Genomic DNA, 288,358 nt, shown 5'->3' with positions numbered 1-288,358 from the left:
CACCTTTTAACTAAAGGTATATTTCCCTTCTAAAAATTAAACGAATATGTGAAAGAAGTTTTTAGCGATATAATTTAGTCTTTCTTCGCTGTGTACTGAGAATTGAAGCCAGTGAGCTACAACATGCCCTCTTGAAACTTTACTACAAAGCTACTGTACTTATACTGACACTAATAACAAGTATTTGACTAAAAATGAAGTGACAGAATAGGTAACTTATCTTCTACATGTAGGTTTTCAGTTGTCACAACACTCAGCGTATGTAATCAGCTGTTGAAAATAAACCGGGCTCAATCTTAAAAACTACGCTGCCGCCATATTGGCTGCACTGGTCACGTGACGAGCCGAGGCATAGCTTAGGAGCTTTCCGAGGAGTGACCACTCCCATTTACAGAGTCTCCCTGGTCAGACTAAGAAAAGCCAGAGAAAAAGAGAGTAAGAAAGAAAGACAAACACAGAGAGATAGACAGACAGACAGACACACACACACACACACACACACACACACACACACACACAAAAACACACACAAACATACATACATACACATACATACATACATACATACATACATACATACATACATACATACATACATACATACATACATACATACATACATACATACATACATACATACATACATACATACATACATACATACATACATACATACATACATACATACATACATACATACATACACGTTTCTTAATCTATCGCAGGGTACGTCCTATTGAGATGACCAGAGCAGAACATTTTTTTCTGATGGCGACCCTTTCATATTTGTTACAACAATCAAACTGACTGAATCGTGTACAAATAAAGAAAAAAATTACATCTAAGTTCAGGGGCTTCACTGTTCAACAGAAGTACTGTCTTGTTCCTCCTCAGTTGCAGGGACATATAATTCATTAAACTATCTTGCTCCTCTGTAGTTGCAGGGACGTGTCCATGAGCTGTCTTGTTCTCTATAGTTGCAGGGACGTATAATTCATGAACTATCTTGTTCCTCTATAGTTGCAGGGACCTGTCCATGAACTACCTTGTCACTCTGTAGCTGCAGGGACCTGTCCATGAACTACCTTGTTTCTCTGTAGTTGCGGGGACCTGGCCATAAACTATCTTGTTTCTCTATAGTTGCAGGGACGTATAATTCATGAACTATCTTGTTCCTCTACAGTTGCAGGGACCTGTCCATGAACTATCTTGTTCCTCTATAGTTGCAGGGACCTTCCATGAACTGTGTTGTTCCTCTATTGTTGCAGGGAATTGTCAATGAACTATCTTGTGTCTCTATAGTTGAAGGGACCTGTCCATGAACTACCTTGTTCCTCTGTAGCTGCAGGGACCTGTCCATGAACTACCTTGTTTCTCTATTGCTGCAGGGACGTGTCCATGAATTACCTTGTTCCTCTATAGTTGCAGGGACCTGTCCATGAACTAATTTTACCCACTATAGTTGCAGGGACCTGTCCATGAACTATCTTGTTCCTCTATAGTTGCAGGGACCTGTCCATGAACTATCTTGTTCCTCTATAGTTGCGGGGACCTGGCCATAAACTATCTTGTTTCTCTGTAGTTGCAGGGACGTATAATTCATGAACTATCTTGTTCCTCTAGTTGCAGGGACCTGTCCATGAACTACCTTGTTCCTCTATAGTTGCAGGGACCTGTCCATGAACTACCTTGTTCCTCTATAGTTGCAGGGACCTGTCCATTAACTATCTTGCTAATCTATAGTTGCAGGGACCTGTCCATGAACTACCTTGTTCCTCTATAGTTGCAGGGACCTGTCCATTAACTATCTTGTTCCTCTATAGTTGCAGGGACCTGTCCATGAACTATCTTGTTCCTCTATAGTTGCAGGGACCTGTCCATGAACTACCTTGTTCCTCTATAGTTGCAGGGACCTGTCCATGAACTATCTTACTCCTCTATAGTTGCAGGGACGTGCCCATGATCTGTGTTGCTCCTCTATAGTTGCAGGGACGTGCCCTTGATCTGTGTTGCTCCTCTATAGTTGCAGGGACGTGCCCATGATCTGTGTTGCTCCTCTATAGTTGCAGGGACGCATAATTCGTGAATTATCTTGTTCCTCTATAGTTGCGGGGACGTATTCATAAACTGAACATGAACTATTATATTTGAAATATTACCTCAAAACTGCCACGTAATTTATGAAAGTTGAGAAACCTACAAGACCAGGGTCGTTGAAATAACCTAAATGATGTCGACAACACGTCATCAACTGGCATTAACTTCTGGTTAAGGAAAGATCTAACGTGTCTCATCAGAGGTCCAAGGTGTACTGCTCTGTTATTGTACACTACACGATGCTGCTATTTCTGGAAGTAACATCAACTGCCACTTTGATCTCAATCAAGTCAGTAGTGACCGACAATTACTCGCCGCGAAGGCAAGCACATTTAACGTCAAGGGCAAGGTAGCACAAGGACGAAATTTAAATATAGTCCCGATGCAGGTATTGCTTTTGTCACACGTGTATACAACTGATAAAGCTTTTTCAGCTTGATGTGTTTAGTATTGATATACTATTTCATCACTACCGACAATAAATCAACTAGAAGTAACAGCCACAAGATGTTACGATCCCGAAACCAATTGAACATCTCTGTTTGTTGATATGTACACGTGAAACTAATACACATATGAAACTATGTAAAGTAAATAATACTAGGCACCATCAGTCTGTTTGGTGATGCCTGGGTCCGATTTATTATTACGTACGGTCACTCGGGATCGTAACACTCACTATAATTATAATAATTAACAGATGTTGGCAAGGCATATTGTAATACTTAGCTTCATACTGAATACGTGCACTATTGAGCTGTGAAATACACTTCCGGTGGTAACACATTGCATTTTCAGTTGTTTTCTTGTATCAGCTTATCAACTTGAGAAAATATCTAGTCTATATCTTGAGAAATATCTAGTGTCGTGAAGTTGTTGAACCCTCTGTGTAAGCGAAGGAAAACAACGTCAAACAGTACCCGGTTTCCTAACTATTAACCACCCCATGTCTCTCAGACCAACATCACCTGTAACACGTGATGAAAACAAATCATTGCCTTAAATATCCATTGTATCTTCAAGGACACCAAAGATCTAGCAAAATTTTATGTGCAGGTTTCATTCCCACACCAGATACTGGGTCGATGGCCTTGTCTACTGTATTTGGTAATGTTATTTGGTCTCTGGCTTTAATGCTGGACTGAAATAGCCAGTGTGCTGATTAAACATCTAGCGATCAGCTGCTGTCCCCTGTGTTCCTACTGCAAGACCCTGGCAGCTGACAGGGAGAAGACTGTGTCCAACACTGCTGTTGTTGGTTACACGGTGGCCACATTGTAAGATGAGCAAAGTGTAAGTTGTAGCCTGAAGTAAGAGTGAGACATGTGTGGGGTCTATATGGGAGCAAGACCCGTGTAACAAATGTCAATGTATAAGACACAGGTTTTTCTTACTGGACGAAGGTTGTGGGGAAGGTGTGTCGTGATCGATAACTTATTTCATGTGTTTAAACCAAACATGGTTTAAACATATTCATTTCTAATACATTGTTCAGAAACTGGATCGGCAAACAAACAAAACGCTTATATTAATGCCTTTCCAGATAAAACAACATTTATGCGACTTACATTTCATAACAATATTACAAAAATACATGATATCATAAATAACAATAAGCATACAATAAACATTAATATGAACATCCACACAGCCATAAATACTTTTAATTCTGCAAAGGCCAGATGAAAACTTAAGATTGATTAAATCTTCTTGAACTGGTAATAAAGGTATGTACAGATTTAATAATATCATGATTTATAGATCTAGCTAATTCTAAGTTACCATACAGAGCGTCATTTATGTTATATCCATGTTTGAAATAAAATAAATCGTTTCTTATGGCATCATTATTGGGACATATAAAAAGATAATGAAGGGTGTCCTCGAAGGCGGCACCACAAGTACATGATGGGTTATCGGATATACATCTACTTACTTTATGGGCATGTAAATCGCTGCATTCTAATCGGAGTCTACAGTGGATTATTTGACAGAACCTGTTTCCAATGTTGATATCAAATCCGAATGAAGTATTACAATATAGTGTATCTTGTTTTTAAATTCACTTGGTGACTGTATATGTCTGAGTTCTTCAGGTAAAGAATTCCAAAGTTCAATAGTACTGGGTAAAAATGATTTAGCATATGAAGTCGTTCTTATAGGGATTTTTTTGAAAATTTGAAGATTTTCTTAAGTTGTATGGGTTTGCAACAGAGACAGATTCTGGCACGAGACTGTTTAAGTAATCTGGTGTTTTGTTATGTATCATTTTATGGAATAGAGTCAGTTTCTGAATGCGCCTTCTTTCTACTAGAGGTAAAAGATCAGTTTCTGAATATAATTTATTATGACATGTTCCCCTTGTAGCCCCACATATTGTTCTTAGTGCATCAAGCTGCAATTGTTCAAGCATTGATGCCTGGCTAACTGTACAGTTATCCCATATACAACTACAATAATCAAATAATGGCAGAATAAAGGATTTATACATAACATATAGAGTTTTTCTTGATAATCGATATTTGTAACTCCTTAAACAATTTATCATTGGTGAAACTTTATCAAATAGAGAATTTATCTGTGCAGTCCAATTTGCGTCTTTTTTGAAACCAGAGGCCACGATGTTTGTGCTCGGAAACTTCATTTATAGGAATATTTTGCATAAATAATCTCGGACTAGTCTCTATGGAACGTCTTTTACTAAACTGTATAGTTTCAGTCCTAGATGGGTTGACTATAACTTGCCACCGTACTGCTCATTGAGAAATCATTTCTAAATCTGTATTGAGGCGCTTAGCATCTTGGGTAGGATGTTCTATTATAACATATAGTGAAGTGTTTACCCCAAATGTTTGTAGAACGCACCTAATGGTTATTCCGTATAGGATCTAAATGCATTACTAAAACTGTTTAGATTCAAACAAATTGTGCATGTAAAGGCAAGATACTTTACGCATGGCACCTTCTCTGTTCTATTATGTATCTTGCTTATATTGCTGAGCAACTTATAAAATGCCAGTCAAGCAGATGCTTTGCATGTGTTTTTATTGTAAACAGTGAGTAGTTCAGTGTATGAGATGAATGAGTAGGTCAAGTAGCGTCATATAAAAGTTATTTCTTTGGTTCATTACAGATTCACAATGCAAAATGATGTGGGCATCGTGGTCATAGCAGTACTTATTACAAAGCATACATTCTTTTGAGAATTTGGCTTTAGAACCGACTAGTACAGCAAGTTGTATATGGTCTTTATATTCTGGGTACAGATACATTAGAGTGTAAAGTCTATGTAGATTCAGTGTTTGATGGATTACAGCATATCTGCACATATCCTCTCTTATGGAGAGTCTCAATTTCCATTGAGCTTCTTCATAAGAGAAGACAGAGCTTATAACTATTTTGCGCCAAACTGTCTTTGACGGAAAAATACCAGTTTGCACGTAAGTTGATACATAGTCCAGCAGGTTATACTTCCGTGCTGTACATAACAGAGTGTTGCAAATACTGCGTGAGCTAATATTTAAGTGAACAGTGAGTGCTAAAAATGCACAGAACAGTGTTTTCGTTGATGAATTACAGGCGTTATTACATAATCTTCCAAGGAATAATAATCTACACTTGTCAATGTACCCAACCATTGTCCAGAGACCTAGGTTGGCACATACAGAATCTGTTGGCATACGTCTGTTGAACCCTTGAATACATTTAGCGAAATATCGTTGGGTATTTTCCACCAAATCAATGTTTTTGCCATATAGCGTAGGCATGGTTTCACAACCATAGAAGCTTGTAGGTAAAACCATTCTTTTCCATATATTAACACATGTAACTGGATGTAAGTCAGTACTGTTAAGACCCAATGAGCGCAATAAATTTATGGTTTGCCTGGCCTTTTGACAGTTAGCGAAAACTCTATCTTTACAAGACAGATCTGATGAGAGTAGGATACCACCATATTTTACTGATGGACTTATATTAATAGAGGTGTCGCAAAAGGAGAATGTGAGCTCAGGACAAGATTGTTTCCCTTTCCGAAAAACTGCAACAGTGCTTTTCGATGCATTATATGTTAGGCGCCATCTGGAAGCATATTCTGAAACAATATGAAGTGAATTCTGCAGCCCAGACGGAGTGGTACTTAACAGTGTCGTATCATCGGCTAACAGGACTGATGGTACATCAATACCATATACACATATACCATTGTTACTAAGTCTTAATTCAGTTAGTAAATCGTTTATGAAGACAAGGAAGAACCATGCAGACAAGACTCTACCTTGCCCTACACCTTGCCCTACACCTTACTTTACGCGTTCTTAGGAGGTAGATGTAGTTATTTTTGTAAACTGGTACACACTCTGGTACTCAGCCGTCCGTGACACAACGCACGACAGGGACCTTGTTTCAATCACCTGGAGGTTTCTGTAGTGCAACCGGTCCAAGAAGTAACGGAATATAGAACATCCCAAGCTGAATATAACAATCGATTTTTCATAGCTGGTGCTTCCGTCTCAAGAGAAATATTATGCTCATGTTTGACATGTATTGCTCGAAATGGTTACGTAACGTGTCAGCGCTGCAAATGGAGCGTCCATTCACATGGGAACAATGAGAGGTGTGTATAATATATAGTTAAAAGCAAAGTCGACAGTTGTTCTGGCGTTCTGGTCCAGATATGCCATCTGCATCACGTGTGGATCTATGTGAGGAATATGTAAGAAATTGACTAACTTACTGCTCAACTGAGTCAACAAAATGTTCATATTATTATTCAAAGTCACTGAGTAAACTCACTGACTAGCATGGATTCATTCAGTTACTGGGAGATAGGTCTTGTTTCGTTTCTTGAGTAAACACATTTTACATGTTGTAGAAAACCAGTGTCTTAATCCCTTAAAACCGTTGTCACAACGTCACACATCAAAGGATATTAGCCTCGATCTAAAGGTCACACTTACGTGTCTACCTGGACTAACGCTAAGTCTATGTATATATATATTTTAATGGTAACAAATAAACCCATTTAAACTGAAAAGGAGCTCCAGTGAGTTGCGGAGATATAGAACCTGGGGAAATCTAGACTTGCTTCATTCAGGGCTTTAGCATTGCAGGGAGGGCTAGGCATTAGGGAAAATAATGCGGTTCAGGGACTGGGAGACAGACTAGATCCGCTGACGTAAGGAGGTTTTGGGAATTGAGGGTCCTGCCCGCTGCTCGGAGAAGAGTTCATGATAAGAAGGGGATAGACCGAATGTTGGCTGAATGCATTAAACCGACAAAGGATTTTCATTGCACTTTGGACACATAACTTAAGCCTGAGTTTTGAATCAAATTTGAGAAAATGCAGAAAAATGCATTTCCTAGAATAAACTGAAATCGATATTAAACTCAAACATAGAAAACAATTTGAGTTTGGTGGATAGACTTTGGGATTTTATATTTTAAAAGATGTAGTTGTGTTAAAAATTCAGCTGTTTCAAATTGTCAAACTCAGTTTGAAATTTGAGTAAAATCTTAAGTTTCTTTCGAGAAATCGGAGCCTGAATCAATGAAATTTTATAGAAAGTTATTGAAATGATTGGCTCTATAACAGTATTAACGATAAATGTAATGGTGGTTTCCAACAGATGTGGCGTGATCGTCCCGTCAAACATGTACATTATAACGACCACAAACACCATGGGTGTCAGCTGGTTTGTGAAAATGGCAGCCTTAGTTCTCGTGTTTGCTTCTTTGCTGTGTTAATTGTTCTTGGTTGCCTTGGTTACCGATCAAAGAGGTGTTTGTGTCGAGGCAAGCCGATGGCGTCAACTGTGGCTTCAGGTTATTTGTGTATGGTGTATACCGACAATCTCAGTAAGAACAGATTTATCATAAATATTAATTATGTAACAAATGTAAATGTGAAAAGAATATTCACATGTTGAGGCGTGACTCACAGCTGGCTTTGTTGAAATGTGAAACTCAGGTTGCTGTCGTCATAACATGAAAGGAAAGTATGAAAATTTCTGACAGCCTTTGTCTGAGTAGAAACAAGGGATGTTAATATAGCAGAATTTAGTGGTACGACGTAGGCCATCTACGTAGAGGATACTGTCTCACCTCCATTTATGATACCATGTATAATCATCCTGTGTATGGTTACTGAGACCGCAATGTGGTCATGTGACGATGCGAACCTAGTGGGAGTTCATACAAACGTTGATTATAGTTTGAATACATATTATTTATTTAAATGTTTTCACCGTGTTGGACGTATATTTTCACAACTTACTAAATTTCCAAAGTGTCAAACTATAACAATTAAAGTATAAAACACACAATGTGATTACATTTAAATGAAAGATTACTGTATTTTGCCTCCAGTAGTCCCTCAATAGACATATATCATGTTTGAAAGTCCAACAAATCGTCTGTATCAATGAAGCCAAAGGTTACATAGAAAAGACTCGGAACTGTTGTCTTCACGAGAGAAAATATGGTTTCGATATAGTAGATACTACCCTCTGAATATGTAGATCATTATGTCATATATGTAAATGTAAGCATCATCTACGTTGATGAAAGTATGTTCTATGTGGAGGCATGTATCATCTACGATAGTAGATAATACCTTCCGAATATATAGATCATTATGTCATATATGTAAATGTAAGCATCATCTACGTTGATGAAAGTATCTCCTATGTGGGGCATGTATCATCTACGATAGTAGATACTACCCTCTGAATATGTAGATCATTATGTCATATACGTAAATGTAAGTATAATCTACGTTGATGAAAGTATGTTCTATGTGGAGGCATGTATCATCTACGATAGTAGATACTACCTTCTGAATATGTAGATCATTATGTCATATATGTAAATGTAAGCATCATCTACGTTGATGAAAGTATGTTCTATGTGGAGGCATGTATCATCTACGATAGTAGATACTACCCTCTGAATATGTAGATCATTATGCCATATATGTAAGTGTTAGCATCATCTACGTTGATGAAAGTATGTTCTATGTGGGGCATGTATCATCTACGATAGTAGATAATACCTTCTGAATATATAGATCATTATGTCATATACGTAAATGTAAGCATCATCTACATTTGTGAAAGTATCTTCCACGTGGAGGCATGTATCATCCGCGTAGATATAACTGCCATCTACATAAATGGAAATATGTCTACGCAAATAAAAATATATCTATGGCATGTGTGAAAATTCGGCAAAGTCGTTGTAGACGTTCAATATGAAAGACTGTGAAGACCTCATAGCCTCAAAGTCGAATGGTGTTTGGAAATATGCTACCAGCGGTATATTAACAACCAGCTATTTGTGAATACCGAGGGCAGTGATGGGACACTACAACAGCTCCCACGCAGTAATTCCAAGATACTACGCTTACTGATTTAGCAAAAATAGCAACAGAGCACTGACCTGGGTAATTATCGTGAATTGAATTACGATAGACAGAGTACACGAGGAATAAGAAGCTCTCTTCCCGCTAGCTATGAGCACATCCACACTGATAATAGACAGCTTGCCATACATCAGAGGCACGTGATAACTATATGCATGTAGGCCATACAACAGAGGCACGTGTTAACTATATGCATGTAGGCCATACAACAGTGGCACGTGTTAACTATATGCATGTAGGCCATACAACAGTGGCACGTGTTAACTATATGCATGTAGGCCATACAACAGTGGCACGTGTTAACTACATGCATGTAGGCCATACAACAGAGGCACGTGTTAACTATATGCATGTAGGCCATACAACAGTGGCACGTGTTAACTATATGCATGTAGGCCATACAACAGTGGCACGTGTTAACTATGTGCATGTAGGCCATACAAGTGGCACGTGTTAACTATATGCATGTACAACAGTGGCACGTGTTAACTATATGCATGTAGGCCATACAACAGTGGCACGTGTTAACTATATGCATGTAGGCCATACAACAGTGCCACGTGTTAACTATATGCATGTAGGCCATACAACAGTGGCACGTGTTAACTATATGCATGTAGGCCATACAACAGTGGCACGTGTTAACTATATGCATACAACAGTAGGCCATACAACAGTGGCACGTGTTAACTATATGCATACAACAGGCCATACATCAGAGGCACGTGTTAACTATGCATGCATGTAGGCCATATGTAGGCCATAACAGAGGCACGTGTTAACTATATGCATGTAGGCCATACAACAGTGGCACGTGTTAACTATATGCATGTAGGCCATACATCAGAGGCACGTGTTAACTACATGCATGTAGGCCATACAACAGAGGCACGTGTTAACTATATGCATGTAGGCCATACATCAGAGGCACGTGTTAACTATATGCATGTAGGCCATACATCAGAGGCACGTGTTAACTACATGCATGTAGGCCATACAACAGAGGCCACAGTTTGACAGTTGCATTGACAGTTGTATCAGTATCTTCAGCCGTCGCATGACGTCGCAAGATGTTCTGTGACACAGGAATCAACACTAATATATACGATGCAGTTTTCATGGTATTGCCAGACAGTTCCGTATATCGTCAGGAGAATCGTTGAACAAGCCCTGAAAACAAGGTGGATGTGTACATACAAAGTAGTGTACATATACCAGTCTTTATCCTCTGAAACAAATACCGTTTAGTGTAAAGGGAAAAATAGTTGTGGAAAATATATGAATGGATCACTGAAAAGCAGTGAAGATACCAGGTGTTAGACAAAAGGATAAGCATGTCCTGCCTGGGCTGTAGCACCCGCCATTTGCAAAATTTGCATAAAAATGGAAGTTTGTGTTTACCTGACGCTGCACAGCAGTACTCCTGCCATGCGATGGCGGTCTGTAAACAAACCAGACAATCAACTGATCGATGAACCGGAAGACTCAGTTAAGTACGCATCTTGGAATTACGACTGCTGTGTACAAGTAGAATCCGATGCTTATCAATACAGAAAATCGGTTTGGGAATAGAACTGTTTGACAGCATATTGGGTGGTCAGTTTTAATGTCTCATACCAAAATGTCTGTTGTTGTCTCATCATGATTAGGGTAGCCTAGTGGTTAAAGCGTTTGCTCGTCACGCCGAAGACCCGGGTTCGATTCCCCACATGGGTACAATATGTGAAGCACATTGCTGGTGTCCCCCGCCGTGATATTGCTGCAATATTGCTAAAATCGGCGTAAAACTAAACTCACTCACTCACTCATCATGATTGAATGTGCGACTGAGCTTTTGATGAATCACTTCACGAGCGATATAAACTTGATATCACAGATTAGAGAGAGAGCGTACTATTTTGAAGAGGAATTAAAAAGGAGTTTTAGCATCATCTAAGAGAAAGGTCAAGGCTACAACGCTTGTTGACCAAACCACAACGGAAGTCAGTGATGTAACGGTACAGTCAAACATAATTCGTAATTTCTCCTTCACAGTAACGGTAAACAACAAAGTGTTACGTTGTCGAATTGACAACTTAAAAAACGCAAATTTAACGGATTAAATTAACCGTTATGTTCTCCAAATTACAACCTATGAACTTGTATGTTTTCTTTGCACAAGAGCGTAGCCGACTAGACAACTCTGTACACGCAGCAGACAGTGGGTTGGATTGTCACAGGCCATATAGAAGTCTCTCAGTGCATCAGCTGAAAATTCCAACACTGTCAAAGCTTAGGAAAAGTGTTTAAAGCCGGAAACTTGCAGGCACGGGTATATACTGTAAGCCATATTTCACGGACAGTTTACGAGGTGTTCCAATGGATACCTGGATCTAGTGTACTAGTATTCGGCATTGCCGTCGTGGACTGTTTTTGTAAACTAATTCATGTTTTTGCATCTTAAAACAGAGTCTGTGATATCAATAAATATACTTAGTATTATCTATTTAGTATTTTGAGAAGTTACATATTTTTTCATTCTATAATTCGATTTCATTTTGCGTGATTCTCCTTCAAAACTAAGTGCTCAAACCGTGAAGTAAATATGACACTGTTTTGTAGAATTCTAATTATATTTATGAGGAATATTGTCGCGGCAGTTTGGCGGATGTGCTCACATTATGTTGAGATATGTTGGCGGTGACCTTGACAAAGAGCGACAACCCTTGGTTCAAATTCCTAGGCGGCGGGAGACCGGCTTCCGCTGTCAGCGAGGTCGGCTCTCGCTGTTTAGGCATGTATAGACTACCTACTGTTTCATTTCTATCTTTTGAAATTAAGTATACTAATGTAGCGTCGGAAATGCTAGAAAAATGCTTTTTGACTTATATTTAAAATTCAGAGGTATTACAGTTACTTAAATAACAAATATCACTTTAAGAAACATCTACCTAATGTAGACCGAGGGAATAAATTTTGAGACATGCCCTAAAATGTGTTTTTACTGATGAAAATATCAAAAACTTAGAAAAATAAGCGGTAGTGGGACGTTATTTGATACATACATTAACTGCCTGTGTTACGTCATCAGCATGCACGGTATCGACAGGTGAAATTGACACCTGAGCACACGCTCGGGGGAGGGGTCATCTCAATAGATGTTTTCTTCAAAATGTTGAATATGTGTACATATAGTATACGTGTTGGTTATGTAAGGGTTTATGTGATATCCACATTTCGCACACCAACAATACCTATATATATATATATATATATATATATATGTGTGTGTGTGTGTGTGTGTGTGTGTGTGTGTGTGTGTGTGTTTGTTTTGAAATAAACATACGAATTACTGTACATTGGAAAGAATCCTATCACTTGTGTTATCTTATCGATTGATTGTAGAAATGTGCAACGTTTAAATACATGTTTTGCATGTCAACAGTATATTTCATCGCAGAAATATGGATGTAATTCGGTCAGTTTAATCTAGTTGTGAACATTGGCCAAAGATTTAACGAAGGCACTGGTGTAGCTTCTTTAGACTATATATATTCTCCTTCTCAAAAAGTTTGTAGACCGCCCGTCTAAGTACTCCCTTGTCAAAGTTGTCAAGGACGGTTTTACGTCCCGGTTTTGCTCTTGAGACGGTCCCTGTCTTATCTGATTTGTTTACAATATTGTAAACTTGTTGGTAAGACATACCAACAGCTCTACAAGTTCTGTAATAAACCCTTTCTAAACTAATGAAAGGTATACCTCTGTCTTTTTCACGCACAAAAAACTTATAAACCTTTGCAACCATCGCCTGCCAATAGTTGGCCATAGTCAACGCTGTGATAAAGATGTGCATGCATGACGGGAAACTTATTTATCAAGACTTAACATTTATATTAATATTTCTTCAATAAAGAAACGATAATAAATCAAAGTAACAGAAACATTCAACATTTATTTGTTTAAGAAAAACGCTAATTCATATTTTTACACCGCCTGTATTATTAATGTAAAGACTATTTCAGAATTCTGTTGTTGTTTTGGTACCAAATTCTCTCCTGTAAACTGCCCTTTAAATGCATGGGAATGTTAAATCGATTGAAATAAAAATTAGGTACACTATAGGCGAGTTGATATATTGACAACATAGTACATTTATCACCTTTATGAAGAAATTAAGGCTGAAAAGCATTTTTCTAGCATTTCCGACAGTACTTTAATAATATTATCAAGGTAAGTTTAGAACACGGTCAGTTTAAAATATTATTCTTCAAAATAAGAAACTTGACTTGCCGTTTTGTAGTTTACTTACTGAGTGCATATAATTGAGTCAAACATGACATCATTGCTCAGTTACAGTAAAATCAGCACTTTACAAATTTCAAGAACATGATTATCAAGAAAGTGTTTGGTAAAACCACAGAGGGCTATTAAAGCCACTTGGTCAGAGTAAAATGTCAGTATCTGGTGTGACCACCATGAGCATCGATAACAGCTTGGCAGTGGTGACCCATAGAAGAAAGGACATGCCGAATGCTGTCTTGAGGAATGTTTTGATACACTTGCTGAAGTGCTGCGTGCAGTTCTCGTAGTGTCTGAGGTGGCGGATTACGCTGGCGCAAGCGTCGATCAAGAGTATCCCATGGGGGTTCAAATGGGGGGAGGGGCGGTGGGATAGCCTAGTGGTCAAAGCGTTGGCTCGTCACGCCGAAGACCCGGGTTCGAATCCCCACATGGGTACAATGTGTGAAGCCCATTTCTGGTGTCCCCCGCCGTGATGTTGCTGGAATATTGCTAAAAGCGGCGTAAAACCAAACTCAGTCAGTCAGTCAGTCAAATGGGGGACAAATCCGGTGATCGAGAAGGCCAAGGTAAAAAACATTGTTTTGCTGGAGGAAGGCCTGTCAAACACGTGCAACGTGAGGTCGAGGATTGTCATGCTCCAAAGATCACGTTGATGTAGGGAACGACGTGACGTTGAACTGGTCTTCTGGCAAAAGGTCTGGCTTTCCATAGCCAATTGCGCACTGTCTGGTCGGAGATTCGGAGCATTCCAGGGGTTTGGATTGTTGTGGATGATACGGCCGTGGTGTTTGAACGAACATGTCTCAACCGGATGTAGCGATCCTGGGCGGCGGTGGTAACTCCACGTCGACATGGCCTGGTCTGTCATAAACACTCCCAGTATTTTTGTATCGGGTCCATAGGTTTGAGATGGTCTGTCGGGACACGCTGAAGTGCCTTGCCACATCATGCTGCGATGTCCCTCCTTGTAAACGGCCGATGGCGTTGTGTCGTTGAGCTGTTGTCAGTCTTTTCCTTCTCTTGTCGTCTATAGTGGCTTAAAGTAATGCATGTGGAGTACCATTGGTGTGCCTTTGTAAATCCTACAGTCACAGGATTCCGCTCAGGGTGATACACAATTTCATGATGCTCGTGCATTTCATGTAGGGTGCGTTTTAGCGATTCACTACAGACGTGAAGTTTTTGTTAAACGTTTCTTTTTTCAAACGTTTTGTCGTCGGCAACCATTCCCCCACATGCTGGGATTCAGCACGGATTGGTTTGTGTCAAATATTTTCCTAAAATTCAAATTTGTCCTATGTCAATGCAAGTTTCTTTTTTTGAAGAGTATATTTTCTTATTTTGCCATATTGTCCTTAGTCTGTTTGGTCAAGTGCTGTTGCACGGACTGAAAGTCAGTGTTTGCTGGTTGTGTTTTGGCCACTTCTTCGTGGGTTGTTAATATGGATAGTGATATTGACGGGCATGGGGATGATGATGTCCTGAACACATTCAAGTAAACATCTACCGATGAAGAATTTGCAGAACATTATATCACGACGATATCCAAAAAGACGTTAACACCATGACATGTGTCAGAAAGATTGTCTCGTCGATATCCCAGTCAAGCCTGTAGTTGTATTTTCCCCAGTTGATCCAAGATTAACCTTAAAAAACGAGTCCAGTCATTTGGCTCGTGTCATCCAAACGACTATAGGGGATGTTGAGTTTGTGTAAATAACTAGAAAAATGTGACTTGGTGATTCACTGCAAGTCTACTGATCAGTTGAAGGGACCATGGCCTGAACGTCCATTTGTGACATTCGTGTCAGGGGCAGTGTCCCGAAGAGTCTAAGCCAAAGCAAGGGAGCCATGTAGAATTTTGACTTTGATGTGAGCATTGAGGAAATAATTGAACAACTTAATGTCAAAAGGTCATAGAAGCTAAGCGTTTGCTGCTTGGGAAAGAAAAGAAATTACCACTTCTGTTTTGCTTACATTTGCAACCCCTCATCTTCCTGAACGGGTCAAAATGTATTTTCAGTTTTTCCGGGTACGTCTTGTTATTCCGCCTATGTATCCGCTGTGACAAGCTATGTTTCTCCTTCAGTAAGCAAGACACCCGTCGATGTTTCTACATAACCACATTCTGAAACAAATACTGCCCCTTGTTCTTGCAACTGTTATGTACGTAGTGCAAGTTCAAATGTAGGTTAAGCTCAATCAACGAAATCAGCACCAACTGAAACTATTCCTGTGGCTCTAGCTACTATTCTAGGTAGTTCCCAGCAAATTTCCTGACTTTCTTGTTCGAAGTCATTGCCGGCTGTTTCAATACAACTAGCAAAGAAGAGCAAATAGAACGAAATATTTTAGCTGCTGCAATAACCCATTCATTTTTTGATGTGTCAAGAGATATCTTGCATAATTGACATGTTGACAACGAACAATGGACAGGGCTGTCGTTTACCTCACTATCTGGAACGCTCAAAGTCTTGTTGCACCTGGAGACACTCTTAAGAACTTTTCATAAAACAATTCACAACTGCCAGACATTAATTATGTCCGAACAGGAAACATTTCTGTGCTTTATATGAAAGTAATTTTACAATCAGTTTGTATAAGGATAGAATTACTAGTAACCTTAACAATCAAATCAGATGTATATTTTAAAGAACACATAGTACCGAGAACAACCTTTGAAGCTAATGCAGTGGGAATATATTATGACGACAAAAGAAAAACAAACAAGTGTTAAATTCACCTCTCTGTGTGATGAGCATATCACACTTGACTTGATCAATGACGATATAGATATAGTATGACCAGAAAGTATTGAGAATTTTAGAAATATGTTTAAATTCGATTTCTAGTATAAACAACCTTGACCAGCTATCAAGTGCTTGGTTTCATTCAAGGGAGACAACTCCGTTAATCCTTTTTCATTAGTTTGTGAAGAGTTATCCCCCTTTGTTTACTTGCTAGCAGACGACATTTTCAGTGATCCTCAGTATGGATGATTTAGAGAAGAGGAAGTTGATTTTAGAGTATTATAACAAGGACATCAGATCAGCTAAAGTGATTTCAAGTAGAACAGGCACCCCTTTGTCCACTGTTTATCGTGTTTTGAAAAATATTGCAAATGGATATGGCATTGAGCACCAGGTAGGCCCAGAAAATTGACTGTCGGTGACAGGAGGCGGCTTGGTATTCTTGTTTCTAAAAACAAACGAAGGAGTTTAGAAAACTTAAGGCTGGATATGATTGATAGAGGTACTGTGGCTGTCAGTAAGGAAACGATTAGAACTGAGCTGTATGCAGTGGGTTGGCAGAAAAGTCGAGGAATTCCATCACCGATCATGAAACCTGAACAAAAGGAGCGAAGGTTGAACTGGTGCTTACAGCATAGACATTTTAACTGGGACAATGTGATTTTCTCGGATGAAAGTTCTGTGTTGCTGATTCCTAATACACTGAAATTCTGTCCCAAACAAACTGAAAAACCTTTGTATCAGCTCCCAAAGTACAGTCCGAAATTTAACGTGTGGGGTGGAATATCTGTGTTAGGGGCAACGCCCCTCTGTGTATTTGAAGGGAATATGAACAGTGAGCGGTACACAGATATTCCCGAGGGACATTTACTTCCATCTGCTCACGTGTTCTATGGAAATTTTTGGATTTTCCAGCAGGACAACGACCCAAAACATCGTTCAAAGCATTCACAGGCCTGGTTTCGGACCCAAAATTTGACATTATTAGATTGGCCAAGCTATAGCCCTGACCTAAATCCAATAGAAAATGTTTGGGTACTTGTGAAGGAAAATGTCAATAAGACAAATCTGACAAATATTGCTGAAATGAAAGAAGAGGTGGTCCGATATTGGGACAGCATGGACCACGACTTTCTAACTTCTTTGATCAGTAGTATGCCCCGCCGCATTGAAGCCTGCATTGCTGCCCATGGTGACTTGACAAAATACTAACTGTTCACCTGTCTTTGAATCTGGTGTAATGTTCTGCACATTTAATACGTGAGTAATGAGTGAAAAAAATAAAAAAATTACAATCTTTAAATTCTCAATAATTTCTGGTTGTACTGTATCTCCATTGGTACTATTACTAAACAGGTTGTTGAAATAGCAGAGACATCTATTTGGAATGTCTTCTGCAAATAAACATCTAGCTTTAGCCCCCAAACCAACAGGGCTCGAAATAAGGCTTACAATAAAGTTTGCCATACATCACTTTCTTGCGATTTGGCTGATTTTCGAGAAAACAAAATACATGCAGAGTTTCAACGCATTGTTAGGAGTACCAAACGCTCAAGTTGGAGATGGTTCATCTTTCCAATGAATAGGTTTACTCCATTAAAGTCGATTTGGTCTGGGATAAAATGATGAGTGGCACAAATTCCAAGTCTCATATTCCTGTTCGTAGAACACTTTAAAAGTGCAAGTAGTTGCGAAAACGTCCTTCAATGATTCCAAGACGTTAAGGAAACCTCCTAAGCTGAGTTTATGCCAGATATTTCACTGGCATGTGCCTGATTCTGTTCTTGAAGTTATTCGCGAACTTTTAATCTGGAACTGTTCCCAAGGCTTTATGCAAAATTGTGGAAACAATAGTTACCAACCGCTTGACTTATTATCCCGGGAAAAAACAATGTTTTATCTAGAATTCAAGCAGGGTTTCGAAGAGGTGTTAAATGCACTGACCAACATGTAAGACTACAGCCATAAGTTCGAAAATCAATTGGCAATCAGGCGTTTATGTTGTGCATATTTCTTAACATCGAAAAGGTATGTAATATGATCTGGCGAGAGGGTTTGCCTTTTAAATGACAAAAGCTTGGAATAAGAGGTAACATATTCAGATGGATTTAATCAATTCTGTCTGAAAGGGTCATTCAGGTTCGTATTGGGGCAGAACTATCCGGTATGCACATCATAGAAAACGGTACTCCACAAGGACGTGTGATCAGCCCAGTTTTGTTTAATATCATGATCAACGACTCTTTCATCGACCTACCTGTGGATGTCAATGTTGCTCATTTTGCAGATGATGGAGACGATTTGGTAACTTTCAGTTTGTTACAGAATCAATTTAATAATGGTTTGAGTTGGTTAATGTTTGGTGTTAAAATTGGATTTCAAAATGTCCCATTGAAAATCAGTAGCTATGGTGATCACACGGCGGAAATTTCCTTCAAATATTGAGCTATCTCTTGGAAACCATAAGCTGGGTGTTGTATCAGAATTCAGTTTCCTGGGAGTGTACTTTCATCAGAGACTTCCATTGTCCAAACATATTTCCCATCTTTTCCGATGTAACAGTATTTTATATCTATTGAAGTGTGTGTCCAAAATACAATGGGTAGCTGATAAATCTACCATGCTATTGCTGTATAAAGCACTTATCTTATCGAGGATCGACTATGGCTGCCAAGTCTACGTGCCTGCTTCTAAATGTCACCTCATCAAATTTGATCGCATTAAATACAGAGCTCTTAAAATTTGCACTGGAGCTTTTGTAACTACTCCATTCTCGGCTCTTCAGGTTGTTCTGACATGCTGTTTTTGTCAGACGCCAAAATATATCCCTGAAATACTTTATGAAGATCAAGGCTATGAACAGCTATCATTCAGTCACGGATATACTTATTGACTGTGTGGGGTATGTCATGTGCGACTGGTCTCAAGGCAAGATCCCGTTTGGTTTAAACATTGTGAAATTGACCGCACAACATGGCGTTGTTCACTTGAATCCAGTAGGTCCATCTACACCTTCTGAAACCGCTCCTTGGCGTCCCCTTAGGCCAGGACTGGGCCATGAACTCAGTGCCATCGTTAAGTAGGATATGAATCCAACTGTGAAGAGTGCGATTTCTGAGGATTTTACACGGGAACGATATGCAGATTTTACACACATATATACTGACGCCTCCATGGATTCGGCCATGATCAGTACTGCTGGAGCTTTCTGGATCCCTGATTATGCTATCTCCGATGTGTCCAGGCTTCATATAATATGCATAAGTGTTTGCAGCAGAACCCGTAGCAATTCTACAAGCACTGAGATGGGTGGATAAATATAATCATAAAGCAATCATTTTTACTGATTCATTGAAAGCCATTCATGTAAATTGGTCAAGAATTGACATTGTTTCCGACATTTTGAAACTGGACACACATTTTAATACTAAATATATCTCATGTGAAATTGTATTGTACCGGCTTTTGTTTGCAGGGTAGCAAAAAGCAGATAAACTTGCCAAGTCAGGATTGCTAAAGGATGAGGTTGATTATTTTTAATTCAGGCCTTGTCAAAGAGATTTTGAATGTGCCAATGTGAAGTCGGTCATTCAATGGCAAATTTGTAGGATGTTGGATCTACCGGAAGACATATGTACAGATTCTGTCCTTCAGTAACACAAAGTTGTAAAATTAGCCGTCGTAAGAGGTGTGCGTGATGAAGTTGTTTTAACTAGGCTTCGCCTTGGTCGCTTGCATACACAAGTGTTGTTGATAAGGACGTATCACCTCTTTGTGACCAATGCAGTGATAAGTCGCCTGAAACAGTTCAACACTAGCTATTGGAGTGTTCCCGTTACATTAACATCAGACAAAAAAAGCGATACTTTCTCCCTTACTGCAATACTTGGCCCCAACGGTTCAATCCAAAGGGCTATCAGAGTAGATGATTGCATCAGGCAAATATGAGACAATCTAAGCATATGTCATCCAGTAGAAACATTAAACCAAATATATGTATTGGTCTTAAAATCGTATTGCTGTTTTCACATTTCCTGGTTAACATTTAACATTTTCTGCTGTTCTCTTGCATGAGTGGGGCGGTGGGGTAGCCAAGTGGTTAAAGCGTTGGCTTGTCACGCCGAAGACCCGGGTTCGAATCCCCACATGGGTACAATGTTTGAAGCCCATTTCTGGTGTCCCCCACCTTGATGTTGCTGGAATATTGCTAAAAGCGGAGTAAAACCAAACTCAGTCAGTCAGTCTTGCACGAGTATATATACTTTTGTTTTTGTTTTTTGTAGAGGATTATTTGTTGCATGATGTTTTAATACTTGTCACTTAGCAGAAGATCTTGTCATTCGATCAAAATATCTAAATATAGTGAGTGAGTTTAGTTTTACGCCGCACTCAGCAATATTACAGCTATATGGCGGCGGTCTGTAAATAATCGAGTCTGGACCAGACAATCCAGTGATCAAGAGCATGAGCATCGATCCGCGCAATTGGGAACCGATAACATGTGTCAACCAAGTCAGCTAGCCTGACCACCCGATCCCGTTAGTCACCTCTTACGACAAGCATAGTCGCCTTTTGTGGCAAGAATGGGTTGCTGAAGACCTATTCTACCCCGGATCTTCACGGGTCCTAAAAATAGTAAATACACTTTTATGTATGTTAGCTATAATCATTTGCAATATGCCTTCTTACATAGTTCAACTTCAATTAATGTGTTGGGCGTATACAGACCCTACGTCCGGTCCAAGTCGCCCTAAAACTATATCACCACCACCACCATCCGTGGCAACGCTTGAGACGTTCCTTATTCCATTGTAGATAGCCCCTATGTCAGGACTGGATATTTTGCACAAGTTCCTTGCACAAATAACCTAATATCGTACCCCTTACTTATAAGTATTAGGGTTTGAGGGCTCTGTGGTGCCATAGCATGAAAAATATGAGAAAGACGTTTTCTTATCTGAATTTTCCCCTCGGCTCTGGACATTTATTATAAAAGAGTACTATTACCCTGCACTCTCATCAAAGGTCCAGGTCAGTTTCCGGAGCGACTGGATCGGCATCATCAATAGATCTAAACACTATTACCAAGAAATATAATTTTCATAAATTAAGTTACACAGTTAGTGAAAAAGCATTCTTTCAAAAACATTCCATTAAAATAATGGCCCGCCCGCTCTCTTGCTGGTTGGAATGAGAAACATGTGAAAATTACGGATGGCCTAACAGGGCCTGATATGTTTATCATTTTCACATACTGTGTGGTCATTTATGGTTGTAAATATTTCACCATTATTTGTGGATTGTCCGTTGAGTGATTCGTCACTCGATATATTAACCATGACACACATCTGGTATTTAAATGCAAATCAACAATTTGAAAATAATGTATTTTCCTTCTATGTTTTAACATATATGCCAACATCCATCTTGTATGAAATTCAGTACTGTCCTCAGACAATACTGGGCTGCTTTAAGCTCATTTTACTTCCGAAACATGTTTTCTTATATGCGTAGATAAAGAAAGCGCAACGTGACCTGTTTTCTCAGGAGTGTATTAGGTTAAAAGTGTTTTTGCTATCACACGAGGGCTTTCCACAATAGCGGGGAAAAAAGAGGTGCGATTTTTGTACTGTTATTTCACGTCGGAATGAAATTTGAGAGCGGGCGGGAGTTGAGAAACACAGAGGAAAATACGGACATCCTCACATTGTTTAACGGATATGTTTTTTGGCATGTGAAGCTCACTGTGAATGCTTCTTGTTTTATTTACAGAATAGGGGATGTACGGAAGAAGTACATAAACAACTCAACTATATCAAAGCCTGGCTAGTTCCCATGAAAATGTGTACTGCAATTGCCCATTTACTGAAAACAGTGCTGTGGTTCTTCTTCATTTGACCCGTGAAGATCCGGGTTAGAATTGATCTTCAGTAACCCATGCTTCTCATAAGAGGCGAATAACGGGATCGGGCGGTCAGGTTGACACATATCATCGTATCCCATAGATCGATGCTCATGCTCTTGATCACTGGATTGTCTGGTCCTGACTCGATTATTTACAGACCGCCGCCATATAGCTGGGATATTGCTGAGTGCGGCGTACAACTAAACTCCCTCACACTTCTTGCTTTCGATTTCATAATAGTCCATTAAGACAGTTTGTATGATGTATTATATTGGTAACTTGTCTAGCATTCTGTACTTAGGGATATGAAATTCGACTGACAAACGTTTCATCCGTCATCAAAAGCTGGAGACGCCCAAAACAAGACTAGACTGCAATCATAGCTTAATTACCCTGCATGACTTTATTTACATTGACAACTAGTTCTATTATAACCTGTTAAACTTTCTTTAGAGCTGATGTTCGATCATTTTGTTTTTATCCCAAATGGATGCTTTCACTTATTGTTGAAGGGCTCTTGTCCTCTTAATCGTGTCTAATTCTGCTTTCAAGATGTTGGGCTTGTTCCATTCCAGCGTTGGCTTGTACGTGTCCTCGTTCTGGCCCTCCGAGACACATGCGCTGACCACCTCTGTGATCGGGTTACCTGAAATGTGTGGCACGGTGTCTACGTCAGCAGCTTCTACGACAACCACAGTGTAGGGCTTCAGCGTAAGGTTACATTCGGTGGTTGACATGTCTTCAGCTCCTGTAATGACGCAGGTAGTACGTTGCTAACACAAACGTAAATGCAATACTTGTCGCGGAAATAATCATGTTGAAAAGAATACGATGAAGTAAAAAGGTACTTTTTATAATCTGCCGATCGTGACTTGTTTGTGCGCTGGAGCTGTACAACACCTACCTATTGACATCACAGATTGCCTACTGAAGTCACTCCATTTCTGGCTTACAGCTGCACAACACCTACCTATTAAAATCACTGAATGCCTACTGATGTTACTGTTCTGGGTTGGAGTTGCACAACACCTACCTGCTAACATCACTGAATGCCTACTGATGTCACTGTTCTGGGTTGGAGTTGCAAAACACCTACCTGCTAACATCACAGAATGTCTACTGATGTTACTGTTCTGGGTTGGAGTTGCACAACACCTACCTATTAACATCACAGCATGCCTACTGATGTCACTGTTCTGGGTTGGAGTTGCACAACACCTACCTGCTAACATCACTGAATGCCTACTGATGTCACTGTTCTGGGTTGGAGTTGCACAACACCTACCTATTAACATCACAGAATGTCTACTGATGTCACTCCATTTCTGGCTTACAGCTGCACAACACCTACCTATTAAAATCACTGAATGCCTACTGATGTTACTGTTCTGGGTTGGAGTTGCACAACACCTACCTATTAACATCACAGAACGCCTACTGATGTCACTGTTCTGGGTTGGAGTTGCACAACACCTACCTATTAACATCACAGCATGCCTACTTATGTCACTGTTCTGGGTTGGAGTTGCACAACACCTACCTATTAACATCACAGAATGTCTACTGATGTTACTGTTCTGGGTTGGAGTTGCACAACACCTACCTATTAACATCACTGAATGCCTACTGATGTCACTGTTCTGGGTTGGAGTTGCACAACACCTACCTATTAACATCACAGAATGTCTACTGATGTCACTCCATTTCTGGCTTACAGCTGCACAACACCTACCTATTAACATCACAGAATGTCTACTGATGTTACTGTTCTGGGTTGGAGTTGCACAACACCTACCTCTTAACATCACAGAATGTCTACTGATGTTACTGTTCTGGGTTGGAGTTGCACAACACCTACCTATTAACATCACAGAACGTCTACTGATGTCATTCAGCTTCTTCTATAGTGGCCAAAAACATAATTTCCCCGTACACAGTCTTCTTACTTGTATCTTCAAACAACACTTGAAATAGAAGCAGACCCGAAGTTACCTTGAAGCCCGCCGTGTCTCTGTGACGGTCTTGTATTACATTACTCCCCGCAGAGTCACTAACCATTCCCATCTAATCAGTTGAAGAACTACATCATTTCTCTGAGACTTGCCTTTATTACAAAGTAGATCATGAACTCATTTCAGAATCAGGACCTGAAATAGCTAGCTACGACAAAGCTGATATGTTCACTAAATCAGAGTAATCACCAAACGGGCTTGAAATATCCAGTAAGACGGCAGTGGCCACCACACCTGGCTGATTAATCCACACAATATTGCTACACACAGACGTAAACACGACGACCTTGGTGTTATTTCTATGCGTTTTCCACAAGACCAGCGTGTATCGACCGCCTCACATCTTACTTAAAATTATCCATGAGCTAGATCGGTGTTATATTTAATAGGAATATACGGAATCCGAGATAAAGAAAGAAACGTAGCCATCACTTAGGCCTAAAAACGTAACTATAATCTATATTATTTTTGAGATTAAGATTTTCCTAATGTTTTCAATATTATGGACTATTTCCTATCTTTAGTGATTGCTGGGAGTGCAATAGTTAATCGATAGTATGTGAAAAAAAACTTGCAGCAAAATATATTTTTAAATAAGTATTTTCCACCTCATATTTTCCAATATGGTGTGCGTGTGTGTGCGTGTGTGTATGCGTGTGTGTGTGCGTGTGCATTTTCGGGGCTTGTCAATAGGTCCTCGCTTGGTTGCAAAGTTTACAAGATATATCAACTCAAACGTGTTTCGTTATATACATCGTTTCTAACATTTGTTTAAGGAGCCAGTAGAAGCCCGGAAACTCTCTGTGTGTCAACTGTTTAACAACAATGCATTCTGTTACAATCTCGTGCAACGGTTTCGCATTAAACGCGTCCCACTGCTGATTTGTGCTAAAACCAACCAATGTGTTTCTAAGGGACGTTTGTGACAATGGCCCAATATCGTTTAATATATCCTCATTAAACACAGTCAGAGAAGGACAGAAGGTCTTCAGATAATCTTCAGTACTACACTGTGACTTTCATATCTCTCTATGTTTTATGTTAATGTGTGAAACGTCATTGAAAAACGCTTCAACCGTATTTTTCACTCTGAAAAACTTCCAGGTTTGTTTCTGATGTGTTTTACGCATATCTACCCCTAATTGAAAAGTACACACCGGATTGTACATTTCACGGGAGCGTAGCTGATGAATGGTGATTTAACTAGATGACTGTAGCAATTGTAACTACCACAGGTGTATTTCTCCAGCTGCTGTGGCACTGATCTTATTTAACACAAGGATAAGAAGAGAAGCATCTTCTCCAGCTATGAAGTCTCGGCCAGTCGAATGTTCAGCCGCAGTGGCAATGTTTACAATGCTGAAACCTTTACACACGGTTCAGCTGAACCGGTTGCCCCTCCTTGTCAAGTGACGATTATGTCACGTGAAATTAAATCAAATAATCAAATTACGTCGGCTTCAGTACCGAATGACAGCGCGCGTCACAAATCATTTAGGTTTATATGAAAACAAACATGAACAATTTTGACAGATTTTTTGTCAGATCATACGCAAGGTTAAATAAGCAGATCTGTGAACACGGTATTCTCCAACCTTGTTAAGACGGAGTATTCTATGGGAGCGCTTCAGGCACGATTTGAAACCCACAACGTTCGGTTTGTAATGATCAACACGTAGATTCTCACTCTGCATTTTACAAAAGGCCAAATGATATATATTTACATTATTGGGATCAATCCAATGTGATATATGCATTGGGACTAATGCTCTTTAGTTATGTTAACAGATGAGAATGAGATTGTGGGAATAAGAGCCTGATTTTCGAGATACAATAGAGAACGGTTTGCTGGTAATTTTGAAACAACATTCATTGAGTGGTACCACATTAGCTGGCAGAACCAAGCTCTAAATTGTCCATAGCACAGTCACAGGTGAATGCTATCAGACAAAAGTATAGTACCGCCCTCGCTACCATTTGTATTTACAGCATTTCCTCTTTCAAGATTGGGATGCATGTCCTCCGAATTGTCAACCAGTTCTTCAAACAACATTACATAAACCTGTTTACATACAGAAGACGGTGTCTTGATCATAATGATAGTGTTTGGTGTGTTTTTAACAATTATTGTGAATATCAGTTCGATGTCCCCTTGAGCTAATATCTACATAAACAGAGATCGGTATAATCCTAAGAATAAGCCTCGCTCAGCAATATCTCATGCAGCTCTCGTGGGTATGTCAAAAGGTTTCACAGGTTTGACCGGTTTGTGACGTCCAGACACGCGTCCTTCTCATGAAAAATGCAAGAGTACATACTGTGACCAGGTCAGACTGACCTGATGGGGAATCTATCTAGTTTTAATCTACTTTTATCAACTTGATAGTTATTTGACAAGAAATTCTGTGCTGGGAAATTGGTGACCTTTTAGACATAAACAATTATATTGTCTAAACGACGTAATATTGTGACATTAATGACGAGCCAGTTTAAGCAAAAACACATCATCCATTCTTTTTGAAATGAGGATGAAGTTGCTGAATGTGCTTTGAAGAAGCTAATAGGCGTCGATTTGACAGTGTGTAATCTTATCATGGCACTGGTCCAGGGAAACACCTCGCTGAGATTGACGAGAATATGTCTCGAAATTAATGAAAGCGAATTTGAAAGCACATTTAACTGATGTTCTTAAACAAAAATATCACTTAAAATATGAACACTGAAGACAAAGAAACTGAATTGAATTAAAATCATCATTATCCAGTGCCCTGTTTGCAAAATCTTTGTAGCACTGCGAGATGTTCATGTATATGGAGGAGTATCGGCGGAGTCGGAGATATTCCTTATGGAACATGGAGATGTAGAGGCGTTGTAGGAAATGGTCCTTCCTGAACATGGAGAAGTAGAGGCGGTGTAGGACATGATCCTTCCTGAACATTGAGAAGTAGAGGCAGAGTGGGAGATGATCCTTCCTGAACATGGAGATGTAGAGGCGGTGTAGGAAATGGTCCTTCCTGAACATGGAGAAGTAGAGGCGGTGTAGGAGACGATCCTTCCTGAACATGGAGAAGTAGAGGCGGTGTAGGACATGATCCTTCCTGAACATCGAGAAGTAGAGGCAGAGTGGGAGATGATCCGATAGAACACCTCTGGGATGCAATGGATCATAGTCTTCCATAGCCACCACCCAACCGACCATCCTCTAGCCAACCGACAGGAACTGATCCCGACCCACCAAGAAGAATGGCGACCTTTCCCATGTGAAGTCATCGGACGACTGCCCACTGTGCCTTACCCTGGAAGCTTGTGACCCACTCTGCCTCCCATGTGAAGTCATCGGACGACCGCCCACTGTGCATTACCCTAGAAGCTTGTGACCCACTCTGCCTCCCATGTGAAGTCATCGGACGACTGCCCACTGGGCATTACCCTGGAAGCTTGTGACCCACTCTGCTTCTATTCGGAAAATCGTCATGCCAGTATCGCTTGCTGTGTAACTGCCATTGTACATGTTGATTTAGTTAAGATTTCCATCTTTGTAATACTCTTTACCTCTGTATGCGCTTTTAAGTATCGTGTGGGCTTCAAGTCTTTCCTCTACCGTCAAGAATTAATATTGTTTCTGCAAGTACAAAAAATGCATGATGTACTAATAATGATATGCCGGTTTCCTTGAGTATTTACGTGTGTTTATCCCATCGCTATCTGGACTTAAGGGTCTCAAGGTACTGAGGTTAGTTGACAGTAAACACTAGGCGCATATGCGACACTTTACGGTATCATAATTCAGAGAAGACATTTACCTTCCTATATTTTAAGAAGTAAACGCCTAAATGAGAAGCCATAACAGTATTTTCTAGTAATGTCCATCAACAGGTAACATCGGACGGTGAATTGATAGCGCCAGCATATTCATTGGAGAAGGACATGCAACATAATAGCCAATGACTTAAAAAAGAATTATTGTGGTGAGGATTTTAACCTCCGTTGCTACAGGACAAGAGGTCATTATATCGTAATTACTGCCTATTTGCAGATGCATGAACGTGCGATAGGAGACAGATAGTAGGACCAAAGACACAGATCGCGGTTGATGTGTTCTGTCACGTAATATTTGGGGCTCATGGCAATCAACAGACAAACAACCTGACGTTGCATTTTGTGTGTTGTGTGAATATGTCTTCTTCGTTTCAATAACGTCTTTCCCTTTTCCCTACATGTGACATTGTGAAGACGTATTTGTCTTTGTCCTTCATGTGACGTTGTGAAGACGTATTTGTCTTTACTCTACATGTGGCGATGTGAAGACGTATTTGTGTTTGCTCTAAATGTGACATTGTGAAGAAGTATTCGTCTTTGCTCTACATGTGACGTTGTGAAGAGGTATTTGTCTTTCCTCTACATGTGGCGATGTGAAGACGTATTTGTCTTTCCTCTACATGTGACGTTGTGAAGAGGTATTTGTCTTTCCTCTACATGTGGCGATGTGAAGACGTATTTGTCTTTGCTCTACATGTGAAGTTGTGAAGACGTATTTGTCTTTGTCCTTCATGTGAAGTTGTGAAGACGTATTTGTCTTTGTCCTTCTTTTGAAGTTGCTATGGTCTTTGTCCGCATGTGACGGTGTGATGTCGACTTTGTCTTTATGCTGATTTTACACCTATTCTCACGAAATGTGCACCATTTGTAATTTTACGTGTCTCCGCATTAAAAAAAACTTTTTAACTGATTTCAACTGTTCATTTCATATTTATATTAGGTGACATGCTTGGTAGGTATCCGAGACATAGAAATTGTTAATGATCTGTTATTCATGTGTGTGACTCAGGGTAAAAAGTCAGTCACAAGCACCAAAATGTGCATGTCTCCAATTATAGTATAACATTTTGAGCGAATATTTCAAAGTAAACATTCATCTAGTGTGAACAAAACAGATGACATTTTCGACATAAGGTATTGTCCCTTTCTTCCATACCCAGAACATATCTTCATATCTTCATGTGGTTTAATTGTTTTAGAACTCATGTTTAACAGTAGTCCCCATAAAAGTGCAATCCACGTTGCCCAATGAAAATGATCAAATGCTTATTTTAAAAATTATATGCATTCATTGGATAATATTCCTTATTCACAGTTTAATATAGGGACAATACAATATCAATCTCATAGCCAATAAATTTCAGCCGTTTTCTCACCATGATTTAAAATGAATGGACTTATTCAGTAGTAATAACTAAGTGAAGGAGATGCTCTTCTTTAACACTTTAAACATTTGGGGGTGCTAAAGCACGTCTGTGTAATCTACGTTATGTAACCTACGTGACCTCATTTCCAAAGGCGCATTATCTTTTTCTCGGTATCCACACAAGAGTAACGTACCTTTGGCACTGACCATCCACTGGTTCCAGAAGTAACATTGGCGCTGTCATCCAAGGGCCAAAAGCACATGACATGACGGACATTTTTTTCAGTGGCGTGATTGAAATGTGCACGCGTACGATTGTCCAGTGACACTTTACAGTTCATCACACACCATCAGGGCTACTCAGGTAAGACAGTTTTATGGATCTAAAGTTATGGCATGAACTCTTCTAAACGTTAAATGGTTCATTAATATTTACTTTTAATTGGCTTAACATTGTTGATATTCTACATCAAGCTAAACGGGTAACGTGATAAGAGTTTGGATGAATTTTCAGTGTGCTTTTACATTGCCTGTACTTTAAATAATTAATATAACAAGAAACAGTTAATCACTTTTGTATCTTTTAATGTGACTCTGTGTAATAGTATAGCAACATTTAGATTACAAAGTTTCTAGTTCAATTATATAATGGCCAAGTTTTGTTGTTTATCACAATATAATGCAGATAAAACTTATATAAAATATATTCCCAGTAACACTTAGTTTTAAAAAACACACCTGTATAGTAAGTTTGATGATCAATTTATGCAAATAAGTTCACCCAGTCATAAGTACCCATTCATGATTGGCGATCTTCGTTTTGTCCTTGACATTTGCCTTTTGATAGTTTGAATTTTGGGAACAATAAATGATTTTTCTAACAATAAAATGACTTATCATTTAAAAAAAGAATTTTAAGTTTTCAGTTAACAGTTGGTGCACATTTCGTGAGAATAGAAGTTGCGCTATGTTAAGACATCTGTGCAGCTGCTCTGCATGTGAAGAGATCTGAGTGTTTTCCCTACAAGTGAAACGTCTTTTTGCTGTACGTATTACGTTGTGTGTCTGTGTCTGCATGTGACAGTTACGCTTATATTTGCAACATGGTAAAGTTGTCTTTGGTTAACATGTATGGCTGTAAACAAATCTTTATCTTTGTCTTACTCGTGTCGTTGTGAAGACAGGCATATCGGTCATTACCCTAGATGTTTGACCAACAAGCGTTGTGAGGACTTCTTGATCTTTGCTCGGCCTGTGACATGAAGACTCACTGTCTTTGCTCGGCCTGTGACATGACGACTCACTGTCTTTGCTCGGCCTGTGACATGAAGATTCACTGTCTTTCCTTGGCCTGTGACATGAAGACTCACTCTCTTTGCTCGGCATGTGACATGAAGACTCACTGTCTTTCCTTGGGCTGTGACGTGAAGGCTCACTGTCTTTGCTCGGCATGTGACGTGAAGACTCCCTCGGACTGTCTTTGCTCTCGACCTGTGACGTGAAGACTCACTGTCTTTGCTCGGCCCTGTTACGTGAAGACTCCATGTCTTTGCTCGGCATGTGACGTGAAGACTCACTGCTAGGCCTGTGACATGAACTTTGCTCGGAACACTCTGTCATGAAGAAGACTCACTGTCTTTGCTCGACCTGTGACATGAAGACTCACTGTCTTTTCTTGCTGTGACGTGAAGGCTCACTGTGACGTGAAGACTCACTGTCTTTGCTCGGCCTGTGACGTGAAGACTCACTGTCTTTGCTCGACCTGTGACATGAAGACCTTTGCTCGACCTGTGAAAGACTCACTGTCTTTGCTCGACCTGGCCTGTGACGTGAAGACTCACTGTCTTTTTGCTGCTGACATGAAGACTCACTGCTTTGCTCGACTCATGTGACGTGAAGACTCACTGTCTTTGCTCGGCCTGTGACATGAAGACTCACTGTCTTTGCTTGGCCTGTGACATGAAGACTCACTGTCTTTGCTCGGCCTGTGACATGAAGACTCACTGTCTTTGCTCGACCTGTGACATGAAGACTCACTGTCTTTGCTCGACCTGTGACATGAAGACTCACTGTCTTTGCTCGACCTGTGACATGAAGACTCACTCTCTTTGCTCGGCATGTGACATGAAGACTCACTGTCTTTGCTCGACCTGTGACGGTGCAGACTCTCTGTCTTTCCTTGGCCTGTGACATGAAGACTCACTGTCTTTGCTCGACCTGTGACATGAAGACTCACTGTCTTTCCTTGGGCTGTGACGTGAAGGCTCACTGTGTTTGCTCGGCCTGTGACGTGAAGACTCACTGTCTTTGCTCGACCTGTGACATGAAGACTCCATGTCTTTGCTCGGCCTGTGACATGAAGACTCACTGTCTTTGCTCGGACTCTGTCATGAAGACTCACTGTCTTTGCTCGACCTGTGACGTGAAGACTCACAGTCTTTGCTCGGCCCGTTACGTGAAGACTCCCTGTCTTTGCTAGGCCTGTGACGGTGCAGACTCACTGTCTTTCCTTGGCCTGTGACATGAAGACTCACTGTCTTTGCTCGACCTGTGACATGAAGACTCACTGTCTTTGCTCGACCTGTGACATGAAGACTCACTGTCTTTGCTCGACCTGTGACGTGAAGACTCCCTGTCTTTGCTCGACCCGTGACATGAAGACTCACTGTCTTTGCTAGGCCTGTGACATGAAGACTCACTGTCTTTGCTAGGCCTGTGACATGAAGACTCCCTGTAGAAGAAATCTACTAGTACTAAAGTATACTCTTGCCAACAACACAGGACATACAGAAATGTACTAGTACTAGAGTATACTCTTGCCAACAACACAGGACATACAGAAATGTACTAGTACTAGAGTATACTCTTGCCAACAACACAGGACATACAGAAATGTACTAGTACTAGAGTATACTCTTGCCAACAACACAGGACATTACAGAAATCTACTAGTACTAGAGTATACTCTTGCCAACAACACAGGACATTACAGAAATGTACTAGTACTAGAGTATACTCTTGCCAACAACACAGGACATTACAGAAATGTACTAGAAATCTATACTAGTACTACTCTTGCCAACAACACAGGACATTACAGAAATCTACACAGTACTAGAGACTCTTGCCAACAACACAGGACATACAGAAATCTACTAGTACTAGAGTATACTCTTGCCAACAACACAGGACATTACAGAAATCTACTAGTACTAGAGTATACTCTTGCCAACAACACAGGACATACAGAAATCTACTAGTACTAGAGTATACTCTTGCCAACAACACAGGACATACAGAAATCTACTAGTACTAGAGTATACTCTTGCCAACAACACAGGACATACAGAAATCTACTAGTACTAGAGTATACTCTTGCCAACAACACAGGACATACAGAAATCTACTAGTACTAGAGTATACTCTTGCCAACAACACAGGACATTACAGAAATCTACTAGTACTAGAGTATACTCTTGCCAACAACACAGGACATACTCTTGCCACAGAAATCTACTAGTACTAGAGTATACTCTTGCCAACAACACACAGGACATTACAGAAATCTACTAGTACTAGAGTATACTCTTGCCAACAACACAGGACATACAGAAATCTACTAGTACTAGAGTATACTCTTGCCAACAACACAGGACATTACAGAAATCTACTAGTACTAGAGTATACTCTTGCCAACAACACAGGACATACAGAAATCTACTAGTACTAGAGTATACTCTTGCCAACAACACAGGACATTACAGAAATCTACTAGTACTAGAGTATACTCTTGCCAACAACACAGGACATACAGAAATCTACTAGTACTAGAGTATACTCTTGCCAACAACACAGGACATTACAGAAATCTACTAGTACTAGAGTATACTCTTGCCAACAACACAGGACATACAGAAATCTACTAGTACTAGAGTATACTCTTGCCAACAACACAGGACATTACAGAAATCTACTAGTACTAGACATCTTGCCAACAACACAGGAATACAGAAATCTACTAGAAATCTACTAGTACTAGAGTATACTCTTGCCAACAACACAGGACATTACAGAAATCTACTAGTACTAGAGTATACTCTTGGACCAGAAATCAAGTACACAACAACACAGGACATTACTAGCTAGAGAGTATACTCTTGCCAACAACACAGGACATTACAGAAATCTACTAGTACTAGAGTATACTCTTGCCAACAACACAGGACATACAGAAATCTACTAGTACTAGAGTATACTCTTGCCAACAACACAGGACATTACAGAAATCTACTAGTACTAGAGTATACTCTTGCCAACAACACAGGACATTACAGAAATCTACTAGTACTAGAGTATACTCTTGCCAACAACACAGGACATACAGAAATCTACTAGTACTAGAGTATACTCTTGCCAACAACACAGGACATTACAGAAATCTACTAGTACTAGAGTATACTCTTGCCAACAACACAGGACATTACAGAAATCTACTAATACTACTAACAACACAGAGACAAATCTACTCTTGCCAACAACACAGGACATTACAGAAATCTACTAGTACTAGAGTATACTCTTGCCAACAACACAGGACATTACAGAAATCTACTAGTACTAGAGTATACTCTTGCCAACAACACAGGACATTACAGAAATCTACTAGTACTAGAGTATACTCTTGCCAACAACACAGGACATTACAGAAATCTACTAGTACTAGAGTATACTCTTGCCAACAACACATTACAGGTACTAGAGTATACTCTTGCCAACAACACAGGACATTACAGAAATCTACTAGTACTAGAGTATACTCTTGCCAACAACAACACAGGACATACAGAAATCTACTAGTACTAGAGTATACTCTTGCCAACAACACAGGACATTACAGAAATCTACTAGTACTAGAGTATACTCTTGCCAACAACACAGGACATTACAGAAATCTACTTACAGTACTAGAGTATACTCTTGCCAACAACACAGGACATTACAGAAATCTACTAGTACTAGAGTATACTCTTGCCAACAACACACAGAAATGGACATTACAGAAATCTACTAGTACTAGACATACACTTGCCAACAACACAGGACATTACAGAACCAAGTCCTGCAGCGTCCGGGATAATCCCTTGCTTAGCTGCTCCGTACCTCCTACTTCCGCTACCCTGCTCCTGTACCCTACTCCCAAGCTACTCCGCTCCCGTACCCTACTCCCGCTACTCCTGCTCCTGTTCCTAATCCTTTTGCTACCCTGCTCCTGCTTTCCACCCTACTCGCTATTACTCCTCTCCTGTACCCTATTCCTGCTACCCCGCTCCTGTACTCCTACTCCTGCTACCCTGCTCCTGTACCCTCCTCCCGCTACCCATTTTATGTACCCCTGCTTCCTGTACCCCTACTCCCAGTCTACCTGCCCTGTACCTCCTACTCCCACTACTCCGCTCCCGTGGTACCCTACTCCCGCTACCCTGCCTGTTCCTCACTTCCTGCTCCCTGCTACCCTGCTCCTGTACCCTACTCATGCTTACTCCGCTCCTGCACCCTACTTGCGGCTACCCCTCTCCTGTACCCTACTCCCCTACTCCGCTCCTGTACCCTACTCCCCGCTACCCTGCCCCCTGTACCCTACTCCCAAGCACCCTGCAACCCTGCTCCTGTACCCTACTCCGCTACCCCTCTCCCTGCACCCTACTCCCTGCTACTTCGCTCCTGTACCCTACTTTAGGCTTGTGCTACCCCTGCCTCCTGTACCCTACCTGCTCGCTACCCTGCTCCTGTACCCTACTCCTCTGCCGCCTCCCTGTACCCTACTCCCCTACCCCTGCTCCTGTCCCCTAGTCCCACTACCCTGCTCCTGTCCCCTACTCCTGCTACTCCGCTCCCGTGCACCCCACTCCCTCAAGCTACCCCGCTACCCCACGCTCCTGTACCCTACTCCCGCTGCCCGCCCCCTGTACCCTACTCCCTGCTACCCCGCTCCCGTACCCTACTCCCGCTTCTCCGCTCCCGTACCCTACTCCCGCTACTCCGCTGCCCAGATACACCTGATTATCCATAGTTTGTCTATTCCCCTTTCCTCCATCCCCTCCCCAACCACTCTCAAGCCCCCAGCCTTCCTAATAATCCCCTACTTGCCATCCCTGCCAGTGCAGATAAAGTCAATGCTGTGTTACAATTATAACTTGCAATGAAACTCTTGTTACTAAATGCCATTCGGCTCCTGTTTCTATTCTACTCGACTGTTGAAGCTTACATGGATTGGTAACCCTGTACAGGTCTCCCTTACGCAACAGTATCGCTACTCCTGTCGATTGACATACCTATAAACACAAACCATTTTAATTATTTGCACATGCCCTTTGGGTTTGCTAATGATAAATGAATTCCCCAGGTTTAACGCTTAGTGAGGTAAACATCTTTCAACACGATCTTAACATTTACTTTTTTCACGGCTGAAATGGTAACGTTGGGACCGGATAACCCAGCACGTTAGATGTATAATCACGTTTTCATTGTTACTACGACTTAGAATGACGCAGGCTACAAAACGTGTCCACGGTTTAGACCTAGTTTTACACCAAGTCCCAGTTTAGCGTGGGTTTAAACTACGGCTCGTATTACAGAAGCAGGTTTGTCAATGATAGTAGTTTAAACCAAGGTGTAGAGACCATCCCTGACGATTTTGGTATTTTCGAAAAAGGTTTAATGTCGGCAAAATTCGGTTCTCGTCGGGATCGTGTACGAAGTTTACACCTGGTTTGTAGAAATATAACCCAAAATTCAGATGCATGGAACACTGTGGTGATTTATTGTGAAGTAAAGCAAACATTACTCTTTCAGTGACTAGCAGGTACCATTAACACAGATACACATTTATTTCCACTACCTGCGTGTGGAACAAATTAATGTACAACAATACACCTCGGCATACTAACTTGAAAGTAACAACCCAATGACACAAATTATTCGGTTTCAGCTCTCAACATGAGCTAAACATCTCAGCAGTCTAACCACATCGAACATATTACTTACTCAACATGAGAGTTGATATTATGAGACAAACTAGAGTATGGGCATATATGTGTCCATTTACTGTATGCTGAAACAATTGTACCAGAAATGAGAACACTTCGGCGTACTTACTTCGTACATTGATTAATAAAGATTATCAAATTACACAATCTTCCGTTCAAAAGCTCTTTTCCATCATCAATTAGCGCTTTGCAGTCTCACACCACAGAATCTTAACAAAGAGGATAAATGTTTAAAACATGTTAAACGGATCAATTATATTTTAACATAGACCAAAGAACCCGGTTTTCGTAGACCTGGTCTCCCCTTAAACGTGGTTCAAATTAATCTTCCTTAATAATAAGTCCCCTTGTGTTCCAGGTACAGAAAGTGATGACCTGTGTTCCAGACAGTCGTCCTTGTGTTCCAGATACAGAAAGTGATGACCTGTGCCCCAGACACTCGTCCTTGTGTTCCAGATGTGTTCTTGATGACATGGAAAGAGGTTACCAGTGTTCCACAGAGGGGTTCCCGCCTAGATTGGGGATTCCCTTTGTTTCAGAGATGGGCTTCCGATGCTTCTGAGTGGGGTTCCCGGTGTCCTTGTTTGTGTGTGCGTGCGTGTGCGTGTGTGTGTGTGTGTATGTATGTATGTGTGTGTGTGTTTTTATGTTTGGTTGGGTTTTTTTGTTGGGTTTTTGTTGTTTTTGTGTGTGTGAGTAGGGTTTTTAAGTGCTCCAGCAAGGGGTTCCGGTGTTCTAGGGAAGGATTCCCTGTGTTACAGAGATGAGCTTCTGGTGTCCTTGTCACCGTATAAAGGGGTTCCTGATGTTTCACCAAGCAATTAAAACCCTTGGCATCAGATATGTTGGTAAGGCAAGATATAACTTTCCGTTACACATGTGCCAGGCAAGAACATTACTTTCAGTTTTATGTTTGTGGCGAGACCTTTCCTTCAGTTGCTGGTGTGAAATCAGTTCCTGATTATCGATAGACGGGCTTCTACTTCAACACAAAGGTGTGTGACAGTACCTTTCGATAAGAGCCGTTCCCTAACATTTTCGTTATGTTTATAAATTGTTAAGTCTAAAAGCATTAAAATGATACATTGATTCCTTTATGAGGCAACCCAAACCTTACATACCCCACGATCAATATTTATACAACAAGTTGCGAATATGTTTCCCATAAAATTAGTCTATTTCTCTTGATAAAACACACACGCAGCTCTAAGTGTAACAAGCAATAAGAGCTTCCTCAGGTGGGTCAATTAGGGAAGCAAAAATGGGCGAATGTTGTTTGGGCAGCACAAGTAGCTCTGTCGCTGCCTTGAAGGACCTGCAGAGCAAACGCCCACGCCGAACTTGTCCACACCAAGATAGTTTTATTGAATTTATGTCATCTGTATCGATGTTTTGTGCAACGAGTAGATCACCAACTGGCGTAGTTCAGATCAATTGACTTTTCTTCTGAAATGAGAATAAGAATCCTACGTTATCTGTTGACCTCAGATGTGTTTCAGATATGTGTGTGTGTCTGTTTGTCTGTCTCTTTGTGTCTGTTTCTCTATCTGTGGGTCCGTCTGTCTGTGTGTCCCTCTCTGTCTGTGTATGTATCTGTCTCTGTGTGTATCTGTGTGTGTGTGTCTGTGTGAGACAAGACTCTTTTTTACAAATGTTAGTGTGTTTCGGGCGAGCGAGACCTTAATTTCAGATATATTTGTTGGGCAAAACCCTTAGTTTCTGATCCGTGGTTGAGTCAAAGCACCTCGTTTCAGATGTGATTGTCTGACTATACCTTCAGTTTCAAATGCGTGTGTCAGACAATGCATTCAGTTTATGATGTGAGTATCAGACAATGCCTTCAGTCACTGATGTATGAGTCCGACATGGCCTTCATCTATGTGTGTGTGTGTCAGATATGGCCTTCAGCTTTTGATGTGTCAGGCAATGCCTTCAGTTTCTGATGTGTGTGTGTGTGTGTGTGTGTGTGTGAGAGAGAGAGAGGTAATGCCTTTAGTTTCTGATGTGTGTCAGACAGTGCCTTCAGTGTTTCAATGTGTCAGGCAATGCCTTCAGTTTCTGATGTGTGTGTGTGTCAGGAAATGCCTTCAGTTTGTTTCTGATGTGTGTGTGTGTGTGTGTGTGTGTGTGTGTGTCAGACAGTGCCTTCAGTTTTTTATGTGTCAGGCAATGCCTTCAGTTTCTGATGTGTGTGTGTGTCAGACAGTGCCTTCAGTGTTCTAATGTGTCAGGCAATGCCATCAGTCAGACAGTGCTTTCAGTTTCTTGCGTGTCAGGCAATGCCTTCAGTTCTGATATGTGTGTGTGTGTCAGATATAGCCTTCAGTTTCCGATGTGTCAGGCAATGCCTTCAGTTTCTGATGTGTGTGTGTGTATGTATGTGTGTGTGTGTGTGTGTGTCAGGTAATGCCTTCAGTTTGTTTCTGATGTGTGTGTGTGTGTGTGTTTGTTGTGTGTGTCAGACAGTGCCTTCAGTTTTTTATGTGTTAGGTAATGCGTTCAGTTTCTGATGTCTGTGTGTCAGACAGTGCCTTCAGTGTTCTGATGTGTCAGGCAATGCCATCAGTCAGACAGTGCCTTCAGTTTTTTACGTGTTAGGCAATGCCTTCAGTTTCTGATGTGTGTGTGTGTCAGACAAGGCCTTCAGTTTCTGATGTGTGTGTCAGGCAATGCCTTCAGTTTCTGATGTGTGTGTGCGTGTGTCAGATAAGGCCTTCAGTTTCTGATGTGGAGGTGAGACAAGGCCTTCAGTTTCTGATGTGAGTGTCAGGCAATGCCTTGTCAGCAGCTGGTCATTGCATTGTGTTGTGTGTTAGAAAACAGTCAGGAAAAAATCAACATGCTAAAACCCTGTAAAAGAGCTTAAGTGGGCATATTGAGTTTGTAGTACTGGAGTTTTTGTGTATAACAGGAACCAAGGTCTAGCTAAGAAGGTGACATGTAACAAGTAGTAATGTAATTATTTATAAATATTGAATAGAATAATAGATTGACGGCATAATGTATCTTAGAGTTGATGTAATATTGGTATTACAAATAACGAGTGAAACTGTATCCTGTAATTTATGAGATGCTATTCATTACTGGTGTACAACACTCTTGTTACAAACACAGCTGCGATCATATCTGTGCTTATGAATATTGAATTAGAAACATTGACTGTTTTAAGTTCAGGGTAACGGAACAGCTAAGAAAAACATCTACAACCATACATAATGCTAATAACTTCAAACGTTGCATGTACCCACTTTGTGGATGAAGATCAATCTAACTTTACATCTTAACACAGTATAGACCCAGCCCACAACAACATCAACATCTGTTCGTGAGGTGACTCCATGATGTGTTCACGTGACGACATCTTCGTGTGATGATCATGATGTGACCATGCCATGTCTCATGTATCTTGCACATCAAATGAAACTTTATTATTGCTTCTGTAGGCGAAAATGTCTCAGACATGAACAATCTATACCAAAGCTCTATCTGAAACCCCAAAGGAAACGCAGTCTTCAAGTTACCGACGTCTCAGGGTCCTTAAATTGGATGACCCCTGTTGAGTTTACAGGCATTCCCATCATTAACGCATTAATGCAAGATGGCGAGATAGCATATGCTAGTTTGCTGTAGCAACGTTCAAACACATGTTTAATTTGACATTAGAAAGTTTTACTTCTGCACATCTGTTGGAAACGCTATATGAAGAACTAGCTTTACATTCAAGATTGGACTATAATATAGTATTCTACATCGTATATTTCGTCGTTAATTTTTCACCACATTATATTTTTTTAACTCACAGAAAACTGGTCATCTTGACTTGTTTGTACGCTCAACTGCTGGAAGAGAGTATTTTTCAATTACCAAGATTGTTGATGATATTCATAAGAAAGATACCATTTAATAAGCTGGCGAACAAAAAGTAACGGCACCAAACTGAAATCTGAAACCCCGAATATCGTTACGAAATCACTCTCTCACGCAGCCATTCTAATTTGCAGTGTAAAGTACCTCGATCAGCGGACGTGGAGCTCTTGTTGCACTTATAGCATGGCGACCTGGGAAGATATGGGCAAGGAGTGAGTGAGCTAGTATGGCTTAACGCCGCTTTTAGCAATATTCCAGCAATTTCACAGCAGGGGACACTAGAAATGGGCTTCACACATTATACCCAAGTGGGGAATCGAACCCGGGTCTTAGGCGTGACAAACTAACGCTTTAAACACTTGGCTACCCTACCGCCTTATATGAGCAAGGAAGGAACTACGACTGGTCCTTCACACCCGAACAGTTTGACAGTGACAAATGCTGAGAGTAACGCTACGACAAACGTTCAGCCGATAGTATGATACACCAAGGAGCAACGCATGGCCATTTGGACAGGTGTTTGGGCTGGAAGGTGAATTGCGTGACCTGCTACAGGTGGACAGCGAGGCCAGGGCTGCCAGGAGTGACAGATCCTCCTATCACCCATCTCCAGCTGAGGAATCGTTTGATCAAGGTGACGTAATCACGTAGTCATCCTATCAGTGGCTGGGCAGCGTCCACAGGTCTGTACAGTACAATATCAGACGTGCAGACGTAGCATGTTTGTGTTATCATTAATGATTTTGTTAATTCATAGCCTGCGACAATGTAACTAGCTGCCTTGATATAGTCCTGTTCTGTTGTAGCCCGTGAAGATCCGGGTTAGAATTGGTCTTCAGCAACCCTTGCTTGTCGTAAGAGGTGACTAACGGGATCGGTGGTCAGGCTCTCTGACTTGGTTGACACATGTCATCGTATCCCAGTAGCGTAGATCGATGCTAATGCTGTTGATCACTGGATTGTCTGGTCCAGACTCTATTATATACAGACCGCCGCCATACAGCTGGAATATTGCCAACCATCCAACCAATAGTGTTTTTTTGTCACAAACAAGGGTGCATGGTAACGTTACCTTTGCTCTTCAGTTTTGGTTCTGTAATAAACACTTTTCATTGCTATGCACGAATATATTTCATAATTCCTTTGTGATAATTGTAGTCATGTTTCATCACGAATCTCGTTTGTGTTCACTTGTACAGAGTCTCATCTGTATGTATGACTGAAGTCATAAAATAAAAGTGTTCATGTCGCTTTCTCCATTTCTAGGATAGATCAAGCAATAAAGGAATGCAAAAGCATGTTTTCGTGACAGATACTTCTCTAGCGTTGCAGTCTCCTACAGTATCTATCTTACAGAGATCGAGTGTGGAGTCACGAGAGCTAGGGACAACTGTGTTTGGTGATATCTTGCTGTCTGTTTACACCGCCATACCGAGCTCAACATAAAGAACCTAATGTTGACCTACTTCCGATGATACTGTATCACAAGCTGAGGTGATTCATTTGATAGAGACTACACGGGTGTTCTTTTATCTAAGTGTGTCATTGTCTGACATGCGTCCAGTGTTTAAGTGCAGCAAAGACAATTTCCTTTCCTGGCTTTGATCTGCGAATGACAAGTCCAGATAAAAGTTGGTTTGCATTTCTTGTAAACAAACAAATATATCAAATTGGCCTTTTAGAAAACACATTAGACGCATATTACTGTGAACTGTCTACGTGTCGCAGGGAATGTAAGTGTGACAAAAGCAGCTCTTGGTAGGCAACATGTCCTAATTTGGTTTTCCTTTGGAATCTGTCGCAAGTCTAGATATTCGTCAACGACCTCAACACCTCGCTCTCTCTTACATTCTCGTTCAGTCTCTCTGTTGGTCCAGACTCGATTATTTACAGACCGCCGCCATATAGCTGGAATATTGCTGAGTGCAGCGTAAAACTCATATCACTCACCCACTCACTCAGTCTCTCTATTTGTCTTTCCGTGCGATTCACTGTATTTAGTAACAACCTGTCATAACTCTTCCCCTTCATCTATCCGTGGATAAACACTGTGGACACCACGGACAGATGAGGGGATAAAGGGAGAAGAGTGATGTCAAAGTGATACTAAATACAGTGGATACCACGGATAGATGAGGGGAGAAAGGGAGAAGAGTGATGGCAGAGTGATACTAAATACAGTGGATACCAGGGACAGATGAGGGGAGAAGAGTGATGGCAGAGTGATACTAAATACAGTGGATACCACGGATAGATGAGGGGAGAAAGGGAGAAGAGTGATGGCAGAGTGATACTAAATACAGTGGATACCAGGGACAGATGAGGGACAGAAGAGTGATGGCAGAGGATACTAGGGATACCACGGACAGATGAGGGAGAAAGGAGAAGAGAGGCAGAGTGGATAAATACAGTGGATACCAGGACAGATGAGGGGAAAGGAGAAGAGTGATGGCAGAGTGATACTAAATACAGTGGATACCACGGACAGATGAGGGAGAAAGGAGAAGAGTGATGGCAGAGTGATACTAAATACAGTGGACACCAGGGATAGATGAGGGGAGAAAAGGAAGAGTGATGGCAGAGGATACAAAACACAGTGGATAAGGATAGATGAGGGGAAAGGAGAAGAGTGATGGCAGAGGATACTAAATACAGTGGATACCAGGGACAGATGAGGGGAAAGGGGAGAAGAGTGATGGCAGAGGATACTGGATACAGGGACAGATGGATACCACGGACAGATGAGGGAGAAAGGGAGAAGAGGAGAAGAGATGACAGAGTGATACTAAATACAGTGGATACCACGGACAGATGAGGGAGAAAGGAGAAGAGTGATGGCAGAGTGATACTAAATACAGTGGATACCAGGACAGATGAGGGGAAAAGGAGAAGAGTGATGGCAGAGTGATACTAAATACAGTGGATACCACGGACAGAGAGGGGAAAGGAGAAGAGACACAAAGGATACCAAATACAAGTACCAGGACAGATGAGGAGGAGAGAAAGGGAGAAGAGTGGATGGACAGATGAGTGATACACAAATACAAGGAAAGGAGAAGAGGAACCAGAGGATACAAACAGGAGGATACAAGGACAGGGAGAAGAGAAGATGGCAGAGTGATACTAAATACAGTGGATACCACGGACAGATGAGGGGAGAAAGGGAGAAGAGTGATGGCAGAGGATACACAAATACAGTGGATACCAGGACAGATGAGGGAGAGAAAGGAGAAGAGTGATGGCAGAGTGATACTAAATACAGTGGATACCAGGGATGGATGAGGGGAGAAAGGGAGAAGAGTACTGGCAGAGTGATACAATGGATAAATACAGTGGATACCAGGGACAGATGAGGGAGAGAAAGGAGAAGAGTGATGGCAGAGTGATACTAAATACAGTGGATACCAAGGGACAGATGAGGGGAGAAAGGGAGAAGAGTGATGGCAGAGGATACTAAAGATGACAGTGGATACCAGGACAGATGAGGGGAAAAAGGGAGAAGAGTGATGGCAGAGTGATACTAAATACAGTGGACACCACGGACAGATGAGGGGAGAAAGGGAGAAGAGTGATGGCAGAGTGATACTAAATACAGTGGATACCAGGGACAGATGAGGGGAGAAAGGGAGAAGAGTGATGGCAGAGTGATACTAAATACAGTGGATACCACGGACAGATGAGGGGAGAAAGGGAGAAGAGTGATGGCAGAGTGATACTAAATACAGTGGATACCAGGGACAGATGAGGGGAGAAAGGGAGAAGAGTGATGGCAGAGTGATACTAAATACAGTGGATACCAGGGACAGATGAGGGAGAAAGGAGAAGAGTGATGGCAGAGTGATACTAAATACAGTGGATACCAGGGACAGATGAGGGGAGAAAGGGAGAAGAGTGATGGCAAAGTGATACTAAATACAGTGGATACCATGGATAGATGAGGGGAAAAGGGAGAAGAGTGATGGCAGAGTGATACTAAATACAGTGGATACCACGGACAGATGAGGGAGAAAGGGAGAAGAGGATGGCAGAGTGATACTAAATACAGTGGATACCACGGACAGATGAGGGGATAAGGGAGAAGAGTGATGGCAAGAGTGATACTAAATACAGTGGATACCAGGGACAGATGAGGGGAGAAAGGGAGAAGAGTGATGGCAGAGTGATACTAAATACAGTGGATACCAGGGACAGATGAGGGAGAAAGGGAGAAGAGTGATGGCAGAGTGATACTAAATACAGTGGATACCAACAATGATGATACCAGGAGAAGATGAGGGAGAAAGGGAGAAGAGTGATGGCAGAGTGATACTAAATACAGTGGATACCACGGACAGATGAGGGAGAGAAAGGAGAAGAGGATGATGGCAGAGGTGATGCAAAATACAGTGGATACCAAGGATAGATGATGAGAAAGGGAGAAGAGTGATGGCAGTGATGAGAAGAGACAAATGATACTAAATACAGTGGATACAAGGACAGATGAGGAGGAAAGGGAGAAGAGTGATGGCAAGTGATACTAAATACAGTGGATACCAAATGGATGAGGGAGAAAGGGAGAAGAGTGATGGCAGAGTGATACTAAATACAGTGGATACCAGGACAGATGAGGGAGAAAGGGAGAAGAGTGATGGCAGAGTGATACTAAATACAGTGGATACCAGGGACAGATGAGGGAGAAAGGGAGAAGAGTGATGGCAGAGTGATACTAAATACAGTGGATACCAGGGACAGATGAGGGGAGAAAGGGAGAAGAGTGATGGCAGAGTGATACTAAATACAGTGGATACCAGGACAGATAGGGATGAGGGGAGAAAGGGAGAAAGGGAGAAGAGTGATGGCAGAGTGATACTAAATACAGTGGATACCAGGGACAGATGAGGGAGAAAGGGAGAAGAGTGATGGCAGAGTGATACTAAATACAGTGGATACCAGGACAGATGAGGGGAGAAAGGGAGAAGAGTGATGGCAGAGTGATACTAAAGTGGATACAGTGATAGATGATACCATTGGCAGATATGGGAGAAAGGAGAAGAGTGATGGCAGGGACAGATACTAAATACAGTGATGGCACCACGGGACAGATGAGGGGAGAAAGGGAGAAGAGTGATGGCAGAGTGATACTAAATACAGTGGATACAGGGACAGATGAGGGAGAAAGGGAGAAGAGTGATGGCAGAGTGATACTAAATACAGTGGATACCAGGGACAGATGAGGGGGGAAAGGGAGAAGAGTGATGGCAGATTGATACTAAATACAGTGGATACCAGGGACAGATGAGGGGAGAAAGGGAGAAGAGTGATGGCAGAGTGATACTAAATGCAATGGAGACCACGGGTAGATGAGGGGAGAAAGGGAGAAGAGTGATGGCAGAGTGATACTAAATACAGTGGATACCACGGACAGATGAGGGGTGAAAGGGAGAAAAGTGATGTCAAAGTGATACTAAATACAGTGGATACCACGGATAGATGCGGTGAGAAAGGGAGAAGAGTGATGGCAGAGTGATACTAAATACAGTGGATACCAAGGACAGATGAGGGGAGAAAGGGAGAAGAGTGATGTCAAAGTGATACTAAATACAGTGGATACCAGGGACAGATGAAGGGATAAAGGGAGAAGAGTGATGTCAAAGTGATACTAAATACATTGGATACCAGGGACAGATGAGGGGAGAAAGGGAGAAGAGTGATGGCAGAGTGATACTAAATACAGTGGATACCATTGGCAGTTAAGGGGAGAAAGGGAGAAGAGTGATGGCAGAGTGATACTAAATACAATGGATACCACTGATAGATGAGCGGAGAAAGGGAGAAGAGTGATGGCAGAGTGATACTAAATACAGTGGATACCACGGATAGATGCGGTGAGAAAGTGAGAAGAGTGATGGCAAAGTGATACTAAATACAGTGGATACCACGGACAGATGAGGGGAGAAAGGGTGAAGAGTGATGGCAGAGTGATACTAAGTACATTGGATACCAAGGACAGATGAGGGGAGAAAGGGAGAAGAGTGATGGCAGAGTGGGGTTTATTAGAGGGTGTATGTTGTTGTACAAAAGAGCCTCTCTGTTTTGAGAACCTGAAGACTGACTGGGAATGTAGAAATCAAATGTGTGGGCTTAATGTTTGGCATGATGTGTACAAAAACTGTCATGCATATCAAATGGTTGGCAACCAAATCAGACAATATCATTTGAATACAATTGAAACCCGTTCCAGGTCATCATTGATGGTGTTGGTCCTTTGCCTCAAATCAAGTCAGACAATCAGTACATGCTTGCTATAATGTGTGCTTCAACAAGGTTTTACGGATACTTATGACTCCATCCTTTGGTGAAGTAGTTATATCTTCTGTCATCCTGAAATATCTCAAAGGCGCTCAAGAGAGATTCGATCAAACTCTTAAGAATATGATAAGGACTTGCTGTTTTAGACTGATGACTGGGATGAAGGCATTCATTGTTGTTGTTTGCCGTGGGGAAGTCAGTGCAAGAGTTTTTAGGTTTCAGTCCATTTGACCTTGTCTTTGACCATACAATTCGTGTGCACTCTAAGGAGCAATGGTTTAATGATATGTCGGAAATAGTTTGTTGGACCATGTTTCATAATTTTCAGCTAGGCTTGTGAAGTTGCAATAATTTGAAAGAATCCAAGGATGTTTCTGTTTGGCTATGGTCGGTAGCATGGTCTGGCATTTTCTATCATGATTGGTGCAATTTATTATCTTGGGCAAAAAAAGTGAAGTTAGCAAGTCTTGTTATCAGGGTGGTCTCGTGTTCATCATAGGGCCACATGTATTATGTATGGGCTTTAGTAAAGGTTTGTATATGAGACATTGGCGCAATATCAAAATAATAATCAATAGACGCCAAAATATGAATTGATAATAACACAAAATCGTATCGTGTACAGCTTTCCGGCAAAAGCTATGTTTTGCTAACGCCAGGCCATCGACAAAAAGACATAGCTTTCTCATGCAAGTGTGATTACAAAACATCATAAAAGAAATGACCATGTACTTATTTACTGTGGCTCCTGTAGATATTGTGATACTGATGAGAAATGTGACTTTGTAAAGTTTGATGCTATTGCTTACTATACTAAGCTACGCAATTCTGAACATTTAGCTAACTTAGGTGGTTTTTTGGTCATTCGTCTCCTGAACGAAAAGCTCAAGTGTCACAGGTAATTCAAGAGTTCACTCACTTGTTTCCGGTTGCACCTGGCCATACAGATTTAGTGTGTGATGATGTAGATATATCGGATGCTGGGCCTGTGAAACAACATCCTAACAGGATGAATCCAATTAAACTTCCAGCCTTAAAGAAGGAAGTGCAATACATGCTGGACCACTGAACCAATTCATAGTGACTAGAGTTCACTTTGTATTCTTGTGCCGAAGCCTGATTGAAGTTACAGATGCAGTATTGACGTGAACGTTGTTTCTAAAGCTGTCTCTTAGACAATAAGAAGATCGATGACTGCATCGACAGAATCGGTTAAGCCAAGTACATCAGGAAGTTTGACTTAATGAAAGGGTATTGGCAGATTCCACTGACAGAGTGTGTTACCACTTTTGTGACTCCAGATGGATTTTATCAATGCAAAGAAATACCATTTGAGCTCAAGAACGCTCAAGCCACCTCCCAGTGTCTCCTGAACAACATTCCTAGCAATCTAATGGGAGTTGGCAAGATCATCACTTGTGGCAGCCCCTCTCACTAATTTGCTTGGCAAAATATTGAAATGTTTTTGCGTCAACAATTGTCTGGCTACTTTTGAGAGACCTAAATTCACACTCGTGAACTCTGCTGTTTTCCAAGCAAGAAATTCTGGAAAACCATTTAAACTGGTGGCGTTGGTGCTAGAGCTGTCCTGTTGCAACAGACTTGATCGTCGTGACTGTTATTTTTCAGAGAAATTATTCCACCATTGAAAACGAAACACTTTCTTTGTTGTTAGCTCTGCAACAATTTGAACTGTACCTGGTTACTACTTTGTTTCGTGAGTTTCTTCTTAAAATGTAAACCAAAGACCAACACATGATGCTTTACTGGAGTTAAGTACCTAATTTAAATGAACTTTTGTTTATGACGTTAACTGTCCTATATCGGCGCAAGAGCGTAAGAAAGCGTTGATATGAACTTTATTGTAACCCCCGTCTGCTTCATGGGAGTTGAACTATGGACGCACAACAGATAGTGCTATATTCTTCACTCATGTCTGTTTGATTAAACACAGATGAAGCTATAGCAGTTGTCATAAGCATAACGCAGAAGGCATTTATCTGCATTAACTTTATGTGTATTGATATACAGCAGGCCCCGAGGTGGGGCAATTGTATCGCAAATATTTCAAAGTACTAACACAGTGAAACAAAGCATTTCTCTGTGTTAAAACGGCTGATATTGCAGCGATTCTGTCTTTAATGGCTGATATGGAGAATAGATCTCTCTGGGAGACGAGCATATACCTAAACCCAACCAGAGACAACCTTACATGTTGATTCCGCTCAACAAATTGCTGAGATGTCGCTGCGAGCTGGTATTCAACAATGTTAAATATTAGCTATACACAAGCCAGTACGGTGCAGACAAACATTGTGGTTGATAGAATGAGCAGCGAGTTTAGCCAACCGGATACGATGGTGCACAATTTGCCATTGTTGCACATGGTATTCACCCTAACCCTCAGAAGCTAGTGATTACCCATGTGGCAACCCGTCATAGCAGGCCAACGCTGAGATCTGAGATAGCAATATATTGAGGCTAGTAAATGTGTCCTAACAGTTGACAGCAGCTGCGGGATATCGAAGGTCGATGAACCTAACTGATATAACTGCCTTTGTGCATACGTGAATGTTTTGCTAAAATAGACAGCGACAGCGGTGTGCGGTAACACAGAAACATGGCGAGGGGTTGAGGTGTGCCGGTTGAGTTATCACATTTTTGTGAATTGCTGAACAACGATGGTTTAGGTAAAGTGAGTGAGTGAGGTTCAACGTTTCTTTCAGCTCTATTCGAGTCTGTTTCATGTGGGAGGGAAACCCGAAGTGATCCATGTCTCAGACGTTTTCCTTTCTGGTGAAACCCCCGGGCCTAGGTACATGAATGTTGCTGACAAACCTAGAAACCGGCGCTAACCGGGATTCGAACAATTGTTTATGTTGCATCCCTGCACAGATATTTGTGGCGCTTAAGACCACAGCCGACTGTACCACGTTCTCAGCTGGGACAATACCATGTCTGCAGAACACCCTCCGAAAGATGAAGTTGTTTATCAATGTGGTACCCGTGAAGGTCCGGATTAGAATTGATCTTCAGTAACCCATGTTTGTCGTAAGATGCGACTAACGGGATCGGGGGGTCAGGCTCGCTGACTTGGTTGACACATGTCATCATATCCCAACCGCGTGGATGGTGATCACTGGATTGTCTGGTCCAGATTCGATTATTTACAGACCGCCGTCATATAGTTGGAATATTGCTGAATGCGGCGTAAAACTAAACTTACTCACTCACTATCAATGTGGTTTTCTTTGCGCGTTTACCTTTTCTATACAAACTAAATGAGAGCTGCATCCTACTCAGATAACTGGAGATCCCTTGTGATCTACATTGCTTGCGAAAAGTATGTCTTCATCTCACAGTTGTTGTTTTCTATACATATGTATGTAAAGCCTGAAGTAAGTCGACATTACACTGTCTGTGAGAGTGTAAAGTCAGTATGGCGCTCTGAAGCAAATACAGTAGATAGACTGCCATTACGTATCACGATACAGCTCTCACAAACTCTCGTAAAACCACCCTCGAAGGCAGATACTGGTGTAGACTGTTTACTTTAGATTTTTCCAAACCTATTCAACTAAAGAAATATGGTGCAATGTGATGTCGATCACAAATAATGCGACAGTAAGTGCATGTTATTAGACAGTGGATGCACGTAGTTAGACAATGGGTGCACGTAAATAGACAGTGAGTGCACGCAATTAGACAATGAGTGCACGTTATTAGACAGTGAGTGCACGTTATTAAAGAGCGGGTGCACGTTATTAAAGAGTGGGTGCACGTAATTAGACAGTGAGTGCACGTTATTAAAGAGTGGGTCCACGTAATTAGACAGCTGGTGCACGTGATTAGACAGTAAGTGCACGTTATTAAAGAGTGGGTGCACATTCTTAAAAAACGGGTGCACGTAATAAGACAGCGGGTGCACGTATTTAGACAGTGAGTGCACGTAATTAGACAGTGAGTGTACGTAATTAGACAGTGAGTGCACGTAATTAGATTCTGGGTACACGTTATTAAAGAGTGGGTGCTCGTAATTAGACAGTGAGTGCACGTAATTAGAAGGAGAGCGCATGTAATTAAAGAGTGGGTGCACGTTATTAAAGAGGGGCTGCACGTAATTAGACAACGGGTCCACGTAATTAGACAGTCGGTGCTCGTAATAAAAGAGTGGGTGCACGTTATTAAAGAGTGGGTCAACGTAATTAGACAGCGAGTGCACGTAATTAAAGAGTGGGTGCACGTTATTAAAGAATGGGTGCACGCGATTAGACAGTGAGTGCACGTAATTAGAAAGCGAGTGCACATAATTAAAGAGTGGGTGCACGTTATTAAAGATTGGCTGCACGTAATTAGACAGTGAGTGCACGTAATTAAAGAGAGGGTGCACGTTATTAAAGCGTGGCTGCACGTAATTAGACAGTGGGTCCACGTAATTAGACAGTGAGTGCACATAATTAAAGAGTGGGTGGACGTTATTAAGAATGGCTGCACGTAATTAGACAGTGAGTGCACGTAATTAGAAAGCGAGTGCACGTAATTAAAGAGTGGCTGCACGTTATTAGACACCAGGTACACGTAATTAGACAGTGGGTGCTCGTAATTAAAGAGACGGTGCACGTTATTAAAGCGTGGCTGCACGTAATTAGACAGTGGGTCCACGTAATTAGACAGCGAGTGCACATAATTAAAGAGTGGGTGCACGTTATTAAAGAATGGGTACACATAATTAGACAGTGAGTGCACGTAATTAAAGAGTGGGTGGACGTTATTAAAGAATGGGTACACATAATTAGACAGTGGGTGCACGTAATTAAAGAGTGGGTGGACGTTATGAAAGAGTGGGTCCACGTAATTAGACAGCGAGTGCACGTAATTAAAGAGTGGGTGGACGTTATTAAAGAATGGGTACACATAATTAGACAGTGGGTGCACGTAATTAAACAGTGGGTGGACGTTATTAAACAGTGGGTCAACGTAATTAGACAGCGAATGCACGTAATTAGACAGTGAGTGCACGTAATTAGGCAGTAAGTGCACGTAATTAAAGAGTGGGTGCACGTTATTAAAGAGAGGGTACATGTAATTAGACAGTGAGTGCACGTAATTAGAAAGCGAGTGCACGTAATTAAAGAGTGGCTGCACGTTATTAGACACCAGGTACGCGTAATTAGACAGTGGGTGCTCGTAATTAAAGAGACGGTGCACGTTATTAAAGCGTGGCTGCACGTAATTAGACAGTGGGTCCACGTAATTAGACAGCGAGTGCACATAATTAAAGAGTGGGTGCACGTTATTAAAGAATGGGTACACATAATTTTAAAGAGTGGCTGCACGTTATTAGACACCAGGTACGCGTAATTAGACAGTGGGTGCTCGTAATTAAAGAGACGGTGCACGTTATTAAAGCGTGGCTGCACGTAATTAGACAGTGGGTCCACGTAATTAGACAGCGAGTGCACATAATTAAAGAGTGGGTGCACGTTATTAAAGAATGGGTACACATAATTAGACAGTGAGTGCACGTAATTAAAGAGTGGGTGGACGTTATTAAAGAATGGGTACACATAATTAGACAGTGGGTGCACGTAATTAAAGAGTGGGTGGACGTTATGAAAGAGTGGGTCCACGTAATTAGACAGCGAGTGCACGTAATTAAAGAGTGGGTGGACGTTATTAAAGAATGGGTACACATAATTAGACAGTGGGTGCACGTAATTAAACAGTGGGTGGACGTTATTAAACAGTGGGTCAACGTAATTAGACAGCGAGTGCACGTAATTAGACAGTGAGTGCACGTAATTAGGCAGTAAGTGCACGTAATTAAAGAGTGGGTGCACGTTATTAAAGAGAGGGTACATGTAATTAGACAGTGAGTGCACGTAATTAGACAGTGAGTGCACGTAATTAGAAAGCGAGTGCACGTAATTAAAGAGTGGCTGCACGTTATTAGACACCAGGTACACGTAATTAGACAGTGTGTGCTCGTAATTAAAGAGACGGTGCACGTTATTAAAGCGTGGCTGCACGTAATTAGACAGTGGGTCCACGTAATTAGACAGCGAGTGCACATAATTAAAGAGTGGGTGCACGTTATTAAAGAATGGGTACACATAATTAGACAGTGAGTGCACGTAATTAAAGAGTGGGTGCACGTTATTAAAGAGTGGGTGCACGTAATTAGACATTGGGTCCACGTAATTAAAGAATGGGTGCACGTATTTAAACAGTTGGTACACGTAATTAGACAGTGAGTGCACGTAATTAGACAGCGAGTGCACGTAATTAGACAGTGAGTGCACAAAATGAAAGAGTGGGTGCACGTTGTTAAAGAGTGGGTGCACGTAATTAGACAGTGGGTGCACGTTATTAAAGAGTGGGTGCATGTAAAGAGACGGTGGGTGCAGATAATTAGACAGTGCATGCACGTAATTAGACAGCGAGAGCACGTTATTAAAGAGCGTCTGCACGTAATTAGACAGTGGGTGCTTGTAATTAGACAGTGGATGCACGTAATTAGACAGCGAGTGCACGTAATTAAAGAGCGGATGCACGTTTTTAAAGAGTGGCTGCACGTAATTAGACATTGGGTGCACGTGGGGGCGCGGTGGGCGAGCTGTCTCAGGCGCCAGGCTAGTAATCCAGCGAGCTTGGAGGTGCCGGGATCGAGCACACCTGTGACCGGGTGTATAAAAAAAGCTTGGAGTCAACTTTGTGTGCAGACTCTTTCAGTGTTGTCACAAGCCCTAGCGTACAGTACACAACTCTGTGCACCTAAAAGAACCCACGAATCCGTTGGTAGATGACCAGATGCGGGTACAGCAACGTGCAGTAAACTTGGACAAAGTACTGTGACTATGTGTCCCAGTCCACCCAGCTGTGAATGGGTACCTCGTAAGGATGGGGAAGCCACATTAACTCGGTGCGCCTAGTAGGCAGCAAGAGTTGTATGATCCCCAGGGAGATGAGATTTATACGATGTGCCGTTGTGAAGGATATCCAATGATCGAGGAAAAACAAAGCGCCTTTGAGAAGTTGTAATGGATATCGGCGGTATACAAATGTTTCTATGTTGTACCACGTGCTGTCTGTAGTTAGTTGTACCACGTGCTGTCTGTAGTTAGTCATACCACGTTCCTGTATGTAGATAGTTGTACCACGTGCTGTCTGTAGTTAGTTGTACCACGTGTTGTCTGTAGTTAGTTGTACAACGTGCTGTCTGTAGTTAGTTGTACCACGTGCTGTCTGTAGTTAGTTGTACCACGTGCTGTCTGTAGTTAGTTGTACCACGTGTTGTCTGTAGTTAGTTGTACCACGTGCTGTCTGTAGTTAGTTGTACCACGTGCTGTCTGTAGTTAGTTGTACCACGTGTTGTCTGTAGTTAGTTGTACCACGTGCTGTCTGTAAATTGTTGTAGCATGTGCTGTCTTTAGTTAGTTGTACCACGTGTTGTCTGTAGTTAGTTGTACCACGTGTTGTCTGTAGTTAGTTGTACCATGTGTTGTCTGTAGTTAGTTGTACAACGTGCTGTCTGTGGTTAGTTGTACCACGTGCTGTCTGTAGATTGTTGTACCACGTGCTGTCTGTAGTTAGTTGTACCACGTGCTGTCTGTAGTTAGTTGTACCACGTGCTGTCTGTAGTTAGTTGTACCACGTGCTGTCTGTAGTTAGTTGTACCACGTGCTGTCTGTAGTTAGTTGTACCACGTGCTGTCTGTAATTTGTTGTAGCATGTGCTGTCTTTAGTTAGTTGTACCACGTGTTGTCTGTAGTTAGTTGTACCATGTGTTGTCTGTAGTTAGTTGTACAACGTGCTGTCTGTGGTTAGTTGTACCACGTGCTGTCTGTAGATTGTTGTACCACGGGCTGCCTGTAGTTAGTTGTACCACGTGCTGTCTGTAGTTTGTTGTACCACGTGTTGTCTGTAGTTAGTTTTACCACGTGTTGTCTGTAGTTAGTTGTACCACGTGCAGTCTGTAGTTAGTTGTACAACGTGCTGTCTGTAGTTAGTTGTATGACGTGTTGTCTGTAGATTGTTGTACCACGTGCTGTCTGTAGTTAGTTGTTCAACGTGCTGTCTGTAGTTAGTTTTACCACGTGCTGTCTGTAGTTAGTTGAATAACGTGCTGTCTGTAGCTAGTTGTATCAGGTGCTGTCTGTAGTTAGTTGTACCACGTGCTGTCTGTAGTTAGTTGTACCACGTGCTGCCTGTAGTTAGTTGTACCATGTGTTGTCTGTAGTTAGTTGTACCACGTGTTGTCTGTAGTTAGTTGTACCACGTGCTGTCTGTAGTTAGTTGTACCACGTGCTGTCTGTAGTTAGTTGTACCACGTGCTGCCTGTAGTTAGTTGTACCATGTGTTGTCTGTAGTTAGTTGTACCACGTGCTGCCTGTAGTTAGTTGTACCACGTGTTGTCTGTAGTTAGTTATACAACGTGTTGTCTGTAGTTTGTTGTACCAGGTGCTGCATGTAATTAGTTGTACCACGGGCTGCCTGTAGTTAGTTGTTCCACGTGTTGTCTGTAGTTTGTTGTACCACGTGCTGTATGTAATTAGTTGTACCACGTGTTGTCTGTAGTTAGTTTACCACGTGCTGTCTGTAGTTAATTCTAGCAGGTGCTGTCTGTAGTTAGTTGTACCACGTGTTGTCTGTAGTTAGTTGTACCACGTGTTGTCTATAGTTCCGTGCAGCTGGTCCTACTGCATGTGGCTTCCATATAGTAAAATACCCTTTCCTTCACCTAGAGTCTTAACCAATACCGGAGGGAAGCCTGCACTGACACCTAGACTCGCAGCTTCAACAGCTACTATCATCTTCTGCCGTTCACGTCGACGAAAGTACTACGTTTGAATCCTTTCAAATATCACATTTCAAATGTCATGGAAACATCTTTTCAAAGGTGCGGCGCCTCGTTCTGGTTTTACATGATTGAAAAAAGCTGATGTTCAAAATGCAAAATTAGCTGACATGTACTTTTATCATTATACTTTGACAAAGAAAGATAATGGCACATCTAAAACCTCTATTGAAGGCTTGTCTGTAGTACATCACTAAATATTTACGTCACGCAATTGGTTAAATGATAACAAACACATCACCGAAGTAAAATCGTATTTCTTTTACTTATTTGTATGATACATATTTTGGAGAAATAGTGCAAGGAGTACTTTTAAGACTTTTGATAATCTTTCAAATTTAAATGCATTAGTATATATATAGCTGAGTTTTGAATATCCCCTTCTTTATGGGATCCCAATACACTTCAAATTATATCTTCATCCTTCACACCATGCATCAGGACCACAGATGTTTTATATTCTTTCATGTCTTGGAATGCCAATACAAACCGATTGGATCAATAAACAATTCGGTTTCAATAAACTATGTATGTACCAAGAGGTATGCGAATCCGAACAATATCAGTATAGAACAAGCACTCCTCATAGAGCACAACTGAAATGTCTGTTTAACACAGTTTCTACAAATTGTTCGGAATGCATGGAAAATGTGGAACCGCACGAGTTGCCAAGCTCTATTTTGTCGGCGATGTCGTGACGCCATATGATTGCAGTAGTCGGGAAAACTTGTACAGGGCATACCGCAGTAGCTTCATCAAGAAGTGACTCGAAAATAATAGAACAACGGCCAATAACTAGCTAACTGGACACTTACTGAATACAACAGCAGCTATGTCCACACAGGTAACATTATTCCATTCTGAGAGAAGACTAACGAGAACAGCTGCAATGTTCCACGGGGTACTGACTGACATGTGTAGTTTCTATGCTTGTGATGCCCGGGACTGGAAATAGACTGAAAACACGAATGCTCGTACCACAACCCTCCCGAAACACAAGCATCGCTGTCAAACATCAGACATTATCGTCTTCCTCAAATGTACATCAACATTTCTTGACAGTTTTAACACTTTAAGGTGAGTGAGTGAGTTAAGTTTTACGCCGCACTCAGCAATATTCCAGCTATATGGGCGGTCTGTAATAATCGAGTCTGGGCCAGACAATCCAGTGATCAACAGCATGATCATCGATCTGCGCAATTGGGAACCGGTGACATGTGTCAACCAAGACAACGAGCCCCACCACCCAACCCCGTTAGTCGCCTCTTACGACAAGCATGGGTTACTGAAGGTTCAGTCTGACCCGGACCTTCACGGGTCTTACACTTTAAGGACTAAGGCAATAGGTCAGATACATGTACTGTGTACTATTTTGTTTTAGGTTTGAGTTTTGAGTTTGTTTTTCTTAAGATTTATCCGTCCTTAATAGAATTTTGAATTTCAACACATATCTCTAATACGTTTGTTGTTTAATGCCACACACTCATTTTCCAGCTATATAACGGCATTCTGTAAATAATCGAGTCTGGACCAGACAATTCAGTGATCAACAGCACGATCATCGATCTACGGAGTTGGAATATGATGACATGTGTCAACCAAGTCAGTAAGCCTGACAACCCGGTCCGGTTAGTCTCCTCTTACGATTGATGAAGACCAATTCTAACCCGTATCTTCACGTGTCGCCACTATTACGACTCCACACTGGCCGTTGACAAGTATAGGGTTTGAGGTCACAGTCTGCACACGATCTAGCGTCACACATGCTTTGAATGTTGAAGCAACAGCTTCAGTTTGTATTCGCCAAGTGCAAATAGCGTCATTTCAAATGTCCACAGACAAAAAATTCTTTCCTCATGTAATTAAGTTCCTCGATGGTGATGTCGACAACTGTTTCAATAACAGGTTGTCACCGTGATTTGAAACCTTAGATTGACAATCAGAACTGAGTAGTTTCCAAATCCATCATACAATCAAAGACTACCCTTCCCTGAATCCTACCTGCGGTTCACTAATTGTAACTTAAGCACATCAGACACAAATCACTAAATATTTGTTAATGTAATTAACATATGGCAAGGACTATGAACTTTGTTGTGGCTGATAAAAAAACCTAAATGAAGGTGTTATCACATGATGAACAAATACAAGGTTAAGGCCCTTTGAGAAATCGTAATTGTATATATGGGGAGATAGTTCCTGCCAATGGCATCCAACACCCAGAAGTGTTATAACCTTATACTAAATGAAGTAATATCATACTATGAAAAGTTGTACTCAAAATAAGAAATTAGTCAAACTGATCTAGTAAAACTTTTAGGACAATATAATGTGCCAAGATTAACAGAGGATATGTGAAACAAATTAGAAGGCGAGTTAACTTATGAAGGAGTTTTTGCTGCAGTAAAAAAAATAAAAAATGAAAAAAGCCCAGGCTCAGATGGGTTCACAGCTGAATTTGTGAAATTCTTTTGGTCTGATTTAGCAAAACCCCTCTTGCGATCTTTTAATTACTCTTACAAACAGGGAGTTCTATCAATTCCACAACAAAGAGGAATTATAACATGTATTCCAAAAGGAAATAAACCAAATTTCTTAAAAATCTCGATCCTGTCGCTCTTTTTTTTATAAAATTGCATCCATGGCCATTGCAAATAGATTTAAGACTGTATTAGATATACATATAAATGAAGATGAAAAAGGGTTTATGTCTGGAAGATATATCAGTGAAATAACTCGTCAAATATATGATCTTATGGAATACAAATCAAACTATCAAATACCAGGTTTGTAGTTACAGATTGATTTTTGGAAAAGCCTTCGATACGATCGATTGGGGTTTTACACAACAAACCATGACCTTTTTCGGTTTTGGTAACTCCATCAAAAACTGGATTAAGACTTCCCACAACGGAATTCAATCTTGTGTGATAGTAAATGGATTTGGATCATTTTTTTTTACATAGCCAGAGAGTGTCGCCAAGGCGATGCCCTATCACTTTATATATTCCTCCTATGTGCCGAAATACTTGCTACGCTCATCAGAATTAATGATATTAAGGAGTAACGATAGGGAATATAGAACATTTACTTTCTCAATTTGAGGATGATACTACTTGTGTTCTAGATGGTTCGGAAAGATGTACATTTGCCACCATACAAGTATTGACATTCTTTGCCCGGTTCTCTGGATTAAAGATTAATATCGAGAAAACAAGATTAATATGGATTGGCTCAAGGAAACGATCAATAATGTAAATTAAAGACCCTAAAACGTGGATACAAAACAATGTCGCTAGTTCTTACTATTCCGATTTGCTTTTTGCTTGGTTCCAATTTGTAAACAACGCCAGCCAAGTAGGTAACTCTGAAATTAATATATTATCCAAAGGCATTTAGTTGAACGACGACATTACAATTGGTAAAAGACCAGTCTCATTAAAGCTATGGCAGAGTAAAGGAATAAATTTTATAAGTGATCTTATTAAAGAAAACGGTTATTTTCATACCCTTGAAAAGTTCAAACAACGTTATGACATTAATTGTTAATTTTCTAGAGCTCAATAGCGTGTTAGCATCTGTCAAAGTATATTGCCGTGGAATGGGTTTTCCAAATTTTAAAACAAATCTTGAATGAATGTCCTTTTATGCCATTTAATATCATACAATCTACTTAAAACAGTAAAAGGAAATCGATATTACTATGAAACTCTTATACAAACTCAGTGTTTACGAAATCAACGTTTTCCAAAATGGGAATTGATACTTGGAGAAACAATACTGGAACCTGACATACAAAAATATAATATGATTCCAACTAAATACCTGCAAATTTCCAAACAGCAATGGTTTCAATATCAAATTCTTCACCATATCTTACAAACAAATTCCTTACTTTTTTTAAATGGGATATGCAGACAGCAATTTATGTGGTTATTGTAATAATCAACGTGAAACAGTTGATCGTCTGTTTTGGTATTGCAACCATGTGGGTTCCATCTGCACAAGTCCTAACCCACATCGTATATCCTGATACAAACCGGCCGATTGCCTTGATACCGGCCGTGTCTAGCACACTGCTCGTCTTGATATAGCACGTAGCTACTGCTTGATGTATGTGACACAACCATTCGTCATCGTACAAGGTATGGCAGACATATACTCTATTATGAAGTCAACGACCAAAATGGTACATGAAAATTACATACATCAATATGACATTCATGGGCAGAGCATGACATGATCTCCGACACGACCCACCCCAGAGGCAGACACTTCTACTCATAATTAAATACTTACGTTTATTCATGGTATATATCCAGTGCGTACAGATCATAGGAGAACCAAAATACATGACATTAAAAATACATCCTATTTTCAATCAGCTTAGTATTTATATCCACATTTGCATACAGATTTTGTATTCGGTGCTAAAAGATTGTGTAAACTTTTTACTTGTTCTCCACGCGTTCATGCATCCTGACATCACCAAATTCAAATCACAAAACAAGTCTCGTTAAAAATCGTTCCATACCGGTACATGACCTTTAAGCATGCAGTTTACGGGTTCTAACATCCCATCAGAAATCACAAATGCAAACGTGCTGTGTACGTGTTTTAAAACTTCTTCAAGAATCACAAAGGACAGACATGCTGTTTACGGGTTTTAAAACCTCATCAAGCATCACAAAAGACAGACATGCTGTTTACGGGTTTTAAAACCTCATCAAGCATCACAAAAGACAGACATGCTGTTTACGGGTTTTAAAACCTCATCAAGAATCACAAAAGACAGACATGCTGTTTACGGGTTTAAAACCTCATCAAAGCATCACAAAGGTGCTTTTACGGGTTTTAAAACCTCATCAAGCATCACTCATCAAGCATCACAAAAGACAGACATGCTGTTTACGGGTTTTAAAACCTCATCAAGAATCACAAAAGACAGACATGCTGTTTACGGGTTTTAAAACCTCATCAAGAATCACAAAAGACAGACAGACATGCTGTTTACGGGTTTTCAAGAATCACAAAAGACAGACATGCTGTTTACGGGTTTTAAAACCTCATCAAGAATCACAAAAGACAGACATGCTGTTTACGGGTTTTAAAACCTCATCAAGAATCACAAAAGACAGACATGCTGTTTACGGGTTTTAAAACCTCATCAAGCATCACAAAAGACAGACATGCTGTTTACGGGTTTTAAAACCTCATCAAGAATCACAAAAGACAGACATGCTGTTTACGGGTTTTAAAACCTCATCAAGAATCACAAAAGACAGACATGCTGTTTACGGGTTTTAAAACCTCATCAAGAATCACAAAAGACAGACATGCTGTTTACGGGTTTTAAAACCTCATCAAGAATCACAAAAGACAGACATGCTGTTTACGGGTTTTAAAACCGCATCAAGAATCACAAAAGACAGACATGCTGTTTACGGGTCTATCACCTAATCAGGAATCACAAAATACAAACAAAAGGAACTGGACACATATACGTAGTTGTCATGGGAAATATAAAATACCACTACAGCCAGCACACAAGCGTTTCTGACAAGACAGAAAAATTCTACTTATGGTCGTAGAAAACATATACGTAAACCAACTTGGAAAGAACAGACTACGCATACCAGACATACAAGTTCACGTTGAGACTTCAACTGCAGGGAATACCATGTTTGGTAATGCAAATGTATTTGTTATTATCGGAACTATTTAGAGGCATTTCGAAAGTTTAATGCAACCTTTATCTCAGCAAATTAGGTCTGGCTTTGCAGTATCGATCACTGGATTGACTGGCCCAAACAAACAATTTCAGTAACATGTTCATCAATGGACCAGAATACTCTCATCCTTTCGCGAACACCTGGTATCATCACTTTTTGGTTGAATATTTCATAAATACATGCTTTTGATGTACTTTGTATACACAATTGACTCTCTGCTTTTAGAAGAGATATGTAAACGGTTTTGTCACTCTTATCTTGGCAAACTTGGCAAAGTTTATGTCACCAGTGAACACAATGTCATGCAGGCTTTCATGATCTGAACGCAACATATTACATTGTCCACTTGCCCAGCCTGTGGAACAGATGAGGGAAATTCGTCATACAGTACATGTTGATAACATGACGTTTGTATTGAGATTACTAGATAATGAAGGTACGTGGGTGGGTATACATTGTCACAGCCTTAATTTCCAGCATAAATCTGGTACAAAAGACCAACACCATTTTTTGTTCTCATTTTCCTGATTCAGTTGTTAGATAACCTCGCACCACCTATGCCTCAATAACGAACACACATGGCTGTCTTTTAGTGATTAAGTTCGAGAAACATGCTAAGTTGCCATTTATGACTTTACATGGGACCTATGCCTCTGACAGTAAACCACTTTTCGGAAAACTATATCTGCCAGTTCTGAGTGAGTTAATGAGTTCAGTTAAAACCGTTTAAACCATTATGTCAGTTACTATAGGTCATGTGAGTGTGGGACCAAAGCCCCAACTGACTCAGGTCTCAGACGTTTATCACGATGGGGAAATCCACGAGTATCGGTTTATAGGAGGCAAGCATAGTATATTCCTTATGGAAATTGCCATACAAAATATAGCAGAGAAGCGCTCTCGTTAAAATGTTTAACAAAGATAACTCGTTTCATCATTTTAACTTCATGGCCAACCGCTTGTCTGAATACAGGCCATGGCCAACCAACGGCTTTTCTTGATACAGACCATTGCCAACCAACAGCTCGTCTTGATACATCCTACTATGCTCCAGAACGCCACAAAACACTGATAGCCTACTCAACCACTTGGGATACGCCACCCCATTTCATTACAAATATCAATTTGTTTTATAAATTCAAATCCTATTCTTCTTCCCATGGAAACTGAAAGCAATTCCTAGCAGGTCAATACAGTAAGGGAACGAGCACATTGGCTCATCATACAAGGAGTTTACATTTCTTGCTTTTATTGACATTTCATCTTTTGGATCATGTTTGTATATTTGTTTGAATATTTTGTTTTCACCATCTGACCCAGTGTAAAGTAGACCATGTGTTACTCTGTTGGATCAACAACACAACTCGTGATATTGTTACGGCTATGTTCATTATCTATAACATACTTATTTGTATATTCTTACCCCATGATTATCTACCTCCTCCAACCTAGCAAACTGCCAGGTCAGAGAAAGGGAGAGTGAGAGCGGATTTTCACGACACTTGTGATGCATAATGGCGGCAACAAGCGCCAACACTTGCGTTTACATATCGTAGGAAAGTATTTGGTTGTAAAAACGTTGTTAAATTTTATTCGAAACCCGAAAATCTTCTGGTTTTTAATGGGTTTGAATTCCTTTCTTGAAAGGTGCCATTTCCCAGATGTGAAAAGATATCGATATAATGAACTTCGCATCACTGATATGCGTTGGAATCAAATTTATTCAAAAGGTTACCAGAAACAGACAGATTTTGTGGGTTTTGCGCAGCATTAATCTAACATCCGAGATCACTGTGGGAGATTGTGGTTACAACGTGTGCACAGACTTTTCCTATAGAGGCCTCGAGGGAAGTATTTATAAGAATGTACCTTATGCTTTACTTTAAACTGCTGCTGCTGGGAGAGTTGGTGATGTGGAGGCTGGGGTTCCTGGTACAACCAGACGAAGACTGTGTTCACTCACGGGGATTGTGTCGACTTTCAATTCTCGGGATTCGAGACGCCATTGATTATGGACGTCTCTATTGTACCATGATTAAGACAATCAATGACTGAGTCTTAAAACTATGGTTTGCAGGGCATTGCAAAAGTGGGCATTACAGTTCATAAAAGTCTATTTTGTTATTCAATTGCTGTAAGAGTAATTTCGATATAAAACGTCAATGTATTTTTTCCATCACATTTAGAACATGTTATTACTCCATAAACCACCGTTGGTGGTACAACAACAATGTATTACACATTTCGGTATAATATTGACAACAGGACGGCTATAAGTTCTGATTTCTGAACACATGATTGGTATGAAGTTAGATACAGATGTAACAAATCGGATGTACAAAATAGGCGCTTGAAAGATTACGTTATGCCAAAAGTGTACTTTTGTACTCATTTCTGCTTTCTGTGAAAACAGCCACAGCCTGTTCAGGATGGCCGACAGTCGACACACAATAGATAATTAACGATCAGGATTATAGCGCCATGCGTACTGGATGTAAAGTGAATCAAAACACATTGTATGCCTATTGCAGTGATCATCCTTGGAATTCAATATTTATTCGGGAAATACTTGTCCCGAATCCATCGAGATGACCTTAACCAAAGATTTAACTGCTTGACCAAATACTACATAACTAATATCAATCATTATAATAATAATAATTATTAGATGCTTCGCTGAATGAACTATGAAAGTTATACCAAACTTTATGACAATGGCGACTATCGGCTACCATCAGGCATCTCATGTATGTCTGATGATCCGTCATTGGTCCTATGCATAGTAAAGCTTCCTCACTACGTCTTGTACTACGAACATAAGCACGTCTCAGGTTGGCACCGAAATGTATCGCCACGATTCCGTAATATGAATGTCAAGCATCTTGATATATATTAATGTGTGTGGGGATCCTTGCATCAACAAAGCATATGTCAAGCATCTTGATATATATTAAAGTGTGTTGGGATCCTTGCATCAACAAAGCATATGTCAAGCATCTTGATATATATTAAAGTGTGTTGGGATCCTTGCATCAACAAAGCATATGTCAAGCATCTTGATATATATTAAAGTGAGTGGGGATCCTTGCATCAACAAAGCATATGTCAAGCATCTTGATATATATTAAAGTGTGTTGGGATCCTTGCATCAACAAAGCATATGTCAAGCATCTTGATATATATTAAAGTGAGTGGGGATCCTTGCATCAACAAAGCATATGTCAAGCATCTTGATATATATTAAAGTGTGTTGGGATCCTTGCATCAACAAAGCATATGTCTTGATATATATTAAAGTGTGTTGGGATCCTTGCATCAACAAAGCATCAAGCATCTTGATATATATTAAAGTGAGTGGGGATCCTTGCATCAACAAAGCATATGTCAAGCATCTTGATATATATTAAAGTGTGTGGGATCCTTGCATCAACAAAGCATATGTCAAGCATCTTGATATATATTAAAGTGGGGATCCTTGCATCAACAAAGCATGTCAAGCATCTTGATATATATTAAAGGGTGGGGATCCTTGCATCAACAAAGCATAAGTGTCAAGCATCTTGATATATATATAAAGTTAAAGTGTGTGTGGGATCCTTGCATCAACAAAGCATCAACAAAGCATATGTCAAGCATCTTGATATATATTAAAGTGTGTTGGGATCCTTGCATCAACAAAGCATATGTCAAGCATCTTGATATATATTAAAGTGTGTGGGGATCCTAGCATCAACAAAGCATATGTCAAGCATCTTGATATATATTAAAGTGTGTTGGGATCCTTGCATCAACAAAGCATATGTCAAGCATCTTGATATATATTAAAGTGAGTGGGGATCCTTGCATCAACAAAGCATATGTCAAGCATCTTGATATATATTAAAAAGTGTGTTGGGATCCTTGCATCAACAAAGCATATGTCAAGCATCTTGATATATATTAAAGTGTGTGGGGATCCTTGCATCAACAAAGCATATGTCAAGCATCTTGATATATATTAAAGTGTGTTGGGATCCTTGCATCAACAAAGCATATGTCAAGCATCTTGATATATATTAAAGTGAGTGGGGATCCTTGCATCAACAAAGCATATGTCAAGCATCTTGATATATATTAAAGTGTGGGATCCTTGCATCAACAAAGGGATCCTTGCATCAACAAAGCATATGTCAAGCATCTTGATATATATTAAAGTGTGTGGGGATCCTTGCATCAACAAAGCATATGTCAAGCATTGTCATCAACAAAGCATATGTCAAGCATCTTGATATATATTAAAGTGTGTTGGGATCCTTGCATCAACAAAGCATATGTCAAGCATCTTGAATATATCTTGATATATATTAAAGTGTGATATATATTAAAGGGTGGGGATCCTTGCATCAACAAAGCATATGTCAAGCATCTTGATATATATTAAAGCATATGTCAAGTCTGGGTGTTGGGATCCTTGCATCAACAAAGCATATGTCAAGCATCTTGATATATATTAAAGTGTGTGGGGATCCTTGGATCCTTGCATCAACAAAGCATATGTCAAGCATCTTGATATATATTAAAGTGTGTTGGGATCCTTGCATCAACAAAGCATATGTCAAGCATCTTGATATATATTAAAGTGTGTGGGGATCCTTGCATCAACAAAGCATATGTCAAGCATCTTGATATATATTAAAGTGAGTATCAACAAATGTGGGGATCCTAGCATCAACAAATTATATGTCAAGCATCTTGATATAAATTAAAGTGTGTTGGGATCCTTGCATCATCAAAGCATATGTCAAGCATCTTGATATATATTAAAGTGTGTTGGGATCCTTGCATCAACAAAGCATATGTCAAGCATCTTGATATATATTAATGTGTGTTGGGATCCAAGCACAAATAAAACATGGGTCAAGCATCTTGATATATGCTAATGTGTGTGGTGATCCAAGCACCAATAAAACATGGGTCAAGCATCTTGAAACATATTAATTATCCTTGCATCAACCAAACATGCATCTTGAAGCATTCCGATGAACGTAGTAACCCTAGTATCAACAAAGCATATGTCAAACATATTTATGCATTCTGATGGAAAGTATGAGTTGTAGATCGTACTTTAGTCCTGTAATTACATCCCATAAAAGAAATATTTTAGCAATGAAATAATTATAACTTGCTGAGGTAAAGTCACTCTCACTGCTTGACGTCATCAAGCTTGCATTGTTTACAGCCTCGTCAGGATGGGAAAACTAGAATGTTGATGCAAAGCTTGGGGGCATGTTTCGTGTTAGAATGGAAATCTAGTTAAAACAATTAACAGATAGAATCAATTAATATTCATTGTAAAACATCTCAGTGTCGCATCTTTATGCATGCAACAGGTCGGTTGTGTATATATTGATTGGCATTATATCCAGGGAATTCCAGTGGGTGGAGATCCGTTCTGAAATATTATGGAATTACAACCAGGTTGATGTTATAACCAGGTTGATGTTATAACCAGAGGCATTATATCCAGGGAGCCTAGTAATTACACCCATTGCATGCTTTCCACCATTTTGTTATTATCTGGTTGTAGGCTTGTATTTCAGCCTCGACGTCACTTCACCGCTTGCTGACAGGTGAGCTTTGTAGTCCAGGTCTTACTGAAAGATATGTGAGAGTTACATTAAATACACGTAAAGAGTTGGGCACATACGGATGTTATAACCTGGTTGATGTTATAACCAGAGGCATTATATCCAGGGAGCCTAGTAATTACACCCATTGCATGCTTTCCACCATTTTGTTATTATCTGGTTGTAGGCTTGTATTTCAGCCTCGACGTCACTTCACCGCTTGCTGACAGGTGAGCTTTGTAGTCCAGGTCTTACTGAAAGATATGTGAGAGTTACATTAAATACACGTAAAGAGTTGGGCACATACAGGTCACATCAGGCCAAGGCCGTCCTATAAATAAGAGGACTAAACTTTTAATGCCAATAAACACGCACACTTTGTGTAGGCTACAAGAGCAGCAGGGGGTCTCCAGTGGACAGGGATGGTAAACACGAACATGCCTGCAATCACGACACACATTCTGTCAATGGCGGCGGTCCGTTCTTATAGCATTTATACGACTTTCAAAAATGTCACGTTAGGAAAGAAGGAACTCGCTCTTGCACCTCGTCCTTTCACTAGTATGACGTTCTGTAGATGCATATAGACTATTGGGAATATCTGTAGTACAGAGTAGTGTAGCATGGAGAACTGGGGAATATGTGTAGCATGGAGAACTGGGGAATATGTGTAGCGTGGAGAACTGGGGAATATGTGTAGCGTGGAGAACTGGGGAATATGTGTAGCATGGAGAACTGGGGAATATGTGTAGCATGGAGAACTGGGGAATATGTGTAGCATGGAGAACTGGGGAATATGTGTAGCATGGAGAACTGGGGAATATGTGTAGGAATATGTGTAGCATGGAGAACTGGGGAATATGTGTAGCAATGGAGAAACTGGGGAATATGTGTAGCTGGGGAATATGGAGAACTGGGGAATATGTTGTACCATGGAGAACTAATATGCATGGAGAACTGGGGAATATGTGTAGCATGGAGAACTGGGGAATATATGTGTAGCGTGGAGAACTAGGGGAATATGTGTAGAGCATGGAGAACTGGGGAATATGTGTAGAACATGGAGAACTGGGGAATATGTGTAGCATGGAGAACTGGGTGTAGCATGGAGAACTAATGTGTAGCTGGGGAATATGGAGGAGAACTGGGGAATATGTGTAGCGTGGAGAACTAGGGGAATATGTGTAGCATGGAGAACTGGGGAATGGAGAACTGGGGAATATGTGTAGAACTGGGGAATATGTGTATGGAGAACTGGGGAATATGTGTGTAATGGAGAACTGGTAGCAGGAGAACTGGGGGAATATGTGTAGCATGGAGAACTGGGGAATATGTGTAGCATGGAGAACTGGGGAATATTTGTACCATGGAGAACTTTGAAATATGTGTAGCGTGGCGTACTTGGGAATATGTGTAGCATGGAGAACAGGGGAATATGTGTAGCATGGCGTACTGGGGAATATGTGTAGGTGGAGAACTGGGGAATATGTGTAGCTTGAGAACTGGGGAATATGTGTAGCATGGCGTACTGGGGAATATGTGTAGCATGGAGAACTGGGGAATATGTGTAGCATGGAGAACTGGGGAATATGTGTAGCATGGAGAACTGGGGAATATGTGTAGCATGGAGAACTGGGAATATGTGTAATATGTGTGTAGCATGGAGAACTGGGGAATATGTGTAGCATGGGGGTAACTGGGGAATATGTGTAGCATGGAGAACTGGGGAATATGTGTAGCATGGAGAACTGGGGAATATGTGTAGCATGGAGAACTGGGGAATATGTGTAGCATGGAGAACTGGGGAATATGTGTAGAATGGAATATGTGTAGCATGGAACTGGGGAATATGTGTAGCATGGAGAACTTTGAAATATGTGTAGCGTGGAGAACTGGGGAATATGTGTACCATGGAGAACTGGGGAATATGTGTACCATGGAGAACTTGGGAATATGTGTGGCATGGAGAACTGGGGAATATGTGTAGCATGGAGAACTGGGGAATATTTGTACCATGGAGAACTTTGAAATATGTGTAGCGTGGAGTACTTGGGAATATGTGTAGCATGGAGAACTGGGGAATATGTATAGCATGGAGAACTGGGGAATATGTGTAGCGTGGAGAACTGGGGAATATGTGTAGCTTTGAGAACTGGGGAATATGTATAGCATGGCGTACTGGGGAATATGTGTAGCATGGAGAACTTTGAAATATGTGTAGCGTGGCGTACTTGGGAATATGTGTAGCATGGAGAACAGGGGAATATGTGTAGCTTGGAGAACTGGGGAATATGTGTAGCTTTGAGAACAGGGGAATATGTGTAGCGTGGAGAACTGGGGAATATGTGTAGCTTGGAGAACTGGGGAATATGTGTAGCTTTGAGAACAGGGGAATATGTATAGCATGGCGTACTGGGGAATATGTGTAGAATGGAGAACTTTGAAATATGTGTAGCGTGGCGTACTTGGGAATATGTGTATCATGGAGAACAGGGGAATGTGTGTAGCGTGGAGAACAGGGGAATATGTGTAGCGTGGAGAACTGGGAATAAGTGTGTAGCTTTGAGGACAGGGGATATGTGTAGCATGACGTACTGGGGAAAATGTGTAGCATGGAGAACAGGGGAATATGTGTAGCGTAGAGGACTGGAGAATATGTGTAGCGTGGAGAACTGGGGAATATGTGTAGCATGGAGAACAGGGGAATATGTGGAGCGTGGAGAACTGGAGGGAATATGGAACATTTGCAACAGAGGGACTGGAGAACACTTGGCTGGCAGGGATTACTGTAGAACACCTGTGGCAGGGAACTACAAGAACACCTGTGGCAGTGATAACTGGAGAACACTTGTTGCAGGGAGGGACTGGTGAACGCTGTGAGGAACACTTGTGGCGTGGAGGACTGGAGAACACTTGTGGCAGGGGAAGACTGGAGAACACTTGTTGGGGAGGGCTGCAGAACACCTGGAGGGAGGGACTGGAGAACACTTGTGGCAGGGGACTGGAGAGACTGGAGAACACTTGTGGCAGGGATGACTGGAGAACACTTGTGGCGTGGAGAGACTGGAGAACACTTGTGGCAGGGAAGACTGGAGACACTGTTGCAGGGAGGACTGGGGAACACCAGGGAGGAGACTGGAGAACACCTTTTGGCAGGGAGGAGTGGAGAACACTTGTAGCATGAATGACTGGAGAGCACTTGTAGCATGGATGACTGGAGAACATTTGTTGCGGGGAAGGCTGGAGAACACTTGTGGCGGAGAGGACTGAAGAACACTTGTGGTAGGGAGGACAGGAGAACACTTTTAGCATGGATGACTTGAGAACACTTGTGGCGGGGAGAACTGCAGAACACTTGTGCCGGGGAAGACTGTAGAACACTTTTGGCGTGGTAGACTGGAGAACACTTGTGGCGGGGTAGACTGGAGAACACCTGTTGTGGGGTGGACTGGAGAACACTTGTGGCGGGGAAGACTGGAGAAAACTTGTGGCAGGGAAGACTGGAGAACACCTGTAGTGGGATGGACTGGAGAACACTTGTGGTAGGGAAGACTTGAGAACACTTGTGGCAGGGAGGACTGGAGGACACTTGTGGTAGGGAAGACTTGAGAACACTTGTGGCAGGGAGGACTGGAGGACACTTGTGGTAGGGAAGACTTGAGAACACTTGTGGCAGGGAGGACTCGAGGACACTTGTGGTAGGGAAGACTTGAGAACACTTGTGGCGGGGAGGACTGGAGGACACTTGTTGCAGGGAGGACTGGAGGACACTTGTGGCAGGGATGACTGGAGAACATTTGTGGTAGGGAAGACTTGAGAACACTTGTGGCAGGGAGGACTGGAGAACACTTGTGGTAGGGAAGACTTGAGAACACTTGTGGCAGGGAGGACTCGAGGACACTTGTTGCAGGGAGGACTGGAGGACACTTGTGGCAGGGATGACTGGAGAACATTTGTGGTAGGGAAGACTTGAGAACACTTGTGGCAGGGAGGACTGGAGAACACTTGTGGTAGGGAAGACTGGAGAACACTTGTGGCAGGGAGGACTGGGGGACACTTGTTGCAGGGAGGACTGGAGGACACTTGTGGTAGGGAAGACTTGAGAACACTTGTGGCGGGGAGGACTGGAGGACACTTGTGGTAGGGAAGACTTGAGAACACTTGTGGCAGGGAGGACTGGGGGACACTTGTTGCAGGGAGGACTGGAGGACACTTGTGGCAGGGAGGACTGAAGGACATGGGGATCACGTGTACCATTGAGCACTGAGTAACACGCAGTATTTTAGATTCATGTCTTTTAGTTTCTAGTGGTTTAGTTTCTACTTTTTCTTCCACTACTGCAACCAGGCCGGGCTGTAAAACCCTTCACGCTGAATACTCAATCAGAAAACTAAGTCTTTGAGGAATTAATCTACATATATGAATCTATTTACGTTCGTAGAATAGGCTGTGTAATGGATGTTTGTTTGTGCGAGTGAAAAGCCACAGCTGAGATTATTATCGTGACCTGTGGAGTGTTACCACTATAACAGCAGCAGCTTTATGAGGGCTATAAACATAGCGCAATCAGACATCTGTAGATACCGAACTGATACTGAACAATAGCGGGTGCAACCCACATACTGCACGGCTGGAGGTTCCTAAAAAACTGAGTTGTGTGTTGTGAGTTGTGTGTTCAAATCACTCTTCACTTGCGTGAATATACTATTTCAAACCAATAGGCATTACACATGGTATTGCATTGCTTTGTTTTGCTGGAATGTTGTGCTAATAGTGAGTGAGTATGGTTTTAGGCAGCATTTAGCAATATTCCAGCAATATCACGGCGGTGGTCATCAGAAATTTGCTTCACATACGTGCTTCTGAACACTACCACGACCGAAGATAACATGATTCAAGTATAACTCTCCTATAACGCTCGAGGCGAATATGCAGACAGGCTAACCTGCTTCTATACTGTCTCAAATAATAACACTTTATTTCTGTATATCATTATTGTGCAACCGGCATGGAACATTTTATAACATTACGGAAATACAATCATTTGAGAGTAAAGTCTATAATCTTAGTTTACTGTCGGTTGGCGGGGGAAGCAAGCAGAAGGACGTGTCAGATTATTGTACTGTAAAATGATGTATTCCTCGTCGGCCATCCTATTAGAAAGCAGGCGCTGTAGAATATATAATGAATATGTTTAAACCTGTTGTCATCGCAACCAATGTTCCTAACCAAGCGAGACATCTAAAAGGCCTGATACATACATGCACGTACCAGATCCCAGCATGTCTGGCTTCACATGACATAACATAACAAACATATTGTTCAACTCTATTCCATGTACATGTTTCATGAAGATCGGTATGCCGACACAGTAATACATTAAAGGCTTTCACCCTGCACTGCACATTGCAGCTGTTCCCGTTTGCAATGAAAGCAACAGTTGAGTTGCTTTTGAACAATTTTAACGTGACCTTTTCTGTGACACTTACATGTAAGCAAGCATAATTCCATGTATATGAAGACGGAAGCTAAAACTGAGCTGGAACATTGCATTCATGTTGGAATCGAACCTGGTGGCTATTGGGTCTGGTAAGCTAACCCCCTGCATTACTTCTGTAAAGCCATAGGAACATACGTATAGTACGTACAGTAATAACAATTGTGAATGATAAAGTGAAACGTATTATTGCTGTAAAATAAGAGTTTTGTCAGAACAGAGGCTTCCTCATAGAATCAACAGCTTTCAGGCCATAGCGAAGTAAATGTAAAACAGAGTACGTGGCTTGGCTTTTCTTAACCACTTTTAATCAGCTTAATTTTATGAGGTCATTTGGTGAGACACACGTGATTTCACAATGAAATGCAAATAAACTCTATGTTGAATATAAGGTTTTAAGACTTGCTTGTGAAATCCCATACAACTCAAGCTGACATATACCCCTCATATTGTCATAACTCGTTAAACAATCCAGCTGTCTGGTTGGTCAGTCGCCCTCTCATTATGGCCAGTTTGGATATGTCACATCATAACATTTGATGGGGCGTGACTTTGTCGTTACTTTAAATTTGTCTCTGTTCGTATCTCGAGTCACAGCATGCTGGTAGCACGTTGATGAAGTTATTGTCACGCACGCATAGCGCACGTATGAGGCACACATGCACGCATGCACGCACGCCAGTACAAAATTATGAGATGTACACCTGTAATGATGGTAATAATAATAATAATAATGAGAAGTCTTATAATGCGCTAATCTCCACGCAACAAAGCATGCTCCAAGCGCTAACACCCTGATTATTATTACATCCATTTAGAGAGCGTACTGGATGTTATGTGTAATATACCATTGTGATCACCGTTCGACCTCATCACCCATACGATTCAATTTGCTTCACTGACGTAATGCAGAGACAGCTGACGAGATATTATTGCCAAGGTGATGTGTCGTGTCTTTTGTGGGAGGCCATTCGGTAAAAAATATTACATCAGTTGAAATAAAGGTTTCCTGTAAGCAATAATATTCAAATGTCATGAATAAATTACGCAATGTTCTTTAATATAGGTTAAAATACCAAATAAGTGAAAAGCCCCAATATCATTACGTTAAGTGATGCCAGTCGGCGTTATGAGGTGAGGTGAGTTGAAATTGGGTTTTACGTCGTGCTTGAGAATATTTCGCTCATATGACGACGTGCATGCGTGTGTAAGTGTATGTGCGGATGCTTGTACTAGCCCAGACTTAAGCTGGTTTTATAGTGCTAGCCCACTGAGATACCATGCTGCAGTGAAGCATGAATACCACACTCAGACACATTATACTGACTCCGAGCCGACCAGTCCTTGTTGTACCCATTAATGCCGAGCGCCAGGCAGGGACCAACAAGTACCATATTTTAACGTCTTTTGGTATGACGCGGTCGGGGATCGAAACCGCTGTCTTCCGCTCTCCGGGCGGACGCTCTAACCACTACACCACGGAGGCGGCCCAGCGTTATGACTTGTATCCCTCCACTCATCGAGACCCGTTCTACATTAGCAGCCGTTACAGCGATTTCTTACATGTAACACTGAACCCTGTATCTAATATGAAAGTATGTGTGGGAAGCTGGCACACTTTGAAATTCAAAACCACGCTTTCTTCTCATTTCATCGAATCGACTAATGTTAAGTTTACCAGTAATTTTAGAGTTGGTGAAATGAAATGTCCATTCTTTACAGCATAGATTCCGAGTAGAAATGATGGTAGACACACCATAGAGGACACCTAGCTTGAGTCTACGTCTGTCGCTGACTGTGGCGTTTAGCTGCATTTGATACTTAACTCCATACTTAAGGAACAGGGGCCGTGGGGTAGCCTAGTGATTAAATCGTTCCCTCGTCAATCCGAAGACCCGGGTTAGATTCTCCACATGGGTACAATGTGTGAAGCCCATTTCTGGTGTCCCCGCCGTGATATTGCTGGAATATTGATAATAGCGGTGCAAAATGAAAGCCACTCACTCACTCACCCTAACATAAATGCAAGGAGGATTTGTTAGAGGACAATGCAGAAGCTTGTCGCAAGGAGTAAATACCATGGAGTAATTGAATGGGTTATTATGTCTTGCACAGCTTTTAGCAATATTTCTGCAATAAGACGACTGGGGGCATCAGAAATGACTTCACACACTGTACCCACGTTAGGAATCGAGCCCGGGTCTACGGCCTGACATGCGACCGCTTCACTCACCTGGTAACCGTACCTCCACAGACACACTTACTGTACATGTACGACCTGTTATTGAAAGTACGTCATGCCATAGATAAAAATAATTTCAGAAAGCCAGATGCAGTTAAAGCGGAGATGCTAAAAAGTCTTATTTACAACTACAGACAGGTTTAGTATTGCCATATCGTTTACAACTACAGACAGGTTTAGTATTGCCATATCGTTTACAACTACAGACAGGTTTAGTATTGCCATATCGTTTACAACTACAGACAGGTTTAGTATTGCCATATCGTTTACAACTACAGACAGGTTTAGTATTGCCATATCGTTTACAACTACAGACAGGTTTAGTATTGCCATATCGTTTACAACTACAGACAGGTTTAGTATTGTTTACAACTACAGATATCGTTTACAACTACAGACAGGTTTAGTATTGCCATATCGTTTACAACTACAGACAGGTTTAGTATTGCCATATCGTTTTACAACTACAGACAGGTTTAGTATTGCCATATCGTTTACAACTACAGACAGGTTTAGTATTGCCATATCGTTTACAACTACAGACAGGTTTAGTATTGCCATATCGTTTACAACTACAGACAGGTTTAGTATTGCCATATCGTTTACAACTACAGTTTAGTATTGCCATATCGTTTACAACTACAGACAGGTTTAGTATTGCCATATCGTTTACAACTACAGACAGGTTTAGTATTGCCATATCGTTTTACAGACTTTACAGTTTACAACTACAGACAGGTTTAGTATTCGTTTACCATTTATATTGCGTTTACAACTACAGACAGGTTTAGTATTGCCATATCGTTTACAACTACAGACAGGTTTAGTATTGCCATATCGTTTACAACTACAGACAGGTTTAGTATTGCCATATCGTTTACAACTACAGACAGGTTTAGTATTGCCATATCGTTTACAACTACAGACAGGTTTAGTATTGCCATATCGTTTACAACTACAGACAGGTTTAGTATTGCCATATCGTTTCCCTAATCAAGGAAACTCAGAAAACAATATCAAATGCTGCAGATCGTGGTGACAGAACTGTTTACACATGTTCAACATGAAAACAAACAAACGACTAATTGTTTTGCATGAAATAGTTCCTTTCAATGTGCGGGGTAGCCTAGTAGCGTTCGCTCGTCACGCCAAAGACCCGGGTTCGATTCTCCACATGGGTACAAGGTCTGAAGCCCATTTATGATGCCCCCTCCGTGATATTGCTGGGATATTACCATAAGCGGCGTAAAACTAAACTCACTCACTCATATTACAAGGTAGGTTTGGAATTGTTGGATTCTATGCCCATAGGCGCCATAACCTATGGAAGATTATACCGGCATGTACAGCAATGCCGTCATGTGCCACATAGTGGATGTATTCATGATGGCGCTGGAACATAACGGAACAGAAGCAATGTTCTGTCTAAGTGAGATCGGGATATGTAACTGACCAGGTCTCTGTTTCGGTACAGTTTGAAAGTGATGCAAATTGAAGGATCGTCTACACATATTCCAAATACGAACTGGCATTAGGAATGTTTATCTGTCGCACAACATATCTCTTGAGTTCTGGACGTTTGGCATTCTGAAATACTATTGACAATGCTTGTGTACATTGTAACTTGATATGAAACCCCAGTGCTGGGTACATTAATAATTGCACATACTGACTTCTTCAGCTTGATTACTAAATATTAAGCTTTAGCAGAGCCAAGTCTCATAGGTATTCGTATGACAATGTATAGGAAAAAGTGAAATGCTGGTTTTCACACATCGATAAAATGATAAAAATCATGTGACCTGAGTCGGGAAGAAGTTTCTGTTCCCAGTATTTAAGAAATAATTTAAACTATCCCAGATGTGTTATTTCCCTCTATCCCCATGGATTCAGAATGCATGAAAACATCTCAAATCATTGAAAATATCATTTAAAAAAACACATTTGTTCAATTTCGTTTTTCCATCGTTTGTTTTGTTTAAGGCTATTTAAGACATTGTTTACATATTATTAAAACGAGGTACCAATACCAGCACCATCACAACACAAGACCTGAGTGAATAAACGACGTGTTTATTGGACAACCACCGAATGATTTGTGACTGTCTGTCGTCCCTATTTTATACCAATTCCAGCTATCACAGTTAATTACATTTACTGATTAAACTGACGATAGGGTTGTTATTGTGAACTTACGATTATATCATTTAGATTGATCGAGGCATTGATGATGTATACTAGCCACATAAAGAAACTGTGCACACAGAAAATTCCTTCAGAATTGGAATACAACACAGAAAAGACGAAATGATGTAGACACTTTATAAGCTGAAGTATCGGGCCTCAACAACATGTCAAAAGAACATGAATAATATCCGTAACGATGACGTCAGAAGTTCAAAATTGAGTAGGGGGTCACACGTCGAAGTCACAAAGTCAATAACGGGTATGACCATCATGCGCCTGAAGCACAGCAGTGCATTGACGACGCATAGAGGCTGCCAAATTTTCCAAATGAAGGCTTGGGGAATGGTTTTGGACGTGGTCACTGCCGTCTGGAACCTGTGTCTGATATGAGTCACCCGAATCCATCTGTCCTGTCTTGGCGTCGTTATTTGGGGACGCCCAGAACGTGGGTGGTCGGCGACGTCATTACTGTTTCCCTAACGCCTGACCAATGCAGATATCGTTTTACGATGACATTGGAAATGTGCTGCCACCTGTTGTTCGTTCATGCTGCTCGAACCATTCCAATGGCTTCATGACGTTGAACAGATGTTCATCTTGGCATGATGTGCATGTGACTTCTCATGTGAATTTGTGAACGTTTGAATGACCAAAGATCAAGCTTTCGACAGCAATTTCTGAATTTCACATGTTGTGTGCAGCTGCACAGGCTTCACGTGCAGTAACACATTGCAAGTCCATTGGCCACCATCAATGACGTCACGTCGCCTGGCACCTGCATGAGCGTTTGATTGTCTCCAATACTTACTATGTACACACCTTTATTTATGCGTAAAGACGCTGTCTGCCTATCTTTATATTTTCTGTGTGCACAGTTTCTTTATGTGGCCAGTATATAATGGATGACCAGTCGCGAGTATACTACGAATCCATATGTGGCACGAGCGTGATTTGACCAACGTGGAATACATACAGCCGTCAAGGGTATTGCACTTGGCTCTGTTAGCTTATGATATATTGGTATAGGATAATGTCCGATGCTCGTCATCAGTGTGACCCTTGGCAGGTTTCAGATGAGGAATGTTGTCAGTTAGGCTGTAATATTTCCAATTCTCAATAACAATCGTGAAACATATTTCTAAACTAATTCATTTACCCGATGTTAATTGTATCTCCCTTTTTCTTTTAAAATTTTGTCCCGAAATTTGTCTAAACAAAATAACATCATGCATTTTAACATTACGAGGGTAACGAGCAGGCAGGCATGTCGCTGTATGTGTCACAGAAACAACTGGTATCACGTACCATACAGACTGGGTATACAGTCGCCACTAAATAGCTCGGTGATCATACCCAGCAATGAACCTCCAGAACGTACATGTATGTATACTTATACAGTAGCTGTTACGTGAGTGAGTGAGTGAGTTTAGGTTTACGCCGCACTCAGCAATATTCCAGGTATATGGCGGCGGTCTGTAAATAATCGATTCTGGGTCGGACAATCCAGTGATTGACAGCATAAGCATCGATCTACGCAACTGGGATACAATGACATGTGCCATGAGCGAGCCTGACTACCCGATCCGTTAGTCGCCTCTTACGACAAGCATTGGTTACTGAAGATCAATTCTAACCCGGATCTTCACGGGTCCAGAAGCTGTTACGTCAGGGAACGATTATATCACTTTTGCACAATGAGTACATACAGCAACAGATGCTTACCTGTTCAAAAAGGACGATATGAATATGTAGGCAGGAAATCATAGGGTATTAAATAACTTCTTGTAAGCTATCATCTGCAGTGACGGTTTTGGACCAACAAATAACCCTTCTTTGAAAAATCCTTGAAACCGGGACTGTGACTTGTGTGGGACGACTCGGGACCCGCCCATAGTCTGGATCTGCACTACAGGGCGTGGGGTATGTCGCAGAGTTGGAGCCTAGACCATTCCAGAACTTCATCTGATATTGACGTGCGTCTGATAACATAACATAGATTGCAATACATACTCAATATATGAAAACCTGACAAATATGAATCTAGATGAATCTTCATTACTGACCCACTCTTTTTCCGTGAATGCACTTTGTGCATAATGTGACTATTTAAACAAATGTCTGTTAGAGACTATTTAAACCAATGTCTGTTAGAGACTATTTAAACCAATGTTGGTTTGTTAATGAGTTATGATAAGGGTTCATTTTTCTTCTTAAAAATCATCAATAAATAAAATGGTAGAGTGATTTGGTGAGAAACTGTATTTGTCTGTAATCGCCAAGGTGTAACCCTCAGGCATCTATGCCAGTTAGTGTTCGTGAATGAGTGATTAAAATCTACGCTCTCTTTGCAATATTCGAGCAATATCCCTACGGGGGACACCAGAAATGGGCTTCACACATTGTACCCACGTGGGGAATCGAAGCCGGATCTTCGGCGTGACGAACGAACGCTCTGACCATAAGGCTAGATCGCCGCCCCTAGTGTTTGTGTTTATCATATAAGGAAATATGACGTACTCTTTGTAGCGTTGACCAGTAATTATATTTCCATAGACACCGGTAATTAAAAATGTACAATGTACATGTAGCAATCAAAACGCCGTTATAAATTTGCACCTGCCACCGAAGGAAGTATTTTCTCTGGCACCTGACACTGATGTCACTGAAGGAACTGAACGTATCATATGAAACGCGTTGAGGATATATATTTGATATTGCTCCTTCGGTTTCTATGGCAACGGAGTAAAGGAATAAATAACCTGTCATTATTTTCATCGGCTGCATACTCATTAGCTTGTTGTCTAATAATACACTCTACATTTATTCCCAATGTCTGACATGTAGTACAGTACAAGGCAGCCTGTTGTTATGGTACAGTACCGAAGCCATAGCATTTTGAATTAATTAGTGTATAGGGTCAGTCATCAGAATCTTTTATATCATTTATCAAACAAGGATTCCTGATGTAATTTCGCTTGATGTTACGTCTCCTCGACACTTGTCTTACATAGGATCTAGGATCTAGATTGACATGTTGCCGGTTATTTTACGCCGCATTCATTATTCCATATATTCCACCTAGAACTCCGGTCTGTAAATAATCGAGTCTGGACAAGACAATCCAGTGACTGACGTCATAAGCATCGATCTAACGGTGACTCAGCTGGAGGATCTGGGGTTTAGACTCGATGACTTGCTACCCCGAGGTCGTAGGATGCTGCTTATGATATCAATCACTGGATTGCCTGGTCCAGACTCCAATATTTACAGGTCGCCGTTGTGTAGGTGGAACGTCGTGGTGTGTGGCTGTAAACAAGAAAGAAGCAAGCAAATGACAACAGACAGCCACTAAGGTCAGGCTATCTCAATCAGTAGTTCTTACTCAAGAGGGGCGGTGGGGTAGCCCAGTGGTTAAAGCTTCCGCTGGAATATTGCTAAAAGAGGCGTAAAAATTAACTCACTCACTCACTCACTCTTACTCACGACGATCAAATTTCAAGACCTATGCCATCAGAGATTCGGATTATTAATAAATATGTTATTAGACAACTGCACAAGAAAGGTCAGGTGCAAGAACTAATAACCGGGTACCCAGTCACTGCTGGGTGAACAGAGGCAATGTTGAAGAAAGTCACTTGCCTTAAGTTCGATAACATGTATTACATGTGCTTCCATGTGGAGCAGGAAGTCAAACTTCAAGTGTCACACTGCCGAACACGGTCTTCCATCGAAGGACCAACGTTGCTCTAGTCCAACTGGTTTGTGACATCTTTACACAGGACCATACACCACCACAATATTACTTATTAGTGGTCTGTTTTACCCTGATAACGACGTTCACGGTCAGCCATAGTCTACGGCATGTCTACATAAGCTTGACCACTACGATGTAAGGACTCCCACATACAGTCTCTGTCTCATTGGTATGTTGTAACTGCTTGACCTGTCCTGCATTAATTACCTACTGCGTCTCACTGCCTCGTGCCACCTAGACAAATATTATGTGTAATGTTATTCATATTTTAACAACATCTGAGGTAAATTATTTGGTTACATTTAGCACAGACATTATTTTCCAACACAACGGGATAACTTACAACTGCCCATATGCGCTATCTAAACAAGAAATATCGGTATTGATTTGTCGGTGTAACCCTTGACGGAGCTCCGCTCGTCGTCACAGGGAGATTGTAATATGTATTAAGCCTTAGTTAATGTGGCGTGAGTTCTGGTAGTCCATAAAAAGCATGGTTGATCATGCAGTCGGAGTAACGTACACGTCGCCAACACCAGCTGTTGTCAACAGATCCCCCACCACCAGTTAAACCCTTGATACGGTATTTTTCGAGTAATTATTACAAGAAACCTAATACTTACAAACAACATGTGGAATGAATTCATATGTTAAGAACTGGTTTTAAAAAGATCGCCCATTGTAACAGACAGCAGATGAAGGCAATAACGCGTTCCTCACACAGAGAAGGACACGGAGAACGCTGCAAATATACAATTAACTTTAATGTTTGTCAACCGGTGTGTCGTGAACAAAATGTTCAAGAGACGAGCTCATAGGTAAAGCAAAGCTCTCGGCTAGGTGAAAAACTATGAAGTGAAATACACTTATATCTGTTATGGAAACGTGCATCGTCCAACAACAGAAACTGTACTTGTAGGGGAATAATACATTTTGCTTGCGAATTCATACAATCAGGTGACACTGATGTCACTGAAGGAACTGAACGTATCATATGAAACGCGTTGAGGATATATATTTGATATTGCTCCTTCGGTTTCTATGGCAACGGAGTAAAGGAATAAATAACCTGTCATTATTTTCATCGGCTGCATACTCATTAGCTTGTTGTCTAATAATACACTCTACATTTATTCCCAATGTCTGACATGTAGTACAGTACAAGGCAGCCTGTTGTTATGGTACAGTACCGAAGCCATAGCATTTTGAATTAATTAGTGTATAGGGTCAGTCATCAGAATCTTTTATATCATTTATCAAACAAGGATTCCTGATGTAATTTCGCTTGATGTTACGTCTCCTCGACACTTGTCTTACATAGGATCTAGGATCTAGATTGACATGTTGCCGGTTATTTTACGCCGCATTCATTATTCCATATATTCCACCTAGAATTCCGGTCTGTAAATAATCGAGTCTGGGACAAGACAATCCAGTGACTGACGTCATAAGCATCGATCTAACGGTGACTCAGCTGGAGGATCTGGGGTTTAGACTCGATGACTTGCTACCCCGAGGTCGTAGGATGCTGCTTATGATATCAATCACTGGATTGCCTGGTCCAGACTCCAATATTTACAGGTCGCCGTTGTGTAGGTGGAACGTCGTGGTGTGTGGCTGTAAACAAGAAAGAAGCAAGCAAATGACAACAGACAGCCACTAAGGTCAGGCTATCTCAATCAGTAGTTCTTACTCAAGAGGGGCGGTGGGGTAGCCCAGTGGTTAAAGCTTCCGCTGGAATATTGCTAAAAGAGGCGTAAAAATTAACTCACTCACTCACTCACTCTTACTCACGACGATCAAATTTCAAGACCTATGCCATCAGAGATTCGGATTATTAATAAATATGTTATTAGACAACTGCACAAGAAAGGTCAGGTGCAAGAACTAATAACCGGGTACCCAGTCACTGCTGGGTGAACAGAGGCAATGTTGAAGAAAGTCACTTGCCTTAAGTTCGATAACATGTATTACATGTGCTTCCATGTGGAGCAGGAAGTCAAACTTCAAGTGTCACACTGCCGAACACGGTCTTCCATCGAAGGACCAACGTTGCTCTAGTCCAACTGGTTTGTGACATCTTTACACAGGACCATACACCACCACAATATTACTTATTAGTGGTCTGTTTTACCCTGATAACGACGTTCACGGTCAGCCATAGTCTACGGCATGTCTACATAAGCTTGACCACTACGATGTAAGGACTCCCACATACAGTCTCTGTCTCATTGGTATGTTGTAACTGCTTGACCTGTCCTGCATTAATTACCTACTGCGTCTCACTGCCTCGTGCCACCTAGACAAATATTATGTGTAATGTTATTCATATTTTAACAACATCTGAGGTAAATTATTTGGTTACATTTAGCACAGACATTATTTTCCAACACAACGGGATAACTTACAACTGCCCATATGCGCTATCTAAACAAGAAATATCGGTATTGATTTGTCGGTGTAACCCTTGACGGAGCTCCGCTCGTCGTCACAGGGAGATTGTAATATGTATTAAGCCTTAGTTAATGTGGCGTGAGTTCTGGTAGTCCATAAAAAGCATGGTTGATCATGCAGTCGGAGTAACGTACACGTCGCCAACACCAGCTGTTGTCAACAGATCCCCCACCACCAGTTAAACCCTTGATACGGTATTTTTCGAGTAATTATTACAAGAAACCTAATACTTACAAACAACATGTGGAATGAATTCATATGTTAAGAACTGGTTTTAAAAAGATCGCCCATTGTAACAGACAGCAGATGAAGGCAATAACGCGTTCCTCACACAGGAAGGACACGGAGAACGCTGCAAATTTGAATACAATTAACTTTAATGTTTGTCAACCGGTGTGTCGTGAACAAAATGTTCAAGAGACGAGCTCATAGGTAAAGCAAAGCTCTCGGCTAGGTGAAAAACTATGAAGTGAAATACACTTATATCTGTTATGGAAACGTGCATCGTCCAACAACAGAAACTGTACTTGTAGGGGAATAATACATTTTGCTTGCGAATTCATACAATCAGGTGAGGTGAGGTGAAATGGTGCTTAACGTCGCACTTAAGAATATTTCGCTCATATGACGACGTGCATGCGTGTGTATATGCGGCTGCTTGTACTAGCCCAGACTAAAACCGGTTTTATAGTGCTAGCTCACTGACATACCATGCTGCAGTTAAGCATGAAGACCCAACTCAAACACATTATACTGACTCCGAACCGACCAGTCCTTGTTGTACCCAACAATGTCGAGCGCCATGCAGGGACCAACAAGTACCATACTTTAACGTCTTTTGGTATGACGCGGCCGGGGATCGAACCCAGGAGCTTCCACTCTCCGGGCGGACGCTCTAACCACTACGCCACGAAGGCGGTCTCATACATTCAGTTGTATATGACAAGAATAGTCGATGATGGTGCGTGGTTCTTTGTGTCAGACTCACAAAGTTTATCGCGTGTGTATTTAGAATGTGATTTTCTTAAAGTGTTTTCGTCAAAAGTTGACTCCTCTCATGTTGTCACCATGTAAGTATTATTTAAAAAATCGAACTTGAATATGTTTTTCCATAATACAAACAGAACTCTTAATTCTAGGAAACAAATATATCTATCGTTACCCAATAAAAGGAAGTCACTTTCCCTAGTTACAAATATATTTACATAACTTTGTAACAGTGAATGATGTAACAGATAACAGAAACAAAGAGTGGAAAGCACCTTAACTAGAAATTCTTAACATCACATTCAACAACTCTAAGATATTTTAAAACCCCACTGTCATTTCTGTTCACCATGCACCAGTTTAGGTGTAACCACTTTAGGTCTCATCTGATGTTCATTCCAAATATGGCATGTACACGTGTGAAACCAAACACCAAAACACTAATGAGGTCAGCATCTCCTCGGGAAAACGTAGGAGCACGGTGAAACACATATTTTAAGGAAAACATCCCGTAAGTGTTGTTTAAAGGAAACATACCAGTAAGTGTTGGTTAATAATATTAAATAATAATAATAACGGACCTCCTCAGCACAGTTCCCCAACACCACTTACTCATCTCCTTTACATGGATGACATTGAGCTCCTTGCCAAAGGAGATTCCAATTTGAAAGAACAGGTTCTCCTTGTCGAGTCCTTTTCTAATGATATTGGCATGACATTTGGGCTCGACAAATGTAATACTCTTCATTTGAAACGAGGCAAGGTAGTTAATGGTGGATCGGTCAAGTTACAGGGGGGAGGAGTTATTGAGCATCTTGTGGAAGATCAGGCCTACACCTATCTTGGAATGCAAGTTCGAGACAAGCTCCAGAATGCCCAAATTCAAGACAAACTTGGGGCCTAGTATAAATCTTGGTTAAAGAAAATCTGGAGCTCAGAGCTAAATGCTCGAAACAAGGTCAAAGCCAACAATACTTTTGCTGTGCCAGTCCTTTCCTGTTCCTTTGGAGTAGATAACTGGACAAAACAAGACATCCAGAGTCTTCAACGCCTGACCAGAAGGATCATGTCTGATAACAGAGCCCACCACCCTCGTTCTTAACCGTTTATATATGCTAATCGATTCTGGAGGTCGGGGTTTGATTAATGTGGAGGCTCTTAATGATAGAATTTTATTGTCTACTTTTGCACATATTTATTTATCGGATGATCCTCTGGTGATGCATGTGAAGACTCATGATGAAAGCAAGTAATTCCACAGCTATCTTAAGCGTGCCAAGGTTGTTGGACAGAATCTGAAATTAGATGTTGATTTTGTTGATGGCGATGTACTGCTGGACGGTACAACGATGGGAGTAAACCAGGTGAAGTCCTTCACCAAGTCTGCCCAGAATCGGTCATTTGTGGAGACGCTTTCTGAGAAACCATTGCATCGTGTGTAGATGCAGTGTGTGGAACAGAATAGCAATCCCACCGACTCCTTCGCCTGGATGAAGTCGGCTGGTCTTAAATGTGAAACTGAGGGCTTCCTTTTTGCTGCTCAGGACCAGTCACTTCCCACTCGTAATCGCCAAAATGTGATTCTTAAAGAAAATATCAATATGAATGTCGACTATGTAATGAAATTACAGAGACTGACTGTCCAACACCTTGTCAGTGGGTGCCCTTCTTTGGCACAAACAGCATATCTTAAACGACATGATGGCATGGCTCGTCGCTTTTACTACCGTCTCCGCCATGTCTGTGGCTTTGACTCCGAGGTCCATCCATGGTACGACCCTAAACACGTCCAGGGCGTCATGGAAAACGACAGCTTTAAACTTCTGTGGAAAAGGCCCACATACAGCCTCAGAAGAATTCCTGCCAACAAACCTGATCTTGTCCTTTATGATAAAGCAAATGAATTTATTTATATCATTGAATTTTATGTCCCTTTTGACAGCAATGTGAATGGCAAGATTCAAGGAAAAGCATGATAAGTATGCGGACCTCGCCTTTGAAATGTCTCGCTTGCATCCCAAGTACACTGTCATCAGGCTCCCCATTGTTCTCGGTGCCCTAGGTTTGGTACCTCCTGATCTCTTGGCGCAGATCAGGAGAGTGCCCGGGTTCTTCACCGGGAGCACAGCCCTTCTGACACTCTAGGTTATGCAGAAGGCTGCAGTGTTGTTGAGCCTTCAAATACTCTGGAAAGTTCTTGGTGGGTTCGACTAGGCAGTGTTTCCTGGGAGAAGTCCCATTCGCTGTCTCGGCTGCGTGTAGAGGGGGCAAGGGCCCTGAGCTGATGATGAGCCTTACCAGCCTGACTGTGCCAGGATCACCCGAACCCTCTCTGCTGCATACTATCTTTAATCTGTAAAACATAATAATAATAATGCGTATTTATGTGTGCGCCCAATCCACCTCGACAGACATGGGCTACAGAGTCAAGTATGTACATATGTACAGAAGTAATACAAGAGTACATTAAGGGAGATACTGCTGGAAGAAGTAGGTTTTAAGTTTGGACTTGAACAAGTCGAAATTGTCAATAGTTTTGAAGTCATAAGGAAGAAAATTCCAGAGAGTAGGGGCTGCATAGGTGAAAGAGCGCTGTCCAAACGTTTTCAGTCTGAAGCTGGGCACAGTGAGCAGATCCTTGCTGTTGGAACGAAGATTGCATGAACTGGAGAAAGATGACAACATGTTAGACAAGTATTGGGGAGCAAGACCATGCTTGGCTTTGTAGGTCAGACACAGTATCTTATGCTCGATCCTGGCTTTGATGGGCAATCAGTGAAGCTCCTTCAGTACTGGCTTGATATGGCAGCGTTTAGGGAGACGATAAATGATGCGGGCAGAAGTGTTTTGGATTTTCTGGAGTCTGTCACAGAGTTTCTGAGGAATGCCAAACAATACACTGTTGCAATAATCCATTCTTAAGGTTATGAGGGCTCTGACCAAGGCATGGGTAGCATCCACTGAGAGACAGGGACGGATGTTACTGATTGAACGAAGGTGAAAGTGGCAGGTTTTGCAGATCTGAGAGACTTCCATCGAAAGTGAGGAGCCGAGGACAATACCAAGATCTTTTGCAGTGGAACAGGCAGGGACGACAGCATCAGCTATTGTCACAGATCTGGTAGGGATTTGGTTAAGGAAAACATATCAGTATGTGTTGGTTAAGGAATCTGGTTAAGGAAAACATACCAGTAAGTGTTGGTTAAGGAAAACATACCAGTAAGTGTTGGTTAAGGAAAACATACCAGTAAGTGTTGGTTAAGGAAAACATACAAGCAAGTGTTGGTTATGGAAAACATACCAGTAAGTGCTGGTTAAGGAAAACATACCAGTACGTGTTGGTTATGGAAAACACACTAGTAAGTGTTGGTTAAGGAAAACATACCAGTAAGTGTTGGTTAAGGAAAACATACCAGTAAGTGCTGGTTAAGGAAAACATACCAGTAAGTGTTGGTTATGGAAAACACACCAGCAAGTGTTGGTTATGGAAAACATACCAGTAAGTGCTGGTTAAGGAAAACATACCAGTAAGTGTTGGTTATGGAAAACATACCAGTAAGTGCTGGTTAAGGAAAACATACAAGCAAGTGTTGGTTAAAGAAAACATACCAGTAAGTGCTGGTTAAGGAAAACAAACCAGTAAGTGCTGGTTATGGAAAACAAACCAGTAAGTGCTGGTTAAGGAAAAAAAACCCAGTAAGTGCTGGTTATGGAAAACAAACCAGTAAGTGTTGGTTAAGGAAAACAAACTAGTAAGTGCTGGTTGAGAACTCAACAATAACTGTATGCCAGTAGAAACAAGTAAGTAAACGTTGGCTCCCGAAACAAGGCGATTCTCTTTCATGAGCTTCCAGTTAAGATATCTTCTTTAATTCATTCACCACTAAATATTCTAAGCCGACTTTGAGAAAACATTCTGTTGTGGTAAACATTTGAATATAGAAGACACTAAACGTCCTTCCGTGTAATACCATTTTCATTAAACGAATTAATGATTTTGCATTAAACAAGCGAAAGCGAGTTTGATACTAAACCTTTCACGAGTTTAAAAAAATGGTATTTCACGGAAGCGAGTTTAGTATTCTGTTTATTACTCTCCAACATAAATTGATAGAAGCTGCCTACTGTGTGATAACTCTCAGCTTTCCACGAGTCAAGCAAGGTCTCATACCATTGTGTCAGAAATATTAGCATTGTGACGTCATAAGGGACCGTTCATAATTTATGGATAGGGGGTGATGATGATTTTAAGGGGGGGTCACCCATTTTGTTCTGGGGAGCTAGGGGGGTCAGCATTTTTGTACACACGTACTAGGGGGATCAGCAATTTTGTACATAAAAATATGTTTAAAATTATGCTTAGAAATTATGGGAAGGGGAGAGGGGGGTTCATTGATTTTGCACATGACATGCAAAGGGGGTCACTTATTTTGTACATAAATTTTAGGGGGTGTCATTCACATTGTACATGATCCTCCATAAAAATCATCACCACCACCCCCTAGCCATAAATTATGAACGGTCCCTCTGTGTAAACACATATTACACAAGTAATATAGACCAACCTGTCAATACTTTGTTCTTAAACTTATGTTTACTTTAAAGTCCACATAAGCCACATCTGTAGCTCCCTCTATGGTGTTCGCTTCAAACACAAACACCACAGATGAGGCTTACGCGGACTTCGGGGTTCGGGGGTGGTGGGTGGGGGGTAGTTATCCCTTAATACACACACATTATTGGTAGAAATTTTAAGGGGTAAGGAAGTTTAATATGAACAGCGACTTTCCACGACTTTCAAATCAGTGACGTGAGCGTACTATGGGAAGGTTATATGTTGCAGCAGTTGCACGAGCTTTGGATGTAGTCGTCCCGTGAGCAGCAGATACCCAACGCTGCAGATCGCGAAGAACGGCGTAGCTACCATAATAAAAAAAAAGCCCGGGCTTACACATGATTGTTGGTAGCAACGTTGGGCAAGCCCTCAATACTATCTAAATATAAAGCTTACACGAGACAACAGGCTTGCTACGCGCCTGAACGATTCGAGTTATGTTATCTCCGTACAAGATTTGTGCCTGAACCCTCCTCCCCTCGCTGACTTCAGTTTCAGAGGCAGAGTGACAGCACGGACCATCAGGCCTCGACTGCGCACTCAGGTAGTCGATCATACACATGACCTATCCTGGCCAAGTTTCATCGTGGGTTCACAGACATGCCAGACTCAACCATAGACAGTAGAGGATTATCTCCAGTAACGAGTCACGCTTGACACTGCGCTAGGCTAATGGCAGGGAACGAGGGTTGTGTAGGAAGGGAGCGCCACGCAGTGTTGTGTTCGTGATGTTGACCGCTCTGGACGTGGAAGCGTAAAGGTTTGGGGAACATTTGGTGCCAACGATTGATCTCAATTGATTGTCGTCCAGAGGAATCTTACTGCTATACAGTGTCGGGACCAATATGGCAACTGTGAAGTTCCTTACGTAAAGCCGATGTTGACGCTATTGACTGGTCTTCTTTTTTCTCACAAATGAACCTGATCGAACGCATACTATAAAGCTACTGACGGTTGTAAAATTAACTTATAGTCACCATTTCCCTAGTGTTGTCCACGGCCCATGGAAATCTCACCTCGGGGTCAATGTATAAAGATAATGCCACCATGGTCAACCCCTTGTCTTCTTAGTCTGTACATCTTCTAATGCTGACACAGATACTGACCTGTGTAACGTATCGCTATGCAAACCGACCCCACGGGACTTAGTAAGACGTACAATAAGGAAATCGATAGAAAGCGAAATAATTACTTTCAAACATACAATACTTTCATACTACCAACAACATTTTGTAAAATAGCGGGAACTAAAAGCTATGATTCTCTCCTTCTAGACGTCAGGGGACGTGGTACAGAAATATATAACGGTCTACTGTCGTTTGTTTCTGTCTGTTCGCAATGCTAAGGAGCGTCAGGGGTAGATGGCCATCCCAGTTATTTGTTTCTCTTCTTCACAACGCCAAGGGGAAAAATTCAGAGGTAGTCGCCTATTATGATGTGTTTATTTGTCTTCTTTAGGCCAAAGGTTATCATAGGAAGGGGGTTGCTAACGGCCTCAGAACAAGTTCAATTATTTCAAATATGTCATTTCATATCTGTTACATTGATACCGTTTATATATAAGTCGACACATTACATTCCCCGGCTTATTTGGGGACTGTAAAACTTTACTCCACTTTAAAATCATTTTAGTTTTTATGATATTTCTAGTTTTGTATCCTCAAATTCACCATAAACTAGAATGCGTGGGGTTGACTGCTTACCTTGAAGTATACGCGTGCAATATTTTAAGTGAATTCTTTCAATCATTACTGACTATATAAAGCTGCACACTTGAGATGGATACAATAATATTGCTTGAATGATGTTGTGAAACAAATGTAACTGGTGGACATTTTCAGCTGTCGTATCTTTGTAAAACAATACACAGGGTTCTGGAGGCTCGCCCGCATAAACGCTTTTAGAGGCTTATAAAATCAGCCATCGGGTAAAAGGTGAGGTGAAATTGGGTTTTACGTCGTGCTTGAGAATATTTCGCTCATATGACGACGTGCATGCGTGTGTGTGTCTCTCTGTGTGTGTGTGTGTGTGTGTGTGTGTGTGCGTGCGGCTGCTTGTACTAGCCCAGACTTAAGCTGGTTTTATAGTGCTAGCCCACTGAGATACCATGCCGCAGTGAAGCATGAATACCACACTCAGACACATTATACTGACTCCGAGCCGACCAGTCCTTGTTGTACCCACTAATGCCGAGCGCCAGGCAGGGACGAACAAGTACCATCAGGAAAAAGATATGCCCAAATATATTTAACCTTTGACAATAACATCTATTAACATTGACCCCAACCCACACCACCATACAGTATCACACGTTTCTTGAAAATTATCAAAAACACAAAAGAGTCGTTTCTTTTTACTACAACAGATATCAATGAGGGCCTTTATATCAGGCGTTTACATCTATTATTGTGTAGCCTTTCCTGAATCCAGGTTGGTTAGGGAATTGAAGATTGATTTAACTTGATCAGAATACGATCGGGGGCTTATACTGATGACAAAAGTATGGAGTTTGTGCAGACAACTTACAAAGGTTATGCCTCTAAAGTGTTCCTTTTCGTTTGGACTGCCTTTGTTTTAGTAAATAGGAATCGTGTTATATCACTGAGAAAATGTAACCCCAATATATAACATTACAAGTAACCAGTTAACCAGTACGTGGTTGAATTGTTGTACCTATAATGGCAGGAGTATGGTAGCTGACGCCCTGAGATATTCATTACAAATACCATCCAAGTCACAGGTTTTGGTAATGTTGAGATTTCTGGTTGCTGCTGACAGGTCAGCTTCCATAATCACGCTGTCCAACAAGTCATGACTACAAATCATAATCAGCAATGGAATGAGCATTGCTATTTTCATCGTTAACAGCCTGTAAACCATTGAAATAATCATATCACCTTCAAGTTGCTCAATCTAAAGTTTTATTAGACTTCAAAATGTTTTCGGGTCAGTTGACCACGTTGAAAGAAAATTATCACGGCAATTTTTCTTTATGTGCTTTAAATGTATTCTTTGTTGATGGTGAGGACACAAGGTGGGCATATACACTTCCTATGTATTGTATTATTTAAATTCTACAAGGTGAAAATCACTTTTAAGTTGATAACGGTGTAAAAATCTACACCGAAACGACGCCCTATGCAATAAACAAGATGCTGTTATCCATCAAGTCGCATGCTTTATATGCGGGTTCCATTCCCAACAACGTGTGGGTACAACGTGTGAAGGAATTCCCTCTGCCTGAATCTTTAGTCATTTGTCTCTGCATCTACTGAGGATCTGTCAACTGGTATGCCGTTGTCCAGCGAGTGAGTATGGGTTTACGCCACTTTTATCAATATACCAGCAATATCACGGTGGGGAACACCAGAAATGGGCTTCACACATTGTACCCATGTGGGGAATCGAACCCTGGTCTTCGTCGTGACGAGCAAACGCTTTAACCACTGGGTTACGCTACCGCCTCCTGTAAATTCCGCATCGATGTGATTATTGTTACTAATAAACTTATCTATTTCATTTTGGTCCTTGCATTGAAATCTCCAGTAATCTGATATTGCAGAAATATTTTCCGATTCATGCTCCAGTTACTTGCATTGTTCTTGGTTAGATACAATAGACACCGGCTACAGCTGGTGTGTAAAGATATCCGCGATATAGCTTGTCAGTTGTATCCAGAAAGGCCTTGGAGAAAATGCACAAGATCTATATGTCAGATTTAATTTAACGTATTTCAACATATTGACAAATATTGTGGCGAAGTGTAAATATCGACACCTAGATGTACGTCTGTAGGTAGATGTACGCCCTGTTGTTCAGGTAGACAACTTTGCCCGGAATGTTTATTACATCCATGGCAGATGCCTTGGTTTCCGTGAAATAAAAAAATGCCCCAGCTGGTATTTTCGTAATAAAGTCTGGATTAAGGAGTTTAGATTTAATGCCACATTTAAATATAACACAGGTTTACCATCATGTCTCTGTGTAGTCGTGGGGTCGATGTTCTGTGTTGATGTCACTGTTGGCGTCCGAGATCACGTCGCTTACAGCACTGTAGTGTGGCTTTGGCTCTCCGTCTCTGTGCTGGGCTGGGATTAGTTCTCGACTCATCTGTACAAATTCCTGTGGGGATTGTTCACTGGCCTTGAAAGTGATGTCCCTGACATCCTTACTGCTGTTCTGCTCAAACTTTGCCAAGTTTTACAACAGCTCGTTGTCTGTCCGATCTATTGGCACTCATTCTATGAACTCTACCTATGTCTATCTTGCCTTTACACTTGACATCGTATCTGATAACGTTTTGAATAACTTGGCATTAACTTCTTTGGCATTTTCTCATGGCATCACAGCAATTCCGTGAATCGTGTTCACGGGACCAAACGCCGGCTTATACACCGCTAAAACAACGTAAATACAGTAGGAAATACATGCTATGACCGGATTTTCGTATGTTTCCCGATACTTCCTAACTCTTCCTAACATATGCACATCGTATATTGCCGTATGAACAAGCACTTTTTTCAGGTATGCTACGACCGTATTTGTAGACATTTCCATGTATGTAACCAAAAGCTATGACCTCAATAAATATGTTCTTATGCTCAAATTTTCAGTTGTTCAATGTCTTCCAGCGTATATGTGTGCCAGTAACTCAAACCGAAATAAGTTATGCTTGTTTTCAAATGTAGTTTGCGTATTTTAAGCAAATATACGCAGCTTATCTGGAGGTCTTGAAACGGACATGTATCGTTGAATTAACACTTTGCACACTGTCAGATATCTCCTTTAGCTATTGCCACCACCCCATGGATAATTGGGGAACGTAATGCCAGATAACGGATCACACACGCCATTGCACATACAACGTACATTGATGTGCAGATGCACGTACGCCAACACACGTGGGTAGTAATTAAAAGCATTATGGTAGCCTTTCCACATTCCATAAAATCATGTCAATATCGACCCTAGATATAATTATGTGGGATCTGCATTTTCTGTTCATTCCATAAAATCCTGTCAATATCATGAATACATGTTGCTCAGCTTAAAGTGGTGCAAACATTATACAAATTTTACCTTGATTAAATGAAGTGATTAGGATTTAGGTGTGTGACATTTCACCAACAAAATAACGGGACACTTATCTTCTTTTTACTCAATAAAATATAGAACCATTATTTCTGTGTGAACAACAGCCGAGAACAGCTACGAGAGTGCCTGTGCGGCCTAAAACAATGATCACTCTTTCACTCCTTAGAAAGAGGTGTGTTGAATTCATACAATGCAAACATAAAATATAGTATATTTGCATGTAATTGCTTTAACAGTGTATCTGTGATACAACATATGATTTACATTTACACATCACAATGCGTTAAACAGAGCGATAAAATATCTTCATTGACCATATGTAACCTCAGGTAACACCAATGGCTACTGCATAGTTCTGCTTACATATGAAGTACTGTGAAATAGACATGGTGAACATGTGTTTGTAACAACGCGAACACATTCTGCCCCACCACAGGTATCCGTCACATATAAAAGGAAAAGAACGGGAACATGTGGTACACACAAAAAGGAAAACAAACTGGAACAGATGCTAAAAGTAAAAATAGGTCAGTTCACTCGGTACTATTGAGGTAGTCACAAAATATTGGACTTATACTGCTTAGATAATTGTAACTGGGCAATCAGAAGCTTTTATTCATGGTTGTGACTTTCCAATCTCTGTTGCAACAAGAAAGTGGAAGATATAGGTACCCCTTACCCCTTTGGGGGCGATGTCGGGGTTTGGATTATTTGTGTGTTGAATGAAACATATTCGTATGGATCATGTCCTGAAAACAATCATATTTGCTTATAATGCACCTGTACAACAATTTACTTATGCAAGAAATGGTTTAAAATATACCCCCACCCCCTTCCCATAGACATAAATGTGTCGGGGAGTGTACCAGCAGATTGAGCATTTTAGTCGAATGAAATACCTACATCGTTACTTCATATCAAATACTTATCTCACAATACTGTCTGTAAATATTAGGCTGACTTCGGTAGTGACGAGTACTCAGCCTACACAGGAAACTTGAATTGTCAGATGAAATATGGATCTCCGCGCCATATGTTACCAATTACCTCATAACGTCACTATATATAGCCAGCCATTGCTGATAATACAATGCCGTTATATTACCAATCCATTTGAATAAATGTTAATTTCTGTCAATATGGTAATAATCAGTTTGCCAGTATAATCGATCATTTATGTGAATATGAAAGAAAAGATATATCTAAATCTGGTCATACATGAGTTTAAGGCTGCGTCATCAATGAACGACAATTACACCTATTTCACGCGTTATAAATATTTGACAGTGATAGCTATACAAATTTACAGAACATACTGTTCACAGTCAACCATGTGCTCTTTTATTTATTAACCTGCGAAACAAATGATACGTACATTGGTCATACGTTACGTTTATTTCCTCCCATTGTTAAGTTTGGGAAATACTGTCTCTTCCTAATGTGGTTGTCCTTCATGAAGCATGCATCCAAGTCTAAGGCTCTAGACTCCGTATGTAACGATTCTATGTTGTAGAGCATATTATCTGGGTGCGTGTTTATGACCACTTAAAACTTTCGATCTTTTTCTCTCACCTTTTAAAGATCTATACTTATCTCTTCTGCAGTTGTTAATATGTCTATCCCACGTTTTATCCGATGTCTTCAGACCCAGTCATGTTTGTCTCCTTGAGATGGCAAGTTTTTCACCGATTGCACTCAGGTACATTGTGCACAGCCAACCATTGCTTGCACTTAGACTGGGCTGCAGGGGTGCGCAACCCCCAACCCCCACACACACCCCTCCTTTTTTTGGCCCTGAAGGTTTATTAAATGACCATTGAAACTCGGATGAAAATGAAGTGTGCACCCCTCCTTTTCTCAATAGTGTGCACCCCCTTTCTCAAAAAAGCTGTATCCGCCCCTGCACAAGTATTAAAATAACCTACCAAAGCTAAAACTGCCACACACGTAGGGTAGTGTGAATTAATAATGTTATTTTTACACTTGAAAACATCCAGTTTTCGACCCGTCGACCACTCCCGCACCAGGTGACAAAACAGTGACAATAACAATATGGAACTTCTTATTGAGCGTGGTATAAAGCTAGGACTATCGTAAGTTCGGAGGCCCTTGGATGGATGATAGGAATTCAATACATCTCAGCCTTAGTTTTCAAATAAGTTGTGCAGCCCCACCCATTCCACAAATCCTTTCTCAGAGCAAGTGATTTACTTGCTGTTTATTTGACAGTGATACTTATCGCGATGCAACACAACCAGAAAATTTCACTTTCGCATTGCGCCGTTGCTTAATACAGTAACTCTACAATACTTCTTGCACGTACTGCATACGAAAATGCCCCCGTTTACAAGCATTCATGAACCTAACCAAACTTGTATGAAGCTACATTGTAGCTCTCTGTTAGAGGGGCGGTGAGTGGGGTAGACAAGTGGTTAAAGCGATCGCTCGTCACGCCAAAGTTCCGGGTTCGATTCCCCACATGGGTACAATGTGAGAAGCTCATTTGTGGTGTCCCCCGTCATGATTTTGCTGAAATATTGCTAAAAGTGGCGTAAAACTAAACTCACTCACTCACTCTGCTGTTGGAATTGCTGGATTGCTTACCGTCACTCTCCGATTCCCTGACGGGTAGGCCTACCAATGTCTCTGAATAAAACAGACCTACAAACCCGTTAGCATAATCGGTGTCATTATTTGCACACAATCTGCATCGATGCACGTTTGTCTTGTTCCGTTGCACCCTCTCGGCCTACCTCGCCCCTTTCCGACAATTTCCGTATCTATCAACAATTATCGTGTTGAACCACACATAATGTTCACGGCTGTCCTCGATACCCACCTGTATTGAATGGGAGATAACTCTAGGTGAGATTGAAAACAAACCCGCATGTTGTCGCAGTGTGCACGAACCCTCAATGGGTGACGATGGCTAGATTGAACTGGGGAGGAGATACTGAAACATGTTGATTTTCTGAAATGTGTATAGAGAGACTGACAAGGCCGAGCTTCAGACGTGACTGACATGTTTGCGATTAAATTCGGGAACTGTTCCCCCCTGACATTTCGTAGATATGATGAGCAAGTGGTCACACTGAGAAGTGACTGATCTTTGATGGGCATGCCAAGGCTATTAGCCATCGTAGTGTTTGTGGCAACAGCAGTGGGTGACATCGCCGGGTCTACTTGCAGCTCAACGTGCACATCTCAGGTGGGTCTTATGCAACAGTTGTCATTCGACTGAAGACTCCATTGATTATCATGAATGTGTGATTCTCGACTCGTCCGCCCAGCGAGGCATAGCACCTGTACTGTAGCCGTCAGGGGGCCCATAATGGGTTTTCTGTTTTTGATCCCAATTTAAGCTAAGTCTACGGTAGATGCATCTATAGGCACGTAATCCTTACATATGCAGAGCATGAAAGAATAGAAGTTGAACTTATTTTATATTCAAATGGCGTCAATGTTATTCTCTTTAGTTTATATGGTGATAAATAATTGATGTATGTTCAAAGGCCTCTATAATTTAAAGTGACTTTGGGCCTAATGAAAAATAATATTGTCCTTGGTGGCATATATTATGATGGTGTTATTTTTTGTGGAATGACGACTGCCTGTAAAAAGAAAAGGTCCTGATTTTACCTTTTAAACAATGAAAACTATTTATGGGTCAGGAATTTCATGCAAACTTATTCATCCTCTTAACCTTATTTCTGGCCAGTACATCTAGTTTACAATGAAGTCTTGTTGACTGCATTACGAGAATGCTTTTGACTTTTGTGTATGCAAACATTTGGAATATAAGTAACAAAGCTAGTTTTTTGAGTACTGTGTTGTATCACATTGGATGTTTTATACTGACAGTGGGGCTGCTTCATGGCATGAAGAACAGACATATGGGTGTTGTTTGCAGTTGTGGTGAAATAGTTTTCAGATAAATTAATCAAACCCAGGTGTGTACTTGGAGCTGGCTTCATCAATCCAGTCATTAAGCTGCATCTTCAGAAATGAACCCAGAAGTCAATAATAATAATATCAATTCCTTCATAACTGTGTTAGCATCTATACTGAAACAGTTCATATATTGTAATACACAAGTTGTATACCATATAGTACTACCTCCCTCAGGTAAATCCACATTGTGAATCACACAAAGTCCAGTGCTGTGAAATATTGTATCACCATCTGACAGTAACCGCCAATGTGACGTTGTCTGTCTTGATGATGATGTTGTTGATGGTGAGGAGGAGGAGGAGGAGGATTTGGATATTTAACATGCGCTTTAAAAACTAAAGCCTTTTAAACTGAAGGCAGTAAGCTCTAAGTTAATGACAAATGGTAGTAAGCCTGGGCAGGTGATTGTTGTGGCAGAATACACCTGCAGTCAGCTGAGATACAGCATAAGGAACCCTGAAGTGTGATGTATATAATGGTTAAGACATACTTTGCTGAGTGTTTAATGCTAAAGAATGAAAAACTCTTTAAAAATGTATTCGAATCTTTGATCTTGTCACATGACATATTATTTTAGATAAAATCATATGCATGGCAGTATAAAAATAATTTAGAAGTATATTGTCCTGTTTAATATCTGAAAATGTGATGTATTTATGGGTCAGATTGTTCTCTTGTGATCTAGTGGTGGCCCGATTATTTGTAATAATCAAAGATTGGTCGCAGTGCCTAAACGACCAAGCAATCAATCATGTTTTCTCATAATCGAACACAAACAATTTTGGAACACTTGTTTGCATTAACAATATTTTTCACAAGGTTGGTTTTGTCTGTTACATTTCATAAGCACTACAAGCTCGTTCCAAGTCATGATTGAATTTATCTTAAAGGTCACATGCAACCCAAAAATCAAACATAATTTAAACACAATTATCACTTATTCATGACATATAATATACATTGCTGGTTATGAAAAAACATATAAACAAAGTTATAAGTGTACAATCGCAAATCAAAAGTGCAATATTGTGTACTTGAGTTTACTTCCCAAGAAATGAAGCAGCCGGGATACCGAACCCAGTCAGAGCGGGTGGGTGTGCACTCAAGTGTTACGGCTGGTTCATTTGCAGATGCTCCTCACGGCTCATTGTGTGTGTGTATATATAGAGATGTTGGGTTTTGTAAATAAATGCTCATTTTTTGTGTATAACATTTTACAATCAACAGACATCATAACATGTCATGTGTACAAGTATCACACCTGCCTGTCTGTGTAATTACATAATGTGACAGAGACCGAACTCGGGCCATAAATCAATGCATTTTGTTTATGGTGTATAGCCTGATTGGTGTTAAGTTCAAATTGCATGTGGTCAGTGATCTCAGTTGTGTATTGAATATGGTCATTAGCAGACAGGCAGGCAGACACATTGGTGTCAATAAAACAGACATTGAGGTTTGTCTGTGACGACATATCTTTATCACAGTTAGAAATTCTGTCAACGCTAAATAATGACATTGCTTTTAAGTATCGAACTGAGAAAGTTACTCGGTAAGAAGAACGTGTGGTGAAATAGACAAATGAAATTATGTAAACAGTAAATCTACTGTCATAACATATAAAAAGCTCGCGCCTGTGAAATATCAACAAAACATTAGAAAAATAGCTCACACCAAAGCCTTCACTGAGTATTCACCGGACAACCCGCTTCCAAGCTGCGCGAACCTATTTCACTGCGCACGTGCTATGAGCGCAGCCAAGCTGTTGAAACCACTTGAATTCCCCAAGCTCTGGGGGAAAATTAGTGAATCGTTTGAACTACGATTTCACACGGGTTTTTTCATCGCGTTATTTTTCAACTTTATAAGTTGAATTTGCATTTTTGATGATTTGTTTCGGTAAGTCCATACCGAAAGGTATCAGAATCTGCAAAGTTGTGTTTTACGTTGCATGTGACCTTTAAGACTCCAGGAAATTTATGTTCCTAACATACTAGTCATCCTTTTAAAATGTGAAATTTGCAAATGCATTTTGTGCAGTTTGCAAAAATACATCAAAGAACTTTTTTTTTTTTTTTTTTTTGTCCATTAGGCCAGACGAATTTTATTTCTTGTTTTACGGATCCACTGGTCGTATTTTTTCAAGAATAAGAAAAAAAATAAAAATTAATTTTCCCCGCCCAAAAAATATAATCCTCATGTTTTTATTGGCCAAAAATGGTTTGGATCATTTTTTGCCTCATATACACTTCATAAATTGCCAAAAATAAAATACTTTATTATTTAAAAGGAATATTACTTTACCTGGTGATTTTTATTTTTTATTTTTTTCCCCCTGCCTTTAGGTTTTCTGAGGACAAAAATATGTAAAACAAGAAATATAATTGGTCAGGCCTTAACAAACAAAACCAGGAAAATTTGATAAATTATGCTAACCAATTATTTTCAATGATTGATCGGTTGTGATGAACCAATCATCAATAATGAGTTTTTAACCAATTCCCAACACTAATGTGATCAGAGAGGTTAAAAGGTGCTGTTAAGTCAGAGACTTCAACAGTTACAATCTACTTGTTTTCAGACAGACATGTCACCTATTAAGAGGGATTTGCAGTTGTCATTTATGCAGACAGATTTTACAGTTGTCATTTAGTGAGAGAGATTGTCATTAGTTAGAGAGATTTAAGTTTTCATTTATTCAGTTTCAGAGATTTAATGTTGTCATTAATTCAGAGGGATTTAAAAAGTTGTCATTTAGTCAAAGAGATTCAAAGTTATCATTTAGTCAGAGAGATGCAAATTTGTCATTTCAGAGTGGTTCCCAGTTGTTATTTATGCAGAGAGATTTGCAACTGTCATTTATTCAGAGAGGTTTACAGTTGCCCTTTATGTAGCAGGGCGTGGAGTCATCCCATAGATCAGGGCTCCAGATAACTTTTGGGGGTGTGAGTGTACTTACACATCATATTGCAAATGGAGGTGTACTGAGAATTTTGAAGGAGTACTGACATGTTTTTGTGTGAGCGAGTTGATGTGGTTTGTCTGGACGTTTGATCGATCACTATTTCCAACCATGTATTTGTATTTGAAGACGCGTGAGAAATAACTGAGCGACTGTGTGATGCGCGAAATGTCAGGTCCGACTGGATATAAATATGACAGTGTAGTTTTCAGCCAATCGAAAAATAGTGACGCATATCGTTGCATGGCAACGCAAGGGATTCCTACTGTCTGGGTTTCCTTATGTGTCAAATCGTGTTTCGCAAAGAAACTCTTGACAACAAGTATTTATCCGAAATAGATTTCCATTTCCACGATACGCACGGAAATTAAATGTTAGACGTACGAAGGTATTTATGTGTGTACACGATACGCTTGAAATCTTATATTGTGTCGTACTTAATTGATTTTGAGGCGTACATTATGCCTGTACGCCCCTTATCTGTAGCCCTGATAGATGACATCATTACCTTGTCAGCTTTCTGAAGGAGTTAACTTCTTTGGTCATGTTGACAAGGCATCCGACTTCGGGTCATTTGCATATTATGGACTATAACATCAATAGGTTTTACTTGTGTTCAGTGCTATTATCAAAGAAATAAGCTGCTTTTGACAACAAGGGATATGCAATAAACATGTGCAGTCAAACAGACATGTATTTACTCTTGTTGAATAATGCATGCAAGATTTCAATAAACATCAGTATTAGTACTGTGGAGAAAGTCCACAGTATCCCTTGAGAGACTCAAGAAAAGGGAACAGCTGATACACTTGGTCAATAGAATGTGTCATCTGAGATAAATAATCACCACACATGATTTACCATTTGAATTGTGTTTTCTGTTTTGCTGCGTTTAACGGTTGCTATGTGTATGTTCTCATAAACACAACCAGAAACTAGCAATCAGCTGTACACACGTTTCATAAAAATACCTGTGATTCAGTTAAATAAACACCCAATAATATAACTTTAAAGAATTTTGCTGCAGTGATTGAATGAAAGTGTTATATGAAGATATATGTCCCAATATCGAGTTATTTTAGTTGCACCTTTTACTAAAAACATTCAAATAAAATAATAGCGCTATACTGCTACAGTAACTGATTGCTATTTGCCAGATAATTTTTACATATGGAACAGTTTTATGAGTAACCACTTTGTTCAGCAAATGAAAAAAAAGTGTAATTATATCTAAAGCGATATTATAACCATTTTTGAGGAATATATCTTTTAATATCAACACATACACAGGAACAATATGTCATACATCTAAAGGTGTACAAAGAAACTTGTTCGATGTCACTTTACTTTTTGTAACAAGATAGTATTTGAAAATATCTAAAGCGTTTCAGGATATTATAACCCATGTTCGATAGAACAAGTATATATGGATGACAACTTCTTTAATTCTAGAGCACAACGTTTCGATACAGAACCCTGTATCGAAATGTTGTGCTCTAGAATTAAAGAAGTTGTCATCCATATATACTTGTTCTATGTGACTTCCATCCTCTAAAAATGCCACTCGGAAGTAACCCTTGTTCATCTCTCACTAGTCTCAGCTGATTGCTTCAGGTGTTTCGCATCAATGTCGTGTCTCACTGGTCAGCTGAAATAGCATATATGACATCTATGTTCATGATATCCATGGTTCTATATAATATTCAGTTCAGTTAAACAATGATGAAGAATCAATCAACATATCATCGGCTAATCCTTTGAACAAAGTGGGTTGCTTTTATCTTGGAAGTTGAGTCTATACAGCAATGTACAGCAGACTTTTGGCATTATGCTAACACAGACTGCATGGATGCTATGAGGGGGTTCAAAGTAGTCAGCCTCACCTTGAAATATGATACAAATGCAGCTGTTTTTATGTTATGTTTTTCTACATATTATCTATCAACTTCAAACAAATTGGTTTTGCTATGCTGCAGCCTCACGATCCCCATTTTGTTTGACTTTTTATCTTGGTACCCCCAAAATCTGCAATAAATGCATCATAAACTCAGGAAACAAAATATGCAAGAAACATTTTGTGTGTTTGAAATAGGCGGATATTCGATAGAATCAAACTTCATTAAAGTGCATAAAAAAACAATTTGAAACTACAATCGCTTGTTAAAGTGACTCCCCCTTGTTTTGGAGACACTTAGTAACCCATCCCCCTTTCATAAGGGACCGTAATTTATGGCTTGGGGGGTGATGATGATTTTAATGGAGAAACATGTACAATGTGAATGACCCCCTGCCCCCTAAAATTTAGAAACAAAATAAGTGACCCCCTGCATGTCATGTACAAAATCAATGACCCCCTCCCTTTCCTGTAATTTCTAAGCATTAGTTTCAAATATTTTATTGTACAAAATTGCTGACCCCCCTAACTCCCCAGAACAAATGGCTGACCCCCCTTAAATCATTTCTTCTTTCTCCCCTCCCCCATAAATTCTGAACGTCCCTAAGGACATAACTTATTCTAATGTTTTTACTTATTCATACAGGTGTTAGAGAAGCACGTGCACAAGTGCCGACAAAATTATTGATTCATTAACCTGTGCTGTGCCGTCTCCATCCTTTCTCGCACACCCGTCTGTCCCTTTCTCTGCACTCCTCCCTCGTAACAAATAGTGAACTGTGTAGGTATTTTAATGATAGTTTTTTAAACAACTTTTTTATTTTTAGGACATAAATTCAGCAAACAACTCTCAGAGTTGGTCTGACGTTTTCATTATGATCAGTGCTTCATTGAGTATTTTATGGTTATTAGTTTTCGAGTTAGATTGCAAATTCATCGGTCCGCTTTTGAGCCAAACGGACTATAGTAAGGCTGAGTACTTTTTGAATGCCCCTCTTATTTTGCTTCAAGCAAACATTTCTTGAATTGAGTAACTTCACTAGTTCAGAAGGAGAGGATCTTGTTCTCACATGAATATTACAGTTTATGATTCAATAGTATGGAAATTCATAAACTGGATGATTTCACAGGGAAAGAGAACTCTGTGAATGCACGAAGTTTGACTGTTGTTGAACATGTTGAAAGGTTTGCAGACGTATTTGTGGAGCCAGGTCACTGAAGCCAGCATAATATGAAGCCTAGCTTGCAAGGATTAGTACTTGACAGTGTCGGTGTGTTTTAGGTTAGTACATAACCTCGTGGATGGTGTAACTTGTGGTCTGGAATATATTTCCCTGCTGTGGATGGTGTAACTTGTGGTCTGGAATATATTTCCCTGCTGTGCGCCATGTTTTGGGGTTTCAGTGTGGTTTTGCTATTTATAACCTGAAGCTGGTCTTGTGGATATCCCCTAGAGTTTTGCAGGGGAAATGTAGACTGGCTCTTGCTGTCACAGTTTTGTTTCCAGAGTGTAACTCAAAAACAGTACAATATTTATTTTCTTGAATCTTGTTACCCATTATTAGGCATGGACCACACTGTTCTATTTCCTTTTGCTTTCAAGGAATTTTAGAAAATAATTTGTGAATGTTTTCAGGACAATTTGGGAATTTTCTTATGTTTTTATTTGCAAGGAAAAACTGTTAAACAGTTCAATATTTCTTCATGAAACTTTTTGTACACATTGAATTGGAAATTGCTGATGTATAGAAATATTTTTATTTTCACATTTCACTATCATTCCTTCTCCGTCCCATTGACAAATGAATACAATATGGTTAACAGGATGACTTTGTGCTGAAAACTTCAGACAGGGGCATGTTTTTGTGTCTTTCACATTTTCTCCTGAAACTGAATCCACAAGAGGTTGGAGCATTTTTCTGGACCTTTTCTGAGGCTGATATTCTGCCCCTAGTGTGCAGTAAATGTCAGTAGAAATACCCAGGTTGGAATTATTTATGTTTCTGTTAATCACAAGTAACTGATGTTATTCAGCTTTCCAGACTTGGATGGCACTCATGACATGACCAATAAAATGGATGAAGGTTTAATCCTCCATCAGTTGTACATTCTTCCATAGAGTTCAGTGTTAAAATACACCTGTGAGTGATAGAAACTTTTAGAAATCCCACTTTTTAACAAAGTAATGTTTGCTCAGGGCATGATGCTGGAACTTAACATTTGGCATTTGACATTGACAATCTGAAATAATATCTAAACAATCTTGCTCAGATTTTTTACATGAAATATAAATACTTGACCATCATTATTGCTTGCTTGACCTTTTGGTCGTTTTTGCATACACGATCCTCAAGCATTGTCCAAAGTGGTCATTGGGAGCTGAGGCCGTGATATTGCTGGAATATTGCTAAATGTGGCATAAAACCAATGTTACCATACTCACTTGGGAGCTGCATTTTGCTGCGCAGACTTACCACTCTAAGCTTACCAGAAACCAGATTTGTCCGGGTTATGTTTCAAGCTATATTCACACCTACATGTTCTCATTAGGCCAGACCAATTTTATTTCTTGTTTTACGGATCTGTCGGTCATATTTTTTCAGGAATAAAAAAATATAAATAAATTTTCCCCACTCGAAAAATAAAATCCTAATGTTAAGATATACAAGAGCGAGACTTCAACTACGCAAGACAGTTTGTTGGACACTAAAACACTGGTATCTGTTCCCAGAGACTTTAAACAGAATTATCTATCAATATTTGTGCTAGAAATCAGTGTTTCGAGCCCTTCAGCGAGTGTTAACTTGAAAAACAATGCCTTTGAAAAACTGGGTTTTTGCTTTGCTTTGTTGGTTTTTGCTTTGACTCCTGATTTCAAAAAAAAAAGAAAAGATTTCATCCTGCCTTTAGGTTTTCTGAGGACCAAAATCTGTAAAACAAGGAATAAAATTGGTCTGGCCTTAGCTTCACTTATAAAATAGTAAATATCTTAGACCTTCAGACATGAGCGATTCAGACTCACTCATCCAGTTGGAGCATTGTCATGTAATTTGGTTAACGCGGTTGTCCAGTGGCTGGTTACAGAGTTGACTGATGTCCCTTGGCTGATAATGTGTTTAGGCCCAGTAGGGTAGTTTCTCACCTGTGATATTAACTACTGATCTACTGGCCTGACTTAAGGTTGGTGTATAACATCATTCACTCATCTAAAAGTAGAATTTCGGCATTTGTCACTGTTTGAAATCGAGCTTTTGAAAATTCTGTCATTGCAAAGGAAATTATTGATGAACTTATTGGAAATTGTTTTAAATCGGAGGCTGCTATTGGTAGAATATTGACATATTTGCTTACTGCTGTCACTCACCAGTGAAGAAACATGATGACAATAGACTTTCGAAAAAAACAAACTCAGGATGCATGGAAAATTATGTTTCCATGGTTATTTTTCAATAAACAAATTGATGAAATGAGACTTATAATGCTGCGCTTATTGTCAGTCGGCAAAGTTTGTCCCTTACACGTGTGTGAGCTGGTGATGGTACACCAAGTATTCAGACGTCTAACCTGATCAGACATAGCATGTATTTCTCTTTAAACAACGACCATGTTAATGTTGGAAGTACAAACAATTTCCTATAGTTATCTTTTTAAACATTTTGTAAATTACATATACATTTATAGAAAATACCCACATTTGAAAAAAAGGGGTGGGTATTGGAAAATATGAGTACCCACTGAAGATCAGTAGTAACCATTTATAACAGAAGCCATCAGTAAAATACCCAGATTGGATAAAGCTTATCTAGAGCTGTGTCTACCTACATGATGTGTACATGATATCTTTGGAATCATTTACTTGAAGTGCTTAGCAACAAAGAGACCTGATAATTGAAAGGAGCGCCCCTTTGAGAGAATGTTTCTCTAAACAAACTCAGCATGAGGTGATCTATATATGAGTTTAACTGTGGATCATTGTTAATATTGCCAACCTGTTTCAAGAAACCATATGTTTCAAACCAACTCCAAAGTTTGGACTGACCCAATCTTAACTCACCAAACTCACTTTCACTTCGTGTATATTTTTTGTCTACTTTTTCAGTGTATTTTTACAATTATCTTAATTATCTGAGAGAAAAAGAAACACATATTTCTGAACAGTTTCATGTATATACTACAGGAAAATGATTCAATCGATTTGTATGGTAAATTGATACTTCATCTGTGAGAAAGACGGTGTTCAGCATGTTCAATATGATATATATAATATCAGGGAGACTATATAAGGGGGAGTGGCCACTCCTCGGAAAGCCCCTTAGCGTATGCCTCGGCTCGTCACTTGACCAGTGTAGCCAATATGGCTGCAGCATAGATTTAAAGATTGAGCCCGGTTTATTTTCAACAGCTGATTACATACGCTGAGTGTTGTGACAACTGAAAACCTACATGTAGAAGATAAGTTACCTATTCTGTCACTTCATTTTAAGTCAAATAATTGTTATTAGTGTCAGTATTATAGTACTATCGGAAATAGAAAAAACAACTGTTTTTAGGCTGTTACTCTGTATCCCTAAAATTGACACAATTGCAAATAGGATATGTCGAAATAACCCACTTCGGCCTAACTGGGCGTTCAGTGGGATGTGTAATACGATATCCAGTAAAGCATGTTCACTCGTAAAATCGGGCAAAAATATCAATAGCTGCTGAAAACAATAGATCAGACTATAGATGGCAATTAGGTCGCTCAGCCAGGTATGACGACGGACCGTCGACTCACCTGGCATGAAATGCACGTGCTGCCTACAGGCACAAGGGGTCATCTCAAAGATATTTTGTGCTTTTTCATGTGTGTTGACTGTCTCATCTACTGATTAACATCTTACGTGTCTTTCTTTCATAAAGTTTACGTTGAGATATGTAAGAGACTGGATACTATTTATAAATTGTTATGACGTGCCGTGTACCTCCCCAGTATAATTGCCCTAAAGGATTATCTTATCTTAGCTGATATCTCTATCTCTATCCCCAAGCCCGACCCCAGGTTTTGCTTTTGAGGCGACCCCTCCTAGCTGTTTCTTTTTATAGTGACAGTGAGACTGCATGGTAGCTACATCCTGAATAGTTTCGGCATAAAAGTTATTATTTTTTACGTCAGCTATCGTTTATAATGAATCTACGTCTAATTTCAAATTGGGCATTTAAAAAGTGTCCTTTGTAATACAATATCGTCGCACACTAATTTGCATAAAGCCATGGTCTGTTCCAAATAAGTCTTTTGGAAAAAAACCCGCATTGCTCATTTCTGCACTAATTTCCCTCCAGGAAACAGAGAAAAAGGACTTTACTATCTCTCTACCACTGAGACTGTAGTTAGGCCGAACTTAGTTTAACTTCAGATATTTCACATATCAACTACATAAATTGTAGAGATAAATGAGAAAATAGTTTTTTTCTATTTCCGACAGTACTATAGTACAGTAGATTTGCAGTAAAGTTTCAAGTCGGCATGTTGTAGCTCACTGGCTTCAATTCTCAGTACACAGCGAAGAAAGACTAAATTCTATCACTAAAAACTTCTTTCACATGTTCGTTTAATTTTCAGAAGGGAAATATACCTTTAGTTAAAAGATGTTTGCAAGTAATAGTGATAAGTTTATAACTAAAACAAATTTGTTAGGGTGTATTTGAGGTGTGTGAAACATATGACATATCGCCGATCTGCCATTGAAATACTACAGGGCGTTGTTTGAGTGTTTCTAGTTAGTGTTCTAAAACATCTTTCACATACACCTTTAAATTTTTATGAGGGGAATATACCATCAGGTGAAAAGTGTTTGCAAGTAATAGTGATAGTTTTATAATTTAATTTTTTTGTTAGGGTGTATTTGAGGTGTGTGAAAAATATGACATATCGCCGATCTGTTCTGATACGCCATTGATGCTTGTGATGCTTGAGTGTTATATAATATAGTTCTAAAACTTCTTTCTTTCTTGTTGATCTTAGTATTTGACAAAACTGGAAAGGTGTTTACAATGCTTTGTGATAGTTCAAAACTTTGTTTTTGAGGGGTCTGTGACAGTGTCAGTTAACATTCTGTCAATACCCATGCCATTCCACACATGCAATAAGATATCTGAATTAGTTACTAATGTAAAAAATGTCTCAAAGTAGATTTAAAAAAAAAAAAAAAGGACAGCTGATGTTAACACATGTGTTTTACCGATAGTTTTGCGTTCTTTAACATGTTTGGGGATGACCGTGGTGTATCATTTATGCTTTCATTCATATATGTATTTTTGTTCTTTTTCTTTCATTCCTATTCATATAAATTCTTGCTCTTAATTCATTCATTGTAAAAGATTCCAACTGATACAATACACTGGCTGAAGTACTGTTAAACGCAGCCGAAGTTGCGCTGGGAACGAACCAAGTCACTGTGTGTTGGAGCATGACGAGGCACACGTTATTTAGTACAAATGGTAAAGAAAGCAAGCGAGTGACCTATCCCTGACAATATATATATGTGCGTCATGGTGTGTGTACACATGCACCGTCACACAAAGCATAATTCCAGAGGCACATTATGCTGTAGCTTAGTCATGTGTCAATGCCAGTGTATGTACTATTAATACAATGAACGATAGAGAATGTAATATGAGTGTAGACTGATCAAGGATAGTGGCAGAAAAGTTTCTGGATAAGTGTAGATTGATGATGGTCACAAATCAAAAGTACACCAATGGATATTCAGCACATATTACTACAAATGGAAAATAAAACCTGTTTAGGCCAAATATGTTTATTACATTACAGCCTCACTTCACAAACAGTAGCATGAAACAGTGACATTCTCCACAAGATAATATAGGTAATCAGGGCATCTTGTACTAATCAGCACAAATATAAATCCAATCACATCCAGATGGCGAGGCAAACAATGGTCAAAAGTACACACAAGTTCACTGATGGTCCATAAACACAGAATGTCCACAACAAAATAGTCCATGGATGTAATCCTGTATATGATGTGTAACAGGTCTGTTTGTTGTTATCCAGAATAGTGTAGTACTGCCTTATATTTGATGAACTCTTGAATACGAAGTTGGAGCAATTTTCCCCAAGTCTGAAATAATAAAATACCTACTCGCTAGCCACGTGGTGACAACCATAACATGTCGTGTCAACACATCTAACACAACAACATTCTTAAAATAATAACACCAAAAATGCTACCCAAAGTGTCTGCGAGTAACAATGTTAAAAGACAAATATTTTCTTAATCCTCAACACCAAGTGATTAATTTACTTATTTAACTTTGCTAAAGAAACCAGAAACGTACTTACAAAAAAAAGACCTTCTCCTTAGATCTCCCTTGACAGTATGAAGTTCAACTGTGTTAATTCAACTTAACAAGACTTTATATAGCATATTGAGAACCAAATGCATGCTTTGCACATAAATGAAATGGTGTGTTTGGGAGATCTGTTCCCACATTAAGGCTGACATCCACCCCTACCAAAATACATCCTAAATAACTTTCATAAAAAGAGCATGAAACGTGACAATGATGATGCCTGAGTTATAGCCTGCACACAGATCTTATGTACCATACAACATCCTGTATAAGGCATGTTTTTGTACCAAGGATTAGAGAGATGTAAAGTGGGCCATCTTATATACTGGCCACATAAAGAAACTGTGCACACAGAAAATATAAAGATAGGCAGACAGCGTCTTTATACATAAATAAAGGTGTGAACATAGCAAGTATTGGAGACAATCAAACGCTCATGCAGTTGCCAGGCGACGTGACGTCATTGATGGTGGCCAATGGACTTGCAATGTGTTACTGCACGTGCAGCCTGTGCAGCTGCACACAACATGTGAAATTCAGAAATTGCTGTCACTGTCGAAAGCTTGATCTTTGGTCATTCAAACGTTCACAAATTCACATGAGAAGTCACATGCACACCATGCCAAGATGAACATCTGATCAACGTCATGAAGCCATTGGAATGGTTCGAGCAGGCATGAGCCAACAACAGATGGCAGCACATTTCCAATGTCATCGTAAAACGATATTTGCATTGGTCAGGCGTTATGGAAACAGTAATGATTTGCCGACCACCCATGTTCTTGGCGTCCCCGAGTAACGACGCCAAGACAGGACAGATGGATTCGGGTGACTCATATCAGACACAGGTTCCAGACGGGAGTGACCACGTCCCAAACATTCCCCAGGCCTTCACTGCTCATTTGGTAGCCTCTATGCGTCGTCGATGCCCGTTATTGACTTTGTGACTTCGACGTGTGACCCCCTACTCAATTTTAAACTTCTGACGTCATCGTTACGGATATTGTTCATGTTCTTTTGACATGTTGTTGTGGCCCGATACTTCAGCTTATAAAGTGTCTACATCATTTCGTCTTTTCTGTGTTGTATTCCAATTCTGAAAGGAATTTTCTGTGTGCACAGTTTCTTTATGTGGCTTGTATACATAGGAAACCTTACTGAATCCCAACATGTGACAGTTACTGGTGTTGTTTGACTGTAAATCTCAGCATCTTGTCCAAAATAACTGTTCCAAGAACTATTTTGGTGTGTTAATTATCATTGTTTACAAGTTCCGTATTCGTACTATACATTTTGAACAAATAAAGTTTGAATGAGTTTTGCCTCAATCATGATTACCCTACCAGCTGTCATAGTGAAAAAACCCAGAACCAGAAGTTAGCATGAGTGGGATATTATCAAATTTAGATCGATGCTCATGCTGTTGATCACTGGATTGTCTGGTCAAGACTTGATTATTTACAGACCCGCCCCATATAGCTAGAATATTGCTGAGTGTGTCGTAAAACTAAACTCACTCACTCACTGTATGTGTATTTTGTATATTTGTTGAGGTATCATTTCTATATAATCATGTTCAGCTGCATGACAGACGCTGTACATAAAGTACACGACAAATCAAATTTCTTAGCTTGCGAGGTCATGTCAAGTCTCTGCATGTGCCATTTTCTTGAAGGAGGATTATCAATCTGGCTGTTTAGAAAGAACACAGTTCGTGAACCTAGTTCTTACAAAAGTGCAGCTTGCCTTCTCAGCACAAGATGGTGACAATGGGATTCCTTCAGTGATTATTCTGAGACAGGTCACACATCAGTTTTGAAGCAGAACCATGACAACCACATATTCAAATCAATAAGAAGATCAACAGGTTGTTATACAACAGAGCTTAAACACGCCATCTGTCTATGAGCTGCCATCTGCCCTCCATTCTGATTCCGATTACCACCACCTGTCAGGTCACTGATCCGTAAGTGAAAAGATACGAACCTTCCATCTTTCTCAGCACCATTAGCCTGTACAGGTTGATTTGCTTGTCTACGATTTGCTTCTGGGCAAAAACTTGATAACATTTATTGATGTTGTATTCAACTCGATATGTGTGTTGTGACCATGGCGACTGTGGTAGTTTCTGACAAATCAAATGCTTTTAGAACTGATCCAGTTTGAATATTCATAAGTTACAAGTCACATTATAGTTGCTGAATCCATAGGGATTCAAGAGTAGAATTATCATAAAGTTAGTCTTTGCCTGAGAAGGTAACATAAATGAAGTGGGTGGTGAAACTTGGTGGTGACTTGGCTGATTGTACCCCAGTGCACATAATGGGGGTTATTTACAGGCGTCTGTGGAGAAATAAAGCTGAGTGCTGACTTCATTCACTCTTGTACTGAACATACCCCGGGATGGGCTTTCTGTGTTGCTTGAAGAGTCAATAGGATTCAGCCGGTTCTTTACAGCCTCTCTTACAAAGGCTGCTTGGACATGACTCACCTGTGAAGTGATTGGCCTGTATGAATGTGGTGTCTTCATGGTGACTGATGTTTATGGTTCTAGTCCGCTTTCATACCAGTTCAAAAGTAACGTGATAAAGACAAACATTACAATAAATAGCATCAAGTCCATTCAAATCAAATTTAATACCTTTGGATCTGGCTCTCACAGTTAGAGAAGAATTGCAGCTATGACCGCTCCAAGTCATTTTATGTCTGTAGGTTCAGATTACGTATCTTCCACCCAAGATTCATCTACTTTCATTCCTCCATCGGTACCTTCAGTGGTTCCTAAGAGAGCTGAATGTTTGCGACAGAGGCTCTTTGATTCTGTTTATAGGAACACACCATCTCTTGGTCAATGCGTAATTACAGGGTTGAGGTGTGCATCTTACCTGTCAACTAGTGGCAGGGCTGTGGTTGTTAGATGACAAATCCTTTCACATCAACGACTTGGAATTGCAGCTGTCTCTCATTAGTCCAATGTTGGCGTTTGCCCAGCCTTGTGATTCAGTCAGACAGTAGTGTGGTGTGTCAATTGTATGTGATCAATCAATCAAGATTGTGATCAATGAAGTTACCAATCTCGCTAGATCTGGTACTTCAGACTCTTCACCAGCCATGTTCCAGTTGTTCAGAACATCATTGCACAAGATCCTGTCTGTCACCAGCTAGAGATATTTCATTTGATATGCCTGCTGATCACCAGTCAAATGGGTGGACCTCTTTGACTCAATTCAACACCTAGTTTCCCAGGTTCATTAGCTTTGGATCATGACACTCTGATGATATCATGTAAAAGAGAGGAACACTTACATGTTCCTTCTAACAGACCTCCTTCCTCGGCTTCAGGCTACCAAGAAAATGCTTCTGCTTTTAGTCACACTCTTTTGGCCACATTTGCTACTCTACCTCTTCTTGATGCTCTCAACCCTCACAAGACAAGGGCAGTGGATTCAACATGAAGCTCCACAGAATAACAATCTTTTGTCCAAGATTCATCTACATGTATCTTCATTCTTCCATCAGTACCTTCAGTGGTGGCTGATTGAGTTGGATGTGTGCGACAAAGTCTGTATAGTAGCCCTATAACCGGGTTTTCTGAAGTAACCTATCACAAGTTGAGCATATGACCTGCACTTGGGGTTCAGCTTCTGAGGCCAGCCTCCTTGTAAACTATGCCACTGAAGGTGGTCATCTTCCTAAAGACTAGGGTCAATAATCTTCATGACTCATAAGAACAAGAGAAAGTGTATGACATGAGATAGCATAAGTAGTAGAACTATGCAATTTAGGGTTAAATGTTTAAGCTTCAAAGTGATGCAACATGATTATATATTATTTAAATATTTGATTTTATGTTTTCAGATATTTGCATTTAAGATTATTGGAAATTTTTATTGTATTTTCGGTCAGAGGTATTTGGGATTATCATCATTTGGGTCATGATTATCAAGTTTGTTTAAACAATCAGATGACTTGGAATCAGGTATGCACTGGTCTGTGTGCCTTACTTGCTAAGTGGTGACTAATAAATGTTCAAAATGAAGGAGTACAGACAGGACCTTATAATATTTGTCATCCAAATAGTTAAAAACAATAACTTGCAGGACATTACAACCTGAGACAGGACTGAGATATAGGAACAAGGATGTAAACCAGCTGCAGCTGACCCTGTATGTTTCTCATAAACTATGTTGGAAATGACAATAAGCTGCACACACACTTTCTCCCAATCTACTGCTTATTTGGTGAAAAGAATATGTAATAATATTTATATCTTTCAAGAATTTTGCAGTGATCAAAAGAATTGTATCTGAAAATATTATCTTAATAGGGATATATATATCTTCTATCAACAATTTATGTTATGGTGTAAGTTTAGTTGCAGCTTTTACAAAAATAATTCTGCTGATAATAACCATAAGTATAGCAATAGGTACAGCTGATTCCTGTTGCCTGGTGGTCTCAGGCTTCAGGCGGGCAGTCAGGGAAACGTTGACCTGTACCCTAATACTCTAACTACTACAAACTGCCTTTTAACAAGTGTTGCATTTAGGCTATAGGTATTCATTCTCTGTCAACTAAAGTTCAAGGTGTCAAAAGTGGTAATCTGATCCTTGTTGTTGTTGATTGTGAGTTCATGAAATTTGCTTATAATTTCACATTCTTTACTAGATTTTGCTTAAATTAAACAATGATGAATGTAAGTTGGAGAAAAATAATGTAATAGATTACAAACATGAATCCAGACATACAACCTACTCTTTTAGAACCAGATAACAGTGTTACATTGCATACTTCAGTATGGATTTGTTAACATGGTATACTTGGTTATTATATGCTTGTGGTGCTGTCCGGGAACTCCTGATAAGTGGCTTACAGTAGTCTTGTTTACTAAAAGATGCATACCATGCTTTAAAGAAATGATATATGTTGTGAAAGTATTACTGGATTCCCTTGCTCATACACAACCGTCCTGTCGTAACTCATATATGAGGAGAGGATATTGGTACATTGATGAAGAGCCTGTATGCTTTTTTTTATGACAATGGATGGCTAATATTCATATTTCCCTGTATTATTTTCGATGAAAGATTGATCATAAGCTCTAGGCACGCTGAAACTGAGTGCCAGTTTAAAATAGCTCATCCTCAATTGCCAACTATTGCTACTGGCAAAATTTAACTGGCAAGTATTATTTCCCATGATCCTTGAAAAAAACCAGGCTGTACCCATTTTGTAGGCAGTAAGTGTTATTTCAGATTGTAAGATTTATACCCCCCTACCCCACCACACCCACCCCAAGATTCCTGGAATGTTAGCTGTAAATTGTCAGTTGCTAATGCTTTTAGATAATACTTGTTCAAGTCATAAATCTGCTGAAATTTAAATGACCATGGTGCTGAAATGAAATGTTGCCATGACAACAGATCATTTACAATTTTTGTGATGGTAATTGCTGACTGTTGTTGTTAAATATTCATGTTGAAACTCATTTGATTTGAATACTAATCACTTGAAGCAGTCTGAACATAGTCATAATGACATTCTCGTGGAACAATGGGGGCTGGTATGACTTGAGTGATTAGTGTTGAAAACTTTGCAGTGTGTTTTGCTTGATATTATCTCTTCTATTTCCTGAATATAGAGATCACATTATATTTGTCTTCCAAGTTTTGAATATTTGAAAAGTTCAATACAGTTTTGATAGTTGTATGGGATATGAATGTTTCAGATTCACTATTGTCTGAAACAAATGGGAATAGTTACTATGGTGACTTGTTTAATTAGGACGATTTTGATTTTATGCCACTTGCAGCATGCTTCATCACTATGGAGGAACACCAGAAACAGACTTAAGACATTGTACCCATCTTGGGAAGCAAACCCACTTATTAATTCCGTCTAACCATCTCTTCAACCACTTGGCTATGCCATGACCCCTATGTCTGTGAAGCTTAAGTAAAGCTAAGAAACTTTCCTTATATACTTGAGGTTGTATATACATTATAAGTTGTTCACTGGTCTTGAGGGGGACATGGGCTGATGTACCCATGATGTTTGTTTATGTTCCCTGAGCCCGAAGGGCGTGGGGAACATAAAGAAACATCGAGGATACATCAACCCATGGGCCCAAGCCACCAGTGAACAACGTATTTATCTTACGGAACACCTCAAAGGTAATTTTGAACAGTTTGAAGCACGAGTATCGGATCATAGTATGGAGTACCAGACTACAAGACGTCACAAGAAAAACAATTTAGAGTTATCTCCCTTCCATCAATTTGCATTCGCAAAATATCGGTAATTTCCGTACATCATACTTGATTCAATGTTATTCGAGATAAAGAATTACTACTACGAAGTACCAAATGAGTTTGTCATTCCCAGCGGGGTACAGAGAAAATGTTACTTGCTTGTAAGCAGGGTACATTGAAAATAATAGAAGAGCGCTCAGCCAATCAGATAACGACATTTATGTGTGAGGCAAGATAAATTGACATGTCCATTCAGAACATTATGCTCACAAAGTGATTAAACAAAGTTTCACACTTTCAATATTTTATGCAATCTCATCTCAAAGTTAAACACTTGTGGCCATATGCACATGTTGGGCGTAGCTAACGTCAGGCGTAACACACTACGTCGGGCTTAGCAGCGCCCTCCTCTTACACGTCATGCACAACGTCGGTTAAGCCTAGGCGTTACTACGCCCGGCTTAACGGATTTACGTCAAGGCGCGGTGTGCTATTTTTAGATTTTCGAACGTTTTTAAACCACCGGTAAAAGGCGCGAAACAACTTCGCGGTACATCCCTTGCAGCCGTAATCATGGAAAGCCAAAGAAAACTGAGAAAACCCAACTTTACCGATGGATCCTGATGGAGAAATAACATGGACTTTCAAAATGGGGCTTCACCATAAATGTATATATTTGACACATTACGAAATCCGCGATTCACAGCGTTATTTGGTGTATGTTTTCAAATGTTCAAATGGGATAATTACTACTCAGATGTATTGAATTTCAAAAATAGCATATTAATGATCAGTGATATCAGGTTTTCATGAAATCACTAATGATAATTCTGAAAATACACTTGTAAACCACGAGCGCCGAAGTCGTTTTCCGTCATATTGGATAGTGTTTACAAAATCAAGTTCAGCGGAGGGCGGTAATGAGATGCCAATTACATCACGCGTGTATATCACATTTACCTGCGACAAATGCATCACTGAATTCTCCATACATTTTAGAATCAAATTACTAATGGTCTTTGTAACCAATATCAACTGTCTGGATAAAATGAAATGAAAGATATTGAGTGTCAAAAGTCCAAATGAGCGCTGTGCTTTCGAAGGCTGCGCTTGTAAAGAAAGAAAAAATTCCGATTTTATACTAAGTAGCATTTTCTGAAATTTTCCGACATGCAGCCGTCTTTTCATTGCTTGCAATGGCTCAATAGCTTTAGAATATGCATGGAAAGAGTATCGTAGCAAGAAATGGGAAATTAAAAAAAGAAGCAATGCAATCATTTGATATTTCATAAGAAATTGTCGAAGTGTCCATGCAGCGTGACGCCATGACTGACGCAGAACGACAAAGGTTTTTATAAGCATTTCTGGCTTCTTCTCTTACTTACAATGAAAACGATAAAACATATAACAATACACATATAGTCAGAATCATTCTGATTACTTACATCTCATATTTAGGGAATCAAGGGAAGGGTCCTCGCAAAATCCTGTGTACCCTTGTCAGCGTGGCCGCCATTTTATAAGTAATCGATCGGTGGTAGTGATGTCATACGTCAACATTGTTGTACATGTTAGACAATTTCTTTGAGGTGAAGGTCGGTTGAACAAGTGTGAACACAATCGCCCTATCCTTCCGATTACACTTTCAGTATTATGATGTATACTTTGCGTATCGTTCAGATACTTTTTCATCAAACTATTTTCAGTATATACATTTAGCCTTGTTCAATACCATATTATACCTGGATATAGGGTAGGCGTTTTTATTCTTTGAAAGTTTTGATTGTTTGAATAATATTTACATAAGAAATTGGCACACGTAGCCATAACTGCAAAATATTTGGGTGTTGTGAAATATTATTATTTTCATTTACGTTAAATTGATGCCAAACAGGTGTGCGTGTTGCTCACAATAAGATCATGAGTCAAACCGTCAAATTGTTGATATATTCAGGACACTATTTAATTGGTAATATCATTCAGTTTATGTTTGGTCTAAAGAGTGTTAAATTCAGATATAGAAGCCGAGACCTTTCATACAATTAATGGAATTTAGGTAAGATATACTAATCAGCAAACCAATGTCGTCTTTTTCCGACGTCGCAAAATGCATATAACAAGCCATGACGTCAACTAAAATGTTGTATTATTATCAGTAATTTCAGTACATTTGAAGATATGGCTAGTACTCCGTTAATAATGATGCAAAATTAGTCAATATACATCTACACAAACAGGAGAATATGGGAATCTAAGAACTAACTTACATATCGGATAGGGCCATCCAAATCGCTAAATTCTGCTTTCTCAAGTAGTACATTGCCATCTTTTCTTAGAAATTGTGAAACTACCAAAACGTATCCGCTCACATTGGGGAACTTTGTAATGGAATAGGTTGGTTCACCGTGAACACAACATAACGAAAATATAGCGTAAGTATCCACAACAACTTTTCTCCCAGTGATCTGAGTAACATTGACCTAGTGTTAAGCATAACTCAGTTATGCCCCCTTTTATACGTGTATGACTTCTCTGTCGTCAGTTGACGTCATAGAAGAAAATCCATTTTTGACACTTATTGCGAGTCATTTTTAATGTTGAGCGTCTAACGTTATGCATTAGCACATAAACCCAATTCATATACACTTATGTCGTTCAGATATCAGGCTGTATTTTCTTCACTCACACATTCTGTAAAGATGCAAAATTAAAAAAATGTAGCAGAGTGCTTTTATCGGTGCTTTCGACAAAAGCGGAGAAATTGACAGTTTCTTAGCAGCGTAACAAAATTTTAGGCAACATTTAGCAGTGTCTATTTCTCAAACCCGGCGAGGTAGTCGCACTTCTATTTATACCAACGGATATGAAATTAAATATTCTACATTTCTGTGTAATTTTATAGCCCGTCATGCAGATCCAGGACCACGCGAGCACAATTCTCGCACAACCTTCACTTTAAAAACTTTTGAAAATGTCGCCTGATAAAAACTTCGGCATCCAGTGCAGCCATTACAAAGGCTTCATACTACGCCTGCTGGGTGGGTGGTGTAAATATAGAAGCCTTCGACTGGCGTAACTTTAACTCGTCTACTATGTGCATACCGGTTAGCGTTAGATCGGGCGCACATTTACTTACGCGCGGACTAGAATTTACGCCCGACATATGCATACGGCCATTGGTTGTACAGTCAGGCTGCACTTTCTGTCATAGAGGAGCGCTTGAGGGTGGTAATGATACAGGTGTGTGTTGTGGTATCATGTTGTGGCAGGTGTGTGTGGTGGTATGGTAGGGGTGTGTGGTGGTATGGTGGGGATGTGTGGTGGTATGGTGGGGATGTGTGGTGGTATGGTAGGGATGTATGGTGGTATGGTAGGGATGTGTGGTGGTGTGGTAGGTGTGTGGTGGTGGTATGGTAGGGATGTGTGGTGGTATGGTAGGGGTGTGTGGTGGTATGGTAGGTGTGAGGTGGTGGTATGGTAGGGATGTATGGTGGTGTGGTAGGGATGTGTGGTGGTATGGTAGGGGTGTGTGGTGGTATGGTAGGGACGTGTGGTGGTATGGTAGGGATGTGTGGTGGTATGGTAGGGGTGTGTGGTGGTATGGTAGGGATGTGTGGTGGTATGGTAGGGGTGTGTGGTGGTATGGTAGGGATGTCTGGTGGTATGGTAGGGATGTGTGGTGGTATGGTGGGGATGTGTGGTGGTATGGTAGGTGTGTGTGGTCAGTATGGTAGGGATGTGTGGTGGTATGGTAGGGATGTGTGGTGGTATGGTAGGGATGTCTGGTGGTATGGTAGGGGTGTGGTGGTATGGTAGGGATGTCTTGTGGTATGGTAGGGATGTGTGGTGGTATGGTGGGGATGTGTGGTGGTATGGTAGGGGTGTGTGGTGGTATGGTAGGTGTGTGTGGTGGTATGGTAGGGATGTATGGTAGGGGTGTGTGGTGGTATGGTAGGGATGTGTGGTGGTATGGTAGGGATGAGTGGTGGTGTGGTAGGGGTTGGGGTGTTTGGTCGTATGGTAGGGGTGTGTGGTGGTATGGTGGGGAGGTGTGGTGGTATGGTAGGGATGGGTGGTGGTATGGTAGGGATGGGTGGTGGTGTGGTAGGGGTAGGGATGGTTGGTGGTGTGGTAGGGGTGGATAGTTGTGTGGTATGGTAGGGATGTGTGGTGGTATGGTAGGGATGTGTGGTGGTATGGTAGGGGTGTGTGGTGGTATGATAGGGATGTATGGTGGTGTGGTAGGGATGTGTGGTGGTATGGTAGGAGTGGGTGGTGGTATGGTAGGGGTGAGTGGTGGTGTGGTAGGGGTAGGGGTGGTGGTATGGTTAGGGTGGGTGGTGGTGTGGTAGGGGTAGGGGTGGGTGGTTGTGTGGTATGATAGGGATGTGTGGTGGTATGGTAGGGGTGGGTGGTTGTATGGTAGGGGTGGGTAGTTTGTGGTAGGGGTAGGGGTGGGTGGTGGTGTGGTAGGGGTGGGTGATGGTGTGGTAGAGGTAGGGTGGGTGGTGGTGTGGTATGGTAGGGGTTGTAGGGGTGGGCGGTGGTATGGTTGCGAAAGGCAACTTTTAGTAATTATGAAGTTATTGCCGCTTGGTATCATTTGATATGATATCTGGAACATGCTGCATATATTCAGTTTGTAACACCTTGCAGTCTCATCGATAAAACTAACAATTAGAGTTTTTGTCTCCATTGTGAATATAGAGTTGACATATTACTCAGGTGTATTGTATTTGGCATCATGCAGGATCACAATATACTGAGGAAAGTTTACAGCTGGCAGATACGTGATGTATGAGCTGTATTGTGTGTCTATCATATGTCAGCTTGGTGTATCAGTACACATAGGGTATGAAAGACATGTATGAGCTGTATTATGAGTCTATCATATGTCAGCTTGGTGTATCAGTACACATATGGTATGAGAGACAAGTTTGAGCTGTATTATGTGTCTATCATATGTCAGCTTGGTGTATCAGTACACATGGGGTATGAGAGACAAGTTTGAGCTGTATTATGAGTCTATCATATGTCAGCTTGGTGTACCAGTACACATAGGGTATGAGAGACAAGTGTGAGCTGTATTATGTGTCTATCATATGTCAGCTTGGTGTATCAGTACACATAGGGTATGAGAGATATGTATGAGCTGTATTATGTGTCTATCATATGTCAGCTATCATATGGGGTATGAGAGACAGGTGTGTTTTATCATGAGTCTACATATGTCAGCTTGGTGTATCAGTACACATGAGAGACAAGTGTATGAGCTGTATTATGTGTCTATCATATGTCAGCTTGGTGTATCAGTACACATGGGGTATGAGAGATATGTATGAGCTGTATTATGTATGAGCTGTATTATGTGTCTATCATATGTCAGCTTTGTGTATCAGTACACATGGGGTATGAGAGATATGTATGAGCTGTATTATGAGTCTATCATATGTCAGCTTGGTGTATCAGTACACATAGGGTATGAGAGACATGTATGAGCTGTATTATGTGTCTATCATATGTCAGCTTGGTGTATCAGTACACATAGGGTATGAGAGACAAGTGTGAGCTGTATTATGTGTCTATCATATGTCAGCTTGGTGTATCAGTACACATGGGGTATGAGAGATATGTATGAGCTGTATTATGTGTCTATCATATGTCAGCTTGGTGTATCAGTACACATGGGGTATGAGAGATATGTATGAGCTGTATTATGTGTCTATCATATGTCAGCTTGGTGTATCAGTACACATGGGGTATGAGAGATATGTATGAGCTGTATTATGTGTCTATCATATGTCAGCTTGGTGTATCAGTACACATAGAGTATGAGAGACATGTATGAGCTGTATTATGTGTCTATCATATGTCAGCTTGGTGTATCAGTACACATAGGGTATGAGAGACATGTATGAGCTGTATTATGTGTCTATCATATGTCAGCTTCAGTACACATGTATGAGAGACACATGAGCTGTATTATATATGTCAGCTTGGTGTATCACATATGGTATGAGCTGTATGAGCTGTATTATGTGTCTATCATGTGTCAGCTTGGTGTATCAGTACACATGGGGTATGAGAGACAAGTGTGAGCTGTATTATGTGTCTATCATATGTCAGCTTGGTGTATCAGTACACATGGGGTATGAGAGACATGTATGAGCTGTATTATGTGTCTATCATATGTCAGCTTGGTGTATCAATTACACATGGGGTATGAGAGACATGTATGAGCTGTATTATGTGTCTATCATATGTCAGCTTGGTGTATCAGTACACATAGAGTATGAGAGACATGTATGAGCTGTATTATGTGTCTATCATATGTCAGCTTGGTGTATCAGTACACATATGGTATGAGAGACATGTATGAGCTGTATTATGTGTCTATCATATGTCAGCTTGGTGTATCAGTACACATGGGGTATGAGAGACAAGTGTGAGCTGTATTATGTGTCTATCATATGTCAGCTTGGTGTATCAGTACACATGGGGTATGAGAGATATGTATGAGCTGTATTATGAGTCTATCATATGTCAGCTTGGTGTATCAGTACACATGGGGTATGAGAGACAAGTGTGAGCTGTATTATGTGTCTATCATATGTCAGCTTGGTGTATCAGTACACATATGGTATGAGAGACATGTATGAGCTGTATTATGTGTCTATCATATGTCAGCTTGGTGTATCAGTACACATAGGGTATGAGAGATATGTATGAGCTGTATTATGTGTCTATCATATGTCAGCTTGGTGTATCAGTACACATAGGGTATGAGAGATATGTATGAGCTGTATTATGAGTCTATCATATGTCAGCTTGGTGTATCAGTACACATATGGTATGAGAGACATGTATGAGCTGTATTATGTGTCTATTATATGTCAGCTTGGTGTATCAGTACACATGGGGTATGAGAGACAGTGTGAGCTGTATTATGTGTCTATCATATGTCAGCTTGGTGTATCAGTACACATATGGTATGAGAGACATGTATGAGCTGTATTATGTGTCTATCATATGTCAGCTTGGTGTATCAGTACACATGGGGTATGAGAGACAAGTGTGAGCTGTATTATGAGTCTATCATATGTCAGCTTGGTGTATCAGTACACATATGGTATGAGAGACATGTATGAGCTGTATTATGTGTCTATCATATGTCAGCTTTGTGTATCAGTACACATAGGGTATGAGAGATATGTATGAGCTGTATTATGTGTCTATCATGTGTCAGCTTGGTGTATCAGTACACATGGGGTATGAGAGACAAGTGTGAGCTGTATTATGTGTCTATCATATGTCAGCTTGGTGTATCAGTACACATGGGGTATGAGAGACATGTATGAGCTGTATTATGTGTCTATCATGTGTCAGCTTGGTGTATCAGTACACATGGGGTATGAGAGACAAGTGTGAGCTGTATTATGAGTCTATCATATGTCAGCTTGGTGTATCAGTACACTTGGGGTATGAGAGACATGTATGAGCTGTATTATGTGTCTATCATATGTCAGCTTGGTGTATCAGTACACATATGGTATGAGAGACATGTATGAGCTGTATTATGTGTCTATCATATGTCAGCTTGGTGTATCAGTACACATGGGGTATGAGAGATATGTATGAGCTGTATTATGTGTCTATCATATGTCAGCTTGGTGTATCAGTACACATGGGGTATGAGAGATATGTATGAGCTGTATTATGTGTCTATCATATGTCAGCTTGGTGTATCAGTACACATGGGGTATGAGAGACAAGTGTGAGCTGTATTATGTGTCTATTATATGTCAGCTTGGTGTATCAGTACACATGGGGTATGAGAGATATGTATGAGCTGTATTATGTGTCTATCATATGTCAGCTTGGTGTATCAGTACACATATGGTATGAGAGACTCGTGTACGATCTGTATTATGAGTCTATCATATGTCAGCTTGGTGTATCAGTACACATGGGGTATGAGAGACAAGTTATACTTGCTCATTGCTCATGCAGTACACGACTCCCTGCCACAGGCATGATACAAGATGTCCTGGTTTAGCATAGATATTGCTGACTCAGCAAACAACAACATTCACTCATTAGGTACTGTCGGAAATAGAAAAAAACACTCTTTTCTTTTCAAATTTATACCTACAATTTAGGTAGTTAATATGTGAAAATGTGAAAAAATATGTTAAACTAAGTTCGGCCTAACTACAGTCTCAGTGGTAGGGAGATCGGAAACGTAAAAGAAGGACTTTACCCCAGATAGCATTCAGAGTCAGATGTTGGCCCAAAGTTGACAATGGTTTTGCCAATATTGCCAATATTGCCAACATTGGGCCAACGTTCTAATACTATCTGGGACTGAGAAGAGATTAGTACAAAACGAGCAATGCAGGGTTTTTTTAAATCCAAAGCGACTTATTTAGAACAGACCATGGCTTTATGCAATTTGTGTGTATATTGTATTACCAAGGACACTTTTTAGATGCCCATTTTGAAATTAAACTTAGCTTCATTATAAACGATAGCTGACGTAAAAAATAATAACTTTAATACTGAAACTATTAAGGATGTAGCTACCATGGAGTCTCACTATCACTATAAAAAGAAACAGGTAGGAGGGGTCACCTCAAAAAGCAACACCAGGATGGGTATCACAGACATTGGTTGGGGTCGGGCTGGGGGATAGAGATATCAGCTAAGATTAGATAATCCTTTAGGGGAATTAAACTGCAGAAGTAAACTGCATGTCATAACAATTTACAAATAATATTTGGTCCTGTCGATCTTGGTCATGTCACCTATATATTTTGAGACATTTAATACGATAGCTGATTTAAGCTTTTCTATGGGTATCAACATAAACCTTATGAAAGAAAGACACGTAAGATGTTAATCAAGAGATGAGACATATTCAACACACATGAAAAAGCATAAAATAGTTTTTAGATGACCCTTTGTGCCTGTGGGCAGCACATGCATTTCATGTGAGGTGAGTTGACAGTCCATCGTCATACCTGGCTCAGTGACCTAATTGCCATCTATAGTCTGATCTATTGTTTTCAGCAGCTATTCGTATTTTGCCCGATTTTACGAGTAAACATGCTTTTCTGGATATCTATATACACATCCAATGCCCAAATAGGCCAATGTGGGTTATTTCAACATGTGATATTTGTAGTTGTGTAAATTTTAGGGATACAGAGTAACAGCCTAAAAACTGACAGTACTTTAGTTCACATGAACTAAATATGGCAGCCATGGTGTTCCGCTTGTCCCATTTAGGTACAAGATCTCCTCAGATACTTCTCAAGGTTGTTAAATCTACCAAGCATAATATAACTAAGTTTATCAAGAATTTATACCTAACTGTGCCAATTACTCAGCCACTTTCATTAACAATTGAATAAAATTTGGTACGTCTTAGTTTTTAATCAGTTATATGCCTCACGTTTGTCACATTTTATGTTTGATTTGAATTTGACATTGCTCTTTCAACATGCTCTTACCATGCTAATATATTCCCTCATATTGTGCGTTTGACCCATTTCATCTGTCATACATCAAGTCACACTTTGGACAGCTAAATGATATGTGGAACAATTCAAACCAGACCACACTTTCCATGCAAGACGGTTAAATGTTTCACTTCATATAGCTAGTGTGAGTGAGTTTAGTTTTATGCCGCTTTTAGCAATATTCCAGCAATATCACGGCGGGGAACACCAGAAATGGGCTTCACACATTGTACCCATGTGGGGAATCGATCCCGGGTCTTCGGCGTGAGGAGTAAACACTTTAACCACTCGATTCCCCACATGGGCACCATGTGTGAAGCCCATTTCTGGTGTCCCCCGCCGTGATATTGCTGGAATATTGCTAAAAGCGGCGTAAAACTAAACTCAGTCAGTCAGTCAGTTGAACTCTCTTTTCTCAACTGACTTTTGTATACCGTTTTGTCTGGCCAGGCATCATTGTCACATTTAGCACAGCCAGAAAGAAGCTGAAATTTTCTTTTTGTTGACCTGATACTGGTCATTTCGAGAATGGCTGCCATAATTTTGGACATGTTGATTTGACATGTTGTAGTAAGGACAGTAGGTCATGTACATTTTACCCATGAAGGTCCGGGTAAGAATATTGGCCTTCAGTAACCCATGCTTGTCGTAAGAGGCGACTAACAGGATAGGGTGGTCGGGCTGGCTGACTTGGTTAAAGCACATGTTAACGGTTCCCAATTGCACAGATCGATGCTCATGCTGCTGATCACTGGATTGTCTGGTCTAGACTCTATTATTTAGACCGCCGTCATATAGCTGGAATATTGCTGAGTGTGAAACCTAAACTCACTCACTCACTCATGTACACGTGTGTCTAAAATACATCACATTCATTGCTTTTTTTGTTGTACCTCAGTGAATTTAAGAATCTTAATTTCAAAGTCTTCAGTTAACTAACAGAGCTTCATTACTCCATATGACAGCACTGTCCAGACTGAATAACAACACTGATTTGTGCTTGTCAGTCAGCAATAGCTCTGTGGTGAAACAATAACTATATGTTTACAAAAGGCAAACTGAAGCTATTATGGACATATATTTACCGTTTTTACATTGGTTTGAAAATGCTTTGATCTATTTTGGTTGTTACTGGTGTCCAAGACAAGCTGATTGAACAAGTGAAGCTGCTAAGATCACAAGACTGAGAGAATCTATGAGAGAATGTAGACTGCAATGTCATAGAGTGAGAAGTTTAATCACAATGTTGCGTGAATATCAGTCTAGCTAATTTGCTGTTTAGGGTTTTTTCTTTAAACTTTTGTGTCTCAAAGTCCCAGTGTGCTGTTGTACAATACAATCTTTTTTTACAAATTTATAATTATTAATTTTTAAAATTTTATTTATTAATCAACTAATTCACACACTGCTACCCTACTGATGGAAAGAGCACAAACTTCTTACTTCAATATATGGAGGAATATGTGTACAAAACTGCATTGATGTTGAAGAAAAATGATGATAATAGGACAGCATAATCTATTTTCATATTCCACATACAAAGTGTAGTGCTTTATCTATACAATTTGAATTGTACATATATCATAGACTAAGAATTGATTGAGTGTATTAAAATGGCTACTGTGACCCAAAAATATAATCTTATTTTTAAAAATTACATATCTGATAATTTTTGTGAAATGACAAGCCTATGGAGATGAAATGTGTATGAATGGCCTCAGCTATCGTGTTTCTAAACAGTGCTCATTTAATAGTGCAGCTTTAAACATGTCTGCCAAGGTGGCCATATTGAAATAGCAAATGCCCATTCTTAGGCATTTTGATATGCAGAAACTATGTAGTATGCATTATAGCATATGATCCTATTTCTTCTTTATACTATGATATTGTCATCAAGCTATGACCTTAGATCTTCATACATTCTATGCATTTTTGACATCTCTGAATTATAAGGCCTACAAAGCTGAAACTCTGCATGAAGGATACGACTCAGCAATTTTGTCTCTTAAAAATGCCTGAATTTTGATCCAGCTTAGAAAATGCTCTGTGCACATATTACTCAGGCATTTCTGCTTGTATAATCATGAAATATCACAGCGGGAAAGTATGGTAGGTGTGATAACACATGTTAACTGGCACTGACATGGTAATTCCAATGGTAGCACATTATTTTCCCTTCTGCTCAGCCCATTCTGCAATTTTAGAGCTCTAAATGACACAATTCTAGATTTCCTCAGGTTTCCATTCTCTCTGGGACTCCTTTTCAGTTTAAAAGGAATTGTTTGTTTCTATCAAAATTACATATATTCAGAGACTTAGTGTGAGTCTTACCATTGTGTTCAAGGACAGGTGTACATTATTGTATTGTACCGCCAAATTGTATCACCAAAGTACAGCAGATGCCAAAAGAGTGAGTGAGTATGGTTTTACACCGCTTTTAGCAGTATTCCAGCAATATCACCAGAAATTGGCTTCACACATCTTGTACCCATGTGGGGAATTGAACCTTGTCTTTAGCATGATGTGCGGACACTTGAACCATAAGGCTACCCCTCCGCCCCTAGTTGCTCCAGGAAGTAAGATGCGCCTTCACTCTACTGTTTTGTGTTCCAGAGGGACGTTCCCTGTGTGGTAAAGCAGCTGTCCTACCATTGCCTGAAGCCATGTGAGTAGCAAGCCCAAACAGAACCCACAGAGTTACTTGTCGCCAACTCCACCATAACAAACTTACCAAACAAACCTTGTAACATGTATAAACATCAGCATGGTTGGTTTGTGTGTGTTCATCCAGAATTGATTGATCTGGAAAAAACACCAAGCAGTTGAAATTGGAATTCTACATGATGGATGTATTTCAGTGTATTTTAACAACTGCTAGGGATTATTAATACCTATCAAATAATGTGCTTGGACTACATTACAAAAAATATATGAAAACATATTCATGATCCCTAAATTCTTTTGTTTGATAAACCTACAGTATCTTGTATGAGTCTGACCTAACTGGAGCATCAGAAACCTCTTCCAGTACTACTACATTCAATACAGCACTGAATGAAAGCAAAATCTGACAAAAATGCTGATTACTTGTGTATTTAAAAATATCAGGAGCTATTGTACATATGTTGACAAGGCCTGACTGTGACTGTTTGAATAAATGTGTATGTCGACAAGATCTGACAGTTACCATTTGAATAAATATGTATGTAGACAATATCTGTCTGTGACTGTTTGAATAAATGTGTGTGTCGACAAGATCTGACAGTAACCATTTGAATAAATATGTATGTTGACAATATCTGTCTGTGACTGTTTAAATAAATGTGTATGTCGACAAGAACTGACTGTGACCATTTGAATAAATATGTATGTTGACAATATCAGTCTATGACTGTTTGAATAAATGTGTGTATTGACAAGATCTGACTGACCATTTGAATAAATATGTATTGACATCAGTCTGTGACTGTTTGAATAAATGTGGGGCGGTGGGGTAGCCTAATGGTTAAAGCGTTGGCTCGTCACGATGAAGACCCGGGTTCGAATCCCCACATGGGTACAATGTGTGAAACCCATTTCTGGTGTCCCCCGCCGTGATGTGGCTGGAATATTGCTAAAAGCGGTGTAAAACCAAACTCAGTCAGTCAGTCAGTTGAATAAATGTGTGTATTGACAAGATCTGACTGTGACCATTTGAATAAATGTGTATGTTGACAATATCTGTCTGTGACTGTTTGAATAAATGTGTATGTCAACAAGATCTGACAGTTACCATTTGAATAAATGTGTATGTCAACAAGATCTGACTGACTGTTTGAATAATTGTGTATGTTGACAAGATGAGTGAAAGAGTGATGGTGGGGCTGAGACACTGCTGCTGTAAAGCTTGAACTACAACACAGGACACGCTGCAGCAACACAGAGTCAGTGGATAATAGTCTTTCACCAGTGTTTACCTGTTATTATCTATTATTTATAATTAGGAATATGCAACATTTGCAGCTATGTATTTTTAAACATTTTTAGAAAGTTGTTTTTAAATTTGTAAATGTTGATCAGGGTTATTAAAAAGAGAGTGTTTCTATGTTTAGCTGTTAGTAATATACTGTGTTGTTTGTATTGGACATACATGTACTCTGAAGTATGTAACCATTCATCAGGGTTGTGAAACATAAAACACGGACAGGAACCCAGTGCGTAGTACAGCTGCATGGGCCAGATAGTTCTACAAACACTACATTTTTGCCAAATACTTGTTAAAAAAATGCTCCAGTCTGGCTGATTTCTTCAGAAAAGATCAGCATGCACATGACATGTCACTACACCATACATTGTATTTAGTTTACTGCATGACGAGGGTGTCCCACTCATTGAATAAATATGTGATAGTGGGCATTATCCAGGGATACATATGTGATAGTGGGCATTGGATATACATTTGATGGGGGGCATGGGATACATATGTGATAGTGGGCATTGGATAAATATGTGATGGTGGACATTGGATAAATATGTGATAGTGGGCATTAGATAAATCTGTGATAGTGGGCATTGGATAAATCTGTGATAGTGGGCATTGGATAAATATGTGATGGTGGCATTGGATAAATATGTGATAGTGGGCATTGGATAAATCTGTGATAGTGGGCATGGGATAAATATGTGATAGTAGGCATTGGATAAATCTGTGATAGTGGACATTGGATAAATATGTGATAGTGGGCATGGGATACATATGTGATAGTAGGCATTGGATAAATATGTGATAGTGGGCATTGGATAAATCTGTGATAGTGGGCATGGGATAAATCTGTGATGGTGGACATTGGATAAATATGTGATAGTGGGCATGGGATACATATGTGATAGTAGGCATTGGATAAATATGTGATGGTGGACATTGGATAAACAGTGATAGTGGGCATTGGATTTATAATACATGTGATAGTGGGCGTTGGATAAATATGTGATAGTGGGCATGAGATATACATGTGATGGTGGGCATTAGATAAATATGTGATGGTGGTCATGGGATACATATGTGATAGTGGGCATTGGATAAATATGTGATGGTGGACATTGGATAAATATATGATAGTTAATATGTGAAAGTGTGAAGTATCTGTTAAACTAAGTTCGGCCTTACTACAGTCGCAGTGGGAGGGAGACAGGAAACGTAAAAGAAGGATTTTACTGAGGTGAGTTTAGTGCAGAAATGAGCAATGCGGGTTTTTCTAAGTCCAATGCGACTTGTTCAGAACACACCATGGCTTTATGCAAATTAGTGTGCGATGATATTGTATTACAAAGGACACTTTTTAAATGATTATTTTGAAATTGGACTTAGCTTCATTATAAACGATAGCAGACTACGTAAAAAATAATAACTTTAATACTGAAACTATTAAGGATGCAGCAACCATGGCGTCTCACTATCACTATAAAAAGAAACAGGTAGGAGGGGTCATGTCAAAAGCAAAACCAGGACGGGTGTCGCAGACGGTGGTTGGGGTCGAGCTGGGGAACTGAGATATTAGCTAAGATAAGATAATCAATAGAGTCTGACATATTCAATACACATGAAAAAACATAAAATATCTTTGAGATGACCCCTTGTGCCTGTGGGCTGCACGTGCATTTCATGCCATGTGAGTCGACGGTCTGTCGTCATACCTGGCTGAGCGACCTAATTGCCATCTATAGTCTGATTTATTGTTTTCAGCAGCTATTCGTATTTTTCCGAAGTTTTGCCTGATTTTACGAGTAAACATGCTTTTCTGGATACCCTATTACGCATTCTAAGATGCCTAGCGGTTAGAACAATCGAAAAAAAAATACATTATCAGACAATAAAGGTATAGTTTTTTGATGACGTAACAATTGAATGACGTTATCCCGTCACTGCACCATTCTAGTGTGCCCCCTTGTAATCGAACCATTTTACATTACATTACAATGTAAGCGACATCACGATGCATGTCAGTTGTCATCGCCTCGTACGGCCTCCTACAGTAAACTACTCCGTTGCATCCCGTTTCTTGGTTTGCAGTTGCTTCACGCAGTTAACGTCACTGGTGGAAACATTACTTTTATGTTTTACGACGGTTAAAATGTGTCAATTCGACTCACAAGTTTAAGCGTCCTCGTACTTTAACTATAATAGTTCAGGGCGAAAGTGTGTTTTATTACACTATACATGGTGGTAGAGCAAACTGTATTTCTTAATCCCACTGAACGCCCAGTTATGCAGATGTGGGTCATGTCGACATACGCTATTTGCAATTGTGTAAATTTTAGTGATACAGAGTAACAGCCTAAAAACAGTTTTATTTTTCCTTATCCTGACTCTAAGAAGATCCTGTAAAGCAACCCATGTGCTGATCAAGCAGGCTGTTTGATCAAACTAACGGATCGTACTGACTTGGTTGTCACAATAGAAATGCTCATGTAATTTTCTGAATAAGAATTGATAGCTGGTTTTTATACTTGTCCTGACTCATGCTCTTTTGCTTGTCTTCTTCTCCTTGCGAACATAGTGGAACACTTGTATCTCCCTAATTGAAGCTCCCTTCAATGTAAAATCACTTATTAGTACTCACCAAGAGTTGCTTCCCTTTCCGAAATCCGCGGGAAAGGAGGCGCCATCTCTTCCCACATGCTTCACTCTCTCCTTCTTCGCCCAGTGAGCAGGATGTGAGAGCGCCGGTGTCTCCCTACACACTATATCCTTTGATTATTCTTATGTAGTTACCTCTTTTGGTCATCTATAGAGGTTTAGCTAGTATCCTTCAACATTATGTATTGATATTTATTCGTATTTCTGCTGTTTATTCACGGGACGCTGTGATTGTTCAGTAGTTTACGTTGATGAAAATCTGTACTGTTTGCAGGTTACGTTTAACTGCTGCTGATCCGCATTTAATATGCCCTAGCTGTACTGCACCATGTTCATTTTCTTCACGTTGCAGTTACTGTAATAATTTGTCTAATTCTGCTTTTAACAAATATTTACTTTGCGTTTTGAGACGCACAGCAGATAGGTCACGTAAGCAGAGTCTAGCCATGGCTGATACATCTGAACCCCTCGCCAGTCAACTGCTGTCGGACGACCCCCTCCCTCCGCTAGAGTTACCCTCGAAGGAGAGGCGTGGGACGCAGTCCGCCGTCTCCAAGAAGTGTCCTGCATCCCCAGACATCCCGTCGTCGCAGCCGAAGACTAAGAGGGCTTCTACTTCAACTCAACGCAGACTCCGCACCCCAGGGCAGCGTCTACCTCCAAGGGGAAATCGACGAAGTCTACAAGGACTTTCTCAGCTGAGATTGTTCCCGCCGCAGAACTGGGCCTGTATGATTATCAGCCGATCATCATACCTGATGCAGACCGTCCCGGACGACCTGGTTCTTCAGATTATGAAGATGATGGAAGACCGCTACGGACTGGAGAGACAACCAGCCCAGAGCCTGAGCCTTCACGAAGGCTCCAACGTAGACGTCACCCCAGAGGGACCACCCGTCAACGTAGCGGCTGCTACCAAGTCATCGCTGAGGAACCCACCTGCGCGAAGGACGTCACAGCCCACCTCTGCGAAGGACCCAGATGTTCAGCGTTCGCGAAGGCCTTCACGAAGGACACCTAGATCGTCACCTACCTCGGACTACGATGATCAACGCTCACGAAGAGGTTCGCGAAGGAAGATCCTCTCATCCCCGGACTCTGACTCGGACCCCCAGCCTTCACGAAGGTCAAGTCGTCACTCCCCAGGACCGGACTCAGATGAAGCTTCGCGAAGGTCTTCGCGAAGGGCACCAGTTACAGGCTCCAAGTCATCTTCGTCTAGAAGGTCATCGAGGGATTCCCCAAGAGCCTCGCGAATCTATTATCGTTCACCACATAGATCTCCGCGAAGGTCACCATACAGACGCAGCTCGTCAGGCCCTTCTCCACGTCGATCTCCTCGCCGTTCTACACGTCGATCTCCTCGTCGTTCACCTCGTCGATCTCCTCACAGGTCACCACATCGTTCGCCTCACAAGTCTTCACGGAAGTCCCCAGACAGGTCTCCGTTGACGTCACCCTGCAGAGCTGTACAAGTATACAGGACTCCACCTCAGTCACCATCGGAAGAGCGTCAACCTCTTATCAGCGATCCCGTTACAGAAGATGATGGAGGCATCATATTCTCCGGCGCCAGAAATACGCAGCTACTGGATGGTTAACAACCTGGACCTATCTTCACCTTCTAAGAACGGTAACCCTGGCCCACACCTATCTCATGAGGGAGGACGACGCAGACACGATCACCCTACCTCCGATCGACCCGATAGCAGCGGTCCCACAGAATCTGGACACAGCCTTCCATAAAGCCACTAAAGCCCAGGCGCCGCAGTTCAACGCCAAAAAGTTCTCAGCCCATAATATGGACCCATTTTTCAAGGCACAAGAAATCGACGATAACTTCAAAGTCATCAACGATGCCAAGACTAAGACGTACAAGATAGACGACCGCAATCTGGTTCAGATCGAAACCATGACAAGAAGAATGTTCTTCGGCCTTAACAGATCAAGAACGATTAATGAAACTCTCATCACCAGATTTCGAGATTCTACATCAGAAGATGACAGAATGATATACTCGGCCCTCCTTATGCAGAAGAAGGACCAGCAGTTTTTAACGGATCATCTTACATCAGTCTCCGCAGCGCTAACTCTGGCTCGTCGTCAAGGTCTCCTCACTTCCTGCAGTTGGGGTGAACAGTTCACATCTTCACTCTACACAGCTCCGTGGTCTACGCCGTCAATCTTCGCTGGAGGAATAGATAGAGTCTCTAAAGAAGTCACCAAGGATTCAAGGGAAGTCCTTATGATAAAGTCGATGGACACGCTAGCTAGCGTCATCAGGCAGACATCACAGAGATATTCAGGAAGATCAAAGTTTACTGGCTTACAGAAAGCACGGGACAGGAAGATGGCGGTTCAAGAGGAGCAAAAGATTCTTTTAAATTAAGCCCATCACGGCAACTACAGGGGAGGATCTGGAAGAGGCAGGGCACCCAGAGGCTCCCGCAACTATAAACGATGAAAGACGGGTTCGGAACGACTGGATTCTTCCACCCCCAGCCGTTCCAGTACAACCATCACAAGTGGGTGAACGCCTTCAACTGCACTGGGAGAACTGGGGAATTCTACAGGATCCATATGTCTCCAACATCCTACAACACAGATATCGAATCCAACTACAGGCCACGCCTCCGCTTACAGTCAACCCTCACAAGTTCGACTTCCAGGCTCAACAACTACCAAAGTTATGAGAAGCTGTTTCATCTCTCCTAACCAAGCAGGCCATAGAAGTACTGGATCAAGTAAACATCGAACCAGGCTTGTACTCCCCAGTTTTCCTAGTGCCCAAGAAAAACTCCAAGGAACTCCATCTACAACATGAGCACGTTCAACAGAGATTATCTACGCAAACCGCCAACGTTTCGCATGATACATCTACCTCAACTACGGCACCTAGTTCGTCCCATGGACTACATGGCCAGTATAGATCTGCAGGATGCTTATCTACATATCCCGATACATCCCGAATCCAGGAAATACCTACGGTTTACACTAGACGGGCTGCATTACCAATGGAGAGTACTGCCATTGGGAATATCATCGGCCCCCTGGTTGTTCACAAGAGTAATGAAACCTATCGTCACTTACCTACATCGTCAAGGGCTACGCAGTGCGTTCTACCTCGACGACGGGATTCAAGTAGATCAAGATCCACAGCGTCTCAAACTACAGTTAAACTTCATCATCAAGCTACTAACGCAGCTAGGATGGTTAGTAAATCTACTCAAGTCGGACCTAGAACCTAAGCAAGATCTGCAATTTCTAGGCATTCGATTTCTCACGACACAGAACTGTATCGTCGTACCAGAGGACCGATGGCTCAAGATCCAACAGACCACCCCACAAGCCTTACTCTCTCCTCTACCACTACGACAATGGCAGAGTCTGTTGGGTCTCCTCACGTCAGCCCAAGACATGACAGTCAGAGGCAGACTACAGTTACATCCGTTACAGGTCCTCATCAACGCTCATCTCGATGACCTACAACCATTCAGTCTACCGAAGCACATCAGACCTCATCTACTATGGTGGACCAGGAGGTCGAATGTCTGTGAAGGCATCTATTTAACAGAGCGAATTCAAAACCCATCTCTATGTAGGCAGCGTGGCTCCAAGGTTGGGGAGCTCATCTACCAGCCAACAGGGCGGCATCAGGGTTATGGAACCAGCAAGAGAGCAAGCTGCACATAAACATGCTAGAAATGAAAGCAGTAATCAGCCCTACTACATTGGAGCACCATTCTACAGAATCGCATCTAATGATTCACACCGACAACTCAACAGTGGCGTTTTATATAAACAAACAAGGCTCAAGCGAGATCATTGAACCTATTGACTCTATGCTTTCAACTTTTCGATCTAATCGGCGATCTCAACATACATGTCAGAGCATGTCACATTCCTGGAGCCAAGAATGTACTAGTAGGCGCACTCTCTCGGCCACATCTACCGTCACCCGACAGAATGGATGCTCCATACAGAAATCTTTGCACAGATTATCAAGGAAATAGGAGCTCCGCTAGTAGACCTATTAAGCCACTTGCTTCAACAATCAGCTAACAACATTACATTATCACCAGTCCCAGATCCACAAGCGTGGGCAGCGGACGCACTAAGCATATCCTGGGAAGGCCTCAGCGGCGTGCAGCGTTTCCGCCGCCAGCTAATTCCAAAGGTGTTACAGAAAATCAGACAAACTCAGAGCCTCCAACTGATCTTGGTGGCCCCCCACTGGCCAGCGAGCGTGGTTTTACCATTCTAATTCAAGAAATCGGACAACCAATACTACAACTACCAAAGCTCGAATCTACTAGTTCATCCTCACACCAAACAAAGCGCCACGAAACCCAGAAGCATTCCAACTTCACGTATGGACTGTATTAAAGTGTGTCTAAACAAGAGAGGTTATTCAGCCAGGCGAGCGAAGCAGTCAGCTTGCTTTCACGCAACTCTGGCGCAACTTGTATGACAACAAGTGGCACAGTTTTGAGACATGCAGCTGTTAAAAGGGATTTACAGCTAGAAATGCTACACATCCACAAGTGGCTGACTACCTTTGTTACCTACGACAAACTAAACATCTAAAAGGCTCGACATTGTCAACATATCTTGCAGCTCTAAAATCAGTGGTAACTTTGAGAACGGGTGTCAAGTTAACTAAGACGCCAGAGTTACTGGCCTTGCTACGTTCATTCCGATTGGAGGATCAGAAACAGAGATTTCGCGCTCCAGCATGGGATCTAAATGTAGTGCTCCAACACCTCACAAGTGAGGCCTATGAACCACTGGAATCAACATCGTTTGAATTTCTGACACAGAAAACATTGTTCCTGTTATCCCTAGCAACGGCAGCCAGGATGTCAGAAATTCACGCTCTAGATTATGAGAGAACACGTTTCGATGACAATCAAAACATAGTGCATATGGGACTGCGATGGGACTTTATCGCCAAGAATCAATTGCCTTGTCAACCAGACAGATTATTCCATGTCCCTGCACTTTCCTCAATTCTCGGACCTCATGATACGCTTGACCTATCATTATGCCCAGTGAGAGCACTCAAAATCTATCTACAACGATCCAAAAGCGAAGGCTGACGACAACTCAAAGCGGTTATTCATCCCTCTATCGACAGCGACTCAGACTGAAGTCTCTTGTACCCGCGATATCGATATGGATCAGAACTGTCATACTTACGTGCCTACAAGGCTGCAGGACTCGACCCTCCAAGAGCATCTAATCCCCATGAAATCAGAGCACTGGCTTCGACACTCGCTCTACACGGAAATTGCTTGTTGAATACCATTATGGAGGGCTGCTTTTGGAAATCCGACATGGTGTTTGCTAACCACTATCTGAGAGATATCAACACCGAGGACGTCTCAGGTATTCACCATTTCGGTCCCATGGTCCTCGCACAGCAGTTGACAGTCCCTCGTAGACAATGAGACATAGTCTCACGAGATTATTCTGTATATATCATACCAGTATTATCTAGCTTATAACTCTCTCACGGAGTTTTGTGCTAATTATATACATATCTTAAGTCTACATTAGTCTTAAGCCCAGTACTGATGTTACATGTACATTGGGTCGCTTCTCCACTTTGGAGTTAAACTTTTATACTATTATTATTATTATCATATTATCTAAATATTGTAGTACCCCATCTATGGCAGCTGGTAGAACTTATGTATTATAGCAGCAGGAATTATCTTAATTACAGTGCCATTATGAAGTTCCGTGAGGGGGTTATTACATATATAAATCACTAATTATTTAAATCCAAAGTATTCTGTTTCCCACCTCCGTTTCCGTAGGATTCTACAAGCAAAAGAGCATGAGTCAGGATAAGGAAAAATATGTAATTTTCTGAATAAAATTGATATTTTATACTTATCCTGACTCATGAGGTAAGCCCTCCCATCCTCCCCACATAACACTTTGGATTTCCCTGTAAATTCAAGTGTTGGGCTCGTTAAACAGGAGAGAGTGAAGCATGTGGGAAGAGGTGGCGCCTCCTTTCCCGCGCATTTCGGAAAGGGAAGCAACTCTTGGTGAGTACTAATTAGTGATTTTACATTGAAGGGAGCTTCAATTAGGGAGATACAAGTGTTCCACTATGTTCGCAAGAAGAAGAAGACAAGCAAAAGAGCATGAGTCAGGATAAGTATAAAATATCAATTTTATTCAGAAAATTACATTTTCTATTTCCGACAGTACTTTAGTTTGATCAAACAGCCTGCTTGATCAGCTCTTACAGTGACTAACATGCAACAATGTTGTGATTGGCTTACACTCGCCTTGGTAATGCTCTCAAACAACATGTCTGCTGGTGAAAAAGTACAAAGGGACAGACACTTTTTTCAACAGCTCTCCACAAAAAACAACATGCAGTGATGTGAACACTGATCCTAAGGGCGATCTATTGAAATCATACAGCTCCTAGGTAGTGTAGGAGTCATGCATGTCCATTTATGTGAGGTATTGAAATCAGGCTGTATATATCTCAGGGGCATACAATGTACCCTACCCACTGCATGAAATTGTGCATTAACCCAACCACTGGCTGACATTGAGGCAATGCTCAGAGATGACGGCCCTTACGGCTGTAGTACAAGTACTCCGCAAAAAAAGAAATGCAAAAGCAGAAAAATTGGTACTACCTGACAGAGTTTTGCTAACATTTTGACAAAATGAATACCAAGGATTAATTTCTTATGTCTTCGTGCATCGGGAGTCATTTGTTTGGGTAGAAGTTAGTCCCGGGTGAACATTACTGAAATAGGGGAGGAAATGCAGAAAACACAACCACGTGGGAGGGAGCATGGCGGCGGAACCAACCAACTTGACATGAATGTGCAACATTTTAGATCATTGGCTGGTATCAAGGACACAGAGTATGGCCATAACAGTAATGGAAAAATGTTTGGTCTAGTATCAAGTCACGTTTCTTGCTTTCCATTCAGACAGAAGACGTGTTTACAGATGTTGGGGTGGGGTGGGGGTGGGGGATGTTATATTTTATGCTCAAAACTGTACACAGAACTGTATGCAGAGTATATTACAAACATTGTCGTGCAAGAACCATTACCATTTGTGACATGTAAACTGAGTACTGATTGGTCCGAGGACTTGCGGGCTTCCCTGTCCCAGGGTTCAGACAGTCACTTGATTAGTTGATTAAATGCAGTGTCTACCCTGCTGAGCTGTGATTCATGGAGCTTGAAAAACAGGGAGTTCAAGTCTGTGAAGTATTGACTAACTGTTACCAAAACGGTGCTTGTTTTAGATTGTTTGGCTTCATTTAGAGTAGAACTCCTTCATTCTTTGCTTTTTTATACGTAATGTTGAATTTATTTGTTTTCTCCAAATTCACAGTGACACGCAAGAGACATGTCACTTCTTATTTTGCAGCGGTCAATGAGAAAGACTTTCCCAACAAGCCAAGGAACTTGACCTATAGCCGAGAACTCATCAATGACACATACATCTTCCGTCTCAGCTGGCTCCTGCCTAAAGGATGTAAGTAGCATGGGATTTCCTACCTAGTTTCTACAGGTGTGGAGGAACGATGAAGCTGTGGGCCCTTATGTATGTGTCGACTTTGACCATGTGAACTCATGGATTAAGAGGTGTCAAACTCAAAATTGACATCCAAGTCCCATCTGCATGTACAGGGTGAGTGTCATGTGTGTGTAAAGGGTGACTGACAGCTTACTGTACAGAGTGACTGACAGGTGACTGTACAGGGTGACTGTCAGGTGAGTGTACAGGTTGACTGACAAGTGAGTGTACAGGTTGACTGACAGGTGAGTGTACAGGATGACTGACAGGTGACTGTACAAGGTGACTATCAGGTGAGTGTACAGGTTGACTGACAGGTGAGTGTACAGGGTGACTGACAGGTGAGTTTACAGGATGACTGTCAGGTGAGTGTACAGGTTGACTGACAGGTGAGTGTACAGGGTGAATGTCAGGTAAGTGTACAGGTTGACTGACAAGTGAGTGTACAGGGTGAATGTCAGGTGAGTGTACAGGGTGAATGCCAGGTGAGTGTACAGGATGACTGACAGGTGAGTGTACAGGGTGAATGCCAGGTAACTGTACAGGGTGACTGACAGGTGAGTGTACAGGTTGACTGACAAGTGAGTGTACAGGTTGACTGACAGGTGAGTGTACAGGATGACTGTCAGGTGAGTGTACAGGGTGAATGCCAGGTAACTGTACAGGTGACTGACAGGTGAGTGTACAGGTTGACTGACAAGTGAGTGTACAGGTTGACTGACAGGTGAGTGTACAGGATGACTGTCAGGTGAGTGTACAGGGTGAATGTCAGGTGAGTGTACAGGGTGACTGTACAGGATGACTGTACAGGATGACTGACAGGTGACTGTACAGAGTGACTGACAGGTAACTACAGGGTGAATGTCAGGTGAGTGTACAGGGTGACTGTACAGGATGACTGTCAGGTGAGTGTACAGGGTGACTGTACAGGATGAGTGTACAGGGTGACTGACAGGTGAGTGTACAGGGTGAATGTCAGGTGAGTGTACAGGGTGAATGTCAGGTGAGTGTACAGGGTGACTGACAGGTGAGTGTACAGGGTGACTGACAGGTGAGTGTACAGGGTGACTGACAGGTGAGTGTACAGGGTGAATGTCAGGTGAGTGTACAGAGTGACTGACAGGTAACTGCACAGGGTGAATGTCAGGTGGGTGTACAGGATGACTGACAGGTGAGTGTACAGGTTGACTGACAGGTGAATGTACAGGGTGACTGACAGGTGAGTGTACAGGGTGACTGACAGGTGAGTGTACAGGATGACTGTCAGGTGAGTGTACAGGATGACTGACAGGTGAGTGTACAGGGTGACTGACAGGTGAGTGTACAGGGTGACTGACAGGTGAGTGTACAGGGTGACTGTCAGGTGAGTGTACAGGGTGACTGACAGGTGAGTGTACAGGGTGACTGACAGGTGAGTGTACAGGGTGACTGACAGGTGAGTATACAGGGTGACTGACAGGTGAGTGTACAGGGTGACTGACAGGTGAGTGTACAGGGTGACTGACAGGTGAGTGAACCAATGATCATGAACTACTCTTCAAAATGTCATTAAATACATCTCTGTTTGGAACTGTTACATGATATGTTCTGCAGCACATGAGCACAATGCACTATATCTGAGACCCTGTCCTAATGCTCTTCAGTTTGTTCGATGGTTGTAGAGTATGTGAGTAAAGTCTTGTCATAGTTGATATAGGTTAATGTTTAGTTCTTGCAATATGGTAAAGCCGAGGTAAAGAACTTGCTTAGTGGAGATAAGGATTGACTTGAAGGTAACAGCTGAAACACTGAAATGGAAATTATAATTAAGTAAGGAGGATTATGTGAATATTGATTTTGACTTAGTGTTTGAAGAAGGGATTATGACAGGTTTTACCATCTTTTACCATTGGCACCGATTAAGGCCCTGGTGTGGATAAGGCAAGGCGATGCATCTGTCTTCTGTATGTTATATGGCAGAGCTTCCAAAAGGACACATCACTTTATGGTTTCATGTTTCTTCATTCTTCTGGTTGATGGAACTTTCCTGGGAATATTAGGAAGAGATTATCCAGGAAGTTGTCAGAGAAGGATTATTCAAAGTGACAGTGATAGTGACTGCTGTATCTCAGGGCAAAGGTGCATTTCACTAATGGAGGAATTAATATTGGTTCAGCAACAGAGGTGTTCATACCGCTGGTGATGTGGTATGTGTCATCAAGACTTGAGTGAAATATAGGAGTGTTCCTGGCTGCTGATGCTGTGGCTTGACGGAGGGGCAGTGGACATAATATTTTTTTAAATATCAGACATTAGAGATAGGTATAGGCTCTTGTTGGATTTTTGCCACTCACTCACTCACTCACTTTCTCTTAAAATTCAAGGTGCCCAGGTCAAGGTTAAAAATATTGTACTACCTGAAATGATAATAAGCAGATCACTATAATCAGATTACTGAACAGCAGGAGGTAATATATAGAAACTCCTTTTCAGTTAAAAATAGGCTGTAATAGATTGGAGTTTCTGTGTCAGGTTTTCCGGTGATGGTAATTAACTTTGCTGTAATATATTCCATCAGGGATGCCGTTTATATGCAAATGGAATCTTTCCTCTCCACTGAGTCCTAATGACAAAAAAACATAAATATCACTTTTCTAGGATTAGAAATGTTTTATATTGCACTAACTAAACACAAAGTCATATGATCTATAGACTATTACTTTCAGCCCTATTTTCATGATGATGATATGTAGATTTCAGTCCAAAACAATTTCACAACTACAGAACAGTAGTTTTTGCAGAACAACATTTTGTTAATGTATAATTTTCCTCACGTAACTTACTATAACAGCTATTGCTAGTTTTGAAACCCCCAATGCCACAGTAGCCTGTCTGTACAAAAGTTGGAATACTCAAAGCTAGGAAAGGGTTGTAGGGAGATGAAAAGTAGAAAAATACTGTATAAACATGTTGCATGTTTATTAGAAGGCTGTTGTCAGTGACATTAGAGGTACAACAGAAGACATCTTAATATACAGGTATAAAATATGCATCAACAGTTTCAAATTTTATAGAACTTAATAGATGACGAATTTGATGAAAGTGAAAGTTGGATATTATATCATATGAAGCGGAACAAATCAAACCGGATTCAACACAACAATGTCTTGTTATTTTTATAAACATTCATGGAATACACACAAATATTCATATAATTAAGTCAGTATGATTGCCTATTTGAAATTTCACAACATCAATGATCTGGAAGTTCAGGCCTGTTGAAATTGGAATTTGTGAGCAGTTTATTGCAAAAATATTTCAGTCTCATAAAACCCTAACCCATCAGTTACGTATGTGATGTCTAAAAGTGATATCACTGTAAGGCAGAATGTCATATCTTGGTAAAAAAACGATTGAAATACTATATTGGTAACATATATAACTGAACAGGCTACACTTACACTGAATATCAAATGGCATAATGGTGTAAGCAGATCCCCCACGTAATAGGTCCAAGGGACATTTTAGTTTCTTACATTGGATCCGAGTTCTCTTAGACGCTGAGTTAAGAGGTGCTATTTCTGTGATGATCTAATGTAGGTTTCTACATCAAGAACCCTGTGTTCATGAACACTACATAATCGACACCTCAACTTTCAACACCTTGAACCTACAGCTTCCATAATTAAACATTTCATCATTTACAGATACTTAATATTCTGTCTTTGCCTGGCTGGCAGGCTGGTAACATGCAGGATATGTAGACAAAGCAAGAGTCGTTTGTGGCTGTACAGTGTTGTCAAGTTTTTCCCTGTATGCTATTTCCAAACATTGTCAAAGAAGGTAGGTTCTGCAGAAGACCCACCTTTTGATAGGGACACTGAGCTTTTTAATATTTAAGAAGATATTTTTAACTTCTTAAAAACAATAATAGTGAGTGAGTGAGTTTAGTTATATGCCACACTCAGCAATATTCTGCGGATTCTGTTTACTAAATATTTATTGCAGCTTGATAAATATTCCACATCCATCCATGCATCATCCTACGATGACATTAATATGGATGTCTGGTATTGAAAAATGTTTGGGCACTGTAAACTACTGTGCCAGTCTGCAACATTATGTCAGTGTGGGACCCATTTCGGCTGATCTTCCTGGCATTCAACTCCTTGATGTTGGCTTCAAAAATTATTAACTTACATTTGATAATGTATTAAAGACATTAACATTTCTGATGTTTTGCATGTGTTTTTTGTGTAAATATAACAGATGAAAATGTATGTATGGTCATAGTAAACTAACTGACACAATCTGAAAGTCTGATAAAAGGTTGCTCATAAAACTCGTTCCACTGTTGCTACGCAACACAAGTTCTGAACAATTTTAGAGCTTGTTCATGTACACAGGAGCCCAGTCAAGCTTGATGATATTTATAAAAACATTTTGTTTTTTATCACGGTGGCACAGATGGCTCAAATGTCTTGGGAACAAATCCTAAATCACAGTGCAACTTTTCCAATCCCTTCAAGAATCTGTACAATGTAACAATTATGATGGATATGCAACCTATTTGTAACAATATATGTGATGTTACGTATGTTGTAATAAAGAAGTTGTACATACATAGAACTAACTCCCTTGTCCATCACACCAACTTCTAAATGCCACTTTTATGTGTGTACTGTGTATTGATTAACAGTAGCACATCACAGCATTGGACGCCATGTCACCAGCATGGCCAACACAGGTCAGGTTTTGAGATTTTCTCTCTCTCTGCTGGGGGACAAGCCTCTTTGTCACCCTCTGGCCAACACTTCTCAATCAACCAAAGTCAAAGAGATTCCTCGCAACCTGGTGACACTTAAGAAAGTAAGATACTTTAGGCTTGGTTTACAGATTAAAAAACAGTTTGTTAGGTTGGGAATGAGGGGGGAAAATAATAAGAAAAAAAGGGAATATGGAGACGTTATTTGCACACTTGAGTATGTCGTGGTGTTACAATTTGTGTGATTGTCTTTTGTAAAATATAAAATAGTTTCAGGGAATATTTGAAAGGTCTAATGTGCTTTTTTAAATCCTTTTTTTTCATTTTCTTTGTTTTTTAAAAACAATTTTAACCCCCCACTTTCTTCACATTTCGGGTTGGCGGATCCGTAAACCAAGTACTGTATATGACTGTAGATAAGCCGACCCCATAGATAAGCCAACACCTTAACTTTACCCTTAAAATCAGTGTCAAAATGGTATGTTTCGTACATAAGCCAAGCCCCAGTGATGGGGTCCTAATCCTGGCAAACACAGACCACAGACAACTGGCAGTTACTAATAATTATAACTTAGGTCCGCATTATACAAAGAATACACAATCATATTGCGTCTACTCACGCATCGAAATGAAGTGTAGTTGACAGAAAATGGATAATATATTTTGTTTCATTAAATATCATACTTATTGTAGCTGGACGATCACATGTCAACAAACTGGCTTGCTTATTCTACCCCATTCCATGTGCGTACAACCACGATAGCCAATTTCACATCATATTATAAAATAAAGGCCTTATGGATAACAACTTCATTATAGATGATGCGACGTTTCAGTATAGATTCTTATACCCATGTATAATATATCATCATATATAATATAGAAGTTGTTATCTATAAAGTATCTTACTTTCTTATTACTCACCATCTTGTCAAATGCCAATCAAACAGATAATCCAGTGACGCCTCGTGTCAGCAAGAGTTTCACAAGGAGTTTCCTCAGCTGTTATGCAATCAGTTCAATCATCCACCTTGTATGACTTAAAGTGGAACCGATTCCAGTGGTGGGGGGTCCAGTCTGGAACTGCTTGTGATCCGTGCCTATGGTAGCAGAACTTCTGCTCCATCTCAGGAAGGATCAGCATCTTCTACATGACACTCTAGCTGGATATTGTTCCACAATAGCATCTGTCCTCACCTAACAGGGAATTCATATTGGAGATGACACAATACTTACCAGCAGGCTCCATCCCTCTGACAATGGTATGGGATTTATCAGATGTCTTGTCAGCATTATTGCATCATCCTTTTGAACTTATGGAAAAAAACATCCTTGGCACATTTTCATGGATGACTACTTTCCTTATAGCATAAGCTATGGCTTTAAGGATTTTAGAACTGCATGCCTTGGATGTATGCTTAGTCACATCTTTTTACGCCCCATCTAGAGTGGTAATTAGAGTATTGCAAGAGTTCCTGGCCAAGGATCAAAAGTCATCAATGGCACCTCTAGGACAACGAGCATCCACTTTCACAGCTCTAGTTTCTACTCTGGATCGTGACCTACCAGACAGGGTCCTATGTCCAGTAAGAGCTCTAATATTGTACGACACCACCAGAAACACTGTTAACTGGAAATGACATCATAGTTCACCCTTGTAATAAATACAGCAGCAAGCAGGATTCTCACGTGTTGTCACAACAACCAAACGCAAGTCTAATTGTCTGATCAGGTAACATTTAGTCTTGATTCTTTAGGGTTGTCTTCCTCACTTGTGTTGGGGGCCGACCCTTCCATCCTCAAAGAATCCCGCAGTACCTTACTGAAAGTACCCAAGAAACATTTGAGGTTTTCCCCTCATGATAGGTGAAAGAATTCCCTCAGACAGTGCAGAGTACCACGTGGAAGAAAGAAAAAACAAATCATTGGACTTAAAGGTTTTTTATGCCAGCTAAAATTCAGAAAGTAGTTCAGGAAAAGGGCAAATTGATGCCTTTTAAAGGAATCCTTGTCATAAAGACCATACATGTTTGACTTTGAGTGAGTGAGTGCGTTAGGTTTTACGCTACTTTTAGCAATATTCCAGCAATATTATGACAGGGGACACCAGAAATGGGCTTCACACCATGTGGGGAATTGAACCCGGGGCTTTGGCGTGACGAGCAAAAGCTTAAACCACTGGGCTACCCCAACCACCCCTGTTTGACTATAATATGTTAACATATTGTTTTCACAATTGGAAAAGCAAGACCACAGAAATCATCCCGTGGTGACTCATCAGACTGTTCCACACATAAAGAAGAACTGGCAATATGTCTATATATCAAATGTGCTATACAGCCTATACTTATGCATTAGATATATGTTTTATCATAAACAATCAAGATGACATGATATTAAAATTGATTATTCCTGGAAATTGAATAGTATCAGATACAATCACTTAGAATGATTGCATTAAGTTTTTTGTAATGTAAAGTAATATTTAACTGAGACAAAAGGTTGCTTGAGACACTGTGTCTACATCTGATTCGGTTTTCCCGGCTTATGAGGACTCTGCACATAGTAATCTGAAACAGTGTATGTAACATAGAGCCTTGTAGACTGATGCTATAACCGGTCTGTGTAATCATGGTAGTAATCTGAAACAGTGTATGTAACATAGAGCCATGTAGACTGATGCTGTAACCGGTCTGTGTAATTATGGTAGTAATCTGAAACAGTGTATGTAAAATAGAGCCTTGTAGACTGATGCTGTAACCGGTCGGTTTAATTATAGTAGTAATCTGAAACAGTGTATGTAAAATAGAGCCTTGTAGACTGATGCTGTAACCGATCTGTGTAATTATGGTAGTAATCTGAAACAGTGTATGTAACATAGAGCCTTGTAGACTGATGCTGTAACCGCTCTGTGTAATTATGGTAGCAATCTGAAACAGTGTATGTAACATAGAGCCTTGTAGACTGATGCTATAACCGGTCTGTGTAATTATGGTAGTAATCTGAAACAGTGTATGTAACATAGAGCCTTGTAGACTGATGCTATAACCGGTCTGTGTAATTATGGTAGCAATCTGAAACAGTGTTTGTAACATAGAGCCTTGTAGACTGATGCTATAACCCGTCTGTGTAATTATGGTAGTAATCTGAAACAGTGTATGTAAAATAGAGCCTTGTAGACTGATGCTGTAACCGGTCTGTGTAATTATGGTAGTAATCTGAAACAGTGTATGTAAAATTGAGCCTTGTAGACTGATGCTGTAACCGGTCTGTGTAATTATGGTAGTAATCTGAAACAGTGTATGTAACATAGAGCCTTGTAGACTGATGCTGTAACCGGTCTGTGTGATTATGGTAGTAATCTGAAACAGTGTATGTAACATAGAGCCTTGTAGACTGATGCTGTAACCGGTCTGTGTAATTATGGTAGTAATCTGAAACAGTGTATGTAAAATCGAGCCTTGTAGACTGATGCTGTAACCGGTCTGTGTAATTATGGTAGTAATCTGAAACAGTGTATGTAACATAGAGCCTTGTAGACTGATGCTGTAACCGGTCTGTGTAATTATGGTAGTAATCTGAAACAGTGTATGTAACATAGAGCCTTGTAGACTGATGCTGTAACCGGTCTGTGTAATTATGGTAGTAATCTGAAACAGTGTATGTAACATAAGGCCTTGTAGACTGATGCTGTAACCGGTCTGTGTAATTATGGTAGTAATCTGAAACAGTGTATGTAACATAGAGCCTTGTAGACTGATGCTGTAACCGGTCTGTGTAATTATGGTAGTAATCTGAAACAGTGTATGTAACATAGAGCCTTGTAGACTGATGCTGTAACCGGTCTGTGTAATTATGGTAGTAATCTGAAACAGTGTATGTAACATAGAGAGACTGATGCTGTAACCGGTCTGTGTAATTATGGTAGTAATCTGAAACAGTGTATGTAACATAGAGCCTTGTAGACTGATGCTGTAACCGGTCTGTGTAATTATGGTAGCAATCTGAAACAGTGTATGTAACATAGAGCCTTGTAGACTGACTGATGCTGTAATCGGTGTGTGTAATTATGGTAGTAATCTGAAACAGTGTATGTAAAATTGAGCCTTGTAGTCTGATGCTGTAACCGGTCTGTGTAATTATGGTAGCAATCTGAAACAGTGTATGTAAAATCGAGCCTTGTAGACTGATGCTGTAACCGGTCTGTGTAATTATGGTAGTAATCTGAAACAGTGTATGTAAAATAGAGCCTTGTAGACTGATGCTGTAACCGGTCTGTGTAATTATGGTAGTAATCTGAAACAGTGTATGTAACATAGAGCCTTGTAGACTGATGCTGTAACCGGTCTGTGTAATTATGGTAGTAATCTGAAACAGTGTATGTAACATAGAGCCTTGTAGACTGATGCTGTAACCGGTCTGTGTAATTATGGTAGCAATCTGAAACAGTGTATGTAACATAGAGCCTTGTAGACTGATGCTGTAACCGGTCTGTGTAATTATGGTAGTAATCTGAAACAGTGTATGTAACATAGAGCCTTGTAGACTGATGCTGTAACCGGTCTGTGTAATTATGGTAGTAATCTGAAACAGTGTATGTAACATAGAGCCTTGTAGACTGATGCTGTAACCGGTCTGTGTAATTATGGTAGTAATCTGAAACAGTGTATGTAAAATAGAGCCTTGTAGACTGATGCTGTAACCGGTCTGTGTAATTATGGTAGTAATCTGAAACAGTGTATGTAACATAGAGCCTTGTAGTCTGATGCTGTAACCGGTCTGTGTAATTATGGTAGTAATCTGAAACAGTGTATGTAACATAGAGCCTTGTAGACTGATGCTGTAACCGGTCTGTGTAATTATGGTAGTAATCTGAAACAGTGTATGTAACATAGAGCCTTGTAGACTGATGCTATAACCGGTCTGTGTAATTATGGTAGCAATCTGAAACAGTGTATGTAACATAGAGCCTTGTAGACTGATGCTGTAACCGGTCTGTGTAATTATGGTAGTAATCTGAAACAGTGTATGTAAAATAGAGCCTTGTAGACTGATGCTGTAACCGGTCTGTGTAATTATGGTAGTAATCTGAAACAGTGTATGTAAAATAGAGCCTTGTAGACTGATGCTGTAACCGGTCTGTGTAATTATGGTAGTAATCTGAAACAGTAACATAGAGCCTTGTAGACTGATGCTATAACCGGTCTGTGTAATTATGGTAGTAATCTGAAACAGTGTATGTAACATAGAGCCTTGTAGACTGATGCTGTAACCGGTCTGTGTAATTATGGTAGCAATCTGAAACAGTGTATGTAACATAGAGCCTTGTAGACTGATGCTATAACCGGTCTGTGTAATTATGGTAGCAATCTGAAACAGTGTATGTAACATAGAGCCTTGTAGACTGATGCTGTAACCGGTCTGTGTAATTATGGTAGTAATCTGAAACAGTGTATGTAACATAAGGCCTTGTAGACTGATGCTATAACCGGTCTGTGTAATTATGGTAGCAATCTGAAACAGTGTATGTAACATAGAGCCTTGTAGACTGATGCTGTAACCGGTCTGTGTAATTATGGTAGTAATCTGAAACAGTGTATGTAACATAGAGCCATGTAGACTGATGCTGTAACCGGTCTGTGTAATTATGGTAGTAATCTGAAACAGTGTATGTAACATAGAGCCTTGTAGACTGATGCTATAACCGGTCTGTGTAATTATGGTAGCAATCTGAAACAGTGTATGTAACATAGAGCCTTGTAGACTGATGCTGTAACCGGTCTGTGTAATTATGGTAGTAATCTGAAACAGTGTATGTAAAATAGAGCCTTGTAGACTGATGCTGTAACCGGTCTGTGTAATTATGGTAGCAATCTGAAACAGTGTATGTAACATAGAGCCTTGTAGACTGATGCTATAACCGGTCTGTGTAATTATGGTAGTAATCTGAAACAGTGTATGTAACATAGAGCCTTGTAGACTGATGCTGTAACCGGTCTGTGTAATTATGGTAGCAATCTGAAACAGTGTATGTAAAATCGAGCCTTGTAGACTGATGCTGTAACCGGTCTGTGTAATTATGGTAGTAATCTGAAACAGTGTATGTAAAATAGAGCCTTGTAGACTGATGCTGTAACAGGTCTGTGTAATTATGGAAATATTGAAGTATGTTGTAGTCAGTCCTGATGACCTGTGAATCGTCCAGTCATCAGCCACTTCAAATTACTGTCAGACTTAGGTCCTCAGATTCCAGGTTATCTGAATTCCTGTAGCTGTATGATATAAAGTTGTGTTAGTGACAAGGAACTACCTTCATGTCAGTGGTTGTATCCTTTGTCATTAGTTTGTGGCATAGTGCCAACCATTGCATCAGTCTCAAGCTGCATTCACAGATAAATATTCAGTGTTTTGACTAGTACAATGGTTTATTGATTTTGATACAGGAGACATCTACAATAATATTTTCGTTGCATGATGATTTATACTCTGAATTGATTGACCATTTTATGAATTAATAACCTGGACCCTTTAAAATTCTCTACTATTTTTCCATTTGTCACATGAGTGGTAGACATGTTTTTAGTTTGTTTGTTTCGTGTTTAAAGCTGCACTCAGCAATTTTCTAGTTATATTGGCGGCAGTCTGTAAATAATCGTGTCTGGACCAGACAATCAAGTGATCAACATCATGGGCATCAATCTTCACAATTGGGGTATGATGACATGTGTCAACCAAGTCAGCCAGCCTGACCACATGGTCACATTAGTCGTCTCTTACGACAAGCGTGGCTTGAAGACCAATTCTAACCCAGAATCATTCATGGGCTACATGTTTATTAAATAAAGCTGTATGAGATGTATATTGTGACATCATTGTGACATTTTCTTCTGATGAAGCTATCAAATTGGCCCATGATAGAATCAAATCCATCTACTGAGGTATTGTCTACAAACAGTCAATAGAAATGACATTATTCCACATGCCTAGTTTAGATATTTACCGATGACTATCGTCCTCGTGGTTTGGTAGACTGTCAGTTTTACCTGAAGTCATGGCGATATTTACCTTGTAGCATCAGTCTACAAGGCTCTATGTTACATACACTGTTTCAGATTACTACCATAATTACCGATATCCCAAAGATAATGCTGAGTCCTGCAGAATACTGAGATCTGTTTTTGTGTCAACATCGACAGATTCATGGGAAGAGTTTTAGTTTGACATGTGTCATTTTCTGAATAAAATATTAGGCAAAACATGTAACCTTTTCATTCAATCTAAGATGACCATCTGGGCCCGGTTGTTCAATACTCGGTTATCTTAACCCCCGGTTAACTCCTAACTGCCGGTTAAATCCTTAACCGTCCGTTAGCTAACCGAACGTTAAATATGCGTTGTTCGAAACATGGTTATCCATGCCGTTAGCTAACGTCACCGTCAAAGTTAACAGTGTGGTTAACGTCACTGGTTAGCGTCCATATATCCCACAATTCTGTGTTCTGTTTACTTCCTGTTTGTCAAAAATGGAAATGCAAAATGTCGCCTGCACCGCAAGGAAAAAGAGAAGTCGAAATTTCTCTGCTGACAAGGAGAATGTAATCCAATCAATGGTTGAGGCCAACTGGTCTTTGCTATTGATAAACATTCCACCAAAGTTACAAAGAAACGTAAAAACACCTCATGGTGAGAGATTGTAAAAGAGGTGAATGCTAAGGGGGTAGCTCCGAGGTCTTTGATGGAGGTGAGAGAGAAATGGACAAACATGAATCGGAAGGCAAAGAAACAGTACACTGAACACAGAATTCAGTCAAGGAAGACCGGCGGAGGACCACCTCCGCCTGAGATGAGTCAGGCAACCAGCCGCATCATCGACATGATGCGTGACTCAGCAAGTTTTGACGGCGTCCCAGACGGCCTCGAGACAGAGTGTAGGTTTCAATAAATCACCAAACAATAAATGATGAAGTAGTTTACTTCGACAACAATGAAGTTATATGCCCTGTTAAATAATTTTAGTAAATGAGTAAATACGTAAAATAAAGTGAAGCTGGTACATCATAATTGCACCTACGTATCGATGTTCATAATCTATCTATTTAACAAAGGCCATTGGCAATTACGAAAAGTGAAATGTAGGCCTATATGAAAATGGGACATAAAAATCATTTTAACACTCACAGTACCTCAGGTTGAAATAGGACAACAAACCACGTGGTAATGTTTATAATCTAGATCTATTTTTACTGTCGACCTTGAACTTGACACCATATATGGTATAATCTGGATCTAGGTTTCGATTTTGAAACAACATTTTCATCAAAGTTACGTGATGTACGACCTAGGCCTGCATATCACTCACATCAGAAATAGATATATACATGCACATTGATGTTTGGTTTATTTTCCTACACATCAGTTGCCAGAGCAATGTTTATGCTAATAAGGTTTTCGTCAATTTATACCGTATATAGACATTTCATAAGATGCTTTTGTGTTTAATTTGCCTCAATAACAATCGAAGAATGACAAGGAAATTAAGGTCTATTGCTGTAATGATTAGTAAGAATATAATTAAAATCCATCCATGGGAAGGGGAGCTCGAAGAATTCAAATAATTCGTCAATATTGCCAATAAATCGTCCTGTTTAGATCTTCAATACTGCTCTGTCATAGTATTCTGTAGACAGCTCACAAAAATACATACACGTGTTGAAATAAATGTTACTGACCTTGATCATGGGACGGTTCTCTCCAAAAAAAACTGTAAAGTATCCATTTACATAGTTTTACAGTACCATGTGCATATGGCATTGAGTAACGACCCCATGGAGAGTACATTACAAGGGGGGATAACTCTTATACAGATTACTCTTTCACATATGCCATACGGAGTGCTGTCCCTTGTATACAAGATTTAACGCTTTTCAGGTATGTCTTATGTACCCGTTCAAAATTTAAATTTAATTGGAAACAAAGAATATTTCAAGAGAATTACTTCGTATTTACATATAGGAATATGTATATCATACCAAGTTATATGTTGAACTAACATAGATATCAAGGTATATTATATATTAATGTTGGTTCAACATTTAACATTATCAAGAAATGATATACACTTATATCAAGATCACTTTATGTTTAGATATTGATTGAAAATGTATTGTATTTTATAAACATCATCAGGTGATGAGGAGTGTGAAGCGACCCTCCCTACTGACACAGCTGCTGAGACGGCCACGTCCGAGTCTGCCATCGTGATGACGCCTAACCAGACTCCAGCTGTAGCCTCCACCAGCCAGACCCCAGCTGTAGCCTCCTCCAGCCAGACTCCAGCTGTAGCCTCCACCAGCCAGACCCCAGCTGTAGCCTCCACCAGCCAGACCTCAGCTGTAGCCTCCTCCAGCCAGACTCCAGCTGTAGCCTCCACCAGCCAGACCCAAGCTGTAGCCTCCACCAGCCAGACCTCAGCTGTAGCTTCCACCAGCCAGACCTCAGCTGTAGCTTCCACCAGCCAGACCCAAGCTGTAGCCTCCACCAGCCAGACCTCAGCTGTAGCCTCCTTCAGCCAGACCCAAGCTGTAGCCTCCACCAGCCAGACCCAAGCTGTAGCCTCCACCAGCCAGACCTCAGCTGTAGCCTCCACCAGCTAGACCCCAGATGTAGCCTCCACCAGCAACACTCCAGCTATAGCCTCCATTTCTCTGACCACAACTGTCTCCACACACTGGACAAGGAAGGAGCCAAGTTCATGTGAGAAGGTGTACGAGCTGCAGCAGCAAGTTCTTTCTGGAGAACGGAAGCTACAGGAGCTACAGACGCAGAAACTGCTTCTCCAAATAAAGGTGCTGGAAATGCAAGAGGGCAAACAAGTTTGCAAAGAGATGACACCATCCCAGATACTAATGTCACTAATGCAATAAGAAATTGGAAATAAATAAAGTTTTCGTTGTTGGGTAAAGAAATAAAGCTTTATTGTATTTCACATTGATCTTCTTGTGCTTTGTTAGTTGAATTTGAGTGAAAAATCAAGTAACAAGTATTATAAAAATGTACATAAGATATACAGATACCCAGGGTACCCGGTGAAATAAGTCATGAGACTATTAACCTTCTAGCGCCTAACAGGCAACTTGGGTTATCCGGGGTAGTAATGATCAGATTGTGAGCTTTGAGCCGGATATCTAGCCTGGAAAAGGCACGTTATAAATATTCTCATTATTATTATTTATCTCGATGCTGTCTAGAGGTTGCTGACAACCTGTCTGTGCTGTGTTACAATCAGCCTGACAAGAATGAGTGAGTTTGGTTTTACACCGCTTTTAGCAATATTCCACCAACATCACAGCTGGGGGACACCAGAAATGGGCTTCACACATTGTACCCATTTGGGGAATCAAACCCGGGTTGAGCCAACGTTTTACCCACTAGGCTACCCCACCGCCCCGCCTGACAAGAAGAAATCACCCTTTCAGCCTTTGGTGTGGAAAAGATCAGCATTGCATGCACTCCCATGAGCTTCACAACAGTGGGATAGAGAACTCCAGTCTGTGTGTGATTCAAGACCGATGGCATTATCAAATCTCCCAGTCTCATAGTCAAGCTTATTCCACACACTGTATCCATTTCCTCCTGCAGTGTCCCATATTTGATGGAGTGAATGGAGCATCAAAGCTCCTTGCATACAACCCTCATCAGTTTCTTCCCTGTACTTAAACCCAGGTTACTACATTTCTACTTGTCATCCAGTTCCAGTCTATGTTCACGTGCAGTTTTCCTCTGTGCTTGTAAATATTTCATTTGGATATATACTTTGAATAAGCCCCCAGGGTCTAATTTTGAGGGTAAAGTAGAAAAGGATTCGTATTCAGTGGGACTTTTATTCCATTTGTTATCTGAATAGTATAGAACCACCTCAGGTCCTTCTTTGGTCTACAGATGGAAAAATTAATATAATTATTTGTTCACGATGAAGCTAATCAAATATTAATCCTCTATGAACATGATGTACATTGCAATAACTAATGGGTGTGAATATATTGATTAACGTTTCAGAATTTTACTAGATAATCTGCTTTTACCAAATAAGATTACCTAGATTTCACAAATTATATGACTAATACAATTTTGTATTATTATTGAGTATCAATGATACAATCAAACAGTGTTGTACTTTGACATGTCCCCATGTATTCCTCATTTAGTCATCATGTTATGGTTGTGTCAAACATCAATAAACTCAAACTAGGTCCCTTCAAATTTGACACAGCCAGTGCTAAATCTATTATTAATGTTGTAAACTGTTTAAACTAATTGAAATAGTATGTGTAATGTAAACATGTTTATGAACACTAATAACATGATGAATAATGATCAAACCATATGTGTTTCTAGACCAATGGCTAATGGAAGATAAAAGTATAAGTTGGGAATTGTCTGCCACTGTGCAGCTCTATCTCTTGGCATTGCTCCTGCAGTTTATTATTACACCTTAATCGGTATCAGATTGCCATGGATGCCTTGGTCAACAGGTACAAAGTAAGGGTCCATGCCACCACTACCACTATGTGATGACCTAGCATAAATATATCGGCAACACCGCTCTGTCCGGGGTTCGATTCCCCACATTGGTACAATGTGTGAAGCCCATTTCTGGTGTCCTCCGCCATGATGTTGGAATATTGCTGAAAGCGGTGTAAAACTAAACTCACTCGCTTGCTTGCTCACTCTGTCCCTTCAAGAGTTGGCTCCTGTAAAGAGACATACACATACTCTAGCCAATCAAAGCACAACAATCATGTAGACCGTTCGTCATATAGGAAGCACCTCACAGGCACTGTACAAGGTAGCTCATCAGACTGACTAACTTGTGTGTGCTAGCATTTACTCATTCAGGATATATATGTCCCTGTTGTTGAGTTCAGGCTATCTGTGTCACTGCTGATAAGTGCATCCAGGTATGTTAAATCATCATTATGCTGTTCCAAAAATCATTTATGTACCTGCCCAAATTGGTATGGGTACTCCAAATTCTGTCTTCAGTCCAGTTTGATCTTTGAAGTTTCTTGTGTAGGCAATCTTTGAAATGTCTCCAGGCCATGAGAGATATATAAATACAGCATATATACAGACCTAAGCTGTCAACCCTTAAAACTTGATTTGTACTTTAAAATATCTCAATGACAAAATTTGTTGTTTGCTGTAAGTTATCAATGTACAATTAAATAAATGTGATGTATTGTTTGTGACTTTGAATTAGGAGATAAAGATCATGTTGGCCAGTTTCCGGGTGTTATTGAGTATTTGAAGCACGGGAATTGATTTGGCCGGATTTTAGCCGGAGGTTTCAAATGAAATATTCCCATGCTTCAAATACTCAATAACACCCGAAATTGGCCAACACATGATGTTTATCGACATTGTAAACACAAAAGTACACCATGGGTTTTAGTGTCTGCTCTCCTTGACATCGAGTACGGGTACAGCAGTGAAGTGTCATCAGCTGGCTGTTTCAGCTGGTGCCCATGGTAGCATCTGGAACTGCTCATTTGTGTCGTCATTCCGACTTTACGTCACAATATGATTTGAATGACGTCACCACTGCTGACGACGCAATAATACAATTGTGTGTGATATTTGTACTTGTCAATACGCAGTGAATAGTCTTGCAATTTCCGTGAATCGAATACCATTCGATCATGTTTTTCAACCAATTAGATTAAAGAACCAGTGACTTTTGGTTTACAATTCAGATTAGGGATAATCTGGGTCCAGTCACCCCCAAAACATATTGTGTGTCAGTATTTAGAAATTAAAAAAACAAAACATGGATGTCATATTGTGGAACTTGTTTCCAGATTCCTACAGAGCAGTGAAAGGCTTCCTCCTTGAAGTACACCCCATCAATCACCCTATAGAATGCTACCACTTCAATCTGTCTGCTGTCAACTGGACCATGGTGGACGATGTACAGGTAATGTGTTGAGACGTAGTGGACAGTATATAGGTAATATGTGGTATGTTGGTGGACGATATACAGGTAATGTGTTGAGACGTAGTGGACAGTATATAGGTAATATGTGGTATGTTGGTGGACGATATACAGGTAATGTGTTGAGACGTAGTGGACAGTGTATAGGTAATATGTGGTATGTTGGTGGACGATATACAGGTAGTGTGTTGAGACGTAGTGGACAGTGTATAGGTAATATGTGGTGTGTTGGTGGACGATATACAGGTAATGTGTTGAGACATAGTGGACAGTGTATAGGTAATATGTGGTATGTTGGTGGACGATGTACAGGTAATGTGTTGAGACGTAGTGGACAGTATATAGGTAATATGTGGTATGTTGGTGGACGATATACAGGTAATGTGTTGAGACGTAGTGGACAGTATATAGGTAATATGTGGTATGTTGGTGGACGATGTACAGGTAATTTGTTGAGACGTAGTGGACAGTGTATAGGTAATATGTGGTATGTTGGTGGACGATGTACAGGTAATGTGTTGAGACGTAGTGGACAGTATATAGGTAATATGTGGTATGTTGGTGGACGATATACAGGTAATGTGTTGAGACGTAGTGGACAGTGTACAGGTAATATGTGGTGTGTTGGTGGACGATGTACAGGTAACATCTTGAGACGTAGTGGACAGTGTATAGGTAATATGTGGTGTGTTGGTGGACGATATACAGGTAATGTGTTGAGACGTAGTGGACAGTGTATAGGTAATATGTGGTGTGTTGGTGGACGATGTACAGGGAACAAAGTGGTTAGTGTATTGTACAGCACACCTTAGTATATTCTTCAACTATTGTATTTTCTGGCACAGTATATTAATAAGTTTTGTGTGTTTTTCTTCCAATATGTCATGGCCATATTAAGTTTTCTATAGCCTAAGTCTGGTCTGTTACAGCACGTGTGGTTCAGTCACTGTCTTCGCTACAGCGCCGCCATGTCCAACACCCTGTTCATCTCACTGTACAGTCTGCCCCGGGCAACCCATGGGGTGGAGAGAGAGAGGGTCACCATCCAGTACTCACGTGAGAACAAATACACTTCTACTCAGTTTGAACAGTTTATTCAGAACAGACCCATGAAGATCCAGGTTAGAATTGATCTTCAGTAACCCTTGCTTGTCATAAGAGGCGACTAACGGGATCGGGTGGTCAGGCTCGTTGACTAGGTTGACTGAAACACTCTTAAAATGGTGCAAGCTTGTGGTTTATGGATCAAGGGGAGACAATCCTGTTGTGCCTATCTGCCTTGGAAGCTGCGGGAATGTTGCACTTATGTACAGGTTCACAATGAAGAATGAGGTTGAGTGGGACTAGTAAGACTGGGGGTTGACATCCTGGAAATTGAACTTCTCAACCTATCCCCCAGAGTTCTTACTTCCCTCACCATGACCTTGCTCTTACTTTGAAGAAGTATGGCCTGAAAGCAGCTTTTACTGAGCGAGTTACACCTATTATGTATACACAAAGTCACTCCAAGCTATCAACATGCTTAGGTTCAAACAAGCTTCTTGTCATGTGAAGCCACTGAGAGGAATACTGATAACATGTGGAACATACTTTGATATGAAACGAGAGTGAATGTTGTAGTCTGTTAGTTACTATGACCAAATGGGGAGGCAGATCTCACCACTCACATTTCATGACCACAATACAGATGAAAACTGTGTATTCAGTCATTATAGTTGGGTGAAGCATTCAGAGAATCTAACTCTCTCAGCTGTCACATACTGTACCTCTCATCTCTTACTGGGTGAAGCATTCAGAGAATCTAACTCTCTCAGCTGTCGCATACTGTACCTCTCATCTCTCACTGGGTGAAGCATTCAGAGAATCTAACTCTCTCAGCTGTCACATACTGTACCTCTCATTTCTTACTGGGTGAAGCATTCAGAGAATCTAACTCTCTCAGCTGTCACATACTGTACCTCTCATCTCTCACTGCATGTTTCCAACCAAAGCCAAACTAAACTGATATTATATCACCCAGCCACATTACCAATGCTGAATTTTAGCTCAACTGACTCATCTGCTGCAGGCGAGGTAAAAGCATGGTGCATTTGTTTACTTATGTGTTGGACCAGTGAAGCTAAAACATCACAGTCGTGAAAAATTGTATGATAGTGGGAAAATGTGTGTAGAATATTTATGGGTCAGCTCTAAACAGTAATGTTTATGTAAGTCTGGTGGAGCAGAATATGTGTAGAACCAACTCTCTTAAAAGGGACCAGACACCCAGACACAGACAAATACCTCATGAGACAGAAAGTCAAATCTGAACTGCAACATCTTGAAACAACAGATGTCATGGAGTCTCTGGACCTACATTTGGGGTTATAGTCCTGAAACCTTCCAATCTAGAATCTGCATTCACATGAGAAGACATCCAACAGTTCCTGATCTCATCTCAAATGGAACCAAGATATTCACTATGTTGGGTAGGTGGTACAACCAGCTGAAGCACTACCTCAAATCTATCTCTCCTCACTGCACCACCCATCCTCATTAAACTCCTCCCTCAGTACCCCACCCATCCTAACATAACTCCTCCCTCAGTACCCCACCCATCCTCATGTAACTCCTCCTTCAGTACCCCACCCATCCTCACATAACTCCTCCCTCAGTACCCCACCCATCCTCACATAACTCCTCCCTCAGTACCCCACCCATCCTCACATAACTCCTCCCTCAGTACCCCACCCATCCTCACATAACACCTCCCTCAGTACCCCACCCATCCTCACATAACTCCTGCCTCAGTACACCGCCCACCTCACCTCACATAACTCCTCCCTCAGTACCCCACCCATCCTCACATAACTCTTCCCTTCAGTACCCCACCCATCCTCACATAACTCTTCCCTCAGTACGCCACCCATCCTCATGTAACTCCTCCCTCAGTACCCCACCCATCCTCACATAACTCCATTTCAGTACCCCACCATCCTCACATAACTCTTCCCTCAGTGCACCACCCATCCTCACATAACTCCTCCCTCAGTACCCCACCCATCTTCAAATAACTCCTCCTCAGTACCCCACCCATCCTCACATAACTCTTCCCTCAGTGCACCACCCATCCTCACATAACTGCTCCCTCAGTACCCCACCCATCTTCAAATAACTCCTCTTCAGTACCCCACCCATCCTCACATAACTCCTCCCTCAGTACCCCACCCATCTTCAAATAACTCCTCCTCAGTACCCCACCATCCTCACATAACTCTTCCCTCAGTACCCCACCCATCCTCACATAACTCCTCCCTCAGTACCCCTACCCATCCTCACCTAACTCCTCCTCAGTACCCCACCCATGCTCACATAACTCCATTTCAGTACCCCACCATCCTCACATAACTCCTCCCTCAGGAACCCCACCCATCCTCACATAAGTCCTCCCTCAGTACCCCACCCATCCACAGGTAACTCCTCCCTCAGTACCCCACCCATCCTAACATAACTCCTCCCTCAGTACCCCACCCATCCTCAAATAACTCCTCCCTCAGTACCCCACCCATCCTCACATAACTCCTCCTCAGTACCCCTCCCATCCTCACGTAACTCCTCCTCAGTACCCCACCCATGCTCACATAACTCCATTTCAGTACCCCACCATCCTCACATAACTCTTCCCTCAGTGCACCACCCATCTTCACATAACTCCTCCCTCACTGCACCACCCATCCACAAGTATCTCCTCCCTCAGTAACCCATCCACAGGTAACTCTTCCCTCAGTACCCCACCCATCCTCACATAACTCCTCCTCAGTACCCCTCCCATCCTCACCTAACTCCTCCTGAGTACCCCACCCATGCTCACATAACTCCATTTCAGTACCCCACCATCCTCACATAACTCCTCCCTCAGTGCACCACCCATCCTCACATAAGTCCTCCCTCAGTACCCCACCACTCCACAGGTAACTCCTCCCTCAGTACCCCACCCATCCTCACATAACTCCTCCCTCAGTACCCCACCCATCCTCACATAACTCCTCAGTATCCCACCAATCCTCATGTAACTCCTCCCTCAGTACCCCACCCATCCTCACATAACTCCTCCCTCAGTACCCCACCCATCCTCACAAAACTCCTCCCTCAGTGCACCACCCATCCTCACATAACTCCTCCCTCAGTGCACCACCCATCCACAGGTAACTCCTCCCTCAGTACCCCACCCATCCTCATGTAACTCCTCCCTCAGTACCCCACCCATCCTCATGTAACTCCTCCCTCAGTACCCCACCCATCCTTATGTAACTTCTCCCTCAGTACACCACCCATCCTCACATAACTCCTCCCTCAGTACCTTCCTCTGATGTTTTGTACTCTGTGAGATGAGGAATATTCACGCTCAGTGAGAGATGTAGTTAGGATACTGAGCACCTTTCATCACAGCGAGTGAAGTCATTATGTTGACATTCCTTACCCCCCGAAGCATGCAGCCTAGTGTTATTGTTGTGAATGACAGTGTACTTCCACATCATGTTGCTCTACTGTTGTGTAACTAGAGAATACACCATTGACACCAGCCAGTTGTCACAGGCTGCCATGTTGTAATGGTTGAGTGGCAGCAGCTCCCTCTCTCAGGTGAGGAGGAAACAAGGCTACGGAAAAACACACAGTATTCTTCCCTTGAAGACCAGAAACCGTGGAGATGAGATTGTAGCTCTGTCTGAACGTAGGTAGCATAGTGATGATCTTGTGTGTCAGTGTTAGGGATCAAGGATAGGTTGATGTGAGGACTGAACTGTTTGAGAGGCATTCTAGAAGTTGCAAGTAATAGGACTCCCTGACAATTGCCCACATCATCTTGTCATTGTTGTTATCAAACGGCAGAAAACTGGTTTTCACCAAGCACAAGTGAGCTTGTTTTATGATGATCTGTAATATCCATGACACCTGGGAGCATCCCCATCCCGTGTGTGGCTGCCCATCCCCATCCAGTGTGTGGCTGCCCATCCCCATCCTGTGTGTGGCTGCCCATCCCAACCCTGTGTGGCTGCCCATCCCCATCCCGTGTGTGGCTGCCCATCCCCATCCCGTGTGTGGCTGCCCATCCCACCATTAGTGACCCATGAACGTGGCATGATATAAGTGTAGCGGCACAGACTGTAGTCAGATGATGAGGGTGTACCGAAGTGGTGCCATATTCCCTGTGTTTACATTCAGACATTTGCTGGTAGACCCAGCTTCTCTCTAGCATGTTGGCTCCCTTATGCTGAAACTATGTGTGCATGTGGTTATTCTATTTTAAAATTTAGCTCCTGTGGTAGATGTGCTTGAAAACTTATTTTCAACTCCTGAATATTTAATTTCTTTTCTTTTTCATGCTCAGATTCATATATTAGGTGTAAACTGTTTAATTGTGTTAAGGATTGACTGTATTTACGGTTCATTCAGGTATGGGTCGCATAAAAAGTTTGCATATTTTTTTTTAGACTTACTTCAACGAACTGTAAAAATACACAGTCAATACTAATATTGATTTAGACAACAAAGAAGATATGATATCTACAATAGTGTCATAAAAATAATAAGTAAAATCAAAGCAGAAAGACATTTCAAGATTGGTCAAAATGGGGTACTTTCTAGGCCAAAGAATACATACTGTGGTGTAACATGCATCAGGTGATTGTTTAATTTATGCACAAAACCACACAGTCAGTAGCCAATCAATGAAGAGAAGCATAAAAATACACAAGACCTGTCAGTCACTGTAAAAGGTTGAAGAACTACAACAGTCAGACCAACAAACTGAGACAATTCCCTCGACTAGATTGGATTCCCTGACAAGCTGTAGTGGTGAAAATAGTCCCCTTTGATGGGTGTGGGTTAATTTTTTATGCTCTTTGGGAAATGAATGCAAATAACCCATGACCAGTCATAGGCGGATACAGAGGGGTTTTTTTGCAGGGGTGCGCACCCCCCTATTGACCATTGAATGACCATTGAAACTTCGGGTAAAATGAAGTGTGCACCCCCTTTCTCAATAGTGTGCACCCCCTTTCTCAAAAAGCTGCATCCGCCCCTGCCAGTTCAGGCTATCAAATTCAGGAATTGAAATGAACACAATGAAAATTTAAATATATAAAGTTGTATATGTTGTCCTGTGGTCCTGGTAGTTGAGTGACAATAATTGTACATGACTACAGGAGGCTAGAAACACAGGCCCCCAGGGTGATTGTCAAAGACTGAGCTTGATTGGATTTCACACCCAGTACGTTCTTGTTTTTGATGTACTATTGTATTTGATTTAACACCATCCCTTTTAGAGTTTGAAATTTTTACCAAACCCTCCTTTTTTGTTTCCATGCATTAAAATTGTACCTGATCCAAATTCAGAAGCCTGGGGCTGCAGTTGTTGGTGGTCACTGTGCAGAGCTACATACAATACTGGAATACAAGTGGAATACAATTAAACTCAGTGTTAAGCCAAACTCACTTACATCAGGGTCCCCACAAGACGGGAAAACCTGGACATTTCACACCCCATTTTCCAGTCTTGGACAAAGCATGGAATTAGATAAAATGGATGAAATCATAGAAAAATCATGGAATACTCTTGTTTTTATGTAACCAAACTGTGCATCTTAAGAGTACTACAAGGGTAATGGCAGCCATCAACATGTGTGTCTGAAGATAGTTAAAGAGTCAAAGAAACATGGCTTCACTTGATGTTTCATTTGTATTATGTCATCTTAGCATGATGACAGGTGAGTGGACAGCTGGGAGATGGGAGGTCAGATTTAACATATTGTTTTATTTCAGTCACAGTAATATATGTTTAAAGGTATCAAAATACCCTAGGACATATAGTGCTGTGTCTTGAAAATGCAACATTTGTCTTGAGAAATGATGGAAAAATCATGGAGTTTGCATCTCAGATTTGCCTTGTATCTGTCAGTATGAATGAGCTATGAAGTTTGTTGTTTTCTACAAAGTAGTAAACATAAAAACCTGCACCACTTTCAGCTTTCCTCAAGTCACCTTTGGGAATTTCCTGCCACGTCAACCCAGTGATGATTCAGGGTTAGAAATGTATAGCGCAGGAAGTTCAGTAAATTTGTTTTGAACATTAGTTGCAGGTTACCAAATGCAGTTGTATATGGAGAATATGAGAGATTTCTATTGCATGTCAAGTATGTAAAATGCATTAAATATTGGTTACTCTCGATATCAATACCACCCAGATGATACCCTGTTCAGTGTTATTTAAATTTAAGACACACATGTGAACACAGATATCCAAACTGGGGTACTCATGTTGGATATTTAGTGCTTAGATTGGCTTTGGTACAGCCAGTATTTCACAAGTAGGTGATCATATTTAAATTATAAACCTCTCTACACAATGAGGGAAACTATCCGGGATTTGGCATTTTTCTATTGTTAGTAAACAATCTCTTGTATGTTACACTTCATTTAAGTCACTGCTTATTTATATTATATTTAATATTTATTAAATACTGATAACATGTACAGAAAATCCTTTTAAAACTTGGCAGTGGATATAATCTTTTGGAATTCAGAATGTTCATAGAGGTGTAAAGATTATGATGAGAATGCCCTCTGTAGTTCATGTAATAGTGTTGAAGGTGAACACCATGTTGTAAACATCTGACCGTTGGTTACTCAGTTTAGAAATATTGTATTTGTAGAACATAACAATAATGTAATTGATTTATGATGCTATGTACATCTGATCAGAACAAGACAGTTCACAATTACCATTGAGGTGTTCGTAAGATATATCGTTGTTCACTGGTTCCTCGGGGCCCATGGGTTGATATACCCTCAATGTTTCTTTATGTACTGGTTCCTTCGGGCTCAGGGAACATAAACAAACATCGAGGGTACATCAACCCATGTCCCCCTCGAGACCAGTGAACAACTTATATTATTATGCAAGCATAGTTTTCGGGCTACCTGATTGGTAGAGAGGCGGTCACGTGACCGTCGACAGAAAAGCATATAGACTCCAACCCAGGTCCGACCAAAAGTCATATTGACCTGAGTTACTATGACGTCAAGCTATGACGTCATTCACGTCAAGCTATGACGCCATTCTATTGTTTACATGTCACAGCATTGTTGACATAACGTTATTGGTTTCTAGTGAAAATAACATTACTTTTCCTGACTAAATGGACATGTTTGGGATTTTAGAAGCTTTTTTTCGGTAATTACATAATAAAACAATTATAGACTGGCGAATTCGGTCTATACCGACGAAGTCCAAGGTCAATATTGCTTTTCGCGGGTCCATAAAAACAGGTATTGACTGCATCACCAGTCTATAATTGTATATTATCTGAAATTGTCTAGAGGAAAATTGTAGCATCCCTTATTTGTTATTATCGTGTTTAATTTAACATACAGACCTTGAAACTCAATTAACATCTCTCTCTCTCTCTCCCTCTCCCGGCATATATGTCCCAACACCCTATACTGTCGTACTCTCTCTCTCTCTCCCTCTCCCGGCATATATGTCCCAACACCCTGTACTGTCGTACTCTCTCTCTCTCTCCCTCTCCCGGCATATATGTCCCAACACCCTGTACTGTCGTACTCTCTCTCTCTCTCCCTCTCCCGGCATATATGTCCCAACACCCTATACTGTCAGCCTTATACTCTCTCTCTCTCTCTCCCTCTCCGGCATATATGTCCCAACACCCTGTACTGTCGTGACTCTCTCTCTCTCTCTCTCCCGGCATATATGTCCCAACACCCTATACTGTCGTACAAAGACATAATGCATCAGGTGGGGGGGGGTAGCCTAGTGGTTAAAGCATTTGTTCATCAAGCTGAAGACCTGGGTTTGAATCCCCAAATGGTTACAATGTGAGAGGCATAAATCCGGTTCCCCCGCAGTGATATTGCTGGAATATTGCTGGAATATTGCTAAAAGCAGCGTAGAACCATATTCACTCATTCATAATGGATCAGGTGGTCCAGCTTGGTTGATTCCATGTGGTTAACCTCAGGGCTAGGGATGTTCTACCTCTGCTTTATCAGATCCAGACTGAACTTTATTCCGTGCGAGGTGAGCTACAGTACATAGAATTACTGGGTTATGTGAATCATATCATGTAGGCTTGTTGTCCTGAATGTAACGACGGAAAGCCACACCTCCAGTCCATGTTGCAGCATCGACCGGAGGGAACCTGATGACATTGATGAAATACGCACTGACACAATCAGGAAGCTCAATTAATTCACAAACTCAAAATTACAGTTGCGGAAGTAGGAAGGTTTCGCTACAATAGAAAATTGTTGTCAGCTGTAGATTTGAGGACAGCTACAGTACAGGCTGACTGAGATGGCTTTGTGAACTTGTGATTATTTCCGCCATGCATTATGGTGTTCGGGCTGGAACACGGATCACACAGCACACGTCACACATCACTGACTGATGGTTTTGATAACCACGGAGAATGGGACCTGTTGTGTCATCTGCACCAGCTTTCCCCTTGTGTATTTGAGCGTTGAAAGTGATTCAGTGATATAAAACACAGCCGCTTTGTCAATATCCCCAGAATGATCTTCCCAGTAGCTTGTGACTGTTGCATCTACAGGTTGTATACAGAGCCAGGCACAAGGTGAGTGTTACAACCCTGTGTAGGTTGTATCTCTAGAATGTTGAATGAATGAATGTGGGATGGATGATGGATGGATGGATTGGTCGATGGATGGATGAAATGGGTGGATATTGATGGATGGATTGATGGATGATCTATATTTCCTTTAGTAACTTCAGAGAGTGACATTCATTTGTTACTCTTTTAGCACAGCATATTTACAGAGGCATCATCAAAAGAAACTGAAGTTTCACAAAACTGTATATTTCCCTGATCCTGGTGAGAAATAAGTCACTGTCTATAGATAAAGCATTGACTGCAGGCTTTGAGTCTAGTGATCCACTTGCTATATATTCAGCCTAACTGTCAAGGCTCATTTTCTACAATAACCTGGGTTATACCACCGCCTGGTAATGTCCCAATTTTGACTTAGTCATCTGCACAGTCTTAAATACACATGTACTGTTCCAGGCTTAATGTGTCACATAGATGCTGGTAAGGAATGTTCCTGGCATCAGCTAAAGCTGTACAATATACCAGTTGGTGTTTTATTGTCATCACTCTCTTCATTACACATACACAGGTCTGACTGGAATATTGGGAAAATAAACATATCCCACAGTCTATGTGATACAAGTTTACTGTGGATTCTATCAAATCTGGGTGATCTTGAAGGCATGTTTGCCAATGAGCAGTTTCATGTTCTGTTATCTTGGCCCGTATAGTTTTGTTCCATGCCACCTTGGATGGATACTGGTTTGTTATTAAAAAGTGATCACTTGAAGTCCATAATTCATATTTCTTGGCTATGTTGAGAAGATCATGTGTTACAGACTCACATTTGTAACTAGCTGTTATGTATAGAGAACACATGAAATGAATACCTGTTAAAGGTATGTCTTTGATTATTTCTGCATAACATTTGCCTTCCAAGGAACCAGCTTCATGTTGTCGATGGCAGTTGTCATAGTCCTCAGGCCTAGAGTTTTAATAGATGCAGCAGTCGGAGATCTCTGATGAACTTTTGCACAGTGCATACAAAGTAAAGCTGGATGTTTTCAATGTTTTTCTTCTGTCCGGGACATATTTGACCACAGATCACTAAATGTAGAGGCTCATGGAATTATCACTCTGTGCCATATGTTTACACAACAGTCTGAGCTTGGACCACCAGCTCTCAACCCAATATCTCTAGGGAAGTACAAGTTCTTTCTGGCTTTAGCACAATTTCCTGTGTTCCTTTTGATTCCAAATGATAACCTGTAAAGGAACCTGCATATATTGTGTTCAACTTCATGGTCAGTGTGTTATAACCCAAGCTAAAGAGTGTGCTTTCCACCCTTAAAGACTAAGACACATTGTATGTCTGTCTCCATTGGCAACCATATTGATGGACAGTTTCTTGGACATACCGGTATATAGGCTGATTATCAGTTTGCTGCATTAAGTACATTAATTAGTGAAGGGATTCATGTATGTTTTCATGCTCACATGTTTATTTTCGTGGTCACTTTGTCATAAAGAGTTGACTGAGAGTTGCAAGCACTGTTGGGATTTGAGTAGGTAGGACACCTTATACCTGATTCATGTGTGGCTGCTCGGGTCACCATGACGATCACATCGGGTTTGGCCGCAACCACCTTTACTCATGGTGTGGATGTGGTGTGTGGTGTGTGTAGGTGGTATAGTATCTATGATATACAATATGTAGTTTCATTAATTGGTCTAATTGGTGTGTACCACTGCTGTGGCCTTTGACCTTTTCATATGACCATAAATTGAGTTCAGCTACCAAGCTTTGTTAGTCTATGTTAACAAACATTGAGCAAGTTTATCAGTTGGTGTATCTTAAAGATGGAAACAATGTCATTTTAAAAACAGTGTTGAGTCCTCAGATCTCTGTGAGTGGATATTGTGAGAACGGCTTGACATGCATGACCGAGATAAGATGTTGATGTTTCCATGGTGTAGAGCCCAAGCTTTAAACATCAAGTGCAGGTTGTGTTGTTGGTGCTGTGTTGACCACAGGCATGTTACAATGAGTGCCTGCTTCAGCTGGGCGTACACACAGCAGGCTGATGGGTTCCAGGATGTAGATGTGGACTGACGATTGCCAGGTAGGAGGATGTAGATGTGGACTGAAGATGCGCCAGGTAGGAGGATGTAGATGTGGACTGAAGATTGACAGGTAGCAGGATGTAGATGTGGACTGACGATTGCCAGGTAGCAGGATGTAGATGTGGACTGATGATTGCCAGGTAGCAGGATGTAGATGTGGACTGAAGATTGCCAGGTAGCAGGATGTAGATGTGGACTGAAGATTGACAGGTAGCAGGATGTAGATGTGGACTGAAGATTGCCAGGTAGGAGGATGTAGATGTGGACTGAAGATTGCCAGGTAGCAGGATGTAGATGTGGACTGAAGATTGACAGGTAGCAGGATGTAGATGTGGACTGAAGATTGCCAGGTAGGAGGATGTAGATGTGGACTGAAGATTGCCAGGTAGCAGGATGTAGATGTGGACTGGACGATTGCCAGGTAGGAGGATGTAGATGTGGACTGAAGATTGACAGGTAGGAGGATGTAGATGTGGACTGAAGATGCGACAGGTAGCAGGATGTAGATGTGGACTGAAAGATTGCCAGGTAGCAGGATGTAGATGTGGACTGGCGATGCCAGGTAGGAGGATGTAGATGTGGACTGAAGATTGACAGGTAGGAGGATGTAGATGTGGACTGAAGATCGCCAGGTAGGAGGATGTAGATGTGGACTGAAGATTGACAGGTAGGAGGATGTAGATGTGGACTGAAGATTGCCAGGTAGCAGGATGTAGATGTGGACTGAAGATTGCCAGGTAGCAGGATGTAGATGTGGACTGAAGATTGCCAGGTAGGAGGAGGATGTAGATGTGGACTGAAGATTGACAGCAGGATGTAGATGTGGACTGACTTGATTGACAGGTAGGAGGATGTAGATGTGGACTGAAGATCGCCAGGTAGCAGGATGTAGATGTGGACTGAAGATTGCCAGGTAGCAGGATGTAGATGTGGACTGAAGATTGCCAGGTAGCAGGATGTAGATGTGGACTGAAGATCGCCAGGTAGGAGGATGTAGATGTGGACTGAAGATTGCCAGGTAGCAGGATGTAGATGTGGACTGACGATTGCCAGGTAGGAGGATGTAGATGTGGACTGAAGATTGACAGGTAGCAGGATGTAGATGTGGACTGAAGATTGACAGGTAGCAGGATGTAGATGTGGACTGAAGATTGCCAGGTAGCAGGATGTAGATGTGGACTGACGATTGCCAGGTAGCAGGATGTAGATGTGGACTGAAGATTGCCAGGTAGGAGGATGTAGATGTGGACTGAAGATTGCCACAGGATGTAGATGTGGACTGAAGATGACATGCCCTTAGGTAGCAGGATGTAGATGTGGACTGACAGTGATTGATTGCCAGGTAGCAGGATGTAGATGTGGACTGAAGATACCAGGGTAGTAGGATGGATGTAGATGTGGACTGGACTGAAAGATTGCAGGTAGCAGGATGTAGATGTGGACTGAAGATTGCCAGGTAGCAGGATGTAGATGTGGACTGGAAGATCGCCAGGTAGCAGGATGTAGATGTGGACTGACAAAGATTGCCAGGTAGCAGGATGTAGATGTGGACTGAAGATAGATGCCAGGGACTAGAGGATGTAGATGTGGACTGAAGATTGCCAGGTAGGAGAGGATGTAGATGTGGACTGAAGATTGCCAGGTAGCAGGATGTAGATGTGGACTGACGATTGCCAGGTAGCAGGATGTAGATGTGGACTGAAGATTGCCAGGTAGCAGGATGTAGATGTGGACTGAAGATTGCCAGAGTAGGAGGATGTAGATGTGGACTGAAAGATTGACAGAGTAGCAGGATGTAGATGTGGACTGACGATTGCCAGGTAGCAGGATGTAGATGTGGACTGAAGATTGCCAGGTAGCAGGATGTAGATGTGGACTGAAGATGGCCAGGTAGGAGGATGTAGATGTGGACTGAAGATTGACAGGTAGGAGGATGTAGATGTGGACTGAGAAGGATATGCCATGGAGGGATGTAGATGTGGACTGACTGAAGATTGCCAGGTAGCAGGATGTAGATGTGACTGAAGATTGTGGACTGAAGATACAGGTAGCAGGATGTAGATGTGGACTGAAGATTGACAGGTAGGAGGATGTAGATGGGACTGAAGATTGTGGATGTAGATGGACTGGAAAGATTGACAGGAGTAGGAGGATGTAGATGTGGACTGAAGATTGCCAGGTAGGAGGATGTAGATGTGGACTGAAGATTGGATAGGTAGGAGGATGTAGATGTGGACTGAAGATTGCCAGGTAGCAGGATGTAGATGTGGACTGAAGATTGCCAGGTAGGAGGATGTAGATGTGGACTGAAGATGTGGACTGATAGGATGGAAGATTGATTTGCCAGGTAGGATGTGGACTGAAATTGTAGGAGGATGTACTAAAAGAAAGATGTGGACTGATGTGGACTGAAGATTGACAGGTAGCAGGATGTAGATGTGGACTGACGGTGACAGGGTAGGAGGATGTAGATGTGGACTGAAGATTGCCAGGTAGCAGGATGTAGATGTGGACTGAAGGTATGTAGATGTGGACTGAAAGAAAGGTGCAGGTAGGAGGATGTAGATGTGGACTGAAAGATTGACAGGTAGGAGGATGTAGATGTGGACTGGCCGATTGCCAGGTAGGAGGATGTAGATGTGGACTGAAGATTGCCAGGTAGCAGGATGTATAGATGTGGACTGAAAAGATTGCCAGGTAGGAGGATGTAGATGTGGACTGACGATTGCCAGGTAGGAGGATGTAGATGTGGACTGAAGATTGCCAGGTAGGAGGATGTAGATGTGGACTGAAGATCGCCAGGTAGCAGGATGTAGATGTGGACTGAAGATTGCCAGTCATACTGAGTCCTGATGAGTAGGGACAAGACATTCTGTCTGGAGATTTCAACATACACAATCTGGACAGGTGTAGTGAAATACAGGATATTTTCAGGAGGATTCCACCTTGAAGAAAAAATGGTGTGAGAAACCTTATGTACTACTGACTCTTTTCTTAAAGCAATATGAATAATATAATCAGGTTTTGATTGATTTTGTAGAAATTCATGGGGTTACTGTAGGACTTTTTGAGATAGTAGAACTGAAAGCACTATTGTCATGACATCAGATTGTGAAGTGATCCAGTTTGTACCGTCTTTGGAAACTGCCAGAAAGTTTGAGGAAATGGAGTGATATGAAATAGATCATCAACCAACCTTGTGTGTTTGCAAATTCAAATGTATTATGTGTAACACTATGGCAGTTAATGATTTTTATACTCTCTGGAAACATTATATCTCACTTTTACAAAAGTCATTTGATACATCCTGGAACAAGGCCAGGGAAGGAATAATAGGATTGTGGAGCGTTGGTAAGCAAAGTTGAGGGGATCCTCTTTGTGACAGAGAATGGCTTTGCAGTAGTATTCAGGATATGCTGATCTTTTGCAATAGCGTGTCCCCTACTGTTTTGTCTAAATAAGGTACTGTCACACATCCTCATGTGCTCAAGTTCATGAATATCAGCATAAACAGTTAACAGTTCTGGCAAGTGGTACTTTTCACTTCCTACCCAAGGCACAAAAGCTGCAGCCAAGGGAACAGTGTACATGAAGCTCTAGTCAGACACTGTTGTGTGTAAAATGCCTTCAGTCCAGTTTCCCCAGATTAGGATTCTCTGGCGGTTTGACACAGCAGATGAAGGACTAATTTTTGTTTCCAGACATCATGAGGAAACCATCTTGGAACCCGAACATCTCGCCACCCCAGACTCCCCGCGTGATGTTGCTGTGACCTTTCACCCTCTGTTGCCAGGGCAGACTATGTGTCTGTGTGTCTGGTGGAGGAGGTGAGGACTAAGCGGTGCTTCATGGAGGCACGTGTGAACAAGCCAGAGGTGAGTCAGGATCATCTTCACACCATGGACATAGTGAAGGAAGCAGCAGCACTTTGTTGTAGCTTGGTGTGTTGATGGGTATCAGAGTGAGATTACTTCGTGTATATGTGTGTGTGTGATGGGTATCAGAGTGAGATTACTGACTTGTATATGTCTGTGTGTTGATGGGTATCAGAGTGAGATTACTGACTTGTATATGTCTGTGTGTTGATGGGTATCCGAGTGAGATTACTGACTTGTATATGTCTGTGTGTTGATGGGTATCCGAGTGAGATTACTGACTTGTATATGTCTGTGTGTTGATGGGTATCAGAGTGAGATTACTGACTTATATATGTCTCTGTGTTGATGGGTATCAGAGTGAGATTAAGTTACTTACGTGTATATGTCTTTGTGTTGATGGGTATCAGGAGTGAGATTACTGACTTGTATATGTCTGTGTGTTGATGGGTATCCGAGTGAGATTACTTTTTACGTGTATATGTCTGTGTGTTGATGGGTATCAGAGTGAGATTACTGACTTGTATATGTCTGTGTGTTGATGGGTATCAGAGTGAGATTACTTACGTGTATATGTCTCTGTGTTGATGGGTATCAGAGTGAGATTACTGACTTGTATATGTCTGTGTGTTGATGGGTATCAGAGTGAGATTACTGACTTGTATATGTCTGTGTGTTGATGGGTATCAGAGTGAGATTACTGACTTGTATATGTCTGTGTGTTGATGGGTATCAGAGTGAGATTACTGACTTGTATATGTCTATGTGTTGATGGGTATCTGGAGTGAGATTACTGACTTGTATATGTCTGTGTGTTGATGGGTATCAGAGTGAGATTACTGACTTGTATATGTCTGTGTGTTGATGGGTATCAGAGTGAGATTACTTATGTGTATATGTCTATGTGTTGATGGGTATCAGAGTGAGATTACTGACTTGTATATGTCTCTGTGTTGATGGGTATCAGAGTGAGATTACTTACGTGTATATGTCTCTGTGTTGATGGGTATCAGAGTGAGATTACTGACTTGTATATGTCTGTGTGTTGATGGGTATCAGAGTGAGATTACTGACTTGTATATGTCTGTGTGTTGATGGGTATCAGAGTGAGATTACTGACTTGTATATGTCTGTGTGTTGATGGGTATCAGAGTGAGATTACTTATGTGTATATGTCTATGTGTTGATGGGTATCAGAGTGAGATTACTGGCTTGTATATGTCTGTGTGTTGATGGGTATCAGAGTGAGATTACTGACTTGTATATGTCTGTGTGTTGATGGGTATCAGAGTGAGATTACTGACTTGTATATGTCTGTGTGTTGATGGGTATCAGAGTGAGATTACTTACGTGTATATGTCTGTGTGTTGATGGGTATCAGGTGAGATTACTGACTTGTATATGTCTGTGTGTTGATGGGTATCAGAGTGAGATTACTGACTTGTATATGTCTGTGTGTTGATGGGTATCAGAGTGAGATTACTTATGTGTATATGTCTATGTGTTGATGGGTATCAGAGTGAGATTACTGACTTGTATATGTCTGTGTGTGTGATGGGTATCAGAGTGAGATTACTGACTTGTATATGTCTGTGTGTTGATGGGTATCAGAGTGAGATTACTGACTTGTATATGTCTGTGTGTTGATGGGTATCAGAGTGAGATTACTTACGTGTATATGTCTGTGTGTTGATGGGTATCAAAGAGTGAGATTACTGACTTGTATATGTCTGTGTGTTGATGGGTATCCCGAGTGAGATTACTGACTTGTATATGTCTGTGTGTTGATGGGTATCCGAGTGAGATTACTGACTTGTATATGTCTGTGTGTTGATGGGTATCAGAGTGAGATTACTGACTTGTATATGTCTGTGTGTTGATGGGTATCAGAGTGGATTACTGACTTGTATATGTCTGTGTGTTGATGGGTATCAGAGTGAGATTACTGAATTGTATATGTCTGTGTGTTGATGGGTATCAGAGTGAGATTACTGACTTGTATATGTCTCTGTGTTGATGGGTATCAGAGTGAGATTACTTACGTGTATATATCTGTGTGTTGATGGGTATCAGAGTGAGATTACTGACTTGTGTATGTCTGTGTGTTGATGGGTATCAGAGTGAGATTACTTACGTGTATATCTCTGTGTGTTGATGGGTATCAGAGTGAGATTACTGACTTGTATATGTCTCTGTGTTGATGGGTATCAGAGTGAGATTACTTACGTGTATATATCTGTGTGTTGATGGGTATCAGAGTGAGATTACTGACTTGTGTATGTCTGTGTGTTGATGGGTATCAGAGTGAGATTACTTACGCGGTATATCTCTGTGTGTTGATGGGTATCCGAGTGAGATTACTGACTTGTATATGTCTGTGTGTTGATGGGTATCCGAGTGAGATTACTTACGTGTATATGTCTGTGTGTTGATGGGTATCAGAGTGAGATTACTGACTTGTATATGTCTCTGCGTTGATGGGTATCAGAGTGAGATTACTGACTTGTATATGTCTGTGTGTTGATGGGTATCAGAGTGAGATTACTGACTTGTATATGTCTGTGTGTTGATGGGTATCAGAGTGAAATTACTTACGTGTATATGTTTGTGTGTTGATGGGTATCAGAGTGAGATTACTTACGTATATATGTCTCTGTGTTGATGGGTATCAGAGTGAGATTACTGACTTGTATATGTCTGTGTGTTGATGGGTATCAGAGTGGAGATTACTTACGTGTATATGTCTGTGTGTTGATGGGTATCAGAGTGAGATTACTTACTTGTATATGTCTTTGTGTTGATGGGTATCAGAGTGAGATTACTGACTTGTATATGTCTGTGTGTTGATGGGTATCAGAGTGAGATTACTGACTTGTATATGTCTGTGTGTTGATGGGTATCAGAGTGAGATTACTTACTTGTATATGTCTGTGTGTTGATGGGTATCAGAGTGAGGATTACTGACTTGTATATGTCTGTGTGTTGATGGGTATCAGAGTGAGATTACTGGACTTGTATATGTCTGTGTGTTGATGGGTATCAGAGTGAGATTACTGACTTGTATATGTCTGTGTGTTGATGGGTATCAGAGTGAGATTACTGACTTAGTATATGTCTGTGTGTTGATGGGTATCAGAGTGGAGATTACTGGACTTGTATATGTCTGTGTGTTGATGGGTATCAGAGTGAGATTACTGACTTGTATATGTCTGTGTGTTGATGGGTATCAGAGTGAGATTACTGACTTGTGTATATGTCTGTGTGTTGATGGGTATCAGAGTGAGATTACTGACTTGTATATGTCTGTGTGTTGATGGGTATCCGAGTGAGATTACTGACTTGTATATGTCTGTGTGTTGATGGGTATCCAGTGAGGTTACTGACTTGTATATGTCTGTGTGTTGATGGGTATCAGATGTGAGATTACTGACTTGTATATGTCTGTGTGTTGATGGGTATCAGAGTGAGATTACTGACTTGTATATGTCTGTGTGTTGATGGGTATCAGAGTGAGATTACTTATGTGTATATGTCTGTGTGTTGATGGGTATCAGAGTGAGATTACTGACTTGTATATGTCTGTGTGTTGATGGGTATCCGAGTGAGATTACTGACTTGTATATGTCTGTGTGTTGATGGGTATCAGAGTGAGATTACTGACTTGTATATGTCTTTGTGTTGATGGGTATCAGAGTGAGATTACTGACTTGTATATGTCTCTGTGTTGATGGGTATCAGAGTGAGATTACTTACGTGTATATATCTGTGTGTTGATGGGTATCAGAGTGAGATTACTGACTTGTGTATGTCTGTGTGTTGATGGGTATCAGAGTGAGATTACTTACGTGTATATCTCTGTGTGTTGATGGGTATTCGAGTGGAGATTACTGACTTGTATATGTCTGTGTGTTGATGGGTATCCGAGTGAGATTACTACGTGTATATGTCTGTGTGTTGATGGGTATCAGAGTGAGATTACTGACTTGTATATGTCTGTGTGTTGATGGGTATCAGAGTGAGATTACTGACTTGTATATGTCTGTGTGTTGATGGGTATCAGAGTGAGATTACTGACTTGTATATGTCTGTGTGTTGATGGGTATCAGAGTGAAATTACTTACGTGTATATGTTTGTGTGTTGATGGGTATCAGAGTGAGATTACTTACGTATATATATGTCTCTGTGTTGATGGGTATCAGAGTGAGATTACTGACTTGTATATGTCTGTGTGTTGATGGGTATCAGAGTGAGATTACTTACGTGTATATGTCTGTGTGTTGATGGGTATCAGAGTGAGATTACTTACTTGTATATGTCTTTGTGTTGATGGGTATCAGAGTGAGATTACTGACTTGTATATGTCTGTGTGTTGATGGGTATCAGAGTGAGATTACTGACTTGTATATGTCTGTGTGTTGATGGGTATCAGAGTGAGATTACTGACTTGTATATGTCTCTGTGTTGATGGGTATCAGAGTGGGATTACTGACTTGTATATGTCTGTGTGTTGATGGGTATCAGAGTGAGATTACTGACTTGTATATGTCTCTGTGTTGATGGGTATCTGAGTGAGATTACTGACTTGTATATGTCTGTGTGTTGATGGGTATCAGAGTGAGATTACTTATGTGTATATGTCTATGTGTTGATGGGTATCAGAGTGAGATTACTGACTTGTATATGTCTGTGTGTTGATGGGTATCAGAGTGAGATTACTTACGTGTATATGTCTGTGTGTTGATGGGTATCAGAGTGAGATTACTGACTTGTATATGTCTGTGTGTTGATGGGTATCAGAGTGAGATTACTTACTTGTATATGTCTGTGTGTTGATGGGTATCAGAGTGAGATTACTGACTTGTATATGTCTGTGTGTTGATGGGTATCAGAGTGAGATTACTGACGTGTATATGTCTGTGTGTTGATGGGTATCAGAGTGAGATTACTGACTTGTATATGTCTGTGTGTTGATGGGTATCAGAGTGAGATTACTTTGCATTAGTACGGTATATCTCTGTGTGTTGATGGGTATCCGAGTGGAGATTACTGACTTGTATATGTCTGTGTGTTGATGGGTATCCGAGTGAGATTACTTACGTCTATATCTCTGTGTGTTGATGGGTATCAGAGTGAGATTACTGACTTGTATATGTCTCTGCGTTGATGGGTATCAGAGTGAGATTACTGACTTGTATATGTCTGTGTGTTGATGGGTATCAGAGTGAGATTACTGACTTGTATATGTCTGTGTGTTGATGGGTATCAGAGTGAAATTACTTACGTGTATATCTCTGTGTGTTGATGGGTATTCGAGTGAGATTACTGACTTGTATATGTCTTTGTGTTGATGGGTATCAGAGTGAGATTACTGACTTGTATATGTCTCTGTGTTGATGGGTATCAGAGTGAGATTACTTTCACGTGTATATATCTGTGTGTTGATGGGTATCAGAGTGAGATTACTGACTTGTGTATGTCTGTGTGTTGATGGGTATCAGAGTGAAGATTACTTACGTGTATATCTCTGTGTGTTGATGGGTATTCGAGTGAGATTACTGACTTGTATATGTCTGTGTGTTGATGGGTGTCCGAGTGAGATTACTTACGTGTATATGTCTGTGTGTTGATGGGTATCAGAGTGAGATTACTGACTTGTATATGTCTCTGTGTTGATGGGTATCAGAGTGAGATTACTGACTTGTATATGTCTGTGTGTTGATGGGTATCAGAGTGAGATTACTGACTTGTATATGTCTGTGTGTTGATGGGTATCCGAGTGAGATTACTTTACGTGTATATCTCTGTGTGTTGATGGGTATCAGAGTGAGATTACTGACTTGTATATGTCTGTGTGTTGATGGGTATCAGAGTGAAATTACTTACGTGTATATGTTTGTGTGTTGATGGGTATCAGAGTGAGATTACTTTACGTATATATGTCTCTGTGTTGATGGGTATCAGAGTGGGATTACTGACTTGTATATGTCTGTGTGTTGATGGGTATCAGAGTGAGATTACTTACGTGTATATGTCTGTGTGTTGATGGGTATCAGAGTGAGATTACTTACTTGTATATGTCTTTGTGTTGATGGGTATCAGAGTGGAGATTACTGACTTGTATATGTCTGTGTGTTGATGGGTATCAGAGTGAGATTACTTACGTGTATATGTCTGTGTGTTGATGGGTATAAGAGTGAGATTACTGACTTGTATATGTCTGTGTGTTGATGGGTATCAGAGTGAGATTACTGACTTGTATATGTCTGTGTGTTGATGGGTATCTGAGTGAGATTACTGACTTGTATATGTCTGTGTGTTGATGGGTATCAGAGTGAGATTACTTATGTGTATATGTCTATGTGTTGATGGGTATCAGAGTGAGATTACTGACTTGTATATGTCTGTGTGTTGATGGGTATCAGAGTGAGATTACTGACTTGTATATGTCTGTGTGTGTTGATGGGTATCAGAGTGAGATTACTGACTTGTATATGTCTGTGTGTTGATGGGTATCAGAGTGAGATTACTGACTTGTATATGTCTGTGTGTTGATGGGTATCAGAGTGAGATTACTGACTTGTATATGTCTGTGTGTTGATGGGTATCAGAGTGAGATTACTGACGTGTATATGTCTGTGTGTTGATGGGTATCAGAGTGAGATTACTGACTTGTATATGTCTGTGTGTTGATGGGTATCAGAGTGAGATTACTGACTTGTATATGTCTGTGTGTTGATGGGTATCAGAGTGAGAGTACTGACTTGTATATGTCTGTGTGTTGATGGGTATCAGAGTGAGATTACTGACTTGTATATGTCTGTGTGTTGATGGGTATCAGAGTGAGATTACTGACTTGTATATGTCTGTGTGTTGATGGGTATCAGAGTGAGATTACTGACTTGTATATGTCTGTGTTGATGGGTATCAGAGTGAGATTACTGACTTGTATATGTCTGTGTGTTGATGGGTATCAGAGTGAGATTACTGACTTGTATATGTCTGTGTGTTGATGGGTATCAGAGTGAGATTACTGACTTGTATATGTCTGTGTGTTGATGGCATCAGAGTGAGATTACTGACTTGTATATGTCTGTGTGTTGATGGGTATCAGAGTTAGAGATTACTGACTTGTATATGTCTGTGTGTTGATGGGTATCAGAGTGAGATTACTGACTTGTATATGTCTGTGTGTTGATGGGTATCCGAGTGAGATTACTGACTTGTATATGTCTGTGTGTTGATGGGTATCCGAGTGAGATTACTGACTTGTATATGTCTGTGTGTTGATGGGTATCAGAGTGAGATTACTGACTTGTATATGTCTGTGTGTTGATGGGTATCAGAGTGAGATTACTGACTTGTGTATGTCTGTGTGTTGATGGGTATCAGAGGAGATTACTTCACGCAGTATATCTCTGTGTGTTGATGGGTATCCGAAAGGAGATTACTGACTTGTATATGTCTGTGTGTTGATGGAATTTCCTTGATATTTCTTCTGTAGTATTTGTTACAGGAAATTATTTTCATGAGAGTACAATATGGCTTAAGGAGACACTAATTCTCCCTTTCAGAATCACAAAAGGTTTGCTGATGTTCCTTGCAACAAGACATACAGAGTTTGGGTATGTATAACTTGTGTCATAAGAACGTCTACCAACGCCATCACTTTTCGCCTTCCTCATGTATTAAGTTCATGCTGTAAAATAACTGAAATAACGTTGTTAACAACAAGATGATCAAGTTTTCAAGATGAACTATGTGATGATTGTGAATCATGTCATGATGTATATATGTATTATTTGTTGTGTATTGTTGTGTTTTCAGATTCGTCCATTCACTTCAGCTAAGAAAAGTTTGGATGGCTGGATCAAGGCTCCAGATCCTTTCACCATGCCCCTGCTGTGAGTCAGGCTTGTACAGCCGGGTCACACAATCTTCCCATGTCTAGGAACACTAAATGTTGGTTGCTGTAACAGATACCCAGTCACTAGATCATGCTCATGATAAAACCAACTACTGAACACTAAAATCTAACTCTAATGAACCCTGAAGGTCTCTTTCAGTACCAACCATCACAGCACTAACCAACACTTCCTGTTGCTAAATACTAGATCCTTATGTGTTAGTAGCTAGATACAGTATCCTCTCAATACTAGATTCTTATGTGTTAGTAGCTAGATACAGTATCCTCTCCGAAACCTGGGTGCCAACTACTGTCAACATAACGTTAGGGGACTACCATTACCCATACATTTTGTTATATTGCTTGTACAATTTTTGTCTGGTTGTTCTGATATCCTGGGACCATGAGATATCTAAGTGCTAATTGCCTTGTCTGAAGCTGAGGGCTTGGTATCAGCATAACTATTGACATTGTCATCAAGTTCATCACTTTAGTCGTGTTGAATTAGTTATTAATGTCCAATATGTTTTGCTGGTTTTCTAAGATCCAGCTACCTTGTGTATAACTTTTACTTTAAACTTTTTTCAATCTATGTGGAATGTTGCAAGTATGCCCCAGACTGGTGACATTTAGAACCTTCCAGGCTATAATTGTTCGGTTTACTTCAGTCATAGCAGTTGTAAAATCGGGCGCTTTATATTTGCAGCACTACCTGTCTCATCACTTCCACGGCGGCCATCGCGAGACTGTGGAGACACAACCATCACCTGACATCATTCCAGTCATCGCCATATGTACCCTTGTCCTGTGTCTCACAATGGCATCTCTCGTCTTCATGTGGCTAACGTAGAGCAGGTGAGTTGCCCGGATTATCTTGATAAGCTTGAATCATTTGAATGTTGGTTGCCCGGATTATCACACACATAGACCACTCCTGGCAAAACCATGTAAGCTTCAATCTTTTGAATGTTGGTTGCCGGATTATCACACATATAGACCACTCCTGGCAAACCTTGTAAGCTTGAATCATTTGAATGTTGGTTGCCCGGATTATCACACACATAGACCACTCCTGGCAAACCTTGTAAGCTTGAATCTTTGAATGTTGGTTGCCCGGATTATCACACATACATAGACCACCTCCTGGCAAACCATGTAAGCTTGAATCTTTTGAATGTTGGTTGCCCGGATTATCACACACATAGACCACTCCTGGCAAACCTTGTAAGCTTGAATCTTGTGAATGTTGGTTCCCTGGATTATCACACACATAGACCACTCCTGGCAAACCTTGTAAGCTTGAATCTTTGAATGTTGGTTGCCCGGATTATCACACACATAGACCACTCCTGGCAAACCTTGTAAGTTTGAATCATTTGAATGTTGGTTCCCTGGATTATCACACATGTACACCACTCCCCAGTAAACCTTGTAAGCTTTGATTCTTTTTGAATGTTGGTTCCCTGGATTATCACACATGTACACCAATCCCAGTAAACCTTGAAAGCTTGAATCTTTGAATGTTGGTTCCCTGGATTATCACACATGTACACCACTCCCAGTAAACCTTGTGTTTGATTCTTTTGAATGTTGGTTCCCTGGATTATCACACATGTACACCAATTCCCAGTAAACCTTGAAAGCTTGAATCTTTGAATGTTGGTTCCCTGGATTATCACACATGTACACCACTCCCAGTAAACCTTGAAAGCTTGAATCTTTTGAATGTTGGTTCCCTGGATTATCACACATGTACACCAATCCCAGTAAACCTTGTAAAGCTTGATTCTTTTGAATGTTGGTTCCCTGGATTATCACACATGTACACCACTTCCAGTAAACCTTGAAAGCTTGAATCTTTGAATGTTGGTTCCCTGGATTATCACACATGTACACCAATCCCCAGTAAACCTTGAAAGCTTTGAATCTTTTGAATGTTGGTTCCCTGGATTATCACACATGTACACCACTCCAAGTAAACCTTGTAAGCTTGAATCTTTTGAATGTTGGTTCCCTGGATTATCACACATGTACACCACTCCAAGTAAACCTTGAAAGCTTGATTCTTTTGAATGTTGGTTCCCTGGATTATTATTGTCTCACTGTGTTCCTATCTCCATATGTGTCTCTCTTGTCTCACTGTGTTCCTATCTCCATATGTGTCTTTGTCTTGTCTCACTGTGTTCCCTATCTCCTATGTGTGTGTGTGTGTGTGTCTGTCTGTGTGTCTGTCTCTTCATGTTTCTCTCTTTGGATCTCTTTGTCGCTGTGTGTGTCTCTCTTCATGTTTCTCTCTATGGATCTCTGTCGCTGTGTGTGTCTCTCTTCATGTTTCTCTCTATGGATCTCTGTCGCTGTGTGTGTCTCTCTGCATGTTTCTCTCTATGGATCTCTGTCACTGTGTGTGTCTCTCTTCATGTTTCTCTCTATGGATCTCTGTCGCTGTGTGTGTCTCTCTTCATGTTTCTCTCTATGGATCTCTGTCTCTATGCTGTGTGTGTGTCTCTTCATGTTTCTCTCTATGGATCTCTGTAGTTGTGTGTGTCTCTCTTCATGTTTCTCTCCTATGGATCTCTGTCACTGTGTGTTTCTCTCTTCATGTTTCTCTCTATGGATCTCTGTCTGTGTGTGTCTCTCTGTTTCTCATGTTTCTCTCTATGGATCTCTGTCACTGTGTGTGTCCCTCTTCATGTTTCTCTCTATGGATCTCTGTCTGTGTGTGTCTCTCTTCATGTTTCTCTCTATGGATCTCTGTCGCTGTGTGTGTCTCTCTTCATGTTTCTCTCTATGGATCTCTGTCTGTGTGTGTCTCTCTTCATGTTTCTCTCTATGGATCTCTGTCACTGTGTGTGTCTCTCTTGTTTCTCTCTATTCCTCTGTCACTGTGTGTGTCTCTCTTCATGTTTCTCTCTATGGATCTCTGTCTCTCTTCATGTTGTGTGTGTCTCTCTTCATGTTTCTCTCTATGGATCTCTGTCACTGTGTGTGTCTCTTCATGTTTCATGTCTTCTCTCTTCATGTTTCTCTCTATGATCTCTGTCATGTTTGTGTGTGTGTCTCTCTCATGTTTCTCTCTATCTCTGTCGCTGGATCTCTGTCTCTATGTGTGTGTGTCTCTTCATGTTTCTCTCTATGGATCTCTGTCACTGTGTGTGTCTCTCTTCATGTTTCTCTCTATGGATCTCTGTCGCTGTGTGTGTCTCTCTTCATGTTTCTCTCTATGAATCTCTGTCGCTGTGTGTGTCTCTCTTCATGTTTCTCTCTATGGATCTCTGTCGCTGTGTGTGTCTCTCTTCATGTTTCTCTCTATGGATCTCTGTCGCTGTGTGTGTCTCTCTTCATGTTTCTCTCTATGGATCTCTGTCACTGTGTGTGTCTCTCTTCATGTTTCTCTCTATGAATCTCTGTCGCTGTGTGTGTCTCTCTTCATGTTTCTCTCTATGGATCTCTGTCGCTGTGTGTGTCTCTTCATGTTTCTCTCTATGAATCTCTGTGTGCTGTGTGTGTCTCTCTTCATGTTTCTCTCTATGGATCTCTGTCACTGTGTGTGTCTCTCTTCATGTTTCTCTCTATGGATCTCTGTCGCTGTGTGTGTCTCTCTTCATGTTTCTCTCTATGGATCTCTGTCACTGTGTGTGTCTCTCTTCATGTGGATCTCTGTCTCCCTATGTCTCTCTGGATCATGTGTCTCTGTGTGTGTGTCTCTTCATGTTTCTCTCTATGGATCTCTGTCGCTGTGTGTGTCTCTCTTCATGTTTCTCTCTATGGATCTCTGTCACTGTGTGTGTCTCTCTTCATGTTTCTGTCGCTCTCTTCATGGATCTCTGTGTGTGTGTGTCTCTCTTCATGTTTCTCTCTATGGATCTCTGTGGCTGTGTGTGTCTCTCTCATGTTTCTCTCTATGGATCTCTGTCGCTGTGTGTGTCTCTCTTCATGTTTCTCTCTATGGATCTCTGTCGCTGTGTGTGTCTCTCTCTCATGTTTCTCTCTATGGATCTCTGTCTCTGTGTGTGTGTGTCATGTTTCTCTATGAATCTCTGTCATGTGTGTGTCTCTCTCTCTCTATGGATCTCTGTGTGTCTCTTCATGTTCTCTCTCTATGGATCTCTGTGTGTGTGTGTCTCTCTTCATGTTTCTCTCTATGGATCTCTGTCTGTGTGTGTCTCTTTTTCATGTTTCTCTCTATAGATCTGTCACTGTGTCTCTCTTCATGTTTCTCTCTATGGATCTCTGTCACTGTGTGTGTGTGTCTCTCTTCATGTTTCTATCTATGGACCTCTGTCACTGTGTGTGTGTCTCTTCATGTTTCTCTCTATGGATCTCTGTCTCTGCTGTGTGTGTCTCTCTTCATGTTTCTCTCTCCTATGGATCTCTGTCACTGTGTGTGTCTCTCTGCATGTTTCTATCTATGGATCTCTGTCGCTGTGTGTGTCTCTCTTTCATGTTTCTCTCTATGAATCTCTGTCATGAATCTGTGTGTGTGTGTCTCTCTTCATGTTTCTCTCTATGGATCTCTGTCGCTGTGTGTGTCTCTCTCTTCATGTTTCTCTCTATGAATCTCTGTCACTGTGTGTGTCTCTCTGCATGTTTCTCTCTATGGATCTCTGTCACTGTGTGTGTCTCTCTGCATGTTTCTCCCTATGGATCTCTGTCGCTGTGTGTGTCTCTCTTCATGTTTCTCTCTATGGATCTCTGTCGCTGTGTGTGTCTCTCTTCATGTTTCTCTCTATGGATCTCTGTCGCTGTGTGTGTCTCTCTTCATGTTTCTCTCTATGAATCTCTGTCGCTGTGTGTGCCTCTCTTCATATTCGTCTCTCTATGGATCTGTCGCTGTGTGTGTCTCTCTTCATGTTAATCTCTCTATTGGTCTCTATCACTGTGTGTTTGTCTCGATCTGTGTCTCTTTCTCTAAGTGTCTCTTTTACCATTTGTTGCAATCTTAATGTCTGTCTCTCTCTCCATGATGTCCATTTCAATTATCTCTAAGTGTGGACAAATTCCTGTCCCCCAAGAATCAGGACTTCACAAAAAGAAAACTTTTGGAACCCAAAACCTTTGATCAGCCCGGACTAAGGGTACTACATACCATCAGTTGGTTGTAGCCACTTACAGCATCATAACAGTGTAACAATCTACACAGAAATGTTGCTTTATGCAATAAACAAAAAGTTGTCGTCCTTTAAGTTGTATGCTTTATTATTGTTCAAACCTTTATGTGTTGATGTGTTCATGTGTTGGTATCTTCATCTGTTCATACCTTCATGTGTTGATGTCTTCATGTCTTCATCTGTTCATATCTTCATGTGTTGATACTTTCATCTGTTGATGTTTTCATGTGTTGGTATCTTCATCTGTTGATATCTTCATCTGTTGATATCTCCATGTGTTGATGTGTTGGTATCTTCATCTGTTGATATCTTCATGTGTTGGTATCTTCATCTGTTCATATCTTCATGTGTTGATACTTTCATCTGTTGATGTTTTCATGTGTTGGTATCTTCATCTGTTGATATCTCCATGTGTTGATATCTTGATGTGTTGGTATCTTCATCTGTTGATATCTCCATGTGTTGATATCTTCATGTGTTGGTATCTTCATCTGTTGGTATCTTCATGTGTTGATATCTTCATCTGTTGATCTTTTCTGTTGGTATCTTCATCTGTTGATTCTCTGTGTTGATATCGTGATGTGTTGGTATCTGTCTGTTGATATCTTCATGTGTTGATATCTTCATCTGTTGGTATCTTCATCTGTTATCTTCATGTGTGTTGATATCTTCATATGTTGATTCTTCATGTGTTGATATCTTGATGTGTTGGTATCTTCATGTGTTGATATCTCCATGTGTTGATATCTTGATGTGTTGGTATCTTCATCTGTTGATGTTTTCATGTGTTGGTATCTTGATGTGTTGGTATCTTCATCTGTTGATGTTTTCATCTGTTGGTATCTTGATGTGTTGGTATCTTCATCTGTTGATGTTTTCATCTGTTGATGTTTTCATGTGTTGGTATCTTCATGTGTTGGTATCTTCATCTGTTGATGTTTTCATGTGTTGGTATCTTCATGTGTTCGTGTATCTTTATCTGTTGATGTTTTCATGTGTTGGTATCTTCATCTGTTGATATCTTCATGTGTTGATATCTTCATGTGTTGATATATCCATGTGTTGATATCTTCATGTGTTGGTATCTTCATCTGTTGATATCTTCATCTGTTGATATCTTCATGTGTTGGTATCTTCATCTGTTGATATCTTCATGTGTTGATATCTTCATGTGTTGGTATCTTCATCTGTTGATATCTTCATCTGTTGATATCTTCATGTGTTGATATCTTCATGTGTTGATATCTTCATCTGTTGATATCTTCATGTGTTGATATATTCATGTGTTGATATCTTCATGTGTTGGTATCTTGATGTGTTGGTTTCTTCATGTGTTGATATCTTCATGTGTTGATATCTTCATGTGTTGGTATCTTCATGTGTTGGTATCTTCATCTGTTGATATCTTCATCTGTTGATATCTTCATGTGTTGGTATCTTCATCTGTTGATATATTCATCTGTTGATATCTTCATGTGTTGGTATCTTCATGTGTTGGTATCTTCATGTGTTGGTATCTTCACCTGTTGATATCTTCATCTGTTAATATCTTCATGTGTTGATATCTTCATCTGTTGATATCTTCATGTGTTGATATCTTCATCTGTTCATATCTTCATCTGTTGGTATCTTCATCTGTTGATATCTTCATCTGTTCATATCTTCATCTGTTCATATCTTGATGTGTTGATATCTCCATGTGTTGATATCTTCATGTGTTGGCATCTTTATGCTGTCCATATTTCCTTTCATGAAATCAATTGATCTTCTGTGTAGCTTTGTAATGATAGATAGGTATCTAAATTAAATGATTTTCTGACCTATTCCTGCCTTGTAATAAATCTAATGAAGATCTCTGTGGAATGAGATGAAGAGTTTAAGGGGGCCAATTGCCTGAGCAGTTGATGAGAGACTTCTTGTTTTGCAGGTTGTAACCGTGTGTTTCCCATCTACTACCCTGAGAGTCCTGAATACACGCAGGCTGTCACCGAGCACATACACATCCTGGACACCAAGTACGGTTTCAACATCCAGTCTTATGACGACCAGAGGGAGGAGCTTTATCAAGATAAGTTCAGCTGGATCAATGACAGACTGAAGACAAGTGTTGTGTTGATCTACTATTCCCAGAGTCTGATGGAGATGATAGGAGAGGGTGATACTTTGGATGACCACAGCCCATATGGGGATGTTGCTCGCTACGCCCTACACAGGCTGAACATGCTCAACCTGGCCGGTCAGTCCATCGTCTCTGTACCAGTTACGTTCGATGATCCCGAGAGATACCAGGTCAAGAACATCATTGGTCTGATTGAAGAAGAAGCCAGTGGGAATCTGTGCCTCAACCACTTTGATACTCTTGTCTACAGACTGACTGGTGGAGAAATGCAAAACTTGAGTCTGCCAAGTGAGGAAGAAACTCACGATCTCTGCATGTACATTCATCAGCTCTATGGTCGAGTGTACACAGGAGAGTTCCATGAAGCAGAGCCAATGATCTCATCATCACTTTGCAACAACATGACTTCACAAGACTTTGGTAGTACAGACAGTTGCCATGGAAGCATGGTGCCATGTTCCAATGAATGCCATTGCCATGGTTACATGTTCACCAATCCTCGCCATCAGAACTTTAGTGACCAAACACAGTTATCTCCCCTAATGGGGTGCAATGCCAATACAACCTCAAGTGGATATGATTCGGGATCAGTGGCACCATTCCACAGTGGTGCCTGCTGCCAAAACAGGTGTTACAATAACCCTCCAGGTCACAAGCATCGTGGGGATCAGAAATGTTGTCATGACCAGCCCTCTGACTTTGGACAGTGCTGCAATGTCCAGTCTGAGGGCATTGATGCAGGCAGCACATATACCCTGGAGTTGGACCATCTTGGACATTCTCGCCCTCTTCAGTTCATTCCACCAGAGGTGCCCAGTTCCAGTGCTAGTCTCACACACATACAGCAAGAGTTTGTAAATGTCAACAAACGAAATGGATATTTATGATCTAAATGTTTCAATCAGATTTCCTTCAGAAGACAAGTTGCTTTAATCTTTTGTTTGAAATGGTATCATTTTGATACCATCTTTCTGACATCTTGGAATTTTGATAATCAGGCTAGCTATTCTCGAAACGTCCATAGCTCTACCAACTTCTTAAGCCCATTCTTAACACACTGGCTACGATCAAAGTTAAGAATTCTTAGGGCTACGAACGTTTCGAGAATAAGGGCCCAGCTCCATCATATAGTCTGTAAATACTAAAGTCCATTTCAGTTAAGTCAGACTATTTATTTATGTCTTTCATTCTGAAAACTTTCTTTACATGATCAAATGGAACCTAATCCATAGACATAACAGGATGTGTCCTACAACTCTGTAGGTTTGGCCTGACCTTTGTATAGGTCAAGGTCACTAAAAGTTGTTCTTGGTTATTTATGCCAGTTCAAAGACTTAATTATGTATTTGATATTTCTGTGCTGAAGTTTCTTGAATATCATTATGTTTTGATTAGCCATTGATAATACTGCCATTATTATGTCTCTGTGACCTTTGCACCACAAATTAATTCAAACACATTTAGATATTAGTTACAGATGATATTGTTAAAGTAATGACCCGTTTCTTTCTCCTCATTTAGAACATGAACAAATTTGAATTGTTGTGTAACAGAATGTAAGGATTTTAGTCATGTGACATTATTTGGTATTTCTCGGATGGTCCTTTAGTGACAGTGAATAGAACCGTCAAGTGAGAAGAGACTTTTATTCGAACACTTCGTCACTATAACCCAAATCATGACTTTCTTATCTTTATTAAGAAGTCCCGTAATTTGTATGATAGTGTGAACATACTGTTCATAAGTTGTATATAACATAAATAGAACAAGATGTCCCAGATATTAGATTTGCTTGGAGAATTCAGAAGAGTCATGTTTGCATAATTATTATTATTTCCAGGTATACATATGCTGTTGTTGAGAGATCTATGAAATGGATTTTTGTTTTGAATGACAGCCAGATAATGAACTGTACACACAAGTTTTGTTCAGTGTGGGGACATGAGTGTCGGTGCCAGCAGACACCTTGGTAATGAGCAGGTGTTAGATCCTGTGTCGGTGCAAGCAGACACCTTGGTAATGAGGAGGTGTTATATCCTGTGTCGAGGCCAGCAGACACCTTGGTAATGAGCAGGTGTTAGATCCTGTGTCGGTGCCAGCAGACACCTTGGTAATGAGCAGGTGTTAGATCCTGTGTCGGTGTCATGGCAACAGTTGTGGGGCTTCATTGCTGTGAGGGTGCTGTTTGGGTTTTCATCATGGATTGTGAAAAATGATGAATCAGGAGACTCAGATTTGTTGGTCATATAATATCAGTATTGTGTTATTTTTTCCAAGATGACCGCCCAATATATTCCAGTGTATAACATGAAGGCTGCAGAGCATATGCTTGTGCAGATGAACATGAGCTGAAGTGGCACAGTGTTGGGAATGTACATATATGTGTGTTGGTTCAGATTTACTTTTACCTTATATCGGGCAAACTCAAACATTTATTTTGATATCTGTCTTCAGCTTTTATGGGTTTGCGGTCAGGAAGTTGAAACTTTTGACAATTGAAGCTGGTTGGCCATTGGTGTACCAATTGTTTCTTTCCATTTATTCAACTGTTTGATGTACTGTATTTGCCATATTAAGCAGTATGGCCACTAAGCACCCCGACTAACTTCTGTGCCAGTGTTTAAGTGATCCTTACATGTGCCTAATACAAAGCTGCAGCAGCTTGTCCATGGTATACATAACCTCTCCATCTCATTTGTCTAAAGGCGGACTCACATGGGTCGGCCCCTCGAATCGATATGCCGAATTTGACAGATTCGTATCGTCTGAGTGACTAATCGAATTCAGCAAATGGTACAAATCGGCCGCTCAATCCCCTGTTGATTGTGTCGCGAGCTTGTAGAGCCTGATGTAGTTATTCGGCAAATTGCATGTGGCACAGCCAATCAAACTGCCTTTGGGTGTCACATGGTAAATGTTTACATATAAGCATGAAACATGGCTTTGTCTGCTTCAAAGAAACCACGCCTCGATTTTTCATCAGAGCAAACGGAGCGTTTCATGGCTTATTCAGGAGTCACGAAACACTGTGGAATATCATGAGCAGGCATTATTCCAAAATAGAAAAAAGGAATGCTGTGCTGACGGCGATCAGCTTGGCATTTCTGGAAAAGTCACTGTTGCCTTCTTCGTATAGTATCTAGATAACTGCTGCTAAGTCCGCCTTAGACATTTTAATACCATGAAAACAAAATACCGCGACATATTATCAGATCGAGCTGCAAACTGATCAGTCGATAATCAAACATGTTGTACAGTATAAGGTAATCGGCAGGTGGTTATAACGTGCCAAGCCTGTGAGTCGCTCTTAAAGTGCTGAGCTTGCATGTCATGGCAAGTACAGTATGTGTGTTCATCTTTTCTTCTAATATGTCCCAGTGGACACCATGTTGATTACTGATGATGTTACTTGTGTTACAAGTGCCATTACTTGTACATACCGAAGGTGGATGTAATTCTCAGTATGTGTACATTATTGTTGGCCTGTTGTTGTCCATGACATGCTCAACACTGTCTTGTACATTATCTGAATGGGAAACTTCATCAGTGATGTGTTTTAAACTGGTTTGAAATATTATGTATGCATATATCTCAGTCTTTGTCACTGAAACAATTCCCTGTCAAGTATATGGACGTTTACTGTCATTACCACTGAACAGAAGCTATGTTTGTGTCTGTGGAATATGACCAGTGTTTAGGGATGACTGAGGGAGATCAAGTGAGGGGATTAAAAGGTTTTAACACCACTTTGAACAACAGCCCAGCGACATTGATGTAACAATCTAAGATTGAGGTAGATCCTAATATGACACAACTTAAAGGTATGTTTGTCATTTGGTGAAGCCAGCACACTCTAATATGGTGCTGACAGATCAGGGGGAATCTTGGGTCCAACCTTGATCAGCTGATCCGCACAGCTAAGGGAGGTTATCTTACACAGCTGACTGCGTCACTCTGGAACAGTTGGCTCCGTTGATATCCTGGCTGCCAACATAGGTGAAACAAAAATGGGTCCGTCCAATATCAGATATGTGCATAATTCTTGTGGGACCTTGCATGATTATTGCAGACAAAGTGTTCAGAACCACAGTTTATTGTGTTCATATTTACCTCTTTTATGCTTTCATTATATTCATACAAGGCATTATGTGATTTCTTGATGAGTTTTGTTACATTTCATGAAATTTGTCTTATGAAATGCAAACACAATAATATGCTATTTTGGTCTTTCAAATTGAGAGATATTTAGCGTTGCACATGGGACATGTTAAACATTCATCATCAGTGCATGTGTTATTAATGTCAGTATTTGATAGATGTCTTCAAGAATAAGATTTGGGGGGGATATTGTAACTGTACATGGAAAGACTGGAGCTATGATTTGTATGTCTTGATTGCTCATTGCAATAAGAATGGGGTCCTGTGATAGCCTATCATCGTGCATGGCAGCAGTTACAGTGAGCATGTCATGCAGTATAAGAAGAAAACACTTGCAGTGGACATATGAGGACTATGTAATCCTTCAATGGACGGTAGTTCAGGAGCAGTGGGAGGTAAGGAACACTAGAAAAACATGGATGGCTTGAGATGCTGTCAAGTTGTACCGGTAGCTTGTGGCAAAAACTGACATGGCTGTCACTGGTTGGGCAGGCATTGGATGCAGTTGAAAATGTATGCTACTTTGATTCATTGATAACCTTTAACTGTTACAGTTTGTCAAGGAAACTCTCTTGAGAAGGGAATTAATGTATGTGATGTTGCACAGATCTTCTGTGTTTATTGTATGTGTGTACTCTATGGCCAGTATCATATCTGGGCTCTCTTCCATTGGTCTTGCCATGTTGTCAGTCACTGTTGTTGATCTAAAGTCCAAATGGGAACCGTGGTGTTGAGGAGCCTGGGCACTTGTACATAATGTTCTACCTTGTTAAATTACATTTGATTCATTCCATTGTCTGCTCGCTCCATTATTTAGCAGGAATGGAGCGATGTGTACCAGTTTCAAATGTAAGACTTTGATAGTTTGTTCGACATCATACTCTTTGCATTACATTTGGCTTTTTAAATTGCCAATACTTTGAACGTATTTTAAGTAGGTAATATCCTTGCAACTCTCCATTCAGCTGCATTATTTTTACGGAATGAAGAGTTACTCGGACATTACCCTCTATATATATACACTCAAAATAGTGTTGCCAAAACTATGGAAAACTAGTAATGACATTGATTTTGATTTCCTGAGATCTCTTGCTGGAGTCTGTATAAGCCTGTGTAACATCTCTTAGTTAGAAACTGTACAAAGGTCCTTTGTATTCTGTTCCCAAAGAGTATGGTAATTTATGGAACATTGTGATACAAGGGTAATGAATGTATTATTGCAGGAATAATTGATTAAGACAAATTAATACTTTCAGAAAATTGTTTTTGAATTGTTTTTGAAGATGATCGTCTACATTTGTACCATATGCTTGGATAGATAGAAAATTAAAGTTTATCTCAGGGGATGGAGTAGTGTTTGTTAAAAAGTATTTTAACTTTCCGACATTTGCAAATCTAGGAAAAAGTGATTCAGTTGTAATTGTTATTTCTTAAATAGAGTAGTACCTACACTAGTGGTGACTGTCGCTTGCTGGACAATAGTAGAAATAGGAAACAGTACATGTAATGGATTAGCAGCCTAGCTCTTTGGCTGTGTTCATCATAGACCTTGTTTGAGTTTTCATCATGTCAGCAATGCTGTTTGTGTCTCAACGGGCTAATGTTGTACTATGCGTCTGTTTGTAGCAATGCTGTTTGTGTCTCAACGGGCTAATGTTGTACTATGCGTCTGTTTGTAGCAATGTTGTTTGTGTCTCAACGGGCTAATGTTGTACTATGCGTCTGTTTGTAGCAACATTGTACCATGTGTCTATTTGTAGCAATGCTGATTGTCTCAAGGGGCTAATGTTGTACCATGTGTCTGTTTGTAGCAACATTGTACCATGTGTCTGTTTGTAGCAACATTGTACCATGTGTCTGTTTGTAGCAACATTGTACCATGTGTCTATTTGTAGCAATGCTGATTGTCTCAAGGGGCTAATGTTGTACTATGCGTCTGTTTGTAGCAATGTTGTACCATGTGTCTGTTTGTAGCAATGCTGTTTGTCTCAAGGGGCTAATGTTGTACCATGTGTCTGTTTGTAGCAACATTGTACCATGTATCTGTTTGTAGCAATGCTGTTTGTCTCAAGGGGCTTATGTTGTACCATGTGTCTGTTTGTAGCAACATTGTACCATGTGTCTGTTTGTAGCAATGCTGTTTGTCTCAAGGAGCTAATGTTGTACCATGTGTCTGTTTGTAGCAATGCTGTTTGTCTCAAGGGGCTAATGTTGTAACATGTGTCTGTTTGTAGCAATGCTGTTTGTCTCAAGGGGCTTGTATTGTTGCTTGTATCTGTTTGATAGCAGTGTTCTGTGTGTCTCAAGAGGCTCATGTTGTACCTCGTCTTTGTTTGATGTGGAGATTCAGACTGATCATTAATGCCACAAAGAAACAGCAGGAATCTCTGACCTGGAGTAGAGGGTAGTGAACAACACACCTGTCTGTTACAGGAGTTGGACACAGCTTATCTTGTACAACGTCAGTGGTGACTTTTCATTGTGCCTTGAAACATGTCAAGTTGTTTGTTTTTTGGTTAGTATTTGAAAGTTGAAGCTTGGTGGGAAGTGTTGTTGTGTTGTTTAAGTGTTGTTGTGTTGTTTAAGTGCTGTTTCCTGTTTCTATGAATCTGTGATGACTGCACCAGGGTCTTGCATGAGTAGTAGCAACACAAGTGTACAGTAGGACACAGCAAACACACCACCATCTGAGGGCATTCCTACACACTGCATTACATCTTCTCCATGTCAGAAATAGCAGAATATATACTCTTCAAACAAAAACCAGTAGGGGAACATGAACTTTCAGTTTGGATAGGAAGTGTAAGCATTGACAAACTTTTCAAAGACAGACATCTTCTGAATGCACCACCATTTGTCTTTATCACCACCCCTAAACACAATGCATGGGATACACGTACATGTGGTGTCATTCTTGATTTTGACTGTTTTCAAGGTCGATAAATCACTGTAGACCATTAAGTTTGACAATCATCTTGCATCACACAGTTGTTAGTGTTTGTTTCTAGCTGAGATTTTTGTTTGAAAATGAAAATCGTACACAAGCAAATTTCACGTCATACACCAATCATCTTTCAAGAGCCATTACTGTACAAGCAAATATGATCATAACAAAGTGCAGGTGGTGATGCACTCTCAAAATATTCGTTATCATATCAACATTGATTGACTCTGATATATCTCCCAGATTTTTCAATCGTAAATTGAAAATGAAGTTCCCCTACTTTTTTTTAAGAGTATACAATTACAGGATCTTCATAATTAGGAACGTTCTGTTAGAAAAGTGACCTAAGCTTGTATTGAAAGCTAAACCGGTATAGACCTCTAGCTTTAGTATGTATAAGTGGAATAGGATGAAACTTACAACACATGGTCTCTCTGGAAGTGTTTCAGGACATGAGAGTTTAGGTTAGCTCCTTCAATTATGAAATGGTTCAAATTTCAGACAGTCATTGAACTTTGTTGTGAAATATTCAAACAAGTGTTATCTGAGCTGTTGTCTGGTAAATGGTTCATGATTTCTGAGGGGAAGGTTTCATGGCATTCAGAAACAGATGAGCGGGTGGGGTGTGTTCTGTATGTAACTCCTTCCTAGTTTGGGGATATTGACAAAAATTACTCATTTAAAATTAATGCAAATTGCCAAATATCATCTCAGAAGACAGATGCATCATGACAACTCTAGAATAAATATTTATTCGCCACACCTGAGAAAAGCCAGTATTAATAGGTTTGATGTTTCATCTATGTAATTTGTTGACATGCTGGACAATTGTGAGATGACAAGAATCCCCAGTGGTCGTTCAGTAGTTTGATTTTTAGCAGCCATTGCTTCTGTGGTGTAGTTTAGGACAGCTTGTAGTACAGACTTCAAAGGTAAATAAGCAGATACAGAATACTCGCATGTTTCTATCAAATCCTGCAACAAGTTAATGCTTGCCTTCATCACGTGTGATTGAACACATATAGGATGCTAACAACAATGGTTGTTTTCTTTTGTTCGATTGAAATGAACAAGTGCCAAATATTTTACATGATCTTCAAGATGAAGATAGTGTATTGAAATATACTGTATGGAAATTATTTAGATAATCGAAATCCATATCTTACATAGATTGAAGACATTGTGATATGCTATGACACTGATATTTTGTTTTGATGCAGTTGACGTGTCAATAATATGTGCCATGAGATACTGGTTCCCTTACTAACATGTATGTTTAACTGGTCGCATTTATGCTGTCATAACGGACTGAAACTTTCCCTAGACCAGTTCATCCCTACCTTGGCCAGACCTCCCCATATCACTTAAGGTAGGGAAGGTTAACCAAGGCCAGATCTTGTTTCGGCTTGTTCTTCCAGCCAGACCTTCCCCTTAGATGACTTTGGTGAGTGAGTGCTATGATGCTATTCACAGTGAGGTGACACCAGAAAGGAGCTTCACACATTGTACCCATGTGGGGAATTGAACCCAGGCCCTCGGCATGACAAGCTATCACTATTACCACAAGGCTTCCCCACTGATATGAAGTGGGGAAGCTTCAGTGTAGTCTTTAATGGTATTGTGAAAGTTTGAATTTACAAATCCATAAGTGTAAAGACTTTTTCCTTTTTGTAAATGACCAGTAACAAAATGTGAAATTTTTTGGGGCATTAAACTGATATCTCACCTCCTTCTTTAATTCTTTGTAATAATTATGTACTTTATCATGATAAAAAAGACTTGCTCCATTGCCATAATAGCCCTTCACTATCTGGGGATCTGGCTGAAGACTGAACCTTCCCCCTTTTATGTACAGTCCACCTGAGATCTAGCCAGGGCATGGGACAAACTGGCCTAGGTTTAACCTCACCAGAAGCACTGTCCAGGAGAGGTGGCAGCCTTTCACACTGGTAGTTTACTTTTCCGTATATTTTTCTGAAATAGGAAACCTTTGGTTTTTCAACCTTTTGGTCTCTTGATAAATACAATTCTCAAGTCTAGCTCGCTCATTAAGTGCTGTTGCAGTAAGTCAGTTAGCATGATGAAGACAATTAGCATAATTCTGGGCCCCGTTTCAGAAAGCTGTCGTAGTGCTACGACTGCCGTACCCGCTATATGGTAACATAGACTTACAACAGTCGTAGTGCTACGATAACTTTGTGAAATGAGGCCTTGTTTAGGACCACATTTCATCCTGGATGGCACCACCAGCTTGGGGGATGTGTTCATGAGGGAAGATGCTCCTCTCAAAGCAGTATACCTCACCTGACATTCCATAAAGGTCTTGTTTTTGACATTTCTGTATTTCTTGCAGATTATTTTGACATATCACAGTATGGTATTTACTGAAAGAGACTGTTATAATTACTTGTGGGTTCCGTCATGTGTTGACTCGGGGATTGAAATGAGTGCTCAAACAGAAGCGTGGAAACAGTACCTCCTCGTATATCTCGACATGTATTTTGTCAAGAGTTTTATTATTGTAATTGTTACAGCTTCTTGTTGAGCTGGAGATTTATTTTGTGTTGCTGACACAATGTGCCTTGTAAATAAAAACATCGAATGTGACAGTGTTGGTTTCTCCTGCATGGCACGTAGCAAAGAGCTAAGTGCTGTGTCAACTTGGTTAAATATTTTCCTTTTTACAGTCACTGAAATTCAATCTAATATGGTCATGTGAGTTAGCTTTCAAGCACAGATCTCATTGAGACTGTATCACCATGTTTGAATGGCAGGTGGATTTGAACAGTGTATGAGATCAATCCTCAGTTTCGGACCAGCGCTGTGATTCACAAAGCTATCATAGCACTATGATGGTCGTAACTCTTATACTGTAACATAGACTTATGACAGTTGTAGAACTACGATAGCTTTGTGAAACGGGGCCCAGGTACAAAGTGTGTCAGTGTACTCTGTTGAAGCATATAGCTCCCACTGATGAAAATCCAGCTTGATTTCAGTGTTTCATGAGCTCACAGCGACAAGACACAAGTGTATAAACTACCGGCCAGCTGACTGGTAGCATGGAGACTACACCTGGCTGTGTTGGTGGGATCTGGTAGTACTGGGCCTCCTTTCACAAAGCACTAAGGTGATCGTAAGTCAATAAGGTAACCTTAGTGCAAGGTTAAAGAATGGGAGTTAAGGTTAACCTTAGTAAAGGTTGCTTCGTGAAAGGAGCCCCTGGCTTGTTGCACCCTGATCCATGATTGTACAGGATTTTTAAAGTCAGTATTACATGCCTACAAGCAGGATAAATGATGACAATTACATTCAAATCAAATCAAGTTGGACATTACAGAAAAAATATAACCAGCATATCTTTCAAGCAGAATATTTTTTTATGTGGATGTATTCACACAGCAGTATACTAGCCAAATAACATCAGCTTGTCAATATTCAAGACAGGTGAGTGATATTATGAGCCACATCATCATCCTAAGTACTACGATCTTAGGTTGCTGAGAACATATTCTCACCTTGAATCTTGTTGGGAAGCATTGAATATGCAGCAATCAATGGAAAGAACCAGAAACTTTTTAGTACAAAAACACTCTTGAAGACGTAATTCTTTAATTCACATTCTGTACAGTTTTCATTTATCATAACTCACAAAAATTGTCATACCTAATATCAAGAGAAAGTGAAAATCGACCGAATATTGACCTCTGAAATACAAGTTCAATCATGATCAAAGTTCTCATTTTCAGGTTCAAAATTCCAGATTCTAACTTGTACATAATCCAAGTTTAATGACAAAACACATGATAACACCAAAATGTTTTCTGGTAAAAATATGTACAGAATAATACATGAATAATGTGAAATATTAGAAAATATACTTCCCCAATTACTTTCAAATCATTTTCATGGGTGGAAATATGAAGAATGAAAGTCAACATGTTCCACTGGAAGGACATCTGCACAACATGAAACCACCTCTATGCAATAAACACAATCATCAAAGTGAGATCCTCTTATAAACTTATATCACAGCTTGGTATTCCTGTCAAAGAGACGTGTATATGGAGGATCATGCCTTCTGTTGTACTGGGACCGCTGTTCCGGCCACGGATGGTCCTCTGTTACTCTGGATGTCCCTCATGCCTGTCCTCTTCCTGATGAGTTCCGCCATCCCAGGGAGACGGGAAAAGTAGTTCCGTGCCAGTGTGTGCTTCTGCTTCACTTTGAGGATGAACACTTGGCCGTAACCCTGAAATACAAGACGTGTAGTTTCCAGTTTGCTTAACACTGCACATTACATAATATTACACTTATATGATGGTGGCCATAAAATAATCGTTTCTGGACCAGACAATCCAATGATTTACATCGTGAGCATCAATCTGCCCAGCTGGAATACACTGACATGCATCAACTAAGGCAGCAAGTCTAGAAAAATACTACAAACTCTTTCTCTACCGACAATACAGGTAAACATTCCCCCTCATGCTGTTTCCTTCTTACCTCTTCTAGACTGTGTAGCCTGTCATGTGCTGAGGCCTCCTCCTTGGTAAGAAGCACACAGTTCCAAGGCGACCACTCATCATGCTTGTCCCAGCGCACCAGCATCAGGTCATACAGGTCCTCCCAGGCACTCAGGATGCTCTGGCTGTTCCAGATGTTCTCCACCAAGTACTGCAGGTCGTTTTCCTGCAGACACAACCATACATATACATTACACACTGTGCTGTTGGATATTGGTACTTCTTAGAAGCTAACGGATGAAAAGGTGGACCCAGTAAAAAACAACTTGCTTCACAACTGTATAACAATTTGTACACAAACACTGTAATAAAAGTAAACAATTTTGTCAATAAACTCACACTTTTCATATGTGATCACATAAAATCAGTATTTCATAATGTTTAAACTGCAAAAGTGTTCTGTTGAATTAGAGATCAGCCAGCACATTCTGTTCTAAATTCAATTTGGGGACGTTAAACCTACAGGTAACCCAGCTCTACATTAAAAAAACCAGCATGTTTCTCTCATTACTATTATTGTCATTATTATTAAATGAATTGTATAGAAACACACCTGCAACAAGAATGCAATCTGGGATCCGTCCCCATATCCCTCCTCAGCCTTCCGCAGTGACTTCAGCATGAAGCGGAAATGGCTGAAGTCCTGGCGAACTCGAGCATCATTGTCGGTCTTGCCACAGCGGCGACACTTGCCAACATAGCGTGAGTTGGAGGACAGGGAGAACTCGGTGGAGGGGAGGTAACTGTTGCAGCTTGGACAGAAGTAGATGTTCTTGCGGAGAGTGGATGGATCTTGGGGTACCTGTGTGTGGCAGGGGAGATAACTATCAGTGAATTCATCATACAGAAATACAACAAACATGAAATGAGTGCAAGGACCAATCAGGATGGAAGTGAACAATGCCTGTTACATTCTAAAGTCATTTGATCTTAACTGTTGACATGCACATAATAATATATGATGACAATTTTCATATACCCAACAATATGTGTGGGGTCGTTAACTTGGGTCCCAACAAGACACACAGGATCTATCCATCAATAATTTGGATGGCATTACCTATATCATCCATATTTCTTCCACAATAATAATTAATCATATACAGGAATTGAAGGAGCTGTCCTCTAGTGATGAACTACATGTATACAGTATTAACAGCATGTCTACCTTGAGGAGTTTGGCAGACTCGGGGTTGAAAGTGGGAGTTTTGATGTACTGGAGGAAAAGGGTTGAGATTCTTTTTCTCAGTCCATCCAAGTTTGTTTCCTTCACACCCCGCATCAACAGGTCAGCTTCTCTGTCAATCAGTTCGATGATCTCCTGTGTCAACTTGCAGTCATGCTCCTAATGGAATACACGATAAAGGTAACTTTAATATACACCTGAATACATGTTAACAAAGGTTTGGCAAAGACATGATGAAATAGGAACAGAACATTATGCTCCCTATAGGTTACAGATTCAGTTTTGTATCTGAACTTTGATACAAACTCCATGCCTATTGTAATTGGATAGGGTCTGAGAACACTCTTGTCAGACTCTCATGACATCTTATTGCTACACACAGTAATGATTTGCAAATGAAAAGACAACTTGTTTGAAGTTCAATATTTCAGGTAATCTAAAGCATTCAGTGCTGTGATGTATCAGGATCTCACCTTGACAGTGTGTTTGAGAGTGAGAAGGACATCCAGTCGCTCATCTTGAGTGAGATACTTCATGTTAATACTGTTGTATATATCTCGCAGTTCTCGTGCTCGAATTGTGTATGGGGTGTCCATTTCAGTGAGCTTTCCATCATGACCCTTCCATTTCTTGGGAGCAGCAGCCTACAAATCAATGGATTACAATCATCATACAATCCCCTCACTTGTGTACACTTTATGAAGTCTGTGAAGGGTGTGTCATTGTTACAAAGTGATGTAAAAAGCTAAAGTGTGGATACAAACCTTGGGGAAAAGGAGGGGTACAGTAAGTGACTTCACAATTTATAGGTAGTAATTGTTGAAAATATGTCACCAAATAAAGTAACTATAATATGTTGTAATATGTTTAGCTTTAGTATATTCAACCACAGTCTGTGACTTAACCCACTAATCCAAAGCCTGTGTCTAGTAAAATTGTGCTTGGTCTAGTAAGTTCAGCTCATAGAAATCCACATGATAACATCAAAATCTCATGAAAGTGATGCTCAAAGACTGCGAAAGCTTCCAAATATTAGCTACCCCACCTTCCTATCTGCTTCTGCTGCTAGAAAAAGCACTCACCTTCTCCAGGAAACTCTGGATACGCATTTCCTTGTTCTCAGTGCCAGCCTCCAGCTTGTGCCGGTCGATGGCCGCCAACAGCTGGGTCTCCTGGTCCAGCAACATACAGAGAGCAGCCTTCCTCTCAGCACCTTCCAGGGTGGTGTTGATGCGCTCTATCTCCTCCTGCCTCCACTCTGCAGCAGACACCAGATTTATAACCTCCCACCTTTACTGGGATCACATTCTAACCAGTCAAAAGTCTCAACTGCTACCATCACTTGAAATTCATACTTCTGCACAACAGAACCCCCCAAATAATTTAATTTACTTTGAAACAGTTTGAGATGAAGAAATATCTATTGCTAAACTAATTAATAATCAGTCTTCCACCTACTTTCCAAGGCATGAAAGAGAAGATCAAAGTCTTCTTTGTTCTTTGGATTCATTCGTCTTGCAAATTCCTTCTTTATTCTGTCTTCCTTCTCTTTCTTCTTCCTGATTTCTTCCTCCTTCTCCCACTCCAACCTACGCTGCTTGTCTTGTTTCAGCTTGTGTACGTATCTCTTGGCCAACCAGCGGCGGCGGTAGTACTTCTGGATGATGATGATCTAGAACAAACACATTAATGTTTCACACAAATCAAGTCCCGGTACTCACTAGACCTCAGACTCATCACAGATTTATTCGGCAATGCTCTGAACTCAATAGCCGCAGTTTTCTTCTATCAAATGTCCCTTTCATCAACTCTTGCTAAAAGTACTGCATTCTTTGTCTTATTTTCTCATATTTAAATTGAGATACAATTAATGTGTTAAATAGAATCTAAACTAGAATGAAAACTTGTTTAGCAAGTCCATATTATGAAAAATTGAAGTAGTCACAGTATGTTTTATTCAACAAGCATGCTATTCTCTTGTAAAATGTGACTCAAGTCGTAAGTCTGAATTTTTCATGATTGAAATAAAACAAGTGTGTGTCTACATTAAGTCAGTAATATAATAACAAGTGACTGATCAATGCCATGTCCCGTGTTGTCGGGTCATAATTCCATACAATCTCAACAAGCAATTCTATGAAGCCATCTGATATGCATTTATGATCCTCATTGGCTACACAAAAAGAACTCAGACAGAATACGTCAACCATTTATTTAAGGTAACGAATAAGGGAAGAACACAAACACCTACCTTTCTAAGAAGCATGGCCAGATGGTCATCAGCTGTCGTGTACTGGCCGGGGATGAGAAGTTTGTCTGGCATATTGGACACATACACACCAATCTTTGTCATCTGTGTTGATGTGTCATTGGTGGTCTGCTGTCGCTGGTGATGCTGTTGGACTGTCTGTGTGTCCCGACAGAAGCGTTCTATATTAGACACAGGTCTCGGTTTGGTGACTGTCTGTGCTGAAGCGTTGTGGTACTCCACACCAGTTGTTTTGTGACGAAATCCTCCCAAGAATGGCTTCTTCTTTGTGGCTCGTTCAATCTCAACTACAATGTCTCTGGGATCTCCATCATCTACATCTGGAGAATTTCAAACACATTTACATCTAGACAGTTGCCTTGATAAGACAAACTGTTTCTACATGACTAAGAGTCATTTGAAAATTGATACACTATGACTAATAGTCATTTGTCATTTTTCTGATGAGCCTATTCCACTTAATCTAAAAGTTGCAAACTTCGGAAACCACCTGATTGACCAAAGTATGAAAACAATTAATATTTGGTACTCCATATTTCACTTTGAAAGATTGTGCAACAGGTCTGCGTCTATGTGACATGTAAGATGTCCAAAGTGTCATTTTTGGCTAACAACTTGTATCTTCTACACTTGAGTGTACATTCAAACATAAAAAGCTTTCAAATCAGCTGTTTTTAAGTGTTGCCTGAGAATCAAGATGAGAGGCTGAAATATCGACTCGCAAGGTCAGTAGACATATATGTCCACACTGACTCCATAGTGATGACTACAAGAACAACAAATGGTACCAAGCACTGACCTCCCTGCACCCTCACAGTGATGACATCAGGCATGTGATACTCCTGACGAGGACGGTACGACTTAATGGGTGTGTTGACAGGATCTGCTGACTGCATCTCCAGCTGAACTGTGCCATTAGGACCGACACCCAGATCAGCCAGAGTTGACTTCTCGCTTATACCTTTACCTGCATACCAGACACAACAGTGGTCAGTTGAAGGATAAAAGTAAAATGTACCAACAAAAATACTTTGACAAATGACCACATGATGCCACTATTGTTTAACACTGCCAATGTAACCTTATGCTAAATGTGGTACTCGCTATAATAATGTTGCTAGCAATAGTCTATCTGAAATAGAACTAGCCTCAGACAAGAAGACTTCTGTTAATTATGAACTCTGATATCCCATGAGGTTAAACACACTTCAGCATTTAGTTTCACATAAATATTCAACTTTTTTGTGCATTAGCCTATTACTACCCATCAATTTTGGTGACATCTTGCGGTACCATATCTATGTGTAATACTTAAAAAATGTCTTCCAATTCCAAATCAATTAAAGAACTAAAGAACTGTGATCTAAAACCTCTGTCAGTCATTGAATGATGTATAGAATGATCAAACAATAAGTGATGACTGATTGCTGTGTACACTGTAGGATATATAAGTACTCTGTTTACTTACCATCATGCATGATCATGATGAGATTAACCGGCATCTTGAGTTCATTGGAAAAATGTTCCTTAAGCTGCAGGAGAGTCTGACCCAATGTACATGCCAGAGTGACCACTTGACCGCTTGGCATCAACACAAACTTCACTGTAACATACAATTGTATCATATGTAGCCTTGCATTGTGATGCTTTTTTTCTCTCTCTCTTATTTAGTTACTCTATGGAGACCTCTTCAAAATAACATGAAATTTATTTAGAATAAATCGTTTGATAAAGGGATGCAGATATGTTTTGGTAATATAAACATTCTACCTGTGGCAGTAGCATCAAGGTTGATCTTGGTCTTCACCGGAGGAGTTGGTTGCACTGGGGTTGCTTGCTTCTCGTCAGGCTCTGTCTTCTTCATCTCAGTGCCCACCTCTGCTACGGAAGGAGCTCTTTCTACCTCAGGCTTGTCCTCCAGCTCTGGCTTATCCTGCTCCTTCACATCATCATCGACTTCATCGTTTTGTTCAGTTGTTACCTTTTCAGTTTCAGCCTTTACTTCTCCAGTGTGTTCCTGTTCTGTCTTTTCCGCTTCATCAACCTTCTGTTCTTCCTTCTGACCCTCTTCTACTGTTACTTCTTCCTTCTGACCCTCTTCTTCTGCAGTTACTTCTTCCTTCTGACCCTCTTCTGCTGTTACTTCTTCCTTCTGACCCTCTTCTGCTGTTACTTCTTCCTTCTGACCCTCCTCTTCTGCTGTTACTTCTTCCTTTTGACCCTCTTCTGCTGTAGCTTCTTCCTTCTGACTCTCGTCTGTCACTTCTTCCTTCTGACCCTGTTCTGTTGTTCCTTCTTCCTTCTGAACCTCACTATCAACAGGTACATTGGTGTCCCCTGTTGTTTCTACACCAGCCGACCCTCCCTCCTCAGGTTTCTCTGATTCTCCAGGCACCTGTACAGGAGCAGTGTCTCCTTGTGCTTCATCAGGGGCATGGTTTGTCTCCTGGGGAGCATCCTCTGCCTGAGCAGTCTCTTGTTGGGGAGAATCCTCCTTGTCTGCAGACTCACCTGGAACTTCACCTTTTTCTTGATCAGACATAATTCTGCAAATATATATATATATATATATATATCAACATATCAAACTACATTGATAAGCATAATAGTTTAAATATCTGAATTCCAAGACCATACTTTTTACTAAGTGAGCTATGTTTACCACAAGGGGTGGAAATAACTTTAAATTGCTAGTGTACTCCGGTACAGTGGCACATGTAAAATCACTTGCCCTGATAATTTTTCCACTATACCGGCTGTTTTCTTGTTGATTTTTAAAATAAACAAACATTATTAACATTGGAAAGTCAACTGGACACCGGTACAGCGTGATATACAAATTTACTTGCCCGACAGAAAAAAACACTGGACTCGAACGTCGGGCAATGGGTTATTTCCACCCCTGTACCTTCCGCGATTTTAGTAAAGATGTGGACAAGTTCCTTAGGACACATTTTTAGCCAGCAGGCTAAAATAACTGAGGATTTGGGGCCCTTCACAATGGCTCCAATCAAATGTTTTTGACAGAAAAAGTTTAAATTATATAAGTCAGCAATAAATGTCATAGGCTACATATGATACAATTGTATACATACATGTTCTCTTATTGTTTTGATGTATAGCGATTGATGATGCTGTTGTACTCCATTATTAAACTTCTATTTTCAAGTACCAATTGGAATTTTTTTGGTTGCTTTAAAATTAAATTTTGAGCATCATTTATGCTAAATTAATAAGCCACATAAAATTAAAGCTGCATCAGTTTTCTGCTTAATGTGAGCTTCAACACACAATCCTCAAGTTATGGGTTTGGGGATGCCCAATAGTTTTTTCGCCAATCACATGAACAATCATAAAACATCTCACTCATTTTTATAACATATAACTTTAAAAAACCAAGCCATCATCAGAGTATATGCAATCTGTGTGAGGCTCCACATCCCTCATTATAGAGCGAGTAATCGCAATAACCATGGCCGTAAAATAATTGTATTAGTAGCATGGAATAGTGACTGTAAAAATGCATGTGTACCTACACTATTAATCTGTGGGCCAATCTGTGTGCTAATTTTCCTAGATCCTGAAAATGGAATTTATAACAGCAACGTATATTGCAAATCTGCAAAACATGTTCCCATGCAGTTGTCAACTATCACTCAAAAAGTCAAACTTATCTGTCAAAACACATGAATTTATAGAAACAAATAAATGCGTTAGACATAGGAACGTTAGGCGTTTTGAATATTAGGCCTAATATAACTTCTTACTTAATAGGTGTGACTTGTTCCCAAATAAATAGGTTTTTATATACACTTTATTTTCCTATAAACTCCAAAATAACTCCAGACTATTTTGAAACAAAACACTGTCTAAACCACGTTAATCTGTCTACCTTCCACGAATTTTCAATGAGAAATATTCAGTAGCCTGCTTGACAACGGGTGTTTTATGCACTGTAAAAGTATACGCATTATATGTATGTGAAGCGTTCTGACATCAAGTGTAATTTAAACAGAAAACGAATATGAAATAACATACCTTTACGTTATACAATTTCACTCAGATGTTTTCACTGGATATGTCAAAATCACAGACGGCCGCCATTTTCCCTGCTTGTTTTGGAGACAGCATGGTTACCACGCACTTGCTGACGTTGTATAAGACAAACGTTCTCATTGGCACTACTGCCGAAGTGGACCAATCGCATGTCTCTTCTTACACGACCGTCGAGACTGGCTTAGAACGTTATGGAGGCTCAAGTCTAAAGCTTCCATAACAACGCAGTGCGAAATGGTGATACGCGTAACTATTACGAAAATGTAAAGTTTATACAATTTGCTGCGAAAATTTCGATCTTTACAAAGAACTGGAATAACAGTGTTGTATTTCAACCAAGACTTCTTGAAAAGGTAATGTTTTGAGTGCTCTAACACAATCATTCATCCATTGCCAAACAAATCGCCCAGGCTAACAAGTGCTGCATCATCAGTAGATATCTGTCGAAACTTATGTAGCCAGGTTCCTGACGTGTAAGGGACTAACATGTAACTCTCAGCTGAGTAATTTGGAAGAATGACACACTTAAACAATTATTCACCTAACAATGCCAAACGTCTCAAACTGTTACAACTTACGTACATATCTCAGACTCGCAGACAGGGCAGATCTAACTCATTTAGAATTCGTTGCTGTATAAATGAGGAATGACATTGTGATGATAGAGAGGTATAACGTTTTGTATATTTTTATTTTACATTTATCAACTTTCTCGATACTCAAATTAAGTAGGAATTGAGACAATATATCCATCACTGTAAATATATGAATTGGAATGGTTGAAATAACCCAGATATACTTATGTTGGTCACTCAAATATCTTATCTTACCAGTTAGAAAAGAGGTAATTCATGGATATACTTTTTTCAATAAAAACTAAGAACCTCGTGGTGGGAAAAAAATTCATAGTATGAATATATTATTTTAATTTGTGCGAATGATTTACTTATGAGCAAAAGGGCTATCTTTTGGCTTATAGTAGAAAACTTACAAAAAGTCACAATATATATTCTTTGTGCATTATACAGGCGATACAATGCAAATACAGCCAGGTACAAGCATGTTAGAGGGTTCCTTGCAGCTCATGACTCCTAGGTCACAGTTGCTGGGAGAAAAATACAACTTCAATGTGTACATGAGATGTTAATCTTTCAAAATATGCAAACCAAAAGCTATACGCAAAATAAAATCTTGTATTTTCGAAATTGAAACTATTATTTATGTAACAGCGATGAAATAAATCACACTTATAAAAAAATTCAACCTAAATTAATTTCTATTTTAAAGAAATATATTTAATGGAGGCATTCAGTTAACTCAGAACCAAAATGCCAGTTGTTCTGTTGACCCAAGTGAGATACAGTTCTTATACCTTACTATGAATGCTATGCAGACATACACAAACTACCTAATATCAGTTACTTTCAAATGTATGATGGTGAACACCATATTGCTCAGTAAGATACATACTCCTTGTCCTCACTCAATGTCACCTGTGATGATCTGAGTTAGAAATGCTGTCAACCAACCATGCTTGTGGTAATAGGCGAGTAACAGGATGGTATGGTCAGACTCATTGACTTGGTTAACACATGTCAATTGCACAAATCAGTGCTCATGCTATTGATCACTAGATTGTCGGTCCATACTTGATTATTTACAGACCACTGCCATAAAGCAACAAATAGACAAACACTAAATGTATTTTCTTGTTGTGTTTAGATGGCATCCCCAGGCAGATATACCAATGACATTACAAATGATGATGAAACCGTCAATGGGAGACTTGGGCTGGTCAGACAGAGAACCAAAATTGGCGGCATTGGCCCAGATGGATATCCAAGACTACCGCCAATCAAACGACCAGCGGTCTCAAAAGAAGATCCATATGCAAATAGTAAACTGATGAAGTTCAGACTTGCAAACCACAAACAAGCTTTACTCATGCAGATCTTGTAAGTTCATTTCCAAGAAATAAATATATATATCTTCAGTGGATGTTTAATTTGATATGACTGCAACTTGTGATAGTGCCTTGTCCAAAAAATAATTTAGAACATCCTTGTTAAATGTTCGTTGAACATGAAGTCAAATTGTAGTCCGTCCATAGTGCTGATAAAATGTTTGGTAAAATGTTAAATATGTAAATATGTCTTGTAGACTTAGAAACATTTCCCATGTTTATATTTAGACAAGACACAGCCATGAAGGCAATGGACGAAACCCAGGAAGCAGTAGAGCTAACCCCTGACAAACCCCCCAGCCCAGACTACCCCGAGGAGGTGAGAAACTTCTTGTGTTATATCTTCACACCACAGCATTAATGTTGATTATGAAAATTAAAACAGAGTTCATTTTAAGACTGTTATTTTGTATTAATTTCAATATTCTTTCAAATAAGACAGAAGACATTTTCGAGATTGATTATATTATGATTGTTTGAATCAAATAATCATTTAAGCAAATTAGCGCACAAGTTAATTTATATAATCCTAAAGCTATTCTAAGGGCTGGTACAATTCCAGAATTTTTAAGTGGGAGTCCATGTGTGTTTAGGCGTTCAGCAAGTGTACATTAATTTCCATTTCTGCGCACAAAAAATTAACATCAACAAAACGAAAGGAGAAGTCATTAACTAATGAGCTGACATAAGTACTTAATACATGTTTGCATTACACAGTCATATGAAGAAACTGTCTTAAATGTCAAACAAATTTCAGAAGAAATGTTGGTGGTGGTGATACCTCCAGTAAGACATATTCACAAATTTGCTGTTCTTAGTATTACCATTTCTGGGTTCATTGTTTTGCAAAAATGCCTTTAGATGTGGGATGAATATATTTCTGATGTGAAACATTTCCACTTGATAAAATATCATGTTCATTGTTTTATCCTTTTTAACCTAATTTTGATGTGAACTTTATTAGAAACGAAAAAGCAAGGAAGAACAAATTGCGGTATGTTTTGATTGTTTGTCCACAATGCACCTCTAATATCATCACAGTTTATGTCCTGCAATGTTGGAATGTTGTCCGACAGGTCCACAGCACTCAACATTGTATTTGGCACAGGATGTCTTGAGAGAGTCCTGAATCATGTCACATTTACAGCATTGTCTGTCCCACGTTTATCATGTCATGTTTATGTTTTGACACAGAAACAAATATCACTTTGTATGTCGTTGTATTCACTTGTATGTATTAGCATCTTGTAATTAAACGAGGATTTGTGACAAGTGCTTTTGACATGGGAAATATCAACTGAGTCTTTGTTATCCCCTGCAACGTGTTTTGCGGGGGTTATTAAAATGGACTCCGTGCGTGCGTCCGTCCGTGCATCCGTGGACGTTTGACTTTTCCGGAGCATAACTCTAAAACTTTTCAATATTTCTTCACCTAACTTGGCACATAGATAGATCTGATGGTCTACTGGTGCCTTTTGGTAGTTTTGGATTTCTGAATAAAATGGGTTTTTTTGCGTTTCCATGGCAACAATTTTGGCTTCAACTGAATTGGTGGTGGTGCTCCTTTTTGGAGAAGAACTTTGAAACCTTTCAGTACTCTCCTTCCACTTAGCTATATACACGCCAAAACATTTGACATAATCATAACTCGTAGACATATTCATGAAGAGTATTTTGCCATTGCGGGGGATATTGATGACTTTGTCTTCTTGTTAATCAGTATTTGTCAAGCCTTTGCAAATGCTGATTAACTGGATGAGGTTAATATTTCCAGTATCAAAAACAAGAGTGATTAATTCTATTCATCACATCCACATTACTGTTTCCCTTTAAAGAAAATGCATCAAAATCAGCATCAGAAACTTGGTGTGATCTCACGTATATATCATGTACAGTGATACATGGTTCCTGTTGCTGTGTGAACCAAACTATACAAACCTTTGATGCATTTTGGCTTATTCATTCAATGGAAAAAATACTTGAACAGAGTTTTTCAGAATAAAACTTTAATAACGATAACACAATGATTCTGTGTTATTGGATTCTATCAGAATAATTATCAGTGACATTTTACCTCTATCTGTACTGGCGAAAAAAAAGTCTCACTTCTGTTATCTGTTTTGCATATATATATGTCATTGTGGTATGACATTCATGTGTTTATGTCATAAGCTTATGTCATGGATAAATGCTTTAGTTAATTCATAAATGTTTATACTCTCAGAATATTTGTTCTTGTGAGAACTAAGCGACATCAGTGAATCTAGTGGAAACTGTTGCAAACATGTAGTAATATTTTCACCATAAACTCACAGATTTGTTTCTTTTTCTTTTTTATTTGACCTTCCCTCCCACATCACTACCCTAACTACCTATCCCCTGACCCACCCTATATATCCTACACTTCCCACCACCCTCACAGATGATGAGTCCGGAGCGTCGAGTCCGGGTAAGTGCAGCCGGTGTTGCAGTAGACAGTAGCTAGGGCTGCCTCTTGTAACCACTAGGCCAAGTTGCTGTCATATATATTCATCCTGAAAACTAATCCCAATATGCACATATTATCAACCTGTATCACCAAGACTTTGCTAACCCGCCTTCACACTATGTTGACTGCAGTGGTATTTCCTACAATCTCTGAATACTGCTCTGATCCATCTTTGGCCAAAAAAACTAAATGCATTTTTATAGTATGTCTGAGTTTTTAATTTATCTGGCTTTCCTCTTATCTAACCAAACTAGGGGTTTGTAAGAATCCTATCTATTAAATTCAGGGTCCTGTAAAGTGAGGTGAAATTGGGTTTTACGTCGTGCTTGAGAATATTTCGCTCATATGACGACGTTCCTGTAAAGTAACGAAATGGTGTGGTACTGTACTATACTGTAAGGGAGTGGGGCCGTAGCCTAGCAGTTAAAGAGTCATGTGTTGACTTGGGTTCGATTTCCCACATGGTTGCCATGTGTAAAGCCCATTTTTGGTGTTCCCCCGCCATGATATTGCTTGAATATTGCTAAAAGTGGCGTAAAACCACACTCATTAACCCGCTGTACCAGAAGAGTTGTTAATGACTTTAATTACAGAACCGTTACGTTTATTGTCAAGAATTTGGTACCATGTAAATGAATGTGTATCCCTTGGGATGGAACATATTCTATTCCCTGCATATATTTCATACATTTGCGCATACTGGAAGAACGTTCCTGGTCTTGTCCTGAGACATTATTATATTCACAATACTGTAATGACCCTAGAGACATAAAGTAACATTTAAATTCTTGGCTATGAAAATAGAGTAGAAAGCCAAGTTAGTTTGTACATGCAGCTGTTGGACATACTGTGAATACAGCCCTATCTATAGTGTCTATAAACTTGTCATACATCTTTCTTACCCATGGCATCTAGAACATTACAAAAATGAATGCGTATGAAGGACTTTTTCACTAACAACAAAGAAACCAAAACAACATGTACAATATAGTGACTGAATATTGTTGGTATAAAAGACTTGAGTAGACAGACCATAGTCTACCATGTACTGGTGTGTGCATGCCATCTTCACTGTTGCACCGTGCATGCACTGGTGTGAGTTTGTGTAATGCACATGGTTGTTTGCATGTTTTATTTACACAAACTGTGCATTTGTATCAAACTTTGACATTGCAGTATCTACTGGTACCATAGCTTATGTAATAAATAAATAGGATAAGTCATATAACAATTTAGTATTGGTAAGATTCATGTGTGATAGAATTACTTTTTACATTTAAAGATCCTGATTATAGGTCTGTTTTCAAGAACAAAGATACCATTAGAATATCTGTCATGGCTGATTTGAGTTCTGTATGTTTTAGTGAAAAAATAGTCAATCTGTACACTCAATAATTCTAGATTTCTTTTCTCAGTCTAAAATGTCTTTTCTGAACTATATTTTTTGTTTTGAAAGTAGGAAATCTGATCTTGCAACTGAACATGCTCCATTTGTATTTTGTGTTTGACAAAGAAAGAAAATTCCAGTCTGTGTAACACCTGGTATATCATGTTATTATTCTGTCATGTTGAGTACCAACAGGCCTGTTGTAATGCCAACTGTGTTCAAACTACAAGATTTTAAATGTGTTTTCCCTCATGGTTGTCTAACAACCTAGCTATGAGGTTACACTTTTATAAAATATGAATGCTACCTGCTTTATAATTCTGCCTTTACCTAACCTAGATCAGCCGACTGATTAAGGAGAAATACTTGGCCAAGTGCCCAGTCCCTGGGTCTGTGTAATCATGTTGGAGAGCTTCCAAGACCTATCTGATTGTGTAATTAATTATTAACAGTCTGGCTTAATCAGTCACCATTGTAATGAACTTTTGCCTTATATAACAATGTATTCCAGCCCAAACAGTTACAAACTATGCGGTCATTTCTGTAACTGTGTTAAATTGCATCCTCTTATTCTATATAGACATTGAACTTCAGTATTTAATTATGATGATTTGATATCATGAAATGCTAATTCTTGGTCTCTAATTATTTTTTTAAATTTACAAATTCAAGCCACAAAACATTGTGGCTATCACACAATGTGAAAATAAAGAAAAATGATAATAAATCTCTGAAATATGTTTTACAAAAAAAAAAAAAATCTGAAAATATACATGTATGTTTGTGTATTTGCACTTAATGAAACAATCTTGTAGAATTTACGAAGGTAAATGATAGAACATATTTTAAGTCATGTCTTCTGCAAAATCAAACAGATGAACATATGTTGTGAGTATGTTCATTCAGCTATGCAATGAAACAATGGAAGGAAGAGGGTATGTTGAACTGTGGTGTGTTTGTAGCTGAACTACCAGTTCCTGCGAGGCTGTGTGGAGAGTGGCCCTGTCACCCCCATGCAGGAGGAGTGGCAGACACACATCCTCAGGATGGTGCCAGAACACCTCCGACAAGCAGCAGATCTTAAGGAATATCTGGCTGAGTTGTTTGAAGAAGTCCGGAAAGACTACTATGGCAGTATGAAGAAGTCTATGGGTATGATCACTTTCTCTATATCTAACTATAAACCCGAGAAAAAGTATTGCAACAAATATGGTTTTTAACCTCCATATAGTCCTGTATCTCCATGGCATAATTATGTTTGTTTGTATGATTATGTTGATCTTTTGTGTGCACCATATATTGATGTTAGATATGCACATGCTACAATTAGAGGCGAGCATCATATGCACCTATCATTACACAATATCAAGTTTCAGTAAACTGTTCTTACAGCTTGATAACTTCATAAATCAATTGATTTCATTGTTGATAAGTAAACATGTGGCCTACTCAGCTGACAACTGCTCAAAGACAGCACGACAAAATGAGCTAATTGTTTGCCATGCTTACTTTGCTGGATAAACTTTTTCTCTTTTTTACATTTAGATTTGCTATTTAATTATTCCTTGAGCATCAGTTTATCCCTATAGTAAGTCAAATTGAGGTTTGGATAAGTTCCTTTGTGATGGGTGTATTGCGATACTTGTTTCCATGTTAGACAGTATCTGGAGATACAGTACTAGATGCCCTGTTGTTCATTCCAGTTCAACACGTGCTGGTCAAGCCTGAAGTAAAGGGTCTGGAACTAGAGTCTGCCGGACCTCCACCAGCAGAACCACAGTAGGACTTCTGTCTATATTGTCATGTATACTAACACAAGTGACTGGAGGAAACTATTTAAACTGTACTTTCATTAAGCTGCGTGTACAGCAATTCATTTGTCATTACTGGGTCTCCTGAAGATATTATCGTGGTTTGAAACAAACTTGACACTGCGAAGTACCCATCCCTTTCTAAATGCTGTTCACACATACTGAGGACTTAAAAGTGGAAATATGAACTTCTGTATCTATTGCTGATCAGTAATGAATGATATTCACAGTTAAATGTAGCAATCAGAAATTCGTTTATTTCTCAGAAATGATTTTTTTGTATTATTGTTATGCATAAAGATGACTTGGGAGTTGATTTGACGTGCAAATTATGGCTGTTTGTTTGTTCCTGTAGGGGTCTTGATTTCTCACGGCCATGGCATGAAGATTACCTTGACAGCCGTCAGACAATCAGCACCAACCTGCACCTGCTGCACCCATCCATGCAGACAGTGCTTCACATGTGCCAGACAACACTGGGCAACATGATCCTGGTCGACGTCTCCTCATACAGGTAGGGCACTGAATACAGGTGATCGACGTCTCCTTGTACAGGTAGGGCACTGAATACAGGTGGTGGACGTCTCCTTGTACAGGTAGGGCACTGAATACAGGTGGTCGACGTCTCCTTGTACAGGTAGGGCACTGAATACAGGTGGTCGACGTCTCCTTGTACAGGTAGGGCACTGAATACAGGTGGTGGACGTCTCCTTGTACAGGTAGGGCACTGAATACAGGTGGTGGACGTCTCCTTGTACAGGTAGGGCACTGAATACAGGTGGTGGACGTCTCCTTGTACAGGTAGGGCACTGAATACAGGTGGTGGACGTCTCCTTGTACAGGTAGGGCACTGAATACAGGTGGTGGACGTCTCCTTGTACAGGTAGGGCACTGAATACAGGTGGTGGACGTCTCCTTGTACAGGTAGGGCACTGAATACAGGTGGTGGACGTCTCCTTGTACAGGTAGGGCACTGAATACAGGTGGTGGACGTCTCCTTGTACAGGTAGGGCACTGAATACAGGTGGTGGACGTCTCCTTGTACAGGTAGGGCACTGAATACAGGTGGTGGACGTCTCCTTGTACAGGTAGGGCACTGAATACAGGTGGTGGACGTCTCCTTGTACAGGTAGGGCACTGAATACAGGTGGTGGACGTCTCCTTGTACAGGTAGGGCACTGAATACAGGTGGTGGACGTCTCCTTGTACAGGTAGGGCACTGAATACAGGTGGTCGACGTCTCCTCGTACAGGTAGGGCACTGAATACAGGTGGTGGACGTCTCCTTGTACAGGTAGGGCACTGAATACAGGTGGTGGACGTCTCCTTGTACAGGTAGGGCACTGAATACAGGTGGTCGACGTCTCCTTGTACAGGTAGGGCACTGCATAGAGGTGGTTGACGTCTCCTTGTACAGGTAGGGCACTACATAGAGGCGGTCAACGTCTCCTTGTACAGTTAGGGCACTGCATAGAGGTGGTTGATGTCTCCTTGTACAGGTAGGGCACTACATAGAGGTGGTTGACGTCTCCTTGTACAGTTAGGGCACTACATAGAGGTGGTTGATGTCTCCTTGTACAGGTAGGGCACTAGCATACAGGTGGTTGATGTCTCCTTGTACAGGTAGGGCACTAGCATAGAGGTGGTTGACGTCTCCTTGTACAGGTAGGGCACTCCATAGAGGTGGTTGATGTCTCCTTGTACAGGTAGGGCACTGCATAGAGGTGGTTGATGTCTCCTTGTACAGGTAGGGCACTACATAGAGGTAGTTGACGTCTCCTTGTACAGGTAGGGCACTACATAGAGGTGGTTGATGTCTCCTTGTACAGGTAGGGCACTGCATAGAGGTGGTTGATGTCTCCTTGTACAGTTAGGGCACTGCATAGAGGTGGTTGATGTCTCCTTGTACAGGTAGGGCACTACATAGAGGTGGTTGACGTCTCCTTGTACAGGTAGGGCACTTGTACATAGGGCAGGTGGTTGATGTCTCCTTGTACAGGTAGGGCACTCTCCTTGTACAGTTAGGGCAGGTGGTTGATGTCTCCTTGTACAGGTAGGGCACTACATAGAGGCGGGTCATACAGTGGTGGATGTCTCCTTGTACAGGTAGGGCACTGCATAGAGGTGGTTGATGTCTCCTTGTACAGGTAGGGCACTACATAGAGGTGGTTGACGTCTCCTTGTACAGTTAGGGCACTACATAGAGGTGGTTGACGTCTCCTTGTACAGTTAGGGCACTACATAGAGGTGGTTGATGTCTCCTTGTACAGGTAGGGCACTGCATACAGGTGGTTGACGTCTCCTTGTACAGGTAGGGCACCATAGAGGTGGTTGACGTCTCCTTGTACAGTTAGGGCACTACATAGAGGTGGTTGATGTCTCCTTGTACAGGTAGGGCACTCCATAGAGGTGGTTGATGTCTCCTTGTACAGGTAGGGCACTACATAGAGGTGGTTGACGTCTCCTTGTACAGGTAGGGCACTACATAGAGGTGGTTGATGTCTCCTTGTACAGGTAGGGCACTACATAGAGGTGGTTGACGTCTCCTTGTACAGTTAGGGCACTGCATAGAGGTGGTTGATGTCTCCTTGTACAGGTAGGGCACTACATAGAGGTGGTTGACGTCTCCTTGTACAGGTAGGGCACTACATAGAGGTGGTTGATGTCTCCTTGTACAGGTAGGGCACTACATAGAGGTGGTTGATGTCTCCTTGTACAGGTAGGGCACTCCATAGAGGTGGTTGATGTCTCCTTGTACAGGTAGGGCACTACATAGAGGTGGTTGATGTCTCCTTGTACAGGTAGGGCACTACATAGAGGTGGTTGACGTCTCCTTGTACAGGTAGGGCACTACATAGAGGTGGTTGATGTCTCCTTGTACAGGTAGGGCACTACATAGAGGTGGTTGATGTCTCCTTGTACAGTTAGGGCACTGCATAGAGGTGGTTGATGTCTCCTTGTACAGGTAGGGCACTACATAGAGGTGGTTGACGTCTCCTTGTACAGTTAGGGCACTGCATAGAGGTGGTTGATGTCTCCTTGTACAGGTAGGGCATAGCATACAGGTGGTTGATGTCTCCTTGTACAGGTAGGGCTCTACATAGAGGCGGTCAACGTTCCTTGTACAGGTTGAGGAGGCAGACCTCACTGACATCACGCTGAAGAAAGAAACACTGCAGTAACTAATGTGAAGCAGTCTTTCATTATTTCAAAAATTCAGATTTGCAACTAAAATCATTTAAACCGGATTACTGGACCCAAATTGTCTATTTCTATGTTTGTGTTTCAGAGCAAATGGCCCTATGGAGTTTGAGAGCCTGAAGAACAATGTTATCTTAGACCTAGAGAAGGCAGAAGAGAGACTCATGCACAGGTAAACACAGATGCTATGTGAACCTTTTGTTACAGAAGTATGTAGCTGAGAAACACCTTGAAAACGAGTATGAGCACACACTAGCCAAGTAATGAAGTGGACAAACGCATTGACTGACACATAAGGTGTCAAAACAAGAATGGGGTACACTCCTCTTGTCTGAATGTCTATCAAGATGAGTTCGTAATGTTTGAAGTCTCACAGCATTGCTTCACTTTAAACTATGTTTATAACGAACATGCATATAAGGAACTGATGGATAATATGTATGTATTTAGTTATGTTTGGGTGCATGGGGTGAATAAAGTACATACTTTACAGCTTACAGTTTCTGTCATTTTCAAGATGCATTACTTGATCCAAGATGTTCTACAGTTGAATGATCTGCCATAGTTCACTGTATAAGTGTAGTAATCTCTGGTACACTTGTTACAGTGTATCTGTTAGGGAGATGACATAGATGTGAACACAACCTTGTGTCTATTTCAGCTGGCACCCCGGTGTCATCAACGTCTTCACCGACAAGAACAGCTTCACCAACATCAAGCCAGAACTGATGGACTCCTTCTATGCAAACGTCTCCACACTTGTCTCAAACCAGGTCTGTGACCCTAAGTTATTTTGGCCAAGATGGTTCAATCACAAGCCAGTCTATGTTCTTTCCCTCAGGGGCAGTGAGGTAGCCTAGTGGTTAAAGTATTTGCTCGACACGCTGAAGACCCAGGTTTCATTCCCCACATGGCTACAATGCGTGAAGCCCATTTCTGGTGTACCTCACCATGATATTGCTGGAATATTGCTAAAAGCAGTGTAAAACCAAAACCAGCTCTTTTTCACAAATTAGGTGAAAAGGAGGCATTCGGTATACTTCATGTTTATTTCAGATTCTGTGTCAGTCTGCTTTCCTTGTTATTATTTATATTGGTAGGGTAAGGATGTACTTAAATCCCTGAATTGAAGACATTTTGATTAAAAAAGAAACTGAATTTTCACAGTGAAGCATTTGAACAGAAAAAGCCAGAATCACTTTCAAAAAAGTTGTTGCCGTCTTCGTTACATGTACTAATTAGTGGATGTGTGCCCACTGCTGACTGTGACCGAGGGACCGTGGTGTTTCAGCTGAAAGACCTGTTGGTGCGGACAATCGATGCCTTCGTTGATGTGTTTGAGCCAGAAAACCATCTGCTGCTGCCAATTTTGAAGATGGAGCTGACCTTTGATGACCGCAAGATGCAGTTCTACCCCCCTGTGGAGGATTTGGAGGAGACTGTCCTGTTTGTGGTCAGCCAGATCACCAAGACCATGCAGCATGTGCCGACTGTCCAGTCCTGGCTGGCTGGTGGCAACACGGTCACTCACACTGATGCCAGTGTTGCTGACCACATCCTACAGGCTGCCATCAAAACACTCAAGGAAGCGGTCAAACGATACTTCCAGGATCCAGAAGAGCATTTACAGTCATTTGGTAAGTATACAGCAGCTGTATGGTATCATATGTTTAAGCTAAATGATTCTCAATATATCAGATCTTAGTTGTCGTTAGAGCTAAATAAATATCTCAGAGGTTTCATTACAGATCTCATCAGAGCATCCTTTTGTGCGACTAGTGAGATCATTGCTCACCAGATCAGGAGAGTGACTGTCAAAATGTGTTTTCTTAATCATGTAGCCCAATAATGTTAATACAGGGTTTTCAACAGGACAGTTAGTGGCTGTAAGACCGATTCCTGCAAAATCAGTATCACTTGACCTGTTTTGGAATGTTCTCAGATTTTTGTACAGTGGTAGCAAGCATAAGATCTGATTTTAATGAGATTGAAGCAATACTTGAGAACCATTCAAGTCCCTTCATGTTCATCCAAAAATGAAATGGAATTATTGTTGTGTTGTTGAAAGCACTTTTTAAGATGAAATCAGTGAAATTCTATCGTTCATACTTGCACCCCATCAATTACTGTCAAAGAATATGAACTAAACTGCCCAGGGTTTAATTATGAGAAGAAATCATTGTTATGTAATGTATTTGATGTACCTTATCCTCCTCTAGATGGAGGTGTTTGATAGTGTCAATATAAACAACTTAGGTGGAATAATGTTTACTTACATATGATCCACGGTCTTTAATAAAATGAATTATTTAATGTTCTAAGAAGTGGTACTAGATGTTATCCAAATTGGCACTTCTTTTGATATATATTTGATATTGGTTTGCCGTTAATAAGCTTTATTTTTGTAAATGTCCTGAAGTCTGATATTCCATCTATAAATATTCTATATTTACTTTGCGATATTTCAAGAATTATTCATATGTTCCTGTTATTACAATAAGTGAGAGGAGATTTTACAACCAGTGAGTATGACGTCACACTTGCATGGGCAATGGAAACTGTTTCACTCTTTACTCTTCTTTAGTATCTCATACTATTTTCTGACAAACTGTTTCATTAGAATTAAATAGGCTGATGTAGGAATGCATTCTTCTCACCATATCTTCAGCATGAATATCACAATATCACAGTATATCTTTATCTATGTATATCTATGTATGCAATGACCAAGTTAAATGCTTGCAAGATGCCTGTTGTATCTTGGGCACTGCATCTATATTACTTTTCATTTGGTGCACATTTTCATGTCGGGAGTGCCAGACATTCTAAATGTTTATACCACAGATATCAGATTGTGTAGATAGGGTGCTTTGTTGAAGGGTGGTGTATCAGTTTGAATACATACAATACATGTTGTAAGCTATGAACATTGTTTTCACAGAATGGTCAATCATTGTCAGCATACATTCCTTATTTAACTTCGGATGTGTTTTATTTTCATAACAATTTGCAATTCATAGTTATACCTCAGTAGAGCCAAACTTTGAACAAAGCAGATGTTTCCCTGTGGTGTTGCATTATGTCTGTCTGATAGCCTCACTCACATCTGTTTAACTCTCCACAGTCTTGTATCAACTGTTGGTTATATTACAAGTATGGAGAATGATGATAGTTTTATGGATATACAACTTCTTTATTCCATGAAAGGCAATGTTTTAACAGATTCTAATGTTGTCAAACAAGTGATCAGTTGCTTGACAACGACATTAGAATCTATCGAAACATCACCTTTCACAGAATAAAGAAGTTGTGTATCCATAAAATTATCATCATTCTTCATCACCTCAACTTCTAAAATGGCCATCAAAGAAGTATAGAAGTATGATATTGATATCCAATCAATAGAATGTCAATTTCAACACAGCTGCACACATGAAGACAAATATAGGTTTATCATTTTATATCATATATATATTAGCCCTGTTAAACCGTTACTCAATACAAATAAGGTATTAAATATTTCTTGAAATGAATTATGGATAAACATAGTTGCATGTGCCATTTTGAATAATCACATTTCCTTAGGAGACAATTCAAATATTTCCTATGGCTATGTCTGTCATTAACTGATTTTCAACAAATTGCTGGCTTTGTATGTAATAACGTCAACTGGTTAAATTATGAGTGGATGAGTGATTACCCATGCAAAGAAGTACGAGCATATAACACCTGTACTCAAGGAACTACACTGGCTACCAATCACAGAGAGTGAGTGAGTTTAGTTTTACACCGCTTTTAGAAATGTTCCAGCAATATCACGGCGGACCAATCAGGGAGAGGATTGAATTCAAACTCCTATTGTTTGTCTTCAAGGCTAAGTGGCCTTGCTCCACAATACATCCAGGAGCTCATCACCCACCCACTATCAGCCAAGGAGGACATTACTATCTATGTCCACACTCTCAGTTACTGCCCCTGTCACATACGGAGATAGATCATTCTGCAAAGCAGGAGCTGTGTTGTGGAGCAAACTTCCAGCCTACTTACGTGACAATTCCAACATCAAAAGTTTCAGATCTGAACTGAGAACCCTCATGTTCAAGAGAGCATACGACTAAGCGCCTTTGATCATTTTTCTGGCTTAAGGCGCTATAGAAATGTCCAACTTATTATTATTATAATCACTGCTCGTGATTTGTCTTCAATTGTGCAAGGGAGTGTAAGTTAAGACTTTAGCCTGTATTAGACGTGAAAGAGTTGCAGTCTGTAATTGTGGGTGTTTCAGTTGGCCGGTATGACTACATTGTGAATGGCACCTCTCTTAATGTGGAAGTGTTATAGTCAGTGCAATTGTGAGTGTTGTTTCAGTTGACCGGTATGACTACATTGTGAATGGCACTGCTCTGAAGGAGATCCATGCCTACATGGCCGAGGAACACACATTTGCTGAATACACGGAGGTAAGTGTCTGATGGATGGCAATTGCTCCCATAATTGTAAAAGGTCCAGTAAGTACGACTCCCACAGTCCAGTAAGTACGACTCCCACAGTCCAGTAAGTACGACACCCACAGTCCAGTAAGTACGACTCCCCTGAGTATATATTTGTAACTGGGATATCTGTCCAAAAATGACTCCATTGAGGCTGTAAGTCTATGTTTATTTAAGGTAGTTGGTTTACACAACATCTGAAATGATATATGTATATACAGGGCTCAGTCAAAATATCTATTTCATTAAATACAGTTCATCTCATTGCACATTGGTTTCATGAATAACAATTGCATCATTACTGTTGAACATATAAAACAAACTCAAAACAAATGGACATCAGAAAACTAATAGTTCAGATAAATATTCAAACCATTAGGAGTGCCATTATGGAATATATATGGCATCTTCAAAACAGCCATGAAATATCTCAGCATGTCTTACCATCTATGGGACAACTTGTACCAAACTGGACACATGTGGTGAAGCACCAACATGCACCATGCACCTACAAAGGACCTAAAATATGTATGCCTTAATTAGCATGGAAATACTAATTCTAACCAGTAAAGTAAATGTACAATCTGTCTGGAGTCAAATATAAATATACACAAACAACTTCTAACTATAAGTCAAAGCATACTTCCACCAAATGCACAAATTCAGTTATAATGAATACTGAATTAAACTTTCAACAATTAAACATATTTTTGTAATTCATTCCTTTTATATAAACCCAAGTGTAACTAACCTGTAATTCACAATTCAAAATCCTCCTGCCATGACCTTCTAACCACCTTGCCAGGTTGGGAGAAAGACAGCAAGTGAACAAACTTCACATTTTCCTCATGCATCTAACTTCAACATCCAATCAAAATGTTGCACACCTTCAGCCAATGAAAGCCAAGGACAAGACAGCAGACCTGACCTCATTAAGATTTGGCTACTTTGCATAGGAACTACTTTTGACCCATGACCCACTGTTGGCTATAAATAAATCATGGACTTGTGAAAAATATAAACCTTTTTAACTGACAATTGGATTATCATTTAAGATGTTATGAATTGATCACAAACTCTGAAATAGGTCAATACTTATTAAAATAGATTATTTTTCCAGATCATTATACAATTTGTTTATTCTGTACTTGTTACATATTGATTGCTCATACCTTATTTAGTGAATAAGTGTTTCTGTAATAATTATCATAATGGCATAAGCCTTAACAGCGCAGATTATGTATTGCTTCCAACTGATGAGTCTTGTGATAATTAAGCACTGAAAAAAGGAAATATAGACCTCGCTTCACTATTCCGTTCATCAAACTTTTCCTTTCTGGAACACAACTCAAAAACTGTTCACTCTTTTTCTTCAAAAAGTGACAGACATTTGAAACAGGTGCTGAAGTGGTGCCTTTTCCTGTTTATGAATTTTTGATGTTTCTAGTTTTCTTGGTTTCCATTGATACAATTTGTACTTAGTCTAATAAGGGGGTTGATTTCCAACTCAAAAACTGTTCAATACCTTTCATCAAAACATGGCTGATATAAACAGATCCTGAAGTGTCTTTTTTCCCGTTTCTATGGAAACGAGTCATTTCAACTTAATATCACAATGACATATCAGATGATGTGAAAAGTACACTGATTACCTTGTTTTTTTTCATATGGGTACCCAATAATTATTATTCTTATTGCCATGATTATGATGATTAAGATGTTTGAATACTGTTTGGACTGGTAAAGTTATCAACACACTATTGGTTCTTTTTTTTCCAATTATGTTTATCAAACAATGTGGGTTTGTTTTTGAAATAACTTCAGGAAGATAATGGTGTTGTGTTTGCAGCAAATAGAGAAATTCCGTAACTTGGCTAGTGAGATCATGGGACTTCCAAGCATTGAGCATTTCGCTATGATCCGCCTCGACTGTGAAGATCTGAAGCGGGGCTTGGCAGAAGCTGCTCGGGGATTGGCTGATGAGCTGTTGAGTCGTGTTTCTGCAGATCATCGGTCAGAGAATGAGAGGTGGGTTCACCACAGACGAGTTAACACTGGTTTATGTTTATCACCTGTAAATAATGATCAGTGATTATTGATCATGAGACCCCCTGAAGGTCTGGGTTAGAGTATTGATCTTCATTAACCCATGCTTGTGGTAAGAGGCAACTAACGGATCGGGTGGTCAGGCTCACTGACTTGGTTGACACATGTCATCGGTTCCCAATTACGCAGATCGATGCTCATGCTGTTGATCACTGGATTGTCTGGTTCAGACTTGATTATTGACAGCTCGCTGCCATTTAGCTGGAGTATTGCTGAGTGCGGTGTAAAACTGAACTCACTCACTCCCTATTGATCATGAACTAACATATGACATGTTGCTGGATTCAGGAGGACCCCTGGATGTTGGCTCTATACTGTCGATACTAGTGTTGGGAATTGGTTGAAATCTCATAATTGATGATTGCTTCACTACCAACGAACAATCATCGATAAAAATTGGTTAGCGTCTATTTTCAGATTTTCCTATCCAGGTTGTTATTGCAGATATGTATAACATGATGCACCTTGCTACTTTAAAGTGATGTTGATATATCCATTCTCTTCCCACAGAGGTTACTCCTGTCATATTTTCCTACGTAACCTCTGTTCTAATACGGCCCTTTCACGGTGTGAGCGTTCAAGACTCGTGATTGGAGACAATCAGATTTAGTTGTGCAATCAGCGACGTTGTTTCAAAAGTGATCATTCGCAAGGCCTCGGTAATTTCCGTATGCTTCGAGAAAACTAAACTTCTTCCCCTGCGCGATGCGCAAACGTTTCTTCTAGACAGAACTCAGTTATGTTATGGCGGATCAGTGGCGTCTCCATCGCCCTCGTTGACAACGGACAAGCTAGCCATTAAACGTCTTGTGTGTAACATCAACACAAGTCCCCGGCAGATGGGGGATATTTGTGGCCCCACATTTGCTTGTGTTAGTCAAGTTGAATCTAAGTCGATGTAACAGGTGTTCTGATTGGATAGAAAGAAGGGAGATAATTCGTGTTGCGATCTTTTGCCGCTAGGGGATTTTACGAGAACCGGGAAATAAGGCCGTATTAGAACAGAGGCTACGTAGGAAAATATGACAGGAGTAACCTCTGTGGGAAGAGAATGTGATATATCATGAACATAAACCCTCTGGGGTCTTCAAGAAATATTCAGTCATGACTTTTCAGTTAGTGAAGTGAGTTTTCTAAGAATTAAACAAGTTTTCAGGCTCTGACAACTTCGAAGTTATGTTCCATCGTCAAATGTTTCAAAGACTAAAACAGCAGTTCCAAAATCCTTTGTGTTCGATTATGAGAAAATGTGATCGATTGCTTGGTCGTTCGGTCACTTCGACCAATCTTCGATTATTTCAATTAATCTGAACACCACTAGTCGATACTTATAGAAAATTATAGAAATGGCAAGGTCAATCAATTAAACCTGAAAGGTGATAGTAGGAAACAGAGAGATGGTGCCTGCCAGGTAATTGTGTCATTATTTCCATCAGTATCTGCAAGGAGTTCCACACCATGAAAGAGCGAGCCCTGCGACAGCCAGAGACCAGCGAGGACCTCATGGACATGGTGTCGTTTGTGGAGAACGCTCGCACAATGGGCATGATCAAACTCAATGAAAGGATCAAGGTGAGCGATCAAAAAGCTGAAAGGAATCATATGTATGCAGCTACATTTAAGTCGCAGTAGTGGGGCATATTTTGAAGCAATTTGATTGGTTGACAGCTTGCGACTAGTTGTAGGAATTCTGATATGCCCTATGTCTAACAAGTCAACTGCAACTAGTTGTATGTGATGTAAAATTGTTACGGTAAAGGTGTATCTGACATTGCAACTGTGTTGCATGCTACAGGTTGTTACTACAAGTCACACCATCAGAAGGGACCTTATTGACATCACAATTGTTTGTATGAATCTTTCATTTAAGGAGAAGTATGTTGACCATGCTAAACCACTGTTTGCAATAAACCTCGTGCTTGTTTTATATGTTTTTTAACCTTACAGGAATCTAAAGACCGCCTGGCATATCTCATAGACGTGTTTATGTTTACACCTGAGGATATTGAACTCAACTGCGAGGTTCTTACATGGCCGACAAGAATCAACCCTGTCTTTGATTCTAATGATGAGGTATGTTTTGTTTTGTTTTCGTAGATGACACTAGATAAGTCATGTTTTCAGAACATGTGGTCTGTGATGCATCAAACATTGTCTTGATATTCTTGGATGACTTTTCTTTCCTCAGCTTGTGGAGAGTTCCAAACAGAAGGGAGAGAAGCAGTTGCTGGAGAAGAGAGAGAAGGTGATGATTGAGCTGGAGAAGCTACGACAGCGTGTTGATGAGTTCAACGAGAATGGTGAGCTGGACATGATGCAGCAATATGTGCAGGACGTGCGTGGTGTGCAGCGCCGCCTAGTGGATGTGCAGGAACAGATCACCTGGATCAATAAGGTATATCATGTCATCCTGGACTTGATAGTGGTTTTCATAACGTTTCACTACCACAGTTCATGGAAAACACCCCTATTCCCTGTGCTATAAAAGTGGATGAAGCTGAGGATTGGGTGGCCCTGATGTGCAGAAGTTTTAAATGCGTTGATATGGTTAATCAGGTTAATATAAACTAAAAGTTGAGTTTTGTCTTCACATATCTGAATGAATGGCTCAACAGAATCCTCTTGATTGACCTACTTGTATCAATGAATGATTTATTGACAAGATATCTTCTGTTAAATGTGATACCACATTGCCCCAGTAAATGTGAACTCAGTAAAAGTGTCCACATAAACTTGGACTTGGGTGATAGTTGACAAGGACATGAGTTACACTACATCCCTGTGTTCTCCAGGAGGAAGCGCTGTTCAAGTATCCAGTGACATCCTACCCAGACGTGGATGAGATCTCCTCATCACTTGACCCCTTCCAGAGGCTTTTCAATGTTGTCCTCAAATGGCAGAGGGCAGAGAAGAGGTGAGCAGAGGGAAGCGCTTGTTTACTTGCAACTACATAACGTAAATAAAACAATAATGACATCATTCCTGATGCCAGAAATGTCAGACTAGATTGGTAGCCTAGCTGTAAATGTTATGTTGCAGTGAATCCCTCTAGACTTGTGCATGGCTGTAGTTTTGTGCATCTACTAGGTACATTATCTTAGTTTTGGTCTCCTGTGTTGATGTTAGGATAAATTCTTTGTGTGGCATTTTTAGAAGTTGGAGTGTCAGATAAGGACAAACCTTATGGATGAACAACTTCTTTATTCAGGTGCGATTTTTCGAAAACAAGAAACTGTATCGAAACATCGCACCACCTGAATAAAGAAGTTTTCTCAGTTGCTGGGATAGTGGTCTTACTGCTAACGACTGACAATTGATGTGGTCTGCAGATGGATGGATGGAGCCTTCCTGGAGCTGAACTCAGAAGCAGTGGAGGGTGAGGTGGATGAGTACTGGAGGGAGACCTACAAGATACAGAAGGTCTTCAACCAGAAAGTAAAGAAGATGCAGATGGAAAGGGACGAGCTTGAGAGGGAGAGGAAAAAGAAGCGACGTGCAGCTGAGGATGGAGGTGATGAAGCCAAGGATGAAAAGGATGAGTTCCACCCTCCTCAATCTCTGGCAGTCTGCAACACAGTCATGGACAACATGAAGGAATTCAAGGTATGAAAACAAGGTCGTACCTTAGATAGGTAATGTACATGTGCATCTTGAGAAATAGGAATAATTTTATGAACCAGATGTCATTGTAGTGCTGGTATATTTTCACCAAAGTTGTACAGTTACATGCTGATATGTTTGTTTTATTAGATACTTGACTATCATGTCTCTAAAACAGTTTTGTAATGTTCAGTAGTCAGAATAGGGGTTTATGTATAGTTTTTGTACGTATGTTTAATTGAATTCATGTTTAATTGAATTCATTGTACTGTTATTTCCCTGGTTTCTCCAAGAGGGTGTGACTAGTGTTGATTGTCAAAGGTCTGCTACACTTGCAGGAGTTCATCCCCGTCATCAGCATCATGTGCAACCCTGGTGTACGTACACGCCATTGGAAGCAAATGTCAGACATTGCTGGCTTTGACCTCACCCCAGACTCTGGTTCAACACTTAGGAAGGTCCTCAAGCTGAACCTGGACCCTTACATGGAGCAGTTTGAACAGATATCTGGGGCTGCATCCAAGGTAAGGTGAAATGACACTGACATGAATGAAGGAACTTCGCTGTGATGATTACAGTAATGGTTACAGTAGATGTAGCACAGTCATTCTTCCCATAGCAATCTGCACTTAGTCATCGCACTCAGTATTTCTCAGTTAAATTCTTTAACCACATAACTACCAGGTACTCAGTTAAATTTAGCTCTGTGTGGTTGAACTTTGAGTACTATGTCTTTTTAACATTTAGTGCTATGTAGTTAACCTATTAGTGTGATGTGTTAAACGTTTTGTATCAAGTGGTTAAACATTTAGTATGATGTGGTAACACATTTTGTGTGATGTTGTGTGAACATTTAGTATGATGTGGTTACACATTAGTGTGCTGTGGTTGAACGTTGAGTACTACATGGTTGAACCTTCAGTGCACTGTTGTTCAGCCAATAATGCCTTTAGTGCTATGTGTTTGAACCAATGTTGATAGTGATGCATTATTCTAGGAATGTACATGTGGATATAGTGTAAAAGAGTACAGTGCAGAAATTCTGCAGGTTGTTTTTTTTATGTGAAGCTGACAAACTCCATGTCATCCCCAGGAATTCTCCCTGGAGAAGGCAATGAACAAGATGATGGAGGAATGGACAGGGATCAACTTCAACCTCATCCAGTACCGGGACACCGGAGTCTCCATTCTGGCATCCGTGGATGACATTCAGACCACACTGGACGACCAGATCGTCAAGACACAGACCATGAGAGGCTCACCCTTCATCAAGCCGTTCGAGAAGGAAATCAAGGTAGATGGAGTTGCCTCCCCTTGCAGTGGTGACGATGAGGGTGCTAGCACTGCTGCAGACACACCTAGTGAAAACACTGACCAACACACAGAGTTTTCACAGATCTGTGAACATCCAGTTATGTAGGACACCTATTCATGGATTAACATCAGCTTTGAAAAGGTCGCACAAGATTTCTTTATACCTGTAATGTAACATATGAAATATTTTCGACTCTTTGTGCTTCTACAACATAACTCTCCCAAATTATTAAAGACCACAGATTTCCAACTATCAAGAGTGACTCTCAATCTTCAACAATCACTTTCTGAACACAATCCAAACCTCAAGGCATATGAGAACAAGGAGCAGATGACTGAGGTTGGAAATAATACATTTTATGATAACACTCACATATAATTGATGAGGATTATTTCAAAACGTAATGAATTTTCAACAGTCAGATCATTTAATTTTATGAAGAAGTATTTCCACCATTTTCCACATCCAGATGAAATGTAATTGGTGTGTATTTCTTGACCACTGCAGAATGTCATTCTATATTCTCCATCTTGAGTACACTCAGTATGGTGTTAACTGCAAAGTACACTTTATTTATTGGCATCACATTATTGCACTTTATTGTGACCAAGATCATTGCATTCCTACAATGGTCAGCTCTTTCAATGTTTCAAAAACCACCTAACCAAAAGATCAACGCTATTACTGTCGAACATGGCTTGGAGAGCTGTGTTTATACATGAAGGGTAAAGGATGGACCTGCCAAGACTTGGAGCTGCTTGACACTTGAAACACTTTCCACCTCCCAGTTGTGTCAACAGTGACTACATATATATGACACACTGACATATGTCTGTCACAGTCATATATTTTGTACAACAGTTTGCTGTTTGGAGGATACCATTGACATTTTGCAGTATATGCAGCAACTTGTGAAATAATAATCATGAGCTATATTATCCATCAAACACCCTCACACTGTCAAGGTATGCCACTATACGCATGATAAACTTCAAACTGGAAATCTATTTTGAACTCCATGTAAACAATTCTGGCATACAGACCTTCTTCTCTGTTTGTGTTTTACTTACAAGCTGAGACTTTGAATGTTGTACAGTATGACCTTTCAGTAATACAACCACGTAACAGGTAGATTTTAAGTTAAAACGTAACAGTGACAATGAAAGGAAATTCTTCCTTGGATGAGCTGAACTATGTATAGTGAAGATCCGGGTTAGATTTGATCTTCAACACCCATGCTTGTCGTAAGAGGCGACTAACAGGATCGGGGGACCAGGCTCGTTGACTTGGTTGACACATGTCATCATATCCCAATTGCGTAGATTGATGCTCATACTGTTGATCACTGGATTGTCTGGTCCAGACTTGATTATTTTCAGACCGCTGCCATATAGCTGGAATATTGCTGAGTGCGGCGTAAAACTAAACTCACTTACGCACTAGTTTATTGTAAATCAATGTAACATGATTAATTTGTAATAAAGTGGTTGTTACAACATATTATGATTACGAGAGGCTATACTGTACTGAAAATTGGAATCACTGTCCATTGTTTTGACATGTGGGTTTAATTGGTAATAGAGCGTATTATTATTATTTATGAGTGTCTGTGATGCTGTTGTAACATGTATACTCTTCACACACAAAGATGAAGCTAAGTTGTTATGTGACCGGTGGTAAGGATGACCCAGGGTTGCCCTGTTAGTTCTCTGCATGACTAGCAACAACTCGAGCATCTCTCTCAAGGACTCTGACATACAGTCTAGGTGGTAGCCAACAAGTCATCAACCTTTCTCATGTCACTCCACCTTCTCACTCATCTCCTGATGACTCACTCACTGACATATTGCAGCATTTGATCACATGCATTCACACAAGGAATAGGTCTTTGATTCTTATCATGATGTTTCAAAGACATTTGGTCAAGTTTTTGTATCTTGGCCCGCTTGCACACAGAATAGAATGGTATGACCACAGTAAGTGGTGTGAGTTGCTGTAGGGCCTGTAAGTCTCGTGAAGCACTACTTCGGGTACTAAGCTGGTTCCCAGCTCCCTTTGCGCGTGGCAACTTGCAATATGTGAGGTGGGGCACAGCTTACTTACCAGATTTCCGGTGACACACATACAAGAACCAGTTCTGGTTCCAAATTGCACAACTGCCAAATATGACTTTACTAGACCGGCCCAGGTGCACATCCATGCTTGGCTGTCACAGCCGTTGACAGTCGTAATAGTTGGCTCATTTGGTGATGGTTTGAGCAGAAATTTGTTATTCCTGGAAGGATTATCCGTTCCTTATTGTCAACTGACAACCATGAGACCATTCGAAAAGGTATGAAACGTTATTTGTCACCAGAAGTACTAAGGTCTCTCAAAGTGCTGTGACTTTCTTACGGGCCCTATAGTCATCTGATTGTAAACAATGCATGATGTTCACGTACCTAGTTGTTGAACCATGTACTAATTCATCACAGACACATGACTGCATCTTAGTGATAGTTTCCTACATTAAACGTATGACAGTTGTCATGAAATAGCTAATCTCTCTAGTGAATGTGTAAAGGTTTGTCTAGATTTGTAGTACTACACAAGGAATAGTGGTGGATAGTGTGGGATCACTATCCACAAAGAAATGCTCCACCTCTCTACCTTCATAGAAACCTTTAAGAGCTTCAGTATTAAACTTTCCTTTTAATAAATATTTTATGATTGCTTCTTGACAATAGTGCATATAGTGTTCTATCTTTGTTATATATGTTTCTAAACAATGAAATCTGAGGATCTTAAATGCCCTGCATTGTGTGACCTGCATTCAAAGCCAATATGGCATGCTCAAATGTCATAGTTGACTTCCGACTGTTTCATATTTTTCTTATGCACCAAACTAGAACTCTTAAAATTTGCTTTAAATAAACTTATAAACATTAAGCAAAATGTTTGTTTTTTCAATATTGCATGATAATGTTTAAAGGAGTTTCTGAAAACAGTATTAGGGGTATTGCTTGTAACTCTCTCATTATGCAGGGGATTCTTCTTTATTCCTTACATGATATCAGTTGACATCAATCTCCACCTCCTTTGGTTTTCAAATGAAATACAGCATGCCTGTTATTTGACTTCGCAATATTTACTAACAACCATCTCATCATTACTAAACCTCATGAGTTTTTTCAGTCAAAGAATTCCTTGGCTATTTCTAGAAATATGATTCAATCAGTTTAGCTTTTCATGATACATCTATAGATTGTTGTGTGTTAGGATGGTGTGTGTTATCTAATATTGTTGGTGTGTGTAGGTGTGGGAAGAGAAGCTGATGCGGACGCAGGAGACAATTGACGAGTGGCTGAAGGTGCAGGCACAGTGGCTGTATCTGGAACCCATCTTCTCCTCTGAGGACATCATGCAGCAGATGCCGGAGGAGGGGAGGCTGTTCCAGATGGTGGACAGGAACTGGAAGGATGTCATGAGGCACACCGTCAAGGATTCCAAGGTCAGTGCGGTCATGGAGAAAGTCTGCCTTCAATGAACACATTAACATGCCTCAAAAACGTTCACCAGTCCAGGTCTCTGGATATGTCAGAAGAACAGCATTATGAAAACAATTTGAAAGTAATATAACTACCTAAAAACAGTGAAAGTTTCAAATATATGAAATATGATGTCAAGAATATATTGAACAAGATACAGATAATGAATTAAACATGTGTTGAGTGAATTAGTGTGAATTCCTACAATTGATCGTAATTGACCTAGATGATATCCCCAAATGTAGACAGTGAGTGTTGATTTGAATTAAACATATTTTATTCATTGAAGAAAAGGATTGGGCACAAGTTATCCAACTTAATGAAGCCCTCTCCCTATATTGACAACAATTATATTTTCATAATTTAAATCAAATATGCATAAAACAGATGATATACGTGAAAGATGTTGAGTTTGAGAATATAACAGTTTAAGATGAACAGAGGAATCGTTTAGTTTGATTGATGTAATGCTGGACATGTTTGAAGATATCAGTGTGATGTAGACAGTGTTGTTGTGTGCTTCAGGTAATGGCAGCAGTAGGCATGCAGGGGCTGCTGGAGAAGCTGGTGGACAGCAATGGTCTCCTGGACAAGATCAACAAGGGTCTGAATGCCTATCTGGAGAAGAAACGACTCTTCTTCCCACGGTGAGTGTCCATTGCCATGTAGCAAGGGTATTAGAAATACAGGTTTATCTCTCATTATGGTTTTGTCAACATGTTTCAGATGTAGTAGCTTCCAAGGGCTCATTAAAAGTATCTGTCTTTCTGATGCACTTTTACCATACTAGAGCAGAACTGTTTCCCCAGTTCCCCATGTTCATCAAAAGAACCAACAAGTATCTCGATATGGAGTTACCACATTTGACTTGAGTTTTTGCTCACACTGTCCACCACTGGTTTGCACTTTGACATATTGTTGAGTGAATGTTCAATAATCTACACCCTTATAGTTTTTCCTGAACTGAAATTAGGTATGTTGAATTATGCCTGATTAAATGGTCATTGAGCCAGTTGCCTCCCTTGATCTTCAGTTCCATCCATTTTTTTTTCAGATTCTTCTTCTTGTCCAATGATGAGATGCTTGAGATTCTCTCCGAGACCAAGGACCCAATGAGGGTCCAGCCACATCTGAAGAAGTGTTTTGAAGGCATTGCCAAGCTGGAGTTTGATGATAAGCTGGACATCCACGCCATGTTCTCCAGTGAGGGGGAGAAAGTGAAGTACTCCACTGCTATCTCTACAGCTGAGGCTCGGGGGGCCGTAGAGAAGTGGCTGCTGCAGGTCCAAGATGTCATGCTGCTGTCTATACATGATGTCATTGCTGCTGCTGTTGAGGTGAGGATGAGATACATTTCACAATCTGTATGCATCAGATAGATGATATGAGAAACTGACAATCAAATTTGGCACTCATGTAGAGTGTGTGTGCAATCACTGATTATTATTTGCTCTCAATTGGTTACAGTGATCTATATTTGTAATTAACATGCCTATAATGAGGGGTGGGGGGGGAGGTATGCTGGCCAGTTGCTATATCTGAAATATGTTTAACCAAGTACAGGTATAACAAATTAAAATTAATGGTCCCTTTGATTCCACTATTAACATAGTTTACTATGCTATAATAAGAGCTCATTGAAGAAACACAGCTGAATATAGACAGACAAAGTTTGATGAACGGGTTTTGTTTGCCAAACTGGAATGATTTGTTTGTGAATTTTATTTGTTTTTTTCCAGGCCTACCTGATCTCTCCTCGCTGTGAGTGGGTGAAGGAGTGGCCGGGCCAGGTTGTCCTGTGTGCGTCCCAGGTGTACTGGACGCGGGAGGTGCATGAGGCCATCCGGGGAGGACCGCAAGGACTTAAGGACTACTGGGAGAAACTGCAGTCTCAGCTGAAGGACGTTGTGGCACTGGTCCGAGGCAAACTGACCAAGCAGCAGAGAATCACACTAGGAGCTCTTGTGGTCATAGACGTACATGCTCGGGATGTGGTATTAGACATGGCAAACAAAGGTATTTATAGCTCACAGAAACGTGTTGGGTCACAGTACACTAAGTATCACATATCCATGTGAATGTTTTTGAAAACTGTGAGTTGGAGAGAACTTTTATTCTTTTAAGCTAAACTCGTCAAGACACTGTACACATGAACTGTCGACTGATGTTATTCATATGTTCACAAATCCTATTTCCAACACAGAAACATTGTTGGAATGGCAAGTGGTGATCTGAAACAGATTCCAAATGGTCTTTTTAAGGCCTTTTGCTTGATTGTTGCTTATTTGTCACACATTACAATAGTTGAATAGTTTAGACGGCAAAGTAAGACGGCAACCCACTCAACAAGTGTATTTGGAGATGTTGATGCAATTAATTTAGCAATTACTTTACTGAGGCCCTACGCCATTAATACTTTGGTGCCTTAATGGTGTACAATAAATATTGGGTTCCTGATGAACAGGACATTCAGCTTCAGATACAAAGTGCAGATCCTTTCAACAAATGAGATGATGTTGTGATGATGGTGTTCTATATAGCACCATCGCTACATCTGTATAATTAGCCTGCTGTCTGTCTGCTAGTTTCATCTCTGTGACTGTTGTGTATGCTAGGTGTGGCAGCAGAGAACGACTTCAACTGGTTGTCCCAGCTGCGCTACTACTGGGAGGATGAGAAGATGTTAGTCCGCATCACCAACGCTACAGTCAGATACTGTAACGAGTACCTCGGTAACTCTGGTCGCCTCGTCATCACTCCTCTCACAGACAGATGCTACAGAACACTGGTCGGAGCATTCCATCTCAATCTGAACGGAGCTCCAGAAGGTCCTGCCGGAACAGGGAAGACCGAGACCACCAAGGATCTGGCAAAGGCTCTGGCTGTACAGTGTGTTGTGTTCAACTGCTCTGATGGCCTGGACTACATTGCCATGGGAAAGGTAAATACTTGCTCAGTTTCACTGAATGATACAACTGTTTCCATAATGCCAACTGGTTTCCTCATTGACTCGGTTATGAAATGAGAAGTTTCATAAAATTGTTATCGTCTCTTACAGTGGCATGTTTATATATATATCTGCTTTGTAAATTTCAGTTCTTCAAAGGTCTCGCCTCCGCAGGAGCATGGGCATGTTTTGATGAGTTCAACCGTATAGATCTGGAAGTGTTGTCAGTGGTAGCACAGCAGGTATGCAGTTGGATTTTGAGATTTTCACATTTATAATTTAATTCATGTTTAGTGTATTGTTGTCCCCCGCCACAACGTGGAACGGGGAACTATGTATTCAGCGGCGTCCTTATTCAGCGGCGATTCTTGTTAACGCGATATCTCATGAACTGTTCTACCCAATGTCTTCAAATTTGGTGACAGCCTACATTGGGAGATTATGCAGACACCAGTCGATTTGGGTGAGCTTGACCTTATTTCCAAGGTCACCATGACACTGATCACCTTTTCAAATGCTTGTTAACGCGATATCTCATGAAATGTTGTACCCAATGTCTTCAAATTTCGTGACAGCCTACATTAGGGGATTACGCAGACACCAGTCAATTTGGGTGACCTTGACCTTATTTTCAAAGTCACCGCGACACTGACCACTTTTCAAACTGTTGTTAACGTGATATCTCATGCACTGTTGTACCCAGTGTCTTCAAATTTGGTGACAGCCTACAATGGGGGATTATGCAGACACCAGTTTATTTGGTGACCTTGACCTTATCTTCAAGGTCACCATGACACTTTGCACGCTTTTAACTCTTGTTAATGCGATATTTCATGGACTGTTGTACCCAATGTCTTCAAATTTGGTGACAGCATACATTGGGGGATTACGCAGACACCAGTTGATTTTGGGTGACCCTGACCTTATCTTCAAGGTCATTACGACACTTTTGCACACTTTTAACTCTTGTTAACGCGATATCTCATGGACTGTTGTACCCAATGTCTTCAAATTTGGTGACAGTTTACATTGGGGTATTACACAGACACCAGTTTATTTGGGTGACCTTGACCTTATCTTCAAGGTCACCACGATACTTTGACCGCTTTTTAAAGGCGATATCTCATAAAACATTGCACCCAATGTTTTCAAGTATGTTGACAGCCTACATTGGGTGATTATGCAGACACCAGTCATTTCAGGCATCTTGTATGTGACCCAAAAATAAAAAGTAGTAAATATAGATATTCAATTCTTTAGCGGCGGGGGACATTGCCATATCAGTGGCAAACACTTGTTATTATTGTGTTCAAAGAATGTGTGTCATGTGAAGTATGGTGTAAGCAAAACCATTGTGACAGTTGATGTGATGAATCTAATTCTTGTCTGTCTTCCTCAGATCCTGTGTATTATCCGAGCTGTCCAGGGCAAGGTTGACACGTTCATGTTTGAAGGAACTGAGCTGGCTCTCAACCCCAACTGCTATGTATGTATCACCATGAACCCTGGCTACGCTGGTCGCTCCGAGCTGCCTGACAACCTGAAGGTGCTCTTCAGAACTGTGGCCATGATGGTGCCAGACTATGCCATGATTGCCGAGATCTCACTGTATTCCTTCGGCTTCCTGGATGCCAGAAATCTGGCAGTGAAGATTGTGACTACCTACCGACTGTGCTCAGAACAACTGTCATCCCAGTTTCATTATGACTACGGTATGAGAGCTGTGAAGGCCGTGCTGTCAGCTGCTGGTAACCTCAAGCTGAAGTATCCTGACGAAGATGAAGACATACTGGTATGTTCTCTTATATATTTCATCACTGAACAATAGTTGATAAACTGTTCAGGCAAATGTCCACTATTCTTTCATCATGAAGGTTATGTATGTTATTTCACCTAGATTTCTCTGTTTGTGATGTGAAATGTTCCCTGAAGTTATCACCCTTTATACATCAGTGCTCAAGATTGCTATTTCTCTTTCAGCTTCTGCGATCTATCATTGATGTCAACTTGCCAAAGTTTTTATCCCACGACATCCCGCTGTTCAATGGCATCATCTCCGACTTGTTCCCGGGGCTGCAGCTGCCAGAGGCAGACTACAAGCTCTTCCTCGCTGCCATGGAGCAACAATGTTTGAACAAGAACCTACAGTTTGTTGACTTCTTCAGGGAGAAGATCATCCAGACGTACGAGATGATGATAGTGAGACACGGGTGAGTCAGTGCTAGATATGTGCGTCCTGTTGTAAGTATTCACTGACATGGGATCAGGGGTCACCAAGTATGATCAGGGCCACTGGCATGGGCTCCTGCTCTTGCAATCAACGGAAGATCTGTCTGCTTCTGACATGAGGACATGAAACCTGGATGATGATGTGTAGTTGACTGTGTTATCACATGTGTCACTCACTCACTCTTCAGTGTGTTATTGTGTTACTGAAATGGTTTAATGTTGTATCATAGTTATGTTAAGAACTGCTACAACTTTACAATATTCTGTACTGCGTCTTCAGTAAAAATATCTCCGGAGTTTAAGCAAATCTTTGATGTACTCTGAGTTCACTTTTGCATGTTGGCGCGCTGCTCTCAGTACCGAATAAAGCATGTTAATCAGTAGTTAGATTTTGTAAGCATTCACTGTTTTCAGCTTCATGTTGGTGGGGGAGCCGTTTGGCGCCAAGTCTAAGGTGTTGGAGGTGCTGGGGGAGGGAATGACGCAGCTCAGTGAGGATGGCCATGAGGATTTTGACAGGGTCATCACCAGGATCATCAACCCGAAGGCCATCACCATGGGCCAACTGTTTGGACAGTTTGATCCTGTATCTCATGAGGTAAACAGCCAGAAAGATAGGATGTTACCATATTCTTTCATGACTTGAAACAGTTTCAGGGCACATGTGTGGCCCACTTGCCTAGACATAACAATGTTCTGTGCTGAGTTCTGTCCCTTAGCTGTGTGCCTGAGACCTTTGATTTGAGGTTTGGATCCAAGTTCAACTTCATTCTGTTCCTGTTTTTTGCAGGCACATGTTTGCCAATGTGGTATCTATGTCCTGCATCACTTTTCTCCCACCTCAAGCTATCTGTGAGTGAGTGAATTTAGTTTCGTTTTATGCCACACTCAGCAATATTCCAGTTATATGGTGGCGGTCTGTAAATAATCGAGTCTGGACCAGACAATCCAGTGATCAACAGCATGAACATTGATCTGCACAACTGGGATATGATCACATGTGTCAACCAAGTCGGCAAGTCTGATCACCCAATACTGTTAGTCACCTTTTACGACATGCATGGGTTACTGAAGATCAATTCTAACCCGGATCTTAATGGGTTCAAGCTGACACTATGTGATATAACTTGAATACTGTTCTAAAGACATTGAACTCACTCACTGGTTAAAGCAGTTTTCATCATATCCCAATGGTTCATAGATATTGTTGTTGTTGTCTTGTGAAGTCCCCACATGTGATGTTGTATATTTCCAGTGGACAGATGGAGTTGTGGCCAACACATTCAGGGAGTTCGCCTCCACTGATACCCCCGACAGGAAGTGGGTGATATTTGATGGCCCGATTGATGCCCTGTGGATTGAGAACATGAACACTGTTCTGGATGACAACAAGAAGCTGTGTCTCATGAGTGGTGAGATCATCCAGATGTCTTCCGTCATGAGTCTCATCTTTGAAACCATGGATCTCTCACAGGCCTCGGTAAGCTCATGCTAGTTGAAGGTGGAGGAGACCTGTATATGTGGGACTGAGAACATTTGACAGTACTTGTAATACAGTCTTGTTCTGTATCTGCTGAAAGGCAGAAGATATTAGTGAAACAGTTGTGTGTGCTAGACAAGATATGTTTGTGAAATCAAAGACATGTATATATGTCTTTGGTGAAACATAACAGCAGTATTCCTTCAAACTCAAGACTTGTTACACTTATCTACTTCATACAATTTTTATACAGTTGAGAATGATCCACAGTGCCATATCTTGCCTTGATGTGTTTCATGAGTGAATGGAAAGAAAATCGAAAGTTTCTTTGTAAGAATGTGAATAAGGCACATCATTACTCAAACTACATAAAGTTCACAAAGTCACGGATGTAATCAATCGTATATGGGTCCAATACCTAGCATACAGAGTTACATACAGTATTCATAATGAGCATACTAATGAATACTGCAGGACATGGATTTAGATAACATGACGTTGATGTCTTTGATCAGAGTTGATATCAGTGTTACAGTATTGTAAGTCTTAGCTTTGTTAGAAAAGGGCAAATAATTCTGAATACCATATGAACTTCAGTTTCTTAAATATTACCATGAAGTTGTTCATCAGTGACAGTGTGTGCCTATTTAAATGTTGGTTAAATGCTCGTGTCTAATGCTATGAGCATTCCCTGCAGCCTGCTACTGTGTCTCGGTGCGGTATGGTGTACCTCGAGCCAACAACACTGGGCTGGAGGCCTATCGTCAAGTCCTGGATCCACACCTTCCCCGATGTGCTGAAGGAGAGCTCGGAACTGGTTGATGCCATGTTTGAGTGGCTTGTGGACCCTTGTCTCAACTTTGTCAGGAAACACTGCAAGGTGAAGAAACAAAACTACAACCCTGTGTCTTGTTCCACAAAGTGATCTTAATTCCTATACTTTAACATTAAATTACCACAAGTTTAACATAAAAGTTGCTTCATGGAATTAGGCCCTTAACATATCTGAAATATTTCACTAGAATTGATTCTTATTTTCGGGTGGATGTAACAGTAATGTCTTTTTCAGTTTGGCTGTAATCAACTTACTGGCAAACAAGGATAAGTTGAGCACCGACCTGACAATTGCCGTGTTAGCATGTATGAGTGCCACCCACTGGTGCTTGCCATTTTTAGCGAAGGGGCCCCAGGTTGTCCGCAATCAAGTGTAGTGTAACTTGCTACACCGACGTGAGAGTGTTATGAGCAAGGCGTGTGCAGCTACGCTCGGAATCAATTTCATCGTCATGCAAAGCACGTGCACTAGCCTACATCTGCTCTACCTTTCACAAACCAAATGGGTTTGCTCATTGCCGTGCATCGCCTACTTCTCGTAAACATGTTCTCTGTGCCGGTCCAACTTATCCTTGTTTGCCAGTAGTGAGGATCATAAATGTGAGTAGATATTACATAAGTGACTATGTTTACAGGAGTATGTCCCCACAAGCCCCGCCAACCTGGTCCGCTCTCTGATGTATCTCATCGATATGTTGATGCATGAGTCCATCAACAAAGATGATGCAGCTGACAACAAGCACATCAAAGTGTACCTAGTGGTGAGTGAACGCTTGTAACAGATTGCTACAGGGTTGGTAGGGTGGGAAGTTGTGGGTATTGAGAGACTGAGTTGACACCAGTATGACATCAAAGTGTACCTAGTGGTGAGTGAACGCTTGTAACAGATTGCTACAGGGTTGGTAGGGTGGGAAGTTGTGGGTATTGAGAGACTGAGATTGCATCAAAGTGTACAGGGTGAGTGAACGCTGGTAGGCTGGGTTGGTAGGGTGGGAAGTTGTGGGTATTGAGAGACTGAGTTGACACCAGTATGACATCAAAGTGTACCTAGTGGTGAGTGAACGCTTGTAACAGATTGCTACAGGGTTGGTAGGGTGGGAAGTTGTGGAGGTGTGGGTATTGAGAGACTGAGTTGACACCAGTATGACATCAAAGTGTACCTAGTGGTGAGTGAACGCTTGTAACAGATTGCTACAGGGTTGGTAGGGTGGGAAGTTGTGGAGGTGTGGGTATTGAGAGACTGAGTTGACACCAGTATGACATCAAGGTGTACCTAGTGGTGAGTGAACACTTGTAACAGATTGCTACAGGGTTGGTAGGGTGGGAAGTTGTGGAGGTGTGGGTATTGAGAGACTGAGTTGACACCAGTATGACATCAAGGTGTACCTAGTGGTGAGTGAACGCTTGTAACAGATTGCTACAGGGTTGGTAGGGTGGGAAGTTGTGGAGTTATGGGTATTGAGGTATTGAGGAATTATAGGGTATTACACAGAGGAGACAAACTTGGAGGAATTGTGTTGTGTGACTTTTAAGTAACCCTGATATGGAATATTATCATTGAAATAGGAGAATGTTAGGCTACACAAGATCATATAGTAGACCTACTGACAAGAGACAGGTTAGTATATACTGGACCTGTCTTCTTGTTATTTTGTGTAGTTCGTGTTTCTTAATCCTAAAATAATTGAATTGGTGCTCATACTATCAGCCCTTGAATTTTATGCTGTTTTTATATTTTCTGTCTGGAACACCAAGTGATGCAAGAGTGAAAAACCAGAACAACAGTTTTATATCTGTTACACTGTGTTATGACATACTGTGAAATGTCTGTGTTTTCAGTCAGCAATACTGTTCTCAACACCGTGGTCTATCGGAGGGGTGGTGGACGTTGACAGCAGACAGAAGTTTGATGTGTTCTACAAAGATCTAATGGCAGGAAAGTTTGAGGAACACCCAATACCCAAAGTTCTTGGAAAGATTGAGGTGCCATTCCCCAATGACAACATGGTGTACGACTTCATGTATGAGGTGAGTGAGTCACTGTGAAAGGCCTGCTTGGGACTGTATGTGTCCAATGTGCTCATGGAGTTACGGCCTTGTTACATCATCGATGAACGCAGATGTGACACAGTATGTTTGCTGCTTTCAGCAAAAGGCTCGAGGTCAGTGGCGCCACTGGAATGACCTCATCAAGGGAGCTGAGTCAAAGAGTAAGAAGATCCGAGAGATGCTGGTCCCTACCATGGACACAGCCAGATATGCCTACCTCATGGACCTGTGTATAGAACATGGACGGTAATAGGCCACACGATTTTGATTTTACATTTTATGCAATTATTTTTAACATTTGCACATGGGTTAGTCTAAATGATACTAGTCCCCCGCCTTGATATTGCTGGAATATTGCTAAAATCGGCATAAAATCCAACTCATTCACTAAATGATACTAGTCCCCCGCCATGATATTGCTGGAATATTGCTAAAATCGGCATAAAATCCAACTCATTCACTAAATGATACTAGTCCCCCGCCATGATATTGCTGGAATATTGCTAATATCGACATAAAATCCAACTCATTCACTAAATGATACTAGTCCCCCGCCATGATATTGCTGGAATATTGCTAATATCGGCATAAAATCCAACTCATTCACTAAATGATACTAGTCCCCCGCCATGATATTGCTGGAATATTGCTAATATCGGCGTAAAATCCAACTCATTCACTAAATGATACTAGTCCCCCGCCATGATATTGCTGGAATATTGCTAATATCGGCGTAAAATCCAACTCATTCACTAAATGATACTAGTCCCCTGCCATGATATTGCTGGAATATTGCTAATATCGGCATAAAATCCAACTCATTCACTAAATGATACCCCCTGCCATGATATTGCTGGAATATTGCTAATATCGGCGTAAAATCCAACTCACTCACTAAATGATACTAGTCCCCACTCACTAAATGATACTAGTCCCGCCATGATATTGCTGGAATATTGCTAATATCGGCGTGAAAATCCAACTCACTCACTAAATGATACTAGTCCCCATGATATCGCCATGATATTGCTGGAATATTGCTAATATCGGCGTAAAATCCAACTCATTCACTAAATGATACTAGTCCCCCGCCATGATATTGCTGGAATATTGCTAATATCGGCGTAAAATCCAACTCACTCACTAAATGATACTAGTCCCCCGCCATGATATTGCTGGAATATTGCTAATATCGGGCGAAAAATCCAACTCACTCACTAAATGATACTAGTCCCCTCGCCATGATATTGCTGGAATATTGCTAATATCGGGCGTAAAATCCCTCATTCACTAAATGATACTAGTCCCCCGCCATGATATTGCTGGAATATTGCTAATATCGGCGTAAAATCCAACTCATTCACTAAATGATACTAGTCCCCCGCCATGATATTGCTGGAATATTGCTAATATCGGCGTAAAATCCAACTCATTCACTAAATGATACTAGTCCCCCGCCATGATATTGCTGGAATATTGCTAATATCGGCTAAAATCCAAAATCCAACTCATTCACTAAATGATACTAGTCCCCCGCCATGATATTGCTGGAATATTGCTAATATTGGCGTAAAATCCAACTCACTCACTAAATGATACTAGTCCCCCGCCATGATATTGCTGGAATATTGCTAATATTGGCGTAAAATCCAACTCACTCACTAAATGATACTAGTCCCCCGCCATGATATTGCTGGAATATTGCTAATATCGGCGTAAAATCCAACTCACTCACTAAATGATACTAGTCCCTCGCCATCAATATTGCTGGAATATTGATAATAGTAATATCGACGTAAAATCCAACTCACTCACTAAATGATACTATATATAAATACCGGTACTCATACAGCTTAGTACTTGCTTGTTATTTGCCTGAAGTTTTTTAACTCAGTTGGATCAGAGGGGGGAAAAATGTACTAATTCTTTTCTACATGCAAGATGTTTAAAAAATTTAAAGTAAGATGTACAAGCTTTTATTTATGTGAGAGAAGGCTTTGTAGGTTCAAAATAACATGTACAATTCATTTTGGATTTTATAAGTTATGAATTTTGTGCCAGTCGTTTTCCCGATTTTTAACAGAATTATAAATAAAAATGGACTCTAAACAGTTTTAGTCTATTTTATGATTATCTTCTCAAGGTATGGTGTCTTAGATTAAGAAGACGTAGCTACAAAACACCAATATTTCAGTTTGAATTGGAGCTTGATTCATGTGTGTAATGAGAACTGTGTACTTGCAGCCCTCTACTATTTGTGGGCCCAACAGGAACAGGTAAGAGTGTGTATGTCCAGGAGAAGATGATGAGTCTGTCCAAGGACCGCTACCTGCCAACATTTGTCAACTTCTCTGCTCAAACCAGTGCCAATATGACTCAGAACATCATCATGTCCAAGCTTGACAAGCGGAGGAAGGGCGTGTTCGGACCACAGATGGGCAAGAGAGCCGTGATATTTGTGGACGATCTCAACATGCCGGCTAAAGAAGTGTATGGCGCCCAACCTCCGATTGAATTGCTTAGGCAGTGTATTGATCATGGAAACTGGTGAGAATACTTTTTTAGGGTTCAAATTCAACAAAGTTATGAATTCACATTTTCATTATAGATTTTCTTGGAGTGGTTCTGCTTGTATTGATGTTGGTTGTAACACAAACCATGGTCGTGCAGGTATGACCTAAAGGACACCTCCAAGCTGGTGCTGCAGGATGTGCAGTTCCTGGCAGCCATGGGACCCCCTGGCGGAGGCCGCAACCATGTCACCCCCAGGTTCCTCCGACACTTCAACCTGGTGGCCATGAACCCCTTTAATGAGGAAACTATGATCAAAATCTTTTCAACAATCATGTCAACTTACTTAAGAGTAAGTAACTTCACTAGTTCCAACAAGTATACTGTTGTGTTGTGAATGTACCAGATGAAAACTTGGCCTGCATATAGCCAAGATTAACCTGAATTTGTGAATTTGTTCATACTTGAACCTTGAGTTTGACCACTTATTCAAGACATTACTGGTTTTTACTCCATTCGACTTTCCAATATGGCTGCCATAATTTGTTCTGTGTCTTTTTTCATCAAAACAATGGAACAATTTTTTTTTTAATCCTGTTTCCCTAGCTGCCTTAGGACAAACTGTCAGCGTTTTATCTTTTATTGTTGTGCTAGACTTAGTAAGGCTGAACAGAATTCCGTCTCCTCTGACTGGCATTGTTCTGTGTTACCAGGGTCAAGAGTTCTCTGCTGACTTCTTCTCTGCGGGTAACAACATTGTGCAGGCCACCATGGAGATGTACAAGCAGGCCATGGACAACCTGCTACCCACACCAGCCAAGTCCCATTATGTGTTTAACTTGAGAGATTTCTCTCGAGTCATCCTGGGTGTCTGTCTTATTAAGAAGGAGCAAGTAGAGAATAAACGACAGATGATTAGGTGAGCTTCTTGTAGCTGAATGCTTTAACAGATAACCTTCATGCTGGAAACACTATGGACCGTACAGGCAGCTTTATCATTTGAGTAGGAACAGTGGAAAGACTGAACACTAATGTTGACGTATATATGACTTGTTGCATGTATGACTTAATTGTTAGTTAAGGGTTCATTCTTGTTATCTTCTTTATGACATGACATTATGTAAGCATAAAAGAGAAAGCTTGAAAATTTGCTAATTGGCTTAAAATGTAATTTGTAGAAAAATACTGGGATATTGTAAAATATGATGGATGTTTAATGAGTATCTGTCTATAAACAAACAGCATGTGTGGAAAACTGATGAAAACATATTTATTTAAATATTACCCCTAAACAATGGCAATATACTGTCCTGTCTCTGAAAATTGAAAATGTGCCTGTAAATGTCAGTATTTTGGTAATGGCATCCAACTATAGCCTATACCTCATTTCCTCTACCACTGTCATGTGTCTTGGAACATATCATTATTTCAGACTATGGGTGCATGAAGTAATGAGAGTGTTCTACGACCGTCTCACTGACGATAGTGACAGATCATGGCTGTTTAAGTAAGTATTATGTTACATTATGCTTGTGATAATTTTAAACCATTTATTCTGAGATAGATTTGGTCGATAGTGGAACTGTATTACCACCCTTCCACTAAATGAACTCTTCCAATACTCTGATAGATGCTTTCAGCATTTGTATTCAGTCAAGTAACATATAAATGTTTGTTTGCACTGAGCTACTTTCCAGCTTTATGAAGGTGGTCTGTAAATAATCTGGACAAGACAATCCTGTGATTGACATCATGCACATATAAAGATAGTGTTTAGAACTTTGAAGCTGGCTTCCTTGTGAAATATACAAGAATCCATTTAAACCTTCAATTTAAGAAATTATTCTAACAATGTGTGTATGTATTGCCAGGACTGTCGGTAGCTTGGTGAGGGAACACTTCAAGGAGAGCTTTGATGGAGTGTTTGAGCATCTTGCTAATGGTGGAGAGGGTGGCAAGGTAGGTGATTTGTATTGTTGATGTTTGAGTCTAATAATATTTTCATGCTACACTAACATGCTTCATAAACTGCCTCTGTCATGTAACATATAACGTCTTTATATCCATCAACTGGTTCCATTATGTACTCTGAGGCTTCTAGATTGGTGCTCTCTCACCAACACATGCTGTGTACTCTCAGGTTGTGTAGTATATAGAACTACATTTATTCTTTACTTGGACGAATCTTTACCTTCTTGTTGACTGGGAATAAATCTGACATGTATATGTGTATGCTCTATGTAAAGGTTCTGTCAGATATTGTAAAGCATCACTATAGATGTAAAATATTTGATTATGTATATGTTGAAAAAGAATTTAAGCTTCTTTAAAAATTGCAAAGAAAAGATTGATTTTGAGGTGAATTATCTGTCTTTTATGTTTAAAGCTCATGAACAATTGAACAAGCTTGGTCTGTAAGGTCTGCTTTTGATAGTTAACTCATTAAGCCCAAGAGCCCCATCACTACTCAACCCCTGGAAGCCCTCGCTGATTGCCCACTCTCTGTGCCGAGACTAATTAGTGCTAGTCACACCTGATTTCCCTGGCAGGTTTCGGGGATGACAGGAAACTGTCTAGTCGTACAAACAAGTCCTGATTGTTTAATTGTGTCGTAAAGATATATGTTGAAAGAAATCAGGTGTGAATACATGTTGTGTATTGCAAGCTTTAGGTAATTTTATTGCAAGTTTCTCTTGTAGACCTTTTGTCGGCTTGTACATTTATATTTTATCACAATATGCATACACATGTATTCTTTGTATGTAACAGATGAGACACACGCTAACAAATTCTCTCTCTTATATCATTGTGTGAGGTTTAAATTTACAAAACATCTATGACAATGACATACTGTAAAGAAGAATTTACGTTATAATCTTCGACGAAAATAGCGGTTTTGCCGATACATTTCTAGTGTTTACGAATTATTTTAATGAAAGTACTATAACGCTAGTCTGTGACTAGCACAAAGCACATTCATAGCATTGCACTTTATTTCATACAGATTTAATGCAGAAAACATACGTGACCATACAAACATACATATACAAAATGTATACTACATATTCCTTGCATAGACATAAAACAAAGAGTCACATGATAGGGCGTCATCAAATTTCCTGAATAGAACGTTCGGTATCTCAACTGTTCAATGTAGTGGCTGGTCATATGTTATCTGCACCAATCAGATATCATGAGATACCTGTCACAGAGGAAAGGACAGGTGATGGGCGTGGCTTAAATTTCTGAAGAGCACGCTTTGGTCACTCAGCAGCTTGGATAGAGATTGGTTATTGGCTATATCCTTGACCAGTCGATATGCTGGGTTTCGGCTTTATCAACTCAAGCTATCATGTAACAGTTTGTGTATTGTAAACATACACACTGGTAATGATGTATGAAATATACACATAAGACAAATAGGAGTAGATAGTCACTTTGGCGAGTTTATTTGTCCTCATTTTAGTGTTTTTCGATAAGTAAAACAAAGCGATTGAAATCCAACCACTGAGTAGAGGTAGTATTTATTTTCATATACATTATATGCACACAACTAGTAAATAAAACATAATGGTTTGCTGTACATGTAAATATAATCTTCACCTTGATACTGAATGACTATCCAAACTAGAGTACACGCGATTACAGAATTCACGAGGTGACACTATACTGAATTATTATAGTGTATAAACTTGCAGTTGACACCCCCACCCCCAATATTTATGAAGGTGGGCATGCCTATATCTTTACTGAATGCAAACGAGGTTCATAAGATTACAGATGTGCATGCATGTATAAACATCACAGAGAGGGGCGTGACTCCATAAAGCAAGATGTCCAATGATATAACAGCGCATCTGTTTATTTTACACTTGTCACGGACAAACCTTTCAACAAGGACGTAACTACATATGCATTCTACCGAGGCTGTTATTTCAAGGTCGAAAGAGGCGTTCAATTATCTCATTACTGTAATCTGCTTGAATGATTATACGCATGTGTATTGATACCGTAACTGATATACTATCCAGCTTTTATTGACGATGGATCAATAGAGACTGAGTTGATTGATACACGTGATAATTGCACTGGATTGGATAATTACACAGATCAAATACAAATGTTTTACAGAATGCTCATGTAAATTGCATAGAAAACTGACAATTCAAATCAACATGAAACTTTCAACAGCTTGAACAAAAATGCTTGAAATACCTTTGTATGGCTTACATGTAATAACTTATGATATTACTTCTGTCCATGTGTGACAATGTTTTGAATTACCAACTTACTGTCTTTTGTAACAAACGTAGTAAAACATTTCATTGTTGTAATAACACTGACATGAATATATGTATTCGATGCAAAGACGCGACTTATCACTTTATATTCGCTTAGGTAACATTACGAACTTTAGATTATGGAAAACAACTAGTTACAATTCAGTAAACTTCAAATTAGTAAGTTCAATTATGTTTAATCTATTCGTGCTAGGATGTATAATTACTTGTTTTGGTATACGAAACATGACAACGTAATGATGCCTAAAAAGTAAATTCAAACTATTCTATTGTGTTTGAATTCTTTGTATGTCCTTGAAATTTCGTATATTGTTTCCTATTTATTAGGTAGTTGAAGGAAATATAATTTTTAGTAACCTCTAAACCATTACATCTAATTCAATCAAGGTGCATACGAAGTATTTTAGTATCCATTCCCAAGGAAGAGTACCAGGCACTTACCTCTGTAAAAACATCATAATCCCCTTTCTCGCCAACATGTGTTCATTTGCTAAACGCTGTACAAGCATATGATAATGATTAGCAATTGTTATCAAAACACTTTAAATACTTCTTCTGATTGATACTAAAGGTGGGATCTCTCGTAAGAAAAGCTAACATTTGCTCAGTACTGCTAAATTGGTTGAAATAATATGTACAGTGCGATTTTTAAAAGTACAACACACATGTGCGTCTCTCGCTGAATAAGAGGTGCTTTCTGTTGACGACTGTATGGGGCTCTCGCTGTGAGAAACTGCTAATTACCTGCCCCATAAACACGTCACTCGCTGTGAGGAGCTGATTTATTTGCCCCATATATGTGTCTCTCGGCCTTAATGAGTTAAACAAGACCGAACTGTAACAATTCATGGGGAAACATGCTCCCTGTGACCTCTGGCAGAATCTTTGTAGTCATGAACCATTGCTCATAGTGTGTTCCGTGCTGTAACTCTGTAACAAATTCTCTGTTACAGGAAGAGGTATATGTCTACTCGGTGTTTCATTCCTGTTTCTATCCTGTTTTTTTCTCCCTCCTTAACCTTGCATGTTGTTGAGATTTTATTCCAGGTTGGAAGTAATAACTTTCTCAGGATGTACGATATACTTACATGAGTGTACAATACACATGAATGCATGTCAGCCGTAGATCACAGGAGTGAATCAACAACACAAGTGTCAACATGCTTGTAGATATCTTGTAAAATAACACAGGTGTTGACATGCTGGGACATTGCTTGTATATAGCACAGGTGTCAACATGCTGGTACATTGCTTGTGTATAACACAGGTGTCAATATGCTTGTACACTGCCTGTATATGACACAGGTGTCAACATGCTGGTACATTGGCCATATATAACACAGGTGTCAATATGCTAGTACATTGTCTATATATAACACAGGTGTCAATATGCTGGTACATTGTCCATGTATAACACAGGTGTCAATATGCTAGTACATATATAACACAGGTGTCAACATGCTATAGTACTGTCGGAAATAGAAAAAAACTGTATTTTCTCATTTATCTCTACAATTTATGTAGTTGATATGTGAAAGTGTGAAATATCTGTTAAACTAATTTTGGCCTAACAACAGTCTCGGTGGTAGAGAGATAGGAAACGGAGAAAAAGGACTTTACTGAGGGGAAATTAGTGCAGAAATGAGCAATGCAGTTTTTTTTACTAAGTCCAAAAAGACTTATTTGGAACAGGCAATGGCTTTATGCAAATTAATGTGCGACGATATTGTATTACAAAGGACACTTTTTAAATGCCCAATTTGAAATTAGACGTAGATTCATTATAAACGATAGCTGACGTAAAAAATAATAACTTTTATGCCGAAACTATTAAGGATGTAGCTACCATGCAGTCTCACTGTCACTATAAAAAGAAACAGCTAGGAGGGGCCGTCTCAAAAGCAAAACCTGGGGTCGGGCTTGGGGATAGAGATATCAGTTAAGATAAGATAATCCTTTAGGGCAATTATACTGGGGAGGTACACAGCACGTCATAACAATTTACAAATAATATCCAGTCCTGTCGATCTTCGGGTCGTCGTGCCACCTATATACTACGATGCATTTCGATGGTTTTCGGGTATCATACTCTTTAACATATCTCAACATAAACTATATGAAACTATATGAAAGAAAGACACGTAAGATGTTAATCAATAGATGAGACATAGTCAACACACATGAAAAAGCACAAAATATCTTTGAGATGACCCCTTGTGCCTGTAGGCAGCACGTGCATTTAATGCCAGGTGAGTCGACGGTCCGTCGTCATATATTGTCCATATATAACACAGGTGTCAACATGCTGGTACACTGTCCATGTATAACACAGGTGTCAACATGCTGGTATATTGTCCATATAAAACACAGGTGTCAACATGCTGGTACATTGTCCATATATAACACAGGTGTCAACATGCTGGTACATTGTCCATATATAACACAGGTGTCAACATGCTGGTACATTGTCCATATATAACACAGGTGTCAACATGCTGGTACATTGTCCATATATAACACAGGTGTCAACATGCTGGCATATTGTCCATATATAACACAGGTGTCAGCATGCCGGTACATTGTCCATATATAACACAGGTGTCAACATGCTGGTACATTGTCCATATATAACACAGGTGTCAGTATGCTGGTACATTGTCCATATATAACACAGGTGTCAACATGCTGGTATATTGTCCGTATATAACACAGGTGTCAATATGCTGGTATATTGTCCATAAATAACACAGGTGTCAGCATGCCGGTACATTGTCCATATATAACACAGGTGTCAGTATGCTGGTATATTGTCCATATATAACACAGGTGTCAGCATGCCGGTACATTGTCCATATATAACACAGGTGTCAGTATGCTGGTATATTGTCCATAAATAACACAGGTGTCAGCATGCCGGTACATTGTCCATATATAACACAGGTGTCAACATGCTGGTATATTGTCCGTATATAACACAGGTGTCAATATGCTGGTATATTGTCCATAAATAACACAGGTGTCAGCATGCCGGTACATTGTCCATATATAACACAGGTGTCAATATGCTGGTACATTGTCCATATATAACACAGGTGTCAACATGCTGGTACATTGTCCATATATAACACAGGTGTCAACATGCTGGTATATTGTCCATATAAAACACAGGTGTCAACATGCTGGTACATTGTCCATATATAACACAGGTGTCAACATGCTGGTACATTGTCCATATATAACACAGGTGTCAATATGCTGGTACATTGTCCATATATAACACAGGTGTCAACATGCTGGTACATTGTCCATATATAACACAGGTGTCAACATGCTGGCATATTGTCCATATATAACACAGGTGTCAGCATGCCGGTACATTGTCCATATATAACACAGGTGTCAACATGCTGGTACATTGTCCATATATAACACAGGTGTCAGTATGCTGGTACATTGTCCATATATAACACAGGTGTCAACAAGCTGGTATATTGTCCGTATATAACACAGGTGTCAATATGCTGGTATATTGTCCATAAATAACACAGGTGTCAGCATGCCGGTACATTGTCCATATATAACACAGGTGTCAGTATGCTGGTATATTGTCCATATATAACACAGGTGTCAGCATGCCGGTACATTGTCCATATATAACACAGGTGTCAGTATGCTGGTATATTGTCCATAAATAACACAGGTGTCAGTATGCTGGTACATTGTCCATATATAACACAGGTGTCAACATGCTGGTATATTGTCCGTATATAACACAGGTGTCAATATGCTGGTATATTGTCCATAAATAACACAGGTGTCAGCATGCCGGTACATTGTCCATATATAACACAGGTGTCAGTATGCTGGTATATTGTCCATATATAACACAGGTGTCAGCATGCCGGTACATTGTCCATATATAACACAGGTGTCAGTATGCTGGTATATTGTCCATAAATAACACAGGTGTCAACATGCCGGTACATTGTCCATATATAACACAGGTGTCAGTATGCTAGTACATTGCTTGTATATAACACAGGTGTCAACATGCTGGTATATTGTCCATATATAACACAGGTGTCAGTATGCTAGTACATTGCTTGTATATAACACAGGTGTCAGCATGCCGGTACATTGCCTTAAATTAACAGTGCTTTCTGTATTGCTTTAGTACATGTGAGTAAACAGTAGCTAGCATTCTAGACATTAAGGTAGCAATCATTCTGACAGATAGAATAGACAGCATTACTATTGAAACAAACAGCAATCAACATCTAGTTTTATCAATAAATACTTTTCTGGTTGAAAAATGCATGATTTTGAACACTTTCCAGATCATTTCTTGTTTATTGATATTTGAGTCACTTTGGAAGTTTCATGTTTATTTCATTCACAGAATATTTTTACTTTGGTTGTCAACTCTAGAGGTTCTTGTGTGTTACACAACATATTCCACCTGCACCAGCAGTTGGGGGCGAACACATAGCACTAGACTAGATTCCACCTCCAGTTAATTAACTCTGAGCTGTATTTCAGGCTGCCCAAACCGTCAGGCTTGCAAAAACTCTTTTCAAACGTAAAATACAGAAAACAGCTGTGGTCGATATTTTCTCAAATGATGTTCATGTAATTTGGTTTCTTTTATTTGCATAATTATTGTTTTCAATAACAGTACAGAATATGTAAATAGTCCGTAAAGTTTCTTTAAAAACTAATGATAAAATCTGATAATTCTCTTCGAAGATAAGGACTATTAGTAAATCCTTTTATATGAATATAAAGTTACGGATTTTGACCTGAAATGTGTAAGGGATGCTGATAGTATGTTTAACTACAGGTACAAGAGCAAGACCTGCGGAGTTTGATGTTTGGGGACTACATGAACCCTGATGCAGAGACGGAGGAGAGGGTGTACGAGGAGGTCAAGTCGCTGGATGAGTTTTACCGAGTGGTGGAGCAGTGTCTGGAGGAGTACAACAACACCCACAAGACCCGGATGAACCTCGTCATCTTCAGGTACAGATGCTCCCTCACAACCAGGGTGACGCAGTACCTTAGTTTTGAGTGAAGAGTCAGTGTTTGTTAATGCCACAGTTTTCATGGTTCCAGTTTTTATGTGGCTGAAATAGTTTTGTCTGGACCTAATAATCCAGGGACTGAAAGCATGAGCTACAAGTGACGTCACACCAGCCTACCAATTCTGAACATACAGTCATCTTTAGTTATCTATTACTCCTAGCATAGAATATTCTTCCCAGGAGTCCTCATGGTGAGAAGTATGTTGTGCTGTTTGTTGTAGTTAACATAGTGATTGTTGTGTCAACAGATATGTATTGGAGCACCTGTCCCGCATCTGTCGTATTCTGCGTGTGCCGGGTGGCAATGCCCTGCTAGTGGGGGTGGGGGGCAGTGGACGACAGTCGTTGACCAGGCTAGCCACAGCTATGGCTGGCTACAGCATCTTCCAGCCCGAGATCTCCAAGAACTATGGCAAGACGGAGTGGAGGGAAGATCTCAAGGTAGGACATATAGCACTGAAAGTGTACTGATGTGAATATACTGAAACTTTGTTCATCATGGTATCATGGGGTAATTAACTATTGTTATTGTTTCATATGAGGTATCTGCATCTAGTTGATGAACTCAGGGTCATGGGTAGAAAAAAGTAGTGTTTTCCTTGCCTTGAACATGAGCATGTGCATTTCCTATGGAGGATACAGTTTGCTTCACGACTAATTGATATGTTGGCAGTGAAGAGAATATCTTCTCAATTTTCTTTTAAGTTTACAGCCAGAACAGGATTTTATGGCTTTCATGTAAGAGAAGTAATATTCTTAGGAATGCACTCATAGACAATGATTGCAAATGTTTGCTTGATTCCTACAGCTTTTGTGCTATTTCTGTTAGTAAAATATTGATTTCCACAGCTGTAATGTTAAGATGTATTATACCACTAGTCTTCTACAAGTTGAGTTTGAGAGGTTGAGGTTGACATTGTGATGAAATATTTTGGGTCTAATTCCCATGAGTATGTTTGATATGCTTGTATATCTAGTCTATGGATATATGGGTGTCTATGTACATGGGAGTCCCATACTTGAGTACAACTGACCACTCTGTGGTTGCCTGCTACAGAGCCTGCTGAAGAGTGCTGGAGCCATGGGCAAGACGACAGTGTTCCTCATCACAGACACACAGATCAAGGAAGAATCATTCCTTGAGGACATCGACAACCTCCTCAACACAGGAGAAGTGCCCAACCTCTTTCCCACAGACGAGAAGGCTGAGATCATGGAGGTGTGTGTTTGAACAACTTACTGTTTTACTCATGATAACTGATAGTTGGGATGGACTGGATTGCTGTATATCCGTAACGTACCTCCTCTAACATGTTGGTGATATTTTCTGTCTGTAGGTTGTTCGGCCGTTTGCTCAAGCAGGAGACAAGAACGCTGACTTCAGCCCCCTGGCCTTGTTTGCCTTCTTTGTGAACCGCTGTAAAGAGAATCTTCACATCATGATCGCCTTCAGCCCCATCGGCGACGCCTTCCGCAACAGACTGAGGCAGTTCCCTTCCTTAATCAACTGCTGCACCATCGATTGGTTCCAGGTGAGTAGAGTCAGATGTTTCCAGCCCACTGGATTAGGCTTGTACTCTCCAGTATCGAAGTACTATGTAAGTGATTCTTTTTGTTCCTGATACTTGATGGTTTTTCCATCTTTGTTTTCAAAATATATATTGAAATATCTTATCACCTGCTTTGAGTGTAATTTGGACAGATGGTGATGAATAGGTTTTCAGACGTGTTTCTTGTGTTGTAGCCATGGCCAGAAGATGCCCTGGAGAGAGTGGCCAACAAGTTCCTGGAAGATGCTGAGATTGAGGACCAGCAGAAATCTGACTCTGTCTTCATCTGCAAGTACTTCCACCAGAGTGTGCGGGAACTCTCAGAAAAGTGAGTCAAGGGGAAATGTTCCTGGTATAAGTTACAACATCTGTTTCCGATAATGGATATAAGGTATTCACACTGGGTGTTGTATTTCCAGATTCCTGGACGAGCAAGGCCGGCACAACTACGTGACACCGACCTCCTACCTGGAGCTCATCTACTCTTTCAAACTGCTTCTGGGCAAGAAGCAGGATGAGACTATGAAGGCCAAGAAGAGATATGTTGTTGGTCTAGAGAAGCTGGCCTTTGCTGCGTCTCAGGTTAGTTTACAAGCTTTCCTTTAATCAAAAGTCTCCCAAATATTTCAAGGATGTAGCAGGTAAACAAAGACATGTGAATCTAGCAAGCTTAAATAATTAGTCAAGTCAAGAATTATTCTAGCATCGGTTACTGGTAACATATTCTCCTCAGGAAATTATGGCTCTTAGGAATGGATCCCATACCTGTCCTTGTGAGTTTCACAAAAGTGAAGACAACTCCTCCATCTTTCCTCCAACATGAAATTGTAGAATTCAGCATGCTACACAAGTCACTTGAGACTTGACACTAGTTATATACTCCAATAGACTTTGTACTGACTGTCTCCTCCAGGTGGCCACGATGCAGAAGGAGCTGGAGGAACTACAACCACAGCTGGTGAAGAGCTCAGAGGAGAATGAGAAAATGATTGTAGTCATTGAGAAGGAGTCGAAGGAGGTAGAGGTGACGAGTCAAACGGTGAAGGCTGATGAGGCAGTGGCCAATGAGCAGGCAGCAGCAGCCCAGGCTCTGAAGGATGAATGTGAGGCTGACCTGGCTGAGGCTCTCCCTGCCCTGGAGGCTGCTCTGGCTGCCCTGGACACTCTCAAGGTGGGTATGTGGAGATTGGATAACTACATCAAACTGACAGTTTAGTGCTGTGAAGTAAGCTCTCTATTTCAATGGGTGTTTCAGGCATGTTTCAATATATCTATTTCAGTCATCTGAAATTACGATTGTGAAGTCCATGAAGAACCCTCCCAATGGAGTGAAGGTTGTGATGGCTGCTGTATGTATCATGAAAGACATCAAGCCAGACAAGATCAATGACCCTGACAAGCCAGGGCAGAAGGTAAGACTTTACATGCTGTAAACTGAGACGCAGTAATAACCATATGTGTATGTGTCCTGTTAGCTAACCTTACAATTTGATGTACGTGACATCCTGAGTTCATGTATCTGTCATCTCTCATGTTATCTGTCACAGATCATGGACTACTGGGGGCCTTCCAAAAAGCTGCTGAATGACATGAACTTCCTCAACATGCTCAAAGTATATGACAAGGACAACATCGCTGTGAGTATCTTTTCTTCCAAAATGAAGACATTGTTGGTAGCCTGGTGGTTAGAGCATTCGTTCATCACTCCGAAGAACCATTTGATTTCCCACATGGGTACATTGTATGAGACCCATTTCTGTTTTCTCCCTTGAGGATATTGCTAGAATATTGCTAAAAGCAGTATATCTTTCAGAATGTTATTTGAAAATGGAATTTTCCATTTTTTACCAGTTTATTGACCAGCAATGCCATTGATTTATATGCCGACACAGAAGTGGAAGATGACTGATGTCTCATGAACTATTCTGCCAGACACTTGTAGAGTGTGTCACTGATAACTTATTCATTGTCTAAATTTTCTGCCTCACAGCCTCACATCATGCAGAAGATCAGGAAGGAGTATATTGGTAACCCTGAGTTTGACCCCGCCAAGGTCGCCAATGCTTCATCTGCTGCAGAGGGTCTGTGTAAATGGATCCTGGCCATGGAGATCTATGACAGAGTTGCCAAAGTTGTTGCACCAAAGAAAGCTAAGCTGGCAGAAGCTGAAGATGAACTGAAAAAGACCATGGACTTGTTGAATGAAAAGAGGGCAGAACTTGCTGCCGTGGAGAAACGTCTGGCCGATCTGAAGTCCACATTCCAGGAAATGACGGAGAAGAAGGAGAGGCTGTCTTCCCAGGTCGACCTGTGTGGGAAGAAGTTAGTCAGGGCTGAGAAGTTGATCGGAGGACTGGGTGGTGAGAAGGATCGGTGGACAGTGGCTGCCAACAACCTGCAACAGATCTACAACAACCTACTGGGCGATGTCCTCATTTCTGCTGGAGTCATTGCCTACCTCGGTCCCTTCACGTCTGCATTTAGGGAGTCCTGCACAACTAACTGGGTCAAAATATGTACTGTGAGTAGTCATGGTTTCTCCAGTCCTTTATCATGCTGTTATAGGTTTTTCACAACATTATAATTTCAACTTAATTCAAATTCAAGAAAAATTTGTTTTTACCAACACCAAGGTTTGATTGTGAACAGGACAAGTTTTGTCTAAAGTACTGCTGTTGTCTGATTTTTACATTTTTGAGTTTGTCAAATCAAGGTTTATTTTGTGAACTTGTTCTGGTGTTAACAGGAGAAGAAGATTCCATGTTCAGGGGACTTCTCCCTCAGTAAGACTCTTGGGGAGCTTATTAAGATCCAAGCCTGGAACATCGCTGGCCTTCCTAAAGATAGCTTCTCCATAGACAATGGTGTCATTGTGGCCAACTCCAGGAGATGGTGAGTTCAACTTTTAGCTCCATGTGGAGTCTTTACTTATTTTCCCCGAAACTCTGTCTAAAACCCTGTCTAATAAGTTTCTGTTGAACAATCAGCAGCTTCTTGTAAGAGGCGACAAATGGGACTGGGACTTGGTTGATACATGTCATCATGTCTCAGTTGCCCTGATTGATGCTCATAGTATTGATCAGTGGATTGTCTGGTCTTGGTGTTTATTCTCACCGTTATATTGCTGTAAAACTGAACTGACACTCTCAGCTATATTGCAGGCCGCTGATGATTGACCCTCAGGGTCAGGCCAACAAGTGGGTGAAGAACTCCGAGAAGGACAGCAACCTGTCCGTCATCAAACTGACTGATGCCGACTACATGAGGACACTGGAGAACTGCATCTCCTTTGGGAACCCCCTACTGCTGGAGAACGTTGCGGAAGAGCTGGATCCATCCCTGGAGCCCCTGCTGCTGAAACAGACATTCAAACAAGGTCAGTTCTTGTTGCTGGGTCTCACATGTATTTCCTTTTCTCATAGTACTAATTAAGTTGCGTTTCTGGTAGAAATTAAGAATGATTTTTGCAATTGTAATTTGTTTTGTAAGTTTCAGAGATGATTTATACATGTTAAATATGCAGGTAATGATTTAAGGTAGGAATCTTGTTCTATACAGTGAAACCTTGTGAACATGTAGCACTTTTGCCATCAGTTATTCAGGTTTGGAGAGGGTGCTGTTGGTAGGTTTGTCCAGATATGCAGTGTCAGATAGCAAATGACCAATGACTAAAGCAGGGTCAGATGGTGGGGTGGGGTAGCTTAGTGGTTAAAGTGTTCGCCCATCACACCTATGCTGAAAGTATATGACAAGGAGAACATTGCAGTGATTATCTTTTCCTCCAGAATGGGACATTGGGGTAGCCTAGTGGTTAAAGTGTTAACATTCCCCACATGGGTACAATGTGTGAAGCCCATTTCTAGTGTCACCAGCCATGATATTGCTGGAATTTTGCTAAAAGCACCATAAAACCCAACTCACTCACTCACTTAGATAGTATTGAGTAATCAGAGACTATATCTTGTGATTTATGTTCTCTTCTGTAATAAAGGGTCCTGTCAGTGCCATGATCTCACACTTTAATTAATTGGTTATATCGACATATCTGTATTCATAAGGTTTCACTGTATGATATTTAGCAATGAATTTGTCATTGTGAAAATTATTAATGTATATGTGACTTTTATTTTTTCTGAAACCAGTGTCGGGTATGAAGCTATCAGATTATATTCTCAAATTTATGAGCTTTTTCCTTTCTGTGATCTTCTCTCCTGATCTGTTACTTCTGTATTTGGTAACCCATAGTAGACGATGAGGGTAAGACCATTAGCACACCATGTCTATATCTTGTACTTCACCCTGTACTCCACTCACAGACTGCTACATACAGTATACATTAGATAGATCTCAGCATATACTTAGCTAACAATTATTGCTTCTTTTAAATCAAGATTTCTCTCCATTTAACAAACATCACTCTGCTTTTAATTTGTCATATCTATGAATATTCTTGGGAAAATAGGTACCCAGTACTCATACCTGTTGTCAGTACCTTAAACTGTGGATTGGGTGGCTGCCCACTGACAGTGTGGGTCATTGCTCGTGCTATGAGACTGCTGTCAGCCCATTGTGATACAGCTGTAGTAATGCTGACTGTATGACATACTGTAGTACATTGGAGTGTCATATCTTGTAGCAAGTAGTAGGGATTCAGTTAACTTTGTATCATGTATTTTCTTCTTAGGGACTATCAGATAATTTTATATTCATATTGATGTATACGTAGTAGGAGACATTTTCATCTTTCATAGATCAGCCTGAGCGGTCAAACAAGATTAAATTACATCATTTGATAAATATAATGAAACTGAAAGGTATGGATGATTGTCTCGCTCCATGCTAATGCACTGTTGTAAGTTCCACTTGTAGAGAGGCGGATCCAGGATTTTGTATGTAGGAGTGTGGCAAAAATGGGTTTTCCCAAGTGAAAAAAGTGGGTGCACACACTTCTCTGGATCCGCCATTGCCTGTATGAGATCAGCATACTGCTCTAGACAGCACACTGTGATAAGGTCCATGCAGTGTTAGAAAGCATGGAGATGTGCTATATCTGGCGTAACTAAATAGGTAGAGGTCCGAGGTACATGTGTGTAATGTCAGCCAGCATGGAGATGTGCTATATCTGGTGTAACTAAATAGGTAGAGGTCGGAGGTATATGTGTGTAATGTCAGCTAGCATGGAGATGTGCTATATCTGGTGTAACTAAATAGGTAGAGGTCGGAGGTATATGTATGTAATGTCAGCTAGCATGGAGATGTGCTATATCTGGTGTAACTAAATAGGTAGAGGTCGGAGGTACATGTATGTAATGTCAGCTAGCATGGAGATGTGCTATATTTGGTGTAACTAAATAGGTAGAGGTGGGAGCTACATGTGTGTAATGTCAGCTAGCATGGAGATGTGCTATATCTGGTGTAACTAAATAGGTAGAGGTGGGAAGTACATGTATGTAATGTCAGCCAGCATGGAGATGTGCTATATCTGGTGTAACTAAATAGGTAGAGGTGGGAGGTATATGTGTGTAATGTCAGCTAGCATGGAGATGTGCTATATCTGGTGTAACTAAATAGGTAGAGGTGGGAGGTATATGTATGTAATGTCAGCTAGCATGGAGATGTGCTATATCTGGTGTAAATAAGATAGGTAGAGGTCAGCTAGCATGGAGAGGCTACATGTGTAACTAATGTCAGCTGCATGGAGATGTGCTATATCTGGTGTAACTAAATAGGTAGAGGTGGGAGGTACATGTGTGTAATGTCAGCTAGCATGGAGATGTGCTATATCTGGTGTAACTAAATAGGTAGAGGTGGGAGGTACATGTGTGTAATGTGTAATGTCAGCTAGCATGGAGATGTGCTATATCTGGTGTAACTAAATAGGTAGAGGTGGGAGGTACATGTATGTAATGTCAGCTGGCATGGAGATGTGCTATATCTGGTGTAACTAAATAGGTAGAGGTGGGAGGTACATGTATGTAATGTCAGCTGGCATGGAGATGTGCTATATCTGGTGTAACTAAATAGGTAGAGGTGGGAGGTACATGTGTGTAATGTCAGCTAGCATGGAGATGTGCTATATCTGGTGTAACTAAATAGGTAGAGGTGGGAGGTACATGTATGTAATGTCAGCCAGCATGGAGATGTGCTATATCTGGTGTAACTAAATAGGTAGAGGTGGGAGGTACATGTGTGTAATGTCAGCTAGCATGGAGATGTGCTATATCTGGTGTAACTAAATAGGTAGAGGTGGGAGGTACATGTATGTAATGTCAGCTAGCATGGAGATGTGCTATATCTGGTGTAACTAAATAGGTAGAGGTGGGAGGTATATGTGTGTAATGTCAGCCAGCATGGAGATGTGCTATATCTGGTGTAACTAAATAGGTAGAGGTGGGAGGTACATGTGTATGTAATGTCAGCCAGCATGGAGATGTGCTATATCTGGTGTAACTAAATAGGTAGAGGTGGGGTGTAAGTACATGTGTGTAATGTCAGCCAGCATGGAGATGTGCTATATCTGGTGTAACTAAATAGGTAGAGGTCAATCACATGGAGATGTGCTATATCTGGTAACTATGTGTGTAATGTCAGCCAGCATGGAGATGTGCTATATCTGGTGTAACTAAATAGGTAGAGGTGGGAGGTACATGTATGTAATGTCAGCGAGCATGGAGATGTGCTATATCTGGTGTAACTAAATAGGTAGAGGTGGGAAGTACATGTATGTAATGTCAGCCAGCATGGAGATGTGCTATATCTGGTGTAACTAAATAGGTAGAGGTGGGAAGTACATGTGTGTAATGTCAGCCAGCATGGAGATGTGCTATATCTGGTGTAACTAAATAGGTAGAGGTGGGAGGTATATGTGTGTAATGTCAGCCAGCATGGAGATGTGCTATATCTGGTGTAACTAAATAGGTAGAGGTGGGAGGTATATGTGTGTAATGTCAGCTGGCATGGAGATGTGCTATATCTGGTGTAACTAAATAGGTAGAGGTGGGAGGTACATGTGTGTAATGTCAGCCAGCATGGAGATGTGCTATATCTGGTGTAACTAAATAGGTAGAGGTGGGAGGTATATGGGTGTAATGTCAGCGAGCATGGAGATGTGCTATATCTGGTGTAACTAAATAGGTAGAGGTGGGAGCTACATGTGTGTAATGTCAGCTGGCATGGAGATGTGCTATATCTGGTGTAACTAAATAGGTAGAGGTGGGAGGTATATGGGTGTAATGTCAGCCAGCATGGAGATGTGCTATATCTGGTGTAACTAAATAGGTAGAGGTCGGAGGTATATGGGTGTAATGTCAGCGAGCATGGAGATGTGCTATATCTGGTGTAACTAAATAGGTAGAGGTGGGAGCTACATGTGTGTAATGTCAGCTGGCATGGAGATGTGCTATATCTGGTGTAACTAAATAGGTAGAGGTGGGAAGTACATGTGTGTAATGTCAGCGAGCATGGAGATGTGCTATATCTGGTGTAACTAAATAGGTAGAGGTGGGAGGTATATGTGTGTAATGTCAGCTGGCATGGAGATGTGCTATATCTGGTGTAACTAAATAGGTAGAGGTGGGAAGTACATGTGTGTAATGTCAGCGAGCATGGAGATGTGCTATATCTGGTGTAACTAAATAGGTAGAGGTGGGAGCTACATGTGTGTAATGTCAGCTGGCATGGAGATGTGCTATATCTGGTGTAACTAAATAGGTAGAGGTGGGAGGTATATGTGTGTAATGTCAGCTAGCATGGAGATGTGCTATATCTGGTGTAACTAAATAGGTAGAGGTTGGAGGTATACATGTGTGTAATGTCAGCATGAAGACTTGTAGAGACATGTATTGCTGTACAGTCATCTTAGCGGCAAGAACATGCTTTCTAATATGATAGTCAGCATGGGATATAGAGATAGTCAGCTCCATGCATGATGCCTGTAGATATATATATATATATATAGTCTTTACTAACCATGTTCCGATATTGTGTAATTAAACAGTATGTTTCAAGCAAAGGATGAAGTATCATTGGGTGCCTATTTGGCTAAACTTGGGAAAAACAAAAGCCTTTAAGACTTTCATGAACTTGTTTGAGCATATTAAAGATATGTATGAAATGATGTGAACTGAATTCGTGGCTTACGAAATCGCTTATAGATTTGACTTGTTACGTTCACAGTTTGCGAGGTACTGGAAAGATGATAATGTCAGTCAGTACCTCTGTGATAATAATAACATTTGTTTTACTTTTCCAATGAGCCAAAAGGACTTTATTGATCCTCATCCTTATGTCAATATTTTGTTATGCATTATGAGTATGATATTCAATTTAGATAGTCAGGTAACAGCCAATGTATAATTCTTTCTACTTTGTCCTATGTCCACATCAACCATACCATTCTGTTGTGTAAACATTGCTGTACTCTGTTGTATGTCTGTCATGGGACATAGTCTGTGCTGACCCTGTGTCCTGACCCTGTGTCAACCCTGTGTCCCGACCCTGGCTCCACACATGAAGCCCTGTAGATGTCAGTGTGTTGTTACATGTGTACTGGAAGCACCATTCTATGTTTAATGGTACACAATTTAGGATAAGTCATAAGTGTCTCATCCTTTGTGTCTGAGAGAGATGTATTTGTCATGTGTGACTGTTGTTACATCTTTATACATACATGATTCATTAATCATGTACCTTTCACACATTGCAGTATTCATGACCCAGAATGTTTATATCATGCAAAAACCTGAATGCAAAAGGCCTTGAAGTTTAGAGAGAAAAACTATATGTGTATCATCGTAAAGGTTCTCCTTTCATTACCAATGTGTATGTATAGTCAGTCATTGATCTCTGTTGTATGTTTACAAGATTACAGATAATGATGATCTCAATAATGGTAATGCATAATGGAATTATGGGACCACAAGACTGATAAACAGTCATTAAGAGATTCTCATGACAATGTTCATACGCCAGTAAGTAAGTAATTGAAAACATAAGTTGGTCTGGAAAACTCGAAGTGTAGAAACTTGAGTCACCTCTTTATGTGTTTTAATGTTGATGTGTGTATCTGTCTTGTCAGTGTATTTGTTTAAAATATGTACCTATAATTCTTAATGACTCATGAAATGGTCAGTTAGATTGGACAAAGGTCAGTGACGTCTGGCCTAGAGTTGGTGTGTTTAATGAAACCACTGTGGAAGCACAATGGAAAGAAATTCATAATTGTCTTTTAATTATTTTTTACTCACAAGGCCGTAGAATGACTGAGCATTTTAGTATCTTTGATGGGGAGCCAGCTGGAGAAGAGTCAGGTAGTAGAGCCTGATATTGTCACACACTGTGTTCCACCAAGGTGCCTAGTGTTGCTGCTCAGCTGCGTTCAAGCAGGAGATGATTGCTGAGGCTGCCATCAGTGATGGAACTGTTGCTGTAGTTGTTGCTGTTTGTGTCAGCTTGTATGGAGGTTCAGATTCAGCTCAGCCGTATTTCACACCATTGAACACCAGCACTGCAGGGAAGATGGTTGGCAATTCCAAGTGCTTTTGACAAGCCTTGTAGAGAAAAGAAGGCTTCTGTGCACACTCTCCATATTCCTTGATTTCCTTGCGCCATGCTAGCATCACAACTGGCTTCATTTACGCAATACATTATCACATCCCGTGTGATGCAAGCTGCACACACTGCTGATTCAGATGTTGCCTTGATGTGCAGGCTAGATTGTCATGAATCAGATACAGTTTGCTTTGATAGTGTTATGTATGTGTAGGATGTCCACATTTGTGTTGAATGTGAGATTTGTCCTGTTTCAACCTATCCCCATCCCTGCTGGTATAACACTGTTGAAATATGTGCCTGCAGTCCATGTTGATCCTGTGATGTAAGATAGGTCACGTCCCCAATCCCAATCTCCACACCCAAATCCTGTGTGCATGCATGCGTGACTGTTGTCCATGTTGATCCTGCAGGTGTGATCTGCCACCTAAAATATCCACAGCCCAATCTCCACATCTCATGCCCAGGGTGTTTGTGCTTATCTGACTGTTGTCCAGGACCCAGTTGTATCAACGCGTAATTATGTAATCATCAATTAAACACTAATCATTGATTAAATTCTTAATGTTTGATTAGTTAATGAAGTGTTTAAATACGGTTGTATAAACCCTTATTTAAACACCCATTAACTAAGTATGCCCCTAATAAAGGTCCCGTCATTAAACCATGATTAACTTAGGGGAATCCCCTAATTATTATCCATGATGCATTGCAGGTAAACACTCATCTATAGTCTGCATAATGGCTGCCGTCAGAAATCGCAGTAAAAACTTTGAAAGTTGTGAAATACAGGCCTAGCTGAAGATTATATCAGTGTGTTAAACAGCAAACTCCATTACTAATGACAAAAAGAAGCAGATATGGGACAAAATAATGTCTGAGCTCAATAGCATTGGGGTAAGCAATAGAACGTCCAAAGAAATCAATACAAAATGGAACATGTTTCAAAATGCAAATAAAAAGTGTTTTCAGACAGAATATGGTCTACTACACTAAATGTTTTAATTTCTTTTGTAAATATTATTCAAACAATCAAAACTTTCAAAAACATGGAATGTATACCCTATATCCACGTATGATATGATATTGAACAAAACTAAATGTAGATACTGATGTCAGTTTCATGAAAAGTATCTGAACTATACGCAAAATACACATCATAATACTGACAGTGTAATCGGAAGGATAGGGCGATTGTGTTTACTCTTGTTCAGCTGACCTTCACCTCAAAGAAATTGCCTAATATGTGAAACAAGGTTGAGGTATGACATCACTACCGCTGACCGATTTCTTCTTAAATGGCGACAAGGGTACACAGGATTTGGCGAGGACTCTTCCCTTGATTCAGGGATCATTTGTACATAAATATGTGATGTAAGTAATCAGAATTATTCTGACTCTCTGTGTATTGTTATATGTTTTATAGTTTTCATTGGATAAATAAGAGAAGAAGCCAGAAATGCTGATAATTACCGTTGTCGCTCTGCGTTATTTTGCAACAGTCATGGCGCGCCACGCTGCACGAAACCTTGATAAATTCTTATGAATTATCAAATCATTGCATTGTATCTGTTTTTAATTTCCTGTTTCTTGGCACGATACTCTTTCCATGCATATTCTAAAGATATTGAGCCATTGCAAGCAAAGAATGGACGGCTGGGTGTCGGACAATTCCAGAAAATGCTACGCAGTGTAAAATCGGATTTTTTCTTTGTTTACAAGTGCAATCTTTCGAGTACAATGTTCGTTTTCACCCCAATATCTTTCGTTTCATTTCATCTAGACAGTTGGTATTGGTGACAAAGACCATTTGTAATTTGATTCCAAAATGTATAGGGAATTCAGTGATGTATTTCTCGCAGCTGAATATGAAATATAAATGTGATGTATAGTAATTGGTGTCTCAATACCGCCTTCGCTAAACGTGATTTTGTAAACAGTATCCAATATGGCGGAAAACGCGCTTCGGCGCTTGTGTAAGTGTATTTTTCGAAACATCCCAACGATTCTAGGTTCATCGGCAACGTTTCAGAATTATCATTAGTGATTTTATGAAAAACTGATATCAGTGATCATTACTATGCTATTTTTGAAATTCTATATTCCCAGTAATTGTCAAATTTTCACATTTCAAAACTTACAGCAAATAACTCTGTGAATCGCGATTACATATTGTGTCAAAATGGCGACACGGCGAAGTCTATTTTGAAAGGTTATTTTAAGCACTTTAGTTTTGTCTGATTTAATAGTGGATGGTATCAAGAAACAGGGAATTTCCATGCAGAATTCAAAACTGTGAAGTATATTTGTATATAAATATGTGATATATTTAGAATTTTATTGAACTTCAAAGTGAGTGTTAAAGAGGAAGGACATATATATCCCTGTGGCACCGGTGGGGGAGTTAATTAATCCGTTCACGAAAATGTTTCTCTTTTCTCCGACGTCGAAGTTGATGGTACATTATGTTGTCTGCCATGTTGATACAGCTAATGATGAGTTAATGATACCCCCAAGCCTTCATTAGCTTAATGATGGATTAATGAAGGGATTCCTTTATTAAGGATTTCATGCAACTGAAGATAATCAGTGATTAACTAATCATAGTTTAATTAACGATTAAAGCTTTATTAAAGTTTGATACAACCGGGTCCAGGTTGATCCTGTGACGTAAGTGACACCCTAACTGAACCCCATCGCCATCTTCACACCCAACCCTGAGTGTGTGTGTGTGTGTGTGTGTGTGTGTGCTTATCTGACTGTGGTTCATGTTGATCCTGTGATGTAAGTGACCCCCTAACTGAACCCCATCGCCATCTTCACACCCAACCCTGAGTGTGTGTGTGTGTGTGTGTGTGTGTGCTTATCTAACTGTGGTTCATGTTGATCCTGTGATGTAAGTGACCCCCTAACTGAACCCCATCGCCATCTTCACACCCAACCCTCTGTGTATGTGTGTGTGTGTGCGCGCGCGTGCGTGTGTGTGTGTGTGTGTGTGTGTGCTTATCTGACTATGGTTCATGTTGATCCTGTGATGTAAGTGACCCCCTAACTGAACCCCATCGCCATCTTCACAGCCAACTCCAACCCTGACTGTGTGTATGTGTGTTTATCTGACTGTGGTTCATGTTGATCCTGGTATGTAAGTGACATCTGCCACCTAAGCTCATCTTCGTCTCCATCCCCACTCACACCATCATGTTGTTGTATGAATGCGTATCTAACTATCGTCCATGTTGATCCTGTAAGTGGAATGTGTCAACTGGTGTGGACCATCATGTCAGACTAACGGGTGTACCTCTCTCAGCTAGTCCATCCCTCACAACCAGCTGGCACCTCCACAACTTCCTGTCTTGAAATGTCTCATCAGATTCTTTCAGATCAGTAACCTCATTTTATGTTTTCAAAACTACAAATGAATCAGTGTGAATCCATATTTGACTTGTGTTGGTTGACTTGTTTGTAATGTTCTGTGTAACTAATAATTCTGTATATTATATGTTCTTTATGATTCAGCCTATAATTACTGACTCTGAACTAAGTATTTCTTCTGCAACTGAAACACTTGTTGACTTTATAACAGATGTGTAACAGGAGTAAAAAAATGATACAAATGTGAAATGAGCTTGTAAGTAAGACTGTTGCTTTGTTGGTTAGCTGGAGTTGACATGATCCGACTTGGGGACAATGTGATTGAGTACAGCCAGGACTTCCGCTTCTACATCACCACCAAGCTCCGCAACCCGCACTACCTGCCAGAGATTTCCACCAAGGTGTCTCTGCTCAACTTCATGATCACCCCAGAGGGTCTGGAGGACCAGCTGCTGGGAATAGTGGTGGCCAAGGAGAGGTAAGTGATCGGTCATTTGGCCATGGGATGCTACACCTCAGCAAGTCACCAACATACACGGTGTTGTCATCATGTCCATGGGTTTTACTGTCTGTAACAGAAAGTAGATGGTAGATATATTCATTGTTAAGAACATTTCAAGTTATTCTTGTTTGTCTATTGATCATTTGCTTTTGGGATTGTCAGTACTGTCTGTGCATTGGTCCATATTTTTAAATGTTTTCTCAAAGTTTTAAACCATAGCATTGCCTTCTTACACATGAGAGGAAATGGTGTGATCATGACATCACAGACACTGAGAGTGATGTTAGGAGATAAGCTGCTTCTGAGGTTATATATATGATGCATATGTGTATGGAGACCAGTGTCAGGTGAGTTCAGGTGTCTGACATGACTGTTGCCACATGTACAAGATGATGGTCTCCAAGTGTCTCACAAGTTGGTATGTTCTGTGTTACAGGCCTGAGCTGGAAGAGGAGAGACAGGCTCTGATTGTGACAAGTGCAGCCAACAGGAAACAGCTGAAGGAGATTGAGGACAAGATCTTGCACACCCTGTCGGCCTCAGAGGGCAACATTCTGGAGGATGAGAGTGCTATACAGATCCTTGACTCTTCCAAAATACTGTCAGATGAAATCTCCAAGAAACAGAAGGTCATTGCACTTTCTTAAATATTTCTGGAATATTGCTAAAAAGCGTCATGAAGTGAGAATCTCACCCGAGTATCTTTTGATATCAAATATATCACCACGAGTTGATAAAGTAACAAATATCTGTGGCTTGCCGAGGATATTTTTACTCTTATCAACGAGTGTTGATATATTTGATATCAGAAGACACGAGGGTGAGATTCTATTTATCATGAAAAATCACTCTTCATTAGTTTTCAATGAAAAATGTACATCTCTGAACACGGTACTACCATTAGACTTGCAGTGCAGCGATGTCATAGCATTGTGACGTCATCAAGTTCATGACATCATAGCATTGTCAGGGCATTGTGCAAAATCTACTGTCAAAGCGATATATCTCCTAGCAGATATTGTCTGATCTCACACAAGCAATATCTCCTGTGGAACACAGTTTTGGATGATAAAACTAAATTCATTCACTGCAGTTGTACCTAAAGTTACTTTGTTTAAGCTAGGGACAAATACTACTTTGTATTTGTAGACGTGTGTTGGTGTTTTTTATGTCATTTTGTTTCATAGATTCAGATATTTTCAGTGTAAATTTTCATTTATCAGATTGCTGAGGAAACGGAGAAGAAGATTGAGAATTCTCGAATGGGTTACCGACCAATAGCTAAACACTCGTCCATCTTGTTCTTCTCCATCGCTGACCTGCCAAACATTGACCCCATGTACCAATACTCCCTCATCTGGTTCGTCAACCTCTTCATCATGTCCATACATGACAGGTGAGATATATCAAGCCATTCACCTCTAACTAATCAGAAGGAGGGATTGCTTATCTTTTTGACTAGGGCCCAATTTTGAAAAACTGAATACTTCCACTGTGAATACTTCGAGTTATCTTACGTACAGTACAAATGGAAAATGTTGATATAATTAGGAATATGCAGAGACAAAACTTTCATTTGAAGGCCAATATAAGTTCAACACAATGGTGTTTGACTGCATTCTATGAAGTTTCCATCTTTTTATTATGAGTGTATGTTAGTATTTACAAGCATTTATCATGATGTTGGGGTGGTGGGGTAGCCAAGTGGTTAAGGCATTCACTCATCATGCCGATGACCCAGGTTCGATTCCCCACATGGGTACAATGTTTGAAGCCTATTTCTGGTGTCCCCTACCATGATATTGCTGGAATATTGCAGGAATATTGCTAAAAGCGGCATAAAACTAAAACTCACTCACTCATTATCATGATGTCAGTAATGAAGAAAAGCCACCGCATATTTAGTTTGAACATATTTACTTTATGTTTCTTAAATTTTTAAAAACATTTTGAAATAATTCTGAATTCTAAAATGTCATCATTAATGGGTAATTATTTGCATGTTTAATGAGTTTTGTTTTTACAGTAATAAATCTAAGATCTTGGAGAAGCGACTTCGCTACCTGAGAGACCATTTTTCCTATCAGTTGTATGACAATGTCTCTCGGTCCATATTTGCCAAGCACAAGTTGGTGTTTGCGTTTCTCCTGTGTGCCAAACAGTTGCTGTAAGTACTACATGGCGTCGCAACGTTAGCAGCAGCTAGGCATGAACATCTTTCACAGCTGTGGCTGCACCATCTCTCACTCTCCATCAGGTGGCTAGCACAGAATGCAACAAGCAATCACTTTTGTGGACAGCAGCTTTTCTGTAACTACACTTGAATCAGGCATATTCCAAGTCCTTTTAAAAGAGTTAATCCCAAACCTATAGATAGTCATATTTTTGTGCTATCATTTCGTGCTACCAAACAAACAATCATCTAAAGCTTTTTCTGATCCCAGCATATTTGAATGTTTGTGGATCCTGATGAAAAATTCACTCAGTTGTTTGCTTACTTTTTTACTTATTTTCCAAAACCGTTCAATATTAGCCTTAAACCATGTGTAGTTACAGAAACTTTGTCACTTGTCCTTGAAGTTATTGTGGTTTTGCTGTGTTCACTGCCAATTGCGTTTCAAAGGTGAAGGTCGTACCCTGAAACTATCAGCCTGTTGGTGTCTGGAAAAGAAGAATGGCAACATCTGATGGACGTGAGACGTTGGTGCGGCGCCCGCTGTCATCTCTCTGCCATCTGTCATCTCCACATGTACTCATCTCATCTGTTTCAGCAACAAATCAAAGATCCTGGAAAAAAAGATTACGCTACCTGTCGGACCACTTCACCTATAACCTCTATTGCAATGTCTGTAGATCTCTATTTGAAAAAGACAAGCTGCTCTTCTCTTTCCTTCTCTGCTCGAATATATTGCTGTAAGTATGCAGCTACATGTCTCAACTACTGACATTGACAACAGGGACAGTCAAACAGATTTCCTGGAAAATGAAACAGAAACTCATAATTTGTATCTGCAGAAATATTCTACATTGTCAAGCATTACCATAAGCCTACATGCCCAGGCCAGATTGCCATATGTAATCGGTGTCCTCGGCGCGGGAAGAAGCAAAAACCATTTATTAAGACTGGAAGATTTTCAAGTTTTCCATTGTTTGAAAATATTTTTGATTTTGTTGCTAGTATATTTTTAAATGAAGGTTGCAGTGATAGCTTGAGAGCCTGTAATACTGACCGGATAGATACTAGTGTTTGGAATACACCTGGTGGGAGCCGCACCCCAGATCAGCCTTGGCTATACCCTATTGCCAAATATACATTGTTTCAACATTTTCTTGTTCCACTTCGTTTCTTACTAAGTACTTCCTAACCTTGCTGTTGCTTTGCTTGCTTTCATACTACTAATAACATGACTGACTATACATCCATCTCAGCATGTAGATAGATGTTTCTGACATTAACAACCTCTGGACTTTTCATTTTGATGTAATATATTGTTGTTACACAGTTTGTTTCAGCACATAAAGCAGGTTCTGGTTGACGGCTGTTTACAATAACCTTAAATGCATGTTTTTAGTACCCGAGATGTGGCACTGTGTGATGCTTATGTGTTGCCTGTTATGAATATATTTGATGGTTTGTTTTACTTTGTTAGTATTTTGCTATAATTGTATCAAGTATGTTTCACAGATAAGACTGCTTAACCATTTGCTTTCTTATTGAAAATGTCATTCAGCAGAATCCTTATATCTTGGGTGATATCATATAGAGTGGATTTCAATAAGGGATGTGGTTCATTATCTCTAATGGTCTAACTGCTTTTATTAAAACTCTTGATAACAGTTATTGTAGAATTTACAGTCCTGGGCCAAGATTTTCGAAGCTCTCTTAGCACTAAGATAGTCATAAGTTAATGTTAATGTATGGCACTTACGACTATCTTAGCGCTAAGAGAGCTTCGAAAATCTAGGCCCTGATATGAATTACTATAGAGTTTAATGTCATGATTTGATACACTGGGGGTTGTAGATTTGTTTTTACACCTGGTGATAGGAACCAAAAAGGGTCAGGGGAATATATATTCCAGAAAATGAACTTGCAAACATTTTGATCTGCCCTGAAACTCTGAGGGAGAAATTGCCGCAATAGGTCACAAATTTACCCTCATTGCAACATTCCTTGAGCTGGTAGATTCTAAGGCTAACTAATGTGCACCAACACTGTGTGTTTTGTTTTGTTTAGATGTTCCATTAATACTTGCCATCATGTTGAGTTGAATACTGAGTCTCGATAGTTGGCCATGTTGTGTGTATTGTAGAAGTCCTATGCATGTGACATCCATGGTATAATTTAGTGATGGAGACCATGGTTAAGTCATATTAGTAGAAGGAGCAAAACTTTACTTTTTACATTTACTGTTTAGTTTGTGTTTGTGTACCTTAATTTCGCATGGCTAACTTATAGTTTTTCTACTTTGACATAAGACGTTGACCAAGATGGGAGATATGTGGGAGATATGTGGGGTACTCATGATAAGGAGATATGTGGGCTACTCATGATAAGGAGATATGTGGGCAACTCATGATAAGGAAATATGTTGGGTACTCATTATAGGGAGATATGTGGGGTACTCATGATAAGGAGATATGTGGGGTACTCATGATAAGGAGATATGTGGGGTACTCATGATAAGGAAATATGTGGACTAGTCATGATAAGGAGATATGTGGGGTACTCATGATAAGGAGATATGTGGGGTACTCATGATAAGGAAATATGTGGACTAGTCATGACAAGGAGATATGTGGGGTACTCATGAGAAAGAGATATGTTGGCTACTTATGATAAGGAGATATGTGGGGTACTCATGATAAGGATATATGTGGGCTACTCATGATAGGGAGATATGTGGGGTACTCATGATAAGGAGATATGTGGGCTACTCATGATAAGGATATATGTGGGCTACTCATGATAGGGAGATATGTGGGCTACTCATGACAAGGAGATATGTGGGGTACTCATGATAAGGAGATATGTGGGGTACTCATGACAAGGAGATATGTGGGGTACTCATGATAGGGAGATATGTGGGGTACTCATGATAAGGAGATATGTGGGGTACTCATGACAAGGAGATATGTGGGCTACTCATGATAAGGAGGTATGTGGGGTACTCATGATAAGGAGATATGTGGGCTACTCATGACAAGGAGATATGTGAGGTACTCATGATAAGGAGATATGTTGGCTACTCATGACAAGGAGATATGTGGGGTACTCATGATAAGGAGATATGTTGGCTACTCATGATAAGGAGATATGTGGGGTACTGATGATAAGGAGATATGTGGGGTACTCATGATAGGGAGATATGTTGGGTACTCATGATAAGGAGATATGTGGGGTACTCATGATAAGGAGGTATGTGGGGTACTCATGATAAGGAGATATGTGGGCTACTCATGATAAGGAGATATGTGGGGTACTCATGATAAGGAGATATGTGGGCTACTCATGATAAGGAGATATGTGGGGTACTCATGATAAGGAGATATGTGGGCAACTCATGATAAGGAGATATGTTGGCTACTAATGATAAGGAGATATGTGGGCTACTCATGATAAAGAGATATGTGGACTAGTCATGATAAGGAGATATGTGGGGTACTTATGATAAGGAGATATGTGGGCTACTCATGATAAGGAGATATGTGGGCTATTCATGATAGGGAGATATGTGGGCTACTCAAGATAAGGAGATATGTGGGGTACTCATGATAGGGAGATATGTGGGGTACTCATGATAAGGAGATATGTGGGGTACTCATGATAGGGAGATGTGTGGGGTACTCATGATAAGGAGATATGTGGGGTACTCATGATAGGGAGATATGTGGGGTACTCATGATAGGGAGATATGTGGGCTACTCAAGATAAGGAGATATGTGGGGTACTCATGATAGGGAGATATGTGGGGTACTCATGATAAGGAGATATGTGGGCTACTCATGATAAGGAGATATGTGGGGTACTCATGATAAGGAGATATGTGGGCTATTCATGATAGGGAGATACGTGGGCTACTCAAGATAAGGAGATATGTGGGGTACTCATGATAGGGAGATATGTGGGGTACTCATGATAAGGAGATATGTGGGGTACTCATGATAAGGAGATATGTGGGGTACTCATGATAGGGAGATGTGTGGGCTACTCATGACAAGGAGATATGTGAGGTACTCATGATAAGGAGGTATGTGGGGTACTCATGATAAGGAGATATGTGGGGTACTCATGATAAGGAGATATGTGGGGTACTCATGATAGGGAGATGTGTGGGCTACTCATGACAAGGAGATATGTGAGGTACTCATGATAAGGAGGTATGTGGGGTACTCATGATAAGGAGATATGTGGGGTACTCATGATAGGGAGATGTGTGGGCTACTCATGACAAGGAGATATGTGAGGTACTCATGATAAGGAGATATGTGGGGTACTCATGATAAGGAGATATGTGGGGTACTCATGATAGGGAGATGTGTGGGGTACTCATGATAAGGAGAAATGTGGGGTACTCATGATAGGGAGATGTGTGGGGTACTCATGATAAGGAGAAATGTGGGGTACTCATGATAGGGAGATGTGTGGGGTACTCATGATAAGGCAATATGTAGGCTACTAATGACAAGGAGATATGTAGGCGACTAATGACAAGGAGATATGTGGGCTACTCATGATAAGGAGATATGTTGGCTACTCATGATAAGGAGAAATGTGGGCTACTAATGACAAGGAGATATGTGAGCTACTCATAAGGAGAAATGTGGGCTACTAATGACAAGGAAATGTGTGGGCTGCACATGATAGGGAGATATGTGGGCTACTCATGATAAGGAGATGTGTGGGCTACTCATGATAAGGAGATGTGTGGGGTACTCATGATAAGGAGATGTGTGGGCTACTAATAACAAGGAAATGTGTGGTCTGCACATGATAGGGAGATATGTGGGCAAGATGGGATGCCTGGGTATGTGGGCCTGTTATGATGGCTACAGGTATGGTAGTCAAGTGTATGGGCTAGATAAGATGGCTAGATTGCCTAGGTAGGATGTATACTGAGAGTCTCATGTGTGTGCTGCAGAGCCCGTAATGACCTGGACCAGGAAGAGTTCATGTTCTTCCTGACCGGTGGTGTGGGGCTGGACAACAAGCTGGCCAACCCAGCCCCGTCATGGCTGTCTGACAAGAGTTGGGATGAGATCTGTCGCCTTTCAGACTTACAACATTTCAAGAAGTTCAAGTAAGGACACACTCATAAGAACAAAAAAGTAGCACTTTAACCTCTATTTGTGTAATTTATGATTAGGAATATCAGAATTTAATAGTTATCCAGATTGATAATAAGAGACTATACGTGTATATTTCTCGGTCATGGCGCTGCTGTTGTGAACCTGTGATACTGCTTGTTCTGCCAGGGAACACTTCATGAAGAACATTGACAAATGGCGTGAGTTCTACAACAACAAGGAACCTAACAAGGCCGAGCTACCGGATCCGTATCACTCTCAGCTGAATGACTTTCAGAAGATGATCGTGCTCCGCTGTATCCGGCCAGACAAGGTACTGACACAAATACCAGGATGTAGAGGACAGCTCAGTGTCCCGGCTAGTTGTTGTGTAGTTTCTGTAGAGGTGTCAGTCTTGTGCAGCGACGCCTAATCATCCATGGACCCATTCCTCAAAGTCATCTGAGCACAATGACTGCCCTAAATGAAGTTAATGTTTGAGTGTTATGATTGTTGAGCCCTCTGATCACTTTGTGCAATGGTCCATATTAATATCTTCATACTCTGACCTTTTAACCATCCAATGCACATCAGAATTTCTTCCTACTGAAAGAAGGTGGAACGTTGCATTAAATCGACTCTCACGCCCTCTACCGGCCAAACATTATTTCAAGCGAACCCCATAGAGTTATGTCCCTTGGAGCGCTCTTTGCGAATATCCTACAAACAAATTGTGATTGAAACCAGTTCGGCAAACACCGACAACACCGCGTATGACAGTTTTCAATGTATGGAGCAATTGTTTACATTCCATATATGGCAAATGTTCTGTTTGGAAGCTCTTCACCTCGAAGTTTCATTTATCAATTTCCGGCAAGTTGTAAGGGATAAGAAGTCTTTTATTGCATCAATAGGAACCTAAAGTGAGTGCAGATGCCCCAATATATATAATATAGGCCAAAATATTGTCGAAATTGTGTGACATTGTGCCTTTAATCTGATGCTGTGTAAATGATAAACACTGTAATGTATTTCAACACTTTGATTATTTACTGTTATAAACATGGCAAGTGACAGTATTTCTGTGTTGACATTCATGTCCTTGTCATGCCTTGGTTTATATTTGTTGGTTGATATGAAATGAGTAGATATCTAACTCATGCTGTCTACACAGATTGCTCCTGCCATCACTGACTTTGTGATGGACAAGCTTGGGAAGAAGTTTGTGGAGCCGCCACCATTTGACCTTGCCAAGAGTTATGTTGACTCCAACCAGACGACCCCTCTCATCTTTGTCCTGTCACCCGGCGCTGACCCCACCATGAGTCTGCTCAAGTTTGCTGACGACAAGGGATATGGTGGCAACAAGTTCAACTCCATCTCTCTTGGGCAGGGACAGGTGAGACAGATAGATGGTTGGATGGATGCTATTGTATTTATTATCTGAAGTTATCATGAATTGATTTGAAATGTCATTTATTCATTTAATCTCATTTTAATGGCATAAATTGAATATAGAACTGAAGCTTTAAAAATCACTTTATTAAACATAATGATACTGACTTTCATCCACTGTTTCCCAGGGTCCTATTGCATCTAAGATGATTGAGAAGGCCCGGGCAGATGGTACATGGGTGCTGCTGCAGAACTGTCATCTGGCTGTCTCCTGGATGACTGCCCTCGAGAAGATATGTGAAGCCTTCAACGCTGAGAACACACATCCTGAGTTCAGACTGTGGCTCACCAGCTACCCCTCAGACAAGGTATGTCGACCAGCAGACCGGTCATAAAACTCCTATTTGTACCCACCCTGAGTGACTGGCTCACCAGCTGCCCCTCAGACCATCACAACTATCAGAAGACTAAAGTAAAACTTTAAAAATAGTCACTCACTCAACATTCATACAGGAACAACTCACAATACCTATCTGTAACATGTCAACTAACGAGATCAGGTGCTCAGGCTCGCTGACTTGGTTGAAGCATGTCATCGTCTCCCAATTGCATAGATCGATGCTCGTGCTGTTCATCACTGGATTGTCTGGTCCAGACTCGATTATTTACAGACCGCCGCCATATAGCTGGAGTATTGCTGAGTGCAGCATAAAACTCACTCGCTCACTGTAACATGTCACATCACAAACTATGTAAAGTGATGCCCCAGGGCAGTTAACATTTGGATGACCATGTTTCAGTTCCCAGTGACCGTACTGCAGAATGGTGTGAAGATGACCAACGAGCCTCCCACTGGACTCCGTCAGAATCTGCTACAGTCCTATCTCAACGACCCAATCAGTGACGAGGAATTCTTCCGGGGGATGTCCTGGAAAGGAACTGGTCAGTTGTTTGCCAAATAACAGCTCCTGTCTAAACCCAGTGCTGTCCTTCATATGTGTCTCCTCTGGCCCAACCTGAGGTACTCACAGTATACATGTTTGTTTGTTGCAGCAATTTGAGAAGCTGTTGTTTGGTCTGTGCTTCTTCCATGGCCTAGTTCAGGAGAGGAGGAAGATGGGCCCCATTGGCTGGAACATCCCATATGGCTTCAACGAGTCTGATCTCCGGATCTCCATCAGACAACTACAGGTGAGCTGATTACAGAAGATAATATAACAGATATAATATCATTGTCATCTGGCTTATTTTCTGTTGAAAATGTTTGTTGACAAAATATTCAGTTAAATATTCCCAGCTGTAAAAATTTGATCTCAAATTAAGGCAATACCAGCAGTAGACAGATGGGATTGAACTATTATGCAATGAAATTAGTTACATTTTGGTGATTTCCATATAATTAGTTCAGTATTTGTTCAATTTCAGCAATACTTTCAATACCTGGATTTTCAAAGATTATTTCTTAAATCTTGTACAAGCTGCAGGGTTTATCATGCAAAGGAGTTTTGAGAGGGGAAACAACACTGTTGTAATTATCTCCCCTTGACCATATACTGGTAGTTTGGCACTAATACATAGAAAGGCCATCCTCTAGCAGCAGCCATTGATAGTAAGACAGTCATGACAGCAATAGGTTCAGTTCTGTATGTAGTGTTATATATTTGTTACCTGGCATTTTCTTTTTATAATTTTAAAGTGAGTATGTGTCATTTATATGTTCACCTGTGAAGATTTGTCTTGAGCAACCCATGCTTGTCGTAAGAGGCTACTAACAGGATCGGATGGCCAAACTCGCTCACCTGGTTGACAATTGTATCCCAATAGTGTAGATCGATGTTCATGTTGTTGATCACTTGTTTGTCTGGTCCAGACTTGATTATTTACAGGCCGCTGTCATATAGCTGAAATATTGCTGAGTGCTGCGTTAAACAAACATATATGTTCTACTTTAATGTTGACAGAAAAGAAAAATGTGTTTAGATACAATAAAATGTCCAGTCATATATGAAAGTAATAATGATGAAAAGACCTACATGCATGTATGTGTTTGCAGATGTTCATCAACGAGTATGATGAAGTGCCGTATGACGCCGTGTCCTACATGACTGGGGAGTGTAACTACGGAGGTCGCGTGACAGACGACTGGGACAGGCGGTGTCTGCTCACCATCCTGGATGACTTCTACAACGCTCACATCATCATGGACCCCAAGTACAAGTTCTCCCCCTCGGGCTCCTACTTCTCGCCCCCCAAAGGGATCCTACCAGGACTATGTGCAGTTTATCAAGGTGACAACATCATTGTGGAAAATTTAGAATGGAGTTTTAATTGTTCTGGATGATAATTAATAGTAATAATAATTTATATTGGGCTACATCCACACCAACAGTGTGCTCATAGCGCAGACAATTATTAACCCGGATAACCCAAGCTGCCTGTAAGGCGCTATGAGGTTAATTAAGTCACTTGACTTCTCCCACCGGGTACCCATTTTCTGATGGGTGAATGGAGGCAATTTTGAACAAACTCACTTGTGAGACCACATGTGCTTTGTTGTTCGGGCAGGACTAGAAACTCTCAAGAGTCATCAGCCAAACACAGTGACCCATCCAAGGACTCTCCGTGCCTAACATGGCTTAACTTCAAGTGATTTGTGACCTGAGCTCTAGGCACAAGACCACACACCACCACTAATATGTGATGCCAATACAGTTAGAGGATTAGATTGTTTAGAAAAAGGAGTCAGATAAAATATTTCCCATGATTAGCCTGTACATTTATCGACATTTTCATGACAGAACCTGCCCCAGAACCAGCAGCCAGAAGTGTTCGGTATGCATGAGAATGTGGACATCTCCCGAGAACTGCAGGAAACCAACTTACTGTTTGCCTCAGTCCTGCTGACTCAAGGCCGGTCAGGTGGAGGAGGGGGCGGCAAGACAGATGATAAACTGTCTGACATTTCTGCTGATATTCTTGCGAAGGTGGGTAATGGGGCTTCATGTTATCACATTACTGTGAAGTCACGATACAATTCTTGTATTGCATGAACGACAAGCTGGTCATTGACCAAGTGTAAAACATTGTTGTTCTTCCAATGTCAATTCATTGCATGGACATATTTTACAGGACAGATAAAGAAAAATTATAAAAAAGAATGTTTCCAAATCTGGACAAATATCTGATATATTTATAGTGGCCTATAGATAAGTAAATAAATGGCAAATGAATTTTGAGTGTTTATCATGACCAGTTGCCAAGCGACTATGACATTGAGGAAGCCACGAAGAAGTTCCCAGTTGTGTACAGTGAGAGTATGAACACTGTCCTGGTACAGGAGATGGAGAGATTCAACAGGTACAGTACGAGGCAACACTTTCTGTTCTTACACATGTTGGTGAGAAACCCATGTGAAATTACTGGTTTCAAACATACATATGTGTACTCATACTATAAATGGTATCTTCCTCTCATGTAGTAATCGCTGTATCTGATATAGTGGGTGAGTGAGTGATTTTAGTTTTACGCCGCACTCAGCAATATGCCAGCTATATGGTGGCAGTCTGTAAATAATCGAGTCTGGACCAGACAATCCAGTGATCAACAGCATGAACATTGATCTGCACAACTGGAATATGATCACATGTGTCAACCAAGTCAGCAAGTCTGATCACCCAATACTGTTAGTCACCTTTTACGACATGCATGGGTTACTGAAGATCAATTCTAACCCGGATCTTAACGGGTTCAAGCTGACACTATGTGATATAACTTGAATACTTTTCTAAAGACATTGAACTCACTCACTGGTTAAAGCAGTTAACATCATATCACAATTGTTCGTAGACGTTGTTGTTCTTGTCTTGTCAAGTCCCTGTGTGTGACATATGTTATCCCTGGAGGAGTTGTGAGGTGAACTAATGTATCCTCCTCCTGCAGACTCCTGAGCATCATCAGATCCAGCCTGCAGAACCTACAGAAGGCCATCAAGGGGCTGGTGGTCATGTCATCCGAGCTGGAGGACATGGCTGGAAGTCTCCTGATTGGACGTCAACCAGCCATGTGGGCCAAGCGCTCATACCCCTCTCTCAAACCGCTGGGCAGCTACATCACAGACTTCCTTGAGAGACTGAAGTTCTTACAGGTTAGGAAAAGTCAATTCATGTTGTTAGGAATTGTTGAAATGATCATGGCATCATTTTTAGTACAGTTTTGAAATTCAGTTTGAAAAGGATTATGAAAGTTTTCCAAGATGTTTAATTTTTGTGAGGAATGGAAACAAGGAAACTTGTTTTAATGGAAAGAACAGTTTTTGATGTTTTAATCCTCAGTCATTGATAAAGAAATGCTTTCTACCTACAGACCTGGTATGATAGCAGCAAGCCCCCAGTATTCTGGGTGTCGGGCTTCTTCTTCACTCAGGCCTTCCTGACTGGTGTGATGCAGAACTATGCCAGGAAATACACCATACCTATTGATAAACTGGCCTTTGACTTTGAGGTACGTACTTAACATGATTGCTGATGTCATCAACCAATGTGCTCATACTGATTTTAAATGTATAAAACGTGAGCAATGTAAGACTTCTTTGTTGTCATAAGATCTAACAACGAAATGACTTTTGTTACAACGATTGAATTGTTACACAGGGCACAGGAAACCCAGCTGTCTAGGGGGCCACAATTCACTGGGTAGAGTTGTCTCCCTTGAACACTTATGAACCTATGATGATGAGTTTGAATCCCACCTTGCCCCTATTGTCTATTGTATTGTTGCTCTGTCAGCAACATACCCATCCTTGGGGGGGTTCACCAATGTGGTAGACGCCTGACACCAACAATACTTTGGGCTTTCCTCTCGCATTAAGCTGCACTCTGTGACTGAAGTTGAATTGTGTACAAGCCAGCAATAAACTCAGCTCCATTCTCTCACATCAACGACTGATAATTCACAAGTCATGTCGCTGACTGTGGTGTATAGCATCTTTCATAAACTCATTTTATTACCTACGTGGGCGAACATATCGGGGTTCATATTTTTCATACGATGCCCTAGGGCAAAATATCACTTTGTCATGGTGACGTGACGTCATGAACAAGGCTATGATGTCATGTTTCTTCTGTGACGTTGCGTTCAGTGACGGTGGGTAGCCAGCCTGTGTTTGAAAGTAGATTTGGGTTTATTCCTCAATTTGATGACTTCGGTAATGAACTTTGATGACTTCGGTAATGAACAGAATATTACATGTGCCCATATCATACTATGTTTACGACACTTGTGCCTAAATATCGGTATATCCCTCGCTCTCACTCGGGAAATACCAACATTTAGGCACTCGTGTCATAAACATAGTATGACATGGGCACTCATATAATATCCTCTATGTATGATGTTTTCTCAGAATCCAGTCAAATATACCCATCTCTTTCCATGTAATGTAAGTACTTTTAAAGTGAAGGCATAGATCTGTTTAATATGTTTGATGAAAGGCAGACATCTGTCTAGCTACATACACAGACACAGTCATCATAGGCTGTTAATGGACAATATTTATCATGTTTTACTCAAACACTTGTTTTTTACATGTCTTCATCTTGTAACACGGTGAGGAATGCTGTGGTGTCATCAGTCCTATTATCAACAAGAGAAGTTATAGTCTCAGAAACAGTGGTGTTCAGGAGAACTGTGTTAGTAAACGCAAAACATTCGTGTGCGTTTTTGTTTCTGAAATAAGAACATTCGTACAATCGCTATTTGCCAGTACTTCACGGAAGATTTCACTGTGTGAAACATGTGGAGTTGAACTTGCACGAGGTTTGTTCGATAGCAGTTTTCAACAGAGTTAGAACTTAGGACTTGAGCGGTCGTGCTTTCAACGACCTCTTCTACAATTAGTGTTAGAACTTGACTGGCGAGTGGTCGTATATTTGATGGCCTATCGTTACATTCAAATTATAACTCGCCAGCATTTGCAACGCCTATCGTTAGTTTTTCGTTGTAGTCACAATAGGGCTGTATCATTGTGAACAGTGTACCATCTGTATACATTTGTATGAAACAAAAATAGACTTAAAAAATAGATTAGTCACAGTGTTGAGAGTTTACTTTATAGAACACTGCGTAACAAGTCAATGTTTTCAAATAGTGACAAACCTTAGATGGAGATACCACACAGATATGATAAGAAAATGACAAATCGCCTGATGATGATGATGATGATGATGATGATGATGATTTGGAGATTGGGGTAGTTTGGTCGGTAGTTGTTTTGTTTGGTTGGTATTTGTTTTGTTTGTTTTTAGGTTTGTTTTTGTTTGCTTTTTTCAGGTAATGTGGTTAGGTTTTTCTTTATTGTTGGTTATGTAGGATTGTATGCAGCCTAGAAGGCCAGTTTGGGTAAGAAATATGCCTAAGGCTTTGAAGGTTTGAGTGTTATTTAGTGGGCTTAGGAGTGTTGGTAGTGTTAGGTGTGTGTTTGGGTCCAGTGAACTCTGGAGCACCATTCTATGTTGTTGGTAATGTAGTAGGACTTGTTCAGGCATTTCTGATTGGTTGCAATGTGTGCATTTGGCCGTTGGGTGTTTTTTTTTATCTTAGGAGGGAATTTAATTTTGTGTGACCTATTTGTAATTTGGTTATCACCCTGTCCCTATTTTTAGATTTATGGTAGATTTTATGGGTTTTTTTATTGTTTCTTACTTTAGAGTTTGAATTTTTATTTTTACTTTGCCAGATTTTGAGGATTTTTTTGTTTTGATAGGCTCTTAATTTAGTTTAGATGGTAGGTTTACGTTAACTTCTGGGAGTTTAAGTGCTGCTTTGGCTGCCTGGTTGGCAAGTTCGTTTCCAACATACCAACATGGGCAGGGATCCATATGAACTCTCCCTTTCTGCTGAAGGTTTGTAAATCCTGAGTGCTTTCTAGTATTTCGTTGATTAGTTTAGGTTGGTTTTTGGTGTTTTTGTTTTTCATTGCTTGGAACCTTATGAGTGAGGCTGTTAGAATTGAAATTTTAAAGGTTGTTTAATGAGGAGGTCATGGAGTGCTGTTACTATACCGATCAGTGATACGACCTCTGAAAAGTCAGCACTTAGACTGTTATAGTTTCAGCCAGAAATGAAGCTTGTTACAAGCTCTCTGTGCTGTCGTAAAGACAAATGATTAACCTGTGATGAGATGTCTTCATTTGATTTGACTTACCACATGAGTAACCTGCCTTCAGCATGCAGGTGTCACACTTGTGTTGACATGAGTAGCCAAATCATGTCTTGACAAACGTAGCTGTCAGTCTCCTCCATTTCTGTCCATGTGTAATCTTACACATCAGATGAAGTTGAGAATTTTGATCTTTATAGTGAGTGACATTTATTGAACATCAGCTTGGGTTTGTTTTTGTTTCAGGTTTTAGTCCATGACACTCTGAGTGAGGCCCCTGAGGATGGAGCTTACATCGTGGGTCTGTTCCTGGATGGAGCCCGCTGGGACAAAAACAGGTACACAAAGCACATCGCATATTCTGTATACAGTGAAATCCTCTTAGTGTGAAATCCCTAACTAAACCAGTACTGCTGGAGTCGTGTGTAGAATTAGAGAATTAGACATACTACACCCCCATGACATCTTAGCCTCAGTACATCAGTAATTCCCAACAATTGCTGTTGGTTATTTGCTGATATCCTCAGCCCTGTTCTATATCTACTGGTGTCACACCTACTGCTGGTATCTGGCCATTGTGACATGACAGTTAGTAAGGATATCTGTTTATGTTTATGTGTTACAGCGGCTGTTTGACAGAACAACTGCCAAAGATTCTCAATGATGCAGTGCCCATCATATGGCTGAAGCCTGGCCTACAGGAGAAGATCGATACATCAAACAAGCGCTACAAATGTCCTGTGTACAAGACAAGCGAACGACGGGGCACACTGTCAACCACTGGTCATTCCACCAACTTTGTGATGGCCATCCTACTGCCCACCGAGAAGCCAGTCCAGCATTGGGTCAAGCGGGGTACAGCTCTCCTGTGTCAACTGGACAACTAGAAGATGGGCAGATACAGGAGTTTACCATGTCCAGCTCACCACAGACATTCCAGTTCTATGTTGCCTGTTGATCTGCTGTCATGTGTTGATATGTGTTTTGAAGTCAATCCTATTTATTTTGTTGCTTTTGATTATAGTTACTGGAACATTCAAATAAGTGGATTACTAATGACAGTAATTTACATTCTCAAAGAAACACTGCTAATCAAATGCAGGCCAAAGAAGAATGTATGATTTGATATTGTTTGCTGATTTTCAATGTCAACTGTTTAAGCATACATAGCATTATCAATAGTTCACATATTGTTCGACCATAAAATTGAAAATGTCATAAGTTTTTGTACCCTGATCAATTATCTGTTGATCTATCTGGTGTATTTATTCATTTATCAGTAGATGTTTACAAGTTACAATCTACACAAATAACTAAAAGACAAATGATTGTCTGTCTTTCAAAAAACAAGTGTCATGCACTGTCCCTGATGAACAGTATTACCTGCCCCTCCAACCTTCACCTTCAGTTGTGTCCAGTATAGTGTGGCTTGACTGTGATAACCTAGAAAACAAGTCGATAAAATATACACTTTACCTCGTTTTGACCCCATTCTGCAAGAGATTTACATGTCTGATGCAATGTTTCTCTTCTTATCAAGTGAAACCAGCATTTACTTGTCTTCAGTATTTACTTATAGAGGTCCCACATAAATGATCAGATGTGATTTTATATTTAGTTTTGTTGGGTATTAGTTTTCACATGAAAATGTAATTGATGTCATAATTGTGCTGCTAACATTTCCATCAAGCAATAAGACCAGTATTGTGTGTGTGAGAGTATATATTCAACGCTAGTTGGGAACAATACCAATGCACCTACCTGCCTTTGTTTGGCTGTGGGTAGTTATGTAGTATGCAGGTGCTTATGAGTGCTCATGGAGAGTTTCTTGGAATTGTATAATGATACTTACCCCACATTTCCAGAGTTTATAGTTTTTGCTTTTTCTGTCCACTGTACATGTGTAAATAAACAATGTTTTGTACACACACATATATATATTTACATACTACGTTGTGTGTTCCCCATGATACCACTGTGATATGAGATGTTAATAAAAGACGTACAATACACAACTTTGTATTTTTTTATAGCATACTAGTATATATTTCACAAAAAATATAAGTGGAACATTTGAGGGGGCAACCTCATAAAACTGCTTGAATACTTACTTCTAATATAGCATGCGGTATGTTCCCATTTGGGCTGTCATCACATTAATATCGTTTAGATATTCTTTCAACAGAATCCCAGCCAAACTATGTCTGATCAGTTTTGAGGTAAACCTTATCCTCAGGCTCAATGCATCCTGCATGTGAGAGGGGGAAAATATCACTTTCTCATTATGTTGGGAAGAAAAAGTAGAGCATCTGCTAAATTATCAACATGGTGAAAGTGGATGACATCATTTTTGCATTGGGCAACGTTCGTGCCAAACTGTCCAAAGGAGAAAAGACTCATCTGTCTTGAAAGATACCCCTGAATCTGATCCTTCATATTTCCTAAAGAGCGGTACTGTTGGAATATTGCTATATGGGTGTAAAACCAATATTCACTCACTCCTTAAAAGTGAAGTCTCTCAATCAATCATAACACCATGTCATGGCATTTTAAAACGGCTGTCTCTTGATATAAGGATATCATGTAATACTGATTACAAGGTTACATAATGGCTATTGAAAGA

General features: G+C 40.5%; 5 protein-coding genes and 2 long non-coding RNA genes across 8 annotated transcripts; 5 read left to right on the top strand and 2 right to left on the bottom strand.

Annotated features, from left to right (window-relative positions):
* The first annotated feature begins 35,034 nt into the window (after positions 1–35,034).
* LOC124288345 (extensin-like) lies at positions 35,035–35,853 on the top strand. The gene has a single exon (XM_046724862.1). It carries the CDS (start codon positions 35,035–35,037, stop codon positions 35,851–35,853), a length of 819 nt encoding a protein of 272 aa, XP_046580818.1.
* Positions 35,854–61,661: 25,808 nt separating this feature from the next.
* Positions 61,662–72,198, bottom strand: LOC124288337 (adhesive plaque matrix protein-like). The gene is made up of 3 exons (XM_046724855.1): positions 72,121–72,198; positions 69,642–71,274; positions 61,662–61,795 (listed from the first exon to the last, which is right to left on the bottom strand). Exons 1-3 carry the CDS (start codon positions 72,196–72,198, stop codon positions 61,662–61,664), a joined length of 1,845 nt encoding a protein of 614 aa, XP_046580811.1.
* Positions 72,199–96,741: 24,543 nt separating this feature from the next.
* LOC124287941 (cell wall protein DAN4-like) lies at positions 96,742–182,115 on the top strand. 2 transcript variants are annotated; one of them, XR_006901348.1, is made up of 9 exons: positions 96,742–97,084; positions 128,425–128,476; positions 139,847–139,954; positions 157,598–157,713; positions 158,661–158,787; positions 173,162–173,335; positions 180,908–180,958; positions 181,161–181,237; positions 181,946–182,115. XR_006901348.1 is itself a non-coding variant. In XM_046724436.1 (4 exons), exons 1-4 carry the CDS (start codon positions 96,989–96,991, stop codon positions 154,391–154,393), a joined length of 723 nt encoding a protein of 240 aa, XP_046580392.1. In that variant the 5' UTR covers positions 96,742–96,988; the 3' UTR covers positions 154,394–154,677. The 2 variants fall into 2 exon arrangements, 1 of the variants encoding a protein (XP_046580392.1); XM_046724436.1 differs by lacking the exons at positions 157,598–157,713; positions 158,661–158,787; positions 173,162–173,335; ... (1 more) ...; positions 181,161–181,237; positions 181,946–182,115 and adding an exon at positions 153,927–154,677.
* LOC124287952 lies at positions 169,598–172,237 on the top strand. Its single transcript, XR_006901349.1, has 4 exons — positions 169,598–169,635; positions 171,508–171,542; positions 171,711–171,745; positions 172,084–172,237. It is a non-coding gene; the product is annotated as an uncharacterized LOC124287952 (long non-coding RNA).
* An 8,271-nt stretch (positions 182,116–190,386) lies between the features above and the next one.
* LOC124287934 lies at positions 190,387–195,377 on the top strand. Its single transcript, XR_006901342.1, has 2 exons — positions 190,387–190,446; positions 190,588–195,377. It is a non-coding gene; the product is annotated as an uncharacterized LOC124287934 (long non-coding RNA).
* A 4,225-nt stretch (positions 195,378–199,602) lies between these two features.
* Positions 199,603–207,679, bottom strand: LOC124287925 (IQ and ubiquitin-like domain-containing protein). The gene is made up of 12 exons (XM_046724419.1): positions 207,588–207,679; positions 205,320–206,095; positions 205,018–205,152; positions 204,349–204,516; positions 203,532–203,869; positions 202,739–202,952; positions 202,363–202,538; positions 201,754–201,924; positions 201,263–201,439; positions 200,648–200,896; positions 200,075–200,260; positions 199,603–199,820 (listed from the first exon to the last, which is right to left on the bottom strand). The coding sequence occupies exons 2-12, from the start codon at positions 206,089–206,091 to the stop codon at positions 199,641–199,643; spliced, it is 2,766 nt and encodes a 921-aa protein (XP_046580375.1). The 5' UTR covers positions 206,092–206,095; positions 207,588–207,679; the 3' UTR covers positions 199,603–199,640.
* Positions 207,680–207,787: 108 nt separating this feature from the next.
* LOC124287917 (dynein axonemal heavy chain 12-like) lies at positions 207,788–287,747 on the top strand. The gene is given in 73 exon segments (XM_046724408.1): positions 207,788–207,958; positions 209,328–209,560; positions 209,797–209,887; positions 210,533–210,562; positions 211,991–212,017; positions 214,406–214,595; positions 215,147–215,222; positions 215,610–215,768; positions 218,543–218,626; positions 219,116–219,227; positions 219,746–220,091; positions 220,956–220,976; positions 222,823–222,914; positions 224,794–224,972; positions 226,487–226,622; positions 226,998–227,123; positions 227,239–227,445; positions 227,843–227,964; positions 228,380–228,653; positions 228,989–229,174; positions 229,744–229,944; positions 233,261–233,455; positions 234,018–234,139; positions 234,547–234,829; positions 235,232–235,508; positions 236,108–236,433; positions 236,589–236,681; positions 237,839–238,231; positions 238,420–238,649; positions 239,083–239,266; positions 239,924–240,148; positions 240,846–241,028; positions 241,618–241,743; positions 242,822–243,010; positions 243,132–243,277; positions 245,276–245,578; positions 245,702–245,894; positions 246,256–246,461; positions 246,975–247,049; positions 247,414–247,501; positions 250,797–250,802; positions 254,684–254,862; positions 255,173–255,365; positions 255,982–256,143; positions 256,262–256,456; positions 256,669–256,802; positions 256,894–257,056; positions 257,388–257,645; positions 257,755–257,886; positions 258,022–258,111; positions 258,465–258,995; positions 259,221–259,366; positions 259,636–259,850; positions 260,617–260,622; positions 269,681–269,873; positions 270,334–270,526; positions 271,121–271,293; positions 271,924–272,064; positions 277,040–277,198; positions 277,374–277,518; positions 278,359–278,583; positions 278,768–278,947; positions 279,380–279,499; positions 279,501–279,521; positions 279,633–279,770; positions 280,633–280,824; positions 280,826–280,867; positions 281,378–281,563; positions 281,833–281,936; positions 282,519–282,723; positions 282,942–283,079; positions 285,982–286,073; positions 286,361–287,747. Coding segments are annotated over 72 exon segments (12,048 nt in total). The 5' UTR covers positions 207,788–207,958; the 3' UTR covers positions 286,623–287,747.
* Positions 287,748–288,358: the final 611 nt, after the last annotated feature.

This window comes from Haliotis rubra, unplaced genomic scaffold (assembly GCF_003918875.1).
Source record: "Haliotis rubra isolate DU_JTF1 unplaced genomic scaffold, ASM391887v1 Scf111, whole genome shotgun sequence".
In the NCBI taxonomy this organism is placed as follows: domain Eukaryota; kingdom Metazoa; phylum Mollusca; class Gastropoda; order Lepetellida; family Haliotidae; genus Haliotis; species Haliotis rubra.
This window is presented reverse-complemented; position numbering and strand designations above follow the sequence as displayed.

Excerpts from the sequence above, each read along its gene's own strand:
- LOC124288345 (XM_046724862.1), top strand. The coding sequence starts at position 35,035 with ATGTACCCCTGCTTCCTGTACCCCTACTCCCAGTCTACCTGCCCTGTA.
- LOC124288337 (XM_046724855.1), bottom strand. The coding sequence starts at position 72,198 with ATGGCCGACGAGGAATACATCATTTTACAGTACAATAATCTGACACGT. Across the intron at positions 71,275-72,120 it reads GCTTCCCCCGCCAACCGACA|TCCTCCCTGCCACAAGTGTC; the intron begins GTAAACTAAGAT and ends CATGTCCTTCAG. Across the intron at positions 61,796-69,641 it reads CATGCTACACATTTTCCCCA|GCTGGGCAAGTGGACAATGT; the intron begins GTACGTCATGCT and ends TCTGTTCCACAG.
- LOC124287941 (XM_046724436.1), top strand. The coding sequence starts at position 96,989 with ATGGGCATGCCAAGGCTATTAGCCATCGTAGTGTTTGTGGCAACAGCA. Across the intron at positions 128,477-139,846 it reads CTACCATTGCCTGAAGCCAT|CGGTCAATGAGAAAGACTTT; the intron begins GTGAGTAGCAAG and ends CTTATTTTGCAG. Across the intron at positions 139,955-153,926 it reads CTGGCTCCTGCCTAAAGGAT|GTGATGAGGAGTGTGAAGCG; the intron begins GTAAGTAGCATG and ends AAACATCATCAG.
- LOC124287925 (XM_046724419.1), bottom strand. The coding sequence starts at position 206,091 with ATGTCTGATCAAGAAAAAGGTGAAGTTCCAGGTGAGTCTGCAGACAAG. Across the intron at positions 204,517-205,017 it reads CATCATGATCATGCATGATG|GTAAAGGTATAAGCGAGAAG; the intron begins GTAAGTAAACAG and ends TCTGGTATGCAG. Across the intron at positions 202,953-203,531 it reads TGGCCATGCTTCTTAGAAAG|ATCATCATCATCCAGAAGTA; the intron begins GTAGGTGTTTGT and ends TGTTTGTTCTAG.